The sequence below is a fragment of the Centroberyx affinis genome, unplaced genomic scaffold, assembly GCF_046629955.1.
Source record: "Centroberyx affinis isolate AG114_WGS23_722 - 3 ecotype Tasmania unplaced genomic scaffold, CSIRO-AGI_Caff_v1 ptg003282l_1, whole genome shotgun sequence".
In the NCBI taxonomy this organism is placed as follows: domain Eukaryota; kingdom Metazoa; phylum Chordata; class Actinopteri; order Beryciformes; family Berycidae; genus Centroberyx; species Centroberyx affinis.
Genome location: NW_027281298.1, coordinates 3,467 through 287,908, shown reverse-complemented (window position 1 = coordinate 287,908; position 284,442 = coordinate 3,467). Strand labels below are relative to the sequence as shown.

The following is a 284,442-nucleotide window of genomic DNA, read 5'->3' as shown; positions in this document are numbered from 1 at the left end:
TGTTCCCATTTCATTACTTTTAGGCTATAAACTCTACTATATACAGTACATTGGCTAAACATCTGCTAAATTACATAATGTAATATAATGTATATACACACATAAATAGAAAATATTCATACCTATGTATATATTTACAGGCTTTTGCACAAATTTCACATCTATTTGTTGCACTGTTTTTTTCCTCTGATAATATTTCTGATATTCTCTGAGTGTTTAAATTGTCAGCAGCATACGTTTACATAACCCCCAAATATTTTATTTTATTGCTTTTTTTTGTTATAATTCTCGTTGTTTCAACTGTTTTTTATTGCCTACGTTATGTTATATTTGCGTGCTTATATATTTTTCTGTTTTCCCTGCTGAATCCCATTTCTTTTGATGCTGCAATAATCTAATTTTCAATTAAGTTTAATCTCATCATTTTATCAAATCAATTCCATTTGTCTTGTATGATTTGAGGACCAACTCTCTTACAAACAAAAGCAATATTTAAAAATATATTATATTCTAATAGCCTATATACAGTATATTCTAAATATATTCAAATACATATTACAATATTTTAAAATACAGAATTATGGGACAACAGTTTGCAGCACGCACATGTAATTTTCAATCTCGCTCACTTTCTCTCGTATAAAGAATTGCAATTCAGTTAAAAGCTTTTATGTGCAAGCAACGATCTTGGACCTGCACGCATGTGGTGAGTAAAACAGCCTAAAAAAAATCCATCAAATTAAAAAAAAGAAAGAAAATGAAGATTTCTCACTTGATTAATCAAGTGTTTGGTTCTCTCACCTGTTTGAGTCCAGTCTCCGGCAGGGCGCGCTTCCCTCCTCGGGGGCAGTTCTGGATGTAGCAGGCGGAGGAGAGGGCGAGGAGTCCCAGGACGCACAGTGGAAACATGGAGTGAGGCATGGCTGTCGGTTTGGATGAGCGCTGCGCACCTGGATTTCCTCCGCCTGGCGATGTGTGACAGATGTCCGAGTCGATCCGTTACTTATAAGCAGATGGATATGATCTGACAAAGCGGTTGACACTCATAATTGACGTCAGTATCGTGCTGTTCTGCTCTCCACACACAAGCATGCACGAAGTACAGAAGTGCGCGCCGCGTGTGCGCGAGACAGAGGTCGCACCAGATATGCCTCTGCATCAGATATGTGCCATCTAACAAATCTACACAAGAAAACAGCAATGTACCTGACAGCAGAAGATGCCTAGTCTGTATTCAAGACTGTGCCACACTTATTTGGCATAACTTTTCTGAATTATTTCAGCCAGCATAATGGATGGCATGAGGGCACACACAAAAAATGACTTAACATGAACAACTAATTGGACTTGTGGACAACTAATTCGATTTTCTCCAATGAGCGCATTGATTAAGTACATTTCATGTTGATCATGAACAGCTCAGACATGCAGTTCAGAGAAATGCCAAGCCAATCACTGTTCATCACTGAAGCACAGAGTTTTGACACTCATTCTACACATGGCAGTGTCACCATCAAAACATAAGGATCAGGTCACAACAATCATTTCCTTGACATAATTTTAGATTAATGAGAAAATGAGCAAAACAAGATTAGCATTTCAAATAGACACATCAACATGTAGATTCATTATTCTTTCAACAACTTCTTGTTGCATGCTTAGGCTTATATTCCGCTGATTAAGCGTTATGCAGCTGATTAACATGCAAATTGTAAACGATAAAGTTGAGAAAAACAGTAAGCCACATAAAAAAAGTGTGAAGAAGTCCTTTAATTAGACTCAAAGCATTCAAGCCTGCTCCATCAATACATACAACAGAATGTGGTCTCATTATTTTATATTCACATATGAACAATTTGAAACAGTTAAAATGATGTTGAAAACATGGCTGACTTCAGAAACACAACAGGTTCCTCATATTTCCAAAAAATCTTGAAATAAATGCATACCAATTTCACCTCACTAAGAGTGGTGAAAGAATTTATGATTGATGGTGGACAATTTACATTTTAGGCATTGAGCTGATCCTGTTTTCCAGAGCAGCTTACAATGAATGCAACAGAAGAACTAGAAGGGCACTCGGAGAGCGTAGACCTCCGCCAAGGTTTGTGCTATTATTGCTTGTTTGTGAGTCGGATCCGGATCCGCTCCAAAATTGAATGGGTTCTTCCTTGGCTCATGCTAAACCCTTCCACAAAGTTTCATGAAAATCGGGCCAGTAGTTTTTCCGTAATCCTGCTAACAGACAAACAAACAAACAAACAAACGGCACCGAAAACATAACCTCCTTGGCGGAGGTAATAAGCTTGCATTCTTAGATCATCAACATTACAAGCAACCAACTGTAAGGAATGCAAAGGTGAGAGACATACCAGTAGTCCCATGACAATACTAACCAGTACAATGTGACTACTGGAAGCATTACTTAACATCATGACAGTGAATAATACTCAGACTATAATTTCACTAATTTATCTTCCACTTGTACTTAAAGATGTTTCTACCCCAGCTGATGTTTTATCCGTCTCCAATTCACCAAAATGAGCATCTATGTATGTGTGCACGCATGTAAACTGTTTTCAGCCTTTGCTCTTACTGAACGGATACAGGATCATGACCTTGGTTAAGCATCAGGTTGTCAAGGAAACCAACGTATAAATTATTCCTGTTTGTGATTGTGAAGACTAATAAATGCCCATTTTCCTTTCTTTGGTCTGATTTACCCTTTTGGATAAACAATCAAATACCCCAAAACATATAGAGTGGAGCGTTTAAAGGTAGAAACTGAGTATACGGGTATGGACACTCAAGGAAGGAGGGCTGATATCATCCGTGCTGAGAAATATCCATATTTTCTAACATTGCACTTTAGAGGCAAAACGGAGAAAGGCAGTAGAAAATAAAACTACGTACAATGCCAGACGGACGCCAAAGGAGAGATGGAAGCAGTCAGTACTATAAGAACTGACATTATATACAGTAAAAAGGCACAAATTCACACGCTGTGCTTTTTAATGGAGACTTGCCACAGAAATATGTAGCATGGGAATTTGTACCAGCATATACTGTATGTTGGTACTTGAAAAAATCTGTACCATTGCATTGGCTGCCTCCGTTTACCTTTACAACGTATAATGCATACAAAGACGATTTAATCTGATGAATCGGAGATGGAGTGAAAAAGAAGGGAAGTGAGGACGGACCTGAGATAAAGAAGGGGCAAAAATGGCATTGAGTGGTCAGCTAAGCACAAACCGGGCTGTTTGTCTTTCTCAAATGACCACACAGCCTTGGTCCACTCGATTTCCATTTACTCTCTCTTGGCCTGTTGCTCTCAGTACTTCACTGTTTCCCAATCTCTCTTAACATATGCACAAAGGCTCGGTACAAAGGCTGGAGACCCAAGGCTGCAACTACACTTCCATCTTCAGAGAGAGGCGGTGGGAGGGAGGTGAGTAAGACATTTCTTTTGTATTCCTCTGAGCAATATTTCTTAAAGGTCTGTTCTTTCAGCGATGTCCTTTCTTTTCCTGTGTCCATTACAAACAGTGCTCACTATGATATGCTTTTGTGCTTTCGTTGGTCCAGGAAAGATCTAAGAAAAGCTTTATGAAAGACTGGTAAATTAGACACCAAAAGGAGTGAGAATGACAAATTAAGAAATACCACAACAGAAATGGCTGTGGAACATTATATGGCAACAGAACTACACATTTGGCAGTAATTTAGATAAACAGTGGGATACCTGGGATTATAGGATTTGGTGTAATGTTTGTTCATATTGTGTCAATTTACCTCTTCAGCAGGTATGATACAATGCATTAGTAAACAACAGTTGTGACCTATCTGTAAAGTGAGTGTTAATAGGACAAAACAATCCCAGAAAGAAAGTTCACCGTACATCAATGTTGTTACATCTAGGAGTTGTCACTTGCCAACTGTAAATGGTTGTAACCATAAAAGGTTGTAACCATAAAAAGTTATCCACAAACACTAAAGTGGCGTATCTGACCTTTTCCAATGCAATTCTATCTTGGCCTTCCTCCTCACTTTGTCACAGAAAGCGTAGGCTCATTATATGTCTTCTGTCAGTGATGCACACGTATGATGTCACTGCGGGGGGCAGGACTTCGGCAGTTTGGACACAGGATGTGACTGGGTGTTACTATAGCGACAGAGTTCAGTGGTCGTGATTTCCTCTGCAGGCAGGCGTGGCAGAGTAAGTGACCGCAGGTTAGGCGGTAGACAGATGACGCAGATGTGGAGTATGCAGAGACGGAGCGGGAACAGGCTGAACACTTTTTCTCATCTGGAAGGAAGTGTGAAGGAGAAAAGTTACCAATGAGCACGGCAGAGCGATATGGTCGAAATCAATATCACCAATCATAAGGATTCTTTTTGATTAGCGATATTTAGCAAGATATGGCTTACATATGCAAAATTACATGTTAAATAATCCAAATGATGTTCATCGCATTGAACTGCATAGTAATGTTAAGTTTTGCCAAACAAAACTCCCTAAAATGTTTCATACCTCATTTTATCAGAGCTTTTAAATACAATGCGCTTGTTATCATCAGTTTAGACAACATAATAGAGCATCATACCACAATATCATCAAGATATGATTCCACTGAAAGATAAACAATGATATTGAATTATAGCCCAGCACTACCAATGAGTCAACAGTTTTATATTGATATAAGATTCTCCTGCATTGCCTTGGCTTGCTGTAGGAGCAGAGTTTCATTTAACTCGGCTAATGTGTTGAGATTAAATATACTGTTCGTTTTAACTGTTGGCAAAATGGCACCCAGCTACATTACCTTAAAATATTACCTACGCACCCTGGACTTAAAGGAAAATTCCACTCTTGGATACTCTTACAATTATACAGTATATCATCAAACTATATGATGCTCAATGTGTTCCAGGCGTTATTTTGTGATGAAGTGAATTTTTTTTGGTGTATGCAGTTTTCCTCAATCTGCCTTGTCTACTTCTACTTCAGTCACTGATTGCGAGAGCCACACCCCTTACTCCAAACACACAATGTATTGTGCCTGCATTGCATTGCATTACGGTCCATTGAGGCTACTGTCAGTGGAAAATTGGTATCTCTGCCTTTTCTATGATGGATTTCTTCCTGTGTGTGATTGTTGAATGTTGCTGCAAAATGGCGAGTCTACAAAGAAACACTTGCTCTTTGATTCTGAGGGACTGACACCATAACGTTTACTGTTGATGTTTTAGATGTTTTGATAGATTCTGCATCTACATCATCATCATCATTAGCCAGTTATGCATGGGAATAAGAAATACACCACCAAACAACAAAATGGGCCCAGAATGGCAAGGTACATTGCCAATAGCTGCTGGACCGCAACAGCGGGGCCAGCCCTATAAACGCGAATGTCTGTCACTCACTGACTAACTGAGTGACTGACTGACTGAGTGATCAAGTTACACCATTGGTCGGCCGTGGCACATCATAGGATCACAGAGCCAGAAATGTAAGTTTCGTTTTCTCCGCCATCTTCTTTCTCCGCTGAGATCGGGAGCCCGTTTCTCCCACACAGTAAGCAGGCTGACCAATATCATGCATGTAAGCTGAAGCTAAAGGAGAATCTATACAATTATATCATATCGCCGTTTATTTCGATGTGTATGTGCGAGCTCAGTCCACCTGAAGCCCTCTGTTCTGTCGGCGGAAAGAGAGACACAGACAAGCATGGAGGTTTTGGTGCGCCGAGGGCTTATTGCCAACGCTTCACCGTGGCACGGGGGCACAGTTCCGGACAGCGACTGGCGCTTGGATCGGGAGGATCGATGCAGGCCGTGGGCGCGGTGGAGACGACAGCGGCGGAGAGAGGAGACGGAACGCGCTGGAACTGAGATCAATATGGATGTATGGACTATTATTCTGCATATTAACAGTCTACAGCAGAGTTAGTTACACCATTGGTCGGCCGTGGCACACCCATACACGGTCCAGCCATATACTAGGTTTTCTAGTCTTGTTTTAACAGTGTTTAAGTGTGTGATGGCCCCTGTGGTGTTATCTGGGAGGTTGTATCTGTGCCTAATCTGTGTATCTCCCCTGCAGGTGACTAATTGCAGTAACTCAGTGCACTTGGGCCCGGTGTCCTGAAGTTACTTAAGCCACGGCTGTAGTCATTCACTCTCTCTCTGCTTCTCCCTACAGGCACCCGTTCCAGCTTGGTTTTGCTATGCTGCCTCAGTTAGTTTCTTTGCTTTTATGCACCTTCCAACACCCATTCACATACACACACACCCACCCATCATTTAGCACTTACACATCCTACTGATACCACTGACGTTCACACTTCATACTTTAATTGCTTAACACATTCCGTAATTTGGTTCAATTGGCACCCTATCCTGGTTTAATTTGGTTTAATTGACGACATTTGGTTTAATTTGTATAATAAAGATTTCTTTTGTTAAACGTTCATTATGGTGTGTCTCCCTTTTGTTATGGCCACCTGAGCCAGGTCGTAACAAAGTGCTTTAGGGTGGATTTTTCCTTAACTCCGAATGGTTTGTACCTGTTGGTTGTGGTTGGTTGTGTTGGGAGGTGTCAGCTAGCTCTGCGTCAGTAGTAACGTCTCTCTGTCTCTGGGAGGAGTTTGAGGTGAAGGAGGGTCGACCCTGCAGGGCGCAGAGGAGGGCTTCGTCCAGGCTGGCCGACAGACGCTGCTCATGGGAGCTGCTGCTGGGAACTGAGGTAGGTATGGTGAAGAAACACAACAAACAGATTCACAGACAGACAGGCAGCATGGCAGACAAACACATGGATAAACACACACATACAAGAAAGATACGGATGTGTTTTACATTTTAGTAACTCACTGTTACAGAACCTGCAGAAACACTGGATTGACATATTTCCATACTCACTGGAGGCTGCATCAGTTCTTAGCCTTTTTGTTTGAGGTAGTTTTTGCTTCTCAGTGTGACAAGCACTGACTGAAGTTTCTGTTGATTCTTCAGGATTTCCACTTAGGTCTCGTTTCTTGCTTCTATCCAAGTCTACTCTCCTGTCTTTGGTATGAGGCCCATCCCCTGGGCTTTCAGGTTGGGAGTTGTATGTGTCATTCCTATTTTCTAATGTATTTCCCGATCCAGTGTCTTCGATCTGTGTAGTCCTCTTTGCGTTTCCGGTGCCAACATTATATGGGATGGTATGGTTTATTGACCCTTTTTTGGGGGCTGGAGAGTTCTGGGACTCTCCATCTACCTTAGAAGCCAAGAGCCTTGATGGGTGTGGATTTTCTCCCTCACCCCGTCTCCCCAACGCCCCCTCCCTCAACCCCACCCCCGTCTGCAGGAGGAAGTGATCAATGCGGCTTTTCAGGTGGGGGTTGGGGAGTGGCTGGGAGGCTGCGGTGAATGGGACCCCTGTGAAGGGATCGTTGGGGGGTCGACCCCAAGTGGCTTCCCTTTTCTGGTACTCCTCCAGGGTGGCGCTGTCCACCGACACTCCACTGGGCAGCAGCATGGGCAGTGTCATCACTTCCTGGGTTAAGGGGTCAAGGAACTCTTCTGGGACTGACAGAGGGCTAGAGTCAGAGAACACAGTCAGCAGATTATTATTATTATTGTAAGAAATGTAATGGAATTTCAGCTTTTTTTCAGCCAAAGTTGAGAGAGAAAGGAGACTGAGATTCAGACTCACAATGTCACAAGTACAAGGTGCGCACCATCGCGATAACTGAAATGAAAACTTAAAAGACCACTTACCTAGGAGTTGTTGTGAGTGGCAGTGTTGGCTGACTGACAGATGGGGCAAAAAATCCAGGCCGTGGCAGCCGTCTTTCGCTGGCCTCATGGGTTCTCTTAATCCTCTCCACATCTTCTGTGGGGCAGCAGCGTGCAGGCTGTCCCCATACTGCCAAAGCCTTGAGCCCCAGTGCAGAGGCAGCACCACCAAACGGCACAGTCACACGAAGTTGTGTCACAGAGCCCAATGAGAGCGCACCTCTGCTCCACAGCTCCTCTTGCCGACAGCCTGCAGACTGTGATGGGGGAGGGGTGGGGAACGGCGGCCGGGGGCGAAAGTGGGAGTGGGAGAAACAAACCTGGGTTTCCTCCCTCAGTTCACAGCGACCCACCAGTTTAAACTCTGGCTCAGGATGGCTGGTTTCAGTGTTTGACTGAGCGTGCTGTTGGGTCCTCTGCCACCTGTCAGCATGGCCTCTTTGTTGGGGCTCATCTACAGCCTCCACACCCCACTGCTGGGCCTGAAGGCTCCACTGGTGGCCATGAGACTGGCCAGATCTACTGCCATGCTGCTGTTCTTTTTCTTGGCTCTGTTTATTCCAGTGCCGGCCCTTACCCTGCCTCTGCCTCTGTTCCTTCTCCTGGCCCTGTTTGTCACCCTGACCTGGGCCAAGGGTCTGAGGACGTAGAGGATCAGAGCTGGTGCTGATCTCCAGCTTCTTGCAGGCTTGTCCTCGGTCCATACCCCAAGGCCACAGCTCCACGTCCACCCTGCACAACTCCACCTGGAAGCCAAACGTCAGCGTCACCTGGGAGGAATGTAGGGAAAGTGAACATTAATGATAAGGAAGAATGCATGGAATTTATAAAGGGATATTGCTGTAGCTACAGACCTACAGTCTGTAAATTGTAGAGGTTTGCAAATATTAAGACGATAAAAATGTAAGTGTGGGTGTGGTTAGGTTGTAAAGAGAAAAACTGTTTTGCTGTAGGACTAGTAAGAACGCTCACGTCAGGTTTGCAACATGAACACAGGAGGACATTTTGGAGATTGTTGTCATGCCAATATGTTTACAGTTACTGTGGTGACAGTATACTGTATGCAACGGAAGAAGCCATAAATCTGCTAGAATGTAGTTACCTCTGAGAAAAGGATAATCGAGAGCTTTCAGTACAAAAGAGACAGAAGATGGGAAGAGGAGGAAGATCATCTCTGAAAGGGAGAATCAACTCTGCGAGGCGACAGACATGCCACCCAGCCATTTACCACAGAGTGGTAGTGACACTGACTTCCAATATTTATGTAACTGATGAATCAGCATTACCAAATCCGTATTTCATTTTATTATATTAAGTGTTCGGTTTTAATCCTGGTAGTAACTAATCTGTTCTATTAAGTTAAAAATAGAAGCTACTACTCATTCAATTATTATGTCTCCTTCTGGGTAAATAGGCTGATCCTCCAAACATAATCTCCCCAAATTATTTAATATCTGATTCTACAAATCTTTAGTGGGTGATACTCCTTGACAATCAATGCATTAATTTGTGAATTTAGCCCCCAAAATTCTACAGACCACAGACTAATATCTCACCAGATCTGAGGCTAAAACAGGCAGCATCATCTCACCTGTACCGGTGGACGCAGAAAGTACTCCAGCTTGAAGCCCCGTCTCCGGACAGCAGGGTCCGCCGACAGAAGGTTAGTGACATCATACCCATCTGCACACAACTGTATAAGGGGTGAAAAAATAGTGTGTGGGTGTAAAATATAGACAAATTATTTTACTTTATCTTTACGTTTTGTTTAATTTGTAATCTACTCTTGTTTTTTGTTCTATGTACTCAGTGTATTTATTTATCTTAATTGTTTTGGAAAGCACTTTGTAACAGTTGTTACAACTGTGCTTTCCAAGTGCTATATAAATTAAGTTTATTATTATTATTATTATCATTATTATTATTATTATCATTACTACGTAAAGAATAAAGTGGACGAAGAGATGACAAGAAAAAAGACCCTCCAACATGTGGAAAGAGGACAGGGTGAGATAGACAAGGAGTATAAGAAAAACCAACTATTGAAGAAAATAATATCTCGAAAGAGTGAAAGAACATCATTCAGTTACCGAGGGCAGAGAAAATAAAGCCAATATCTGATTATCAAACACCAATAAGAGGAACATAGCAAGGTCAGTTGTGATTCAGTCTCCCACACACCACCTTGTCCCTCTGCTTCTTTATCTTCAAGTCTTTGTCCTCCACCTCCATCCTGCCCTATTCCATGTCTACATATTTTGAGCCTTTCTGTTTGTTTAAAAAAACATTGGACGTCCTCTCCTCCGTCTGCTTCTGAAGACAACATAAGAGGTGGACTGTGGACAGAGTTCGCACAAATGTAACAGAAGCCCACAACACGGGGTATGACACATGTGTCATGTTATATTCAAGCCAAATTGAATGAAAAACACCAGACAAATTGTTGAATATTCTTACTGAGCGTGTGCCATTCACGAGTGTAAAGAGTTGTTGCGTGTCACCTGTGTGTTGTAGGAGCTTTACACTTGTATATCAGAAGAAACAGGACAGAAGATGGAGCAGGAGATCTCCACATAGAAACCGTGAATCCATTAACAACAGACAACACATCAGTTTGCCTCATGCAATGTATTGTACCTTGTTGCAATGGACTGTGGTATGAAAATGCGGCAGGCAGAGATTCACAACCATATTCTCCAACCTGTGAATAGACAAGTTACATTTTTAGACCCATACATTCCCTTAAGAAAACATTATTTTATAGGTCAATGCAAAATGGGATGCTGAGTGAATACTGTTCAATACTGACGCATCTGGCTAAACAACAGTGTCCTACATAAGCACAGAGAAAATATTTCCTTGCATCTACACCCTTTGTCAGCTCACAAGACCTTTGACCTCACAGCAAGTCAACCTTGAGGGGCTGGTCTGAAGCATGTTTGGTTTACACACACTATAATTCTTTAATGCTTCACACTTGTTAACACTTGGCTCAAGAAGAAAAGCACATCTAGCATTGTTATTAAGAAATAAAGCCATGGAAAAATAGCTGGCAATACACGGCAATTCAACACAGAATTTTTTTTTATGTGAGATTCACACACTCAACTAGCTACATTTCAGGCATCCCTCAATGTTTGTGGTAGATCACTTGGAAGTCTGCTAGTCCAAGTGCTAAAATGTCTGAAATCCTTTGTATTCAATTGCATTTAGCGCATACCACACTGTTTGTACATGCTCAATACTATTTTACTCTGGAAAAGATATATATTGATTTTATATACATTTGTATGGCGTTGGAGGCTCTTGGCTCCCGTATGGTGCATAATTATCATTATTATTATTATTATTATTATATTTTTCCCCCCAAAAGAATAACATTACCTCGTCACCCCTGCGTATCATTGACTAATATTAACATATGAAATACATGTTAATAAACGTATGATGTCGACCAGTGGGGCTACAAGCCCACCAGCCTGCCAACGTTAACGTTAGCTTAGCTAACTAAACCAGATAACAAAAGCTTACTTTGCGTGGTAGGTAACACGTTACTTCGGTTGTGACGGTCTTTGCTGTTCCCGCCCGTGTTACTTGCAAGTTGCTTGCTATGTGGCCTTTTCATTTAACTCTTCTGTCCAACTTTTGCAGGGCAGGTAATTCATAACAACTAGCCACTAATAGCTAGCTTACACAGGACCTGACACAACTACGGGAGCGGAGAAGGGACAATCTTCACAACTCATTTATTTGCGAAGGCCTTTAAGAAGACTTCCTGTTTGCAGCTGACAAGTCAACAGATTTACGGGATAAGAACAGTTGCCGACGTTTTATCACTTGGCCTGTGATACTGCATTCGTGTCCCCATCAAACACACCTTGAAGGTCTGTACTGATCCCTGAAAGGGAAATGTCTTTTCCTATGGTACACCTAACATGGCTTCCATAGACTTTTGATACTGTTGCCATGTAATTGCACTATGACCTATTGAACTATAGTACTATTATTTGGTTTGTGGACAGAATAGGAGACTGTAGAGTGGAAAAACTGCCGCTGGAATGGTCATCCAACTGATTCTGTTGCCATGGTAACACATCAGCTTTCTGAGTCTTATTCACCAAATCAACACTGATTTCCATGACAGTATTATCAGACATTCTATGGCAGCCATTATAAGTTTAGCCTACCAGACAAATTACCATTCAAGAGTGTAGATATGAATGTGAATGACTGTTTTATCAAGTCAAACTCTATGGTCTGAGCACAGGGTTGGTTACAGAAGGGATTCAGTCTCTCTCTCAAGGACACTTCAGTAGGGCAGATGATGCTTGCGGTCACTGGGGTTGAACACAGGCCTTGTGGTTGGAGGACAGCCTCCCTACTCACCACGCCATCTTCTCACCCAAAATCATTTCAGTGCCAAAATGGGCCCAATATTTTACTTAATGTGGTAATTGAAATACTTGTTGTGATAACAGTCACCATGGCATGATGCAAGTTGCATGTATGAACATCCCCCAGTGCAATCCACCCAAGATTATCATTAGGGCACACTTTTTGATTTTGGTTTGCTGTCACCAAGCCAGGGATCAAAGATCGAACCCCAAACCTGACACACAGTTGACACCCTAACCACTATAGGCAACTGATCTGTACCACAACAAAAAGTGCTGAGTTATTCACATATCTTTATTTGTTCTGCTGAATGTAACAAAGGGATGGGTTTAATCAAGCCAGAACAGTACTAGTAACATAAATGCAAACAATAAATTCAAAACATGTATAAAATTGGTAGCATTTTGTTCTCTAAACGATACAATACTGTAACTACATTTATCACCTACATCAAAAGGAACATCATTTTTGGACAGGGTTGCTATGATTGCACCATTATGGTAGGCCAATAGGCTATCTACACAGTTAAAAAAAAAAAAAGAACAGATAAAGGAAAGCTCAAATGGCACATATTTTACTCTGTCAGTTCACTATAATATAATAACAGTAATAAAGATGATAATACTATGTAATACCTTAGAGATAATCAGTTAATATTCTTGAGCAACATCTTTGTATGCTGGCATAAACAACACATATAAAAGCCATGATATTCACATCTGAGTCTACTGTACAACTGGAACTCTTGTGTAGTACAGTACATAGTGCAGTTAGCCTGAATGCTCCCTTTACTGTAAAAAGGCAGCATCTCCACTTTCTGATTTTCCGAGTTCCCTTTCCTCTGCCTGATCTGAACAAACTACACAGAGGAAAGTAGAGTTTTTCATAAAAGGATATACAGATTTCCTCAGGCTTTTCCCTTACTTCAGTTTGAAATCTCAGTCTTACTGCTCTTGTGTCAAGCTTCGATGTACGCTGTACTGTACTTAAAGCCAAAAAATTCCCTTTGCTCTTAATATATCTTCACTTGCTGTATTGCCACTAGTCCCTCTATCCTCAATCTCATAAGCTGAAGCTTTTCATATATATACACACATGCACACGCGCGCACACACACACACTCCCAAACTCTCACACACATACAATCTATAACTATTATATGTATCTCTTTCTAGTATATCATACATTCTATAAAATTTCTGAACTTTGGGGATACTGAATGCTTTCTCAGATTTCGTGGCTGTAAATGCACAAAGTGAATGACACAATTATAACCCAATTCAGATTGTGTGCTTCCATTCATGTTCTCCTTGCACTCTTCTCCAGTTCAATGAGCAGAATAGAAACCATTTTCTATTAACTCTCACCGGAGGTGGGAACATTGTAAAAGCTCTCTAATGGTCTCTAGTGTTCAACTTTAGTCACTGCAGGCAGTCTGCAGTGAAGGCGAACCAGGTTCTCCCACATCCCTGAACTTATTACATTATTCAGAGACGGGGTTGATTATCTACCAAACTTAATTTAATTCAATTAGTAGAAAATATAAACTCTGTTGGTCTTAATGATGTATTTGGATGGGTCGTGCAGGGTGAACCCTGTGCATGAAATGACCTGAAAACTGAATCAAGAATCAGCATGTCACCTTTTGCATGTTTCAAATCAACTCAAATGTCAATATAATCTTGCACATATGCTGGAATTTAAATCAAATAGTCTAGTCATATGTAATAATTTAGTGTAATTGGTTTGCTGATATGTAGTTAAAGCACTGTAAAGGATATCAAACTCTTAATTTTTTCATCTGTTCTCAGCAATAGGTCATTCTGTTATACATGCTGGAAAGAATGGAGTAAGGCGCTCTCCGGCCAAAAATGCAAGTTAACATCACACACTCTAACCACTAATTCTACTTTTACATGACCACTGATACACACTTACGACGAATAAATACCGCATAATATTCTTGTTGATAATTTCTGACAATATCCCTGATTTTCTTGGTCCTTTTCTAGCATGGGCATTAAATGACCCCTGTATTAGTGCTGTAATCTAAACATTGTCATTTAACATTTGTTTTTCTGCCATTCAACAGTGTGACACCCTTTTCACAAACACTATTTGTCTGATTTGTCTGATTATGTAGGATGCAGTGTGCAACTAGTAAGAGAAAGGCTGCTTAGGAGTTTCAAAATCATTGATTGATTAAATGTAGTTCTACTCCCTATTCAGCTGATCTGCTTGTTATTGTTAATGTTACATTTTACAGTAGGCCTTTTCTAGCTGTTTAGAGTCTATAGTTGCTTTGAAAACTATGTGTTAATGTGACAGGATAGTTTGTATGTCAAGCTGTATTGATATAATTTGTTGTAGACTGAAATGTCTTTCTATTGTATTCTGAAGTGGGTTTTTTTGTAAGAGGCCGTGTCACTGTGTACTGGATTGGAAAGTTTGTATCTAGCTGTTGCTGTCTTTATATCTCAGTGGATTCGATCCTCTCCAGGCGTGAGGGTCCTGCCCAGGGAGGCGCAAGCTGGTGGAGAGAAGGAGGACCCTTCTGGTCCTCACAGGGTGGAGAGAGGGTGAGGGCGATGGGGGCTGGGAGAGAGGCTGGAGGCTGGGGAGACAGAGGAGAGAGGGCTGGTGGTGGAGGTGGAGAGTTGGAGGAAGAGGGGGAGGGAGTGGTGGTGGAGGTTGTGGTCAGTTTGGCTCCCAGCTGGCCCATACGTTTTTCCAAAGCCTGGTTCTTCTGCAGGGTTTCCACATAGCTGAGCTGTAACTGAGCCTGGTATTTTAAAACCCGTTCCTTCTCATCCTGCCAGGTGTGACGCTCCTGGTCAAAGTTGAGGGCCTGGCGTTCCCGCTGCTGTCGCTCCAGCCGCAAGGCCGCCTGCAGCTGCTCCAGTTGCCTGCGCAGGTCCCCCGCCTCATCCCAGTGACCCTCCTGGCCCCGCTGTGACTGGTGGACTTCCTGACGCAGCTGGACCTCCTGGCAAAGTTGGGCCTCATGACGAAACTGGGCCTCTTGACGCAGTTGGACCTCCTGGCGGAGCTGGACCTCTTGGCGGAGCTGGACCTCTTGACGCAGTTGTGCTTCCTGGCGGAGTTGGGCCTCTTGACGGATTTGGGCTTCCTGGCGGAGATGGGCTTCCTGACGCAGGTGAGCTTCTTGGCGTAGTTGGACCTCTTGACGGATTTGGGCCTCCTGACGCAGCTGCATGTCCTGCTGGATGTGGACATCCTGCCGCTGCTGCACCTCACGCCACTGAGCTTCTTCACGTTGCTGCCTCTCCTGTCTCTGAGCTTCCTGCCTCTGGGCTTTGGCCTCATCACTCTGAAGACTCAGCAAGGTGTCAGAAGTGGGGGTGAGGGAGGTAGATGAGGGTTCAGAGGGGGTGCGTGGGCAGTGGAGAGCTCCCCAGGGTGGCAATAGCCCTGCTGCTGCCAAATTAGGGCTAATTACGACTTCGGCTCCCCTGCCCACCTCATTCAGAGCCCGCTTCAAACTAAGCACCTCTGCCTCAAATACACCAAGTTTTTCTCTAAGGATGGACACCTGTGGAAAGGAAAAGGTATATCATAAGCAAATATCATCATTTTGTTTGAAATCTAGTATTTGAACGCTCTCACTTTAATAGGCATTTTATTGCTGGGTGATGAGGGAGTTCCCCAAGGCTCAATATTAGATCTGGTCGTTATATACATTAACAACACTGTCTTGTCCATAAATACTGGTAATATACAACTCTATGCTGATGACATAGTTCTCTACTGTTATGCTGATTGTATACAACTGGTTATCAAAAATCTACAGGTCATCTTCAATGCCCTATAAAAGGCTCCTATCAGTATCAAACTTGTGCTGAATGCTGATAAAACTAAATATATGTAAATATATGTTTTCCAAAGCATGAAATATTAAGTACAGTGACCTTGTAGATCAGTACTCTTAATGGTGTTCATATTGAGAAAGTCTCTCAATTAAAAAATGTAGGCTGACAAATTTACTTTTAGGATCCAGTTTGATACCTTGACCAAAACAACAGAATGAATCTTGCCTATCTGTATATAAACAAAGCTTGTTTTCCATGTTCTGTACACAGAAAATTGTGGAAGCAACCTTTCTCTCTGTTTTAGACTATGGTGATGTTATCTATAGACATGCGGTGGTTTCTCTTAGATTAATAACCAGAGATGCTGGTACTCATCACTATATTTTCCAAAAGTAGGTTTGCCCTCTCTTTATGTGAGAAGAGATCAGCACTGTTTTTGTTTACTTATAAAGCTCTTCTATCTTAAATAGAAATGAGAACCTGACTTTAATTGTGAATGTTTTAATTGGTGTTTGGAGACTGTTTTAATGGATGATTGTACATTTCTGTAAATTGGCTGATTGTATCTTTCACTTGTTGGTGTTTCTATGCATGTACACTCGACATTCTGGAAAAGAGGACCTCTGTCCCTAAATGTGTTTTCCAAGTATTAAATAAAGGTTAAATGAAACGAAAATGAAAAATGTAAATCTCCATACCTCTGACAGAGTCCTCCTCAGCTCTCCCTCACACTTCTCCAGTTCCAGACTCTTGGAGCTGTAGGAGTCCTTGAGGCCCAGCATGGCCTCCTCCCGCTCCCTCAGCTGGGCATTGAGCTCCTTCAGCTGGCCTCTCAGTGCCACCATCTCTCCAGCTCGCTGGGTCACTTCAGCCTGGCTCTCTCTCAGCTGCTGCTTCAGCAGGGAGATCTCTCCTGCCTTCTGACACACCTGCCGGATGAGGAAGGTATTTCAGTTAAATCCAACAGTAATTGTGGTACAGTAAAAGTGGTAGAGGGCATATGAGGTGGGGTTATCCCCTATACCCATGACTTACCTTGACTGCACAAGTGGGTTGATTACACATACACACATATATTCAGTGCCTCAGTGCTCAGTCTACCACGATGTAAGCCTGATAATATTTTACTGAACTGTGACTAGTAAAGCACACATACTCATATATTCATTTCTCACCTCCCACTTGGTCTCCTCCAGGCGAGGCAAGATGTCAGCCTGCTCCTTCCTGTAATCCAGACACTTCCTCTCCAGCTCCTCTCTCTGGGCTAGCAGAGCTGCCATCTCCTCCTGGAGCCTCCTCTTGTCCTGGGACAGACGTGTTATCTGGGCCTGCAGGGCAGTCTGGGAGCGCTGGGCACGACGTGTCACCTGCAGACATACATGTATAGCGTAAGAGTTGGCTACCTATCTATCTATCTATCTATCTATCTATCCATCTATCTATCTATCTATCTATCTATCTATCTATCTATCTATCTATCCATCCATGTATCTATCTATCTATCTATCTATCTATCTATCTATCTTTCTATCTATAATACATTAAGGGATACGTCCCAGGGTCAGATAACGGCCTCAAGATTTTGCACCAATTTATTTGCATTTACGTATATTTTGAGTCCAATGCAAACTTGGAGTGAAGCTTGACCACATGCTGTGCAGCATATAGACACTCAAAAGTTCAATTTCATTCTTAAAATCAACTTTGAACATCTCAGAAATGGAAAACAACTTGTCCTGTGCAAGTGCTGTTCTTCACATCCATGTGTTACGTACCAGCGCTGCCTCTAACACCTGCAGACCACATTTCAAAATAAGAGTGATATCGGACCAAACATGCAAATCCTATTATACAGGTCACAGTGCTGTATCATACAAGGCTATTTATTGGGTTTGATGTGTTTGTTTGGTCCATGTGTCACTGTATTTTTCACACCTATCTGTTTTGTATGTACTCTCAGGGGAAGCCATCACATTAGATCCTGTTTTTGACAAAACGCATCTTGCCACACGATATGTGATCATGATTTTCTCCATGGTTTTTAATTGGTTGCGTTGGACTCAAGATGCAAGTAAATGCGAATACATTGCAGTCGCATCTTAAGGCCATTTGGGCTAGCTCAGAGTATGCAGTGAGGTCACCTGTTGCAGGCGTGAAGCATAGTTCTGTCTCAGCTCATCCATCTGGCGCTCCCAGACACGTTGCTTCTCCTCAAACACCTGAATGATTGCCGCCTCACTTTGGTCCAGGTTACGGCGCATGTGCTGCACCTGGTAGCAAAGAAGGAGAAGAGAGAGATCAGTTGGACTCACCATTCCACACCAACATACAGAGGCGGGGTTGGGTATGGGGGAATAGGTTTGCAACAATCTGCAACTATGCGATGGCCCAAATCATGCCACAGAGCAGCCACTTGATTGGTAAAAGCAGTAGCAGACATCCAACTTGGATAAGGACATGTGGAACCATCAAATTTAAGAAAATCAACCTTTTGTAGCCAGCAGCCAAGAAAACTGCCCCAAATCAGGAATTCTGGCAAACTGTATGAAGACATCTGTGAGTGAAGAGTGTTAAACCCAAAATTTGTAAGATGCTAAGCATTGAAATTTCTACAAAATATTCTTATGAATCAAGAGGGATATACAGTATATACTGTAAATGAAGCTCCTCAGTGAAAAGCCTGTCATCACAGAACACTGCTTTGCCTCACAACAGCACTTTCAAAATGTAATGTCAAGATCGTATGCTAAAATGCAACTTGAAGCTTGGAGCTCTCTCTCTCAGAGGTATGTCACTTGTTTGTGGCTTAGACGTTTTGAATGCAATTATCATGCCGTTGTAAAACTATAAGCAAGAGTTGTACAAGAGAACGGTTTGGAGACATGTTGCATAATATATCAACTTACTTTTAATGAAGTGCCTGGTAATTAAATATAATAAAACTGTGAATCAGGCATCTCTGAGTGACCTCTGACCTCTTGCTCTTTCTCCCACAGGCGGTCTTCCAGGTCCTGGATGATGTCATCAGAGGAGGGAGAGGGGCGTAGCGGTGCTGGGGCATCACTCAGATGGCTCAACCTCTGATAGGACGAGGAGCTCTTTCCCGAGGAGGAGCGGCCGCTGTCCGAGGCACTAAGCCCGTTCTGGAAGAAAGAGCCAGTATCATGTTACATTCAAGATGATAACAGCAAGTTACATTTATAGTTATGGGCTGAGTGTGTACGTGTGTGTTGGTCCTACCTGGTAGCCAGGTTTTTCCAGCTTATCCAGGCCTGCAGCTGCCCCAACCATGCCCAGCCTGTTGATGTGGCTAGTGGAGGCACTGAGAGGCCCCAGGACGGCTGGGGGGCCATAACCAGACCCAGAGCCTGTATAGGTGGGCAGGCTGGTCAGAGAGTTTCTCCCCGAGTCAGACATCCCTCCCTGGACCCCTTCATTACCATTTCCTGCTCCCTCAGTTCTGCTGACCCTCACTGGGCTGTCCTGGTCAAGGAGTAGGGCCTCTGGGACCTCTCCTGATTCTCCTCCTCCTCCATCTCTGCCTCTCCTGCCGCTTCTTCCCTCACTCAATCCTTCACCTCTTGCCTCAGCCTTCCCCTCGCTCCCAGCCCCTCCTGCCTGGCCCACCAGGTTCTGCATGGAGTGGAAGCTCTTGGGAACCACTGGCTTGAAGGCAGACGGACGAACCAGCCCTGAGTTGTTCTGTATCACCAGAGAGAGAGAGATGGAGGGGGCAAAGAAAGAAAGGAAGAAACAGAGACAGAAAGAGATACAGGTAGGGAGAGAGAGAGAGAGAGAGAGAAGGGGAAGAGACAGACATGGAAGGAGAGGTGGGTAGCTGAAACAACACTCAAGTAAACAGTAAACACTCAGTTGACAGACGAAATACCATTACATCATAACATGTCTAACATCACTATTGTAATAATGAACTATAAAATGTAGATCATTCAGCATTGTGATAAGTATGATAAGATAGTAGGAGACACACATTATACATATTATAATGTGTTTGAACTACTCGAGGTGCACTTGGTTTATTATGCCAGGCACTTAAACAGCCTCACAAATGGGCACTTGCAAGATGAGATAAATCAAGTTGTCCTCGTGTTTTTAAGTGTGCAAAATTTAAGTACGTCTTTGACCGCCATTTTACCCAGGTCTGTTAAATTACCTGCTCCAGTTTTCCCGACACTGGCAGAATCTTGGGCGGGTTATGGTTAGGAGGGTTCTGGTTGGCTGGATTGTTCTCGCTGTCAGCTCTGGCGGCCGCCATCTCTCTGTGGTGGTGTTGATTCATGCCAACACCGCTCTTCTCATTTGCTCCTAGCCCCACAATATTCCCACAAACATCTAGACCTGCACCCTGCATCTCTCTCTCTCTCTCCCTTTCCCTCTCTCGTTCTAATCTCTCATTCTCCAACCTCTCCCTTTCCCTTTCCCTCTCTCTTTCCCTTTCTCGCTCCCTCTCCCTTTCTATCTTCTCCCTCTCAATTCTCTCTCTTTCCCTCTCTCTGGCCCTCTCCCTCTCTCGCTCCCGTTCTCTCTCCAACCTCTCCCTCTCCACCCGTTCCCTTTCCCTTTCCCGGTTTCTCTCCCTCTCCCTCTCCCTCTCTAATCTCTCTCTGTCCCAGTCTCTGTCCCGGTCCCTGTCTCTCCCCCTCTCTCCTCTCTCACGTTGCCTCTCCCTCTCCCACTCTCTCTCCCTCCTGCCTGCTCCGTTCCCACACTCCAACTGGTTGTTGTTGGATGGGGCCGTCATGGTACATTCTGTGTTGGTGGAGGAGGCTGTTTCGGTCGGCCGGTCTGTCCCGGTACAAGTCCCAGTCCCAATACTAACGCTTCCTCGTTCATCACTAGAAGCCGTTCCGTCAGATATTGTAGCCGGGGGGCGGGGCAGCCGCTCGGCGCTGCAGCTGCGGTCGGCAGGGCAACGGCGAGAGAGAGGAGGGGCCCGGGGCAGGGTGGTCCTTGTGCCCACAGACTTCATGGCAAACTCCTGCTCTCCTGCCACCCCACTGCCAACACTGCCCATAGTGGGGTCAAAGGTCAGGGATTAGAGGTTAGGAGTCAGGATTGAAGGGGAGGATCACACATACACTTGGAAGTAGTGTGGGTCATCACAACCTAATGCAGGTAGTGGGGGCACACACACTAGAGGAACACAGAAAAACAGAAGGAGTTATACAATATCGTAATTGCATAATAACTAGTTATACAATAAGAGCTAATGCAGAATAGATTCCATCCCACATACATGGGCAGTGTGGTCCTCCCACGATGATAAACATGAATAGGGTTAGATAGATACGTCTGGGCAATTATGCATGGTGAAAAGCAATGTGCAAAAATAAAACCTCTCCAGTTCAATCATGCTGATGGACACAAAACACAATATTACTCGTTTTGCACTGCACTGGCATAAGCGACCTCTCCTCCCAACGTTCCTTAACCATACAAGTGCACACACACATACAAACTCAAAATAAGCAAGCATATTTAACTCTCTCTGAATGGCCACACTCTAATATATATATGTGTGTGTGTGTTTGTGTGTGTGTGTGTGTGTGTGTGTGTGTGTAAGAGCTACAAACACAACATCATGACACAGACTATCTGAACACACTATGAAGGTAGTAGATGTCATTTATGAAGTGATTCGAAAAGAAAGCTACAATTTGTAGCCTACAACTGAACACTGAATCACAAGTGTGGTATGAGACAACGCTCACATATGGACATCCACATCACCAAAATCACACACTAGCATATTAACCTGTATATGTGTGTGTGGTGTTTGTGAGACAGAGAGATAGAGGGAGAGAGAGAGAGAGAGAGAGAGAGAGAGGGAGGGAGGGAGGGAGGGAGAGAGAGAGAGAGAGAGAGAGAGAGAGAGAGACAGAGAGAGAGACGCAGTCACGCCAGTGGTCCTCCCCTTCTCAGCCCATTTACTAGAGGTTTACTTCCACTTGGATGAATAGTAGTAGTAGTAAAATACACTGCCTATCTATCTGCTGCTCTGCCTCAATCCCCTCCCCTCACGACTCTCTCTCTCTCGCTCTCTCTCTTTCTCTCTGCATCCCTGGGCGGCAAGGGCGGCTTTAGCAGCATCCGCATCAAGCCCTGAATCGACTGCGCTTCCAAGCAATTATGCGCAATAAGACAAAAACAAACGTCCGATCCTTGCCGAAAAAATACTAAAATGCACAGTGTCATTGACATTGACGCTGTATCATGCAGAAGCTTTGATTTACCGACTGTAGCATCCAGGCAGTCCATCATCAAAGGCTACTCACTATTTTGCAGCTCCGCTGTTTGTAAGATGGCAGCCTCAATAAACAATATTGTCACAAGACAACGTCAGTCGTGGTCGGCCGGGCTCTGAATTATTCTGCGATGTTACCATGGGTCGGTGATATTAGGGATGCTGTCTTCGACCGCTGTCAGCGTCGGATGCTGATGATGGAGTCGGTCGGTTGATACGCGCATCAGCTGAGAGACACACACCCACCTCTGGCCCCGCCCCTTTGGCTGCATGATAGAAACGCCCCCTTTTGGCATTCATCCAATGCGCTTCGTCGGGCAAAGCCTACAGAGTCCTATAGAGTCCACAGCTTTATGGATGGATGGATGGATGGATCATGGATGGACAGATGGAAGAGGGGATTGGGAAGAGACATTCAGTGGCAACATTCAGTGGTGCTGGCTGACATCATCAAAATACCCATAATGCCTGTATCATATTTATATATAATATTAATGTTTTATTTGTAATGTTAATCATGCACCAATCATGCCAGTTTACCCCATTATTTAGGTCATGTGATGCACTGTGATGCTTAAATAACAAACAAAAGGCAGAACCAATCAATTCTCTCCACCTGTCTCAACTCTAAACTAGTCTGGATAAGGGATTTCCTTATGTAATGTAACCAGGAGCAATTGGGGTGACATAGGAGCCCATTTCAAGAACCGGTCCTTCCTCTCCCCATTTCATGTCCCCCACCACAATGCATCCTTGAATATTTTTATTGAGGCCTTGCATGCATAACCTGCTCTATTATTACTAAAATACAATGTTTTCTTACAGACAATGAAAAATCATTTGGTTATTATGGGGCAACTTCTTTTGAAACTAGTGAAATTCCCAAACACATCACTGGAATTACATTACTATAGACTATAGGATACTAATTAGAGAGCAGATAATAGCCCTGACCCCGATACAATAAATAGTTAATTTAAAATAAATAATTGTAATAATTTAAGTTTTAAGATTTAGCTGAGGAAAGTAATTCAAACTGAAGAGGCTGCATGTTCTGGCTCCAATTCTCTCTGTTTTATGATTTTCCTTGTCCCGGGTCATGCTGAGTCCCATCATCGGCTCATTTGAGGTGACATGGGCTGCCCCAGACAGGTGGAACTCAGTAGTAGGAAGGTGGTCCTACTACTGTGCACATTCAAAAGAAGGATACAACTTTTCAGAGTCTAGAGCACACTTCTCCAACGGTCTCTAACAGATGTGTCAGTCCTCAGCTGGGTTGTGCTGCACGTTCTGACTGGCTGTCATCTTTACTTTGGATTTCCTCGATGCTTCCTGTTTTTTTTCTCTCTGGGCTTTGTCTTCTATTTCTGTGCTTCCTGTCCTTTTGTTAGACAGCAGTTTCCTTTTCTCCTCTCCCATTTTTCCATCCAATTTAGTTTCAGTTTTGATTTCTCCTGATTAATAGCTGGTGATATTTGGCAACTTGCACCACAGTGATGGAATGTTTTTTTTTTTTTAACTTTAGTGCCTGCTTTAGCCAGTCTGCACAGTTCTCACTGGAACTCTTGTTCCTCCTCATTTTCACACTTTTCAGAATTACTTCAGTGTGACTGGTGCAGCGACATTTAACTTTCATGGCTTGTCTTGAATTTAGACTTTTCACTTGCTATCCTCTTGGCCAAACAACACCAAACACCAAACCTCCAACTAAACAAGAGGAAAGGCTGAAAGTCTTCTACACTACAGCGCACCTCTCCTTTCTTGCTGTATTCAATTGTTTACTTTTGTGTGCTTCTTCAGTGTTGCATTTTTTATTCTTGGAAAATAAATTGTTATCTTTCTTTGTTTGTTCTATCTTGTCCTGCTAGCCCTTACCTAATCCATTTTTGAAGCAGTTTTTTTTCTTGTTCTGCTCTTCCTTACTATGCTGTTACAGTGGTGCTTAAAGTGGGCTTCAGACCGCCCCCTATAGGATGGGAGAGCAAGGTCCAAAGCTCAAAGCAGGCATGCAGGGCAGCTCCACAGCTCAGTAGCTTGGGGAGTAAACCTAAGCCCTCAGAGTGCCTCAGCCTTTATATTTCTCCCTGTGGTCAATGCTTTTGAGTTTCATCACACAATGCTGTCAGCCTTGTGCCTCCCCGCTCGTTGGCCCTGCTCTGTGCACTTTATTTAGATTTGAGAGACAGTCCTTTACAATTTGGCCCCCCTTGTGTCCACTGGTCTTGATCTCTGTTCCTCGCCACACACTCCCAGTGCCCAAACAGCCGCTCCAACCTGGACCCCCTCTAACCCAACCCTGCTCTTCTCCTCCTCCTTCACCCTCCTCATCTCCTCCTTCCACTTCCTCTTTGCCTCTTTCACTTCCTGCTTGGAGATCTTACCAAGCTTGCAGCAGGAATTCAGGACTGTGTGGATCTCCTTGGTTCTGGTCTGGGTCTCTCAGCTGTTTATGTTTTTCTTCCAGATCTGGGTCATGGCCTTCAGGCTCGCAGCAGCCTATAGGACAGAAATAGGACTTTGATCTTGGAACAAAGAAAACTCAAAGCTTGCCTTTCAATGGTAGTACAGTAATAAGCCTGCTCTGCACTCCTCTACACTGCACTCTTCAAAAGGATGAGTCATCTCCAACACCTCTGTGTGTTTACTTTGGGACAACACACATTTGTGTTACTATTCAAGACAATATGTTAACAACAATGTGTCAGTCCGGGTTCGAATTAACACATTTCCATCAGGCTGCATGCCTTCATAGCCAGACAGAGAACTGGCTAAGTAGGAGATCTTTATGCCATCATATCCATTCACATGTGTGGGTGTGCGCGTACACACACACACACACACACACACACACACACACACACACACACACACACACACACACACACACAATAAAGGCCAATAAAGGTGACTGCTATTCTAAACTCATTTAAAACAAGGGAATGGACAGCTCACTCACCTTCAGTATTTTCTCATTTATTTAGACAGTTTGGAGAGAGAGTTTCAAGTGACAGTTGTAGCTTGTTTTGATCCTAGGCCAGCAGGAGCCTTACATTTGGCTCCAGAGGTGGGGAACTTAACTTCTCGACTACCAGCCAGCATTTCCTGGCTCCTGTGGTCAAAACCTCAGGCTGAGGCTGTGTTGCAGTGCAGCAATGTCCTACTCCACATCTGCCAAGGCAGGTACGACCTCAAAGACTTTGTTTGCAGGTGAGTGTGAGTGTGATGCACCGCTAGAAACTCACAAACACAGCTTCATGCTTGTTGTTGTTGCTGTGTGGCTCAGTGGGTATAGAGCATGGTGCTGACACTTCCAAGGTTAGCTGGTTTGATTATAAGGGCCCACTAACATAGCACTATAAGGTGCTCTGAGTAAAAATGCCCATAAACAATCTAACATGTGCAAATTTACCAGAACACATGGTGTCTAGGGGCGTTAGGACAGCCTGGTAAAGAGACACTTTGATATTCACAACAGGAAAAATACATCCCTGTATCTTTGAGCAAGAAATTGAGTCTCTGCTTCTCCCAGGCATCTGGTGATATACATTCATGTCAGGGCAACAGGGTTATGTGTGTGTCTGAGGAAAATACCCTAAATTACATCTGCCTTTTCCTTTTCCTTGGCATGTTTCTGTGCGATCCAACAAATGATCACCTATATATTTTGTATGAATTTCCAAAGTATCTATTTACAGTTTTGTTCCTGTTACATGTACTCCTCAACCCAGTTTCCATGGTAATGTAAAATAAGGGTGCTGTACAATTTTAATATCATTTTATGTGCATGTAATGTTTATGTAATGTTAATAAAATGTGCTAATCTCCAAAGAGGAGGCCAATTTAAATCCCACCTTTTTTCTGTCACATGTGCTTGTTTCTCCATGAGGGGGCAGTGGTGAACAGTGTCTTCATGCACTGGTTCACCATCGGCCTGACATCCAGAGCTTGCTGAAGAGGATTAGGGCCACATGTGAAAATTAATTTGAGTTCTGAGATTAACATCAGAATTAAATTCTGAGATTAATCTCAGAAGTCAAATACATTTTTCAGATGTGGCCCTAATCCTCTTCCGTAAGAGCTACAAGACAAGGAGGAAGTGAAAAAAATGCTGGCTTTGGCTCCCTTTGGCCACATTGGGGCCCGATGATCCCCAGCCTTCGACTTGTCTCTGTTCCCCTTCTTTCTAGCCTACTGACTCAGAAGAAGACCTCATTCAATAACATCTTTGTAACACAGGCTTTATTTACCTTGAAACAGTTTTGGAACGTATCTTCTCCATTCTAAATACTGTCTAAATACTGTAGAATCTGATTTTTCACTCTCTGATCCCCTTTACGTAATGCCAGTTGTAAATGTTATCTGAATAAATTTGATCTAGACACAGTTCAGGTACGGGTGGGGTGCATGTTAATGCCTAATAAACAGTATGAAACCACGTGGAATCTGATATATATGGGTCATTTGCTATTTAGTGTGCATGGGCAGCAATTGATGTCATCATAGTGTGCCGCAGAGAAATGACTTGAAGGTTACCTTTGTTGTTGGCTGTATTTCATTGTCTTTGTAACATGGATATGTAAAGTTGCTGTTTTATATTCTTTAGTAATTTAGTCTGAAAAGCATTTTGGTAAAGCAATGGCGAAACACTGCCCTCTGCTGTTTCATTCTGGAATAACACCCACCCTCATTGATTGGGACAAAGTTTGGGTTATATATGTCTTTATGCTTCCATATGTCATTTATCTCAGTTTTTTCTCAGTTTATCATACAGCACTCAAAAACCTCCCTCTAACTGTATCCTGCTGTCATTTCCTCTCGATTTATTGTCTTACCCTTGGCAAAACATGTTCAATTTTGATTAGTTGTTGTAAATCATACTAGTTTTTTTTTTATTTATTTTTTTAAAAGCTCTGCATGAGAACATACAGAGCTTTAATTGTCCTCTCGTGACATAACATCATTGGCCAGGAGTGGTTTCCTTGAGATCCACTCAGATTTCACATAGTTCCAGTCATGTGCTGAAGGACATTTCAGTCTGGGCTGTCAAAAGGCCTTGAGCTTATAAAAAACATTAATGAACAACTTGAAACTGCATATAAAAGAACTGCATCCATTTTTTTTTTATTCAGCGGGTCCTTTGTATCATAAGCCACAGTCTTGGCTTTTTTTTTTGTCATCCTATGACTGTGCCAAATCATGTCATGTTATTGTGGCAGGTATGACCTGTGCACCAGATAATCATAATCTCTTGTTGGTCAATCACTAAAGCATAAAGTTACAGACTCAGGTGGACACTTGAACATTGACCAAGCATGCGCTCAAAGGAACAGGTCAGTGACCTAAAGGGCAACTGGCACTTTATGTTTGTGCAGCCTGATATCATCGTGGAAATTATACAAAAGATAAGCACTGTACAAAATTAGGAAAATCTGAGCATCAAATACAAACTCAAAATAACCTTAAGTGTATTTTTCTTGTTTTTGTTTATGTTGTGTTATTACATGGCTTTGTTGAATACTCAATTCTGATTGGTCAATGAATGCATTCTGAGGTCTGTTATTTCTGAAAAACAGACGGTTTCACGTAACAAACCGCTGGTCAATATTGTTGATTTCTAATCAAAATAAACTAATAACTTGTTGGATCTCAGTTCTGCTGTTACTGAGGAGGCAGAGAGGTCAGAGAGCCAAGGAGGGAAAAGATCAGCAGACACCTGGAGTGAAATGGCCCAGGGCTGCTGAAAAGACAAAATAGTGATCTGCTAACACCAAAAATAGCACTAGATAGGCTAAAAGAAACAGCTGATAATAAACTAGATGAAATGGGGGATATTATCTTTAAGTGGGCAGAACGCTAGGGGGAGATGGCCTAAGGCTACTGAAGAGAGACAAGGCATATCTGTTAACACTGTTCCAAAAATAGCGCTACATAGACTAACATCTGAGATTAAACTAGATAAAATGTTATCAATGGCTATGGAGTTTAAAGGAGTGGAGTTTATGAAAACAGAGAGAGGATAGTGTCAGAGTGAAGGAAATCTATAGGCAAGGAGTTGAGCGACTTGTGCAGTAGAGAAAGCAGCTGAGAAAGACATCAGAAGTAGCCTGATATTCAGACTGAATGGCCATTTCGTTTCCACTCCATTATTCAGTCTGACATTGCTTCCATGTTAGCCGTTTTCTGTGCGGGGAGGTGTTGATTTTCCCCTAACCATTCACTAGTGACTGACATATCCGGCCACGTTATTTTCAGTTACACTGATGCTGGGCCTATTTACTAACTTTACCAAGAATGTTGGTCGATTTTGACAAAAATATCGTCTTTGCAAAGACAATATGTTGAGTAAGTGATGAATAATTTTGTAATTGTGACGACCCCGCCTCTTTTAGCTGTTGGGCTGGCTGCTTGTCTTGTCTTTGTGTTTTGTGTTGCAGACGCCCAGTAGGTGTGGTCGGGTCGTCGTGGATTGGGAACACCTGGGCCCGGTGTTCCCAGTCCTATAAGAGCGCACCTCACTGGTTCCATGATGAGAGAGAAAGGGGAAACTCTGCTCCCTACTCTCCACGCTCCCCATTCCTGTCTTTGTTTTTCCTTTGCCACACAACACTTCACTCACTATTTTATCATTCATGCAAACACGCCAACACCACTGACTCTCTGACTATCACACCCCATAGCATTTTAACATTTTTGTTTTTTTCCAATAAATTATTAGTTGATTGCTTTAACTTCTTGTGTTACCTGTTATTGTTATGTCATGGTTTTTGAGCCGGCCGTGACAGTAATAAAGACAAGTTCGCCGTCCGCTGATTTAGTGTTCTCTTTAATGATACATGCTGCATGGAGAGAAGTACATCATAGCAAAGGGAATGGTGCAGTTCTCTGACAAGGGTCAGACTAACCAGGCATATATCTTCAAGGACAGCCACCTGCAAGCCTCCCCCTCCTAGTATCGTCTCATGATGGTGTTTGTACGGATGTTGTATAAGTGGGTCTCAGGAACAATAGGATCTTGTCTATGCATGACAGTCATAAACCTTCACATGGAAAGCCCATGATGAGCTCATGATAATCAATACATTGGAATAGTACATATTTTCTCTACATTAAGGAATGACTTCAACAAATATTATTCTGCTGAAACGCCAATGAAAAAACGTTGCACGAGGGGTTCAAACTTTAGTCCCACCCACAAAGGCGCTGATTGGCCTGATCGTTTTTCCGATCGAGAAATCGCCGTTGAATAGAACAACACCAGACCCTGAATCTCTCGACCAAGACCAGGAGTCTGGAACCAGGCTACATCAGAAGATGAGAGAGAATGTAACTTGAAAACATGTGTGGTAGCATTGAGAAGGCAAGCAGTCTTGGGAAGAAACAAAAGAATGAATGGTCAGAAATGCAGTAAAGCAACAAAACAGGAGCTAGAAACTAGAAAAGACACACAGAAGGGAAAGTAGAGGGAGGTTCCTCCAGATATCCACCCAAATAGATGGTGGCTATATTGCTTGCCCTAAAATACACTGTTCCATAAAAATGAACGAGAGCTTCTTGCAAGATCTTTCTATCCTTTGACATAAGAAACAAAATATTTTCATAGACTCCCCTCATGTGACACAATACTATATGATACTATATATTTGCCTTCATAGGCCTACAGGATGGACTAAAAATAGCCACATTAGTCCTGCCTGCTTGCCTTGCACCATCAAACAGCTACAACATTTTGATTGCAAGCCAACTACTCATATAACACACTCATGTACTGTGAAACACACATGAATTAGGGATCAGCCTCTCTGAACAGCCTTATTGCTTATTTATATGACATCTTCACATGATAAGTTTCAGAATAAAAGCCTTCATGTTTGTGTAGCTTGAATCAGCAAATTTTAACAATGATGATACCCTCCACTGTTTTGGGCAAATTTGCTTGATGCAATTGCAAGAATAAAAATGCTTCCAGACCTCCTTCAGGAAAATGGCTGTTAATGCAGCAATTCTGACAATATTTCTGTAATACTTTGCCAGTATATTACACCAAATTTCAAAACGTTAAATGACTGAGGAATTGTGTATGTTGATCAGACGATTATATTTTGGGGAGCAATGAGCAAAAGGAAGCAATTCTGGCAAATATAACAACCAGTTTTTCCTATTGGCCAATTTAGAATATTTTTTAACATTCAAACTGAATAGCTTTGACCTTTCAATCTTCGTCATGAAGTATATTAAACATCTAATACAGAGGCTGTTGGCAAAAACACGCTTCCACAAAGCAAGACAGGCAGAACTAAAGCATTTGACCGAAGCTTCTCATCCAACCCACAGCATCTGCCCATGCAAGTGATGTGAACAGAAGCTGATTATTTTCTCTCCTGTGACGTCTGAGATTGGGATCTTGGATAAGGAGTGTCTTGAATTTCCAATGGCTTTGTTCCAATACAGAGAATAGGCAAGTAAATTGTTGAGTCATTGGTATTGATCAGCAACCCTATCAACCTCACCACAGACATATTATGTGTATAATTTGTGCTATAGAAAAGAAAAACAATTCACTCATTGTCCCTTTAATGGGATACTATGACAAATTATTTTTCTTCATGAAAATTACATTATGGAGGAAAGTAATTCAGTTATTATTCAGATAGATAGATAGATAGATAGATAGATAGATAGATAGATAGATAGATACCAACCGCTTTAATCAAGGCATATGAATGATGCACTAATCCATTTTCTGGTGAAATGCAGTCGTAATGCAGAAACCTTTTGACTTTAATGTGATAAATGCATAGTGAAGAAAAAATACAGATTAAAAACAAACTCAAAAAACTGAGCTGGATGTCTGAGAATTTCCTTCAACTCAATGATATGAAATGCGAAAATGTTTATTTGCATTGAGACAAATAATTGTACTCCTTGAATATGATCCACAATAAACTGGGGAACTGGGCTTCAAATGTGAAGCCTGCAGTTTTGTTTTGTTTTTTGAAAATTAAACTACTAGGCTACTAGCCTACTCATCCGACTTGGAGAAGTTCATTTACACATTTCCAATTCCTTTTACTCTTGTCTTGCCTCACTCAAGCGTCCCTCCCTGCCTGTTGCTTATCCAGACTGGTTTTGTCTGGTGTCACACGTAGATCATCAACCCAATTTTAGCCTCCCTAAAATGGTTTAAGATTTTACTGATTATTTGTACAGCACAACATGCTTTAGCACCTAGCTGCATTACAAGCCTTTTAACCCTCTATGAGCCTGTGCGCACATCGCTCCTGTCTGCACCACAGACACAGTCTATCAAGACCAAAGTGTTCTCCATTACTCTTATTGATTTGTTTTTATTTACTACAGACTCATTTATTATTGATTGTGTCATATAGTCTTTTATTTATTGTAATGTCTTTGATGAACTTTGTACAAATAAATAAAGTCAGTCTTCCTGTGACATCCAAAATGCCAAAGCATCCATTGAAGTTCCATTAATTTCCTAGAACAAGGAGGGAGACATGCACATTGATACATTACATAACATGTACGATACATTCAAGTTTTCCATGTATTCAACAATGGAGGAGGACTACTACTGTCATTTTACTTGACCTTCTTTTTTTCTGTCAAAAACTTCTCAGAAACATCTAAATGCATTTCTAGTTGTTGAACTTTTCCTTACATCTGCATGTGAAATGTAGCACATGAAATGCATTAGTTCTGCCTGTTTGCTTTTCATTATAAAAGAAGCCCAGTTTTCACATCCGACCCACACACTCTGTGCTGGGCAATATGCTCTTCTCTTTTCTGTCTTCTCATTACACATTAGCTATCATCCTTTCGTTCACATCCACTTTTCTCCCACTTTTTCTCTTTTTTTTCTCATTTTTTTCATTTCCTTTATTGTTCTAACCACTGTCACCTCTTAATCCTCCTTACCCTGCTGATTGTTAGTTGCAGTAATCTGACCAGATGTCCCTCATCTCCTCTTCAGACTCCAGGACTCTGGGCAGAGCCTTCTGTATCATCACAGGGGCCTTCAGGGGGTTTGGACAGACACTGGCACACCAAGTGAGTGATCAACTTGTTAAAAAAAATCCAATTTGTTAGGAGAAGAGAGACAAGAAAGAAAGAAAGAAAGAAAGAAAGAAAGAAAGAAAGACAACACAAAATCTACTTATTTCTATTCTACAAATGCTACTTATTCCTATTAAAGGCTCAGCTGATGATGACGTGATGTGATATACAGTTGGTTTGACTACTATTGACAAAATGCACTTATTGTTAAGTCCGTTTGGACAAAAGCGTCTGCTAAATGATGTAATATAATGTAATGTAAAGAAAGAAAGAAAGAAAGAAAGAAATGTATGCACAGATTACGCACAGAAGAAAGATTTAGGCTATGTTCAGAAACAAACCCAACCTATCACACAATCCCCACTCCCTCTGTCCATCCAGGTGGCCTGCTTGCTGGAGCGCGGCTCTGTCCTGCTGCTGGTGGCTCACTCTGGGCCTCCAGACTCAGACTCCTTTTAGAAAGGAAACCATGGAGCGTGATTTCCGTCTTGGTAAGCCACATGTATTTATAATTTAATTATTTAACAGAAAAAGATTAATACAGAGGATTTTGCTGAACAGACAAACAAGAGACAGACAGTCAGGACAGACTAGTTGCCTGTGTTGAAGGATTTACATTTGTGTCCAGTTCTTCCTTAGTTTGATTTACATTGTAAATTCACAGTTAGATTTGTTGTTGCAACAAAACTATGATGAAAAGCATAAGATGAAGTTTCGCAAGCGAACCTGAGGAAGCAACATGCAAAATGCGTTGTTCCCTCCTTAAGCCTATTTTTTGCAAATGTTATAAGAAAAATAAAGATGTGAGTAACAAAGTCTAACAGTGTGTGGTTGGATAATTCCTTTATATGGACTATGATGAAGCATGTTGACCTTAAATGAAGCTACATCAGGTGGCCTTATGATTCGTTGATTATTAAGATGTTGCCATTGCATTTCTTTTAGCATCCATGCAAATGGTCGCTCGACTCAATGCCCTTAATGACGATCGCCATGAAAACATCAACTGCATGTTTGCGAAAGTCTTGAAGAAGGAGCAGTACCTTTATGCTGAAGACTCTAGTTTCTCTGGAGTGACTGCTGAGCTCGACTGTGACCTTTCACCTCATTCTGCTGTTGGTCTCGGCTCCAAACCTGCTTGTGGATTTGAGAGCCTGCAATGGCTATATCGGAACCAATAGCCAGTGCAGCTTCATCAGCATGCAAACTTCTTTTGGATATGGACAAAGGAGACCTTCCTCTCACAGAGAAAGAGTCTCCTCTCATGACTGAGGACACAGCGTTAGGTAATGCTGGAGCATCCATCCACCCAGCTCAGACCAACCTGCTCCGCCGTGTTGAGACTCCATCCCATGAGGCTCAAATGCCCGATGACTTCAAACTCATTGAGAGATTGAGTCTGCTTCTGCACTCCACCATTGGTTTTGACAATGACTACCACCTGGAAATGGTTGGAAAGAGATACCTCTATGCTCCCCCATGTGACACATCTGGATTTGTGGCTGACTGCTGCTCACTTTGTGGATCCACTTTGGGCTGCCTGGATAAGTGGGAGCCACTGGTCAAATCCCACTTTGACTTGGAGAAGGAGGGATTTGGTGAGGAGTTCCTTTATGCTTCATCACATCTCTCTGGGCCGACTCTGGACCATCTTGACAAATGGGAACCTGTTGTAAGCACTGATTCTCACCTGATGAAGTTCCTCTCAGTCCTCCTGGAGGAGGAGGAACTTTGGTGAAAAGCACATCTCTGCTTCCTCAACAGTGAGCTCTACATTTATGGCTGCCTGCGCTGCACACCATGCCCCTACTCAAGATCATCTTGATGAATGTGAGCCAATTGTCAAAGCTGATTCTAAACTGCTGCTGTTCAGGACTTCAGGACTTGGAGAAGGAGGAAGAACAATGTCCTTTTATCATCAAGAGGGAAACGGTCAACTCTTGTGCACAGACTGAGGCCGCTACTGAAAGCTCTGTCACTGTCCTGCATCAGCCTGAATGTAGTGAGGGAATAAAAGTCACTGTCCTCTCTGCTGGACCTGGCAATAACTCCACCTCAGAGGAGGCTCTCCCCGTCTCTCTTGCTGAATACACCCTGATTCACCTGCTTAAGGAAGGATCAACCAACCTGCTTCAGGAGACCCAGGCTCCAGCCATCCAGGTTGAGGTCAAAGCTCCACCAAGTCTTGTGGTTGAAACTCTAAAGGACACCAAGGATCTGTCCGGTCTGACTCTGGAAAAGACACTTCCATTTGTCCAGCTGGTTGAACCTACAGGACCTCAGAGTTCCGACAGCCTGTCAACAAAACTAAAGAAGAAGAAGTGTGGCTTCTTTTCTTGGCTATCCCGCATCTTCCGGAGCAAGAACAAGAAATCTACTGACAACATGGCTGCAACAGCAGAGACGCCACTCCAACAGACCTGCCAAACAGCAAGAGATGAGCCAAAGCCCTGCTTGAACACCCTCTCACCTGCAGTCCACTTCTGAACTCCTGTCATCTTCCTATCCACTTTACAGAATTGCAGTCATCCTGCAATCATTTCATTTGAATACATTTATTTGCACACCACTGTTACAGTGTCTTTGCACATTTCTTCAAAACACACCTTTATTCCTGCAGTTATGGGTAACCTGTAGTCTAAAGCAGTGAAAATATAATGGAACTAGCAAATATATGTTGGCCATTAACATTTTCTATACCTCTATTACTAACAAAATAATCAATATCAAATATGTCAATTTTATAATATAAAATGTAAAATAAAAACCTTCATAATCCTTTTATAAAACAAATTAGGGTCTAAATACTTACTACATAACTACAGGGAACAAGCACCGATAACATTTTTTTAGTCCCCCCCTAATTACGTTATTGTACCCTGTAATTATTTTTTGTATAGCACGCAGTATGCAGTTTGCAGTAATTACAAAAATAGTTACACCATAACTACCTTATAAATCTCTCATAATTACAGAATTGTTACAAAAAACGTACAGTCCCTGTATTATACCACTGGTCACAATTGTTGCCGTCAACAAATAACACTGTTTTGCAGTATGAGAGTATGAACTATACATATCAATAATATTTCTTTATATACTGATAAACAACCCTTTAAAGATGTATTGTATACAAAAAGTATGAACATTTTCATAACATAATGTAGAGTATTTAACTTTTTTTGGGGCGCTTTGATGCTGCCATGTTCTCATGATTGCACAACCAGGAAGTAAAGGAGTGTGGCCACATGACCAAATCCACTAATCACATGAAACTTTCCAAAAATTTTCAAAACAACCTAGTGATGTATTATTTATGAAAAAAAGGATCTAAAAAATACTATTGATTTTTATTTAGAGCTACTAAAAGACAAAAAAAAGTTGTAGGATTAAATGGGACTTCTTGTTTTGTTACCCTGTAACTACAGCATTGTTATTTTATTAGTACCCCATAATTACAAACTAAGGCTGTAAAATAAAGCGTTATTATCAATTATTATTTTTTATCAGTTATTATTTTTGTATTTTGACAAATTGTAGGAAACGACAGGCCTTTACAACCATGGTTTATAGATACTGGCAGACACTTGGTCTGAGGGGGCATTCCCATACCAATCAGAATGAATGTGTGTGTGTGTGTGTGTGTGTGTGTGTGCGTGCGTGCGTGTGTGTGTGTGTGAAAGCAGGTGTTGTTCTGTTACGGCATAAATTATGATATAATGACATGACAGACAGAGAGAGACAGACAATGTGTGAGAGAGAGAGAGAGAGAGAGAGGGAGAGAGAGAGAGAAATCCAGAAAGAGAGAGAGAGAGAGAGAGAGAGAGAGAGAGAGAGAGAGAGAGAGAGAAAGTACCAGAACAGGGCAGAGGGAGAGAGAGAGATAGGGCAGCTCTGTCTCTGTCCAACGTCCCGCAGCTGTCCAGTGTCACCATTGCTGCCTCCTGACAGACAGGCCCAACTGAGGGACAAAAATATCCCCCAGGGACCTGGCACCTACCAACTTCATAATGGGGGGTGGGGGAATTTCTGCTAGTTGGCTCGCTAAAAAAGCTAAAATTACAACTTCAAATCAGTGAAGCAGTCTAAGAGTGTGACTGAGAATTTAACTGGAGTTACTTTCTGCACAGGACTGACAGGATTGACAAGCTTGTCCTCTCAGGACATTTTATCTCTCATTAGAATAATGTGACAAATACCAACTCACCCATTTTCTGTCCCACTTGGTTCAGGTCAAGAGGTGGCCGGCTATTTCAGTACCTCGGGTGTGGAATGTCCAGTTGTCATACTTGAAGAGGGCACAGATTGGTCTAGGAGTTCCTCAACTACCCCGCCTCTGCATTTAGCCTCTCTCTCTCTCACTCCGACGCTCTTCTTTTCTCTCCTGCTGGACCCACCGTCCCTCTGCCCCGTGTCTCCGTCTCGGGATCCACCACAGCTAACCATGGAGAACGTCGCAGTATTCGACTCACCTGGAAAGGGGAGGGGTCTGAAGGCCACCAAGGAGATGTGGGCCGGAGATGTCATATTTTCCGAGCCCAGTGTTGCGGCTGTTGTATTTGACAGGTACAGTGCTAAGTCACGGATGTGTATACTCAGTGGAGTCTGTTCAGATTTTTCAAGAGAGGGGGAAAGGGGAAAGGTGGGCAGCTGAAATGTAGATTGTCTTACTTTTCCTCTAAAAGTTATCAAGGGCAGTGCATCCTGGTTTCACCCAGGTATGATCATGACACATGTTATCTTATTTTATGTATTATTTTATAGCTTGGTAGGATTTTTTTTTAAAAACAGAAACTGGCAGGTTATCTAGTGAGTATCTCAAAATTCAATCAATGGTGAAGTGAGCTTCAAAAGTCTGTGTGGGCATGCACACACATACACACACACACACGAACAAATTAATAGTTCTTTTACTATAATTTGCTTTATCTATATATATATTTACTATCTGTCTAATATCAAGGGACATGCTTAAATACAATAGTTCTGTTTCTAAAGTGTGCATGTAAGGATGTTTAGTCTTGATCACACACATTGACATGGGGGACATGCTTACAGACAATGGATTTACTATCTGATATCTTGATCATGTGGATTGGTGAATTTCCCCAAGACACTTGTGCCTGTTGATTCTAGAGGCAATATTTTGGTAACATGACAGAACAAGGCAAGGCAAGGCAAGGCAGCTTTATTTGTATAGCACATTTCATACAATTCAAAGTGCTTTACAGTGATACAGTTTAGAGTGATAAAAATACAGTAAAGGTAAAAGATTTACAATTAAAAAGTGCAAAAGTACAGACAAGAGATACAAAAGATAAAAGACTTAAAAAGTAAACTAGTGCAGTTCAAATCAAATGAGATAGAAAGATGGCAACAAGGCAACAGTAAACATTTCATCCCCCGTAAATGATGCACACCCCTCTGGGCCAATCACCTTGAATGGACCTGAAATTTTAGCACCCCCCCATTGTAATTTTGAAAAAAAAAAAAATGTGGTGAGATGCATCATTCCGCTAAGTTTTGTCAAAATCCGATCAGTGGTGTTTGAGATAGCGAAGTGACGGACAAACTAACAAAATTCCTCAACTTTCTATCAAAGATCAGATGTTGATGCAGAGTCGGAGACTCTCTGCAGACTTTCAGCCAATAATGGTCAGTTGTAACATCCTTTGGCATCCTCATTTCCATGGGCTTTAGAATAATGACGCATTAGGGAAATTGTGACTGACAACTTTTTCTCCCAGTTCCTGTATGAGAGCAGTGTGTAAAACAGTACACCAGTAGAGCATCTACTTAACAATTTAAAATATTCTGTAAAGTAATAATATCCTTTACTGTCTTTACCTCATATACTGTATCTCAGAAGTGCCCATAAGCCCAGTAAATAACATCCTCAGGGCTATTAGAGTATAGCTTTTATAAAATGGTTACCAACATGTATTATCTGAAATGTTTTTGTCAAACTACTATAAATACATATAAAAAGGGGGAAAAACACTAACTTGCTTCCTGGTTACCGTAAGAGTTCACATAGCAACCAATAAAGTACAGCTAGCATGCTTTATGCGACTTAGAATGTAGTTAAGGAGTGGTGGCAACAAAAAGTAATACCAGTATTTTTAACATGCTGGTCCTTTGTCATTCAACATCCAGTATTTGTCTTACTTTCTTGCATTGTTTTTTTTTTCTCCCCACCTTTCTCATCCTTCTATCCCCTAATCCAAATCCTCCTCAAAAATCTCTGTTTTTTCTTTCTGTTTCATCTCTTCTTCTGTAGTCTAGCGGACCGTGTTTGCCACAGCTGTTTCCGCAGACAAGAGAAGCTCCATCGGTGTGGCCAGTGCAAATTTGCTCATTACTGCGACCGTACCTGCCAGCGTGCCGGCTGGGCCGAACACAAGGAGGAATGCAGCGCCATCAAGAGTTTTGGCAAGACACCCAATGAGAGCATCCGGTAAGCAGGAGGAGGAGGAAATAGAGGGGGGGGGGCAAGGTAAATGCAAAAGAGGGAATAAAGTGAAAGGTTGTGGGTGAAGGTGAAGGGAAGAGGAAGGGTTAGGATTCAGACATTTAACTCATCCAATATGCTTAATACTTATCTTCTTGTTACATATTTACATCATGATTCTTGTGAACAGAAACATCCAATCAAGTGGGTTAGGGATACAAATTTAATTTCTTCATGAACCACAGCTTGAATAGAGGACAACGGAAATTGCATGTATGGTAGTCACCTAAACGCATCCTAAGCTAATGCGCGCTTGTTATCAATTTGACCTTTGAAGTCACATGCGTTCTTTAATTGTGGTCAGGCTGGTGGCCCGTGTCATGTTGCGCCTTGACAAGGAAGGCAGCGTGATGTCCGACATGCAGCTGACCACACTGGACGAGCTGGAGGATCACGTGGATGACATGGCCGAGGATGAGCTGAAGGAGCTCAAGGTGGACATCCACAACTTCTTGGACTACTGGCCCCGGAAAAGCAAGCAGCACACGGTTGATGACATCTCACACCTTTTTGGAGTGGTGCGTTCTTTATGTCATCCCCGTATTCACCTTCCCACCTTTTCCTATTATACTGATAGACAGGGGCGGTCTTACCATTAGGCAAAGGTAGGCGACTGCCTTGGGCCCCACAAAAGACAAGAATAGAATTAATGTAAACCTATTTTTAATCAATTTGTTATTGAAAAACACCCCTCTTTTCGTTACAATAAATCATTTCAATCCTACTCCCTACTCTGTCAGACTATTGTGGGTTATACAACCTCTAGTGAGATTTTGCTACTTGACTTTAAGCTCATTTTCATTGACACTGCATCAGTAGTTGAGCTACTACTAAGTTAAAACATTTTTTTTTTTAATCAAAACTACCCAAGATTATATATAGAAAGGATGGATTAAAAAGCGTGAGAGTTGGGAGTCAGGGGGGCCCATACTTGCCTTTGCCTAGAGCCCCCAAAACACTAAGTCCGCCCCTGTTGATAGATATAGAGATGTAGTCTTCAGTAACCTTCCCATCACATCCTCTTTGTCCTTTTGGCCTTGGAGGAAAAGGTTGGAAGAGTCATTTGAAGGAAACAGAAAAATACTGACTAGATCCTTGAAACTGAAATTGAAATTGAAGTGTGCATGCATTGTACAGAAAACCGCAAAAACAGACTTCTGTGACATCCGTTACCCCTCCACTATTTTTGTTAGCTCTATGTTCCACTTAACTTTTCCACTCCTCTCCTCTTCTCAGGTCAATTGCAATGGTTTCACTGTAAGTGACCAGCGGGGTCTTCAGGCAGTAGGCGTGGGCCTTTTCCCTAACCTGTGTCTGGTGAACCACGACTGCTGGCCGAACTGCACCGTCATCCTCAACCACGGCAAGTATGTAACACAATGCTGCTTCACTTGAGATCAAGCACTATTCAATGATTATCAGTGAATTGTCCATTTAAAATCATTTTGCATTTCTGTATTCAGCTGGTACTGGCTGTAACTTCTGATTACAGAAAACAACTTCAAATGCACAATGTTTTTTTTTACAGTATGTGTGTGTGTTTACGTGTTTTAGTGTTTTTAAGGTGTGTGTGCAGAGTGTGTGTGAATGTGTGTGTTAGGTGTAGACAGGTTGCGTTTGGTGTAAACTGCTTCCTGTTTGTCTTTCAGTCAATCGGCTGTGAATACTATGTTTCACTCTCAACCTAGGTGCGTTACCTCAACTTCAGCCTCTTTTAAGTATAATCCATAAAAGCACCATTGAGCCCATGACACATTAAATGCTTCACTGCTCATCAACATAACTATCAACATACAGTAACCTCACCGTCCATCTTCCCACTCCGTCCCTTGTGAAAAAAAACAAACCTTGGTGGCAGTGTCCTGTAGTATGTGCTGTATAGGTTTGATGTGGTACAATATTTAAAGCTACATCAACCTATCAACACAGCATGCTACTTGAATACCTCTAACCTTTGTCAAGCTAATTTAGCATCACGTTTAGCTGTTACAATTGTTTCTCTACCTATATCTGTACCTGCTTAGAGCTCATCTTTCGACTCTCTCCTACACAGTCTATCATCTAAACTGTCTTTTCATGTTCACACACGGTTTTGCTGTTGCACTTTTGGTTTGTCACTCTCTGTGTGTTTGTCCATGTGTGTGTCTCACTGCGTCTATGGGTCTGTCCATCGTACCTACCTACCTATTCATATGAATGTAACTTACAGTTCCTTAAAAATTCAGCTATTTCTTGTCATGTAACCAGCTCACGCATCTCAATAACACGCAGATGCTTCTCCTCTATTCGTCCACTCCTTCATCTGCACAGATTGAACTGAAAGCTTTGGAACGCTATGGAACCGAGTGTCACCTAGTCAGTTCATTCAAGAAAGTGTAAATGAAAGAAAAGAAGTTTGATCCTGAAAACTAAACAAGGCATTCTGCATGCATTTCTGCTGTCTGCCTGCATTTCTAAGTCCCCGTAACTGTGTGTTTCCCCTCCCCAGGATTGAGCTGCGTTCCCTGGGTAAGATTGAAGAGGGAGAGGAGCTGACCGTGTCCTATGTGGACTTTTTGAATTTGTCAGAGGACAGACAAAGGCTGCTGAAAACGCAATACTTCTTCGACTGCACATGTGAGCACTGCAAGGATCGCATCAAAGATGACTTGAAGATTGCGGGAAGGGAAGTGGAAGGAGTCAAGGTTTGTCTTTGTGCGCATGTGTGTGTTTAACTATTATACTTTTCAAGTTACGGTTAATTATACTACTCACAAACCAATCCCAATACATTTAGTTGGCCAACTGGCATGGGCGATAACGACAGAGGGGAAACATGAGAGGGAGGAGAGAGCAACTATTTAAAGCAAAGATAACTCCCAATGGATTCAGCTTCCATATTTGTTTGTGAGTGCATGCATTTGAGAAACAGTGAGACAGATAGATAGAGACGATTGAAATACATGATTACCTCAGGACCATAACTGCATTTCAATGTGTCATTCCACATCCGATATTAAACTGCTCACAAATTTCTACATAACAGACTGACAGGTGAGATGTGTCTATCAATCCATGACACACCATAAAGATTTCCCAAGTGTATTAATGCTATGGCCTTGAATCAGATGGTTTGACATCATCTTACTCTTTGAAACAGGAGGCAATATACTTCTGACAACACAATTATCAACAGTCCACTGTCTCTCTCTCTCACTCCCTCCCTCTCTCTCTCTCTCTCTCTCTCTCTGTGTATGTGTGTGTGTCCAGAGTTATAAATAGCATGTGCCAGGTGTTATCAGCAGCATTTAAGGGTTCAACAGTGTACGGCACAGTGGAGCCATACCATAAGCCCCCCCCCCCTTTTAAACATCCAACCATGAAAGAATCCAACAGAGCCTCATACCAAAGCACGAGAAAGCAGTTTAAGGACGATTGCTTTTTCCCTGATATGTAGATGGCGCTTGGGCCCGAAAGAAATCAGACCATAAAACTGTGATGAAATAAATGGTTTGGTTATCTGGTAATCTGCCCATCCTGTTGATTTGTCCATGAATTTTGTCATAGTACCCCTGATGAATCCCATTCATTTAACATTATCCAACAAACTTGGCAAGGTTTTTAAGAGTTCTTTCAGGTCATCTGAATTTCTCATCAAAAACAAGACTCATCCTTTAAGGATTCATGAGGGGCCTTTATAAGAACTGGAGCAGATCTAAGGTGCTATTAGCCTGAGAATAGTCCAAGTGTCTTAGACCAGGCCTCTTTGGCAGGTCCAAGGTCTACTCCAGACAGAAGATAAACGCTTTCAGACCTTTGCTATCATGGTGCCTAGACTTTTGTATATCCAACCAATGTCTTTTAAGATAGAAACATTTGCAACTTACTTCTATATAAATTGTTTTTATATAATTTAGAATTTGATTGAGCATATTGTTGTGGTGTATTTCAGTGCCAGTGTAGTAGGCCTGCTGTTCAATAAGTGGTAACAATCAATAAACTTTGATGCCTTCAGCCCATCATTAAACTCAGATCACTGACCCTCTCCCATCTTCAACTCTTAGCCACCAGAAGAGCAGGTGAAGGAGGCAACAGATTATTGCTATCAACTGCTGGAGAAGATAGATAAGGCTCGCCTAAACGGTGACTACCATGAGGTACTTTATATCTCAAGTATTGTATGTTTCAAATCAAAGATGTGTCTCTGCTGTCTCTCTTATGAGCTTTCTGTCCCACTGCCAAAATGTTTTTCAAATTTCTCCCATGTTCTTCCTCTCAGGTGGTAAAAATGTGCAGGGACGGCATAACGAAGACAGAAACAGTTTTGGCTGACACTCACATCTACTTGCTGAGATTGTGGAGCACATTAAGTGAGGTGCAGGCTTACCTGCAGTTCTTTGATGACGCTGCAGATTACGCGCGCAAAATGGTGGACGGATACATGTGAGTAGGACATAAGTGTGACACTATGGCAAAATGCTAGTCTACTCAGGTACACAAATCATTCTTGCCAGTCATGCTTAGATGGACACACTCTTGCCAGCAATTATGAAAGCATACACACAGACTGTAAGCGGTCAACCATCTCCCCCAAAAAACTAAAAAGAACTTGAATCTAAATTAATTTAAATGTTGATTCTTCCCCTGACAGAAAACTCTACCACCCAAACAACGCAGCTCTGGGCATGGCTACCATGCGGGCAGGAGTGACCCACTGGCAGGCTGGGCTTATAGACGTCGGCCACGGGATGATCTGCAAGGCCTACGCCATTCTCATGATCACCCACGGCCCTACACATCCCATCACCAAAGACCTGGAGGTAAAGACTATAAAGACCCCATGAAACGGCATCTTTACTTCCTTGATTGATGCATTTGCTGTTGAAACAGGATGTTGGGGCGGGTCATAAACACATGAGGGAACATTGAAAAGTGTAAACCCATGGAATATCAGTCAGGGAGAGAAAGGCAGTTTTAGTCAAACTCAAGTTTATTGGTTGGAATTTGTATACGCCTACTGGAGCAGCATGAGGTCACCATTAAATATAGGCCTACTGTTACCAGGAAGTAATGCCGTTCATTTCATGGGGACTTTAAATCTTATGCTGACTGCACTGGATTCTACCTCCCACTTTCAGGCAAAATTTGATTTTCAGTTAGACATAGCTTGGGGGAGAAAAAAAAAAAAAAAGCCATCCTTTTAGTTTTGACCAATATCTATAGACTCTTATTAGAAAACCTATGGGCAAATGGTCCTCAAAAATCTTAACTGGCCAATTCATAGGCCATCACTTTCAGCGTAGTATACACTGTTGCCAGGGTCTATGAACTAAAACGCAATATTTCCTTTCCCCTAGGCAATGCGCATGCAGACGGAGATGGAGTTCAGGATGTTCAAACAGAACGAGTACGTTTACCACAGTATGAGAGAAGCAGCGCTGAAGAACCGGCCAATGACCATGATGAATGAACCCAGGTCTGTTGAGGAGGGAATCAAGAACCTCTTCCACCGGAGGAAGTGATCACTGAACTGCAGTCAAGTCCAAGCATCAAGAAATCATCCCATTGCCGGTTTTAATTAGCTTCCCCTGCGTTACTGTGAAACGCACAGTAACACCCCCCAGAGCGTCACAGGGTAATTGTCTGTACCGCTCAAGCTTTTGTAGGCTACACTTTTCATTAAATTTCTAAAACACAAGACTTGAGTGGATTTCCTTTCAATAAGGATACTTCATCTCCTGTAGAGAGAAATTTCTCATTTTGCCACCCTTGGGGATAAAACACAAGATTGCATTACCCAATTGTCCAAACACTCTCCACCCGAGCACCTCAAAAGTACTAGCTTGTTGCCTTTACCCAGTCCAAAGCTCAGCCATAAGGCAGTGCTCCCATTAAGGCTTGAATTCACAGGACATCTAGCTTCTGCCTTTAAAACAAATTCCTGAACACTCAAGACAGTTCTGCCTTTTTACACATTTTATTATCCCAAGTGCAGATATTCACATGCGTTTGCTTGTCCTCTTGTATACAATGCCACCCACAGTCATTGTCTGAAAAGGGAGAAGAAAGTAGCATTAGAAGGGCTTTTGAGGTCTCAATACAGACCTGTCAAGAACTTCCTGCGTTGTTAGCCTACTTACATTGACAATTGTGCTCCCATCCACCAGTTCTGTGACTGACTCAATTCCCTTCAGGGAGACCTTCAGTTTGTTGCCTTCACGCATAACGACTGCCTTTGAGGTGGAAACACAAGGTTAGTCTAATGCAAGAAAAACATGTGCCATCAACTTTAGTTCATGTTAGTGTGGCAATTTCTACTGCAGCTGACAACTCTGCCGTTAGTCAAGTGTCAGAATTACTTTAAGTACATAGTAAAATGTTTAAGCAACTCATTCCTTAGTCCCCATTTACATTTCATTGGAGAAAAGACAGTGCTGCATCAACTTTGAAACCCTAAAGTCAGCTTCTTAAAGAGCATGAAACCTACTCCATAAATGGGGAAACATATTCAAACACCAAGTGTCAGACCACAGCAGTGGAAAAAAAAAAAAAAACGACGCTTAGCTTACCTTGACCTTCTCTCCAGTGACAGTCTCCAGCTCAGCCTCCTGTCCAATGGTGAAGGAGTTGACGAGGACCTTTGAGCCAGTGGTGACTGTCACTTTGAAGTTGTCACCAGTCTCCTCAATCTCAGAGATGCTCTTGATGTCTTTGCCCTTCTGGATGAGTTCATCAGGGAGACCTAGGACAGACAGCAGTTGGTTGAGACAGATAAAAACTTTGATTCACAGATAAAACAGGATTATGTTGGATTGGAATTGCTATGCATGTGTTGTACAGCCAATTAGTGTTTTGTTCTTTACATTGCAGGCAAGTGATTCTTACTTCCATGCCCAACAGTTTGAGAGCCAGCTGTAACTCAGTGCATTAGACTTAAGTGCCAGTGCTAATGCTAGATAAGTCAGTTAACCATGTTTCATTGCAAAAGTCTTCATTTGCCCCACCCCCAAAAACAGAATAAATGTACTTGTCACTGAAAAAAAAAATATTCCAATTCCACCTGCACTTCAGAACAAAGCAGATAATGTGAATATGACAACATGTTTTTTTCAGTCAATAGTTATGAAGCTCACTCAACAAGCAGAAATCTTACCAATGGCCTTCATGAAAGGCTCAAAATTCTCCTGAGACTCCAGCTGGTATTTTCCAGAGAAAGACATGGTGATGGCAGACTGTGAAGGTAAAGTAAGCTACTTTCATCTGCCTGTTTTATACTCTCATACTCCAACGCTGCAATCATTAACCACAGGTGTCTCCAATTAATGTAGTTCCAGCCCACTTCATTCAGCAGAGCTCAAAGTAGAGCCTACAGCGATAAGACTGAGCCAGGCAGATAACAGAGATAGAGCATGACTAGACTAAAGTCAGGCAACCTTGATCCCAGAGGGAAAAAAACTACAAGTGTGACAGTATTGTGAAGTGACAGCATCGGCGCATTGAGTCAATACTGGGGTCCAATTCCTGCACAGTAGAATTTTTTAATGATCAGGTCTTCTAAGTCACACTAACATATACGGTAACTGTGTATGATACCCCTAAAACTTCTGACTGGACGTAATAATACTGTTGCACTTACTTCTTACTTTTTGCTACAAGAGTAGAAGTTAGTTAAAGGATAATCTGGTGTTTTTTAATGCATTGCTTACCGTCAACAAATCCTATGAAAATAACAAAATCAGCAATGAATTTATTTTGCCAACAAGTCTCATCCATGTAGCCGGTGCCCAATGAAGCCATGTCCCAGCAGCCATAGATCTCCATTGTATAAAAAAAACGATTAAAAACACGTCAAAGAGCCATGCCGTTGCTCTGGGCAGCATATCATCACGATGCACCGGGCCAGCCGACTTTTTCCTCAAACAACTTAATAAGCCGGCTGTAAACACGTTTGCAATCTCAGGAAAGTAGTTCTGTAGCACTGAAAATAGTCCCCGGCGTAATGAAGTTCACATTTGAATTTGATTTGGTAATAACTACAACAGCCTGACTTTTCGTGGTAACAGTTAGCGATTTTTAAAATTGAAACTATGTCTTTGTGAGCTGTAGTTCAAGGTTTTTAGCTTACAGTTGGAGCCAATGACTTCCGGGTTGACGGCTAAAAATGGTACGTGGGAAGTCAGAAAGTAACGGGAGTAGAGCAAACGCATTGTTGATTTTGTCATTTTCATAGGATTTGTTGACGGTAAGCAATGCAATAAAAAACACCAGCCTTATCCTTTAACTTCAGCCTGCTGCTTTCTCCCTCCCTTCATCCTCCATCTCCTTCCTTCCTTCCCTCCCCCTCAACCCTTGGCCTCGGCCTCCTGATTTCTGTTCTCCCTCCTTCCATCCTCCTTTCCTTCCCTCTTTCCTCTCGCTAATTCCATCCCCTCTTTCCCTCCTTTCCTGCCCTCTACAATATTTCTGCTTTGGGGAATACGCTACGGGTTTGTATTGATGAACTCTCATTAGTTCAAACTGACTGTAGCTGTTTTTTTTTTTGTTTGTTTTGTTTTTATCTATGTGTGCCGGATGTGGACGGTGGCTGGAGTGAGTGCCAAGTTGTTCACAGGAATTTACTTTTTCCAAGTTAACCTTTAACTAATCAGGGCACATAAGGGAAAATATCTCTCTTTGTTTTATTTAAATATGGCAAAGCTAAGAGGACAGCACAGGAACAGTCTGTGTTAAATAAAATAATGAATCAAAAACATCTAAGAAAGAAGGATAAGGGTGTAGACTTGCTAATAGGTTGTTTATTAATTTTAACTGGTTAACAAGAATTGTAGATATGGTGGTCTTCTGCCACAACATACATGGGATATTCACATGCTCACAGCCTCTAGGTCCTTTATTCAATTTATTCATTTATTCAGTGTAAAGCATATCTCAGATACCATAATACTGATGCTCATATATATAATTTCTTATACAGTATAAAGTGGAACTAGAAGTTTGGGATTTACATTTATGCCAATATTTTATCAACTAGTAATACAAGTCAGTAGGAGTTCCCTCCCATACCATTAACTCATGAACTATACACTACTACATCATAGCAAGGTGTACATCATGGTCTACAACTCAGGTGATGTTACAACTCAGGTCATGACACTATTGGAGATAAGCTTCCTACAAAAAAAACCTCAGCTTTCTCAGAGGTTGGAGAGACAGGCATAGATGTGGTAATATGGTAAGATAATACAACAAACACAACAATAATTATCTGTCAATAAGCCTCCTGTGTTACACAGTGTCAACAGTTGAGCACAAACTCTTCAATCTGTCGCTTTTTTTAACCTATTATAACAATGGCAAGAGATTTATGGCTTATAATGAGAGATAAAACCATGGAGTGACCAACCAAGATGCCGTTCAAAGGTGACTACCACTCATGATAACAATGATAGCATCAGTGATAGTGTGTCACTAAGGGGACAATGAACCAGCCTGGCTAAGTTCAAAGGTAAAAACACAACAGGTCCTACAAGGATCCTTTATGACATATTCCCGCTGTCGGGAAAATGTACCACTGTGGGGGCCACACAGTGATTTACAGGATTATGCAAAGCTGAACATCTGAAAGGAGATAAAGACAGTTGTGGGTGTTGTACGTTTGATGATAGAGGAATATAGTTTTCTACTGCAACCTGATAAGATTTATGCTAATGCAGCATTTACTGTATATAGAAAAAATTTGAGTTTGAAAAAATGCATGTCCATTTAATTGATTATCAATAATTTCATAATTCATGTTATAGAAGTTTGAAAGTAGCATGCTATTCATAGCATTCTGTTACATCACCACATGGCCATCTTGGTAGGAAAATAACAGGTGATTGTAATAAATGAACAGGTGATTACAATCAGATGACAAACACAGCCAATGAGCTGTGTGTATTGTAAAGCGCCACATTGGTAGGAAATGCATGTGACATCATGGGAATACTATGAATACCAGTTGTTCTAGTCAGGAACTCTGAGAAAAAGACACATTTTATACACACAGGCATTTTATACTCTCTCAAACTTTATTCCAACACACTGATATCTGGATGATACACACCATTGTCAGTATTCATCCCTATTTCCATACATAAAAATATATTAACAAACATACTCAGGGTCCCATTTATTGAGGTTGCCAGGTGATAGAGCAAAAACGAGCCAAGTGATGATGGGATAGGTGGGATGAACGAAGAAATACAGCTATTTGAACTAGAACTACGAGTCCCATTCCATCCCTACACCTGGGGAGTCTCCCATGAGACCCTGGACTCAGAGGCAGCTCATTGGTGAATTCGATGAGGAAAAGTGTGGCCGGCCAGGTGCAGGAGCCTGAGGATGATGTCGCCAGAGTCGCTGCCTTCGAACTGGCTGGCTTGATCCTCGCCTTCCTCCTCGGTGAGACAGGATTGGTCTGTGGTGCAGCTTTCTAGGATTTTGAAAAGCAAACAGTAGGAGTTATTTCTTAGATCATGTATTTTTTTCTTGTATTCTACACTGGTTCTCAGTGTGGGGTCCGGGCCCATCAGTGGTCCTTGAGGGGGTTCCAGGGGTGTGTTAAACTGTGTTAAAAGTGTTAAACTTCACCATTATTTCATTTACAAGAAGTTAACACAATTAGAGAATGTAGAAGAATGAATTTTAATCATAGCTTCACTGTTATCTCTCTACCTACAATACAGATAGACATGGAATTCTGAACAAAATCATATCTGACATTAAAAGTAGTCTCAGATTTGGATCTGAGAGACAAAATCTCATCAAATGGGGGTCCGTGGCCCTAATGTGGACTAAATTAGGGGTCCTTGATATGAAAAAGGTTGAGAATCACTGTTCTACACTATGTGCACCATAACACATATCCTTGCAGATCCCATAGAGATATCAAAGAAGCACATAATATATATAGTATAAGTAACTTTTTCATTAACCTTTTCAGAAGAGTAGTGATCTAGGACTTCACAGGGACTGAAGTAGAAAACCTCACGTTAACATATGACAGTTCTATCTTCTTCTATCTATCTGCGCCTTACAAGCATGGTTGGCCCCAATGGGAATCAAACCCCTAAACCTGGCAGCATTAACACCATTCTTTACCCACTGAATGACCAGACCACATAAAAAAAACACTGTGGAACATCTCAACATTTGCTGAGTTGAGATTCAAATCAGCATCCTGGTGCAACACAAGCATTTGTCCCATTTAGCTACATCCAAGCTGATGCTAGATCAGCGTTCCAGTCCTAAGATACTTTATGAATAGATCCTTGCAGACTGTCTCACCTGCATCACAGCAGAGTCCTGCAGCAGCGCAGTGTCCTCCCTCAGATCCACAGGGTCTCCCTCCGGCCTGGCAGGGGGTGAGCAGGTAGTTCTCCTCCACACAGTGAGCTGTTTCTGGGGAGCCCAGCAGGCAGCCCAGGCCCTCTCCGCAGCAGATACTGGGGCCGAAGCAGCGGCCCCTGTCCCCGGGGCCACAGGACATGCACTGGAGGAGGAGACAGGTGGTTATTCCTGACTGTAATGCCACCACATTTTAACACAATATTCCATAGAAACAGCGTATTCATCATTTCATCATTGACAGATGGTTAGTCTCTTTCAAGCTTTCTTGGGTGAATTTCTGAAAGTCAGTACTGTTTTTATTTTTGTTTAATGTTTTTCTATTCTTTTGTCTGTTTCTGCTGTTTGGTCCTTTGACTCTTTCACACAAAAGAGTATTTAGAGTCAAATGAAAATGTCTGGGGTAGCAAACTAAGTGTCAATAATAATTGATTGATTCTGAGATGTGTGATTCTCAGATTTGAGAAGCTCCTTTTTGAATTCAGCAATCCTAGGCTAGTTTGCTTTTCGCCAACCAACTTGTGAATTTACTTCTTGATAAAGGAGATCTAAGTTAGAGAGCGATAAAGTCAGCTCACCTTGCGTAGTGGGGCGTCCATGATGGATCTCTTCCCTCCGATAGGGCAGTTGGAGATGTAGCACGCTGAACATACAGACAGGAGGAAAAGTAGGCACAGAGACACAGCAGCTCCGGTCATTTCTATATAGAGTGAGAGAAAGATGGAAAGGAGGTGAGAAGACCAAAACCTTTTGATAAAGTACCTGCACATCCAAGATGAAAACTCAAAATCTAAGACGGACAGATATCCACAAAGCAAAATGTACTCACTTGTTGCTAATCGTTTGATGTACAGTATAATTCAAGTGCTTCCTTCAGAAGGTCCCAGATGCTTGTCCAGTTCTCTATTCTTGGTGCCACTGACACCCCTTATATACTCTCAAGCCTTCATTTGAGAGTGACATAGAAACCCAAAAGCCACTTAGAGATCCTTAATGAGCTGGTCTCAGTTACTGTCACCTCCACTGATGAAGCTGGCCTCTGGACAGGCCAGGTCAAAAGGCTGGGCAGTTCAGTGGCCTGGTTCGTATCTTGCTATTGAGAATCATTAGAGAATGGCTTGTGGTCCGTGACCGTGCATGTTAGAGAGGGGAGAAAGTCAGGGTGGTCAAGAAGAGGATGGGGGGATAAAGTCATTCAAAGCCATAGTCTAGGAATCTAGTGTTGTGGACGTGGTGGAGGTATAGCACGTTTATTTTAACAAAAAAATGGAGATTCATTTTTTAAGCTTAACTGCGTTATTAGGGTGCGTACTGATCTCCTTCAGGAAAGATGGGACAAAGTGAAGAAAACAGGCAACAAAGGTTATAAGACTCATTTGAACCCATGAAACAGAGAGTACCATGTAGTAAATACAACCATGATGGCCTGCCAGTACCTGAGCTTGTAGCAGAGTGGATGTTTTGTAGACAAACAGAATAATGAAAACAAGCATGGACCTAATCTAACTCTCACAACTACATGCTTTAACAGGTGCACACACACACACACACACACACACACACACACACACACACACACACACCTCTACTAATTTTCCATCCTTTTAATGAAGTTTAAGCTTAATTCCTCATAGGAATTGACACACACATTGTCCAGGTCTTAGGTTAATTGGTCTTACAAGCTAATTAACACAGCTAATGATTGGCCACAACCGATTAAAGACAGTTTCACCGTTTCAATGAGATGAGCTCAATTACTTCCGCTCCCTCTAGATTTACTCACTGCCACCTCATCTCAATTAAGATGACAAAACATAATTGACAACGTCTTCCTGTGCTAACTTCTGTACCGAAAAGGCAGAGTAAAAACTGTGAGCTTATTTATATCTGACACCCACAGACAGATCACAGAACATAACCACAGCCAGCCTATGAAGATATGAAGACTAATTAGGGAAGTAAGAGGAAATGTGACAAGCTGTCACACAGTCCACTGTAGTGTGAGATGGACTGGAGCTTCACCAAGACAAACAAACATCCTTTCGGCAATGGGCCACTCTTGCCCCCTAGTGGCTGTGTTTACACATTTCACCCATTCATCCATTAATTTAATATGGTCTGTGATTTTATCTGTCATGCTTGGAAGAAATGCCATGAAATTAACAATCTATCCACCTGAAATAATATTACACTATAGCACTGTAGTCCAGTATTGTCTGTGTTTTGTCAGTTCATGCATGAAATATACTTTAGACAATCTAAATTATATTAGACAATCTATTGTGCTTTTGGTAATGCCATGTTGTTTGCTCTCTATTGTTACTTTCATTTCATCACTAAAATCAGTGCAAAAGTATGATAGACAGTATGAACGTATGGACAGACTGACCTTTCTCTGGTAGAACCATAAATGACTGAGATATTTGAATCCCATACTTTGAGCTTACGTATTTACTGGCTTAACATGTTTTCACCTTTCATTTTAAAACAAAACAGTTTTTATTCATTTCATATATGAAATCAGTCTGGCTTCAGTTGTAAATAACAGATATTTATCTAAGCTGGAAAAAGACAAAAGGATGAATGGTCTTCACAGACTGAGACCATCTCCCGTCATTGCATGACGCTTTACAACTGTTAAACACACTAAATGCATTGTTCTTCTTGTTAAACATCAAATCTTGCCACCCGTAGTTCTTCCCAAAGCTGTGTAAATCCCTGTTTCATAGAGAAATGGAGATGTCTATCTAGTGTTTCCTTATTTTTCTGCAGGAAGGCACTAGGCTTGTTGACTTCCTCTCCCCTCCCTTCCTTCCTTCTCTCCGAAGGTACTCATCTGAAAAATGAGAACAAAGTGACTGTTCCTGTTCTCTTTCTTAAGTCACTTCAAATGCTATCCGCGGACGGGCGGCTCATTGTCAGGAGAGTTGCACGGCGAATAGAAGCAAGAGAACGCAGAACAGGTACAACAGCAGCTGCAGCACTTTGGCCAACACAGAGCCACAGCATCATAGAAAACACACTCTGCTACACTGCACTGGTAAGATCCACACACACACACTGCTGCAATCTCACACAGCACACACACACTTAGATGGCACTGACTGGCATACGGGTAAGGAGGGGCTTCTGTTGGGTGTTTTAATGGATTGCTTGGAATGCATGGGGAGGAAAAGTATGGGCTGGGGTCTTTGCACCTTCCTGATCAGTGGGAGAGGTGAAGGGGGATATAAAAGAACAGTGTGTTATCCACAAGAGAAAAAGGAAAGTGTTGAAAAACTGCTTAAAAACCTCTGGAAGTAGGAGCAGGCAAACCTTAAGATGTACTGGGTGTTGTGAAATGTTTGTATTCTAAAAATCATTCACAGATGAAAAAGGGTTTATGTTTTCAATACATCGATAATTAATATCAAAATATTAGGATCCCTTTAGTGTCTGCTTCAGTTAAGTATAGTATTGAAATGAGCAGATATATATTATTCCTGTTCAACTGTAACTTAGAAACTTGTAACTGTACGAAGTGTTATTGGCACATACAACACAAAATGTTGTTGTGAATTAAGTTGATGTGACTTCGTGACTTTGTATTTGTCTGTAATCCCTAGTAGTTTGACCGTTCTCATCTTATCATCATCATCATCATCACTATCCTCATATCTTTATCATATTCCCTCTTTGTCATCATCTTTTTAACAGTATAACGTGTTATACTAGAACTCAAGGTCATGCTACTGAGGACTGATACGTACAGCATTAGTTTGTCACGGAAAATGCACAAAAACTATTTACAGGAATAGAATAGATATTTACAAGTTTGTTTAGCTCTATTTTTGACTGTGATGCAGAAGTGAGACAGTTCCTGTCTGAGTATCACCTCCCTCTCTCGATCAATGCCCATCATCTCCGTCTTTCCCATATATCTACACTATAGTATACACATAGTAACTGTTATTTGAAATTCTATGACATCTTAACAGCACAGTGTTAATGTTCCTCCATTGTGTACCAATATTTAACCTTGAATTCAGATTATAGGCTGCTGAACATATCTGAAATAAATTAAACCATCACTATCAGTGGAAGGCAAAAGGAGAAGTGCCTCTCAGCCATCAATACAAAAAGATGAACAGAGCAGAGAGAAAGAGATGGAGAAGCGAAAAGTGTGTGGGAGGTAGAGGTGAACATGTCACAGTTAAGTTCCTGATTTCAGGAGAGGAGGTAGGAGAAAGGAGATTTATGCAAAAGAGAGAAGTGAAAGGTTTCAGGTTGAACACTGAGAGGTGTGGGTGTCAACACCAGAGGTGTGTCCAGTGACAGTCCCTCTGCAGAACTATGGGAAAACCTCAGAAAAACTGTTTCACATCATAAATCAAAAGCAGAAGAAAAAAGTAGTCACATGTACTTTTGATAAATTTTCCACGTTTCCATTTTTGAGACTGTTTATCATTTGGAAGGATACATTAAGCACATCTCAACTCATTCAAAGACAAATACTAGTTATTTTTCTCTCTCTAATCCAGGAAGAAGATGGAGACAGACACAATGAATTTCTCACCAGCAAGGAGTCCTCTGCTCAGAGATGAGCTAAGGCCGGCGTCTCAGCACAGCTTCTACCTAAGCCCCTCTCCACTCTATATTAAACCCTCAAAATTCTCCCCTCCCAGATACCCCAACATATCCCCCGCCAGAGACACCTACAGTGCATTCAGCCCTCCTGCTCTCTTCCCCATGCTTGGCCCCAAGGGCGAACATTATACCCAAAAGGAGGGATCCCAAAAACGCAAAAGAACTCCGTTCAAAATGGATGCCCAAGGAAGTGAATCTCCGGACAGAGGAGCAGAGGAGGCAGAGGAGGGAAGCAGGAAGAAGACGGTGGACCTCTCCCACCTCCCCTTCTCCCTCCCTGCTCGCCCCATTCCCTCCCCATCTCCAAAGCCCATCCCGGGTATGATCGACCTAAACAGACTGCAGCTGCATCACAGATCTCTGTCCAGGTGTGACCCGCCAGGTATGAACCTACCTGTGCAGGTGAAACAGGAGCCGCTCAGTCCTTCCCCTGTATGGCCTCCATCTCCTCTCTTCCTCCACCATCCGTACTTTCCCCCTCTCCACCCCAGCCTGCTCCCATACCCATTTTTCATGCCCGGGCCTGTCATGCACCTCTCTCCTGGTGCTTTCTACCCCAGAGAGGCCCTCCGGCCCGGCCGTCGCGGCCCTGATGGGGCTCCACGAGGCGGGATGACCAGCGCTGAGAAGCTGGGTCTCAACATCCACGTCGATGACAGCTATTACGTCGACGTGGGAGGCGACCAGAAGCGATGGAAGTGCCGTATGTGCGAGAAGTCCTACACCTCCAAGTACAACCTGGTCACGCACATCCTGGGGCACAGCGGGATCAAGCCACATGGATGCCACCTGTGTGGGAAGCTGTTCAAGCAGCTGAGCCACCTGCACACACACCTGCTCACCCACCAGGGCATGCGCCCCCACAAGTGCCAGGTGTGCCACAAGGCCTTCACCCAGACCAGCCATCTGAAGAGACACATGATGCAGCACAGTGATGTGAAGCCATACAGGTAAGCGCTTTGTGGAACTACAGACTGTCTGGGTTATTGAAAACTGTTGCCCAATTTATAGACTATCTTCTCCTGTTTTTTCCCTCTTCTCCAGCTGTAGTGTGTGTGGTCGAGGCTTTGCTTACCCCAGTGAGCTTCGGGCCCATGAGCTGAAGCATGAGAAAGGCCAGGAGAATGTGTGTGTGGAGTGCGGTCTGGACTTTCCCACACTGGCTCAGCTGAAAAGGCACCTGACTGCCCATCGCGGCCCTACTCTCTACAGGTGAGCTCATCTAATATTTTCCCGATAATACCGTACATACGTTATGCAGTCAACATTTGAGTTCTCTATTTGGCTCTTTCACTAGCAAGGACCACACCATCAACAAGATGCGTTTAAATGATTTATTGAAGGAAGATTGATGAGCCTGGTTTCTGGTAGCTGAATGCGTTGTGGGGAGGCTTCGTAGGGAATCCGCCGCGGCACCCGGGCCACGACGGACCCCCAAGGGGGAGGAAGGAGAGGGAGAACAGGAAGAAAGAATAGGGCGGGGGGGAGGGGCGCAGAATACGAGAGCGAAAGGGGAAGAGAGGGTTAGGGTGGTATTTAAGGGATGCCGGAAGAGGCGCGGTTGAGGTGTGGTCCTGCTCCTGAAACTCGCTAGGTAAGATTCAAATCTGGAGGTTATACCTGTTATTCCTGCAGGTGTGCGGAGTGCCAGAAGACTTTCCAGTACCCCAGCCAGCTTCAGAACCACATGATGAAACACAAAGACATCAGACCGTACATCTGCAGTGAGTGTGGGATGGAGTTCATCCAGTCACACCACCTGAAACAGCACACGCTCACTCACAAAGTAGGTTTAATTAGATATCCATAGAAAAGACGCAGCATTTTGTCATTTTTTCTTTGACAATGGTTGCAAGCACGAGAATGGGAAAGGATTTTTGGCATCACCTGGGTTGTCAGTTTGGCTGCCATCTCCAAACCATTTCCATTAGTCCTCATTCACATTGTAGATAGCGAGGATTGCTGAAAGATTTTGGACACCGGCCTAATATGTTGTTTTGGCAGCTGTCTCAAAGCAATTTCCTTTAAATTTTGGCAAGTGAAGGTGAATTGAAAGCACCCACTCTGAAACTTTCAGGGACTAGTAAAACTTAAATTTGAATGTATTTTCTCACACTACTACTCCCACATTCTCTTCTTCTCTCAGGGTGTGAAGGAACACAAGTGTCGTATCTGTGGTCGTGAGTTCACCCTGTTGGCCAACATGAAGCGCCACGTCCTGATCCACACCAACATCAGGGCCTACCAGTGCCACATGTGCTTCAAGAGCTTTGTGCAAAAACAGACGCTCAAGGCCCACATGATCGTCCACTCGGACATCAAACCCTATAAATGCAAGGTGGGTCATCATCTATTGATCCTGTAGTTCTGTGAGTTGAGCATGGCACTAACAGTGTCTGTGTTTGGGGTTCAACTCCTCTGGGAGTGGGTCTGCGGATGATACATGTGTATTCACTCATGCCACTGTAAGGTGTTTGGATAAAAGCGTCCTCCAAATGGCTTACGCTATAGCTGCAGATACTGCATTTGTTATTGTATGCAAAATTAACCAATACTTGGCTATTGATTCTTGTTGCACCATTCAGATTGTTGCCAAAGTTGCAAGATTTAGTGGTAGTTGCTATAAAAGGGTTTCCCCACTTTTTTTGGAGTGTCTGTGTGACCTTGGTGTTTGGTAAGAGCACTGAGACGATGACCAGATAGCAGAGAGGCTTTTGGCAGCGGGAGCCTCCTTGTCCATAGGAAGGATATCGCCGCACAAACTGCCTCTCTAACAATGGCCCCCAGCCTCCCCGGAGAACAGGGCCCGCAAATAGATTTCATCTCGCTTTCTCTGCTGCTGGAGGGAGCTTCCTGTTTTCTCACGGTCCTCTTGGACAGTTTACAGTCCCTCTCTCCTCCTGAAGGAAAGGACCACCCTAATAAAAAAGAATGCAGAGGAAGGACAGCGCAGGAGTTGCCCTTCCCTGTTCTCCTCCTGGCCCTGTCTCCATGTGGCTTCCTCTCTCTCTCCCTCCTTTGTGTGTGTGTGCATGTGTGTGTGTGTCAGTGAGTGAGAGAGGGGGGAAAAGAGACAGGGAGGAAGAGAGGAAAACAAGGATAGAGGGAGAGAGGGTGTGGGTGTGTGTGTGTGTGTCTGAATGTGAACGGCTGCACATTCATTCATGATTACGTGTTGCTCCACAGCTCTGCATACTGAGAGAATTAGTCATCTAACAAAATAGTTATTTGGCAGAGAGGGAACTTTAATAAGTGAATGATGTCGGCCTATTGTTTTTGTGTCTTTAAATAGTGTTTACTACAGAATGGAATGTTGCAGATTTTCAAAGAATTTGATAATTATTCAGAATGCATTGTACACACCTAATGTACTAAAAATCTTATGAATATTTGGAAAAATGCATGACAAAATGTTGATGATTTTTCGCATTTGGCTATTGATAAATCACTACAATAATAATAAATCCACAAATCAAAGGTCTCATATTGAAGAACTTTGGCTAAGCTGTAAGATAATAAAAAAAAAAATGTTTCCTCCGTCTTTCAGCTTTGTGGCAAGGAGTTCAACAGGATGCATAACCTAATGGGCCATATGCATCTCCACTCAGACAGCAAACCCTTCAAATGCCTTTACTGTCCCAGCAAGTTCACCCTGAAGGGAAACCTCACCAGACACATGAAGGTCAAACATGGCATCATGGACAGAGGGCTGGATGAGAGATGTAAGGATGCAAATCAAAATTGGCTCCCTTAATCTGCACTCATCAAATAGTTGGCATTTATTTATAGATGACATTTTGTTGCCTATTAATGTAATGCTTATTTCTCTCATGCTAGTGTTTAGGCGAAGGGGACGATTCTGCCTGTCGACCCCTCTGGGTCTCATCACCCACTTCAGCCAAGAGGAGCCTTTTGACCTTTCCCAGAAGCCATCGGGGCTGCCCAGCCTCCGTTTCTCCCAGTCTGACGGCGAGAGCGTGCCGGGAAGCTCGTGTCAGGAGGAGGACGAGGAGAGTTTTTACAGGAGGAGCCAGTTCAGCCCCGAGGTGGACCAACATGAAGCAGCGGGTGAGGACCAGTACATTCGAGAGCTGGAAGAAGGAGGGCAGGGCTTCCCACCTGAGCCACAGAAGCAGGTGTACCAGCATGACACAGGTGAACAGGTGCGCCGCCCAGGTGAACAGGTGTATGAGAGCGAGGCAGCAACAGGCGGACACTACATAGATCCCACAGCCGACCAGATGTGCCTGCTGCAGTCAGGGGAAACACCTGAGCAGGTCTATGAATCTGACTCAGAGCTAGGTGACCAGATGTACCACCATGAGACAGGCGATAGAGAGTTATATGACTATGACTCTGATTCAGAACTGGGAGATCAGACCGATCGGCAAGAGCTAGATGAGCCAGAGCAAATTAAACAGGAGGGGGATGACTATTCTGAATCAGCCGTCAAAATGAACCATCCTGTAGCAGACAGGAAACAGAGCAGGTTAGAGCCAGGTGAAAGAGTGTATCGCACACACCCAGGTGAACTGGAAGGTATTGAGCCCCAGAATGAACAAGAAGTAGAAGAAGAAGCAGAAGAAGAAGAAGATGCAGGGATTGGGGAATGCTGATTATGTTGTGACAGGGAAACGGGGAGGAAGTTCAGGAGACACTCCCTCGACGTGGGAGGAAAGCATGTAGGTCTTTTATATTATAGTGATCTGAAGGAAAATGTTTCTGGAGGATGTGATATGTGAGGAGAACAAGAGTGAGATGCACGTAGCACATTCCATAACAGAGGAGAGAAACAGCGAAGCGACTCAAATGAAAAGCTGTGAAGCATAATGTACATATCAGACACTGATTAGACACTGATATTAAATATTAGGCACTGACAGAAAATTGATGTAAGGTGTGGAGTTTATTGGGAAAAACTGTGATTAGGATAAAACTATGTTGTAAATATAATGCAAGCATTTCAATTCAATTGCAATACAAATATTTAATATTTTTCACTTTTTTACAAATAATTTTGCAATGTTAACTCATATGGCATTTCTTTTAGTGTGATTCCAAATGTGTTTCTTTCTTTGTCTAATATGATATCAAACATTTGTAATTATTCATACTATTGTGTCAATTGTTTTGCTTTTTGGTTGTGGGACTTTTTACCCACATAAACATCTCATTTATTGCGAGTAACAATGTTGTTTTGATGGAAATTAAAAGGCTTGAGATACTGACATTGCAAGAAATAATCAAATCTGTTGGCCTATTTGTGAAATAAACTGTGATTTTGAAAGAATTACGTTTTGTCTTTATGTTTTTATTATTATTTTCATTCTATAAGCCAAGTGTAGAGCCAAGTGTGTGTATTGTGTGGCGGTGTAATGTTGGTCACCTAAATATTATTCTGTTAAATAAAGGGAAGGTGGAAAGACTGAACATGTGAACATGTGCAAAGAATGCTGCAGCTTGTGTTTCGAGATGCCTTGTAAACTTCCCTGTGGCTTTATGGAGTTTTCAGCATGAATATTACTCACCTACCACATTTCTCACTGTCTGAAATCCTCACCGAGCGAGAGATGACTGCCGTGTTTCAGAAAGCTTGTCGTTCTCCTCGTGCTTCTCTTACAAAGGGGAGGAAGAGGAAGAGAAAACACCTCTCCCCTTCTCTCTTTTAGGTTGTGATCAAACAGCAGTGAAGGACACAGTGGGTGTCCCAGACAAAGGCTTCCATATGTCTGTATGACTCACAAGAAAGCATTGTTTCTGTTCATTGCAGAAGCTTTGTTGAAAGAAGAAAAACTGGAGGAATGTGAGATAGTGTCTGAAAAAACTTTTTGTTATGAAATGACAGATGATGTGTTATCATACAGTATATCATATATCTCATATACTGTATCATATCTCTTACAATCCTATCTTTTTAGCACTGTGGTACAATGGATAATTTGAAGTATGGTTTACTGTGTCACAAACCTCTCAAATTGTGATGTTACATTCAGTCTATTCAGCCTACCTACATGTGCAATACTTTACTGTGCCAGTTCAGGTAAATGTTGAACCATTTCTTGTCAGGTGAAATGCAGAACAGCAGCTTCTCTTTTTGAAACAGGAGAGACCACCACCGTATCCTACGGGCGAAACTGCAAACAGTTTGAGGAAGTTCTCATATCCTCCTCTCCTTTCCTCTCCTCACCTACATGTTTCAATCCCAACCACTGGTCCATTACTGTAAAGGAAAGGAAGCAGAGAATGTAGAAATGCACAGTTGTCACAGATTTAGTATCAGCACATCTTAGCAACACCATACGACATCATCTCTCAAAAATTTAAACATAAAACTGATCTGAGGTCTGAGGCTTTCTAGATTCTGATAGATGCCATTTCAGAATGTAATTCTATCTCTCGTGTTCATCTCTTGAACTGAAACTCACACATCTATGTTTTGGGTACTCTCTCTTTCTCTTTCACACACGCACGCACGCACACACACACACACACACATGCACACACGCACACACACACACACACACATGCACACACACACAGGTAAATATTGTTCTGATGGGAAAATGAATCCTATGGTTGATGTTCTCTTTTACAGTAAAGCGATGTGCCATTTGTCACCATGACTGACACCGCCTAATTGTAAAATGCTATTACAGTATGTTGAATTTCTGCAAGCAAATGGCCTCTATAAAATTTAAGATTATAAATCGATGGTGGACAATATCCCACAAAGATAATTTAAATCACCTCAACTTTATGATTTGCAATATAAAGAAGTTTCAGTACAGTATGGGTTTATTTTATGGCTGAAAACCAACCATTCCTGAAATGGTTGGTAAAAACAATATGTTGTGTTCTTCCTCCTGCTTGTTCATTGTAAATTATATGGTTCCAGTCTCTCGTAGCTTGTCGCCTTGTCTCGTAGCTTGTCATTTCTTATCACAGTGTAAGATGATTTTCTCTTCGAGCATCACTTACTCACATATCTGCCTTTCTCCCTTTGGAGAATACGGCTGCAGTTCGCCCCCGCCATGGCTTCCAGAGTCACACAGATTCTAAAAATAAAACATTGTACCTGGAAAAAAGGTAGTAGTTTAGATAGTAGTTTACAACAGTATGATTGTTCAAACTTATCAAGGATCAAGGATGGTCAAGAGTTGTAGCACTGATTTAACTAATTGAAGAATTTCCTAAAATAAGAGCGATGCATGTCATAATTTATATTATATAATGCCATTCACCGTCATTCCTTCCAAAATCTCCCTGGCTATTATGTAAGTGGACATATTAGTGCACCCTCTCTTTGAGACAGGGGTTAACACTGCAGAAAAGTGAGTCAGAATCTTTCAAAAATCTGACAAACTCTCCTTAGATTGACTAAGTGACTTGTTATATTTCACACAGAAGCATTATTCAGAGCTCAAGCTCAATATTAAATTCATTCAAAAGGACTTATTATGTATAAACAAATCTAATTTCTTATAATGGAGTTGTTGTGTCACATGCTATTTCAAAGGCCTTTCTCCCTCACCTAGAAAACATTCTGAGGGAAAACAGGGAGGAGTGTGCTCTTATCTGTTCAGAGACAAACCTCCCATATGATCAGCTATATAATAAGCCCATGGCTTTACAATAAAAAGGAAGCAGCCTGGGGATGCCCATGAACAAGGTACTGAAAAACAACTGCTTCTAGATTCTGGGCAGCATTTGACCACATCCACAAACAAACAACTTTTTTTTAGATGTGGGGAATATAGTCTGGGAGCACGTTTCTGATTGGCTTTATGATTTATGAATAATTGATTGCACACCCAGTTGCTGTAGTCCTGATTGCCCATTGCAATACTCCTATTTTATATTTACAATACCAGCAACAAGGCTACAGTGATGCACCAATAAAAGACTAGTGTGTACAAGCAGAATAGAATAGAATAGAATACAATAGAATAGAATAGAATAGAATAAATGCATGGGTCCTGTTGGATTCCAACCACAGTTGATTCCTGAAAAGGCCAGTTAAAGCGTAGCCCCAGTTATTTTCTGTGTGCAGGCTTGTTCACGTCCTGTGTGTTCTCTTTGGTGCAGCTCAGGTAAGGACGTCCTGTTTTGGTCGTCACTGAGCTAACCAGAGGGTGCTAAAATTCTTCCAGCTTTTGTTTAACAAAGCTGTCCCACCCCAGATTCAACCTGTCACCTCCTTTGACACCGGGCCAAGGAGCTCACTTAATTGTAGTCGAGGGCTGTCCCGTAGTATAGTTGGAAAACAAAAACATTGGCTTGGTGACAGAAGGACAACAGCCCTAGAGAGCTATGCACAAACAAATAGAAGAAACTTGCAAAATTAATCCAGACCAGCTCCATATTTAGGGTCTCCGTTTGATGTGAGGATGTGTGATCAGGAGAGAGGCTTCTATGGAGTTTTGAACAGAATTATATAAATCTAATGTCCTGAAGCGATTCAGGAAGCGGACATCAAGGATGCTGAGTAAAACCTTAAAAAAGGTCTTTTCATTACCTCTTTGCCTGCTGCAGCTCAGTCAAAATGCATGTGTGCTGACCAAGACCAGAAAGACAGCACACATTACACCTCCCTTCATTGATTCCCTGTTAGCTTTAACTAAATGGATTAACGCCTGAATAGATGTCAGATGTGCTTTTAAGGTATAATAAGGTATGTTCCTTCTCAACCCCTTTGGTCCTCTGGCACTGGCACTGGCCCTTTAGAAGTTCCTTGGGCTCGGACTTGAACACCTGGGAGGCTTTTAGTGTCTGTGGTCCTCGCCTCTGGAACAGCTGCCTGAGGACTGGAGAGCATCACAATCTGTCAACACTTTTAAACAGAATCTTAAGACATACATTTTTAGGTTAGCTTTTACATAAGTAGCTATGTGTTACAATCTGACCTTGATTTTGTTTTACCTAGTTTTTAAGTAAACCGTTTTGTTTTGATCTACCACCTTTAACTGTGCTGTATTGGTCTCAGTTTCAGTTTCACCTTGTTCCCAATTTTATGCATTACTGTTTATTTCCTTTTTATGTGTACTGTAATGAATCTCTTTATTGATCTTATCTTGTTAAGCACTTTGTATTGCAATCTTGCACGACAGGTGCTATATAAATAAAGTTGGAGTGATTGATTGGTTAATTTATTGATTGCTTGATGGATTGACTGTATGCAGTGTCACAGTGCAAAGTGAAGCTCCTGCACTTCTCGTCCAGTGTGACTGTCTCCTCACATAAACGGCTCCCAGTTGTCATAACATAAATTGTAAAACCTACAGGCTCGGTCCTCATTTCTGATTGGCTGTCCTGTTCGAGGCCGTTGTAAACGGCACACTTGTGACCGCATTACCGTTAATAATTATTTTAAATATTAATGCGCTGACCGAATAACGGCGCTGTGTACCTTAGCAGCCACTTTAGGCGGAAGAATAACAATTATTATTAGTATTAGTATTATTTATCAATGTCACTATCGATTAAAAATAAAATATTAATTGATCATTTGTTTTGTTTCCTCTTAGTAGTAGTAGTTGTGTAAAAACGACTCTAAGCTGTCCTAAAATCACTGTAAAGCACGGCCTCTAGTGGACATGTCTCTCACTTCTTTTCAGTTTTGTACTCACTCAGGTTGCAAATCATTTCTGTGTATAAGTACAATCTCCGTGCACAACTAAAAATAATTTCGATGACTTCTGTTGTTTTTTTACGAGCTTGAAATGTCTTAGTTTTGGCACAGAATGATTCTGATATGTCATCCAAATCCAACACATCAGAAATATCCGCCACTCCCCCCCCCCCCCTACTCTGTCCAAGAAATGGTATCGTCCCAAGATGGCAGCCTCCGTGTTGCAACGCTGTTTGACTGCAGCTGTCAAAGTTAAATGTATATCTCCGGCTTTTTCAGGTAAATCTTATAACTATCCACGGAAAATGTATCGTTTGATTTGATCACATTTTTGTTTCATCGCCAGGGTTTCGATTAGCTTGGCCTTCATCGTCCTTTACTGAATATCTAGCAAAGAGTGAATGTCCCCTGTTCTTGTTGTTACAAATCTGATGGTCTACAAATCTGATGGTCCAAGGCCATGATTATCTGTAGTTAAGGATTAAAGAGATATTTTTCTAGCTAGTAAACCGTGCTAGTTAACGTGCAGGTACTGTTCACATCACCTGATTTACAGTGTCTGTCTTTCCAGCCAGAAGATGGTTGCTCTCAGCAGCTTACACAGACACCAAACTATGGGAGGCAAGAGAGAAGGATCCTCAAAACTTGGGTAAGACTGAGGTGGTTAAACGTATTCATATTGGGAATATTAATACAACCTGCAATATCACATGTAACTACTACAGTAATAACTGAAATGAGTCTCCCATGTGGATGGGAGTCAGGATTTTGAGTGCTAAACAGGTGAGCCCGTTTGGCTGCCATCTCTCCATATTATCTACATAAGTCCACTTCAAATCTTGGCCATTGAGGACAATTTTGCACTAGTCTATCCTGGGAAGAATTTACCACTGCACTCTATAGTAACCACCTTTCATCCCTGGTTACACATAATGAGATGAGGTGTCATGCAGGACATAGATAGTCTATATCCAGGTATATCAACTGCAGTAAATAATGTCGATGCCCTTTTGTTGCACAAATACTAAGCTGCATGTTCTGCAGCAGTGCAGCTCCAGCTAGATAACATGTGTGCAGTTGATCAACACATGGTGGCAGTGTAACACTGTGCTGCCTCAGTGTGCACCGCTCACCAGCAGCTTTTCAACATTGAGGAAATAAATGAGGCTGACTAGGAACAACATAACATGAAATTGAAAGCAGTATTACTTCATTTTAAAGGGTTTTAAATGCATCTCAGCTGATGAATCATCTCTTGGAAACAAGATGTGAAAGGTGTACCATAATTTTGATGGCATCATTGAGTAAACCCTGGTTTTGTTGTTTTGTTTTGACTTAGGCAAATGTGTCACACTGTCCATGGCATGCTATAAAAAACATTTAGGGACAATTTAATTTCTATGTTACAAAGAGAGTAATAGTCCTGTTGCTGTTATTCTTTTAACTTACAGCTTTGTTGGCCAACTTCATGGACAGGACATACGACAGGAAGCTCCCAGTTAGCTCTCTGACTATATCACGGGTAAGATGTATCATGGGTCTACATTTAAATACACTATATTTCTGTTGTCTCTGGTCCTGCCATTGATAAATCAATGACTAAGTTGAAATCTGGAGACACTGCAGACAAAGTTTGCAATAATCGTTTTCATCTTCTGTTTGTTTTTCAGTTTGTCGACAATATATCATCAAGAGAGGAAGTTGATCAAGCAGAGTATTACCTTTACAAGTAAGGGGAAACTTCATTTTCGATTAGTCTCCCTCTCATTAATTCAGATTAATGCGCCAGTTGCAGCCGCTTACTAAGTCTTGTGTGGTGTTAACTCTGTTTTTCTTGGAGGGGATAGTCTGTTTGGTTTGTCTCTTTTGGTTTATTTTCAGTCACATGCTTTTCTTTGTTCTGTGCAACTCCAGACCTTTCCTGTTTACTCATGCTTTTGGAATCTGCACCCATTCTTCAGATTACAAGATTTAGTATATTTTCCCAATCGCACCCTTGTTCAGGGTACATTCATTCTCATAATCAGTGGACAGTTAAATAAATGGCTCTCCATTTTGGATGGTTTGTAAATAGTAATTATTGTTACTAATATTTTCAACTGTTTTCTAATGTGTTTAGATTATTGTCTTTGAGGCATTAGTCCTGAGTTTTGCTGGATAATGAGTTTTGCAGCTGTACTGATAGCTCAGCATGCCAAAACGGATACCATGGAGTCTTGATGTTCAAATGTGGTGCACACTTCGTTGTCATCTCTTCTCTCCCTCGCGTCTTTCCTGCCATTCTACATTGCACTTTAATAAAGCAGAACTGTGTCGGCAATTGCTGAAAATTTCTCGTGTTTTTATCCTCTAGGTTTCGTCATAGCCCAAACTGCTGGTACCTCCGAGACTGGACCGTTCACAGTTGGATCAGACAGTGTCTCAAATACGGGGCCAGGGATAAAGCACTGCACACACTCAAAAACAAGGTACACTACACATTGCTCTCCATTGATTATTAATGGACAATATACTGGACTTAGGCTGGGGACACACTACAGGATCATCGGGCCGTTTTACACCAGATTTGCTCCTTTTGACAATCAGAGAGGAAATCCTGATTTAAGGATTGGTCACGACTGATGGTTGCCGACGATTATCTGGTACTGTGAGAAATTTACAGATTCAATCTTAACCACCCAGACCGATTTGCATACTGATCTGAGCCACCTTGATAATATCAAAAATGCTTGATATTTACACAGCTTGATGTCTACACAACAAATTTACCTGATATCCACATGGTTCCTGGACAAGTCATGTGGTGCGTGGGGATCACAGATCATTATTCCAAAAGCGGAGAACACCAATGAAGTGGAACGAGCTCAGTCTGCCTGTCCGCCTCTACTGTTGGTTTGATTGGTGTCTCGTTGGATCGAGCAAATTCCTTCGAGATTATAGGTCTTGATATCGGTGACACATTAGGAGTCAGCAGGATAATCTCAGTTATATTAAGTGTATGATACCCAGTTCTTACAGAATCTGGCGTGGGCATGTATACAGCTGATGGACAAAGTATTAAAAGGCTTCTAGCTTGTCCCAAGTCTTAACTGTCCAGTATCCAATGAGGGGGATCCTAAAGATGATTGTGTGAGCTCATGTTTTGTGTGGGTGTCTGTGTGTGTGTGTGTGTGTGTGTGTGCAGGTTCAGTATGGAATGTTCCCCGATGACTTCACCTTCAACCTGCTCATAGACTCTTACATTAAGGATGAAGACTTCAAAGGTGAGGCATTTTCAAACATGTTTCCATTCAAAGATTTAGAAAAAAATAAGCAGCATACTCATTGAAATTCAATAAAGCCCCCACACATTTCTAAACACACTCTGTTGACTCCAAGCATCGCTGGGCGTGGCTGTCCGTTACACTGTCAAATCATTAAAATCTGATGTAATTTAATTTCATTCCTTGTTTATGAAAGGCAGAGTTAATAGGAAACATGATTTCTTTTGCCGTAATAATACTGGACAGTAAACTAATACATTATTATTCAACAAGTGACGGCACAAAGTTGCTAATAGAATGTATCCGGTTGTGACCAGTATGAAATTTTGATTACATTTTGCAAAGGTAATTCTAGTATCATGTCTCAGATCTGATATTATTTAATTAAAGGATGGCCTGGTAGCTCAGTGGGCTAAAGCACATGCTTGCTTGTAACCTTTTTGGTTCAGATCTGGCTTGTGATCTGTCACATATCATCTTTTACTCTCTCATCTTTCCTGTCTTTCTCAATTGTAATACTTCTAATAAAGTAGAAATGCCTTATAATAGTAAAATGAAGAGGTCATTGAAATTGTACTAACCGCAGTACAGTATTATTATTATTTATAAACTTAATTTATATAACACTTATCTAAAAGAAGAGTTTACAAGTGCTTTACAAAAAGGAATAAAAAGAAGGAATGGTAATATATAGATAGAATAATACAAAATAGTTTAAGTAATTGGTATGGTCTTTATTTGTTTTGTTTTTGTTTTGTTTTAATCATTCTCAGGTGCGTACTCTGTAGTTGAAGAAGTTATGCTGCAGGAGGCCTTTGACCTGCACTCCACACAGATCCTGTCTTTGTACACTCTGGGCAATTACCTCGCCACCAAACCACAACTCACTGTAAGTGACACAGCATTCAAGGGTCCTATTGGGACAACATCTTGTTATTTTATGATGCTATGAATCCAAAATAATACTTCAGCTGCACAGGGTTACAAATAGGTAATCCATCATGTCCTTTGCTTTCATGCTAAGAACCATTTTGTAAATGTATGTGTCAGTTTCATTTTTGTTTTGTTTCCAAATGATGGCCATCTCATTTTGGAATGACGCGTTTCATATATTGTGTGCCTGCACAGCAGTAAGAAGGATCTAAATGATGCACAGTTTCCAAAGAAAATAGTTGTAACTGTGCCTCACTGTGTTCAGGTGGCAGAGGAGAAGATGCTGGGAGCGTCACTGCTGATCGCTGGACTTAAGCAAGACAACACTGTTGGCCTCACTGCTCAGCTTCTTGGCAATGCTCTCTTAGGTGTGTATCTGACCTTCCTCTCTCTACAGCCTTGTATTTTGCACTGTGGTTGATTCAGCTAAAGTCAGCCATTGTGCTGCCCCCCCCCCCGCTCCCTTCTTCTTTCCCTCCTTCCCTGTCCAGGCAAGGTGGAGATGTTGAAGGGCATACATGCCGTGTTCAGAGGGATGCCTCTTATCTGGTCCCATGGATACCTGGGCCGAGCCCTGGCCGTCATGGAGAGAGTGGCTGCTGCTCCTGGAGACGTCAAGCTGTCCAAAGATGCAGTAAGGACACAAAAATTCAAAGGACTTTTCACAGCCAAGGGCAATATTTCCTCTTTATGTGTGTGTGTGTGCGTGTGTGTGGTTGGTTCCAGGCATAAGGATCTTGCTTGCAGAGACATGGATGTTGCCAAAATCATACATGCATTTATTTAGGGTCATCTTATAAACAACAGCTTCCAAGTCTTCTTTAGGGAGTTTGATTTGATAAGGTATTGCCCACCTTTCCCCCGCTGTTGTCACTGTCATAGATCAAGCTTAATCTGGATTGAAATTTCTCTCAATTGGGATTCTGCATTTAATGAAACTCTAGCATAGACTAGGGGCTGTGCATGGCTCGGAGTCAGAAACAGACAAAGTAATAAAATTAACAATACACAACATTACACACACACACAGAGTAGAGGCGGACTGTTGTTACTTTCCAGGTGGGGTGCATGACACAGGCCGAGTGTTCATCCGTTGAGATGGACCACACATGCTGTCATATCGGTGTTATTTTTACATATATGCACGTACGCACTGCCGGGTGTAACGCCTCTAATCCGGTCTGTGCTGTCCAGTTCAATAGTTCAGCTTTGTCCACCATCTAATGAGATTTTCGAGGAGCCTGGAGCGCTGTGGATGTCTGTGAGAATCACTGCAATGGAAACTAAACTGTCTGTCAGGCAGCAGCACAGCAATAATGTAGACAGAGCAGATAACACTGTAGGACAGAGAGGAAATATTAAAGCTCGAGTGAAAGTGCTGGTGACTGCTGCCCCGGGTCACAGTTGTCCAGTAAGGTGTCCTGTTTCTGTTTTATCATTCGTTTGCCTTTCTCTGTCTGTACACTCGATACGATACCATAATTCGCGCGCATGCATTCAATTCAGGGAATGGATTCTCTTCAAAAGTGGAAAATATTTTGCTATAAAATTATTGCATATCCAGTCTATAAATGAAAGCTCTTTCAGAATTAGTTGAACTGTACTTTCAGGTGATATTGCAAACTGAATGATTTAGAAGTGATCCGACACCCAGGTTTCTACATACTTGAGACTTTTTTGCCTAGTCTTTTCTTTTTTTCTGTGTTTTTCTCTTGTAGCTGGACTACCTGAATGGTTTGCTGCAGGATCTCTCCTCTGCCTCCGACTCTGACTCCTCTGGAGGAGAGGAGTTGGCAGGAGAGGAGGACAGGAAAGACGGAGACACGGTAGATGAAGAAGACCAGGTGGAGCAGGCTAAGCTGCCTCACTATGCCAGCAGGTTCAAGGTGGGTGCCTGGTGTTTACAGCAGAGGTGCCTTTGTTTTTGGCAGACACTAAATTTAGACCCGTTTTCCTTGTCAGCCTATTCCAATAAACATAATGGTGAGCAGTGTTTCCTCTCACCCCACTACCAGCATGGTGTTATCATTAGACCGATATATTGATTTGCTGATATATCAGCCCAATACTGGACTTTCAGTAAATATCGGATATCGGCCAGTCACCCACTTCTGATCTGATGGAGGTTCCTCCCTGACCACAGCTACATAAAAACAGTCTCTAAAACCTGCAATGAAATGTACTTTTCTTTTTTTTTGTAAATGAATCCTTAATTTAAAGGAAGTACCTATCTGTCTATCCCAGAGTTTCCCCTGCCATAACCTACTGTGACAATTTCATTATTAGTATGAGTTTCAGTGAGACTTTAAGCATCACATGATGGTCTAAATGCTATTTTATAGGTTTTTCCACCTGACAAGCATAACATTCTGGGGAGAAACACTCATAAATGCACAAATTTAGATATTGAATATATCTTACTTTTTAAACGTAAACTCAAGTGATGCTGTAAAGTTTTGTCTCTGTGCCAGCTGAGCTATGGCCAGTGGGAAGTCTTGAATGCTTGTAGAGGTATAGAAACTATCTTGTAAGCACTTGAATTTTATTTTTATGTAATTGTAATATGTTGTGTAACAGTCAGAGTCATGGCAGTTCAACAGCTAAACTCTTGGACGCAATAGAGATGGTCCAACAGTTGTGCTTTTTCATAACAACACCAACCAACTCCCGCCAAATGAAATGGGAATCCTCTGATCTGCACATCCGATCCCTATTTTGTTTGGGATTGTGACTCATAGAGTAACTGGACATCACTTTGAATGATGGTGGCTTGAATGGGGTTCAATGGTTTGAATGGATTTTAATGATGTTTGCACCCAAATAATGATGTCACTGTTAGGCACTTTGAACTTGTTTTTTTCCTCTCCCTCTGCAGGAGCTGAGCGGCCAGCTGGAGTCTCACGGGAAAGTGGACGCTGCTTCCTTCCAGGCGTTAGTATCGGCTCTGGCCCAGCAGAGCCTGGCTGCTGCTGCGGAGGAACCCGACCTGCAGCAGTACCAGAGCAGGGTGCGGGAGTGGGAGGCCGAGAACAGGCAGCTGATCCAGAGGGAGAAGGAGATGAGAGAGAGGGCCGAGCAGGAGAAACAGGAGCGCTTAGCTGCCAAGGCTGCAGCTCAGCAAGCATAGAGACACTGAAGCTGGAGGTGAAATAGTAAACCAGAGATCAATGAACTGATTGCCCATTGAGTATGTACGTAGGAGATAATAGCAGGTTACGTTTTATCTCTAAATGGTTTAAATTGTCAAAATTTTACGTCTTCTCTTCAATTCTGCTCATGTCACAACTTTTGTTACTTTTGTATATATCATTTCTCGTGTGCTTCTGTGATAATTGATGCCCTGTTTTCATTTTTTCTCGATTACTTCGGGCAAAATATTTTGTTGTCAAAATAAATTTGATTTGGAATTTCATTCTTATCAGAAAATTCTGTCTCGCATCTATTTTTCCTGTTGTGGACTGTGGGATGATATTGTTACTGGAGCTTATGCACACATCGATTGTTAAGCCTGATGGTTAAGTGACCTCATGTAAGCAAAATGAGGGAAAAGCTAGGGAAAGAATCTTAGCATCACATCCTCCCACTCCTTTTCCTCTCTCCCTGCAGTCGTGCGTGTGTGCGTGTGTGCGTGTGTGCGTGTGTGTGTCAAAAGCATCTTGGAGAGTTTTCTCACAGGGGAATGAAAGGGGTATTGCTCAATCACACAGTAGAGGTGCCGATAGCCAATCTAGAGAAAACCAAGATCTTTGCATGGAAAGGAATCCATTTATGAACAGAAACCCTTCTGTTCACCACAAAGGAAAGTAGAATCATGCAGTAGATCCTGATAACGGTAGGCATAGACAACTGCATTCCAGTGTTGTTTTTAAAGTTATCGCCCCTCTCTATAAAATGTTGACATAAAAGTGCAGCATCAGCTAACGGCAGCAATAAACAACATGGAACATGCATCAGAAAACAGCTCACGTTCGTTGGCAAATCGCAGAGTAAGCCTCCAATGTTTAGGCTCTACTATGTGGAGAGATAAGATAATAGATCTCTGGAGGAAAAAATGCTGTTGTGGTGCACATAATGTGTTCATTCCACATTATGTGGCAGCTATTCAGTATTCACAGCATGATCTTGGGAAACAGCCTGGTATGCAGCCCAGGATGAATATAAGGCACAAAATACTTAAAGACACAAACAAGACCCATTGTAATCCTGCGGCTCCTTGCTGCCTGCTTCTCTCTTTGCTCACAGTCATAATGTTTGCTGATGTGTTTCAATTTTAGATTTTAATTTGATTCAAGATTCTGCCATCAAAGTGAAATAGTACTGAATTTAACTTTGCCCAGAAACGACTAATGTAACAAGTGTTTCAATTTTACTAAAAATGTTAGTTATCAATCAGAACAATAAGTCATTATTCATGTTCAACCCCCTCTAAATATCATAATATGGAGGTGGAGCTTGTTATCACTCCCTCAAATTACAGATATTATCCGATTATCCAAAAATGGTATCCCACCACTACTATCCCTATATCCCCAATTCATTTTCTTCAGTCATTGTCCTCTCAGTCCGAATGAGAAATTGTAAAAAAGTAGAAAAGACTCTCCTGGTGGAAGTATAGAATTCCCACTACTTTGTAAAAGGATGACAGGAACGCTGGTCATCAGCAGTGTCTCGTTATCTGATCATTCACAGCAGAGATCATTGAATTATCCCAGCTTTTGAAGGTAAGGGACAACAGAAAAGAACAGAAATGAGTAGCGTAACAAATTACGAGGGTAATTTGAGGGTATGTTTTAACTGTACCACCCTTGGTTAACTAGTTTATATTTTAGGTAAATGTGTTTAGGTGCCATCTGCTAATCAATCCCACTGTTATTTAGTTCAACTACCCCTCTTCCTGCATTAATGTCACTTAAGTGGTCGAATGAACCTCAATATAATGCTACAGATGTATTTCTAATGTGTAATTACCGCAAACAAAATTGACACTATCTCAGCTGTCTCCTAGCAATATACGGTTTCTACTTTAACCTGCTTCACTCCACAGGTTGCATTGACTCAGGCCATTTTGTGTGGATGTTTATCTACCCACAATAAAGATTTAATCTCAGTGTAAATGGTTTACATAGATATTTTAGACAATGAATATCACAATACCTCTCATCAGCAATAAAAACGGGCCATTAATCATTATCTGCCACCTCTCTCTCCTCTCTCTTTTCATCCTGTCAGCATGTTTCACCCATGCAAGCACAATTTAAAATCATTGATTCAAACGTAACAAGAATATTTACTTTTGTTGCTTTCGTCAGACGGGGTTTTAGAAGGTTTTACCCAGGCAGGCATTTCGGGTGTTTGACCAAGTGTCAGACAGGTGTGCTAACAGCCTGTGAGGTCAATCAGGTGAGATGTCTGGGAAAAGTCAGGAAGTTGGGCATCCACATCACTGGTTATTTGCTGCTGAGACCCTTTTAGGTGTTTTAAAAGACCTGTGTGTGTTTAGGGAAAGGGGAAAGGAGAGGGGCATTTGCAGGAAAGCCCACAGTCAGTGGTAATCAACTGTGTCATGGTTTATTTGAGATATGTAAATATTACGAACCCAGCAGGAGAAGAGAGATGCATTAGACTTTATCTGACGTGAGCCTGGATACCAACCGCCTGCTAGTGTAAAAACCAGTCATTCTGTGCCGGGAAACCTTGTTTGTAGAATATGCTCAGTCAAAGACATTTTGGTTGGTTAGAGAAGAATTTCTAATTCAGCACATCCTCATCAAATCATTAGCTACAGTACATACTGTCCACTCTGAACAGTATGTTCTACTAAAATGCTTAATTAACCAATTTTGCTGTTTTTTCCTTGTTAAAAGAGCCGTGAAAAGATTAGCTCTACGCCTACGGGATAAAAGTCTGATATTCTGCTTTCATGTAAATCTAACCTTTGTGAAATGTTTCCTCTGCTGTTTTAACTTAAGTCAACATCCTGTCTCTTCATGTTTTGATTTATAGGTGTGATGTGTGTTCTACGAAACAGTTTACAGGATAAAATGCTGCTGGTTGTGTTGCTCATGACCGGCCTGCCCACAGCGCCAATATCTTTCATTATTCATCAAGGACAGCTGCTACATATTTAACATTTTAAAGTCTGCACAGAGATAAGTGAAAACAAATAATCTCTAATTTATCTGTCCATTAGCTTTGAGGATACGCATGGCTTTTATGTGTTCTGACACAGGCATATTGCTCATGTATTAAACATTAATAAATTTGTCAGACGTGCAGACATAATTAGAAATGAGATTTCTTCTCTGATTCATTTGCCAATTATTTTCTCATTATCAACTGAGGTATATAGCCTTTTCAAACATTTAAAATGTCTCAGACATTTTCTAACTCAAAAACTTCCAAAGCTTTTCTATAAAATAGCATTTGCTACAACATAGCTCTAAATTGTTTTATAAAATATTCAAAAAACAATTTAGCTGACTTTGTAGTCCTTATTCTTACAAAGATTAATTGGGAGAGTAAGACGTTCTGAGTTGTCAGACACAATTTCCAATCTGCCTGTGAGTAGTTTTCCTCTGAGCCTTCTAGAACACCAGTTCCCTTCTAGAATACCAGTTCCCTTCTAGAACGCCAGTTCCCTTCTAGAACGCCAGTTCCCTTCTAGAACGGCAGTTCTCTTCTAGAACGCCAGTTCCCTTCTAGAACGCCAGTTCCCTTCTAGAACACCAGTTCCCTTCTACAAGTCTTCCTTCTGATTCTGGAGGACTGTGTCCTTGACAGGGCAGAGTCTTTGAGATTGAGATTAAAAGCCCTAACACTTCCCAGTCCTTCCAAGAAATACTTCTTCTAATTACCACTAAACTGAATAAACACCTCTGTGACAGTCACAATGTCAAAACTGTACATCATGAGCTTCACAAAGCTGGTATTTATGGAGACCGCTTATGTCCAAGGCCAACATATAAAGACACATAACTGTCATGGCTCCAGCCGTGACACTCACTGCCAGATTGTTTTAGCTAACTCGTGGTAGTCACTCTCTCAGTCACTCTGTATCTAGTGTACCAGAGTTTATTCCTGTGTTTCCTCGTGCCTGACATCTAATCGTGTTTCTCCTGTGTCCAGGATTCCTCCTGTGTGTCTCTCCGCCGGCCCACGCCACTCCAACCAGCCCGTCAGCTCATCTGCTTGTCCGCTTGCCTGCCTGCTCATCTGCTTGCCTGCCTGCCAGCCAGCTCGGCCCGGATCACCCACACCACTCTGCCACGCTGCCTTCAGCCTCAACCCATCTCTTCGTCCCATTCCCCAAACCAACCGCCCACCTTCCAATAAACCTTTTTCCTTCTCCATCCACCTTTTGTCTGTGTCTGCATTTGGGTCCAAGAAAACAAACTGTAACAATAACATAGTATAAAGTTATGACACTGAGATTAAAAGCCCTAACACTTCCCAGTCCTTCCTGACAGAATGATCAATAAGATAGATGAGAGCCAATACTTCTTAGCAACAACATTTTCTTCTAAAATGTACAGGAGGTGGACAAAATAAACAAACGCCATATGGAAAAAGAACCATAACTTTGAAGTACCAAAATGACAATTACAAAGGCAGCTATACAGGCGAATCATAACAAGTTGAATGCCAATTATTAGTATGTGTCGACTTTAAAAAGGATCTGACATTCGCCACTTTATATGTGAGTTTTCAAAGCAACATGAGGCAACTAGCAAGTTCCAAAGAGGCTAAATAGTTGGCACCCAACCTGCAGCCAGTCAGCTGTGCATTGGTCCCAAAGACTAACCCTAACCCTAACTTCACCAACCAGGATAAACAGGCACTTAGCAAGATTGTTTCTAAACACCACAAAACTACAGTCTGAAAAATTACCAAAAAGTTGAATAAACACCTCTGTGACAGTCTCAGTGTCAAAACTGTACATCATGAGCTTCACAAAGCTGGTATTTATGGAAACCGCTTGCGTCCAAGGCCAACGCATAAAGGAGCACAAACTTGGACCCCTGAGCAATGGGAAAAAGTAATATGGCCTGTTGAGTCATATTACCGTCTAATACCAACCCAACCCTTAATGATGGTAGAGAATCTGTAATAGTATCGGCAGCCATTTCTTAGGAGTCATTAGGTTCAATGATTGCTCTTTATGGCCGCATAATGGCCGTGGATATGAAGCCGTTTTACAGAACCAGGCGCACCCTATGGTGCAAACACTGTTCCCTCATGATGTTCCCATATTCCAAGATGATGGTGCCCCCACACACTGCTAAAAGAGTGGTTTCATGAACAGCCGGATGAAGTCAAACACCTCCAATGTCCTCCACAATCACCAGATGTAAACATCGCTTAACTTTTATGGGAACCTATGGAGCGCAGCGTGTCAAGTAGATTTCCAACTCCCTCAACCCTCAAAGAACTGGAGGCTTTCCTTCTTGAAGAACGGTCCAATATCTCACTACACACAGTTCAGGACTTGTATAACAGCATTCCAAGGAGGATTGAAGCTCTTTTGAAGGCAAAGGGAGGCCCCACTCCTTATTAGGTGCTTGATATTCATATATTGTTAGGTATTTCAAATATTTTGTACACTTCCTTACCCCCTGACCCCTTGGTGCCACAGCATTTTATTAACAAAGCTTTGTGACAGGGCATTGACCCAAACACCGAGATGATGTATCAGTGTTGTGGGATCATGTAAGTCATGTGCTTGCTGCTGCTCTCAGCCTAAACATAGCACAGCTGTCCCACTGCCCCGCTGACGTAGCACTGATGGACTCTTGACACTAAATCAGAAGTAGAGTGAATCACATTGTCACTATGTAACAGAAACTGCTTTTTCATACCCATCAAGTCCCTAAGAAAAAAAAAAAACACCTAAAAACAGTATTCTTTGTCTTACACATATTGAATATCAGTGAATGCAGTGAATGCTATAGTGAAAAATTGCCAGCAGGAGGATCAAAGGTGAACATGGAGCAACCACAAAAAAAGATAAGAACTGACTAATTGCATCAGTAGAACAATCTATCAGACATGATTATTCAGATATGTCACCAACAGAAAATTACCTCATAAGACATTAGTTTCATGATATGTTGTTACATGACCACCAAGATGTAAATCGATTTAATGGGTTTACATTAAGATTTCCATCTTCTGTGATCATCACATGACTCATGAACCAAGCACATGCTTAACTGGATTATTATAGCTCCACTCCAGTTTTCTATCACTGCAGAAAGGAGCCATTCATACTGACAGAAAACTCTCGATGGTGCTTTTCATAACAGTTGGGATTCATGAGATGAAAACCCAACTTGTGTATCCCTGCTCCTTTGCATACTGTATGCAACAGTAACTTGAATGTAACTGCAGGAAGCCGTTCAGTTAAATGCATTTCAATGAGCTGGCACAGCAGGAATTCACAAACAGCGTTAAGTGTCCCCAAAACTAGATCTCACACTCTGTAGCTGGAATATAAATGAGCTGATTAAATGGGATGCAGTGTAAACAATTACTCCCCCTCAATAGTTCTCATTCGGTTTTGCTCATGTCTTTTGGTTCGGCCCTTTGGCACAGCACAATTTCCTTAATTTATGCATCATCAGCAATAATACCCTACATGTTTTTTTCCATTGTGCTGTACTGAGTAGCCAGGAGCATGTGGTCATGTAAAGATTAGCTATAACTGTCCCTAAAGTAGCTAATGATTACCGATAGCCAATGGTTCACTTGTACAACAACATGCAGTGATGTAGTCCTCAATGTCTTTCCAAGACATTGAGGACTACATGGATGGATTAACATGTGAATTGTCACTCTCGATAATGTTGCTATTTAACTGTTGCTAAGTGTGTCAAACAATTTTGGTCACACCCTCTTTAGGGATAAACTGTCCTTTTACAAGCTCTTGTGTGCCAGCTGATGAGTTTGACGATGGCGATGAAAAGTTTTATTTTAGGAGTAAAATTGCACAAGATTGCTCATTGTCATTTTGACTTGAATAAGCTTGAGCCGGCTTTCGTATTATGGCAAGCTCTTCAGTCATACACCCTCAAGGATAAACCATGCTTTCTGGGATTGATGTGTGCCAGCTGAGGACTTTCAATAATAATAAAAAGGAAAATGTTGGGTGCACCCAGCTGGCACAACTGGTAATGTGTGTACAATTAAGATGAAGTCCTAATCGCGGTGGCATGCCCTCACTTTCCTGTCAATCTCTACCGACCTGTTTTATGTTTACATTGAATACAATCAGCCAAGGTCGTATTTATTGTGGTCATATACTGAAAATCTATTTTATGGTGTGTGAGGGATTGGATCAAGTCCAATATGGTGACTCCAAACTGATTCATCACATGGTTTGGTCTGGTGCCTGTTGTGAATAATCTCACAAAGCAGATAGACTGTTACTGTTTTCTTGCTGGCATCACATATCAAACTCTGTTCAGTGCCAGTTCAAACAGTTTACGTCTGATTCGCAGCACTGCAGCTTTGTTATGTTGTGTTATGTTGTGTGAGTTAGCGTACGGATGTTATCTACAAATTTACCAGACCTCAGAATAAACACATGCAAATCCTTCCTAAACTTTAAATTGAAAAAAGCTACACAGAAAGTATCCTCGAGGACAACAACCCTTCCACCTTGGCTTTTCCCAGAGATGACGGGGAAACAGAAACAGACAGAGAATGTGGCTCCATTATGACAGGGAATCTTATAAAATCATTGTAAGTTGCTCTGGACAAGAGTGCCAGCTAAATGTCTAAAATCGAACTGTAAATAAACAGTAGGCTCCCATTAGAAAAATTTGTCTGGGCCGGGGATCAAGGCTCATCAAGATATACAGTACAAGTACTCTTGTCATGCAGGGACCCGTCAACAACTGGCCCATGGACCATTTTGGGAAATGGAAACTTATTACGAAACCAGGTTATAATATATCAACAGACTAAGAGGTGGCTGCCACGCTCTCATAAAATAAATCAACTTCACACGCAAATAAATAACCTTAAATCATCTACATACTGTAACATGCAAGAGTCAACTCATTCACAAAAATGAAACTATACATACACAGAGGCATTGTCACTTTTGCTCATTTGAAACATATGGGTGTGTGAGCAGCAGCTGCAATTACATCCCAGGAAATAGCATGAGACAGAAACCTGGAATGGGGACTGGCATCTCTCACCCGTCCCACAAGATACCAAATGTGTCTGTACCTGTTCCATAGAGATGGAGTAACAATCGTGTTTCACTCTTCAGGGAGCTGTTGTGTTCCTAAATAAAAAAGGCCCGTGGCAAGCCATAACCTCAGATGATAAATCAAAGGCTCAACCCTAGCATTAAAACTAAGCACAGATGCACTGTTGTGAGGGAATCCTAAACTTAAACGCTGCTGCATGTACGGTGTGCCACATATTTGCAGTTCTAGTTTTTCTCCCCTCTCATCTTCCCTCCTGTCCTAAGAAATGAAGCCAAATTCATAACAGCTACCACTGGAGAAAAACTATCATGGAGCGTTTTCCACCAAGTGCCCGTGCTTAGAGCAACGCTTCTGGGATGGTTTATACCCGGAGTGCATGGACCTGACAAAGCCTTTCCGAGACACAATGTTGTCATTGTTTGGTGCAGGAATTAAAGCGCTGGAAGAAACAGTGTGTTTGGAATTTGTGTTTTTTTCTTTATTTTTTTCAGACCACAAAAACAAATGGATAAACAGAATGACCCACTTGACTCTGTGACTTGCCTATATCTACGTAAGCTGGAGTCGTCACAGGAACACTGATTCTTTGAGCCGTGCTGGTGGCCGTTACTCCAAGTCTGAAGCACGACCGCACTGCAGGTTATCTGACTCCGACAAACAAATCCAGGAAAAGCACATTCATGAGAAGCCTAATCTTTCAAATCTACTTACATAACATTCTACCAAGGCTGGAAACCAGACATACGCATACAGAAACAGAAACACCAAATATGCCCTGAATAACATACTGTATACATACGCACTTAAGTATGCACATATGCACATGGGGGCATGCACACACACACACACACACACACACACACACACACACATTACTTAACAACTATGTAATACTACAGTTTTTGAGCTGTATTTCAAGGGGCAACATGTTAAGGCCAATTTCATGCCCTTAAAAAACAAAACACAACAAAAACACGACAAAAAAAGATTTTTCAAGGCTATATTTTGCCCCTAATCAGAGAGGGTCCGCAGGGTCAGTCTAGTGCGATGACGTCACGCACCAAGGCTCAAGGTCTCAGTTCCTGACAGCAACTACAACTAAGGGAAGTAGGCAGCTTCAGATAGTGGACACAGGATCTGATGTAGGTTTTTCCTCATGCATTTACCTTGGATCTGTACTTATTCAGCAAAGTTATTCAAATGTTAAACTGCACTGCTTTTTTTCAAATGACACAGCTGACAAATGGGTTTGTTCAGGGTCAAGTACTTCACACAGAGCACAGTCTGCACTCCAGTCTAGCCTGCTTGCCCACCCTGTTGTTGTCAACCAGCTAAACCCCTCCCACTTGGGCGTGGTGATACTGGTGACATGATTTATATCAGGGATTATATATTTTTTTAACAGATTCTTTTCAAGTAATTTAGACCACAGATAAAAAGGGTCATCTTGGCTGGATTGGTCAATTTTGAGATATTATAATATTTTGCTTCTATATATAAAACAATCAAAAAAAAATATGAAGAGTTGATTTATTTCGTACTCCAAGCACTAGCTAAAAAATATAAATATAGAAATATTTGATGGCCATTTTTTCAAAATGGTATATTAATTTATTTCATAGAATTTGACAATAAATTTGACAAATTTGAGTAAATTACCAACATTTTTTTTATCAAGATGCAGCATGTCAACCCAGGCTTATTTTTTTTCTCTTTTGTCATTTGTTATGTTATTTTACATTAAAAAAAATAGCAACATGGCAAAAATGTTGAGATTTTCGCCATATACCTACATAGAATTTTATAATTATTCATCAAAAAATTACAATCCCTATGTAAATTACCAACCAATAGTTACTAATCAGAATGAAACAGGAAAATGCACTTTGACTTTATCCACTGAGATTTTTAAAAAAATCTATGTAATCTGAAAATTCGTGCATTTTTGTGAAATATTAGCTAATTTGAATGTTAAAAAAAAAAGCCAAATACAATTCCTAATACAAAAAGTGTTTGTGTCCATATTCAACATAAAACATTTAATTCTGGCTAGATTTACTTGAAATGTCTGTTGTTGTTGTTTTTTTAAGAAATCTGATCATTTGATGGCTGTCTGGATAGGGAAATGTCAGATTCCAGCTGTGTTCTCCCCAAATAGACTCAGTCTGTGCCACAGAGTTAAAATCAGATCTAATGTAGGCCTACAGTAGATCCAGATCTACACTGCGTCACGCCAGGGATGTTGGTGTCATCGCTGCCTCTTTCCAGGCCGCGGTGTTAATTTGCAAAACAAAACCTGTTGACGTTGTGAATCAAAGGTGTGTTATCTAGTGCATAAGGGTCTGAATTTCCATGTCTAGAAAAACAGCTTATTTAACAAGAGGAGATCACTGAAACAGTTTTTTTACCAAGTCTCTTACATGCTACTTTATAATTAGGTTGATTTTAATCTCGATGTTATGTTTATTACCTCCGCCAAGGTTTTGTTTTAAAACAAACTGGATGTCCATCCGTCTTTCAGCAAGATATCTCAAGAACTTATGAATGGATTTATCTAAAATTTGGAAATTTGGTTAACAGATCGACCTTTTATTTTAGATTGTATCTTCTATTTGTGTTGTGTACACTAGTTTTTCAAAGTGATATTGATAACATTGATTTGTCGACATTAAACTAATCTCTTCAAGAGGTGGGCTATCTCACATCCCCTTCTTCCCACTGAATCACCTTCTCTCTCATATCTTGTCCATATGCTCTTTTCTCAAAAAAACCCAAAACGATCCACTTCTCTCTTAACTTCTTGTTTTATTTTTTTTTCCTATTCTTTCCCTAGCACTTCTTTCTTACATCACTCTTATATTATTCTAGGATCACAGGAATGTTGTCAGGACTGACGATGCACTTCTTTACTATTGGTTGCTTGGTGACAGAGAGGTGAAGCTTATCTGCTCTCATTACAAGCTGCTCTGGATAAGCCATGTAAATGCACTGATTCAGTTCATTTGGGCCCATTCATTATTAGTGCTAAGACTAAAACTATAGGCTTACAAATATTTAATAAAAAATTCAGTTAGGCTTCTTTTGGAGACTGAATATTTCATTTTAGTTAGCCTTTTTATTTCAGATTTATTATTGATGATTTTTACTTAAAGGTTTTTCAACAGCAGTATTTACTCTGACTTTACGTTAGCCTCTGTGTGATTATTTTTTGTCTCTATAGCGGGCTACATGACGTGAATATACAGTATAGTCAAGGCCTTTTCTTGAACCGGTGTGAGCAGTTCGGAGCTGAGTGGCGGCGGGAGCGTGAAACGAAGGGGCGGGACTGAGTCCTGCAGAGGAGAACTTGAAGGCAGAGCCACATTTCAATGAAGTCACTCATGTCAGCGGACTGTTGACTGCCTTTATCTCTCTGCCCTGGTGAGTGAAATCTTGTCCTGTCTTGCAGACCTAGCTGGGGACAGCAGGCACACTGTGACATTGCTGACCGGAACAGCTGCAGGATTCACTGAACTTGGATGAAAGTTTGGAGAAGTTAGTTTTGAAAATACATACAAGCTGTTTTTTCCATTTTAATCATGTTTGCTTGGCTCCCTTCGAGTGGTAATAAGTTGCCTGTTCTGGAGTGGAAATATTGGCGTTAAGAAATTCGTTACAGACGTTTTTGAGGCTGTGTTTGACGGACACTACAATGAGTAATCACTCGATGACAGGGAGGACGATGGTCCCGACCATACCGTCCATCATGTTTATCTTCGGTGTGGTCGGGAATGTCATCGCTATCGTGGTTTTGTGTAAGTCGCGCAAAGAACAGAAAGAGACCACGTTTTACACGCTGGTATGTGGACTGGCGGTCACAGACCTGCTGGGGACTCTGCTCGCCAGTCCGGTCACCATCGCCACTTATGTGAAAGGCTCGTGGCCCGGTGAGGACCCGCTCTGTCAGTATTTTGGATTCACCTTGCTTTTCTTCTCTTTGGCGGGGCTCAGCATCATATGCGCGATGTCGGTGGAGAGATACATGGCCATAAACCACGCGTATTTCTACAACGACTATGTGGACCAAAAACTGGCGGGCTTGACGCTCCTGGCGATCTACATCTCCAACGCGCTTTTCTGCGCTTTGCCGAGCATGGGGTTTGGACAAGTGAAGAAGCAATACCCGCAGACTTGGTGCTTTATAGAGTGGAGGAGCAACGTGAGCAGCGATGCAGCCTTTTCCTACATGTACGCCGGGTTCAGCTCTATTCTCATTCTCGCCACTGTTATCTGTAACGTGTTGGTGTGCGGGGCTTTGATCCGGATGCACCGGCGCTTCGTTCGCAGGATGTCGCTGGGAACGGATCTGGGGCGCAATATGGACCCGAGGAGGAGAAGCCGCAGCTTTGGGCGTCTGGCCGGCGCAGAGATTCAGATGGTTATTCTGCTCATAGGCACGTCGGCAGTGGTGCTCATCTGCTCCATCCCACTTGTTGTAAGTTCTCTTTTCTCAGCTCCCTGTGGTTAAATTTCACCCATTACGCACGTTTTACGCACAGTACTTTTACGCACAAATGCAAACTTTTTGTATAAGGGGCCATTGCTCTTGCAATTTTATCCAAATCCAAGTGGTTAAAAAGGAAGTTCAGATAGATTTCTGTTTGGATGAAAAAAACTTTTCCTCCTTTCTGTCAAGCTACCTTTCTCTTTCATACTTTCTCCCTACTACTCTCTCATGATCCCATGTTTTCATTTTGTGCCTCTCCCATGCTTACTGTTAAAGACACACATGCACACACACTCACACACACGTGCATGTAGGCACACACACACACACACACACATACACCCTCTTAACCACTATCTCTTGCAGGCACAGGTGTTTCTGAACCAGCTGTATAAGACTCCAGTGGAGCTGCGGTTGGACAAGAACCCTGATCTACGAGCGATACGCTTCGCCTCCTTCAACCCCATCCTCGACCCCTGGATCTACATCCTGCTCCGTAAGGCCGTGCTTCTCAAGCTCATTGAGAAAATCAAGTGCCTCTTTTGTAAGATCGGAGCACGGAGGCAGCAGAGACAGGGAAACTTCCACTGTATAGACACTCATCAACTCTCCTCCATCATCTCTGCCAGGGACTCTCACTCCCTGGCGTCCCGGGACCTGCGAGACATCACCAGCAGCTCCCAGACCTTCCTCTACCTGCCAGAGGGAAGTGAGGTGTTCACTGGAAGCTGTCACCACATGGAAGGACTCCATGCTTCCCGACCTTCATCGGTCAGAGACTCACAAGCTTCTTATTCGTCCGAACAGGGCAGCGCTGAGGTTCGGAGCAGAGAGGGGATGAATATGATCAAGGATCTGTCAGCTGTGATTGCCTTGCAGCCGTGCCCAAAAGACCAAGCGCTTCAGGTGTCGCTCAGCACTGAGACAGTGGAGGAGAAATGCATCTGAGTTCTCTCAAGTGTCTGTGAAACTCTCAGTGAAGAGACAGTTCTCAGACTGCTCAGAGGCAGATAATGAATAAAGACCCCATCAGTAAACTGTGAAATCTCTCAAAAATGGGGGAAAGGCACATAAAAATAACAAATGAAAGGGCGCTTTTGTGAAGTCGGGCACAGCAAGAAAGAAATGACAACAGAGAAACAAGTACTGTGAGCATTGTTCTTCTTTGTTCTCTGTTTCAGCACCCAGCTACCTCTGTGATGAATATCTATGACTATATGACTATATTTTGCGATTTTTTGTCATTTTGCCCAAAACAGATGTTGCTACTATAGAGATGACCCACTTTTTCATGACTCAAGCGTCAGTGATGGCATAGCTATCCCTCGGAATTTCAATTACTTTGTTCAATCACTGTGGAAACCTTGACTTTGTAAAGTCCTTGAGGCCAGTAATCGAGAATAATTGAGTCACAAGCTTGTGGTCTCTATGGCAAATTAAAGAGTGTTGAATATGATCCTTATGAGTAATCGCTGGCATGTTTGCTGCCATTGTATTGCTAAGTAAGCATCAATTGGTTTCACCGACTCTGTTGTACAGTAGTGTGAAGGACATGTTGTGTTAGTTCCATGACTAATGTACAGTGCAGTATTATTTTCTTGGCACGCACCCATGTTTTTGTTCCTCAGCCCTGGAATACACACAAATATGTCATCTCAAATTATACAAGTTCCATTTTCCATTTTACAGTGGGGGTGCAACGATTCCTTCGCCATACTCATAAAGAGATTGGCAAATGCCCGTTCACACCACTAATACCAAACCATTTACATCTGACTGGGAATGCAGAATATTATTTCCACTGCTACAGAATGTTTGGTGCAAAGTTAGTGGACAGTTGAAGTCCAGAAAGCTAAAGATATTTCAACACATCTGTATGAGTCAGCTGTATTATAGAAAAACAATGTTCTAATTGATCAATGTTGTGTAAAATACTCTCTGTAATAAAAGATATTCTTCTCTAGGAGAAGGTTCTAGTGAGTAAATCACACCATGCAACTCTAAGGGGAAAATCCACCCTAAAAATGAATTCACACGTTATTTAAATGATATTAGTCATGTAGCTGAATCAATATTTGTGAACATCAGCAACTATCTCCCACTGCTAGCATGCAGAGAACCACGACTCTAATATATGAAAAGCTAATTTCCAAAATGTTATATATCAATTTAAAAAGGTAATCTGAGGTTAATCAATTCTGTATCTCTAAAATATAGAGATATTCAGTCTATGAAAGTGTGATCCTTTTGTCAACAATGGACTAATCATGCCTTTTAGCAACTATTTGTTTTTATATTTTTCTATCAATAATTTTATAAGAGTATGTGTTGCATTTTTCAAAAGGTGGACATCAAATTTTGGAATGAAACTCTTGATATAATGTCATTAAAGCGATGCTTTCTGCTGCTATTTCACCAACATATGAGGGATTGAACCTTTGGACTCATGTATGTTTGAGCTTTTCCACCAAACGATCTTTGTTTTGTCGAAGGTCCAGCAGCTTATTCTTAGTCCGCCTCCTATTCCTCGTTAACAAAGCAGCTCAAGAGTGTTGCTTAATATCACAGACTACAGTCTTGGCTTTGTTGTTTCTCTTGTTGATGTTAACTGTAGAGAGACTTGTTCATGTGCATAAATGTTGATAAAGCTCCCCCCCCCCCCCCCCCCCCCAAGATTATAAAATAAAATATATGAATTTTGGTGTAGACTTTGGCTGTGACGATATTGTATGAAGTGCAAGTGGCCTATTGCAAAGGGTATTTTATTCTGTTTTGAAGTCTTTGGTAATACATTTTATTTGCTTGTATTGTATTCTTTCTACAAAGTTGATATAAGCAATTTACAAGAAAATCAAATGTAATGAATTAAATTGATTCTCAGTGATTTGGATGTATTCAGCATTGTTTTTGTTTTTTTCCATTGACCCAGTTTCATCTTTGCAAACATGACTGTGCAAAGCCTCGGTGCTAACAGGGCATTTAAGGCAATGTTGTCAACAGTTGTGTGTTTAGGAATAAGAATGTGTGCATATGTATTATAATGCGGTTGTAAATGAACAGTATAATTTTTCACATGTTTTGTCAGATTAATATACGCAGCTCAAAAAGCACGGCCTTTGACATGTCATTATATGATGTCAACATTAAGCGGAAGTTAATATATGAGCTCAAAGTTTCTCACACTCGCTTTTATTTTCCAAGTGCCTGCAGGGTTTTGGTGAGATCATCTCATGACCTCCATTAGCACAGACAAACGACCCTGGGAGGAGCAGGCTACCACTTTCCAAAGTTTACACACAACTAAATAAAGATTTTGGAAGTGCAGAAAAATCTTGGAATCCTGGTAATGTGTTGCACAGCTACTGTCAGACACACACACACACACACACACACACACACACACACACACAGATACACTGATGGAGAACAAGCAGACTTCCCAGGAACTAAACCTGGCCGAGAGAGCTTCTCGTGAAACAATAAACACAATCTATGGCTCCAATTCAATGTGATTAAGCTTAAACAAGCACTGTGGCAGCTTAGGCAAACATGTTGCAGAGAAGGCTAAAAGACAGAGTGTGAGAGAAACCTCCAGACCCCGGGAAGAACAGACACTAATTGAATTAAACTGTGAAAAGTGGTGACTCTGCAGGATGCTGCGTTTCATGGAGCGAGCCTTCTACTTCTCAGCAATTTGACGCTCCTCCCTCTCACCAGAATCCGCCATACCTCATTAGATGTATAAATGGGCAACCGATGAGGCTGACATTTACAGTCTGTGTGAACAGGTGTCCATTCACATCCGGTACAAATGCGGTACACGATAACCTCATTGACCTCAGTTCTCACCAGAAAGCAATTACAAAATATCAATAGAAACTGATAATTACGTGTTTGTATATATTAAGGGTGTGGTGAGGGGTTATGTAAGAGGTTAGAATCATAAGTAAGAGACATACAGCGCAGCTCTATGAACCGCTTTATAATAAAGGAGGAAACATATGAAGCTGCTTTGCATCAACAGGGTCCATGCACTCTGTCACCTCTCTGCACATTGATAAACAGCAGAAAACACCTGCTGCCCTGCTGCATCTGCTGTCACCCTCGGTTGAGAAGGACACAAGCCAAATAGACCAGAACTGATGCGGGAATAGTGATAAAGGTCTTGACTATGACATAAGCGCTTGTACTATTATCCCTCAAGAGATGGGGAAATTTGGAGAAATGTAATTCAGGGAGATTAAGACCAAATCATAGCAGGAAACATGATCCTCAAGCACCTTAGTGCTAAGAAGATCTGTTTTTTTCCATTTGACGCCAACGAAGCAATATGACCCGAGTGTTACCACACTTTCAGAACACAGAGCTCCTGCTTGGTTTGACAGCTTGACTCCAAATGCGACCACAGGTGTAAAAGTACCTAAAAAAAATAACAAGACTGTACTCACTTTACTGTTTCCTGCATTTTTGTGGGGTAAAAACCTGGCTTCTTTAGTTTGAGTTCATTAACATTAGCTGTAGCATAATTCTGATGCAGCCCCGCTCAGCCCTCTGACTCTGTTAAGTCTCACACAAATATACAGTATGTAGAAAGACTTGTTTCAAGGGTTTTAAAGCAGAATTATACACATCAGCCGGTTCCCATGAAATCAGCAGCTAATTAATGGCTTTGATCTTCACTGTTATGTAATGCTAGTCAAAGCAAGTAGGTTAACCACGAGGTGACCTGAACGACAAGCCAATCAGACACAGAAATAGGAATTTTTAATAGGGGTTTTATTTTTTACATTATTTTATTACTCTTATTTTGCTTTTGAGATGCATTTGAAATGTAGTTCTAAGAGTGTAACAAAACCAAAAGCTCTGAGCTTTGTTATTGGCCTTGTTGGTGCTCTGAGTAAAACTAGATTAGCAATGGCTTTACCAATTTGTTCTGGGATGGACTTCCTACTTGCAAACTCTTAAACCAGATATGAGAGACAAGAAATTACAAGGAAAGCTTTTTGCCAGGAAGTGTATACTCTTTCCAGAGTTGTGTAAGACAAACAGGTTGAGACTGTTAAATACCAGTGAAAGCATTAAAGCTTCTGGTCATAGTGATGTGTGTGCGTGTGTGGGTGTGTGTGTGTGTGTGTGTGTGTGCATGTGTGTATTCAAATTTAAAGAAGCATTTCCCATAATCTAGGTGAAAACAATTCAGAGGAAGAACCAGGGTGATTAGAGTTCACCGACTTGGCAATATCTACAAATCTCAAATTCCATATAAGTCTCAGATCTCCCAAGAAATTGTTAATTGTTTATACGAATTACGTATTACTGAGGTAAGAGCTGTTGGGGGTCCACAAGAAATATTAACAGTTAACATTATCATAATTTAAAAGTAAAGTGGTGTCCTGGTGGCTCAGTTGGCTAAGGCGCATGCTGTGTACATACGATTTTCTGGGTTTGAATCCAGCTTGGGATCTTGGTTGTATATCGTCCCCTCTATAACAATAATAATAATAAACTTAATTTACTTTTCAAAACAAAGTTACAAAGTGCTTCACAGTGAAAAAAGAGTTACAAAAAATAGATCTATATCAAGTAAAACTACAAATGCCAAACATAATCATTATTGTCACATACCAAAATTCTTAAAAACCTCCCATTTTACAGATATAGAAGGACCACATACGATTAAGAACATAACACATGACATACACTGAAATAATAATACAACACAAATAGATGAAAACACATACTACATCAATAAAAAGCCAGCTTAATTACTGTATATCCTCTCAACAAATACAATAATTTCATTAGTCTTTTAAAGAATTTTTAACTCTCACTTGCACAAAGTCCGTAATGCAGTGTGTAACTATTATCACCTGTTTTGTTTATGCAAATGAGCACTGTAGAAAACACACCTATGCTGCCCAGTTTACAACACAAACACACGTTTGTATCAAGTTTCAGCAGAAAGTGCAGTTGTAAACAGTTTTGGAGAGGCGTTGCAACAGAAGTCACATGTCCACACATACTGGAAACGAGCAGCGTTTCCCAGCTCGCACCGCTCCAACTGCCAACTCTGCTCCCTGCTCACTGATTTTTGGAGAAGTCAGCAGTCTTTCACAGCTGCCTAATATGAGTATGTTTCTCATTCATTTCTCAAATAATAATTATCCATGGTGATTACCTATCACACACTGTGCAGAATTTCCTTCTGCGTTTCTCCGCACCATTAATCACTTATTTCAAAACACGTTGATTTAACCACAGAGCTTCTCCAGATAGGCAAACTGCTGCCGTGCCAAAGGATCAGATTACTGAGTCGCACACTGAGGTATTCTAACAAATGGGGCTCTTGAGCAATGTCGATATCTTTAATGTCGGTTACATCCTGATATGTTTTAAGACTTCGGCACCCCATAACTCAAACCCAGATGCTTAAAGCATGACCATTAGCAGTGACTAATCTATCAAACCAATTCATTAATTACAAGTATAGGTAGGAAGTCAAATATGCCTATGAGTCACAGTACCTTAAAAAACAAATCATTGCTCTCTGCAAATGCCCTCTCTGTACTGTATGTCTAATGCCGGTGCTACAAAAATCGTTTTTATTTTTTGTGTTGGGTAGATATTTAAAAATGGCCTCTCTCTTGTCAGGTGTGTCTCTGAGCCAATGGCAAGCGTGGGAACGTTCGGGTAAGCTAGACAAAACTTACAGTATACCAGAGAAATATGATCTAGTGGAGGGGTCATCTTGGCTGGCAAGATAAAACAACAACAACACGCCACAAATCAGCTGCTTCAAGACAACCTGACGTGGTTTAAGACTTCATGTGAAGCCAGTGACTTACGAAGGGCAAGAAAGTAATGGGAACAGTGTGTTTCTGAGCATCTAATGAGCAAATTATCCTCAAAGCACTGAATATTGTGCATGCTATTAAATAGATGTGTATTGCGTGTGTGTCTAAGTGTGTGTGTTTCTGTGTGTGTTATTTAAAAAGTCATTGCTTCTCCATCTCGGGTTGCATCCAGCTGTGATTCTTGCATTCAGTTCTTCACCCCGCACCAAAGGCAACGAGACGCCGTCCTCATTTCCACTGCCCAGACCGGGGCCCCTAATTGTCAGTGGCGTGGATCAACATTAATGTAAGTGCTTTACCAGGGGACTGGGAACGGGGGAACAAGTGCCATTACTCACACACACTATATCAGATGTCTTCTAAGTGTGCTTTCGGCAGGCAAAGACTACCAAAGACGTCAGGATCTGAAGGACTGCAGATGTGGAGCGAAGTCATCTATTGTGGATCTTTTCCTGGACAGATTCTGGCGATGATGGGACTTGAAGACCTTCTCCCTCTCTTTCTCTCTTTCTCTCTTTCTCTCTCTCTCTCTCTCTCTCTGCAGGATTTTGGTCAAAGGTTGTTCTCTGTTGTGTATGTCGATTGTGTATCTTGTATATTTTGTATAAGTGCTGCAGGATTTCCCAAACAATATTCCTTTTGGGGGTGGAGCAACTAAAAGTGGGGCTTCCATGTAGTAAGTAAGTCTTTATTTATGCAGCACTTTTCAAAACCAACGGTTACAAAGTGCTTCACAAGGCAGAGTATAAAAGAGCAACAATAAAAGTTAAGGCTGTACTAAAAAAGAATAGCAAAAACAATCAGTGAAAGGCCAGTATAAAAATATTCCAAAGTTTGGGTGTCACTACGGACAGTGACAACCAACTTAAAGACATGCATGAGTACTTTCTACCAATGTAAAACAAGTGATGAATGAAAAATCTTGGCACTCATAAAATAACTCAAAATTCAGATCTCAATCTTAACAATACAGTATTTTAAAGTGTCAAAAAATAAACGACACCTATTTTCACCTGTCAAATAAATCATTCTCCCTATTTATCATGTATTCAGTTCCTTTGCTGCTGTTTCACACAAGTTGAGACAGGTTTTATCAGCTAAACAGACTGACTGGGCTTGGATCCCCAGGGCTTGGCCATGTGATATAAAGAAGGTACTAATCATCCTTGAGCTATGAAATGTCAACAAACAAGTCCACAAATAAGTCAACCTGAATATGTTCTGGCAGATCAGGTTTCTTTTCCTTCCAGTAACTGTTTATCTTTTGTTTAATGAAGAACATGATTATTGACTGTGAAAAGGACGTCCCGCCAATTTGCACTGATTTTGTGTCATGATCAATGATGAACTGTTAAGTATCAAGTTAAGTAACAGCTCGGTATAAGTGGAGGAAGTAGGGAAGTATCTTGAATTAAAACATTTAATAAGTCCAAACCTTGCTCTATCAGCTGATGTAACCTTCACTTTTCTTGCGTAACCTGCTTACTTATTCTCATCACCTTTGGGAGATAATTACCTGTTTATTTCATGAACTTCTGTCCAACCCCCTTTTATAGCTCAAACTGTCCTCGTTTCGGGCAATTCAAAGGTGTGTGCTTGTACAGACTGCTAAGATATACCATGTAAAAGTGACTTTGCGCATATAAAAGTGACTCCTGGCCTGCTCTCATCCGTCTTTCCTGTCACTCACCACTGTATAGGCTACTATCTGATGATAAAGATACTCAGAACCTAATATATTCTTTAAATAAATTAAAATAAATATAGAGTGTGGCTCTGAAACGGGAAAAACAGGCCTTTTCGCTATGACAACCTTAAGAGGTAAACAGTCATCTAAATCAAAGGGCCGCTAAATGGAACTTACTATAAGCTCACTCACTTCACTCAGCAAGGATAGAGAGAGATGATGATGATGATGATAGAGACAGAGAGAGAGAGAGAGAGAGAGACAGAGAGAGAGAGAAACAGACAGAGAGAGAGAGAAAGTAGCTTAACATAAATTGGAGTAATAGCTCTTTCTGTCTGAAACCATTAGCTTCCATAAACACTCCAAACCCTCTTGGATTACGCTGGACTGGAGGCATCTTGCTTTGAGAAAGAAAGCCCCTTGAAGTGTCCGTATCTGGCTCCATTTAATCAGAAACTAAAAAACAAGAAGTTCACATTAGAGGTTAGAAGCTGGTTAGGACACAGCAGTTTGAAACAAATACTAAAGTGTTATATAACTGTCTACTCGGCATCAAAGGCCATGATATCTTCCTAACTGGGTTTACTTTATTGATGCTGACATGTTAGCATATTTCACTATGTTGTGTTGTAATCTTTTTGTGTGAATTTCTCTTTAAAGTGCCGGGTCAGTTACAGAACAGCAGCCCTGGAGCTGGTAGGGCAATTCAAGGCCATATTTACTAAGCGTTTGCGGTGGCGTTTATGCAGTAGCGTGCGTAAAAAGTGATGTCTCTCTGGCAAGAGTTGGTGTGTATTCTTCGTCGGCTCTGTGACTCAGACTCACCATGGGGAACATCGGGAAACAAGCATTGTGTGTGTGTGTGTGTGTGTGTGTGTGTGTGTGTGTGTGTGTGTGTGTTTGTGTGTGTGTGTGTGCGCGTGTGTGTGTTCAAATTCCATGTTTTTTTCCAGGTCTTCCAGGAGCATGAGACACTATCTTCTCTGTCTGTGGTTTAGAAACACTGAGAGAACAGGAAGGGAAATGCACACATTTTACCTCCTAATATAAATTCTTGTTAGCAAAGAAATCATAGTAGATTTCTGAAATGAATAGCTATAAGTTGGAGAAGAATGTTACTTTTCATCAGCAATAACAGACACACATAATATTAATGTTAGCTATGTTAGTTTTGCACAAACAGTAACTGGCTACACTACATTTGAACTCATCCCTTCGTCCAAATGTGTGTTCTTTCTTTCCAAAAATAAACTTGGTTTTGGTTTGATCCTCATATTGTTGTATAAACTGGTTAAACTCTGATTAACTTTGGGAATTGTAGATGTTGTCTGCCTTTGTTGTGGTTAGCTACAACTTAGCGTACTGGCACCTTGGCAAAAGTCAACAGTGAGCAAACAAGAGTATGATGTCACCTGTACGCACTGTTGCCAATTTGGCAACTTTGTTGTTGTGATTTTTCAGATCTCCCTGGTGACTTTATTTCTCAAAAGCCACTAGTGACAAATCTAACAACTTTTTTGGGCCATAGAGAACAATGTCAGTGTGTTGACTCCCAATCATTTGGCAACAATTCTGTATGGTTGATGCCGTTTTGCACTACTTGCTTGTCCAGTCCAAAGAGGTCTGATGATCGCAACACTTCCCATGCACAGTGTAGCCCCTCCCGCCACTGAGAGCAGGGGGCTGTAGCAAATATTGATAAGCAAATTAGCATATGATGTCATCTGCCGACTTCTAGTGACTTTTTGAGCAGAATAGCTACTTTCCTTGGAAAATAGTTGGCAACACTTTCTGTACGGAGAAGTACTTTGCATGTAATGAAGTAGACACTTTTAGTGCGTTTGACCCAATGGAGTTGCAATGGTCAGTTGCAAAAATGGAGGAGAAGATTATTAAAATGGATCACTCCCATTGATTTACTAAAACAAATTGTGCATATTTGCAGGTGGTGCTTAACGTGCAGACAAAGCATGTCCTAACTTGTCACCTAAAATCAGGCGCTACACTGGAGAAAGTTGCTCTTGTTAACTTTTAGTGCACTAGCTCAGGGACAGTTTAGCAGGGCGGATGCTTGCTGACATGGCAGCTTGAACCCGGGGCCTCCGGTTGGAGGTCAGGGTCACTTCTCACTACACCACCCTGCTGGCCATAAAAACAGGACTGGAAACTAGTGGTAACATTTTCTTTCTGGCTTGTATAACTACCACACAACATTTTGCTTCGAGAAGGGACAAGCCACCTTGTCCTTGTCAAATAAATCTGTGATTAGGTTTCACCATGATCTCATCTCCTTGTCATAACACTACATGATTTTGCCACAATCGCGGTCCATTCTTGACACTGAGGCTCTTGGCTGAGCAGCATGACGGCGGCTGTGCTCCTCACGTATCCTGCTGTGACAGTCTATCTCCTCTTCATTTCCTTCTCTACATCCTGCATGAACTGTGAGACTCTCCAGTGTGTTTGTTTTAAGTGTCTTTGCAGTGTCTTCTAGTGTCAAGGATCGGTAGCTATGTTATGATAATGTTCCTTCTGGACTGGATAGAAAATAAACATTTATAGCTTTGGGAAACCAATTAAACTTATAATCTGAGGGCTATTGGGAGCTGAAGTCAGCATCACATGCAGCAGAACTTGCTATTTGATATTAACAATTCTAAAAAACCTTTGTGGTTTGATTTCTATGCATGATCGATTGCCATGTGGTTTGTTTGCTAATGAAGTAGAGTGTTGTTGTTTTAAACTAAGAAAGCTATTAAAGGGCAGAATGGTGGCTCAGTGGTTACCACTATCGATTCACCGCAAGAGTGAGCCAGGTTCAATCACCGGCCCTTTGTGTGTGGAGCTGTATGATCTGCCCGCGTTCATGTTTCCTCTCACTTTCCAAAGACATGCAAGTCAGGTGGATTAGAGACTCTAAATTGACCATAGGTATGAATTTAAGCCCTGCAACCAGTCCAGCTGTCTCCCTGCCAAATGTATTTTACATATGTGTGTGTGTGTGTGTGTGTGTGTGTTGTATGTGTGGCTGAAAGGGTGTTTCACATATGTGTATTGCATTTCCTTATCTGTTTATTGTCACTATTTTTGTCTTTTACTGTGAAGCACATTGAGCTTACCTGTGTATGAAATGTGGCATACAAATAAAATTGACTTGACTTGACAAGTGAGAAACTTGATAAGGCAAATGAGTGAAATTGCAAATTCAATAAACTCACAATAAAACAAACTGTTCCAAACAATAAAATCAAGAGCAAGAACTTTGTATTATGTACATTGAACTGAGAAGGATGAACGCATTTTGGAATTGACTGCACAGTTGTAACTTATGGACACTGGGTCTAGCAAACAGCGACCTTTAGTGTGCCACATTGAACTATATAATGATGATAATGGGTTGAGCAGTAATATGAGTTTTGGGATTCAAACCCTTTGAATCTGTGTTCAAACAAACTACAGATAAATGCTGCGTCTGAAGTTCAGTATCTGCCCCCTTTGGAAATGCACACCCATGGTATCTGAGTCTAAAACGCTTCCTCTCTATCGCTGAATTACAAATCTGAAAGAACTTGAAAACACAAATTCACTGCAGGCAACTTGTTTAGCTTGTTGGGATAAACATCTTGAAAGACATGATAGAACTCCTTTTCCTGCAAGCATCATCTACACATCTTTCACAAACACATCTGTGGGAGGAACTGGCCTAATTCCTGACCTAACAGTCCTTAGGTCATAGGCCAGGGCAGCGGATTTCAGTTTTACTTTCTGGGGACTTTCTGATCCAAACTCAAGATTTGGAGGTCATTATTTTGCTTAGACTATTAGGTTTTTACCAGTGTCGATCTCCTCCATGTCTATGCTGTGATTACATCATTGAACAGCAGCTGAGCTTAATGGGGATTAAGATTTATTACAGTTTTTCTCAATTGCTTACATTCCAACACTGGAACTTGAGACACACTCATCTACCAAACCCTTTAACCAATTCAGCAAAAATACAAGAACATTTTCTCCTTTCACTTTGCAATTCTAAATTACACTTTTTTCAAAACACTGTACACAATCTGTATATTTGGCACAATCTAACTAAAATCAAAATGCTACACTGAAATTACCATTAGGCCACATTGACTGCTCACAGGTGCAAACAGCAGTTACAAATCATAGCAGAGGGCCAGAGGTGAGCTCTCCTGTTTTTGAAGATGAATGGATGGCAACATTGCAGAGACAGAGAGGCAGAGGGAGAGGAAGGATGAGGATAAGAGGAAGACGAGGACAAGGAAGAGGAAGAGCATCCAGGGATCCACCCAGGGCTGGAGCTCTCATGCCAGGCGACACTTACAACAACACTGTGCAGCGAGGGAAAACATTGCTTACAATGTGGATGAGATCCTGTGGCCAGACAGAAACCAAAGTCAGAATGAAGCTTCATTTGTTTTTGGTATAGACAGTTAGCCTAGTCCTATTTTTTAGTCCTATTTTCTATATTTTCTTCCACTGTGTGATCTGTATGTAACTTAACGTAAATGTATTTATATGAGTATTTTGTTACTGTATTTGTGTGTTTGTTTTATATTTGAGTAAGCTAATGATAACATGATAATCTTTTACAACAGGCTACTATACATATGTAAGCAAGAATGTGTCAGCCAATGGATATGTAAAGGTTGTCATAGAGTTTGTCACTGAGCAGTTGGTTCTTAAATCATGTCTGATGGTGTGAGTGTATCATTTGGATGCAAAATTTACTTTTGAGAAGACATAACATGGTTTTAAATATAATATCCTCTTAAATATAATATCCTTTTGCTAGAGATTTTTGGAGTTTTGCCTTTTGTGTCTGTGTTTTTTGTTTTGAAAACATGTAAACAACTGCAAAAAAAAATTAAGCTTTGGGGAAAAGTCATGAAAAAGGGAACAACCAAATGTGAGTCTTTTTAATCTAAATGAGTCTTCATCTGTTTTATTATTAAATGTGATGGTGCAAATAGGAATACATTTTGAATAGAATCCAGTATTCTGAAAATTCAAGGACGATGCCTCCCTCTGCTGGCTGCAATGAAAACTACAAGCAAGAAGAGCCAAACAGAACCTGCAGAGGTTTTTGTTCCTCTTATTTGTTACTTATCAGTCATCCTAATCTTGATTTTGAAATAAAAGATCATGGCTGACAAGCAATTGAGGTGACTTGAATTTGATTGTGATATTGTCACTTTCTATGTGTTAATTTTGACTGAAACAGACACTACTTTGATGCAGCCTCATACTAGATTTTTCTAGAAGTTTCTGACAGAAATCACAGCATATGATAATTTCCCTTTGTTATTTGAATTTACAGGATGTAAAGGCAATCAGTTACATTTTTTTCTGTCCCTCCTCTTGATTGAATCTGAACCATCTCTATCATGATGGAGAAGCAAACATAACAAATATGAATCCTGATACAGAGGACAGACAAGTTTGAGCTTGAGCAGTGTAGCAAGGAGTCCGTCCATTCAGAGGGCAAAAAGAGAATTTCCCCCCTTGATGGATTAAGAAAGTCTATCAAATCAAATAAAAAAAATAATAGGCATATGTGTCTTCATTTTTCTGCACAGTATCATTCAGCCACTTGTAGAAAGGCTGGTCAGTGTTAGATAGCCTTTTCTATGTCCCACTTTAAAAATAACTCAATGTATGGTGGCCCGTGTAGTAATATCATCCTTTTTATTTCCTAGATTCATACTTTAAAATGGAGATCAGTACATTTGTGGATCAGAATTTTCTGGCAGCTCTCCGTTCCCAGGGAGGCTCTGTCCTCTGGTCGGCTGAGAACAAGGTGACAGTCATTTTTAATGAGGTCAGAGCATCTGCTGCTGCTGTAGGTGGGGGATGAGCAGCAGAGAGGGGCTTCCCCCCGGCCGCCTGTGAAGCACCAGTCTGTCAGCTCTTCTTCTTCCCAGGAGTCCGCTCTGCCAGCGACCCATCGTGCCAGCGGGTCACCGGTGTGGAGCCACAGGTCAGTTTAATCAAGTTTCACCGGAACACGCGGGAATCGGTTACAGTTACAAGGTAGTAAATAAATTAAAGATGCCCACAAAAAAGAAAAAAACAAGACAGAGAGCAGAGGAGGAAACCAAAGATGTGGATGACGAGGACTCTGAGGATCAGAAGCCAAAGCCCAAGAAGAAAGGCAAGCAGGTAAGTGAGCCAGAGGATGCTGCAAGATTGAAGAAAAAGAAGAAGAAGGAATTTAAAGACAGCGATGAAGAGGGATACAATTCTAACACATCAGGGCCTGATGTGAAGAGCACCAAGAAAAAAGGGGGAAATAAAGGAAAGGTCAAGAATAAGAAGAAAACCAAAGAGAAGAGTGGGGATGAGTTGAGCACCGAGTCACAGAGTACAGATGATGAAGATAACAACAATGTCTCCAGAGGTAAAAAGAGAGCAGAAAAGCTTCCTGATGTGATTGAGACCACAAAGAAAGGGACAAAGAAGAAGAAGTCCACAGTCAAAGACAGTCAGGGGGACAAAATGGGAAAGGACAAAAAATCCAAGAAGGACTCAGATAAAGAGGAGGAACCACCGGCCGGGGATGAAGAAGAGGGGAAAAAGAAAAAGAAGAAGGGCAAGGATAGTGATGAGGACGCCAAGAAGGGAAAAGGCAAGAAGAAGAAGGTTGAAAACTACGTGGAAATCTATGAGAGCGAGCTTCGGAACTACGAGCCAGAAAAAGTTGAGAACTACGAGGATGAGTACCACAAGAAGAAAGGTAATGGAAAACTTCTTATTAATCTCTTTAATTAACCTCTAAAATGTGTAAAAGGCAAAGCAGCAAAATGCAAACACACTTCACAGAAAGGACATGTCATTATATCAGAAATTCAAAGACAATTGGAAGGCGGTATCGTTTTCAGAATGACATCTAACACCAAGAAAAGAAGTGAATTCTGATTGACTGCAATTACTGGATATAGAGTGGCTCCTCAAGTGAATGGCATATTGTTTAGTTTTCTTTGTAACATTACACCAAGTGAAGTAGTATCCACCTATCGCTAGGATGTTATCTCCAACCTACAGCTATATGACACCTGTCACTAATCTTTACAAGGGGGGTTTCACATCCTGATAAGGGCTAAAGTTCCTTTTTGGCTCTCGCTGTACAGTCCAATGTCAAATATCCCAATGTAAAGCCATGCTGAATATTTATCTGATCTACACTGTTCCTTACGTGATTAGCAGGCAGACACACACACACACATATATACATATACATGCACACACACTCACACATGCATAAAAACACACACATCCTTGTAGTTTTCCTTATGAGGACTTTCCACTGACTACATTAATTGCCTAACTCCTAACCCTTTTCCTAAACTAACCTTAACCTTAAGCTTTACCCTAACCTAAACCTAATCCACAAGAAAGAAAAACCAAGGTTTGTTTCCTCTTTCAAAAAAAAAAAAAAAAGCCTTTATTAGGGCAGCATACCAACAAGGAAATCCAAAAGCAAATTAGCCACATTTGCTTGTTTTGGCTCAGCGCCTTCATCAGAATGTGATTGAGCAACAAACCCAAACCTTAAACCTAATCCTCATTACCACCTTAACTCTAAACCCAAGTCTTAGCCCTAAACTAGCCACTTGAAGATGTGAAAACCGGCCCAAGTGACCTCGCCTCGCAAAAATGTCCTCACTCCAAAGGTGTAAAACTCAAACCGGTTCTCACAAGGATAGAAGTACAAGAACACACTCACACTTTATAAATGTCTTTCCCACTCTGCCTCCTCCTTCCCTCTATCTCTCTGTCTCTCTCTCTCTCTCTCCTTCTCGCTCTCTCGCTCTCTTGCTCTGTAATCACACTGTACTCCCTTTCTAACACACACCTCTCTTTTTGTCACGTCATGCAATCCTCCAGTGTACGAGGTGGTGACCATCACCGGAGATGAGAGAGGAGCGGGCACCGATGCCAATGTGTTTGTCACTCTGTTTGGAGAATATGGCATCACTCCCAAGGTGCACTTGGCCAGCAAGTGAGTCCCCTTCGTTAGGAACATAGAAAATGGGAAGCAGGTTTATCGAAATATTGTAGACTTAACATTAACACGCTGCACAAGCTATAGGCCTCAATTTAAACCTATAGACATATAAGTTACTCCTTTGTACTGAAACTTTGTCTTTTTTCTCCAATTCAACAGCACAGAGAAGAAGTATGTCTTGGTGTAGTGATGGTGGTGGTGGTGAGAAGAGGGGCTGCTCAGTGTGTGCTGTGGTTTTGGAGTTGATTTATTTAATATTTTTTTGTAAATAATTATGCATGACATGAATTCTGCATGATTTGCCAAATGTTTACCAAGCTTTTATGATTCAAAGTGCACCGGGAAAATGCAACATTTTGGAATTCATTGGAGTTATTGCATCACTTCTTAAACTTACTTTACTTTACTTTCTTGTTCCTGAGATTCAGTGCATTTATTTTGCACTTAGATAAATAAATAATAATGAAATTTGGGATGGTTCTAGCGTTACTCTCCCAAATGTCACGTACCAGTGTCTGAAACCTTTCCACAGCATGCCACCTGTCCATTCTGTCTCACACTCAGATGATATTGATTTCTCACCGTTTTGTTATTTCAGGAGTCGAACGGCATTTGAAAGGTCCAAAACTGACGTATTCAGAATCAGAACACACAATGTTGGACCTATAAAGAAGATAAGGTATGTGAGTCCCACGGCATTTCACCTGTCACCACTATACTTTGACTCGTAATGTAATTTTAAGTGGTATATAGACTAATACACTACAATCATTAACAACTTTTCAACTCAGCCTAGGTCAAACACTGCTGGCCCTGCGTCAATTTGAAGGCAAATTTCTATTCCTGGGTCGTCTTACTTCCCCTGTGTCAGTTTGACTGGGACACTGGGGACTAATTCATCTTGATACTGTCCTTCTCCTCCTCCAGGATTGAGCATGACAACACAGGCCTGAATGCCAGCTGGTTCCTGGACAGAGTGGTGGTGACAGATGTGATCCGGCCGCACCTGAGGTTCTACTTTGCTTGCAACAACTGGCTCAGTAAAGTGGAGGGAGATAACCTGTTTATCAGAGACCTGCTGGGCAGCATGGACCCCATGGACATTCCCAAATGTATGATATGTAGTATAACTTTATGAACACCTTATTATAGTTTAGTCTCAATATTGTGATACAGATTGGACACAGTTTATAAGATAAGCAGACTCTCAAGGGGTTGCAAGGTCATTTTGCAGGGTCACAAAACCAGTTATGGAATGTGAAATATATTACAGTATTTTATTATTCTTCATCTTTGTGACAAATCCCTATTTTTGTGACAAACGCCCTTTTCCTGAGAAATTATGAATATTTTCAGACTCCAGGTGTCTTCCCATAATTAATCAAGTAAATTAGCCTGAAAAGGGAAAATCAAAAAATCATCATCAGGTATCAAAGTTCATCTTTCTGATTGTTTACATCACAGGGTCGCAAGTAGGCATCACTTTATTTTGAAGGGCTGTGATCCACAAAGGCTGAGAACCACTGTGATTAGACAGAGTGCAGAGCTGACTGCATCTTTTCAATGTTTATCAAGTTCCTGTTTTAAAATACTACTATATTAAAACCTTTTGGTCTCAATTCTCTAGATAACAAGTATGTGGTGACTGTCTTCACCGCGGATATAAAAGGCAGTGGGACAGATGCAGATGTCTTCATCAATATCTTTGGGGAGTTTGGAGACACAGGTAAAGAGAGAAGGGACGCTACATGTTGTTATCACACATGTGATCCTGGAGTGAACTTGCTCCCAGGGTGAATACACATTTGATGCAATCGATTTAAACCAGGATTTGACTAATAGAATTTACATATTATTTCTTTATTTTAGGGGAGAGGCGTCTTGATAATGACAAAGATAACTTTGAAAAGGGCACCGAGGACAAGTTCACCGTCGAAGCTCCAAACTTGGGCAAAGTGAGGAAGATCACCATTGGCCACAATAACAAAGGCTCCTCAGCAGGATGGTTTGTGGACAAGGTAAAAGTTAATACATAAACTTAACAATATTTCAGTTGGAGGTTGCAGAAATGCAAAGAAAGTTATTACATCAATGCCTCTAAAAACTATTGCCACTTCACCAGCATAGTCTCAAGACAGCTAATCGTTTAAGAAATATTATTTTAACATTTTGTTAGACCATGTGATGCTTCTTTGTCTTGGAACCAAACTGCCTGTCTTACTGTACTTCTTCCTGCCCATGCTGCCTCTGGAGAGGTACTTAAGACATGTGATACTCTTCTTTCCTCTCTGTCTTCTCATCTGAGACTCGTGTCCCGACTCCTCACATACAGTGTGTAGAACCAAGAGATGAGTCCGTTCAAACAGGCGCATGCATGCACAGGCCAATGCACGTACACACACACACACACACACACACACACACACATGCACACACACATGCACACACAGGACATGCATGCTGTCATCCTACCCTGTCTGTAAAGGGAAACCATGCCCCATTAACGGATTGCCTTACCAGCAAATAGACAGATGAGTCTGTAGATTTGCTGATGACTGCAACACAGACTGACACCAGAGATCATCCTGATTGGCCGTAGCTGGACGGCAATGACAAAAATATTGGATCATCTGCATATAACAGAATCCACATGCTTTGTGCCCTCGTTCACACAAATGAAATCGTGTGTATTTGATTAATCGGTTGATTCAGAAGATATTGTTCTGTAACAAAATAATTTTAATCCTGGTTATTATTTGAATACTGTAAACTGAGATGAGGACTAAAACTCTATGATCCATAATATCACCAAAGGTTTTGTGCCCTCTATCTAGCTTTACCATTGTACACTTTCTGTATAAGCTTTATAAACTGTAATACCACACTTGTCACCTAAATGTAGGAGTGTAAACACGTTTAAGGTTAACCTCAGTCAAAAAAGTTAATAAAAAAGACCACAAAACTAATTTTGGTGGATCATTTTCATAGCTATAATAAGGATTTACAACCTTCATTGAGAGCCATCACACTAATCACCAGGTTAACCTCCTCAATCTCAAAGAACATTGTCTTGCTCTAACAGTCCAGATTAGGTAGAGTTTTTAAACCTTACTGAGCCAGGCAAATTAGCTAAAAATACCTTCTTATCCTTTTGATTTCTTAGTCTTGTTTTTCCTTTTTACGCAGGTGATTGTAGATGATCTGGGGAACAAAATAGTGTACGAGTTTCCAGTCGAACGCTGGTTTGCCTTTGATGAGGATGATGGGAAGATCCAGAGGGACGTTCTGGTGGGAGGGAGCCAGCCCACAGGTGATGAAGGAAAAATTGTGTATGACCCTGAAAAAACAAAATACTACTTCATTTTATAAGTATTGCCTCACACACATTTAATCCTACAATTTCTCAAAAAAAGAAAAGTCATGTCTACACCAATTTAAAACAAAGAGAAAACTGTGTCTCGGTTTATCTCAACAAACACTCCTTCAAACAGCGATGGCAAGGGTAGAAGTAAACTTGCTTTTTGGCTGTATCCTCAAATTATCTGCATTTGCCCCCATTCGCACTCTGGTTATAGAGATAATTTTGCTCTAGCCTGATCTGAAAAATACAAGATACAGGCTTGTCGGCAAATAACATTTATATTTCCGAGGAATGGAGAATTTTACTCTTTCATACCTCTCTATAATAGCTAAAGAGAAAAACGTGCTTTCTTCCCAGCTTGCCATATGATCATTAATTCTTAGGTCAGACTATCAATGTTTTGATCTGGCTGATTTTCCTGCTCAGCTCCTTTGGGAGTATGTGTGTGTTGTGAACCACAGTGGCCCGCTGGCACAGTCTCTGATTGTCAGACATGTAACTGTACCCGGCAGGTATTGTGTACAATGTCCAGATTGTGACAGGGAACATCCGAGGTGCTGGGACCAACTCCAAAATCCACATCGTGATGCACGGCTCCAAAGGCCTGAAGAACAGTGGCAAGGTAACGAGGAGAGGGAGACCGTCTGGATGAAACACAGAGGAGATGAAACCTTTACACTTCATTAAAAAGGGATTGTTGTAATGATAGTTTTTACTGGATAAGTGACATGACGACATGAGGTTTGTTAAAGCGGTAATCCGCAAGATTCTTTTTTTATTTCATTTTGGCGTCATCTTTGGTGCCAAGTAGTCATTGGTGTGGTGTTTTTTATTGCACTTCCCACAGATCACCTGTCAATCAAACAGTGTGTGCAGTACTGTGACGTCTCTTTCCTTGGATTTTCTGTTCATGAAGTTTGAGTTTCTGTGGTTGGTCCTCTTTTCTTTGTTGGTTCAGTCATGGTGGCTATCGCTGCTCAGCAAACTACCCAGTTCTTCTTCTGTTTATTTCAAACAAACTGAAAACGTGAATTGCATCACTTCTTGTGTGCCAGAGCTGTTTTGTAAAGGCTTTCATGATGATTGAATGAAGGTTGAATCTGTATTCTGGCCATAGAGAGTAGCAAAATGGACATTTATTAATATAAAAATGCCACAGATGATGCACGTAGGCTTTATAAGAGTAGTCAGAGTTTGGCTTTCATGTAACACAACAGGCAAGGTTTTGTGGACATCAATTAAACCCATAAAAGCCATCAATGGAAACTTTCTTTTGAAATAAATGTATTGGACTCAGCTTGGTCTGTGTCTGTGAATTCAGTCGATTGAGTACAAATATCATTGATCCTCCATTCTTTTCATTAAAACTCTTCTTGGTGCAGTTAGAACATTGATCGACCACCATTTTCATCAACTTTTCCTTCATGTTATTGATCTAGGTGTTTTTAGAAGGGGGGAAGTTTGAGCGGGCGCTGACAGACATCTTCAACGTTGAGATCGCCGCCCTCCTCAGCCCCCTCAGCAGGGTCACCATTGGACATGACAACGGAGGGGTCAGCGCTGGGTGGTACTGTGAGAAGGTACAATGCGCGCGCACACACACACACACACACATAATGATGCTGTCATTGATTGTGAATTGATTCAAGTCCATGTTGCTCGGTTGTTGTTTTGTCCTTGCTGCAGGCAGTGGTGTATTGTCCCTTCACTGGGATAGAGCAGACCTTCCCATGCAGCAAATGGCTGGATGAGAAAGAGGGAGATGGGCTGATAGAGAGAGAGCTCTATGAGATGGTCTCACTCAGGCAGAAGAGACAGAAGAGTAAGCTAAATGTCAATAACTTTGCCTATTCGTGAAGTTTAGAACAGCAGAGTGAACAGCAGTGGTAAACTCATCTGATTTGCAGTTTGTACTTCTTAGCACTCTCATTTTTCCAAAAAATTTAAGCTAGACCTATGGAGATGAGGGCCAAAACCCCCAAAAACATATCAAATATCTGTATAATGAGCACAGGTTACTTACCTTCAGTCTGCTTTGTAGTGTTATGTCGGTGCTTTCCTTACATATTTTTGTTTATATTGCTTGTAAAATAAGGCCCAATGCCTCAGTCCAGTCACTACACTGTATGTGTTTTCCTCTGGTTCTCAAACATAGAGAAGCAATACTAGCAATAATAGGGGTGCATATTCATTACTCATTCTCTTTCCCCTCCCATATTTTCCAAGCCAGTCCTGGGATTGAAACTGGCGACCTTCTGGTCACAACCCGCTTCTGTAACCTCAAGGCTACAGCCACCCCCCAGATGTATTTAGCCATCTGGGCACTTAGGGGAAGGGGCTACTGTTACCTGTCGATTACAGTAAAAAAAAAAGAATGATAAAGACACAAATAATTTGATTCAGGACATAATAAGCTGAGACAGCACTCCCATATCAATGATCTGGTTCTCCTCAGAGCACCCCTGGTCCCTGTGGATCTGGACGTCGGACCTGCCCAACGCAGGCAGCGACGCCGACATCTCCTTCCAGATCTATGGAGAGAGGGGCAAGTCAGACGAGATCAGACTGGACAACAAAACAGACAATTTTGAACAAGGCCAGGTGGACAGGTTTATGGTAAGAATCCCATGTTTTAATCTTGACAGATAATGTTGTTATTCTACATGTATGTCATAAACTGTGTTTATTTTAATTCTGACATGGTCCCACAGGTTGAGCTGCCTGATCTGGGAAAATTGACCAAATGTCGCATCTGGCACGAGAAGAGAAATCCCTTCGCTGGTTGGCATCTCAGTAAGGTGAGTAAACACTACAGTCGAATATCAATGCCTTCCATCATGTCAGTCAATTCTAGCTTGAGTAATTAACTCACATGCTTCTCTGCCAATGTTTTATTGAAAATATATATGTTGTGATTTTATATTAATCCTGTAAACTCTGTCTATATATGCAGTCATAGGCCTTATAACATGATTATTACAGCCAAGCTTTGCTCAGAGTATGAAACAAAAGTAGAGATTGTAGGGTTTATCATAATATCAGATGCCATGCTAGCTAACATAGAAATGTGGATAACAAGAGAATTTAGTATTCCCAATTCATAATGGTGATGTAATGGCAATCGCAGAACATCTCAGGTTCAAATATATCTGTCATGGCTGGTGCTAGCAGGGTAACAGGAACACAGGGGATAGGACCCAAATGCAGACGTCTGAGGCAGAGCTGATGCAGTTCAGTGATTTTATTAACACAATGAGGTACAAAGGCTTACGGGATGGTGAGGCAGGCAAGGGTCAAAGCCAGAGAACGTAGTCCAAACTGGCAAACAAATCTGACAAGGAGCAGGCAAGAATCAAAAAGTCCAATACACAGGCAAGGTCCAAAACAGGCAGGTAACAGGTCTCAGGGACAACAGAAGAACAGGATACAAAAGCTAGAGAACAAGACATGAAGCACACAGCAACTTGACTTAACGATCTGGCAGGGAACAAAGGAAGTGAACTGGTATATGTAGTGAAGGCTGATTAGGGATTGAGGTGCAGGTGGGGAGATGGGAGGGAAAGCTCAGGTGACTGCAGGGCTGATGAGAAGTGGGAACAGGTGTGTGGATGGGTGGGGCAGTCAGGTGATGAGGAAAGGAGGGAAAGTCCGAGGACATCTGGTGGACGGCTAGAGGATGGCAGGACTGGGGAGTTGAAGAACATGGAAAGAACATGGCCTGGGAGAAGTGAGCAGGGGCTGGAGACAGGGACCGAGAGCAATGTGGAGGGCTGGGGATGAAAGAGTGGTTGAGAAGCAGAGTAGGGGTTTCTGGCACAACTTCACCTACTTCCAAGGTGCATGGAGAAGGGAAAAAGGTCTAAAAAGGTAAAAACTCCAGCAACACTTGTACTATACTGTATAGAACAACTTTATTGTTAGACCAACGCGTTTCGGCTTGTGGCCTTCATCAGGGTCATCTCGTCATTGGATGACCCTGATGAAGGCCACAAGCCGAAACGTGCTGGTCTAACAATAAAGTTGTTCTATATACTACACGTGTTGCTGGAGTTTTGACCTTTTTAGATGAAAGAGTGTTTGACAAGGGAAACTGAGGAGCAAATTGTGACAATATCATTCAACTGGTAGAAGCAGATGTAGACCATGTGCATACAATTAACCTAGGATGAACATAAAGTTGTTGTAGTTGCCTTTGAAACCACAAAAGAATAAAGTCAAGAGGATATGAAGTGAGTTCAGTCAGAGTTTAAACAGTTAAATGAATTAAGCCTTATCTTAAAAGATCACTCAACCCTTAAACCCTGATCCCCTAAATCAAACAAGCTCTCTCTCGTGTTCCCTCTTTGATCAGGCAAGTATAATGAAGACATTAACAAAGGAGAAGTATAAGTTTCCCTGTGAGCGCTGGCTGGACACTAACGAAGACGATAACGAGGTTGTGAGGGAGCTACCTGCCATGGGAGATCTAATCGCCGAGCCGCTGCCCTGTATGTACATGCACCTCCAGGCTAACTGTACGCAACCAAAATCTGCATTACCATATTGTATATAGAGATAAATGAAAAAACTGAACGGATGATGTTGTTCTGTTCTGCAGTGATCAAGTACAGAGTGACTGTATGCACGGGGAGCATCAGTGGCAGTGGCACAGATGCGTCCGTCTTTCTCAATCTGATTGGAGACCTGGGTGACACTGGGGACCGCCAGCTGGTCAACTGTAAAAACAACGTCAACAAGTTTGAGAAAGCAAATGTGGGTACATCCGGAGGACCAGTGTTAGAACTACTGTAACGTATCATTGTGTCATACTGTATCAGCAGCACAAATACTGGAAGCATGAATAAATCACATTATTATATCTCCTAAGGCAAAAACAAAGTCAGGTGTCAGCTTCATCACCAGCTCCTCTTTACATAAAAGAAGGCATTATAATGACGCGTTACTTGCTATTCTCATGTCTTTCTCAGATGGATGAGTTTATAATCGAGGCGGTGAACATCGGGCAGGTTCGCAGGGTGAGGATCGGACATGACGGCCGGGGCGGAGGCTGCGGCTGGTTCCTGGATAAAGTGGTTGTTAGGGAGGAGGGTCAGGCTGAGGCCCAGGCTGTAGAGTTCCCCTGCAACAGGTGAGTTATAGAGGAGGTTTATACAGAAAGTGAAGCATGTCGCGGTGAAAACTCTTCAGCAACTAAGAAAAGCAGCTTTGTTTTAAGCTTGATGACAATGCATGTTTTGAAAGGTTCATAGAATGAGGCTGAGGAGCACTGCTTTGCTTACCAGGTATCAAAGAAGGTGCTCTTTGGAGTCAAGGTTTACATATCAACAAGCAAAAGACAGAACAAAGCTCATTGTTAGTTAAAAAGGCTGATCTCCCCAAAAGAACAGTCCAAGGCACGCTTCTCTGTTGAAAAGGTTAAAGCCTTTAACATATGGGCCAATGACTGTATAGCTGTATAGTGTCTTGGACTGGTCTTTTGGGGAGATCAGCCTTATTAACTACAAACAATGAGCTTCATTCCCTCTTTTGAAGCCAAGGGTTGTAGAAGTTTCTTAGCACATAGAGGAAATGTGATCCAGTGTGAGAGCCATGTGTATGTAGGTTTTTGTTCCAGCCAAACACTACACCAGGTGATTTCCTGTTTTGTTAAAGGTTGCTAATGATTGTAATATACATGGCTCTTGATGGCACATGGTTGGAGAGCACTGATGTAATCCTTCATTTCAAATTTTAAAACATGAATGTCACCAAAATTTAAGTTATGAGGTTTTCACCTGACAACCAGGATGTGCTGAACAGACCGACCGGAGGAGTGTTTTATGTAACAGATGAGATGACAATGTTTTCATTCGATGCACTAGGTGGCTTGACCGCAATGAGGATGATGGACAGATTGTTAGAGAGTTAGTGCCGTTCTCAAATGGGCAGCGTCTTTACAGTAAGTGAGAAGAGTCTATTATGTGTGAGAGGTGGTTTTAATATGTGAAAGTCATCACTGTCCATCAGCAAGTCATACATTTAAACTTGTTGCCTTCTGTAGATGGTGATGTTTTTGTGTGTGTGTGTGTGTGTGTGTGTGTGTGTGTGTGTGTGTGTGTGTGTGTGTGTGTTAGACACCAGCTATTACGTGGCGGTGAAGACAGGTAACATCCCTGGGGGTAGCTCTGACTCCAAGGTGTTCATCAAGCTCTACGGGGAGAAAGGCGACACCAGTAAGATGATGCTGGTGGTCTCGTACAACAACCTGGGGAACTACTTTGAGACGGGCCGCGTTGACGTCTTTGTTGTGGACACCTTTGATATTGGACAGGTGTGCTGGCTCAGTGGAGGTCAAAGAAGTCTGTTAAATGATCTCCTCTGGTGGAAATGCTGCTTTGAGCAAAGAGCTGCTGTAGGAGTTGTGGGTTCAACACTGCAGCTTCAGCCAGTGAGGAAGCTATAGTGACAGCTAGTAGGAGTGACTGTTCGGATCAATTTTCAACAAGTAATTCAAGTGGCTTCTCACAGCCTAAAATTAACTGGTGGCTTCTGGTGTCTATCTTTAATGTGGCCTGCATAGCACTAACACTGCAAGGGTTAGGGGGTTCAGTTCATAGTGGTGCTGGGCTTTGGATAAACCAAATGATAAATATTATGTTAATGCATTCAAGTAATTATATTGTAGAGCGGTAGCACAACAGTCAGGAGGTTAGATAAGCACTTCATTCATTTTAACAGTGTTTCTTAAAGCAATATTCTTTTAATATGGGAGTTATTCGGCACTCGACCGCCATGAAAACCAGAATATAAACTAATCACCAAGATTGGATGCAGCTGGACGAGTTTGTAGCGTTCAGATTTTTACTTCCCAATCATTTGAATGAGGCCACGAAACCAGACTGAAAACTGACATTCAACACGTTCGTGAACAGATTCAACAACAGATCCCCCTACTGTGATTTTCAATTGACTGTTGGTCAACATTTTAGAACATAATTTCGCCAAATAGCATTTTTATTGATAGAAGAGAACATAGCGGAGGGATACCATTTAGGAGAGATCTACTTTTATTTTTAAATACTAATTTTAGTGTAAAGCAAGAATAGAAATGCAAAATGACAAGACCCAATACTGTTTTATTGTGTTAAAAGCAGGATATGTTATTGACTTGTTAAATGTAAGTTTACAGGCTGTTTTCTTGGCTTCATTCAAATGACTGGGAAGTAAAAATCAGAACGCTACAAACTCGTCCAGCTGCATCTAATCTTGGTGATTACTTTATATTATGGTTTTCATGGTGGTCAAGCGCCAAATAATCCCTATGTTAAAACAAAGTGGAATATTGCTTTAAGCTATGGGTCCCAACACAAAAATGGGTCGTACACGTATTTTTAGACAGACCCTAAATAATTACAGTACTCAGGATGTTTTCATCAGACTGGGTCCCAGGGCGAGGCTAAATTAATCAAATATAGAGCCTGGACGGAAAAGGTCCAGGATGTGGACATGATTAGAAAGAGGTGTGAGGAACGCCTTGTGTTTATCAAATTAGAATATTATGCTCCATTAATTTCACTGCAGATCAACCGTCTGATGATTGGCCATACCAACGAGGGCATGCGTGCCGGCTGGTTCTTGGACAGCGTTCAGATTATGGTCCCAGTCCATGGTAAAAACTACATGTTCCCCAGTCACCGCTGGCTTTGCAAGGATGAGGCTGATGGCAAGACAGAGGTGGAGCTTTACCCCAGTGAGATCCTGGACATGGAACAACGTAGGCTACACACACACACACACACACACACATACACACACACACACCATCATAAGAATCTGCACACCCATACACATGCATCTGCAGTTAAATGCTATTGGCCCTGAATGTATCTCAACACAAATTCAGCAGTGTCTTGGAACAAATAACGTCAAGGCTGTATCTTAAAAATTTGGCAGCATTTTCAATCGAAGTTTAAACCTTGAGCAACTTTCCAAACAGTTCAGTCATGTTTCCTCTAACTAAGGAATGTTGCCAAAAAATAGTTTTATTACTGTTATTAAAATTTCATTTATTTTCCCTCACTATTGCTGTTTCTTGCCATGTTTTCTTTTAGGGATTCTTTGTTAAGCACTTTGCAGCTTCTGTTTGCAAAGTGCTATATAAATTAAGTTTACTATTATGTACATGCACACACACACACACACACACACACAGACACACACACACAGGCATGAGCCTATACACGAACACACATGCTCTCTCTTTCACTTACTCTCTCTCTCCCTCTTTCACACACACACACACACACACACACACACGCATGCATGACCACTAATAAAACCACTTGTTTTGCAGTGATTAACTATGAGGTAACAGTAGTAACTGGAGATGTGACATATGCTGGCACCAATGCCAGAGTGTTCATCCAGATCTACGGGGACAAGGGGAAGAGCGAGGTTCTCACCCTCCAAAGCAGATCCAACAACTTTGAGCGGAACACCACCGAAATATTCAAGGTATCAAAGCTTGGATTTCATATTTCCATTGGCTCCAAAATACAACTGAATACCAAAGAAGAAGTGAATTTCTAGACGTTACAGTTTGAGCAGAAACATTGCAATACCATAAAGAGATAGTGTGTCACAGTAAGGCAGCTGTCTTCCCTCTCCTCACTGTTGCTCAGTTAGCGGCCAGAGACGTGGGGAAGATCTTCAAGATCCGCATCGGTCACGACGGGTCGGGGATCGGATCTGGCTGGTTCCTGGAGACGGTGGATGTCAAGCATCTAATCATGTCTTTGGTGCCCAAGGAGAAGAAAAAGGAGGACAAGAAAAAGAAGAAGAAAAAGAAGAAGGACGAGGACGACGAGGACGAAGAGGGCGGAGAGGAGATGCAGGAAGTGGTGCTGACTTACCATTTCCCCTGCTCGCGCTGGCTGGCCGGGGGGGAGGAGGACGGGGAGCTGGTGGTGGAGCTGCTGCCTGAGGATGCAGAGGACCTGGAAGGTACAGAGCAAAGAACCAGTGATATAGCACTAACTGAGGAGGTGGGTATAATACTGCACCTGTTCAGAGAAAGAGTTTGGTACTCTCTAAGCAGAGGTCCTGGGAAAAACAGTGTATCTGTAAAATGCTTCATTTGGGAGCGCTTGATTTAACTTCCCTGGCACTTGAACAGCCTCAGAAGTAGCAGCCTAACTCATACTAAAGCATGTACCAAGCACCCATGACCCATGACTGATTCTAAGTCTATCTTATCCTTTCACTCTCCAGTAGGGATGGGACGATATGCTTATCTCACAATACGATTCGATAAGCAACCACGCCACAAATCTTTCTAGCCATGGCATTGGCTTGGTAGAATGTAAACGACAATTTACAAATGTTATTACAAAGTACAAGTAATATAATTTGGATGGAGAGCTTGTGAAATTGTGATGGGAAAGCCGTCTCATTTGTGATTACTACAGCAGAGTAAAATGGAGCTAATATTGTGATACATTTTTCTGCCCCACAATACGTATTGTCACATTTTTGTATTGTGATATATTGAATTTCGATACACCATCCCATCCCTACTCTGCACTGTATGTTGTCCGATAAAAATACAAATACCACGAAAACAATCTCAGAAATTGAGGTAAAATCACAAAATATTTAACCACCAATTCCATTTTTTTTTTTAAACATTTGAAACATATTAAACTGTTAATTTGCCAAGGTCTCTTAATTTGCCAGACTTGTCATGCTGACATTATTGGGACATTATTGGCTGCATATACAGTACAGATAAGATACCAACCACAGCTCTTTGCAATATCAAATCCTGTGTATTGGTAATAAATACCAACTAGTATGTTTATATGTATATACACACACATATAAATATAATTTGTCATTTACTCCTTTTTTATTCTGTCCTTTTATATCTGGCACACAAGATCTTTTAGCTCATGTTGATTCGGCAGGCAAGCACGGTTTGATTTGACACAATTCCCTGATGTCCTGGCCTACATAGGACAGGTTAAAGAGGTGTTAGTAATTCATCCCTTGTATTGTCTGACAGTGAACACCTATGAAGTGAACGTCTTCACTGGTGACATGCTGGGTGCCGGGACCGACGCCAACGTCTACATTAATATTTATGGAGAAAACGGGGACACCGGAGAACGCTATCTCAAGAACTCTGGCAAACTCAACAAATTTGAGAGGGGGCAGGTACGATAGGCTAAACAGACAGACAAACACTACTTTGTAAATCAGCTGTAAAATACAAAGGTATCCAGTGAATGAGGTTAAAATAAAAAATAATAAGATGAACACTGGGAAAAACAAAGTAAGAATTTCTCTTTTTTAGAGCCAAAATATATTATAACTATTTTACACTGGTTGACAATTTTACAATTATTCTTCCATTATCAACTGAATTCTTGAACTATAAAACAGGAGCCAAAATACCCGCAAGTCATTGGGTCATTGACAAGGATAGAAATTTACTTTTTTGAGCCTGAGGCAGGGAAACAAAATTTTTCATTGTACAATTTCAGGAACCACCGGCTTAGAAGGGTATCCCATTGGAAATTAACAAGCGGTTAGTCAAAGACTCAAGCACTTCCCTGCAATATGAGCCCTCCACCAGGCTGTAGGTGGGAGTGTATTCTGGTAGGATTACAAGCTCTCCTGCAGGCGAGCCAGCTGTGATGGAGATGAGCTGGAAGGAGTCCCCTGAGTCATTGAACCTGTCCTACTTTTACTCATCACTTAATTAATTCAAGCCGGTGAATTATTCATCTCAACATTACACCTGGCTCTGTAGGAACACCGAACTCGCGTCCACAGACAATTAGTTTTATTTCTTCCCTCAGATCAAACGTAACAGTAGCCTGTTGTGATTAAAGGAGGGGAGGTTTTGAAGTGTTTGCATACAGAGAAACCATAGATGTATTTTCCCTATAGAAATCAAAGAGTGCAGTCAGCCACAGCAAAGGAAAAAGTAAAACTAAAGGAATAACTCACTGGATATACAATACTGTTATTACAATCCTGAAAAGTGATATATTCAGACAGTTTTAGTGACAAAAAGACAATCAGAAGAATTGGCTGTGGCAATCCTATCTAAAATTGCTGTATTTTGCAGGAAGATGATTTCACCTTAACAGCTGTTGATCTGGGCCCTCTAAAGAAGCTACGTATCCGTCACGACAACAGCCAATCACATTCATCCTGGTACCTGGATCGTGTGGAGATAGTGGACAAAAAGGAAGATACCACGTAAGTCGAGCTAACATGCATGGGCTGCATTAACTGTATTCTGAGTGTATGCGCTTAAAATGAGAGCACACAATTCTTTTATATAATTACATAACTAACAATGATACTGTACCACATTGTCTTTGAATTAGAGTCTTGATCAGATGTGTTCCTTGGGGTTGTAGGTACTATTTCCCATGTAACCGCTGGCTGGCAGTGGATGAGGATGATGGGCAGGTAGCGAGGGAGCTGGTGCCGGTGGACGAGGCCTTCATGAAGAAGGATGACGATGAGGGGACAGGAGCCACTCTGGGGCTCGAGCAGAAATGTAACACAGTTTTCAAAGCTGGCTCATATTTTAGTAGAGGCATGGGATAAATCTATGTGCTTAGATCAAGTATTGATCTAAGCACATACAGATGTAGAGCACAGTGGAAAGTGTGCAAGAGGGACTCGTATTAGTGCAAAAATGAAGAGGAAAGCAATTTTAAAGCAATTTTTGATGGCTTGTTTGATCTATTTTACAGCCATGTCCACTACATATACTATCAGAGTAAAAACTGGGGAAAAGAAGTATGCCGGAACTGACGCCAACGTCTTTGCCATCCTGTTCGGTGAAAATGACGACACAGGTGAGATAACTCAAAAGCGTCATTACGTTGTTGTGATGGCCTCTTGGTATCCTGCATGAGATCTCTCTAATTTGAATCTAATTCGTCATGTCCTTCACAGGGATCATCAACCTAAAGGCGTGTAAGAACTATAAGAATAAGTTTGAGCAGGGAATGATCAATGAGTTCATTGTGGAGGCGGTGGACCTGGGAGACCTGGAAAAGCTACGAATTGGCCACGACAGCTCGGGTGAGAGGGGAAGACGGGGCTCTACTGACCCAAAGATCTACTGAAAACAAACAGCTGCAGTCATGAGCAGCGTGAATTGTATGAATCAGAGTAACACATGACTGGTGTCCTGCTCTCAGGGGGTTCACCTGGCTGGTTCTTGGACTGGGTAGAGATCGACGCCGTCTCACAGGGTCAGAGGCTACGCTTCCCATGCGGCCGCTGGTTGGATAGAGGAGAAGATGACGGGGCAACAGTGAGGGACCTCTATCCTGCAGAGTTACAGACTGAACTCTACATGCCATGTAAGTGACTGTGTAAAAAATATTGTGGAAATGTATATTTCATTTACATCTTACATCATACTTGTAACAAAAAACAAAACATGTCACCTTTTCTTCTGTTTTCAGTCGTGCCTTATGAGATAAAGATATACACCAGCGATGTGTTTGGTGCGGGGACGGACGCCGACGTGTTCATCGTGTTGTACGGGCGGAAGGGCGTGTGCACACAGCAGAAACACCTGTGTGTCAACAAGAGAGAGAGGCGGCTGTTCTTTGAGAGGGGAGCTGAGGATATGTTTATTGTGGAGGTGAGCGTGTGGATTTTGACTTTTGTAACTTGGGATAGAAAGCAGGGATTGCATGCAGTGAACTATGTGTTGTCCTCCCCAAGTTGGAGGACGTTGGAGATGTTGTAGAGAAGATCAGGATAGGACACGACAACAGGGGCTCCAACCCGGGATGGCACCTTGACAGAGTGGAGATCAGACGACAGCTCAGAAAAGGAAAGGTACTAAAAACCCACTTGAGTTTACAGTTACATAAGTACATCATTAAGAGTTTTTTTTTCTTGTCCATGCCCTCATTAAATCATTAACAGATGAATAATTTATCAGTTAGATATATTTTCCCGCAAACAATAGAAAGAAAGACACAACTGAACCCAACTGTTTTATGGCAGGGTTCGGAGACGACCATCTTCCCGTGCGAGCGCTGGCTGGCCCGGTCTGAGGATGACGGGGAGACGGTGAGAGAGCTGGTCTCCTCTGAAATCATCACTGAGAAACTCCTCAGGGACGGGACGCTTAAACGGAATGAGACAGAGGTGGAAGAAGCCCTGGAAAGTAGGTTTCTCCCGTGTGTGTGTGTGTGCATGTGTGTGTGTGTGTGTGTGTGTGTGTGTGTGTGTGTGTGTGACAGCAGAGACGGTTTAATCTATATGTGAACCAACATGGAAAAACAGGCCCATTGTGGGAGATAGTGTTTCTGTTTGATATTTGTATTCAGAGTTGTAAAATTGTTTTATTTTAATTATGTTATAGGGGTAATTAAGCTATTTTGTTTGAATTATCAATTATGGAATGAAAAAAGTACATTTTGATCACTTTTTCTGATGTAAAATCTCCTGTAAAGTTAGACGAGCCTGGGTTCATATCTTATTATGCTGAGAGAGTCATGAGATGGTTAATATACTGCATGAACACACACATGCCCAGTTGGATTGTAAGCCACTGGATTCATCATTATTAACGATTTGTTCCATCACAGCTCACACATACAAGGTGTCTGTGCGGACGGGTGATATGTACAGAGCGGGAACTGACGCCAACGTCTTTCTCACCATCTACGGAGACCTGGGAGACACGGGCGAGCGCAAACTCAGCAAGTCTGAGACCAACGGCAACAAGTTTGAGAGAGGAGAGGTGAGAGGCGAGAAAGATGTGACATTTATCCTAAGATATCTGATAACTGACAACCGCTTTATCCAAATGTGTCATGCTCTTATAGTCATAAATATTTTCTCTGCCTCTCAGGTGGACAAGTTCACTATTGAGGCTGTGGACCTGGGCCAAGTGTATAAGATACGTATTCGCCACGACAACTCTGTGATAGGGGCTGACTGGAACCTGGACCAGGTAGAGGTGCTGGATGAGGAAACAGAAGAGGTGTACATGTTCCTGTGTGAGCGCTGGCTGTCAAAGAAGAAAGAGGACAAACGCATAGAGAGGACCTTCTTTGTCAAGGTTTGTAAAGCTTGGATTAAAATACTGCCGCTTTGCACAGTATTAGTTGTTTGTTCTTCATTATTTTTTTATTCAGATTTCAATTAGCTGGGCATAAGAAAGAATTGAACACTTTCTTTGTGTTATGTGTGTACCGTTCAGGGATATGAGGGTGAGAGATACAGTGATCCAAACTCCAAGAAGATTGCCCAGGCCAAACTGGGGCTGGACAGAAATGCCAACAAGAAGAAAAAGAAGAAAAAGGTGGCAGTTGTAGAGGAAGGTCCAAGTAAGGCAACAAAGTTGTTTCTGAGGGCAGGGTAGGCTAGTTATTTAATGATTTGATTAGTCAATAGTATGCTCTCTTGTGGCAAAGAGCCATTAAACATGTTGGAAACTTGTGAATTCAAAATTTCATGTCAGGTTTACTAGTTTGCAGCTTAGTGTATGGCTTTGAAAAAAGGAAAAAACAAGCAACTACTGCCCCAGGGATAGATGAGGTTCCACTCAATTGAGTTAAACTGAACTGAACTGAAATGAAAAGTCCTTTACCAGACCCTTATGTTCCACCCAGTCATCCCCTATCACTTCACTTTGTCCACGGGGATCGACCGTGATGCCAGCACTACAGCCAGGGTCTATGTCATCATCCTGGGACCCAACGACGTCGAGACAGAGCGGCTGTGGCTGGACCTGCCGGAGGGGAAGAAGAGCTTCGCAGCCGGCACCATGGAGAACTTTGTGTGCTATGGAACGGACGTGGGAGAGATCAAGAGGGTGGAAGTGAGAGTCTGTTACTAAATGTGTGGAACTGTCTCCTTGCCTCGAAACCTTTTCATTTGCACTGATGTTGAAAATTGGATTAAAGCCATTCTCGAACAGCAATAATCAATCCTAGGTCAAAATAAAAGTAAATTAAATATCAATTCTCAGTTTGCAGTTAGCCATTCTCTGTCCATCTTCCTTCCCACATTTCTCTCCTCTCTCCTCTCCCTCTCTCCCTCAGCTTGGCCATAACGGTGTCACACCAGAGAGCTGCTGGTTGGTGGAAGAGCTGTCGGTTGCCGTGCCAACCAAAGGTATCAAGTACATGTTCCAGTGTAAGTGCTGGCTGGCTAAAGACAGAGGAGATGGTCTCACTGTCAGACTGTTCAATGTGCTGGACTCCAGCACGATCAATATTATCCGCAAGGTGAGAAACACCAGCTTTCGCCAAAATATGATATCTTATATGATAACTTTAAAATGTTGGAAAACATTCAGTTGATTTGTCATATAAAGATGGAATGTGTCTCTTCCCTATAGGTCATCTATGAGACCACAGTTGTCACAGGTGACACCCAGTATGCAGGGACTGACACCAACATCTTCCTGACTGTATATGGAGCCAATGGGAGCACAGAGGAGATGCTGCTGCCCAAGAACGCGGACAGGTCAGCCTGTTACTGACCTGTCCTGATTTTGTGGATAATTCGATAAATCAAAAAATGTGTTAAATGCAATGTTAAAAATATATTATTTCAATCTAGGTTTGAAAGGGGCCAAGAAGACACATTCAACCTGGAGATAGATGACATTGCTCCACTGAAGAAGATCAGATTTCGGATTGATGGCACTGGAAGTCGCCCAGACTGGTTTCTTGACAAGGTTAGTATACAGACAGATACTAATGTTGGTCTGTTTCATCGTCTAAAAGCTGAAATGTGGTAAATGCCTCAATAAATACTTCAGGTCGTGATGCGGAACCTAACCACCGAGGAAGTGTATTCGTTCACCTATGAGAACTGGCTGTCAAAGACCAAAGGGCCAAAGAGGGTGACGCTGTGTGAGCTGGCAGCTGTGGTGGATGAGGAGGAGATGGTGGAGAAAACTACCTACACCATCCAAGTCCAGACCAGCGATATCGGAGGTGGGCCTCGCCAGTTTTATATAGTATAGTAACAGTCGTATGAGGGTTGTTAGAGTAATGGGAAACATTTCAGCTGCAAAGTACATAGTAATGAGTCTTGACTTTACTTGATGAGTTGTTTTCATTGTTTTTATTATCTCAGGTATGAGTCTGAATAAAACAGACTCATGTTGCTTGTAAGTTTGATTTACAAAATAAGATTGACCATCTGTGATCATGACCACGAAGGAGAAAATAGGTTTTGAGCATCTTTCAGCAGTTTACACGTACAAAAATATTGATAAATGAGGCCCAGTTTATACTTTTCATTTAGGGCCCTGAGTTGTTCCTGATCCAAGTTAAACAAGCCTATTAATATTGATTAGTCTATGCTAGTTTGTCACAGTAGTGTCCATGCAGCAGTATTAGCCAATCTAAAGATCTGTTTTTATTAGTAACTGACTGTCTCTGCCATCCCAGGTGCCGGCACCGATGCCAATGTGTTCTTTATGGCATTTGGGGAGTTTGGAGACACTGGGACACTTCCTCTAAGGGAGAGCAGCAACAGGAACAAGTTTGAGCGTAAAATGAAAGACGTGTTCACGTTCCCCGACATGCTCAGTGTGGGGGAGCTGTCCAAGATCCGAGTGTGGCATGACAACAAAGGTGAGGAGGATATCAGCAACTAAGATGATCTTTGTTTACTGAATTACAGCAGATAGAGATGATCTCAGTGCTAGATATCTGTTGAAATTCAAGTCACATTCAGAGCAATCTGATACAGAGAGGATACCTGCACACTGGGTGTCAGAGAGGCGATGCATGAATAAGACTTAAGTAGCATTTTGTACAGCACTTGTATAGAAGGGATCACCTACTGTTGTCAACATCAGATACACTACCAGTCAAAAGTTTGGACACACCTGATTGAATGTACTGTTTTTCATTATCTTCAAGCCATTTTGATCTAAAGACTCAGGCTTTAAATTTTGTTGATGTCTATGAATTTCTTTCCAAAGCCTTTGCCTTTCCATCAAGGCAAAGGGCGGATACTTTAAAGAATCTAAAATATAAGATAGTTTTGATTTGTTTAACCCTTTCTTGGTCGCTGCATAATTCTATTTGTGTTACGTTATAGTTTTGATGTCTTTACTATTATTCTAAAATTAGGAAAATAGTAAAAATAAAGAAAAATGTGGTGTGTCCAAACTTTTGACTAGTCGTGTATGTAAAAGAGTAGAGCAGTAAAATACAGATCATGAAATTAAAAACAGCAAATTGCTGTATAGAAGAAATAAAACCATACTGGAATGTGTTGCCCCTACTGTGCGCATTCAGGCCCCGCTCCAGGTTGGCACCTAGAGTACATCGACCTGAAGGACGAGACCATGGACGAGGTCTTCAGGTTCCCCTGCGACCGCTGGTTGGCTAAGAACGAGGACGACGGGCAGATCATGAGAGAGCTGGCCTGTGCCAACAATGACTCTGTAGACCTCAATGACAAAACCAGTTAGTAAAAATGGAAGTCTGTGGGCATAATTGCAAGCCATCTAATTGTCAGTGATTAACTGCGATAGTCACTTGCACCCATTTACAACCATTTGCCAGATGTGAAATGATTATAGTGCAACAATCTCTCTCTCTCTCACTCTCTCTCTCTCCCTCTCTCTCTCTGCACTGTCACAGAATATGAAATTGCCACAACAACTGCTAACACAGATGATGCTGACACCACAGAGAATGTTTGGATTGTGCTGGAAGGGAAGAAATCCCGTTCCAAGGAGTTTGTTCTAGAGAATAAGAAAAAGAAGTTCTTATGGTAGGTCCTCAAAGAGAGTCTAGGTGCCTTGGCTCGCTGTAAAACCCTATTATGTGTCCTTATATAATCTTCTCTCTTTCATATGTTTTGTTTTTCTACCCTCTTTTATCTCGTAGCTTCACTTTCTGTTCTGCAAGTCTCTGCTCTCAGGGGAGTTAAGCCCATGAGACACAGAAAAAGAAAAACACTCTGGCAGTAGACCAGTGAATTTACCTACTTAGGGTTCAGTAAAAAATCAAAGGCAGTAGAAACTCTGCTTGTGGTTTTGTCTCTTCGCAGTGGTGCCACCGACACGTTTGAGTTTTCGTCCAAGCACGTGGGCGCGATCGCTGGCATCTGCATCGGCCACATCACTAAAGACGGCAAGAAGGTGAAGGGTGAAGCTTTCTGGCACGTCATGGAGGTGGTGGTGACCGAGAAGGAGATGGGAAACAAGTGAGTGAAGATTGGAGTCTCATTTGACCAATTTATCTTACATAAAATGACACTGATGGGCATGTTGATACTGTTGATGTGGTCCTCCATCCGTGTAATTTGGAAAATCAACTTCAACTTCAACTTCAACTTCAACTTTATTGTCCCCGACCCAGGACTGTGCATAATGTTTTCATGGTAACCATTCAAATTACAGGCCATTAATTATGTAGTAATGACTGGAAATAACGAAGTAATATCCAAGTAAAATAGATGTAATAAATAGTTATAGCATTAGAATGACTGGTAATTACTGATTAATATACAAGTTAAAAAAAGTTGCTTTTACCAGCAATTATATTAGGCAAGTGGCACTACCACACACTTTTGAAAACTAAACTGGTTCAAAAAGAAAGAAACACACTATCTGTCTTGATTTATCTTCCATTCATTACAGAAGGTGACGACACTAGTGCAGAAACAATTAGTGTTTTTTCATTAGGTTCTCATTTGCTCATAATGCAGAATACATATTGTAATATTTTATATATTTTAGAGAAGACATACCAATACTATGTACAATATTCACATAGGTATACAAACATACTCCATAGTAACTACACAAATAACAACAGAAAACAATAGAAAGCTAGAATGGGCCTAGCCTGGTAAAAGCAGCTTTATTTAATTGTATATTACTCAGTTATTCTAATGCTATAAAGAATTGTTACATCTATTTTACTTAGACATTACATAGTTATTTCCAGTCATTACTTAATGGCCTGTAATTTAAAGGGTTACTGTTTTCACCTACCATTCATTCCTCCACCCTTCCCTCTTGTCCAGGTATTTCTTCAACTGCGATGCACAGATTCCCCTGGCAGCCAAAAAGGACCAATTTCAGACATTCGAGTGCTACAAGTCCATCGAGAGCTTCGCAAGCAAAGTCCGCAACCTGGTCCCCGTCAAGTATGAGATCATCGTCATCACCGGGGACGTCAAAGGGGCGGGCACGGACGCCAACGTCTTCATCACCATTTACGGCGTCAACGGCGACTCGGGCAAGCGCCAGCTCCGGCAGAAGTTCCGAAACCTTTTTGAGCGTGGGCGGACGGATCGCTTTGTCCTGGAGATGCTGGACCTCGGGGAGCTGCTGAGGGTCAAAGTGGAGCACGACAACGGCCGCTCCAACTCTGGGTGGTACTGCGAGTGTGTTGAAGTGACCAACACAGCCAACTCGGTGACCACCATCTTCCAGTGCGGGAAGTGGCTGGACGCTAGCAAGGCCGACGGGCAGATTCAGCGAGTCCTCTACCCCAGGTATTAGGAGACGCATAAAGCAGGTGGTGGATGAGCATTTCTTCAGAGAGACTTTTTGGTTGGTTCTGTTTTGTACGACGTGTGTGAGCTTTGTGACAAGATAGATCGAAATTAACGGAACTGGATGGAGCTTAATCTCAAGTTTAAAGGATAATACCAGTGTTTTTTGCAGTTTGTGCCAATGGTCTAGGTCGCCCCTCTCCTTTACATCATTCCTGCTGGTGTCTGCACAGTCAGTGTAGTTGGAGATATCAGAGCTTGTTTTCCTACCTTCAGAAAACAGCCGTTTGCTGCCATTCATATAGTATGAAAAAAAAACTTGCCTGAGCTTGATGATCCATCATAGTAAACATGAAGTCTTAATTTGGTTTTGTCAAAGTTTGTCTGTTTTATCGTTACTTTATTGTGTCCGAGTTGAGTGTTTTCATATCTGACACCCACAGGCAGAAATGGAAGAATAATCCCTAAAAAAAACTTACTTTATTGTCACATATTGTCACATAAATTGTCACATCCATGTCTTTTTATTTGGGGGCATCTTTGTTAGTTGGGACAGCAATTAATGTTAAGCTACAGTTTGACACTGTAAAGTTTGTATTTTAAAAATGGCAAAATGAATAAATGTTAAATTGAATCACATACAGCATGCATTACAAAATGATTGGGAGACGTGTAAACTAGATAGACAGTAGTGAATGGGCTATAACTCATTACTCATTACACTGGTATTACACCGGTCCTTTAAGACACAAATTAGTTATGAGTAAAATACTCTACTATTTTATATTTTTTGCTTCACAGATTTACATGTTTCTGAAAACATTTCGGTACCAGGGATTGTTTTTCTAATAAAATTGAGATGTTGATGCTAAATCATGTGTCCAGTAGACTAGACAGGGCTGGGTTGGCAAAATAGTCTTTTTCACAGACATTATTCAAACAGGCTATTCACAAGTGAGTAATTCTATGACACTGAAAAACAACATGAGTGAGATGTGTTCTCAGCATTTTAGGCAGTTTATTTGAAAAACACATACAAAAAGATCATATACAAGACAATAAATAAAAAAGGAGACAGAACAGTTTGGGTTAAGCTATGCAACTTTTTGCATCATCATTAGTAATAAATACAGTACAAAATCCACCCAGAGTGAATCTAAAGATTTTCCACAATATTCACTGATCATGTTATTCTTCATTATGATTTAGCTATTGCTTTCATATTATTGATACATACTTCTACTTTTCTATAAAATACTCAAGATCATAAAACATTGCGCGGTTACAGCAAAACAGCAGTGTGTTGTACAAAGATGGCCACTTCCCTTTTTCACTGGCAGGTTAATAATCAACATTTTTTCAGCAGCAAAGAAACATCTGAAATATTCAAGAAGGTACAGCATCATATTAAACACATCTACAGAGCTACTCCCACGTACACATAGGAAAACCTGAGAAGGACATGCATTAAAAAGCTTGTGCTTTAAGTTCTACTGTTCATTCCGGTTCACCAGCTTGAGTTAATACTATGGCTACTGTCCAGTTCGCTCTGGAGTAATGGGGTACACTGTGGAGGGCACGGGGTAAGGCCAGTGAGAGCACGAAATGAAATAATAGTAAGACCAGCCAGCTTCATTCCAATCCAATAAATGTTATAATAATTTGCAGGATTAGTAGATTATTAATAAGAAATGCACACCGAAAACATGTGGTTAGCTTATTATACCCAGGTGTAAAACACGCTATCTATATTGTATAACCACAGTAATACACCAGAAATTTGCTCAATAAGATCAATAGCTCAAGTTAGCGTGTTAGCTACCGCCCAAACCCCACACAAACATAGCAATTGCCAGCAATACATACTACCAAATAATACAGTTCATTATGTGGGTCCTAAAGTAAGCACTAAATTGAGATCCAGATATGATGGAGTATCATGAACATGGTCAAATCAAAGCAAAAACAACAAATTCAAATAACTTCTGAATCAAATATGATTGATTATGGGAAACAAAGCTGTATCATAATTCAAAAGCAAGCTAATTGTAGAGCCATGCTAGACAAAGGGGTCGCACCCCATCATCTGCTTGATGGGGTTTACCCGCGGGACCAAAGCAGGGAATATAATTGGAGAAAAAAAAAAAGAAAAAGAAAATTGGAAGAAAAGAAAGAAATGACATGGATGGAATGTAATCCAGATCAACAGCACCATGCTGGCTAGAAATGGTGTTTGGAACACCCCTAGTCAATTTTCAACAAGTTTCTTTTTTTCTCCTTTGAAAAAGAAAACACAGACGGCATGCAAAAGCATCCCCACCGACCAATGCATAATGAGGTATTCTTTTTTTAATATTTTGTGTTATTTCTAAATAAATATATTGATTAAATTGCAAAGTTATGAGATAGAGACATTAAATATTCCACCACAATAGCTAGCTAGCTACAGTTAGTAATAAATAATGATTGTTAAATACTTAAGGCATCTTTAATCACAGCATTCTATGTGAACTAGCAACCCTCCATTTTCATCCGTCTGTAGTTTTTTTTGGATGGAGGTTTCATACAAAAAAAAAAAAAACGCAACACAAACAGTCAAGTTACCCTCCAATAGTACACAAGGAAGCATGAAGATACTTGTAACTGAATACAAACACATAATCTAGGACAAGGAGACCCCACACCACCAAACCAAAATCAGGCAACTCCATATTATAGTGCATTTACAAAACACAAGCTACATTATAACAACAATAAATATGTTTTTGCAGCATTGCAGCTTTTTCTTCAATATGGTAAAAATGGACAAGGACTCGGCATATTAGTACCATGTCCAAATTGGCATGTGAGCAAAAATCAAATTACAAGTAAGAAAAAAAAAGAAAAAAAAGAAAAACAAATGGAAGAAAGAGACAATCAAAATAAAATTCAAACTTAATGTTAAGAATAATTGTTTGGTATTTTTTTAAATGGATGGCTTTTTCTCCCTTTCACCCTCCTCCAAGTGAACTGCGCCGACATGGTTCATGCATGATATAGAGAAAACGGCTTCTATCACTGAACATATTACAGTCGTTCTAGCAATACCATACACTACTACCATGGGGGGGGGAGACAATCATACACATTCTAGCACATATCATCGGCAAACTAGTTTGTCTTTTCCCTGTAACACCAGACAGTCTTTTATCAAACAATGGGAGCAACTTAGATTGAAATGAACAGAGCCAATACACAACCGAGGCGATTTACTTTATATAGAAATCACATGTGCTTGTTCGATAGGCAATAAGGTTCTGGTAATAGGTAATACAAATGTCATACTTTATTCACTCTAATGGCAAGACTCAGGCACTGCATCCTCAAGCCCATGCCGGCCTCTCATGATCATGCCATGAGCAAGGCAACAGAGAGGAGTTGCTGTTAGACACAGACCTACTAGCAGCTCTTTGAATCCTAACCTCAGCCATTAGGAGAGAAATGCTACATCGGTCTTAGATCGGTGTCTAAGGGCAACTTTGGTCTTCTCAGGATGAGTGGGGAGGGGGGAGTCTTAGGTGCATTCTCGTCCTCCTCTATGGATGAGTGGGATCGTCAGAGTCATAGTATACGGTTCACATGCACAGACACAATCCCTGTTTCTACTGCTCCACAATAACAACACAGCCCAAGCCTGCCATACAGCATGCACATCTGAGGCCTCTGCTCTAGGGTATAGAGGCCCAACTACGACACTACACAGATCACTGGAAGCCATGCCTGCAGTTAGCGGTTTTAGCATCAACTCTGATGGCATCTACTAACTGTAAATCCAAAACCATGTTAGACAAGAGAGAGGGATTTTTGGCCTTTTTACACAACTAGCTCCTTCCTCAATGCCTATGAAGGCTTAGCATACCAAATATTCTCACTACAGAGTTGTATTTGCCCTCTCTGTTGTTTTTATTTTTCACAAACATAGTTCTCAAAGCGAAGGCTTTTGCTTGCTACACAACACTGTTACTCTGTAAATACTTATTCAGTACTATACTCCATTACACCACAAGCATTCAGCTACAAGAGTTCACACCAAACAACCTCATGCTAATCATTTGATAATGTTCTGTACAGATGTGCTGAGGGCTTGGGTAGAGTGCAGCTTAAGGGCTTTTTCACAGGCCTGGGAAGGGATTTAAATATAGTGGCAGAGAAATGGCCTTAATACACTGCACAAGCCGGGGAGGTTGGTGGTCGGAGTCTCCTCTCTGGGCAGCTGTATAGAGAAATGTACACACGGTACACAATCTGACAGAGAATCATGGGAAGCCTCAGCACATCTGTCCATACGTTTCCCCTCCTACCGTTTACATCCAACCCATTCAACCAATCATCAATCCAGCCACCTATATATGCATCAACCCATTCCTTGTTGTGTTGTGTTGTGTGTGAGTGTGCTTTGTTGATCCCTCTGTCACATTGGTTGTCTTCTTCGGCTGGCTCAGAAGGCAGGCTCGTTAAGTGATGCAGAGGGGAAGTGGGATGTTTGGCAGAGCTTCCCCTGGGGAGGCAATGGAGAATTACGAGACCAGATCCAAAGCTGCAAGAGTCGACAGGAGGCATCAACTGTCAGGTGTCAGTTGGGTCTCAATGTCCACTCTGCATATGGGGCATTTCCTGCTGGTGGCCAGCCACTGGTCCACACACGCCTGGTGGAAGAGGTGCATGCAGGGTAATCTCCTAAGGAGGAGGAAGACACAGAGGGTCAGGAGTGTTTTACAATTAATTTAGGAATGAACTTGTAATTATATCTGCTGATATGAGAATAGAATAATCCTCATCTTAAGATCACATTTGCTGTGTGCGACACATTTCAATAAGATATTTTAATACCAGGACCACGCAGCGACCGGTCTGAGCACAGAGGCTTTCTCTTATTTTGAATTAACTTGAAGAAAATGTGTCAACCATTACATTAACATTTACACAAGGTTATTACTTACAATGCAGTCTCTAGTATGCGGTATGCAGCAACCTAACAGCTGTGGTTACTCAACTCGGTTATACCAGTGTCAAAGGCCTTTAAGTCTTTGGCTTGCCTGTGACTCAGAGACCTATCCTCTTCAGTTGTCTTCTCCTTTAACTCTGTGACTCATAGGCCTAAGACAGTGCGCACAGACAAACAGACGCTCTGGAGAATAGAGAGCTTATGGATTCCCACCAAAAAAGGTTACATTACCAAAATAGTCTACAAGCACTTTAAATACAGCATAATTATGTACACCACCATACCTCTGAGAGTTTCTAGTCTGCTTTAAGCATAGTCAAACCCATCATTGCCTAATCTTCTTATTGTTAATGAAGAAATGGATCAGGAAATCATCTACATGAGATACAACCAGAGGTATTCAGTGTTTGCCATCTACCGTGTTATCCTTCCCTCATATTCTGTTTCCAAGAAAAAAAAAACTAGCTCTATCACGTTGCCAGTCAGACAGGTCACAACACTAGACATGCACTAGAACATTTTGTGAAATGCTTATGTTGCCTCTCGGCAATATTTTCAAGATGAGATGCTGGAAGAAAGCCAATGATAGGATTTTCACCCTGATGCTTTGACTTAATGTGGCATAGCCTATTTAGGGTTAAAGCTGCTAAAGCTCTATGCATCCACTCTGAATGCAAGTGCTGTGAATCTCCACACCACCAGATACGATAAATGGGGAAAGGTGAAGACTTGGATGACTTAATGTATCCCAGACGTCTCCTCAGCAGGCACAGTGTGGTCTGGAAAGATGTAATTTTTCAACGAACTTTACCCTCAAAAACTAAAAAACAATCTTATGCCCAAGTCCACTGTGTTGCACAGGTTCGGAGTCTGGCTGGTTGTAAAAAACAGACATTAACAAAATGAGGCATCCCATAATGTCTGTCTCAGGAGTTTTCAAGCCAAATAAAACCTCCAGCGATGACAAGCTCTGCGCTGGCAGGCCCAACATCTTCCAGGAGACAACGAACTGTAAGTAAAGCTACAAAACTGCGCTGACATCTGCACAGCAAACATTCCCCCCCCCTTGTTAGAAAAACTGCAAGAATATGAACGTATAGTTGTACCTGACATCCTCTCCATCCTCCAGCATTGACAGACAGATGGTACACTTCTCATCTGTGTCCAGCTCTTCGTCATCCAGACACATTTTCAGGTCCTGGGGTATTCTCTGTCGAGGGAATCATACGAAGGCAAACACACATTAATTAACATAGAGTGTCGTGCAGCTGCGTGTCAGAGTTGCAGTGTTTATGCCACGGGTATCAGTGAGTCAGCCCATACGGGATGAAAATAGTCACCTAATCACAGTTCTCAGAAAATACTGCCCAGGCAGACATCAACTGGAAAAGACTCAATAGCGTCTTCCCATTCACATAGCACCGGTGATCTCGCTTCTCTAACTCATTCCAAAGTATTTGGGTCATATTCACTATAGACACCGTTTTTTAAAATTCATTCCACGCGCATATCTGCAGATAGCTGGATGAGTCATCCCTAGCTTTGAATTTTGCACACTGCAGACCTGTCTGCCTAATCAAACAGAAATTAGGTTGAACTTTTAACTAATGTGAGACTAATGACTGCTGATGACTCCCTTCTACTCTATTCAGTTTTACCCTCTGCGTTCCTCTTGACCCGGTGTTTCCCTCTTTTCATTCCATTCTTTGATATCCAGCTCATCTTATTCCTCATATGATTGCGCTCAGCTTCATTTGTACCACACCACCTCAAGAAGAGCTGACACCTAGCGGGTAAAAAAAAAAAAAGCTGATGGCGATCTTACCTTCTTGTATTTATGTGGGAAAGTGAATCTCTCTATGGTGGTCTGGACCGCTCCACGATTCACACTGCCCAGTCTGTCCTCCAACTGCAGAAGCTCCTACAAAGGGAACACCACCAACACAGAGGTAAGAGAGTAAAACCTGGGAGAGAAAGCTTGTTTTTTAATTCTTTGAGGTAACTATTCATAGTCTGAAAGAATCATGTCGGTAACTGCCTGCTGAGGAAAAACTTTGTTTATGAATAAAAAATAAATACAAAAGAAATGTGATGGTGGAAAATTTTGCTATGCACTCATAAAGCTGGTATTTCAAGCATCAAGAATGGCAGATTCTTAGAAAACAAATACTGTACATCTTGCTCAAATGAAAACAACTGTCATGGGATTAAAGGGATCTGGACCATGTGAGGCATCTGGAACCCAGAGTAATTGAAAATTAGAAAATCGGTTACACACTCAAGCCTGCCTAGAGCATTGGACACAGAGCAACAATGACAAATTAGTGTAGACTGGTGGCTCTGGTGAAGAGAGAGAGGAAGTAGCAGGACAAACCTCGTAGCTCTCTCTCACAGCAGACGCGTGGCGGGAGGGGTTGAGACTCTGCAGAGCCAGCAAGTGCAGCTGGGGATACGGGTAGTTTCTGATCTCATGGACAACCTGGGAGATGACAGATAAAAGAAGCTAACATCAGCGCTGCAGTGGAAATAAGAAAAGCAGGGGCACAAGTCATCCCCTGTTGCTTGGCCGAGGATGACGGCATCGGGATTAATCTCAGAGACCCGGAGGAGAGTTTGTCAAGACGGACGTTCGTCAAGACGGACGTCCGCCATGATTGACTGTGCTGAGGTGGGCTCACCACTTGCGTTGAGGCATTGTTTCTGGGGAAGTGGTGCATCCTGGGAGAGGTCAAGTAGTGCTGATAGTGCTGCGGCAGCGGATGGATGTGGTACTGGTGGGGGGGCAGTCCGGCATCCACACTCAGATCCCTGGACAGAAACCCAAGTTAGGAACGAGTCACTCAACGGCAGACTCAGTTAAACAACCTCAGTATTTAACAGGGTTTGTGGTAAATCGTCCTTTGGGATCAGTAGATTTCTACACAGCAAAGACTTTATGATTATATTGAATAAGCCAACATGATATAACTTAATAATGAAGTACTCCATTCTATTCTATTCTATTCTCCTACAAACCCAAACAATAGTAACTGTGTGTGAACCAGTTCGGTCTCAACACTATGTTTCTGACATCTTGGACTTGTCTTGGTCTCGGCCATTTTTGAATATTTACTTGACTTTTTCCCAACTAGCTAAAACTTTTCAAATATTTGTTTTTCTCCACCTGTTCCACCTGTGTTTATTTTCTCTCCAGCACTACAAACAATTTAAGGGATTAGCTTGTAATGGTCTTCAAACTTCTATGTATTAATTAGACAAAATCCTGGATAGTTCTACCTCTCCGTTGATCCTGAAGAAACTCCTTAAGCATTATTTTTTACATTTAGAAATACACTGTTTATGGCCTATTTTGGTCTTGAAAAGGACTCGATTTGCTCTGGTCTCAGTCTTGAATCCCTTTGATCTTGATTTTGACTCAAACTCGACTGGATCTGATCTTGAAATTGACCTTGACTAAAGCGGTCTTGACTATAGCTCTAGTGTGAGCAGTGAAACTCAGAAAAATTACTTGAAAAATAACAACCTCCTGTCCCAACAAAAGTATCGCTGGTGCAGAAATGAGGAGTATATCATTCTGTAGCATTTAACAGTATGATTTCTATTGATATGAAATCTAAACCCAAGTCATGACAATTAAGCTTTTAAACAAGTTGTTGCCTTTGTAGGATAGTACACTGTATAATAAAAGGCAGATTGCTTACCAGTCTGTGCCCTCAGCCAGGTAGCGGGGCTGCTGGACCACAGGCTGAGGAGGGACATGAAGAGGGGGGGCAAACTCATACCCAGGCCGCAGTCTGTGGGGCTGGTGAGGAACTCTCTCTGGGGTGCGTCTGCTTGAGGAGGAACAGCCAAGTGGTTAATAACAGTCTGGAAATATGAGCTTTGCAAAGAAATTACAACAGAAATGGGCGTAACCCGTCTTTAGGACTTTTTAGAGCGAAAACCTTGTAGACCCCGGCGGGTTGCTTGAATCGTGAGATCAACTGAAAACAAAACAGCTTAAAATTTCCTCTTTTTTGTCCACGTGAAGTGAGGCAGCCAGCGTCAGTACCTGGAGGGTGGCAGGATGTGTCGGTGCTGGGCCTCGAGGATCTGCTGCTGGAGGAGGTATTGCTGGTGTAATGCCTGAGGTAGGAAGGGAGGGGCGGGGATGTCCTGGAACTGGGGAGCGGGCAGGGGGTTGAGGGGCGGGTGGAGCGGAGGGCCATGCTGGTGGCCGGGAGGGGCCAGGTGGGGGTTAATGCCTGACTGGGGCTGCCCTGGGTGGGGCATGGGGAAGTCCATGGGCAGCGGGGCCTGAGGACCTAACTGGAAGTGCCGGCAAGAGGTAGCATGGCTGTGCTGCTGCTGCTGCTGTTGCTGTTGCCGGTTGAAATGGGATCCTGCGGAGGATAAGGAGAACTTGTCAGACAGCTGAGGGGAGAGATTAGCTGGAATTAATTGTGGGTGAAATGTGGTGTCAGAGTGTGTGTGTGTGTGTGTGTGTGCGATATAGCATCTTAATGAAGCCCTATCTCTTACCTATGGTGAAAAATACTTCTGTGGGGTGGGGAAAATGATGATTACCACAAGTACCATGAAAATGAATAACATTTTTAGTTCTTTACAAAAAGTGAGCTTTCCAAATGTGATTAAATGTTCTTTGATATCTTTTCCGACCTCTGGTTCGACTCCTGGTCTTCTGATTCACAGACAATGGACTGGACCAGAACAGACGATTTCTGTAACTACCAGTATATGATCTTCAATGCAGCTCAGTTGTAGGGAATTCTGCAGCTGACAGTGGGCCAGTGCAATGGGTGAAAACCATTATCAGTTGACTGTCAATAAGATATAGATTTTAACTTTAGATGCCAAGTCTCCACGTAGCTGATGTTATGGAACAATAAGACTACATCTACTACAGTAGAATACTACTACTAATCCCTGACTACATCTTAGAAAATGATACAATGTAATGAATTTCACGTTGTTCATTACATATTTTATCTGTGCCTCACAGAGGTCTATTATCCACATACAGTGTAGTTCTACTCTATTCTCTCCCATATGAACATTCAGGAGTCAAGAGGAAATAGCTCGAATGCATTTCATGCCATTTCCATGCTTTTTTCACTCTCCCTAACCACAGCTATTTGGCAGCTGCAGCAAACTGACTGCTGTCGAGGCTCAACAGGGAGAAAAAGACAGGCCTACTTGTGCCGTGGTGCAATATGTTTTTAATACTGTGCTTCGACTTACAAAGACCTTTTTGATTAAGGGAGGGCTGAGAAATTGCAACAAATTTAGTCTTGATTAGAGTCTCTGGAGAAAACCCAGGCAAGAGAGCCATATTAGGCCTGCAAAGGAATGTACTGTGATCTGTTATGTCCATCTGACATAACCTAAAGTAGTGAATTTTACAGGAGCCTACAAATTTAAAGACAATAAAAGAGCGCAATCCATGTAGAAGATGCAGAATTCCAGTGCAGTTTGATTTTAATCTGCTTTGACAGTGTAAAAGACGCATGACGAATTCTGATGGAAACAGTGGAAATCTTTAAAAATCATGAGGAAATAGGCAAAGTCTACATTGCATTTACTAGGAGCACACTTGAAAAATGCAGCATTGTCGTAACACATCCGGGAAGATAAACAATGTGTTCAGGTTAACAGACATTTCAGCAAGATTTTCGGCTTGACAGCCCGTCACTACAGTTGAGCAGACAAGGGATGACCTTGCTGCTCTGGGTCAAAGGCTCAGGTCTAGACTGCAAAGTAGCACACTGCATTTTCAAGCGTCTCAGTGAAACGATCACCATGAATGACAGCAGATAGACTCATTCAGGCCCTGTGATGAAGGAAGCGTGGAAATCGTCTATCTTTGTCACAGCGGGAGAGGAGGTGGGTGGGGTGGAGGGGGGGGCAGGTAGGGACAAGGGAGAGGGAGGACAATAAATGGAAATCAGCAAGAAGCACACTGAAGGTTAGGAAAAACACTATATTCTTTATTGAAAAATATTAGTATATGTGGAATTTGTGTTTTCTTTTTTGTTTGTTTGTAATAATAGTATAATTCCATGCAACAAAAATAAACAACATAGACTGAAGGCAAGGCCCACCATGCTCCATATAGGGTTAAAAAGAACAAAAGCGGCATCCAATGAGCAGACGTGTTGGCTACAGCACATGATTCCAGTACAGCAGGGTACATCTTTACTACAGAAAGATTACATTGGATTTTTACTAGTCAATGTAGAAAAACAAAAACCAAAAATTATGAATCATAAATGTGACCATGCATTGAAAGTACTATTACCAGAACAAAAGGTAAAGAGAGACCACAACCAAACAATAAAGACGTTATTACTAATAGAGGATCTCTTTAGCAGTGCAGGAAATAGGCATCCCTGTGAAATGGATAGCATTTTGGCCTTATGTTAGTGGGGGAAATTGGGAAGTGATGAACCACCAGTGAGCATGTTTTGCCTACGTATCTTTACAGTTTTGTTTTGCCCTTAGAGGGCAAACCGCCCTGACAATTCAGTGTGATTCAAAGCTTGAAATTTGCAAGGGGAACAAAGGATTACACAAAAAATGGAGACAGTTATGGCAGGTTGTTGGGTGCAGGTGCAGTGTACCTTCAATCATTTCAAGTGATCACATGGCAGCATTTGCTAGAATGCCGAGTTTGAGCTTAACAATAAGAAAATGGCATGCATATGGTTCCAAATTGCATGCTTTGTTTTTTTTTTATTAAATGCCATTTTAATAATGTACATTGCACCTTGTGTGAAGAGAAGGAAGATGAGCCAAATTCTGGTGTTCAACAATGCAGTGCAGTATTTGAGATCATGCAAAATGTATCCACTTTACAGGAATTTACAGCATGTTGTCTATCAAGACTGGATGGGAGGTACACAATGACATTCAACTGATATCTAAAAAGGAGCTAAAATGTTTACTCAGTGCTACAGCAATTTGACAGAAAAAAGACAAAAGGTGCTCTGCTCTAGGTGTTAGCTATTTTTTAGTCTGTTTTACATGGAAAATCTACGGCTGAATACATCTTGGGAGGGGGTGCTTTTTAATACCAATGTCGTCTTCTGATGGAAAGAGGAAATGAAGAAGGGATTCACAATACAGCTAAATGCAGAGAACAGGCAGAGGCCACGCCACACCACACAGCAGCAGATGATCATTAGCTACACAATGGGGGGGACGACAAAGATCTGATAAATGCAGAATGTAGAGCCAGCCTCGATACTATGAAACAGGGAATAAGAACAGAAATAAAAGCACAATGAAATCATTGATGCCACTGTTATGAAATTAATGTTACACTGTAGCTTTGTAATTGTTTTTACTGTGGCGGTATGTTTGGGTCTTTCGCCAGACAGCTTCAAACAGCTACTAATTTGCCAATTAGTAAATAATAGAAACGACGACTGATGAATAGATGGCACGGGAGTAAAAGTTGACTAATCAATTAGCCATGTAACCATTAATAAATTCAGCAGTTAACATAGATAATAATTACAGAAATGGTGAAAAAAGGTGAGCGCTAGCAGCAGCAGATGATCTTCAAATGACATCATCCAGACACAGATAAGCTGACTGGCTAGGAGGCTCGGTCTATTTTGCGGTATTTTAACAGTGCAAATAAACGATAGCGTCATGCCAAAATGCATCGAAACGTTACAATTTTACAGTCAATATGAAAAAAAAGCAATTTCCTTAAGTAATGGTGTGTGTCACAACTCTATGTGCACGAGTGTGTTTTCTAAATCATGTATTTTGGACCACACGACCTGAGCATGTGAAATCTTTTGTGGGAATGTTTCCGTTCCAGGAAATACTCCGAGCCCACTAGCCAGTTAGCTGGTCTTTAGTGGCGAAATTTGTCTTTTGATCAGGCATAATTACACCAAGCAATCTATGTCATTCGGTGGTTTATGTTTGCCATTATTGAACAAAATATCAAGTAGTCTCACGTTGCAGGCAGTTTCGCACATATTTGAGCGTTTAATTTGAAGAAGCTAGCTAACGCGAGCTAACGCAACCGCTAACTCGAGCTAGCTAGCCAGTAGCTGCAGTGAATATTAAGATAAACAGGGCACATGTTTTGGATTGATATGAATATTAATACTGTACCTCTATTTCTTACTGAGCCGAATACGGGAAGAACCAGATATCCGACATGCACTAAAACCATCCTGGGATCCTTATCTTATTTTTCCGCTGGGTTATTTGGAGAGAGAAAATAGCCCATGCGGATCTACATTCAGGCGGTTGTTGCTGGCTAGCACCACGGGCAAACGACTGTCTGACTTGGTTGTCGTTGACAAAGCAGACATGTCATTTTATGTCCGATGCAAAAGAGGGCGATGTTGCAGCGCCGTTGTCGTAACGCCTCCGTGACAGCAGGTGGCGCCATTGGGCAGTAGGCAACTTCTGCCACGGTCAAATAAATAGAAGAAGAATCCATTCAGCCATTACATTCTCACTCACAGGCAGGTCGTTGCTACAAGTGGAGGACAGGTCACAAGCAACCCGAGAAAATGCTATCCGTGCGAGTTGCAGCGGCTTTGGCCAGGACCCTGCCAAGAAGGGCTGGATTTGTAAGTGCTTTATTTAAATAATTTACATCCGATTGTGAAGTTGCAAGTTTGTCAAATGTCATTATGAACCTTGTGGGCGTGAAGGGTAACGACACAGGCCGCTAACGTTGCCTTCACGCGCTTGCCATCGACTTATTTATACGGTCTAAACTTTGCTAAAGACTGTCTTGATAAATATGTCATGTCCGTGACCTTGAAAACATCAAAATCAGTATTTTTTTATGTTGCCCTTGTGAAACTGCCGTCTGCGTCTTGCAACGGACAGCGCTAACGTTAGCATGCAAGCAGGCGAAGCTAATGCTAGCGGTAACTTCATTCAGCCACGCTCTGAAGGTCAGAAAGCTTGACAGCGCATGTCTCTTTACTGCACACGCCAGATCCTGCTTTTTGAAGGGAGATCTCAAAATGTCGCTTCGTGTTTTCTTGCAGCAGTAAATGCATAGTTTGATTTGCAACCGAAATGCTGTTCTCATTAGACGCCGTCTGTTGTTGAATCTAGGTGTCCAAGACTGTACCGGCCGCTTGCGTCGGGGTCAACCACCTCCACACACACAGACCATGGCTGCAGAAGACAGGTGAGAAAGCCAAAAAGGCAACATGACCAGAGGCCTCGTTTTTTCCTCCTTAGTCTCCGGGTCAGCACCTGAAGGTGATTGAATGGATCCTCGGATTTCGCCTGAGTAATTGATAAAGGTCATTGATCGTGCTACGTTCCCGCAGCTTTTCCATGTACCTGCTATTGAATATGGGCTGAATTGCTTACGACAGGGTTATATCTTAAATACATTTGGGATAAGCCAACACAATAGTATGCATAATTACTCTTGGGTTGCAGGAAGTTATGTAAAATATGTGGGCTCCTAGAGAAGGAAAAAAAACACTGGAGGGAGTGAACTTTAAATAACTGTCACCTGTCTTGCTTTGACCTTTATGTCAAATATATCAGTAAATCTTGGATAGTCTGAAGTTTTGCATCATATTTGCAGAATCAAGAATAAAAAAAAAGTCACATTCAGTGAAGTCTCTTGTTCTGGCTAAGCATGATTCAATAATTTTCATGTTCTTTCGCAGGCACAGCTGAGGTGTCTTCCATCCTGGAGGAGAAGATCTTGGGAGCCGACACCTCTGCCGACCTGGAGGAGACGGGACGTGTGCTCTCCATCGGTGACGGTATTGCCAGAGTGTACGGGCTGAGGAATGTCCAGGCAGAGGAGATGGTGGAGTTCTCCTCTGGACTTAAGGTATGGCTGTACAAGACCTCTGTATGTCTTTAAAACCTGTGACACAGAAGAAATGGTTATACTTGGACAGTGCATACAAGCCTTCAGCAATTTGTCTTCTTGAATCGACAAAACTGACAAAGAACATAATGTACTTTTTTCCCTAGACTGAACTGAAATTGAAATAAAAGTTGAAATACTACACAGCCTTAAATTGTCAATGTCTTACATTCAACATTATCAGCACATGTCAACAATAAAGCAAATACTGGTGCTAAAATCACTCCACTAACTTTCCATAACTTCGTCCTCCAGGGTATGTCTCTGAACTTGGAGCCTGACAACGTTGGTGTTGTGGTGTTCGGTAATGACAAGCTGATCAAGGAGGGTGACATCGTGAAGAGGACTGGCGCTATTGTGGATGTTCCTGTTGGTGAGGAGCTGCTGGGCCGCGTGGTGGACGCTCTGGGAAACGCCATCGATGGAAAGGTGCCACTAGAACCTTTATTATTACAGAACTTAAATTCTGGTCTCAGACAGTTTAGCTTAAATTTGCAACTGTTAAAACAATACTAGTTTTCCTTTGTCATTAGCATATCAGCTATATTTAAATGAAATCATAAATACATTTTCAAAGTGCTGTACGTTTACATGTAATAGTAGCTTCTTTATTGACACCATAAAACCTGTCAGCATCTTGATAAAGCAGTTCTGCTTAATGTTTCCGCTTTCAAATGTCTTTTCTGTCCTCAGGGTCCCCTGGGCTCCAGCACCCGTAGGCGTGTGGGTCTGAAGGCCCCCGGCATCATCCCTCGTATCTCTGTGAGGGAGCCCATGCAGACTGGAATCAAGGCTGTGGACAGCCTGGTGCCCATTGGCAGAGGCCAGCGTGAGCTGATCATTGGTGACAGGCAGACTGGGTAAATACTTTAAATGGTGAAATCTTCTTATTAGAGATTTGGACATGCTACCACTGCATTAACAGGAGTCAAGTTAGTGAGAACTTGTTTTTCCTTACAAAAATGATTGCTAATCTTTTTTCTACAGCAAAACCGCCATTGCCATCGACACAATCATCAACCAGAAGCGTTTCAATGAGGGAACTGATGAGAAGAAGAAGCTGTACTGCATCTACGTTGCCATCGGCCAGAAGAGGTCCACCGTGGCTCAGCTGGTGAAGAGGCTGACTGATGCTGATGCCATGAAGTACACCATCGTGGTCTCTGCCACCGCCTCCGATGCTGCTCCCCTGCAGTACCTGGCCCCTTACTCTGGCTGCTCCATGGGAGAGTACTTCAGAGACAACGGCAAGCACGCTCTGATCATCTACGACGATCTGTCCAAGCAGGTGAGGGGTCGGATCATCACGAGAAGCCAAAAACTGATTCAAAGCATGCCTGATATTTTAATTCTTTACAAGGAATACTGGCTTTATATCTCAAAAGCACAACATGTGACTTTTTGGTTGCTTCTGGTTACATTTAACTTAAAATCTGCCACAATAAAATGAAAAGCCAAAGTAAAAGATGGAAAAAATGCAGCTGTTTCAGATGCTTTGACCTCCAAAGGGCTCTGTGCGAGAATCAAAATATGGAGGCAGAATTCAAAGTGGTGACTTTTTGTTTTTAGTAATTTTTCTTCTCCCACCCCGCCCCGCCAGGCCGTTGCCTACCGTCAGATGTCCCTGCTGCTGCGTCGTCCTCCCGGTCGTGAGGCCTACCCCGGTGATGTGTTCTACCTGCACTCCCGTCTGCTGGAGAGAGCCGCCAAGATGAACGACAACTTCGGGGGCGGCTCCCTCACTGCCCTCCCCGTCATCGAGACCCAGGCCGGCGACGTGTCTGCCTACATCCCCACCAATGTCATCTCCATCACAGACGGACAGGTATGTCAAGAACTGTTACTCGTCCTTTCGAGTGATCTGGACAGTGCCTGAAAACATTAGATATTATATTGCTATATACCATATATTTACCTACCTTGATCTCTCTGCTGTAGATCTTCTTGGAGACTGAGCTGTTCTACAAGGGTATCCGCCCAGCTATCAACGTGGGTCTGTCTGTGTCTAGAGTAGGCTCTGCTGCCCAGACCAGGGCCATGAAGCAGGTAATATCTGGCTTTGAGATTCATTTTTAAATTTCTGATTCTCTGTTAATTCATGTGCGGGTTTGACTTTACAAAGAGTCTTTGTCTACAAAAGAATCCTGCATTTTATCACGCAGGAGGTTTAAATCGCAAGTATCCTAAATCGACTTTCCCTCTCTCCCCTGGTAGGTGGCCGGTACCATGAAGCTGGAGCTGGCTCAGTACCGTGAGGTGGCTGCCTTCGCCCAGTTCGGCTCTGACCTGGACGCTGCCACCCAGCAGCTCCTCAACAGGGGCGTCAGGCTCACTGAGCTGCTCAAGCAGGGACAGTACTGTGAGTGTCGTCTTTTTATTTTATTTCAAGGGGGTTCTGGTTTAGCCATGTTGTTTGTTTCACAGCATCATGGTAGCAATCAGTAACTTTAAGGAAATGAAAATAATAAAAATCCTAGGCTGTTAATATTGTAATTGCAAATTTAGACCACGCAATTGACCCTGCCTCCCCCTCCCACAGGCCCCATGGCCATTGAGGAGCAGGTGACAGTCATCTACGCCGGTGTCAGAGGTCACTTGGACAAAATGGAGCCCAGCAAGATCACAAAGTTTGAGAAGGCTTTCCTGCAGCACATCCTCAGCCAGCACCAGGACCTGCTCACCTCAATCAAGTGAGACAGATTTTGTTTCAGCCACATTGATATGTTTTGGACAATAGTGTTGGAACCATTTTTAACTGTAAATGCAGATCTGTTAGACTTGACCTGACTGTTGTTTTCATGTTTCAGGGCCGATGGCAAGATCTCCGAGGCATCAGACGCTAAACTGAAGCAGATTGTACTCACCTTCCTGTCCAGTTTTGAGTAATGGATAGCACTTACTCATGTTCTTCAGTGCGCCACCTGTCTGTGTCCCCATTATGCTTATGTATGTGAACACACTGAAGGCCAAAACCTCCATGTACAGATTTCTCCGAAGAATAAAATTTTACAACCCTACTGTGCTGTAAAATTCTTCTGATTGTGCGCTTAACTAATTGTAGTTGGTAAGTCGGTGCCCACTGAGCAGATTTAGCAGATGAGTAATATCCAGGTGAGAAGAAAGAACACACCTTGTTTTAAAAACATTTAGAGGTTAAAGAATGTTCATGTTGCACTTAACATGTCAGTGCACCAAAATATACAGGTGACATTAAATGACCGAATACATAACAATGCACATAGACAGTCATGAATACAAATGTTTACTGTAATAATGAGCTGTTCATAGAGTATTCTAGGAGGGCAATCAAATGGCATTAGATTTGACTTGCACATCCATTTTGCTCATCAAGGTCTCGCTGTATCTTAAGGCCGAAAGTGTAAGCCTAGTTTCTCAAACTTGGTTTGAATGATGGGGTGAATTGTTTGATACAATGATAATAAATATGGTGACTTTTGTCACAAACCAAATCCTCCATCTTGTATTCTGTCTTGTTTTTGTCTTGTGACATTGTAGTGGCTCCAAAATAATAATTGCAGCCCTGGAGTAAAAGGCTGTGCTGTCCCAATTCTTTATTACGTTGCATGAAATGTAGAACATTTATTCACTTTCCTGCATAGATTGAAAAGGTATTAGACACTTGGCATCTCTTCTATAATAATTGATTACATTTTTAATAATTGATTACATTTATATAGCGCTTTTCTAGGTACTCAAAGCGCTTCACATATAGGGGGGGGGGGGGGGACTCAACTCATCCACCACCGATGTGTAGCACCCACCTGGGTGATGCACGGCAGCCAGTTTGCGCCAGAACGCTCACCACACATCAGCTATCACAGTGGAGAGTAGAGGACTGAAAGAGCCAATTAGGTAACAAGGGATGATTAGGTGGCCATGATGGAAGGAAGGCCTGTTTTGGGAATTTTGCCAGGGCACCAGGGTTACACCCCTACTCTTGCGATGAGTGTCGATGGGATATAAAAGGTAATGGAAAGATTTCAAGCAAATGTGGCAATCAAATAACGTTATATCATTACAACATTACAAAGGTGACATTTTATCTTGGTCAGTGTAGTACTCAGTCCACTAGGTGGTGATGGTCACAGACATTTTAAGGAAAATAGAGGTACTCAGACCAGACTGAGGCCATTATTTACTGTTTTTTCACATATGGGATTGCTTGGGTTAGCAAAATTACAGTAAACACGGAAGGACTTTGTTAATATTGTTTTGGTTTTTTTGTTATGCAGGTGACCTGATATTAGGTATTTTGAGTATCAGAGGGAAGGTATTACTGACTATGAGGGTATGGTTGGAGGTGTACTTTTCTGTATCAGGACATGATCGTAACCAAACAAAATATTCCTAGGAAATAGTATATTTGAACTAAAACTGAATTAAAGTTATGAAATGAGGTTAAAGAGCAGAGGTCATGCCATTCACCCTTCCACCTGCATATTAATCGCATCTCACTTGCCACTGCTGACACATTTACTCCTGCCTAACTCCCTTGCAATCTCTTTAAGTGCAACCAGGCACCACCAGCCCCTCCTCATCCTCCACCCATCTCTCTCTCTCTCTCTCTCTCTCTTTCTCACTGTCTCTCTATCTCTCTGTTCATCTCCTCTCATACAGGATCTGCCAGGGAACTAGATGAGAGCTAGAGCTGTTGTACCACATAGACGTCCCTCTAACAGGCGGAGTTCAAGACCACTGACAGCCTCATATATTCATCCATCCATTATCCATTCATTATTTTCGTCCTGTAAGTCACTCCTTTCACTAGTAAGAGTCATTCTCTGTATCTATTGTGGTGCGGCCTCTTACTAGAGTCTATTATCTGTGAGCCTTGGTTAGGACTGGTACACCAAGTGTCTCAGAATCAGAGTGTTGGCTTACAATAAATTTTGTATTTCACGCTGTTAATAAGATGGATGCAAAGATCCCCTTGTCAGTAAGTTCTGCCCACAGCTTTCGTATTTGTCTCACAGGAGCCTGAACGATGGCAGATTGAGGTTATCTGATCACATCAACACATCCAACATCTCCGAGGAGGAAAATTACAAATGCCAAAAAGAAGCAACGAGATGCTTCATAGACACACCACCAAGTACACATGTCCAAGTAATGGGAAAGGGGGCTGCTGCTATGTGTCAATACAGGACAAAATAGGTTCAGTGGGAGGTTAAATTAAAGAAGGGAGGATAAGATAGGTGGATCCTTTGTAATAGAATCTAATTATTTAAGTGACAATTCCACTGCACACAATTGCATTATGAGTTGCTTGCAACCAACAGCATCACTGCCAGGCGAGATGCAGCGAAACATGTGACAGAGAGTGAATGGAGCTGCTGTCAATAAGGACTATTGTCGAGGTCAGCGTGACAACACGAGCTCGGTGGAGCAACGGGCAAAACGACCGGTCAGATTTGAGACACGGGGGTGGCAGAAGTGACGCTGAGGCAAATTCAAAAACCATTCAAAAACAGTTTTTCAATGGTAAAATGGACTTGGAACCATGATGCTTTGTGTATTATATATTTGTGACATTTTTGCATTCATAGTTCGTTTCCAATTCCCTCTGTTAGTGATACATGGTAGACAAATTCATAATACACGTCTCATCTGCCATTGGTCTCAACTTCCACTTGCATTGGTCTTTTTTTATAGTTCCTTGCAATCTCCCCAGGAAATTTCAACAGTCATTTCAACCTACCAACAGTATGTCTACATCACTGCTTATTTCTCTTTATGTTGCATGCATAGTTTCAAAGTCAAGTACTTGGAGAGAAAGCTATAAAACTGTATCACTGCAAATTCCACCTAGATAGCATTGTGTGTGGAACCCCTCGTATCTCAATTGTGAACAACTAAAGTAATGTTTTGCTCCATAATCGTAATAATAATAGTTTACTGTGTCTCAGGAATACATTCAAAATTAAGTCACATGAACACATTTCCTCAAAAAATTACACGCAGGGTTATGTGTAACATTACTTCAGAATATCCAGCTTGATAAGGGGAATGTTTGAATCTTAAGAGGAACTGAAAATGGAAAAAAAATGGATTGCGGTTCCTATTATGCTATTCTCCAAAGAGTGTCTTATATTCACAGAGCAGAAGTAGTTATGTACATTATTGCAGTATTTTAGTTAAAAAACAAAAATGCAATTCCTTTCAGTACAAACTATGGTCGTACTTTATTTGGATTGTCCAATGCTGATACCTGACTTCCTATCAAGTGACTATCATGTCACTAAAACATCTACTGAGTTTCAGGCGATACTCACAATAGTGTGAAAAATAGCCTGTCTGGTTTAGAGTTAATCTTAGGGTTGGCAACACATGGCATTTTATCATTAACACACATCAACTTTTTGTCACATAATTAAGTATAAACATTGGACTATCCCAATGAAGTGTTACCAAAACATTTTCTAAAATTATTATCTTTTCATTCATTCCTGCTTATTCCTATTCAGGGTCACGGGCCATGAAATATATTCCAGTGTCAACAACTACAGCTAGATGACAAACTGAAGTTAACTTTGGTTTACTGCTGTGACTAAGTGTGAAGCATCTCTTTAGCCTAGTTCTCTCAGCCACTGTAATAGGATTTCAACTCTAAAGCAGATCCTCGGCCATTTGCAGCCCAGGATCAGGACCTGTCTACTGACCAAACCCTCTCTGGGTGAAGACAAGTCGACCTTTCAACCTGGCAGAACTCCTCTTGGACTCAGGCCGACAATGTCCAGCCAACCTGCTCTCGCTTACATGCAAACTACACTGGGATAACAAACAAACATGCTTTTCCAGTCGACATTGGGCTGTGAGGCTTCTTTACATTTGCATGCTAGTGGTTTCTATGGGCTGGCTGTGCAGACAATGGATGACATCAGTGTCATGTTTGAGAGCACTTAGACCTGTGTTTCCCTCAATTCTGAGGGAATTTGGTTTCTGAACCCCACCCTTAGTTTCTCTTCCTTGATGCCATACGTTATCTACAATCTAGCTGAAAAAAGGTTGTAAAAACAAATAAAATAGTCTGCCACAGCAATCGAATCCAGATCCAAAACCTCCCGCAGGTTTCACCATGTCCAAGGCACCTTTCGCTGATCTTTGAATACATCTGCCTTCATTTACGAGACTGACAAAACACACAGAAACCATCTGATTCCTTTCTAACAAAGTAGCAAAATGGAATTCTCTTTATTTGTCACTTTTTTCCCAATACTGCTTTCACCGTTCCATAAACAAACAGAAAGAGCTTTATACAAACTGTAAAAAAAAAAAATCATTGCATTGCATTTTCCATCAGAAATCATATTATTTACAAATGTTTACATGGAATGATATCAGGGAGGGGACTTTAGAGCAGGTAGCAGCAACAATTTGACTAAGGCAATAATCCAGAATATAAATATATAACTGACTGAGTTCAGTCTCCATTTTATGTTTAAGGACAGCCCAGCTTCTCTTATTCACAGGTACCAGGCCTTCTACAAGCCTGCTTGCAGTGTGCATACAGAGGCTCATTATATTCTGGGCAAATGGAATTTCATTCATCCATGACGACAGTCTCAGACCAATATATACTAGTAACCACATTTCCAACAAAGTCACACTGTAAAAAAGGAATGCAATCGTTATTTTTTTAAAGCAAATCCAACATACTGTATTTTGTCTCATCATTACATAAATTATGTTACATACACACTATAACATGTTGGATTTACCTAAAAACCTGATAGAAACGTCTGCTTCTCTTTACTGGAGTAAAGTAAAAAGCATAGTTTTTCTTAGTGCACTTTTCTTCCTGTAGTTGAAGTTTACACGCCACACCAAAGGCAACAGCTAAAGCCTGCGGGCTGCGTCATTGGCTCTGGGGGCAAATTATGTTGAAGAAATGCATCGAAACAGCCAGCAGTTAATGCCAAAGACCTGCAGTGCATTGATGCTCTGTGTGTTAGGTCATCCAGAACCATTTTAAGGGATCGTGGCCCTGTAACGGTGTCTGTTTTAGTCAGTGCTGCCATAGTGGTTCCCATTGGAAGGGTTGTCCTGTAAACTGGTGTGTGAGGCTTCCTCCTCCTGGGTCACCACTGGGTCAACTGGTTGTTTGAAGAAGTCAGACACAAAGAAAACCTGCAAGGAAAGAAGCACGACTGTAAATAACGGCCTCAGAAAGAAAGAGACCAAACAAAGAGAGAACACATTCCAGTGTGCTATCCCAGTTATTGTAATTGTACTATCCAAAAAACAATGTAGATATCAACAAAGTAGACTAGTGGGGCTGCAGTAGGGCAAGCGATTATTTTTTCGATTAATTGATTAATCATTTAGTCTATAAAATGTCAAAAATAATGACAAAGGCCCATCACAAGTTACCAGCGGCTTAAGTGATGTCATAAAATTGCTTTTCTGACCAGCAGCTAGTATTCATTTTATAATGAGATGCAATGGAGAGAAATCTTAACCAGCAAATGTTTGCCATTTTTACTTGATAAATGACTAAAACAATTAATCGATTATGAAAATGATATTGATTTTCTGTCAATCAACTAATCGGTTAATCGACTAATCGCTTCAGCACTATAGACCAGGCTTCTTTTTTTTTCTATTCTGTGCCATGATGACATAATGTGTAACGTCCTCTCCTGTCATTATCCAAATGGGTTCAGGTCTGACGGTGAAACTCACGGTGAGAGCAGCCACCACAGCGCCCTGCAGGAGGCCGGCGAGCACATCGCTCCAGTGATGTTTGTAGTCAGACACCCGTGACAGTCCCACATACAGAGCCGTTGAAATCAGGAAGAACTGGATGGTGGGGCGCAGAAGCCTCGCCCATTCTGACTTCAGTCTGGCCTGGATGTACAGCTACAGAGGGCAGAGGGAGAGAAAGAACAGACAGGCTAAGTAGTGGAGAGAAACAAATTAGCTTGGGAGTCACACCTGAAGGCCCTTTCACATCTAGAACGATAAATATAAAGATAACTATAACTATAGAAAGTAAACAGAATGTCTGTGTTACCACGACAACAATAACTATAAAAACATCCAAAACTTTAACTATAGTTTTGGTTCGATCTCAGAGCGATTTTTTTGGATGCAGTGACAACGATAAAACATTTTCAACCAATCAAATGAAAGTTCTAGGAAAGAAGGGGGCGTAAGAATTATCACAGATATCGCTGTAGTGTGATTGCTTGAGCAACGTTATAGTTTATAGTTATCTTTATAGTTATCATTCTAGATGTGAATGGGCCTTTAGCACTCTCTATTGTTTCAGTTATGTTTTCAACCTCAACAGTAGGATTAGGAAGATATTTCAAATTTTTGTCAAGTAATGTGCCTTTGTTTAAAAGAGTTTATTGTGCTACTTCTTGCATTCAGATATGGTAATATAAACTCCAAATTCTCCAAATGTTTAAACAATGTTTTCAGAGTGAATTTTCACAGTGAATATGAAGCTTAATGAGCCAGGCAATGACAGTCAGATAGCCAAAGCAGAGATACAGTATATGGTGACTGAGTTATTTAGTACTAATATGTTTCTAGCACTAAGACTTGTACCAAAATTGAGCTGTAATGGAAAATATGTACTTACTACAAGGAACAGCATGCAGTACATGGAGAAGGACGAATGACCAGAGTAGAAGGAAACTCTACAAACGAGAAACAGAGAGATATTGAATGAAAAATAAGTCAGCAACGGTGTCATTAGGCGCACACAAGTGTGTGAGTTAGATTCATCATATTCATCATATATCATAATCAAACTCTATCATTATCATATAATTATTATAAGTTCAGGACTGAGTCCATGATTGCAAGCTGTTACGCTCAATATGAAAGGATTAATTTGGCTTTACGGGATGAAAGCTTTTAACAGTTAACATCTATTGTAAAGCTATATCTAAAATAACGAGGCTCTCTTATGCTGGTGAGGAGGCTCATGCAAGTGCAGGGCTTTTACCTTGCTTCATCCACCAGGAACTTGTCCCCGGTGCAAGTGAAGTTCTCTATGTACCCCCCTGTCTTGCAGTTGATGCGGTCCCAGGCCGGTTTGCACACAGCCAGGAAGTGAGGGCGTAGGCGGCCGATGGAGTACTTGGCTATGTCTGTCAGAGACTGGCTGGCAGCAGCCCCGAACAGATAGCTACCCACAGCTTTGTAGACACGCGCCACATAGTTGGTCCCCAGAGACGGGTTCTTTATGTGAGACATGTAGACAGAAAGGCACTCACCACAGATGACCTGCAACAGATATTCAATATTGAGCAACTGTTTCTTGAGCAAATATCCACACGCCTTGAATAAACACAATGACCTGAGATGAGGTGAGCAAAAATAGCAAATTAGAATAATAAGACAAACAAAACAGTCTGACAGATTACTTTTGCAGTGACATTGTAAGGTCGGAGAACTTATAGAAGAATAGGAGAGAGAAGTGTACACTTGCCACGATCAGTGAGAATGGGATCATGACTCCCCCCAGCAGCTGGTGGGATATGGTGTCCTCTTTGAAGGGGTATCTGATAGACTCATCGTTACAGAAGAAACCCCGTTTGAATGAGTTGTGTTGAGATGTGAGGACAAAAAATGGAAGTCCAACTGGTAAAGAGAAGGGAGAGACAGACGATGACTTGAGATAGCATCTTAATGTCTCTGAAATGTGTCTTAAATCCCAAGCAGCTCGATTTCACATCAAAAGTACATGAAAATATACATGACAAATAGCAGTTGTAAAATACTAATGTTATTGAGATTCCATAGCAATCTATTACACATTTCCCACAGTTATACTTCCCCCAGGATTTAGTAACAACAAAAGAAATAGGAGGACTTAAAATGCTATTGGTTATTCCCCTCCCTAAGTAGTAACTGACAATGTTTTTCACAAGTGGCTCTTGTGGGTTTCAGAAATGTACTGCAGGCACTCATGCAGTTGTTACACAATAACTGAATTAGAAGGCTTGAGGGCTTCAGTTACTGCGGATCAATAATGCAAAAACAAGCAAGAGAGCTCGAATGGGACATGGACATATTTTATTTCTGACATTCAAATCGTATTTTTTTGCGTAACATAATAAAGTTGTGATAAGCCTCAGAAACACATTATGAATGCCAATCTGTACGGGTATCAGCATTAGACAAGCCATGACTTGATTCGATTACACATTCTTTCTTCCCCTCCCTTCTTACACTCACTTCCTGTAGAGCTTTCCAGAATGTCGCAAAACTGAACAGAGATGGCATAAGAGCGTATTGGCTGAACTACAAAACACTTGCACTTATCCCAATGAACTAATGAGTGAGCCACACAGCAGAGCAGGTTTTCATATACTGCAGGATGTGTCTGCAGGAAGAATAATGTAGGTATAACACTATCATTATCTAGGGAGGCATTCCAGTAACGCCAGACACTCTTCATGCCATTACAGTCTAAGTGAATAAGATGAGCTCTGTGATATACACATGCTACTAAATGAGTTATCGCACAGTCACTGCCCTTTGATTAGGCCTATTAGCCCTTTTAGAACTAATGCAGAGCAGCCTACATGTGCTATATTTTGAATTGGTTCTAATGCAGACATCAGTGCACGACTGACTGGACTAGTGTTGCATTATGGGGTGGCTTAGGTTTTTATCTTTCTATAGATTGTCTACGTTAACAAGGAAGAGACGCCCTCGACCTGAAGAGGAGTCCAACATTAACCCTTAAGTCTATATGAATAAAGAAAGGAAAAGAAGAAGAGGAAAAGAAGGAGAGAGGGGAGGGCTCATCATAGAGGTGAGTATATAGGCAAGTATATGGTTCATCATTCTGTCTTATGATTGGTATATCAGGTAAGTAGCTATCGGTAGGTATGTATTACAGTTACAATATGTACAGTATATGAAATAAAAAACACAGGTTCCATGAAACATTAGATAACAAGCAACAGTGATGTTAGAATAGAGGGATAGGCAGGGAACAATACTTTGGCACTGGACCCAGAATATATTGTGGGTGTTGCTGCCAGGTCCAGAACAAGGAAGTGGCAGAAAGACATAGAGAAGATGAGTCTACACAGGCAGCAATCAGTCTGTTCTGTCTGCAGCAAAGCTCACCACAAGACACTAACTACACACCCTGGAGGACTTGCAGATTAGTCATCATAGAAAATTATTTGCACAACACAATCTCTACTGAAAAAATCAAACGTCTAAGGAAAGTTTATTGAATGTGGTGGCTATTAAAGGCTGTATTCCTTCACCCTGATACATTAGTCAAAGAAATGATGCTGAATAACAACAACTGCCTCAGTGTATTTGCCCAAACTATGATTATACAAGAAGTTCCACTATCTCACTCTCTATTTTCTGTATTTTACTGCAGCATGCAAATTACAGATGAGTACAACATTTTTGTGATATGATTACATTACAAACAGTGAGCTAAAAATACAGCGCTCCTTGGAAAAAGTCACACAGGGTGGGCCTTTAATTTGCGTGGCCCTATTTTCCATCTTCCTGGTTTCCAAAACCTCAAGCCTCCTTAGGTATTTATCTGATGTTTATGTACACCACTTGAAAAGGCCTGGTTAGACCATTTTATCGACGATTTTAGAGCCTATACTACAATTTCTGAATACAGTTTCAGTTTGATACTTCAACCAACAATGCCTGGTAAATAGGAAGGTTAAACAAGCAGGTATGAATCAGCTTTACGTACCAAGGAGGGAACAGGTAATGTCTAGGACGATGAACGGGATCCCTCCGGTTTCAAACATGTTGCGTCCTCTTCGGTTCTCTGTCTTTGCAAAAAATGTCGAGTCCCGACTGAGCGGCCGCCGGCTGGGTTTCGGCGAGGTGAGAGACAGCCTATCTGTCGCACATGTCTCGCTATTTGTACAAAGAATTAAAACACACTGTTGTCATTGCGTTGTAACCCGACACTAAAAGTAGCGGAAGAAAAAAAAAGGTAAAATACTATTCTCTAAGTCATGAAACACTCAACTAGGCTAAGTCTAATCTAACACCAGACATGTGAATTGCCTCTCACCCTCTCAACTTCTCACAAACCGACTTCATAATACAGCGGGGCGTCTTCAGCTCATAATAACAGCCTACTGTCCTGTCCTGTACAATGATAGACTACCGGTATGACAAGAAGAAGCGCTCGTCTCCAGTTGTGATTACTGCTGCCTTCAAGTACCGTCAGAAATATCGTAATTACGAGGCAGCGCGCATGAACGAGCCAACAAAGTGAAAGGAGTGGAAAAACAAGACTGGGAACCCGAGTTGCGAGTTGTGACGTTGAGAGGGCGGAGACCAAACAAACTATAAACTATAATGAACAGGCTTTTGCATACTTTCTTATATTATCCCTTCTATATTGTTCTTATGTTTTATCTGTTATTTTATGTATGCTATATGTGTCCTATCTTGATCCTATATGGTTCTCCCTCTCCCCTTCTCCTGTCTATCTTATTTTTTTTCTGAAGTGTGACCTCTTTTTGTGTGTTCATTTTATGCTATTTCTGCTATCCTTTATCCTCTCTTTTAATGTCTCTTTACAGCACTTTATTGACTCTGTAAAGCACTTTGTAACTTTGTTTTGAAAAGTGCTATACAAATAATATTAGTGGTAGTAGTAGTAATAGTAGTAGTAGTAGTAGTAGTAGTAGTAGTAGTAGTAGTAGTAGTAGTAATAGTAGTAGTAGTAGTAGTAGCAGTAAAAGTGATGTATTTTATCATAGTATGTTCTTGTTTGGCATTCTTTACAAATCACATTAGACCTGTCCTTCTATTTCTGCTATTTGTTTTTCCTTTTAGGTGTCACCCGTATTTTTTCTAATAAATTAACTAACGCTCCGGAAATCCACAGTAGGTAGTTTACGAGGTGTGCCTGAAGGCAGCATCAGACAGGGAAACCGGTAGCAGGCGTGTCGGGCCTATCGCGTGCCTGCTTTGGCGCTACGACAGCCGTCGCCCGATGCTGAGCTGCTCCACCCGGCTCCACCTTTTCCTCTGCGCGTCGCGGAGATGATGAGGTTACATCAGTACGCCTATAAATAAGCTACCCACTGAGCACAGTGGTTTCAATGTCGCGTGTATGCTTTAGCTTTCATATAGCCCAGGATCATTAGCAATTAGCAATTAATAGGCTATATTATTACAATGCATAAACATCTGTAAATATAAAAAAAAAATATGCACCATAGAAGTCCATATGTAGGCTACAAAATAATTATCTGAGCACAAGAAGTGATTTCAACGTCGCGTAGACTATGCTTTAGCTCTCATATAGCCCAGGATCATTGTAGACCTGTTTTAGACCAAGCAGTAAATGCATTATTACATATTTAAAACAATGGATAAACATCCTTAAATATCCAAAATATGCACAAGAGAAGTCCATATGTACAAGATAATGCTTTATATTTGGCTATGTGTAGCCCAGTTTTAGCCCAATGGAGTTAAGAAATTATTGTATATCTAAAAATGCTTAAACATAGCATAAATGGCTTGAAATGTATAAAAGATGCACATCAGAAGTAGGATATTGTGCTAAAATAGTTTAAATTGCTATTGCTCAAACTGACATTTGAAGAACCAATGTAAAACACTAAAGAAGAACAGGGATGAAGTTTGAAGAAGTAGCCTACATTCAGCTCTTCAGCTCTTTTGCAGGTTGCAGTAGCCTACAGTCAGTCGGTGTTGTTGTTTTTCCAGCTCCAGCGTTAACAGATTCCAAAGAAAATAGGAAGAGAGAAAATCTGCACTTTCAGTATTCTTCTTTTTATCCATAAGTTTTCTAACTTTATCGACACAATTTGAGTTGTCCATGCCATGCACTTGTTAGCAGAGTATGCTCACTATCTTGTTAGTCACATAGCCTATATGGTGCTCAATTTTTGAATTAAGTGTTTGCAAATACAAACACTAGATTTTTATCAGTTGAAACTCAGTATCATAAACTATGAACCCTGTGTCAGAGGTATGTCCTCACTTTCATGTTCTAAGTAAAAAATAAGTGTTTTTCCTTGGAAGTTTTTTCATTTTACACTTGTATTTTTTCTTTCAGTGTTTATCTGATTTTGTTATTTCTTCTTTTTTTTTTATCATTTTCCCTTCAGCTACTTTCATAGAATATGAACCCTATGTCCACACTATTTTTTCATGTCCTAAGGAAATGAAAAATAAAAGAACTGAACCTTGACCACTATTCCATGTTTACACATTTAAACTTAAGTGTTGAAAATACATGGATGGTTGAAATGTGAAAGTGTAGTACACGTCTACATCATATCTTGGCTGTTGATTGGACTAGTCTAGTGGAAAGTATAATTTCCTACAACATCACATGCTGGTACGGAAATTTAGGGGCAAGGAGCAAAAGCAAGCGCACAAAAATAGTTAATACAGCCAGCAAGATTACACAGAACCCAGAGACAGCTGGTGGAGCTGCACAGCACACAAACCAGGAGGAAAGAAACATTAATAGTTCAGGACCCTTCACATCCTCTGTTTAATGAATTTAAAAAAAATCCCTTCAGGAAGACGATATAGGGTACCCATAGCAACAAGAAACATTTTTAAGAGATCTTTTATCCCATCCTCTGTCATCTTACTAAACAAATGACCTTTTATTGGATATTAGTGACTGCTGCTGTCTTTACGATGTCTGTTTAAGATATGTATTAATTGTTAATATTTTAGCACTTTTCATCCCAACCGTTTACTACTACAGGCCCACTTATTCATTGTCTTTATCTCATGTATTCTAACCCATGGCAGAGGAAGTTTTTAAGTGTATGTATGTCTGTGAAGCCAAAAGTCTATGAAGCCAAAGACGAATTATAGATGTGGACAATAAAGATGTCTAATCTAAATCTCACTGATGGTTGAGAAATCAGGCTCCATTCTGAAGATAATGTTTGCCTTTGATGTATTGAGTTCATCTGATCTGATTTCTTTCTGGTTTTGTTTCTTCTACATGTATTTATGCACCACAGGGTACATATCTACATCAGTGCATGTTTGTATTCAGACATGTGGGCAGCTGTTGCACACACCTACCTTTTTACACACACACTGTTTTCTTTCAACCTATTTCTTTGTGTCTTGATAATCTATAATTGGTCGGCTTTCCCTGCCATAATAATGATCTGTGGGTCTGTAGATGATGTTGATGGGGAACACAGTGGGAAATACACTTTAGTGCATCACCAATGTCAAAACTGTCTAGTTCTCTTCACTTTGGTTTAAGAGATAAACATCAAAAGTGTGAATAGGCCCTTTTCACAAACAGGGCTGCCGTACTTCCGCAGGGTATAGCTCTCACCATGGGCAACATTGTTAAAAAGCCAACTTTCTGTCACCCATAACTGTCTATGATCACTTATTTTGTGTTTCAACACAACACAATACAGGTGTTGTCACTGGCATATCTTCCTGTTTTTGCTGACTGCAAGTAACTGTGATCGAGGGTCACAAAATGCTAATTTCTGTACTGTTAGCATTTTGGGACCCTCAAAACAGCCTTATTTTTAACTTGACCATCATGTATTTTTCAAATTTGCGGTGGGTTTTGAAAAGGTTTCATAAGCACCAAGGGTCATAGGCTAGAGTTTATTCAACCCATAGAGCAGCATATAATCTTCAACTGAAGTTACAACATGAAAATCAGCAAGTTGGAGTTACAAGGTTTTCACATGATAACAGCAATATGTTTGTGTGTTAGAGAGAGGAGTGAGATATAGCCGTTGAAATGACATGGAAACAACGTCCAAGCTAAGACAGAGACGTCTACTGAACTTTTCAACCCCATTTAACCTAGCCTAGATGGCTATGATCCATTGAGACGTGTATTAAACGTCTAATCAACCTAAAGTTGCTCAGTGGGTAGAAACTCCAAAGTGTTCGCCTATGGAAAAAAGTGTTCATCAGTGCACTCAGTGCTTATCAATGTATCAAACATATAAGGATAGGCTAGAGAGCCCAAACGCAAACATTTCTACCATATGTGGACCCCAGGAAGACTGGCTGCGCTTTAGGGCAAAGCTAATGGGGATCCTAACAAATAAACAAATGTGATCCCTACTTTGTGGTGGGTTTTTTTTTTTTTTTTTTTTTTGCCCTGTTGTAGCTGCATGAGATTCATGTAGGCTATGTTTTACAGTTATATTGGTATTTTATCCTTCTAAAATGTATTACAGCATTTCTATATTTCTTTTTCGTAAGAGAGATAGCCTAATGTGTTAGATGATTAAAGTGTAATAGCCGACAGGCCGCTTCATTGCCTTAGGCCTATGGGTGTTGGCCATTTCCTTAATTCTTAACATTCCTTTAAATGTTATTAAATTATAGGCTATGCCATTATGTGTGCAGAGAATGAGAGAGAGAGAGAGGGAGAGAGAGAGAGAGAGTAATGCAGTGCTTCCTGCTTCATTGTGGTTACTATGAAGAAATGAAAGAAGTGCCACACTTGCAGCTAAATACTGTAACATGTCACAACTCGATGGACTTTCATAGGCTAAAGGGGAAAAAAAAACTTTGTCCATTGATTTAGTGATCCATTAGTATGATATTATTGAAGCATTTGTTGTTGTTCTCGTTGTTGTTGTTTGGCACATCTTCATGTTACCTGTCTGACTGGTTAGGCTGTTATTTGATGTTTTTGCTTTGGGAGTAAGTACTTTTGTATTCATGTCAATAAACTACCTTTGAATTAGGAGACAGAGAGAGAGAGACAGACAGACACAGAGAGAGAGAGAGAGAGAGAGAGAGAGAGAGAGAGAGAGAGAGAGAGAGAGAGAGAGAGAGAGAGAGAGAGGGAGTGTGAGATAGTTCAGGGAGTGTGAGTTCATATTTACCCAAAATACAAAATATTGCTAAGGGACGTTAAGTGAACTGATTCAACAGTGAGTTTCACAGCATTCATTTTCTCATTTTTCTGTGGAAAGAAAACCTACAGTGATCAAATACAGAACATACATTTAATACATTTATTAACACAAAAATATCATCAGACATTATTTGATATAATGTCAGTTCCACTTAAGTTTATGTGTCCATGGGAGACAATGGCTTGATTACTTTAAAATAAGTCACCTTTTGGCTTTTTGTTATATTTCCGTGCCTCTGTTTTGGGGCATAATTTAAGTTAAGTAGATATAAATTACAATGAAAACCAGAATAAGAGAGCATATCTTGTACATCAGAGTGACTGATAGTGTCATCAAGGCCCCATTCCCTCCCTTATCCCCAATGTCCTCATAAGCTCCTTCAGTTTCTCTGCTTCTGGGAGTTCAGATGGGCCTCAATCTCCTGTCTGAAGAACAGCTCCCCCAGGTGGCCATGCGAGGCTTCACTCATGGCTTTGGTCTGCATACACATCTTGTACTTGTCCAGAGGTAGCTCGTCTGCGCAGTGCTTCTCGTGCCACAAGTGGAAAAGGCCTCGGGATGGAGAGCGAATCACCATCAGCTTACTGTGAAGGTACTTTCTGTACAGGTGCACGTCCTCCAGCCCCCAGCCTTTGATATTCCGGTCAAAACCACCTGATAGGAAATGCACAAGTATAATGCATAGATGAAATTAGTGTGGATAAGGAGATGCATGCCTTAAGTTTCTAAGTTGGATTGATGTCTGTGTGAAAAAACAAATTAATGATAATTGGGTGCTAGGTGTGGCATTACCTATGTTGATGAAATCAGACCTATATTGGCATGTCATGCCGAACCCAAAGTCTCTCCAGAAACCGGTTTCCTTCTTTATCACCTGTTAAAAATATGCCAGGACACTTTGTTCAGAGCTCCGTCTTTTGCATCCTCCCAACTCACTCACTTATTAACTTACTCACTCACTCACTCATTAATTCACTCACTCACTCACTCACTCACGCATTCTCTCTCTCTCTCATTAATTTGAGTATCTTTCGTCATTCATCTCTATATCTTTTGAGTGTCTTATCACCTACCAGTTGTTGTTGAACGGGGGGAAGATGTGTCTGATTACTGTAGATAAGAGAAGGGTTGTACTGGCTGAAGAGCACTGGGTAGTACACTTTCTTACCTAGAGACAAAAATGATTGAATTGATTAAAATTAAAATCATAAAATAAAATACAATTATTCAAATATTGATGATTTTAACACAATAGTGATTCAACCTATATCTAGTTCATGAGAGATTTTATATTTGCTGCATTCATTGTTCCAAACACCGGGTCTTTCCAGGGAAAAATTCTTTGGTGCACATGAAGTGATGTGTTTTTTACTACAACCTTAACCCAAACCTTAACTGTAACCTTAACCTACGTTCAAAAGCGATCAAATGCGTAGGTACAGTATGGACCAAGGGCGCATAACTTCTTCAAATGTTGTTTGAGGACACGTTGAAATAGCTCCTATGTAAATATTTTGTATCCCTCTCTCACCAGGCTCTGCATTGAGTCGACAGGATGTTAGGAAGTCGGAGGTGAAGCGGATGTCAACATCGCAGAAGAAGAGCAGCACATTCTGGCTCCGCCTCCAAGCCCGGGCGCCCACATCTAGGCCCCTCCCACGAGAGAACTCCTCATTCAGCTGGATCAACGTGAAGCTCCTGAACCGAGTCTCCCTGAGGGGGAAGAAGAGAGGATTACCCAGATACCCTGTTGCTTTTGAAAGTCTTGATTACCAAAGTTTACAGTGAATTAACGTTTGAAACACAGTCTCATCAACTTAGTGTGCAGTTTTATAGTCAGTTTTCAGGTACTTAACAATAAACTATAGAGGATCTATTTTGTACCAACATTCATGCACCCATAAGCCTGTAGATAATGTGTTACCTGAGTGGATAAGATCTGCAGTAACTGTAAAAGACAGATGCAGTATTATGATTTTCTCATCACACCCTATGCACAACAGAGCGGTGTGTGATGCTCCCAGGGGTCCAGAGGCTTCAGAGGATTAGCTGATTATTACAGTTATAAAACACTGACACACTCTCACTTACAGTTATTATCTTATTCTCAAAATATCCGCAGTGCAGTACAGACACATCTCCAGTTGTGATGAGGCGAACTCTGATTTCATCGCAGCCATGCAGTAATCTGTTTTCCTTAATCTTTCTCCTTCTCAGTATTACAGTTTTTCTCAGTCGCTTTGGTACATTTCTCGAATCATCCTTAACATTTGCAAAACAGTAAGTGCATTTCTCGAAACAATTCGTAAAAACAGCACCACACAATGGATTACTTGCAAAAGCCTGTAACTAGCTCAAAATCCTTAGTTTATCTCTCAAAAGTAAATGTTTATGTCAATGAACATGTCAGTGCCATCAGAATGACAAGTCCTTATGTCATTGTTTACAAACAAGATAGTCAAAATGCTTAGCCATGTTGTCAATATAACAGTGTACTCTAAGTATTTTCTGATGTAAACTATGTTGGACTACATTTTGATCAACATAACATAAGCAATTGATAATGTAGGCAACAGCAGACAATTGTACATAATCATTTGCATGAATGTGCCAAAGCGTTTGCAATTTGTTCAAAATAATGAGAAACTGCTTTTATGATATGTGCACAAGTGACAAGATGATGTGGAGGTTGAACAAGTAGTTTTGAAAATTTCAATTCTGATCTGAGAAATGTACCAAAGCGACTGAGAAAAACTAACTCATTCATCAAACCATATCACTCAAAGTAAAAAAACGAATTTGCGCGTTATCCCCACAATTAAAGGCTGTAATCTGTGGTGTCATCAAGAGACAAAACCTGAGCTGCTTTACTGAAAATGAATGGGAAAATGCATACAGTATAATGCATTTGCAGACTCAGCGAATCTTGGTTTGAGCTTTTACATCCATATGACCTTTCATTTTATTGTACTGCTTACAGTTAAGAAAGAGAAAACATGCATACATCCATGTAAAATCAGTTTGGATGCCCTCACTGTGTCCGCAAAGTCAGTCTCTCATTGGCTGTCAATGGAGCAGCTGTAGGATTTGTCACTTGATGACATCATTACAAGAAACTTAAGTTGTTCATGTGACAACCCAAGACTGGGCTGTCCAAGATCACAGGAAGACATTGTAGATGAATGTTGTTTAAGCGTGGATTTTAACTTTTTTACTTTTACTACTTTACATTTTGAAAAATTCAACACGTCAAGTCAATGTAACATCACCTGACAAGTCCTGTGAAGTGAGTCTCTTACCTGGTGGTCTGGTCCAGCACGGCTTTCACCTGGTCTATCTCATCACGGCCAAAGTAGACCACAGTGAGATGGACCCTGCCGTCACGCTGGATGCACACTTCTCTGAACCAGAAACACAGAGGGAGGCGTTACAGACCGGTTAAGCAGATATGGATTAGGCTGAAGAGTTGGGAGATGTAAATCGATAGCCACTGAATTACATTTTCTCAGGCCAGGACTAGGATTCAATCCATATCTGTGAAACGAGCCTTTAAAAAATCTATGCAATTCTCTCTATGCATTCTCTAAGAGGTGCACAGGTGTGTTATTGGCTTTTGCCCAAGGTGTTACATTAAGATAAAGATTCACACAGAACTTTCAAATTTATTACTTAAATTGAAGATCATTGATGTCACTATATGATCACAACTAGTGTGTGTGTGTGTGTGTGTGTGTGTGTGTGTGCCTGTGAGTTATTGCGCGTCCATGTGATACCTGAAGTTGCTGATGAACTGTCTGAATGCGTCTGCCCTCCTGGACAGAGGCACAATGATGTTGATGAGCACGTTGCGTGTGTCGACTCTCTCGCTCTTCACCTTCATCATAGGGCCGAACGGCCTGAAGAACACCAGCTGTGTGAAGTCCTGCGGGCCGTCGCCTTTAAACATCAGCTCATACACTGTTCCCCTGTCCCTCTCTGTGCGAGTCAGTCCTGTGACAGAGAGAGACAGAGAGAGACACAGAGAGAGAGAGAGAGAGAGAGGAGAGAAGAGTCCATTTTAATTTTATAGATATTAGAGAAGGAGCCTTCGTTACTTTTGCAAGGTTCACAATACCACGGAAGTGGTTTCTTCGGACAAAGGGCCACAGTGTTAATGTGAAGTTGTAATGTGTTTTGTGATAATCTCATTCAACACTTGCTAAGAAATGAGCAAAAAAATGCTGTTTGACTCAACAAACAGCTCTCAAACAGAGGAGCCGAGTTCCATGTTCTCCCCATGTTTGCAGGGGTTTCCTCGGAGTGCGCCGGTTTCCTCCCATATTCCAAAAACATGCAAATCAGGTGGATTGGAGCCTCTACATTGGCCATAGGTGTGAATGTGTATTTTTGTGTGCGTATCTTTTTACTTTTGTTGGTGCAGCAATGGATAGGCAACCTGTTCAGGATGCTTCCCTCCCTTCTACCCACTGTATGCTGGGATAGGCTTCAGGCCCCTGTGACCCTGGCAGAAGAAAATGAATGAATGAATGAATGTCCATTATCAGCTGCGTCTCTCTCTCTCACCTTCTATGAAGTCTGACGGGGAGTATGTGCGCTTCCTCCTGCTAGTGTCACTGTGCTGCTGAGGTCCATTGAGGACGTGCAGAGCCGTCTCCAGGGTGCCGATCAACTCGTCCCTGCGGTCCTTCCTCACAGGTCTCTCCTCAGGGTGCCTGGTCAGCCCCGTCTCCAGCTGGTACACCCTGAGTGACAAAACAAGCATCCGCTCTCTGTATGATTTCACTGCTGGCTGACCTTGACATGGTTCTAGTTGCTATATACTAAAACTAAGATGAGTATGACAGATTTTGTGACAGTTTACAGTGAATGGGGCGAGATCTGAACCCATGCAATCGCATAGATGTTAAACACACAAGTAAGTTACATGGTACTCACACTGGTAATTATTAAACCAATATTAGATAGGTTTAGGTTAAGTTTATCCTAGCCAGGGAGCGTTTGTCCTACTCACCTACGCAGAGTGAAGGTGTCAAAAGGAACCACTGCGTATTCACTGGGCAACTTCATACCTGAGTTCACCTCAGCCTGGTTCAGCTGGGAACGGAAGAATTCCTAGAGGACATGATGTAACATTTACTACTACATGCATAATAGGATACTCTATTGATCTCTGCTGGGGAATTTCACTTTTTGCTTGCTTCCCCTCGCCAAAGTAAGTTCAGAGTGTAGGGTCAGCTAGAGAAGAGTGCCTATATCTATGTCTGTATCTATATTTATATCTGTATCTGTATCGATGTCTATAACCAGTCTATCCATCTCCTACCTTAAGGTCAGACTGTGCTGGGGCATTGTGCAGGCTGTCCAGACCCAGAGGCAGAATCCCTTTGGCCTTGGCCTTTTCCAGCGACTCCTGAAGCTGCTGAGTCCTCTCCTGCAGAGCCTCCTTCAGCTGGGCTATCTGCTTGGTCAAGCTGTTGATGTAATGTCTGTGAGAGTCTTCTCTCTCCTGTAATAAGGCCATGTATCCCTCCTTACTGGTGACCCCTCCAGACCACAGCAGAGACTCTTGGCTGTGGTGCGCCGCTGGCTTACAGGCCAGGAGGTAGAACAGCGACAGACAGCAGCAGATGACCAGCACAATGATGCCGACACGGGTCACCAGGGCCAACAGCCACCGTTTAAACATAGTGTCTACTGGATTGTCTTTTGTGCAAGGTTACTTAAACACTTGTAGCCTGGAACCTTTATTAAAACATAATACTTCTGTCATGTGGGGATGCACCAAGAAAGAGAGAAGTGACCCATTTTGGGCCCCAACCCATTGTTTAAAATATATGGCTGTTAAAGGAGACTTCCTCCTGTCTTTTCATGTCATCTTTTGTTATATCATCTGTCACTAGCAGCATCTTCAGAAGGTGTCCGAATGTCCATTTCTCCTTCATATGGAACCCATGTGTTTGTCTCACATCAGTGCAGAGATCTTCCCCAGCGAGGTGAAATTACCTAGAATGACATAAATATAAATTTTAAAAGATGGATAAGTAGTCAAATATAATCTCATTTGCACCAAGGCAAAATGCAATGCAAAACATTGCATGGCGGGGGTTATGTGATGTAAAGGCATTTTGTACAGTAAACTCTGTGCCACTGTCTGTTATATAGACTCAGATCATTCAAACCAAATGCGCTACAATTCCATGACACAGGCTCCTCATACCTGTTGCAGAACTAAAAACGCAAGAGCAAATGTCTCACAACAGCTGTAAAGTTTAGAGAAGAGGATTCTTGAGTCCATTGGTGGACGGTTGGTCAGGGTTAGATTGGGCTAGTATGAAACACAGAAAAAGTCCTGACCTTACATTCACTCTGAGTGCCACGACGCTGCAGAGGGAAGTGACAGAAACAAGCATTTCTCTGTGTGTCTCTCACCCGGTGTGTGTGTGTGTGTGTGTGTGTGTGTGTGTGTGTGTGTGTGTGTGTGTGTGTGTGTGTGTGTGTTTGTGCACATGCACGCGTGTGTGTGTGTTGCCATCGTCAAAGTTTATTCACAGCACAGTTGGCTCTTTATTGCTCAGGTAGAGGCTGATCTCATGAAAGACTTGCTTATGTTTCCAGGTCCACCCTAGCAGTGTCAGTGTGTGTGTGTGTGTGTGTGTGTGTGTGTGTGTGTGTGTGTGTGTTCATACCATCCAGACCCTTTGAAAGCAGTCTACCATTAAGGCTAGTAATATTAATAAAAACGTCAGGCTCTTTTGGACCTTGCAGTGAAATGCTTACACAGCATCCATAATTTTGAAAGCCTGAGCATTATGCTTATGTTTGCAATATTTCACAGCACTTGTGGCTGACATAAAAGCCTTTCATCTGTTTGAAATGTCTGCAAAGCTTTGATCATGGCATTAGCTCAGTTGACTACCTTACAAGCTGTAAATCTCAGTAGACTATCACAACTATCTACTCTACATGGTGAAACTGCTTGCAGTGTGCAAAGACACAAAAATGCCTCTCATGAAGCAACTGACAAACATCACACCAACACACATTTTACACTCAATGACACTCAAAGTAAGGAAAGAAAAAAAGATTAAATTCTACTCACCAACTGCTGTTGATTTTGCAGCCAAGATGAACCAGCATCCATCAATCCTCTGAATTTCACCCTTAACTGTCACTCTTTCTATCTCTCTCCGTCACTTTCTTTTTTGCTGATAAACAGAGAACGTCTTGACAGTGTTTGCAGTCTTTTGTCCGTCTTGTCGTAAAGATGTGTGTATGTTATCAGAGAGAAGTTTATACATCCAGAAGACATACAGTATATATAATGTTGAAACAGCTCTCTCTCCCTCTCCTTCTCTCTCTCATCTACAAACTTGAGGGCTGAAATGGCCTTCAACAGTGAGCTGAACTGAGTCCTACAGAAGTCTGAGTACCTCCTCTATCTCATCCTCTCCTCTCAGTCTCCACCCTTTCACAGTGCCTCCCTCTCTCTCTCTCTCTCTCTCTCTTTCTCTCTCTCTCTCTCCCTCTTTCTCATTTTCTATGAGAGCCAGTGTTCACTTCACTCCCATCCCTATGAGATCTCAGACCATCTGCCTTAATCTTGAATTCCCTTTCAGGTCCTCAGAGGCTCTGCTTGCCCTTAAGTCTAATTAGAAGGCAATGTGAGTAAGGAATGCCCTTCGATGCACTGCCACCTGCAATCTGCTGTAGAGAAATAGTTAGGTACCAGTTGGGTTCCACCAATAGGAAGGGGACTTGCACATTTAATGGGGCACAGTGCAGATGGTCCCTGTTTTTATTTGCTCTGACTCCTGAACTCAATGGATCTCGAAGCTCTCTACTTTGTCTTCCTTGTCATCGATTAAAAAAAAGTTGTTTTTTCTAAAAGGAGACACAAATTCAATCATCTATATGAATGTCTGTCAGAATAAAAGGTAATAGGTAGGCTATTTACTGTAATAATTCGTTGTTGTAACGTTTCAGAATATCTACTGTATATTTAAAAGCTGTTTTTGCAGTGTAATCACACAGTGACAAGGTATAAGATTGTGTTCAAATACCATTTGTTGAAGGCTGCAAGGGAAGAGTGAAACCTGTTTTCTCTCTTACCGCAGTGCTTAATTTTTCTCAAGGTGTGTCCAAATCCAACAGCCTGCCTGGCATACTTAGTCAGTCTCAGCTGACCGACTGATGTACTGTTATAGCAACAAAATCACACAGCAAACCTGTCAATGTTAATTTAACTCAGAGAGTGTAAAAAACAACTCTATGCCAGTGTTTATATCAGTCCACATCCATCAGAGTTAATTTAACACTTTTGAACAGCCGCCTCAGAACCACAAACAACTCTCCAAACAACACTGGCTCAACTCAAAATAATTGAAAAATCAACATTTCTGCTGAGCGGCTGTGTAACATTTTGTGAGACATTTTGTTTCTGTGTAATTATACTGTAGAACCAGAAAACAGTGCTGTTACCTGCAGTATTACCAAACATTTTCATAGATAGGGTTGTTTGAATGAGGAAGCTCAGCAGCAGTGCAGTGCAAGTTCAGAGATTGCACCACTGAATGAAATCTCAGATGTAAGTACAGTATTTTACCTGATGATGGCGCCAGATATGCATCACTATCAGGAAACAAATAGAGAAGCTGAGCAAAACAGACAACTGGATTTATTATTGATTCAAGTTAAAGGTATTTACATCCATTGAATTACAAAATATGGAATGTGGCCAGAATCTGAGAAAACATTTCTCTTGCTTATGTATTGCAATTGTAACAGGTTAGATAAATCTTTCCTTTCTTGGTACACTGTCTCATGTGAAGTCAACAGCCTCACCTGTCATTCTGACTTTTAATTACAGTACAGGTGCCCATCTGGATCATGTGCTTTGTGCGATTTGTGCTCAAGTTAGGCAGTGTTTGCTTAAGGTGTCTGAATTGTTGTAAATCACAAAAACCTACAATCAAGGAATGTAAAACAGAATCACCAGCAGTAATGCCACAAAATGCTGTGTATAAAAGTGGAATTTAGTTGCTCCCCAGATAAATTAACACAACGACATTGAAATTCTATGCTACTACTTCCCTTATCTTCAGATGAAGAAGCCTCTCTGATACTTCATAGACTCTATAAAAGATTTACCACACCTGAAAGCAGGAGACCTTCTGCGGTGCATCCAAACCTTGGTCTAAAATTTTATGAGAACAGAGGCATGGCAACTGGTTTTGAAAACACTTGTGGATTCAGAGTGCAATACATACAAAATCTTCAACACATTTCAACCAAGAAAAAAACTGTTGTGGTGAGGGGCAGGGGCACGAGTTGTAAATTCCTGCCATCTATGTTACAACAATAAAACCAAAACATGTCTGAACAATAGCACATCCCAGCTGCAAATCCAACCAGAACATGTAGAACATACAGAATATTAGAGGTGGGCACCAATATGGATTTTCCATATCAATATCAGCTGCACTTTTCCAATGCAAACTCAATAATACTGGTTTGTGAGAAAGACTAGTTTCATGAAAACAGCTGTTTACTTGCTACACTTGGACCATAGCAAGAGGCAAACAGTGCTTTATCCAGACAATATTAATCATTCCTGCTGATTATGTGAATCCCTCTTTAACTTCAACCAGTATCACTTTAATTTACTGTAATCTCATGCCACCAGAGAATAAACCAATTTTGTCCAAAGCTATCTGTGCTCTTCCTACAGTAAGTCCCTCTCTTCTAATAATACCTAAGCTGATGAGCACCATTTGTTTCCAAGTTAGCCTTTTGCCTTAACTAAATTTTAGCTAGCTTAAAACATTTTGGTCCATCCTAGTTGGACCCTTTCCCCTCCTCTCTAAACTGAGACAGTTTGTTGTATTGTTAGCAGTGTAACTAGGTATCCCAGTTTCTCTCAACGCCTCCTTGTGCTGCTGCCAGTTCTGTTGGCAAGGTCACTGAGCAGAAACTATCAATTTGCGTGTTGCATTGTCTCAAAACTTCCTGCTGCAAATAGTATGAAAGAGGCATAACCTCTTTATCTTAGTATCCATTTTCCATTTCAAGCCAATATCATTATATATCATATCATATCATATCATATCGATGCCCACCACTATATAACACACACATGCTCAGAGGGGATCACTGTTTCTTGCCTCCAACCCAAGGGTCTCATCCTTCCACACTCACTTGTCCACATCCACGTGAAACATGAGACTGTCGCTCCTCTCCTTCACCTCAGTAGGGCCATCAACCTCGCTGGAGGCAATTAGAGAGAGGGATAAAGATGTGAGGGGACGGGCGCAGAGGAGAGGAGAGGGGATGTTGAAAGAAGAGTGGTAGAGTGATGTGTGGGTGGCTGAAGATAATCTCTGAGACACCACAAGGTGTCGTGTCGCCATCTCAGGGATGGTTGCTAGGCAACAGCATCCCTCAGAGTCTTCCTCCGGGTGGTAACTAGGTTACCCCAACTCACTATCATCTGTTAGTGTTTCGCTGCATTTTCACAACAAAACAGTGTCCTCTTCCTGTCGGTTGCTAAGTTATACCAGCCGGCTCGGCATGGCGGCATCCCACCCGGGCTGGCAGGGGGTTGCTAGGTTACACCAGTTCGTCCAGTAGAGTCCCTATGCTGTGATGCTGTTCAGGAGGGCCAGCGATGGGTTTGTTGCACATGGGGCAGACGCAGCGCACCTCCAGCCACTTTACCAAACACCTGCATGGAAAAACACAGAGAAAGAGGTAAGCAAGGGGAGAAATGAGTTGTCCCAAAAAGAGATTAAGGCCAAACTGGTTCCCAGCTGCCTACTCAGCACCCAACACCATCACATTACCACCCATCCACCCGACCAACCCCCCCTCCCGATGGGAAAATGCTCTTCATGTTCAAGATGCTTTGGAGAAACGAAGCCCTGGTATCAGATCAGCACCCTTAATTTTAGACACTTAATAATATGCAGGTAAAGACAATGAATTGATGAATGAACAAATGAATGAATGAATCTCAGCACTATGGTCTTTTTCCATTGGCTTTTTGTTGAATGAGAAAGATTCTACCGCCAAGCTGCCTTCAGGAAACTCAAGCTAAAAGTCGACGTGACTTGTCATCAGTGAACTTATAATGCGATCGGAGATTACCATTTTCATTTTAACAAGCCCAAGGCTGGTGCAAAGTGGTAACAAGAGTGAAGAATGACTCCACTGTGTTCTCCTGTACTCACTTCCTGTGGAAGGCATGTTGGCATGGCAACACTCCCAGCTCGTCTTTCACTTTGAAGTCTTCCAGGCAGACAGCGCACGTCTGCTGTGTGAGTGACAGACAGGACAGAGGGAGAGAGACAGAGAGCGAGGGACAGAGATGACATGAGAGACGAAATCGTGATACATTATTCTTGGCTTTGTTTCACATCAGAGCAGTACGATTTATTTTAAGAGGTTTGTGCTTGCTTACTATGATATAATAACATGTACATAAATCAGTACAAATGCATAAGTCCTCTTCTTACCCCGTGAAGATTCAACTTTTTTGGATCTCCTTTTAAAACTACCTGCAAGAGGAACACAAAATATGTTTGAGTAAGATTCTTGATCAATGTGAGGTATCTGTTAAATATCTGTTAAATATTCGGCTCAGGCTTACCTCTCTGTATCCAAACCGCTCACTCTGTGCTTGGTGTCGTAGTTTACTGTGGATAAACAAACAAACAACATCAATAAGCAACTTAATTTACAATCTAAATAGCTTCCAATTGACCATACTGTGCATGCACTGGTTTTATTTTACTGAAAACATACTGATATAAAGAGATACTGTATGTGTATATTTTCTAAACTCACCTGCTGTTTAACAGCAGGTCATTTGACTCACACTGAAACTTAATACTGTGTGGTTAAATTATAGGACTGACTGTGTGACTGGCTGTGTAATTGCTGGGTATGCTTTGATAATGAACTATCTTTTCAAACAGCTACAATGGCCACACATGCATGGACAAACGCAGTTGCAAGCACACACACATTATTAACACACACATATACGCAAGGAAGTAGTCATGTAACTACACGCAAATACACACACACAGACACACATACACTCAGTCGAGCACACACACACATGCACACACACACAGCTAATGAGTATGTTGCCTCTTTGAATCCCTGCACCACCCCCAACACCAACAATGGATAGGAGATCTTTATCGCCTTGCTAGTCGTGTCTGTTCAGGCAGTTATTTTTGGCCTCCTGTTATGGCTGTTTTCACACAACTAAACATAGGCTCAAATGTCTGTCACTGGCTGCCGGTTTGGCCCAAAACAAAATGCAAGGAGAGGATCTGAGATGAAAGCTGCACCTTATTTCTGATCCCCATGAAAAAAATATCAGCGCGAGTCAGTGCTTAAAAGTGGGAAATGACAGTATTCATTGTTTTTGCGTATTGGTTTATTGTTTACGCTGATTGCCGCTAACAATCTTCCATGTAGAACAATGTGAGGATACACGCTTTACATGCATCGAGGTTTCCCATGCCTGGAGAATGATGTGAAGTGTGTGAAAGGGGGCATGGCGGAGATTTCAGATATTTCGGTTCAGCTATTGTACCTTGATTGCTACAACAGAAAATCCTAACAGAGCTACTAATATCCAGTTCCTATTGTATGAGCTGACAATGCTGTTCAACAGGTGTGAATGACTGTACACAGGCATGCAAAAAGCTATTTATCAAGGTCTATTGGGAAATCCAATTCAGCACCCTCAACCAAATCAATGTTTGTCCTTGCAAAACACATTTTAACAGACTATTTTACTTCAAGGATAATAGTATTTATTTTGTTACAATCAAGTTTCAGCAGCTGCATCTTACAAACCTACAACAGCCCAGTTGATTTTTTGTTACTACATAAAAACAAAATCCAAAGCCAAAACAAATCCCAATCAATAAAGTATTGAACTTGAACTTGATCTTACATAAAGTATATTTATATATCTTAGTTAGAATATTTCAATATTATGTCACTGTCATGTCTTCTGAATCTGGCATTAAATGTGTGTGTGTGTGTGTGTGTGTGTGTGTGTGTGTGTGTGTCTGTGTGTGTGTGTGTGTGTGTGTGTGTGTGTGTGTGTGTGTGTGAAATTTGGGAAAACAAAGTCAAGATTTTCCTTTAGAATGAAGTTTAATCTTTCTACGGCTTTGCTGTATCCTTTCAGAGGACGGCTTGCAGGATTAATTTCTTGAATGAAATCTCACTCAATGTGAAGACATATTGAGAAACAGATTCTTCATTTCTTCTCTCATCATATTATCATTTTCAGTCACAAAGCAAAATATCTCTGTGATCGTCCTTCATTTCTGTAATCTGTCGCAAAGTTACCTGTCAGTAGTTTCAACAATCTTTTTCAAACTGTGGCCATCATTCCAGCTACAGAGTCGACTTTTTCAAACCCGCTCTCTCTGTACTGAGAGAACCTTTTTCAGAGATTCGATCAGCATAATAGATGTCTCTCCAGATATTTCCACTGACTCTGTTGCTATGTTCACATACTGTATGTTAAAAGCTGATTGCCAGCTTACCCTTTTCACTTCTATAGCATTTTGGAGTTGCTTGTCGATGGTTTTTCTCAATTACTATCTAGACTCCAGTTCTCCAGGCAAAGTCAGCATCTATACGACCATTCCCAGTTTCATGGTGTTGCAGTGCAGTTGAAAGAGACTGCTGATGTTCTACATGATGGGGATGCTTTTTATTGTGTCCTGTCTTTTTCTGTCTTGTTCTATGCTTTCATGTCTCTCTATTGTCGCACCGCATTGAATTTCCCCATGTCGGACAATAAAGTTTATCTATCCATCTACCTGATTATTATATTGTCTAACTAAGCAATTGTTACATGCAACATTTGCATGCAAAGCAAGGCACCTTCTTTGTTGTATTTGAGTACATAAACCAGTCATGTTCAACTCAGTGGATAATAAACCACATTATAAACTTTAGAAATCGCCTGTTGCTTTTTCCTCTTCTGGGACACGGACCCTCGGTGCAGTGCACAGGCCCAATCTCAAGGATCCTCCTTAATTTGGTGGGGGAAGGCCAGTCTGATGGCTCAGAGGTATCAGGAATGTCTCTGCTCTCATTATCCTCTGTACTGTCCTTAGTGGAGAAACCATCCTCAGCCTCCCCCTGCTCCTCTAGTCTCTTACTGCTGCTCTGCTATGCCTCACATTCAATAAAGACCCAGGATAGGCTTACTTACAGCTATGAATGGTGTTGTGGTAGATTGTGGTAAAATTCAAAATATGTTTTTTTTGGCACCCCCCCTATGATTTTGCAGCCCCACACATCGCATGCACTGCATACCCCCAGTTTGTGCCAATGTTAGCTCAGTAACTTTCTGAATATGAAGCAGGGCATTGCTGAAAGGATCATGCTTCCTCAGCGAACCTTCAAGCCTTTTTAAAGAACTCGATCCTTTATATGTTTAATGGAGGGAACTTCATGTGGACAAATAACATACAAAGGCAGACTGAGATTTCCAATCCAAGCATCTTGCTGCAATGTTATAATCGAACATCACCAAATCCCCAGCACACAGGAATTAGGAGCCTGTCTGAGGCGGATAATAGGAAACCTGCCCCCGACAGAGAATGGCATTCATCACTCAGCATTCGTTTGATGAATCACCCGGTCTATAAATGAATTCACGATCACACTCCTACCCAAGACTACCTTCGCCACTCTAATGGGGCTAAAGGAAGTGACTCATTGCTTATGATTCATATGCAAGTGCTTTTAGAGAAACAGGAAGGATCCAGGCTTTTCTGACACTGTTGATGGTTATGGTCAATTTAGCAATAAGCCCAGGTCAAACCAAAAAAATCAAGATTACACATTTGTGCCTGACACCACTAACCACAGAAACTGGATATTGATCAATCACGACTATTTAAAAGCTAGACATGCTGCTTTGTCCCTATTAGATGCTACTTGACCGTATTTTATATTTTGATCATTATCATCATCATCATATTGATATTGATTTTGTTATTTCATAAATAATAATAACTGAAATGTAAAAATATCTTGTTCGGTGAGAGAGAAAGCCGACTTGGCTGCCTGTCTTCCTGCCTTATAAGGCTGAGCTACACAAGACAGCTTTTCAGGCAATACTGAAGTTACTGAAGGATTGCCTCAGCAATGTACACTGACAACAGGGGAATTCCCTACTGTCAGGTGAAATTTTCTTTTTTGCTTTGTGTCTCACTTTATTTCCCATTACTAGAAATGTTGACCACATAATACTGGCCAAAAATTCTCCCAAGTATCCCAGTTTCAAAAGATTTTTTTTAAATGTGTCAACTGTAAAATCAGCAAGAAGTTGATGGCACTAATCTATGTAGCTTGTTACCAGAGCTGGAATCTAATTTCAGCCAACCTTAAAGAAGGAATGAGCTAAATAAGAGGCATAGACACAAAATTGAGCAAAAACTATACTGCATACCAGCTGCATACCAGCTACCACTGTTAGTGGCACGCATTTGTTTTCTTTCTTTCTTTCTTCTCCATTTCAATGTGTGCTTTGTTGTTCTCAGAGCATGCTGACCTACCCTCCCACCAATAAACAAGCAACATTTCCTCAATTGTTTTCCAGGTAGATAACACAAGTAATTTAGACAGCAATTCCAAACCATATCCAAAAAATAGTGCACCAAGCTATCAAATGGCAGGTAATTTGCCAAATGCAGAGACTCAGTCTGCCACTTAAAGCTCATAATGTTTGTATTTTTTAGGCCTTTTGGAGATGCTAAAATAATCAAATGTGGAACCCACCATACTTGAGTGCAGGTGTTGAAGTTGCCTTATGTAGGTCGTATAGAAGTTCATGTGTTGATGGCTTTATGTATTCCCACTGCATGCTATTTAGTAGACCGTGTCTATTCAGAGCTTTTCGACAGAGTTCCTCTGCAGTTTCCCTCAGCTGAGCCCGCTGCCCTCGCTGCAGTGGCGTCTGTCCTCACGCATTGTGGCAGGCTGCTTCCTGTTGCCTCATATCCTGTCCTTCGGACACAAACGTCCTTTCGGCTCATCGGGGAGTTCGCTGTCAACAGCAGGAGAGGTCACCCCCTTCCTCTTTTTTCCTCCCTCTTGCCTCATTTTCTTTCTTGCCTACCCACATACACACACACACACACACACACACACACACACACACACACACACACACAATCTCCCCACAATGGAGGTTTCTGTTCCTCTCACCTGATGAAGTAACAGCAGAAGATGAGGCTGAGGATGAAGACGAAGATGCCCGTGCCAAAGATGACCATGTAGATGTTGAGGGGCAGGTCGTGGAAGGTGATGGGCGGCATGGTGCACGACTTGTTGGAGTAGACCAGTCCCAGACCACAGAAGCACCCTGCAGCAGGACAGAGGGGGTATTTAGATACACTTACTGTAAGCACACTCTAGAGGATAGGAGAACATGGCCGAGAGATAAGAGGCATGCTAGAAAGGACACAAAAGAGAAGGCCTGACACACACTCCATCCACAGAAACCTCTCTCACACACAATTGAACGCACATTCACATTCGCACTTTTCGCAGAATACACTCTTCCACTCACAGGCAGCTGAGGGTCAGACCTGCAGCTGTGTCCGCCTCTAATGGAAGCCAAACATTGGAGCTTCATACACACACACACACACACACACACACACACACACACACACACACACACACACACACACACACACACACACACACACACAGATGCACAGATTGAGAGAAAGAGGTAGATAAAGAGTGTGTGTGCACTTTTGTGTGAGAGAGAGAGAAATGGAGATGAAGAGAGTCCTTTCAATACTGTACTCTCAGTCTATCCATTCCTTTCTTAAAACATGCATACTTCTTAAGACATCTAATCTACAAACACTAAGTCAACAAATATGTTGTTTAATCCTACTCCCACCCGAAGGCTCAGTGTCTGACAATGTAGTTAAACATATAAAAGCATAGTATTGCTGTATCTAAGCAACTGGGTTGTAATTCATGACAAGCTGTAGCCTCATTTCTAAGTCTGATAATAGGTCTTTCTCATGTAAACCCATTAATGTGGATGGAGGAGATAGAAACAGTCACAGATGAAAGGTTAATGAGTTTGCTGAACCGGTCGAAGTTCTTCTTTTGTGGTATTTTTTGATAAAATCTGTTTCATCACAACGAGAAAGAACCTCAGCAGAGGCGGACTATGTTGTGTCAAGATGCAGAGTAACAATAAAACAGGATGAATATTTTAAAATCTGACATTGTATGTGCTAATAATCTGAACCACATATTTTCTTTCCTTGGGAGTGTATTCTTTTGTTGTGTAAATTGAAGGGAACAGTACTTCAATCTAATGGGGGTTTTTTGGGGGGTTTTTACAGTCTATGAATGTATGCCATGATTAAGAAACATAATACAAAAAAAAAAAAAACTCAAAGCAACTCACATTTTAAGGACCAATGAGTAAGAATCTTGAACCCCCTTTTATTTACAAAACAGAAAATAAAATATTGATATTGATATTTGCCTGCCTGTAAACTCATTCCCATTCTCTTAGCTGTATTATCATATTATTATATTATTATCGTATTATTATATTATTATCATTTCTTGTACGCTACACATGCAGCAACATTATGTTTCTTCATTTCTTGAATGCTCGAGTGCATTTTGGAGATCTTGGCACATGCTCCAATCCAAACAGATGGTATTCCCATCCAAAGTGCCGTCCTTTGTCTCGTCCACCTTGCTTTGACACTGAACTCCTTTGTGTGTTTGTTTTATCATGAAGTAGATTATCTGTGTTGCATCGCTATCTGCCAGTAAGCAGTCAAGGTCAGAGGTAGAGAGGTGGGGGAGGGGGGAGAACGAATGTGGCATGACATTCGACAGGCAGTGTTTACTGTGTGTGTGTGTGCATTAAGTGCATTACTTATGTGTGTGGTGGGGTATGTGTATATGTTTGCATTAGGAATAAGCAGATAGAGAGAGAGAGAGGGGAGAGAGAGAGAGAGAGAGCATTGTCTTGTCTTGTTTTGTGCTTGTTGTGTGTAATGGGGGAGTCAGTGTCTGCATGTGAGTGGAGGCTTTGTTAGAGCTGGGTCATGTTAATCCAGTGAGTGATAGTGAACTGGAGCTAAAGAAGGACCTGAATTCATCTCAGTCTGCCGATATGAAACTTTTCAATCCGTGTGTTCATGGAGGGCTGAGAGTACGCAGGTTTTCATTCCGATCAAACAGCTGATTTCACTCATTAACACACCTTCAACCAGAAAGGAGGAACTGATCAGTGAAATCATCTATTCCACATGGTGCCCATCCCTGTTCTAGGACCTCATATTACTATGAAATTGCTCTGTACAGACCTTTAAAGCAATTTAATTGTAATGGGAACTTGTTCCATGGGGCATATTTCTCATTGATGCCCGTATTTCTAATAACTCGCACAGCAAAAGTAATATGTTGACATTTCTATTTGACATTTCTCCCACCTCAGAGTGGAACCTGTAATATGAGAGGATCAATATTTCCCGGCTCTTGGCTCCATTCTCTCTGAATGAGAGGCGATGCTCCATCTACTGAAGCGCATCAGGTTCAAGTTCCACCGCTAAATTACTTCACTCCCTGAGAGACAATCAATGCCAGAGACAGTGGCGTTTGGCTAATCCTTCAGTCAACACTGTCAACATGAAGGCATAAATTCAACACAGATTAACCGGCCCATGAACACACACATACACACACACACACACATACACACACACACACATATATATGCAGGCGAGCGTGCATGTACTCACACAGACATAGAAAAATGACAGACATTAATAAACCAATGGCCTCATCTGGCAAAACCGATTTTCTCCATTACTTTTTAATTCACCAATTTACCTCAAAAAATCAAATCATTAGATCATCAGGACAGAGAGACACACGGTCTGTGTGTGTGTGTGTGTGTGCCTGTGTCATGCTCATGTCTGCATATCACTTCACAGCTGATGGCGAACATCACCTGTGAAGCCGCTGCAGACTCAGACTCAAATGTGGGTCATCTGTACGAAAGCCTTTGTGTGTGTTTATCTGTGTGCCTGCCTGTACGTCTGTGCATATGGATGGGTGCTCACGTCTCCCTCCATCTTTGTATGCATAGACAGCAGACAGCTATACGTGGTGCGTTGCTATGGGCGGAGCCCTGCATGACCACTGACCTATATTGGCACACTCAGGAGGCCCGTTGCCATGGCGCCAAGAGTAGCAGATGCAGCGAAAGGGCACGCTAGTCAAAGTTCTCATTTTAGGACACAGGACCAGAGTCTCTCATAATGAGTTTCGGCCATCAGGCAGACTCTCCTGTTGTCACTCAATAAGTGGGAAAGTCCCTCTGTGATTTGACAGAGCTGTAAAACACCTTGACTTATGGCTGCTCGTCTGACAGTTCCTATGAGACGCCTGGTGGGGGTTTTGTCCTATATAAGCAGTGTTCACACAAAGCTACTGCTGCTGCTGCTGCTCGCACTACAGGCAGAACTTCCCATCAAATATTCAACAGTTCACATGAGGGAAACACTCAACCCTGCTGCTGGTTTTCAAGAAGAAGAAGAAAAAAAATCATAGGAGGCTGGGCTCAAAACACGCATCACACGCATGAAGGCGCTAGAAGTGTCATGCATAAACACTGGAACAAACACACACTGTCTTCATCGCAGATACTGACACATAGAGCACACACTGAGGCCGAGGCTGGCTGATATTGCATTCATAGTTTGAGCAGAATGTCATGCTTTGATACTGTGTCTGCGTGTGCGTCTTGAGTGTGCGTGTGTGTGTGTGTGTGTGTGTGCAGGACTATTTCCCCTATGAATAGCAGGGGAGTTGAGCAGCACAAAGGGAGTAATTGTTCTTGTCTGAACACCACCAACAGTCCGCTGAGGAAGACCGTGGCTGCTGCACTCAAATGGGCAAAGTCAGAGGAAAGAGCACCAATCCATCATCTCCCCCATGCAGGTTTCACCCTGACAATGAAGGACTGACACACCACTTTACTCAAATGAAGGGATTCATTTTGTAAACCACGCACAAACAGTTCAACAGGGCAGCAGTTCAGACAAAGCAGTCCTTCACACTTTTTCTTTTGGAGATATTGGTCAAGACAGTCTTGACCAATATCTCTAAAGTGCAAGTGAGAAACTCAACATGAACTAGATTAGCCAGTGAAGGCAAATGCTTTGTGGAGCAGAGACTGGGTAGCCTTGCATGACACTAAACTGAGACTGAATGAGGTGTGAATGTGAATATATAGAATCAATCAGTCTACCAATCAATAAGTAGACTGACAGACTAACAGACTAACACGATCAGTACAGCTTTTATCGTAATGCATTGTTTTTCTTATTGCATTGCTGAGACCCGAATTTTATAAGGATAGCCTACTGAACAAAAATCACAGCAAAACTAAATAACCTTAGAATATTATTGGAATAACACAGTGATACTATAGGAGATTAAGAAAAAAGATAAAAAATAAAAAAGATAAGTAGGCTACAGTACGGCCACTTTAAACTCACTATTGAGTACAACAGACGCACCATAAGTCCTTAGGCTATATGAATACTAGATTTTTATTTAGGGCGAGCTGCGACAAATAAGCTATTTATTGTCTTTTTTTCACAGTGGAAATATCTCAGTTTAGAAACAGCATAAGTGATCAACTAATTAGGAATTTGATTCTAGTCCATTCAGCATTGCAGCTCGATCGCTGCTCGAGTTAGGCTATCACAATACTGAAATAATGTTGCACATATTAGAGGCCTATATAGCTCACAATAAAATGACTGCTCACCGTTACACCACTGAAACGGGTGCATCAATGCACCGGAGGGAGTCCTTGACGGGATCCGATTCGTGTTTATCAACAAGCCGCCGCCGCCGCCAGTGCAGATGGATGGCCACAATAAACTACAGAGCAGACCCAATGACGTTGGCTGAAGGAGACAATAGCGCAACAGCCTATTAAAAGGCCGTAAAAGGCGAAAAAAGAAACCTTATCGAAAGTTTAAAGGAAAACGCGAAGAAGAACAAGCAGAGAAGAAGAAGAAGAAGGAGGAGGAATGTGTTATGTTACATCAGTCGCGCGGTGCTTCATCCCTGACCAGCGCAGGCTGTGGATTCAAAATGAGAAATGGTGATGTGAATTTCTCCCCCCCCCCCCCTCCACCTCCCCACCCCCCACCCCCATGCGCACTGTATTGACTCTATTATTATTAGACGGCATAACACTGACCCAGCATCTGTGGAGAAGGAAAAACTAGAACACTGGCTCGATTTTCCTCTTCCCGCCCCCGCAGACCCTACTGACATGCGGGGAGACCAATCCTCAGCCCGCCTGTGTTGACTAATGTTGTGACGGCTTGGCTGGAGGGACTGCATGCATTTTCTGCCAGTGACCATCTCTTATTTATATCTGCACTAATTATTCAAGTGACAAAATGACCCCCCCCTCCTCCCCCTCCTCATGAGGATCTCTATAATCACTTGGTGCTTCAAATGCTTAGGCAACACTTCATCTCCAAAGACAAAATCTGTATTCCTTTAATAATGGTAATAATCAGTTTAAAAACAGTACACATGATTGAAAAGTATTGACATTCAAATCTTAAAACCCCAAATGCTTGTGTGCTAGAGAGTGCAGAAACAGATTTTCAGTTGATATAATGTCATAAAAATGCACAATGAGTCAACACACATGGTTGAAATCAACCTTTGTTTCGAGGGCTATGATTAAAACCAGCAGACTCGCTGCTCTGGGCTCAAGAGTGTGGCTGCACATGTACAAGGAGAAACTATCAGAAGCTTGAAGGTCTCAGAAGAAATAGATCTGCTCATATCCTGTGAAGTTTCCAGCAAAGATGGGCGTGTAGTTGTAAATCAGTGACGAGGCCTCTTCCCCCGGCTCGACAAAACAATGTAAACTTCTCCTGCCTAAATAGAGCAGAAGTGAGATGGATGGGATTAGAATAGAATGGAACAGAACAGAATAGAATCATGCAACTTTAATGATCCCCAATGGACAAATTGAGTAAAATAGAATGGAATAAAGAGCTATTATATTCAATTATCATATTATTTTGAGGTACTTGGATATTTTCCCAATAGTATCTTTTAATCGTTTGTTGTGTTTTAACCCAACATGTTATTCACATCAATTTCGTCCCATTTATTAATCCCCACCCAAGCATAAAGAAACTCTTCCACACACATTTCTATTGCCTATTTATTAGTGCCTTTGATTATTTAATTTTATGACTTAATTTTGCTCAACAGGACCCTATCACAGCAAAATCTTAAGCATTAATTTAACTGTAAGAGTGGAAAAATCAACACTATATGGCAGTGTTTATATAAGTCCACACCTATCATAGTTTTTAGATAGTTTTAGAGTCAGCTTACCTTCATTAACAAAAAACTCAGCCAGGAGCGATGACACCAGGACAGCGTTTGGGGAGTGAGGAAAGTGATACCTGCTGTCCCATTGGAAACGATTCACCTCTGGGTGCCACTGTACTCCATAGAAGGGATACCTCTTACCTGGCACGAAGGAACATACAAATAACATGTTATACTGCTGTTATTATGGCCCTTTTATATAGCATATTTATCCTCTTTAGTTAGTTAAAAAGTTAATTAGTTAGTTAGTTAAAAAACAAAAAAACTTGGTAACCTTCCATGGTTGAGACAAAATGGGCTCCGTTCTCAGCTACGTTTGTTGACAGGATGGTGAAGAAATGTTCCAGCTTCTCATTTTCATGGAAGGCCTGTAACACAAAGACAATATTTCTCTTATCCTAACCATGTGGTACAGGGAGAAAACCCCAAAGAGTGTTTATGTGTTCACGTGTAAACATATGTGTCAGTAAGTGCTGTGTAATACTATTCGAAAAACTGTGTAACACGTCAAGATGTTCCCCTGCAGCAGTTACACAGAGACACATTCCTGTATGTTTATGTTATTTGGCAAATGGTTAGACATTAGACCCACGTGTCTGATTTAAATTTTGAGCATAATGACAGGACGAAACTGCAATAGGGGAACTGAAACATACATTGATACTGTTTGCCAGCAGGACGTACCTTTACTGTAACTCCATAATTATGAAAGTTGCCAGTCAGAGCTTCATGGGTCAAGGCCTTCATGACCTCCATGGGGAAACCCTCAAACATCCTGCTGGACTGAGCCTCTGTGAGGGGAGAGGGGAGCAGAACACTGAAGTTATCATGCAAACCACAGAGGGGCATACATTTATTATACAAATGCAGGAAATATGGGTTTATAATTGTGGAGTAGAGTAGTATTCCAGTGAAAAATACTGTCAGTGTTCAGTTGCCGGTGTTCCCCTCTGATTTGGAACTTGTATCTACTGACACCAAGTGGTGAAGTTTGGTACATGCAGTTTTCCAGAAATGTTTCCCCATGAGTGACAGAATACCTCAATCCAATTTCTCTTACCTTGTGCCTCTGTGCTCCTTGTATCGGATGTTTTGATTATGCATATTTGTTGTTATCATTTTCTTGTTCATTTGTGTTATAGCTACATATCCACCACTGCTGGTTGACATTTTTTTGTATTTTGATTTACTCTTTCCCTACATTGTTTTCTACAATTTCCTTAAAAAAAAACCCTCTATCCACTTTGAATAAATTAACTCTTTTCAAAATTTTAAATTCAATTCCAGCTGGTTTTGCTATATCTGCCCATTGACACATACAATTATATCAACTTATTTTGAAATACACTTTTCTTACCAAATATGCAAAGTGGTATCAAACACAACAGAGCAAACAATAGTGTTTGAAACAAACATATAAACACGTCAAGAATAATGCAGTAAGCTATTATGACTGTGGTTACCTGCGGTCAGGTTTAGGGGCATGGCGATGTTCTCAGCTGTGGTGTTGGACAGCAGGTTTTCACCGGCCACCAGTACAGTCAGGAGCTGCATGCCCATACAGGTGCCCCAGATGGGGAAGTAGTCCCCTGCATCATTGGCCTGAAACACACACATACAGCAGCACAAGGCTTCAGTCCAGTGTTTCTGATAGAGTTCAGTAGGGTCCTCTGAAACAATATTTAAGCCAAGTGAAATCAAAACTCTCCATTAACAGCAATAAAATGCACTTCTTTTAGGCAGTGTGGTAGCTCCTCTAAACTTTTGTGCCTCAATATTAGGGCAACCACTCATTCAGGGCATTTCAAAAGCTCCAAAAGACAGAAACTAATCAGGGAGAAAACATAAAAACGAAGATAGATAGAAGATAGGACAGATCTTACAGGCGGAGAGACAGACAGAGAGTGGGGCAGGCAAGCAGATAGAGTTTGACTGTGACAGATAGACTGTCTGACAGCTCTTCAGGGAGAAACAAAGAGAATAATGTTCTGCTGTACTAACCGTCAGAGCCAGCCTGTAAAAGATCCCCGCCACCCTGGCAAAGGCTGACTTCTCCAAATCTACTGCTCCCCCGATGAGGAGCAGGCTAGACGGAGATCAGACAGTTAGAAAAGCACAGTGACAGATTCATGTCATTCGTTGCATTCAAGCATCTTCATCCCAGTTTCCCGCTGAAGACAATCTGTAACATTTAAGCTAGTGAATTCATTTAAGACTTGACTGTAATTTTCCTGTATTTGTATGTGAATGGTTGAGTTGGCCTATTTTGTATGAGACTTCCAATACATTTAGAGTCACACAACTCACCCATTTATCGAATGGAAGATTTTTTCATATTCAGCAGTGGTATGAGTCAGTCTGTGGGGAAAGAATAACAACTTGCTTACCATACAGTGAAAAGACTGAGCTCTTCATTAAACTGCAGATCACAGGGACAAACAGCAAGTCACCTCTCGCTACAGGAAATACTTGTTGTTCCACATAAGCAGCAAGTGTACGCAGTAATGTTGTGTTAAATAAAAAGGAGGGTAAACTATGCGGCCATCATAAGGTGAACAATCACCAATGCAAACAATTCTAATTTCAGAAATGCATAAATTTATGTGTTTTTCCTTAAAATACCATACCCCATTCTTATCAGTTTGCTCCTACTTCCTATTATGTATGCTATGAATATACTTCAGAAAGATTTATGTCAGACTAAAAAAGGTGGGTAAACTCTATTCTGCAGATAAAAAAAAGTGGGTAAAATGACTTTAATGGGGTTTACGCCCATTATATCCATAAGTGAAAAGTGTTGCAACCTGCACACCCAAACTAACAGGCTCCTATAGCTCCAGTCAAATCTCTGGTAGCCTATGGTCTAGCTTTACTGATATAACACCATACCCAGTCAAGGACCCAACCTACCGGATTGGCACCACTCTGCTCCCACTGGACTCCATGTATTTCACATAGGAGGCAGGTATGTAGGTCGTCCCAAATGGTTTCATGACATCATCTACAACCAGCTGAGTCAAAATACCTGCAGTAAAGCAAGTCAAGGTAAAGTCAACTTTGATACCTAGAATAATTTCTCTATATTTTATGTTGTTTCATTTTGGTGTCTCCTCTGTGGCTCTTCGGTGAAATGGCCACTTCACTTACCGATGATCGGTCTGTAGTTGACAGCCTCCTGGTTGCGTTTCGTCGGCAACGCATTGCTGCAGCAACAACTAACAAAAACTACACACATGCATGCAAACCCTGAGTTGAACATTTTCTCGCCTTTCCCAGTTCCCAATGAAGCCTGTGAACCGAATCACGCGCTTTATATACCGCGAGGCGTTTATGAAGTGTTCATAAACGGAAGAAGCTGCGGAAGCCTGCATGGTGTTAAGTGAGGATAGATCTGTACGGGGAAGTCAGGAATGCCCAGATTTACATGTGATGACTTCTGTACTGTACAGGCTTGTCAGACTAGCTGACTGCTGCGGTAAAACTGATGTTTCCACTTACTGCATGTACTTTTTGGTTAAATCATGACAGTAAATGTGGGAAATGAATCAGCTGAGTGCCAGGCTGTGTAATGCAGTAACCGACTTATTACTACGGTGGAAGATTTACTCAGGAAAGTGCATTCAGTAGCAATTAAAGGGACAGCGACATACCTTATTACAGTGGCGTGCACAGCGTCAGAAAGAGGCCGGGGCAAACGTCTCTAAAAGGGCAGTGTCCTGGGGTTGGTCCTGGTGGCTCAGTTGGCTGAGGTGCCCACCATGTAAGGCCTTGTTCAGACTGCCAGCCCAAATCGGATTTTTGGCATATCCAGATTGGAGTCGGATTGATTTGATCAAGTCTGAACAGCAAAAAAACAAATGGAAACCGATTTTTGCAAATCAGATTTAAGCCACATTTGTATGTGGTTTGAAATGCGATTCAAATCTGATTTCTACAGATGCGTCTCAAATGTCAAGTCTTGGGTTCAAGATTGTAACCCAAGAAGAACCTAGACACTTTGTTGCTTGTTACACCCCCTCTCTCCTATGTTTTCTGTCTATTTTCTTTTCTTTTCTTTGAAGATTTTTTTTTTTTTTTTGCATTTTGCTTCATTAGTCACAGTAGAAAGAGACAGGAAAGACAAGGCATGACAGAGGATGACATGCATGACATACATGACAGTTGTTGCATGTCGTCCCCCCCCCCCTCCAATCTTTCCTGTCTCTCCTCTCTCTACTGTGTACTGTCCAATAAAGGCAAAATGCAAAAAAAAAAAATCTTAAAGCTTCTTTATCCCAAGACTGATGAAGTCAGTATAACCTGTAACATTAAGAATGGTAGATATTAATAGGGAAACGTGTGAAAATAGTGTGTCTTGGACATATAGCTCCAGAGGTGGACATCTGTAATGTCTCCTTCAAATGATTAAGGATCACACCCACCCCATTGATGTATTTTTCTTGACCTCGGCCTCCCGGTTACAAAGACATCAGTTACAAGATTTTCTGGGCACTGCACTTCCCATTCAGCCACAGCTGGGTCAGGCTTGTCTTGTCTAAATACTATGCAAAAGTTACCTATTACCTATTATAAGGCAAAGAAACAGATATTTCACTCTGAATTACACCCTGAAAGCAAACAATGAGGATGGTGAATGAAACCAGCCTTGAAACCAGCCCAGGGTCAAAATGACCCTGTGCGGTAGTCGTTTTGCTATATTTTCTCAAGAAAAATATTTTACCATTTGATATTCTATGCATTCCCCAAAATTGTTGTTTGTTACTTCTTACCCATATACATTTTATATTTATCTTTAAATATTTTATATATTAGTACCCTGAGTTTCCATGAGCAGGGTCAAAAAGACCCTCATTCATTTTAATGTGAACTTTAAAACACTAGATATATGGGCTAGTGTCTGTAGTGTGTCACATGGTCACATTGACTCATGGCTATTTCCATATGTTCAAGTCTGTGCAAAGTTTCATGTGTTTTGGACTTTGCATTTCTGAGAGACAGTGGAATAAGAATTTAGTTTTGTCACAGAGTCCATTGTTTTTGAATACATTGATTCCTATGGCAAACCTTTGCGCTGCTGACACTAAGGCTGTGTGTGTGCACATAACACTGAGGGAGTGTTGTCATAAGACTGCAGACATAGTATTAGAGAAAAACACAAAAAACAAAAACACACACATCCCAATCCTCAGTCACAGGTGCTGGACAAAGAACAATGAAGCAAATTAAAGTAAACAGTAAAGGCACACTGTGGGAGCATTAGACACTGTACAGACTTTATTGTCTAGACATAGTATTGCCACAACTAAATAATTTTTTTATCTTAATTTGTAAAAAAAAAAAAAATAGTCATACTAAGACCATAACATAAGAAAATCCACACAGGATTTATGTATTGGCAGGGAACATACATGACTTTAACAGCTGGAATGGATGCATTTTATTTATTCACCCTCTCTCACTGTCTCAATAAGTGGGAGAGTGTGTGTGTGTGTGTGTGTGTGTGTGTGTGTGTGTGTGCATGCATGAGTGTATGTGTATGTTTGTGCGTGTGTATGCAAGCGTATGTGTGTGTATGTGAGCTCAGCAGCTGGCACTGTGTTCTTTAAAGAATGTGCAGTTGATGACATCACCCCCGTGAACATTCCGTCACTAGTGTGTGTTGGAAAATAAATCGCAATAAAACTCAAATATCTCATAAACTATAAAACGTGTCACTTAGAAAATAGTGCACTTATCCACAATAAAGTGAATGTTTTGATGTACAGTATATTATGTCTATGTAGCATAAAAACCTGAGTAACAGTAGAAGTGTGCTCGCCCTCAGCAAGCATGTTTGCCTATATACCATCAGAATAAAGTTAGTTCTGCATTTAGTAGCATGTGTCATGGATCAATATTCCTCATTATTGTCCAAAACTGCATTAGTCAAACATGCATTAGTCAAAATAGCTCTGGCATAAATGTGGGAAAACCTGGTGGTCTGTATCTGGCAGGGTCAAATTCAGAGTTCCTACTGAGTTTACTGAACAAAATATTAATTATTATCGATTATCGACTTTTTAAACAATAACATATACCACAGAGGAGGTAGAAGCTGTATGTGTTCTCCTCCTTTCCCAGCAATCATGCATTAGTCCAAAGGATGACATCTGTCTTGGCAGTGGTGTCCATCTTCAAAATGAAAACAAATCCAATTCCATCCATTTCAGTCTTTCTCTGCACACAAAACACAGCAAAATCAAATTAAGGCTGCTAAATTTAAAATAGCATATAAAATAGTCCCTTAACTCATAATCAGCTTTCAGAATCTTATTTTAAAAAATCCTAGATTTAGCCTGTTCTGGATTAAATGAATTAGATTTCAAAAAGAAATGCTAAAGATACTAAATAGATATACTGTATATTAAAGATAGACTAAATCTATCATCATATTTAACTTCACATTAATGTGGTTGGTCAGTGGCTCAGTATGAGAATCGCCTAGGTCTCATAGCACTAATAAAGGCCCGAGAATGTAAATGCACTCTTGAATTTGTAAATCCAGGATTTTAATTTGAGCCCCAAAATGTGATTCAGTAAGCACATTTAAAATTCTTACTTTTGGATTCACAACTCTCGCAAATGACAAAGAAAATCCAGATTTGGTAGAAAATTATTCAATTTGCTTCCCACCTGTTCCGCTGAAAAAAACACATTATATGCAGGTCTATGTCCATTTCAAGGTTCTGAGTGAATTCTGTTTAGGTGAAAGTAACTAACTTAAGATGTGTTTCATAAGCCCCTTTTAAAACCATGATTAACTATTCTAGGTTAAGACCTACTGCTACTCCAAGCTTAATTTAAACCTGTCCAAGAAACCAGGCCTAGCAGTTATAACACTGTGCAGGCCAAAACGGAAGCTGAATTTTGCATTCTTTTCATCTTGTTCTCACGAGATAAAGGATCAGAAACAGTATAGAAGGAAGAAGCAGTGACCTCCAGTTATCGTTCTCTTGGCGGAGCCTGCATCTTTCAAATCCCACATTGCTTTATTTACATTCTCACTGCACCCACCAGCACTTGGTCAGCTCACAAATGTGGTGATTGACACACCGGGCTTTCAAAATAACATCTAGATACGGGTAAAAAAATAACTCAGAATGTAGCGTGCACAAATGTTCTCCTCGCTCTAAAACAAAAACATTGCATAAACCTGTTTACTTCCTCTCAAAATGTCACTTTCTTCCCTTGTCCATCAATCTCCTCCATTCTTCCTCTCCCTCGCCCCTTTCTACTTTCCTTTCCTTGCCTCCGGATTCCACCATCTTCTCAAACAACAATCTGATTCAACGTTTGGCGCCAATAACAGACTTTTATCCTGCCAGACATTTTAGATAAGTTTCTGTGTGTTTTCCTGCAGCAAGTAGAAACATGATACAGGGGAAACGTCTGGTGGTATATAAATTGGGATGATGAAGTTTCAAATTAGCATATATACCCAAACAAATATCCACCACAAGGGGAAATGTGTCTTAATCACAATCCTAAACAAATAACCCTAACAGCAGCAACTTACCCCTGAGCTTTTCTATTTCCCGACTGACATCCTTATACACAGCGGCCAGCAGCTCCTCTTTTGACTCCAGCCCATCCAGTAACACTAAAAGAGAGAGATAAATATGAAATACACAGATCATCATCATTGTCATCATCATCTTCATCCAAGAAGAGTATAAATGACAACTGCCGTCTCTACAGTAGAGGCTCCAGAAGTCGCTCACCGATCCCTGACACCATGCTCTCCATCTGCTGGCGGTTTTTCAGGTACATCGGCCACACGTGTCCGTCAAAGTAGCCGGGGGGGTCGTGGGGCGTGTACACCCTCGAACTGTCACTCAAAGAAGGGGGCAGGGCAGGGCAAACACGTGAAGAAGTGGACTCTTTCTTTTCCTTGTCAGTTAACTGTAGTTCATGCATGAGAATTTCCTCTGAAATCTACACAAAGTATTCAATCAAAATGGAAAATAAATTCATTATGGATTTATGTGAGGGTGTAAAAACTTAAATTGATTGGCATTCGGTGTCTTATATTAACATCTGAAAACATCACTGGATCCCCACCATCTTCTCTCCTTGCAGACATCATAAGGGATTTCCATGAAGTATCTTTTGTCCATTAACTCATTCAAAGGCCTGTCAATCAAATTGTAAAAGACCAAAAATAAGCCAGAGAATCGCACTATTAGGATCTAGAATATTATACTAAACTCTTAGGAAGAAAGAAACTTTTATATCATCAAATAAATGTACGGAGATAGACAGCCTTTACAGTAAGAGATAACAAACCGAAACTGAATAGTTATTTTTTCATAACACTATATCCATTTTGGAGGACATCATTACCTGGAGGACATCATTCAGTGTCACTGACATATGGAGGATTCAGTCTATGAAAGTGCATCATTTTAACAAGCAAGGACTTAAATTAGCTATTATCCTTTAAAAAATATGATTATTGGTTATAATTTTGTGTTACTGATTGTTATTAACAACAAGTGTCACTGGTTGATATCTAATTTTGGAACGAAACAAGTTCTGAACACCATATTTATAACTGGCCTGAACCCTCCCTTGCTGTTTACCTGTGATTGAAAATCAGGAAGCCCTCCACTATCAGCACAAACACCTTGTCTTCTGGAGCTGCTGTGCGCTCTGCTGTCAGACCGCGCTCCGCCAGGAACGACTCAGGGTCTCTGCGCCACGAGTCGACCTCGCTCATCATCTCGTCCATGTGGAGAGCATCCAGCACTGAACAGAATCACAATGAGAATCACTCATCAAATATATTGACATGTACCAGGTGGAGACCTGGTAGGTTGTCCAGGTGGAGACAGGAAAGTCTGAATCAGAGGGACAAGCCAATCAGAATCATCCTGCCATAGATTATAGGGTCTGCACTGTTAAAGGAAAAATCCACTCTTGGATACTTTTACACTGTTGTAATTTACCTTTTTGTTGTACCCACTTTCCCTCAACCTGTATCGTCTACTTCTTCAGTTAGTGATTTCATACATTTCCCAGAATGCCTTTTGACAACCCTCAGAGAAGGGGCGTGAAGTTGTTGCTTTCAAGCAAAGGTGGGAGTGTGGGCATATAAATAAAGCTAGCTAGTTTGTGAACATTGGGGCATGTCTATTATCGAGGCCATGCCCCTTAGTCAAAACACAACTTGTCTTGTGGCTGCATTGCATTCTGGTCTATTGAGCCTACTATCAGTGGAGAAATTGGTATATCTTCCTCTTCTACAATGGATTTCTCCCTGTATGACTGTTGAACATTGATGCCCTTTGGGCCTGACACCCAAACCTGATGTTTTAGATAGTTCAAAAAATATTCTGCTATTAAACTCAATTGTAGCTGCGCTGGTTTGCTTGTGATCCAATCGACTGCACTGTGTGAATCCTGACTAAATCATTGTGACATCCTGACTAAATAACAAGTGAGTAAATAAAGTGTCCTTACTGTCATATTGCTTGAACCCGTTGCTGTCCACAGGTACGACTGAATCATCCTGAAGAAAAGAGAATCCACACTGATCATGGCCTCAAATTCTCATGGTCTCAAGGTCTAAAAGATTTGATACGTTTGAGCGAGATGGCTGTGAGACTTGATTTCTGACGATTTACCTCAATATCTTTAATCTGCGTGTGTGTGTGTATGTGTATGTATGGTGTGTGTGTTTTGAAGCAGGCCTCCTCCTACCTCCTGCCTCCTACCAGCCTACCTTAAAGAATGCATCCTGTGCGATGATGCAGCTGTTGGGTATCTGCTGGTGTAGACTGCTAGAAAGAGTCGACTTTCCTCCATTAGTCATCCTGAGAACAAGAAACACAGCACATACAGCAAAGAAGACCTGTGTTCACTATATGCCAACTTTTAAAAAACTGCTCAACTATTTTCCCAAGTGGGACTAGTCAGCTTCAAACAGACATCACAGTTACAGTTTACACAAAATCTCACTGATATGGATCAACACTAATATTTAAAAATATTACTTCTTTTACACACCTGGTTCAAAATACAAATAAGTATGACTAGACCATGTCACTTTAACTTAATCCAGTGATGTAGCGGTAACTAGAAAGGTGGGTAAACTTTGACTTCTAGTTGGTGGTCATCATAAGGCAAAATAATCATCAAGATAAAGAAAAATCAACTATACTTTCAGAAAAGCATTCATTTATACTTTTTTCCCCCTTAAAAGTCTCTATCCTCATATAACTTAAATCACTTTTACACCACTTACCATGATGTATACTATGGATTTGTACCAGAAAACTTTATGGCAGCCTAAAAAGGTAGGCAAACTCTATTCTGCAAATAAAAAAAGCTCTCTGCCTTCAAGGACTCTAACACAGACATTTACAGGCACACAAAATGACTAACGCTAATTCGTCCTTGCGTATGTCCTTCCAGCTTATGCCTGTGCTACATTACTGTCATTTTAATATTACTGTTTTTATTGTGTTTTCTGTTGCCTTCTTGTCTTGTCTCCCTGTTTTGCCCTTTCCCCCAGTTTCCCCACCAAGAGGCTTTTCAGGCCATCAGTGTAAATAAGAATTTGTTCTTAACTGACTTGCCTGGTTAAATAAACACTGTGTTTACCTTCACTATATGCCTGGTTAAGTGGATATCTGAGCCTTAAGGAGAGCAGGGTGGTCAAGCCTGAATGCCATGCATGCTTTGAATGGAGGTAAACACAGCAAGACAAAGGTGCAATCCTCCTGACTTACCCGCCTATTCCCACAACCAGGGTCTTCATGTCAGCTTGTAACGCCTAGTCAGTGGAGGGATTCCTGATATAAGACATAAAGTGAGGTAATAGCACATTAATAAGCAGGTCACAGGCTAGCTACAGTGCACAGGGGCAAGCAGAAGTGAGTGGCTGGCTGTAACAACTCTCTTCTCCCTCCCTCCACTCAACTCTTCCGCAATTGAATACTCGTGATTTGCTATCTGAGGTACTACGTCACTCACGCCCTCCCCCTTGAAATAAAAAAACTTTAACTGCTGAAATTGATCGACTTGACTTATTGATCACTAAAGACACCACGCTTTACATTGTTTAAAGCTGTTCATGTTGAGGCAAACTCTCCCATGTGTTCCTATTTTCTGAGTTGTTCATAAGACACTCAAAATATTCAAAATAAACACAAAACTATCAAAGCTTGTGAATTAAAACAATTCTCGGATCAATGAATGATTGAAACTATGGACTGCTACAGCGAATGAATAGACTAGACTAGACTAGAATAGACTAGACTAGAATAGAATAGAATAGAATGCCCTGGGAGGTTTAGCTTTGCGCGTGCGCACTTCAACTTTTCCGCGTAGCCTTGAGTGCGCAGGCTGAACTTCCTCATTGGGAGTGAAAAAGTGCTTTTTGCAGTCGAGCGACGTTTCTGGTTGGAATAACACACAGCGTGGGTTTCTGTCTTTTTGTGTTGCTCCCAAAAATGTCAAAGCCTCCTCCCAAACCGGCCAAGCCAGGTAAGAGTAAAGTTATAATGATTTGTTGTTTATTTTTGCTTAAAAAAAACTTCTCCCTATATCGCTCGCGAGCGCAACACACCTTGGGCTGCGATGTGAGCTGATGGGCGGGTGGATGGCGGAGTGGCGGACGCGCCGGGCGGGCGGTGTGCACTTTTGACACAGTGAATTGACAGATTCCGGATTCCTGCCTGTCGATTGTCTGCGAGAGTTTCATCACCCCATCGAAAACCTTAACTCTTATCACTCAAAAAAAAAGCACTTCACACATGCTGCCGAGGCGTCACTGCTAAGAGAAAAGAGAGGAGATCCAGTTTCAGCCACAGGCCTCTGTGACTTCCCTATTTACATCAGCCATGCAGGGGAGAGTGCTGACAGCCAGTGGCACATAACAAGTGATGATGAATCAATATAGTTTGCAACGGCATCAGCTTTGCTTCCTGGAAACTTTTTCTGTGGTTAATCTCCTTTGTTGCTATTCTTGATTCTCCCCCTCCCCCCCCTACCTAAGATTATTAGGTAATGAAGATAATGAACATGGCTTCCCTCTGCAGAAGTCATGTTTCAGGACTGGGAGTGAGGGTGTTTCATCATCATTCAGACTCTCATGGTTATTAATGAATGGCCTGGAGGACACCTCACCTGGTTGTGTTGACAGGTGTGTGTGTCTTGACAGATGGCTGGCTGGTACGCAGTGGGATGGAAAGGGAGAGCCTGTGGTCGTATTTGGCAAAGACGGTGCCAGAGCTAGCCCGGGCGTTCAAATATGGGTTTACCCTCCTGGTCTGTTATGTCTCTTGGGTATACCGCTGCACCGCTCCATACCTTCTGCTTTCCCTTGATGCAACAGCTTCCATCTGCTGCCATTTTGTGTCAGTCGTTAATGCCCCTCTCCCACTAAATATCCACTTTAATTAATTTGCGAACATAGACGATGAGAGTGAGAGCAGTCCTGGACAAAAAGTCAAGGATGAGCACAGATCATTCCAGAACCTGAATAGTAGAGGTTTCACTGACTGTTGGATTATCTACTTGGACAGCCGTATTTATTCTTCCCTCAGATAGTCAATCAATGCTATATCGGGTGGTCTAGTGATTAGAGGGCGGCCCTTCAACTAGAAGACCCAAGTTCAAGCCCCCATTTTGGCCAGTGTCCGTCCTGCTGAACACACTGCTGTTCTGTAACTGACCCCGACCTCTGACCTCCCTTTTTAGGGGGGCAAGAGAAAAGAGAATTCATAAGAGAATCATATGCTGTGATGTGTGCCATTTTGTTATATTGACAGTGCCACATTGCCATATAGGGAAATGCATTCAAATTCATGTCAGGGGGGCAGTAGGCAGATTCATTGATATCCGTTCATTCTTCCTTCATTTTTACTCAAAATCAGTAGTTAGAGGAATGCCTTCAGTTATTTGTGTTATAAAGGGGGGTATCATGCCTTTTTATTGGTTCACTTCTGAGGACTGCTGACTGTCTTCTCACACTTTAGTATTAAAATATATTGGGTTTGTTTGGGTCTCCATTTGGAAATATGTTGACTTGACCCATTGTTGAATATTATCATTGGATAAACTGACTGCTCATGCTGTTGTAATAGAGTAACAACCGAGTGTCTGTTGGCTTGCCAATGAAAAATGTATGACTTGAGGCTCATACACTAAACAAAGCGTACCTGGAACTAATCCCCGAATAAGCAGCCACACACTTTTATCCAAGCAAAATGTGGATTTTGGGTGAGTTACAGGGTAACACTAGAGAGCTGCTGTATTATTTAAATCATTGTTGTTTTTTGGGCTAATGACTGGGACTTCCAGGTAAAGGCATGGTATGTTGGTACGGCTACAGACAGTGTGTGGGTACAGCTATCTTTGTTTTTTTGGGATGATTAGGTTGTTAAATTGGTGGGTTGGGCTTTGAACAGGAATGGGGAATTGAAGAGTCTCCAAGATCAGACAAGTTTTTGAGACAAGAATAGTGCTATTGGAATCACTATTGCAAGGAAAATACACGGCCGGAACTTGTCCAGAAGCAATATGCAAAGATGATATACTTTGATGATATTTTGTACAAACTCCTGGGGTTCAAATTGTTTTCTAGAGGGTCAGAATAAACCCACTTCGGTGCCTGAGGCTTTAAAATGCAGAGTGAATCCTGGACTAGTCAGCACAGGCTTCTGTGTGTTTTGAAGGACATGACTAGGCCTGCAGAGTAGACTGACTGGCTGTGTTGAACAGAGCTCGGCTTGTCTAGCAGCTCAGCCGCTCTCATTCTGAAACACTGGGACAGTGTGTTGGCTGAATGAAATCCCTCAGTAACGGCAGAAGGGAGCTAGAACAGACGAACATGTAGACCTGTTAGCTTGAGCTCGCTAATGTACAGTAGAAGAAGAGAGAGGCTGCTCACAGTAGGGTCGCCCACTCTTGTGTTTTAAGGATCCCATGTGTGTCTTGAAAGGAGCCATTTGTGAATCAGGATCACCATCATCTTCATTAGCCCATATTCAAATTCTGCCTAGTGAGGGTTTTGTCAAATTTGAACATGTTTTTAAACATATTTCTGACATCCAACAAGACCATATACAGCAAGACCATCTTCTGTAGTGGAACTCAGGAGAGTAAAGCAGAGTCGATGATTGAGTGATGTCTGTCTGTCTACAACTCTGGTGTGAAGCATAAGTACAATATTGCCTTTGCTCCAGTGCTGAACAAGATTTAGGCTTGTTTAGCCGGTTAACTAAAAGCAATAGCTGGTACTTTGGCTTGCAATGTAGTCAGCCCACTATGCTGTTGATTGAGCCATGTATAGGCCCTATATTAAATATATAGCATGCATTCAGCTGCTTGGATCTCAACCCAACTCAAATACCCCACATACAACATTCTGCTTTTCATCAGTGCTCTGCAGAAGCTTTATATCTCCAAAAAGTCCACTTTTCAGGAATTGAGGAAAAACTGGCTGTTTTTTTTTCCCATGAAGGGTTAGGGTTTGCATTTTTGACATCTTATAATGCATCATCAATGGATTGGTTTGGTTCCAGGAAAAATAGTTGGTAAAAACAAGACAAGACAGTGTTTCTTTAAGCTCTTTTTCTAGGTCTCTGTGAACTAGTTTAGCCTCAACCACTCTGGTAGCATTCCAGCAGCAGAGCTAGAGCCTGGCTACAGTTTGCATCACAGGCCCTGAAGGCAGCTACCTCAGGGGGCTCAGAGAAGGACAAGGCCTGTTTTTGTTTTTTGTTTTCTTTTGTTTTTCTTGGTCGTGTTGTTGCAATGACTGGGTTCTTCAATGAGATATTAGATTCCATCATTCCATCTATGGTGATTTTGGGATATCATGACACACAATTCTGCTGTCTAAGCTGATGATGGCAAGCAAATTTTATTTAAAAACTGAGGTATTGTAGGAAAATTATTCGAAAATTTCAGTCTTGTTTGACATCATACCTAACATTACCATTCGGTTCAATGGGATGAACATTAATTTGATTATTTAATGTGGTCACATTGAAGCTACATGCTGGACTCATCTCTGGCTTCATTCTAGTGAAACTAAGCTGCCGAGCCTAGAGGGCTGTGAAATAGCAAGTGTGGTTTCAATCCGCGTGTGTATGCATATGCTCACGTAGGCATTGCTCACCGTTACCTTCATATATACAGGGATGACGTAGCAAAACGTAGCAAAAATGTTTAATCGAACACACAATCTGTGTTTTCTCCCCTCTAGGCCAAGTCAAGGTGTTCCGAGCAATGTTCACCTTTGACCCCAGAACGGCAAGTTGTTTTTTTGTTTTGTTTTGTTTGCTAGTTTCCTGGTTTTTCTGATGTTTGATGATTGTTGGTGACTGTTGTGACCATTTGTTGAGGCCTATAGATAGATAAAATCACTGAAATGCATATTTTTAAATGACCCTGTGGCCAATCCCACTCCATGTTCTCCACCAACACTGATAACTTACACCTGATTCACTTTCTATAGCATCTTTGTGTCAGTTGGTGGTGAACAGTGGAGAGAAACAGGAAAGGTGGGGGGCGGACAGAGAGGGTGAAAAGTGACACATATCCAAAAGGCAGACTTGAATCAGAATACAGAGAACATTACACACACTACACTTGCTGAGTTGTCATGACTGCCCAGACCTGACTAACATTGATTTGTTTCGTCGTTTCTTCAGCCAGATGAGCTGTACTTTGAAGAGGGAGACATCTTGTACATCTCCGACACAGTAAGTAACACCTCCAAGTATCAGCCGCTGTCTTCCTCTTCATGTCTTCATGTCCCCTTCAGCTCTGACTTGAACTGGTGCTGTTTCTTCCTATTTCCTTTGGAATATCAGCTTTTACACCTTCTCTCTTCTGTCTCTCCCTTTTCTCTACTTTGTCTAGTTCCAGTTAATCTTTTCTCCCTCTCACTTCATTTTTCTGTCTCATTTTCCTTTTGCTGTTTCCCCGTTTGTCTCTACTCCTTTGCATCAGCGATTCTAGATACAAGAAACTATGATTGTTCTTAGCCAATAGGCTCTCACTGCCTTTCTGTCATCCTTAGAGCGACAGTAACTGGTGGAAGGGGACATGCAGGGGGAGAACAGGACTAATCCCAAGTAACTACGGTGAGTCGATAACACAGGAAGATAAACTTTGAATATCATTACATTATGTGGTAAATAAACTATTACTAACTCGACATGCAACGTTAATAAAGGCCATAATAAGTAGCGATGCTCTCCCTCATCAAAGAGTCTTAGGCTTTGCACAAATATTGTTGTTCTCTTCTTCCTACAGTGGCTGAGCAGGCAGAGTCCATCGACAACCCGATGCATGAGGCAGCCAAACGAGGTGAGACAACGATCTGCAGACGGACACATTTCCATATCTTTTTTAGAGCTGTGACACTATGTGCATTGTTGACGTCCTTTTTCTTGGAATCGATGTTTGTGTGTGTGTGTGTGTGTGTGTGTGTGTGTGTGTGTGTGTGTTCAATAGGCAATCTGAGCTGGCTGAGGGAATGCGTGGAGAACAAGGTGGGAATCAACGGGCTGGATAAGGCTGGAAACACTGCCCTCTACTGGGGATGCCATGGAGGACATAAAGGTAGAAATCATCAGGGCCTAAGAGTCCGCTTTATTTATTCAGGAATGTGCAAGATTTACTTTTTGGCAGTGTTATTAGATGCACAAAGATGGCAGCTTCTTGTATTGGGTTTTATCACACACGACAACACACATACACAGCAAACAAAATCAAATATACATGATTTGAGGGGTGACAGTATTCAGTTGCGGTAGGGAATAACTGTGTCAGTTATTGCTTGAATGATTGTTTTACATGCACAGAGAACCACATAAAAACAGGAACTTACTTTATGAAAAAATTCCAGCTCTGTTCCTACATGATTGTTGCGCTATAATGTCATTAAATGTCATTAAAGTGTCACTCAAGCCGTGACTCAACAGTTCTTGTTTTTTTTCTCTGTGCCAGATGTGGTGGAGCTGCTGCTGGGCCAGTCCAACGTGGAGCTCAACCAGCAGGTCAGAAGGATTTAGAAACTCTTTCAGTCATTAAAGGACATTCACTCTCATGGATGAAATGCATAAAGATGGCGGTCCCCTGGCTTGACGTCATTTGGATTTTCCAGCCCATGCCACATTACGGCATGGGCAGCAGGGTGATGTAGTGAGAAAGGAGAACCTCTAGAGCTAGAGGACTCGGGTTCAAGCCCCCTTGACAGAAACCATCCACCCTGCTGAAGTTTCCTTGAGTAAAACACAGAATCCCTACTAGCTCCAGTGGCGCTGTTCTGTAGCTGAAGAGAGATTTTCTCCTTCATGGATCAATGAAGTACATCACGTTACATTAGTTATTATCCGCCCAGCGATCCTAAACTGGCAAAAGTGAATGGTGACATTAACACACTGGCATTGCGGGATGGGCAAGACTGCCTAAAAATGCAGGTCTTGATTCTCTTCCAGTTGAACTGCAGTGCAGTTCAAGGAGTGAGAAGTAATCGTACCAACTAGAGGAAATGACCCCAGAACACACAGTTTTATTGGGTATAAGGAGACAGATGTTGACATCTGATAGCCAGCAGTTCTCACGCTTGGAAAGCTTAGCTCGACAAAATGAACTGAGGGCAAACCGCAGTCAGGACTGATGCTGATATTCAGGTGTTTCTTCATGTTTTCTTAACTGGTATGAACACCAGAGAAGGTAAATTACAGCAAAGAGTGCAGGCAAATCCATCATATTTAGCTAAATTACAGGGACTGGAATCGGATTTGTTTCACTAACCTCACGGGATGACAGGCTATCAAAACTTAGATCAAGAAATTAGCTACTTGTGACTCATGTGACTTATGTTTACAAGCCTTGGTTCACTTGTAATTGTGCAGTGTGAATCTGAATGAACCAAATACAAAAATGCAACAAAGTCAATTTTTTGTCAAAATGATGATTATTATGTTGTTTGTGTGTTTTAGAATAAACTCGGGGACACCGCTCTGCATGCTGCTGCCTGGAAGGGTTACTCTGACATTGTGGAGATGTTGCTGAACAAGAGTGAGTATCTATTGTTTTTTTTACAAAAAAAGAGAATGGGCCCTCCAGTTATTTTTGTAGTGAGGCAAATGGATTAGGGAAACACAGGAGATGTGTGTGTGCCCATGTGTGTACACATAGTGTCTATTTGTGTGTTTCTGTCTGTATATTCATGTGTTTGAGAACGAGAGCAGATAAAGGGAGTGTTGTATATCTTACCGTAGTCGTTTACAGTTTCTCAGTGTGAGTGTGTTTGTTTCAGACGCTAGGACAGACATCAAGAACAACGAGAAGAAGCTGGCTCTGGAGATGGCCACCAACGCCCAGTGCGCCTCACTTCTGAAGAGGAAACAGGGAAGCAGTAAGTCACTTCCGCCAGTAGGTGGCAGCCTTGCAACACTAAAAAAATCCTCTGGGAAATGCACAAGCTCAGACACAGAGAGTACACAGTAAGAGGTGGGAGAAGCTATGAGACTAAGAGACAGTTAGTATTGACTGTCCTTCTGTTTCCAGTACTTCCATTTACTTACAGTTCAATCCTACATTTGGCCAATACACTGGATCCTATGTACTAAGTATTTCTGTGGATAAATGCAATGTAGAATGTGTTTAAACTCTCAGCACATCATGAATAAGACTCTTCGTCAAATTTCTGAGTATCCTTTTGTTTGTGTGTGTATTTCTGAAACATGTTCCAACCTAATTTCAGATGTATTGTAGGATATTTTACAGGCATTATGCTTAAAAACGTCATGTGTGATAGATGAACAAACATATTCTACCCACTTAAAGCTTCAGGTAGAAGGGTTTTGCATTGAAATAGAAGCAGTCTCATATTGTAGTATTACTGTTAACTTGTTGTTCTCATTTCTCTCGTTTCAGACATCACCCGTACACACAGCAACGCCGAGGAGTACCTGGATGACGAGGACTCGGACTGAGCGGGCCACGCTGAAACATCGTCACTGTCTTCCATTGGGTTCGGCGGGTTGAGGAGCTCAGAAGAGTTTTGTGTTGCGGATCTAGAATGGAATTGCTGTTCGACTTCCAACTGTAGCTCCATTCTAGTTCAGTGATTTGTGCTATCGTCTCGGTTCTCCACCCTCTGTCTCAAGTCAGTGTGGATTTCAAAAGCATTGAATTAATGCGTTTTACTGTTTGCCTCCTTTGCCAAGTGCATTTCCCCATACAAGGAATTTGTCTTGGAGCACACTGCACACCGTGGACTGAGGGGCAGGATATTGGGGCGTAGTGTGTAGGCACAAAAGTGGTGGAAGGGGGACCATAACTCTGAGAAATATATTCCAAACCTACATCCTATATTTAAACCATTTACACCAGGTATTCAAGACCCAATGCAGATTAAAATAAAGATACATCTGGTCTGTGTCTAGATAAAGCACCAAGTTCCACTTAAATACAACTACAATACAACTTCACCCAAAAGGGATTGGAAACAGATTTCCTAAACCTCTGATTCCAATCCTCCATGGTTGCATCTGGCCTTGTCTCTAACTGGAACTTGGAGCTCTGTCTAGACAAAAAACAATCATGATCCATTTATGCAACAACATGCATTGTTAAACCTCAGGACATCTGTATAGATGGAAGAATAATTGGGATATGATAAAAAAAAATAAAATAATATATTGTTAATATTTCTCCTTGAAATGGGATGTGCTAAGGGACCCAATGAGATATTTTCCTCTGTGTTGTCTGCTTGGTCAAATTAAGGGTTTCAGTAAAGTGCATAGATCTGATGGTGATCACTTAGAGATCCATTTGTTGAATGTTGTCCTTAAACTGCCCTGAATGACAGATCACTCCTTTCATTGTGAGAGCACCCAGACCCTCATGAGACTCTCTGTACTACATGCATTTCAGCCTGTGAGATAAAATCCTTCTATACTGTCAATTTTGAATTATATTTCCTAAATGCCATTGAACACATTTTATCAGCTCAGTAAAACTGAAATGTGTCCTGTGCAAAACACAAGACTATATGCTGTTCTTCAGTCTCCCAGGCTTTGCAGTATGTCGTTTTGGGTTAATTTCCATCCTGGGAGCCTCTGGTTATATTGCTGCTTTCCAACAAATGACGTGTCTCTAAAAAACGTGCCTTATGTGTAAAGGAGTGAGAGTGTCCACTGTCTCTAGTTTTGTATGAATGTGAAAATGTGTTTGTCTTCTGACCTCCATGAATTTCTTAAGATGATTTTGTTCTACATTTCTATCTAACTGCTCTGTCTCTTTAAATCTATGCAATAAAATAATTTTACTTTAAAATATCACATTGAATAGACATTTCTGGGTAAAAAATAAATCACACTGTACAGTAATCAAGAATGGTCTGCCTGGATGTAAGTGTCACAAGGCTTGCATTTAGCTTTTTCTTGAAGGTCCACTATAAAGACTTTTTGTGATTAAGTCAGATTTCTTTATGAAGCACTTTTTGTTTTAGTGCTGTACAGCCTGCCAAATGCCTCCTTTTATTACTGAGTAGTAGTGGAAAAAATTAACATTATCCTTAACATATAAATTAATAGGATTACAGTGAATACAATGAGGACTTTCACTATAAACCTTATGTTATATGTGGGTTGTATTTGAATCTGGGGGACCTTGTTGGTCAGGAGTGCACACCAGTCCAGTCTTAACCAAAAGCTACACTAAAGGGGAAAAGAGAAACGATGAGCACCATATTAAGCAATAATTAACCTCAATTTTTCATGTTGAAAAGTCAAAGAATTCCTTTATTACAAAGTCAGCATGTTGATGACATTCCAAAGAAGGCAGAAAGGGCAAAAAGAGAAAGATACGTAGACGGAAATACAGCGAGTCTTTCATGACGGATTCAGGTACATGCTACATAATGCCAGACCAGAAAAAAACAACAAAGATTTGAACAGTGGAGAAAAGGATCCATACTTTGAAATGGTTTCCTTTGCTAGACTCTCTCTCTCTCACCAGTCAACATAAACAGGGATGGTTACTTCAGGTGAAATCAGTCAAACATTTCCTTCACATTTCCGTCCCTTGTTTGTTGCCAGGTCAAAAATAAGCATTTACTGAAACTCCAAATGAAACCCATCTCTCCCTATTTTATTAGTGCAGATACAGTAGTGGGCTGAGATGCGTCAGCACCTGGTATTTATCGAAAGTTGGATTGCTGACTATGTACCACTTCTGCCCTTCGGACGATTATTAAGAAGCTGGTATTAAAACAGGACATGGCCATTTAACCTTGATCAGCATCCTTATTGTGAGCACTTTGATAAATCCAGAAATCTTGTCTCCTTCTACTCAGCAGAGGGGAATGAGGAAATGAGAAGAGGAAGCTAAACAGAGGATGCAGGGAAGGGAGGTAGCACTTTCAAAATCATCCGCCCCGTGGGATTTTATGAACACTGAAATGAGCGGACAGCAGCTAAATGGTATCCTTATAGCAAGAGCATACGGTTCCCTTGGGGTTTTCAATGGAGAGTGTTAATACCAAGATTGATATATATGCCTTGGATTTACAGTACATAATTGCTAATAAATACACTGCCCTTCAAAAATATTCCAACGCCTCCTAGGTAGCTGAGGATATGAATTCAATGTTGTCTGTGGGCGGGGAAGGGGATAAAGGAAGCAGCTCTGATTCGTTGATAGGCCTCCAGAAATGGATAAGACATATAAAATGTTTTCTTCAGCATACAGAACCATACACACTGATACCCATACATACATACATAAAGTGGCTACATATACTAACACATATCCATACAGGGCATGGTCAAAATAAAACAAACACCAGCATGAAGTTCCACCTCAGTGAGCGGTTCTGCCAATTGTGTAGTAGTGTGCATTTCCTGGCATGGGATCAATCGAATCATCAGCAACAGAGCAAATATTAATCACCAGGGATGGGACGATATATCAAAATTAAATAGATCGTAATACAAAAATGTGACAATACGTATCATGGGGCAGAGAAATGAATCGCGATATCAGCTACATTTTATTCTGCTGTAGTAATCACAAATGAGACGGCTTGCCCATCACAATTTCACAAGCTCTCCATCCAAATTATATTAGCTGCACTACACTAACCCTGGAATGACATTTGTAAATTGTTGTTTACATTCTAGCAAGTCAATGCCATCGCTAGAAAGATTAATGACTCAGAAATAACATAATTCTGCACAGTCATACTTTTATGACATCGTATCATGGTTGTATTGAATCGTGAACCCCATATAGTGTATCGAATCGTATCCGGAGATAAGCATATCGTCCCATCCCTGATCCCCTTCATCCTGTAATTCATTTCTACTGATGGGAGCAGCAGAGGATGACGACACCCTCCATCAACAAGGCACATGTGGTCACCCAGTGGCTTCTTCAGCATGACAAAGTCAGCTACAGACTAAGGTCTTCTCAAAAACCAGCTGTGGAATTATGTTGGTATTGATTAGCATTGGCCTTGCCCTCTAAAAGCGGACCAAATTCACCAACACTGATGAAAACTTTAGTACTAAGTGTCCTTTGTTTGTTTTTTTTAACCATACCCTGAATAAATACAGACACACAAAGGAAGGCTTGCACTTTGTTCCTGATGCCAGTTAATTGGGGAGGAGGACCAAAAAAAAAAAAAAATCAGTTTACAGATATTGCACCAACCTTGGCTAATTTCAATCATACTTTTTCATGAAGGTCAAAAAGCACATGGGTTAATGCATTAATCTCCACATGAAAAGATGTTTACAGAAATAAAAGTTTAAGGTTGTTTCTCCTCGTGTATAAAGCTAAGACTTCGTTAAAAGGGTCATTTCAGATAGGGGAATATTCAAAACAACCTTCTGAGAAGGATTCTTAAAATAAACATAAAATACATAAATAAGAAATAATCAAGTAGAGAACATGCCCCCTCTCGGCCATCTGAGCGTTCTCTGTACTATGGACTCAACGTGGCCCCATTCAAACACCTGAATATTAATCCCTTCTTTCAACCCCTCTTTGAAGACATAACTAATCTGATATGACTAGAGCGCTAGAGCACAACTACAGTGGCCAGTTTGCTTTAGCTAACCAATGACATTATATTAGTTACTACTTTGAGGCTGAGAGAAGGGGAAGGAGCATTTCCTGATATTCAGGCCTTTCTTTGACTGGATCCATTGAAATGAAGCCGGGAGTGGAGCAGGGAAGGTCTATGTTAGACAATAATACTGACGCATAGATACATATCATCACACATGTACATGCATGCACTATGAACAACACATGTGAATAAATTATTGCACTATTGCACATTCGGTAGCACAGCAAGTTTTATGTTGCTGCAATTCCAGCAGACCTGATGTTAAATTACTATTGTTTATGGATTGTGTTACTTTCCTAGGGTTGACTGATCTTTTCTGGCATTGAAGAGTCAGCTGAATTGCGCCAAAAGTGCAAAGTGGGTAAAATGCTACAGTCTGGTACACTTTTGTACCCCGCTGATATCTGCTCAGCAAATTAATCAGGGTGACACAGTCATTTTGTGTGTCTCTTGGCTCATTAAAATATTGAAGTTGTCAAGAGAAGAATATTTGGCTATGGTCAGTATTCAGTGTGTCCGCCAACCTGCTTGTGTCCTACGATACAAGCAGACTGCCACCTAAAACAAACACAAAACTGATGTTGTGTACAGGAGGACCAATCACCTAAAGATCAGACATGTCTGCTGTGAGTCAGGTACAAAAGTGCACTTGACTTCTGATTTTCCCCCCAGCTGAAAACCTCTCTGTCCTTCTGCGTTTTCATTTTGCGTGCCAGGCAAACAAAAGCAAGCACTCCAAGTAAATGAAAGGATTTCAATTAATAAGTGACCCAGGTCTGAATTCCAGCACATACTACAATATTACTTCAAAGCAGCAAACCCAGACGGCCAGAACTGCAGCCACTTTACAGATCATCAACGCCTTAAAAGAAGACTAAGTTAAGACCTTCCAGCATCACATCAGAAATGGGCAAAAATATATATGAAAACACTTTCAAATATTTGAAATAATTCACTTCATTTTACTTGCCAGACACTTGAACAACCTCATTGTAAGATAAGCCAAACGCTGCCATTTTTGATATAGACTCTAGAATATACAGGTCCCTTTAGGCTTATGGGTAGAACTAAGAGTGTGCGAAAGATAAGCCTAAACAATACGGACATCTACAGCACTGTGCAAAAGTCTTAGGCACATGTAAAAGAAAAAGTAAAGCGAAGATGCTTTCAAAAATAATTAAATGAAAAGTTTCTAAATATCAAAAAATGTACTATAAAGAGCAGTCTACTGACACACTAATGCAGAAAAAAAATGAATAAACATCTAAGACACAATTTATATAAAAACTCTTGGGTGCCTAAGACTTTTGCACAGTACTGTAAATGAGCCAGAAAGAAAAACTACCACAGTGTTTATACTTATCTAGTCTTCTTAGATCTACTCCAGTGCCTTTTGTTACTGGACCAAAGAAAGGGGTTTGTGTCAAAAGGATGAACTTGGGGCTGCATTTGGATTGTCTTAACAAAATGACAGAGTGTGTGTGGAAGAACAAAGTCACAATGTAGACATTTTCTCTCAACTTTAGAGCACATTGCCAGGCTACAAGATAGGTATAAAATAATGGAATTCTTTGTTAAATAAATAGAATTCTTAGTATGGTTAAAAGAAAAAAATAAAATAAGAATAAAACGAAATACGTGGGATAACACATGTGACATCTTGGACAAGCAGCTAGTAAAAATTCCCTCCCAGAAAATAATTTCTTTCTTTCAGTGATTTTTCACCTCTTTTTTTCTTTTTTTTTGCAAAAACGAAAAATATAGTTTTTTTTTCCATGATCTTTGCAATTGTTCATTAAAAAAAAATTATAGTACCAATGAGTCCTCTTTGAAATATATCTACAGCTGTACAAGGTCTTGCAAGTGAATTCATGAAAAAAAAAAAAAAATTGCGCATCAATTTACATAAAAAAGCCTCTTTACAGATATCGGCTTAAAAAGGGTCATAATAAACAATATAAAAGGAGATAGAAAGACAGCGTTTGCTAATGAGATTCTTGGAGATTCGTCTTCTCTTCGATGGCCTGTTTCACGATCTCAGCCAACTTCAAACGGTCGACTTTGTCAGAAAAGGCTCTTCCTGAAACAAAAAAGAGGAAGAGAGTTTAAAAACCAGGTAAAAAACAACAACTGAATGAACAAGCAAACAATTCAACAATTCATCCCAATAATAGCCACCTGTCTTTTTCACTTGTTCCATTATCAATTGGTTTTTAAACATGGAGACTATTCAAAACTAATATTCATTAATCAACACCGTTTCATGTATATTTTTTTTTATGGAGGAAATATTGGTTCCGAGATCCAGGTTCGCTCCTTGGCCCATTCCAAGGTCACTTCCAGATTTGCTCTTGCTTGTTTATTTATTTCATGATATGGACAACTGTGCTGTAATTGCAATTGTAATTGATATTTTTTGGGGCAGGCTGAGCAATAAGGTCAGATGATGTGCCGGGTAATTTTCAAGAGGAGCCATCACAGCTAAATGAATGCAAAGGAGACGGTGAATAATCGGTTATTTGGTATGGTAATTGCAGCTAGTGAAATCACTTGAGGTGAGATGAGTCTCTTCTTGTCCTCGTTTGTCCTTGTTTACATTTTAACTTCTAAGTGATTATTTCAGCTGTTGCCCAATATGTGGCAGACAACGTCACGTGTTAATATGCAACAAATGTGCATGCCTCCCTTTGAGAAATGCAGCAAAAACTGCAGACGCCCATCACTGCTAGAGATATTCTCAAAGTTGTATTGTTAACTTTGTAACTGACATTTGTTAAAAAATAATCTGCTTTTAATTTTATTGGAAAAAGCAACTGCCTCAACTGTATTCTGTGCTCATAATTTGAAGAAGCAGGTCATGCGGCACACTGTTTCCATAACAACCAGTTGCAGTAGCTGCCACTATCAGTAAACAGTACTCATGTCCAACTTTGTAACACACACCAGAAACTACGACACAACCAACACACTCCATAATGACTCTTCATGATCAGATCAACAACTACTCCCAACTTTCCTACTGGTACTTTCTCCTTTTTCATTCTGGCTAATCTGAAGGCTGCCAATGTACCATGAAGCACCACTTCTTTGTTGTGATTGGGTGGCTTTACAAAAAAAAACGGTCCATGTCGTACATTCACCTTAAAAGTCTAGTTGTTCACAAACATATTGCATTCATCTTGAAAATATATTTTGCCAGGTTCTCTTGTAATAATGAGATATTTTATTGTTATTATGTGATTACAAGGCTGAAACTGGGTTCTGATTTGCAGCCTCTTATTTGTGAATTAAAGGAAATTTTAAGGAGACATGTAAGTCTGTTTCTCACCCCCTAAAACATGTCAAAACACACATTTTCTACTATGCAGATTAACATATTTTAACCAATATATCAGTAACATTGACATAGGTAGTCACCATAATCGTATCAATGTTTTCAGCCAAAAAATATATGGGTTAAATTATTTTGGAAAATTTTTTTTGTAGCCTGGCCCAAAGGGAGTTTGACCTAGAAATAGTGTTCCAATATGTGATAGATTTCCAATACTATCATTCTGAAGGCAGTATGTCATGCTGAAATAATATCAGACTGTTGTGCCCTTGGTTGCAAGTTTGTGGCATCATATGAAGGGCTAAATCCTTTTGGGCCAATATGACAGATGTCCTATAAAAGAGAGACTCAAGCACTGCTGGATGGCATTGGTTTTCCAGCCTGACCTGATTAAGTTTCCCTATCTCAAATCAGATGCCAAAAATGGTGCTGTGAGCAAACTGACAGAGGCTTTTGAAGGGTTAAATGTGAGTGAGTTCATGCTGTTCTGGACAGCTGAAACATGGCTTCTCTGTTCATCAACACTTTGTCAAAGTTAGGCCATATTGCTGTACTGTCAATTGCCAATTTGTGACATCATACCCAAGGTTAAAGCATTTTGGGCCACAAAAAATTGACAGATGTCCTGTGTTAAAAATCAGTTGTTTTATCAGTGGACCAAATAATTATAGAATTCTAAACAATGATAAGATTATGGTGACTACCTAGGTCATATTTATTGATATAAAACATAATTTAACTGAATGATGTTAAATGTTATGTTATTCTACATAGCTGAAGTGAAAAATGTGTGTACTGACATGTTTTACAAGGCTATCTGAGGAACCGGAGTTAGGTTTTTCCATAACCCATGAATAAGAAGCTGTGACTCAGAAACCAACGTCAGCCTTGTGATCCTTTTCTCATAATAATGACGAAACATCACAGAATAACGAGAAGAGATAGATCACATAATAGCGAGAAAAGATCTCATAATAAAAGATCTCAAGAGAAAGCCTGGTGACATTTTTTTTCAAGACAAATGCAATACACTTCCATTAAAAAGCACTCTGCTCTGCCTAAAAAGACATCAGGCATAGCGCCTTTCTAAAGAGGCCGTTTTCTGTGCGCCTTGCAGCCACTCTCCAATGTCCTTCATGTAAGAATGGTGCTGGTAAATTTTGACAAAGGCGAAATAGCGTGTCCATGCCCTTAGTCTGCCACAATGACAGAAATCATGTTTTCTCTGACTTTCACAAAGAAACACAGGAAAACTGAAGAATTTGATAATTACCATCATTTACAACAAATGGCTCAATGTGTGACGCACATGGGTGACATAATGACCTTTGTTGCATGTTGCAATTAGACAGAAAAAATAGAGCTATAAAGGCTTCTGCTAGGCATGGACAAGATGAAACACAGGTACTGACCGTCCCAGCTGAGCCCCTGCAGGCCGTCTCTCAGTAGTTTACAGTCCCGATTAAACCTCCAGGCTTCATGCATCACCTCGTTCAGCTTCTCATCCTCATTCTCTCCTGGACAAACAACAACATTACTTCAGAAGACATTTTCTCTCCAAGGATATTTGACTCTTGTAGTTTGTCTTTTCATATATGCTTCATATAATGGCTTAATTAGGAGAAATGCAGGATGCTAACATTTTTTTTACGTTTATATTACTTAAACTGTGTCAAAGAGTACAATTCTGGGATATATATTTGACACTCTGGCACACCATGGCAGTTTCATTATTGTGTTTTTGTTTTGGTCGCTGACATACAAAGCGCTTCTTTGTCCAATGGAAATAATTGCCTACTGAAGACACATTCCACATTACTAGGCAATGTGTCAAGCCAAAGTCACTTGAAGAGAACGGTAGTTACAGTTTCTATTATGCATTTTATTACAGCAAATCGTACCAGTGTATTCTCATGTCAAAATATGCAAAACGGTACACAGTGTGTGAATGTGCGCAGTCTGTTAGTGCTTGAGCAATCCTTTCTTCATCTATTCTTCAATCTATTTTTAGTCTACTCAGTTAAAATTTAACAAACATCAGTGATGGATTCAGTATTGATTTCATTGTGTCTGTATGCTTGCGTACACGTGTGTTTACTGACCAGCTTGTGGTAGTATACACTGTGCGATGACGTCTCGTAGTTTCTCCAGCGCTACGTTGGAGTCTTCCCCTCCGTTCTCCGGGTCATGGATGAAGAAACCATCACTGGGCTTGGGGCTGGAACACACACACACACACACGTTTTAAATCAAACTTTGATCATTTTTCAAAGACAAGGACCACGGAAATACATAATGCCTAAGGCTACAGGCTACACAGGGGGCAAGAGCCCTTTATCAGAATAGTAACTGAAAAAAATGAGGTTTTAGATTGGATGTATCACTGAGGGATACATTGCTAAGGGAGGGGAGACAGAAACATCAGACAAAACATTCTCACTGCACCCTCGTTGAGCTGCCTTGTCAGTGAAATTTAACTAGAACCATGGCTTCAAAGACTACAGCTGCAAATACACAAACAAACTGCATTAAGGTTCTATCACTTTCTCATATAACAAGATGGGATAAACGAGCAGTGTCATTGAGCCAGACGGGCAGTTATCCAGTCACACTGACAAACTACAGACAAATGAAATAATCCGACCAACACTATGTCTTTATTTGGTTGGTCAATTAATTATCATACCCTAGTAGTTTCCGCTTCCTGAGGATTGGGTTGTTGACAGAGTTTAGAGGCTTCAGGCTGACGTTCAGATCCTGGATCCTCATGTTAGCCAACTGCTCTGCATGGGCCTGCTGGATACCTGCTACTACCGCCTGGGAGGGAGGAGGGGGAGGATGGAGGAGGGAGAGAGACGGGGAGCGGGTGGGGGAGTGTAAAACAGGAAATGAGGAGGGAAAAGGCAGAATGAGAAGGAGGAAGAGGAACTAAACATGGGCTATAAGTGATAGTAACTTTCCTAACTAACTTTCCTTTCCAACAGCGGCCTCTGCTGGTCAGTTCATTCAGGAAAACCGTCTATTCATGAATGGGGTCAGTAAAGAGCAGCTAACAGTGATGAAAAGCATAATAGGTTGGAGAGATGTGGTTGATTGTTCATGTGTAAGAGAAGGAGAGAGATAGAGAATGAGACAGAGAGAGAGAAAGAGACAGAGAGAGCGAGAGCTAGAGAGAGAGAGAGAGAGAGAGGGGGGGAGAGAGGGGGAGAGAGAGAGAGAGAGAGAGAGACAGATACAGAGACAGAGAGAGATATCAAGCCAGTGAGATTAGAATGAGTGAGATGAGACTGAATCCTTACAACCAGTCAGGTGTGACTTTTAATCCAAGGTTAAAAATAGGGACTTTTTCAGTCACTGGGACGTTCCCTGGACCATCTCAACTAATGAAGTCCCTAGTGACCGATGCGTCACGATCTTAAAAGGTGCTACATGTAGCGTCTTAAAATCAATAAATTATTACCATTTTGATACATTAGTGTAATTGCCTTAAACAAACAAGACCATCACCGAGAAGATTGGCAGCGTCTACCAGCCGCTACACCGCACTTTACACTGTGTGTCACCGGGTCGGATTTCTGCTGGATTACTTTACAGCAATAAGGAAGATTGCTTTCCAGCACAAAACAAGAAGAGGGACACTGTTCTTCAAGTGCAAACAGAGCAAGTGGCAACATCCTCTTTGTGTCAGGATGTAACAGGGTTTACGTGGGAATTGTGGTCTAAGTTTAAAGAAATACTAGCAATAATTTAACCATACCATTGGCGTGAAATGGAGGCTGCCAATCGAAGCATGTTCTCATTCGTTGATGGTAATTATAACAAGATATAACAATTAATTTGACAACGATATATTGATATAAAAAAAAAATAGATGTAGCAGCTTTAACATCACACCCACCTTGTCCATCATCATCTGAGCGGAGGGCAGCACGTTGTCCAGGGCCTCGGTGCAGTTGAGCCAAGGGTGAGCCAAGACTCCCTCAATAGTCAGCCTCTCCTCTGGCTTCACCTTCAGCAGCCTGGGGGAGGGAGGGGAGGGAGAGGATGAATGAGCGAGTGTAACGGAGGGAGAGGATGAATGGGGGTTTGGGAGGGAGAAAGTGAGGAAGTAAGGGAGAATGAGTGGGCGGTATGAGGAGCGTGAGGAGAAAGAATGGATGGAGCGGAGGCAGGGAGGACAGCCGGGGACAATAAAGGACAGGAATAAAAGATTATAAGACCTACGCATGATATTAAAAAAATGTGGATGTACATTTTGCTCAAGTCTGACTGCAAGTCAAAAAACAGGAGAGACAGCATCGAATGGAGTAGGACAAGCACCGAGAGCCAAACTCAAATCTCACAATTTCACAAGTATGTAATGTGTGTGTGTCTTAGTCCGTGACACTACAGGGAACCACAAACGACGACTACAATCAATCTTACAAGTCCGCTTCAGCTAATGAATCCCACCCAGGTCTACTGGGGTGAAAGGGAGGAACCTATTTGCAAATGATGTCCTTGGCCGTCTCAGAGCTCCGGCTTTACATGTCTTCATTAATCTGACTGTTTAACAAGCGAGTTTACAGAGTATGCCACCATACTATGTGATTCAGAGTGGGAAAGAGGGAGAGACATACTTGAGTTCAGTGTCCTTGGCCATCTCTGAGATCTGGCTTTACAGGTCTTCATCGATCTGACTGTTTAACAACTGAGTTTACGGAGTGTGACATACTATGTGATGCAGTTTCCAGAGAGGGAAAAAGGGAGAGACATACTTGCGTACAATGTCCTTGGCCATCTCAGAGATCTGGCTCCACTCGTCTTCGGGAAAGTCAAAGCTGCCTGTCATAATCTTCTTCCTCATGTCCTTGGGGATGGTGCGGCTGTGGTGCTTGGAATAGAATGGAGGATAGCCGCACAGCATTACATAGATGATCACACCAAGAGACCACAAGTCACAGCTCTGCAGGAGGAGAGGGAAGGGGGAAGGGAAGAGAGATTTTTTTTTAAAAAATGAGGTTTTGTTTGCTTTACATACATATTCAGTGGTGATGATTGTAAGAAGCCTGACACAGACCTGTAAACAGCATCAGATCAAACAGAGACAATAAGAGAAACATCAGCGGTGTTGTACCTAGTGGAGAGAAGGTCCCAAAAGGCCAGAATATTTGGTTCAATAGACATGAGTCTCACCTTGTTATAGGTATAGGGAGTGGGTGAGGTAGGTATGATTCCAGATTTTTCCTTCTGGTGTCTTCTTTGAGCCTCAAGTACCTGGAAATAAAAAAATGGGAAATAAACGGGATAAGAGCAGTGATTAATCAGAGCAATGGCTGCATCTACTGAAAAGTACGGCATCATGGCACAAACATTTGGGTTTTATTAGCGTAGCACATATCCCGTTCCTGATCTGTTAAGAAACCAGTGTGTGCACGTTTACCCAAGTATGCTGTATGTTTGCTTTGTACCTGAGGTGCTACGTAGTAAGGAGTGAACTGAGGGGTCATCAAGTCTCCTTGGTCAATCTTGGCAAAGCCAAAGTCACACAACTTCACAGGAGCATCCTGTGGAAAAAAGAGACTCAATGAGTGAGGACTGTGGAATTTGGCGCAAGCACAGAAACATTATCAGTGACAATATCCTGTAAAGCATCTCAATTTCCTTACATCTCACTGACTTTACTGAGCAGGAGCAAAAGAAAAAGGAGACCAGTAATAGCAATGTGGCTCACAAGGGAGCCAAGAGTGTTTCTTGAGTTTCACTCAACAGTTTCTTGAAGAGCAGATGCTTAAATTCCGGGGATATCATAGAAGGTGTTGCTGGAGCAAGGATGGATTTTGGGCAACAGGACAGCACTGGTAATTGGAAGACATTTCGACACTATCTCGGTCGAATTCTGACTATAGCCAGGATAACGTTTAACTTACAGTGTCTGAAAAGTAAAGTACTAGTAGCCACAGCGGGCCAGCAACGTTTCCATTCCATTGTAAGATTTATGTTGTGTGCTGAATAAACTATAAGCAGTGGCATTAGTAGTGGTGTTAATAGTGTGGTGTGTATAGCATAGCATAGCAGTATCAGATAGTGAATTTATGTATATATTTATTCTCCATTTACAACAAGCTGCTCACCAGAGAGTTATCCTTGAAGAGCAGGTTCTCTGGCTTCAGGTCTCGATGTGCAATATTCAGGGAGTGACAGTGTTCCAAGGCTTGACTGATCTACAGGGGAGAGACATCAGACTGAGACACTGTGCTGCGAGTGTGTGTAACCATCACACAGCTTATTCTGTTTAGCATCAGTTTGAGCTGCCGTGTGCTGCTTGTTTTGACTGCATGTCTCACTGCTCAACTGCTGCATAAGCTGCTTGATCCAAGCAGGAGGCTGATAATGACATGGAGAGGCTGCTAGAAATGCTGCTACCCACAGGAAGAGAAAGTTACAGTTACAGACACATGCGGACGGACGAAGCATGACAGACTTGACAAGGAAAGAAAAACATGGGTGGACAAAGACAGACAGACCAGAGTTATATATTTACAAACTTTGGTTTAGAAAACTCACAGAAAAACAGTCTGTGCTGACTCCTAGCATGTTAGTGTGTGTGTGTGTGTGTGTGTGTGTGTGTGTGTGTGTGTGTGTGTGTGTGCGTGCGTGTGTGTGTACCTGCTTAGTGACCTGGCTGGCCATCTTTTCAGTAAAGTGTCTGTGCTGACTGATTCTGTGGAACAGCTCACCCCCCTCCATCATCTCCATGACGATCAGTAGCCTCGCTCTGGAAAGAAGGAAGGAAGGGTGGATGGATAGAGGAAACAGAAATTGAAAGGGGGATGATTGAAATACAGCAAAAGAAGGAAAGTATGGAATCTTGCACAAATGTGTACACACACACACACACACACACACACACACACACACACACAGAGAGCTCCTCACCTTGGGCTGGATTCATGGGGGAACTGGACACTGTTCGCATAAACTTCCAGGATTTGTACTATGTTTGGGTGGGTGGCACACATCATATGAAGACGGACCTGCATGGTAGAGAATAGAGAGTACTATATATATATATATTCATATATATACAATTCCCTGAAAACCAAAAAACATTATAGCAGCATTTGGCAAGATTTTTATGTAAAAATCAGCCTAAATCACAAAGTGGGGCTTCAAGACATTAGAGCACCCCGCCCCTCCTAACTGAGACACCCTGGATTTGCCCAAATGAAATTCTGGTGTCGGGTATGAACACAACTCCACCATCAGGAGATGATCAAATCAAAACTTTAGTGCAAAACACAATCTCTCTCCTAAACAGCCGCGAGCGAGTGCTCCGTCCAGAGAAAGCTGGACTCACCAACCTCAGATCTTTTGCCTCTCTTGGCCCTTTGCTATTCTTTGATAGAAAGTGATCACAGACAGGCCTGGTTGGTAAACATGAGCATGCTGTGTGCAATTTATTGACTTCATGTCACATTTTGTTTCATTTAGTTTGTTTTGATTTCTGGGTATCGAAGTTCAAACTGTTTTCAAACAGTTACCTCTAGCGTGGTCAAATGCCGTCAACGTGCAAAGTTGCCTAGTGAAGCTTTAACGCTACATATCCCTCTCAAGGTAACAACAGTCTACTCAGTGCCAAGAGTATAATACAATAGGTGAACCAGTGCCATTTTTCACTGACAAAAAAATACAATTAGGCGTCCTTAACTTCAAGTAAAATGAATTCCAACATCAGCATCAAAATGAGTACTTTTCTTGAAATTGAAGATTTGGGCCACTCTACTGAAAACTGTCGGGAAAATATTTTTTGTGTGGTAAGTGTTAATCTAATCAAATGGCACTCTCCCATATCATCTTGTAATGTATTTAATAAATATAGTGCATTACTTATCACCAAATAGCATTGTGCTAGATTTCTGTTTGATGCATCTGTGGCTTAAGAGAGTCTATTTCCTCACTTCTGAGATGGTGCTAACTTGTTTCAGAAGACAAGCAGTGTGATAAAGAGCCAACGTCTACACCACACCAAACCTTTTACTGGAGACACAGGGGTGAAAATGGCACGGATCTTCTAGTGGGAAAAATGTTACTCTGATCAAGGAGCTTGCTTACCAAAATGTGGTGTATTTCTTTAAAGGTGCTGACATTATCTATTTTTTCGACCAGGCAAGTTGACTGAGAACACATTTTTATTTACAGGAATGAATTCAGTTCTTTGGCACTGCATGTGGAAAACAGATCTGGTTGAAATGCCTGGCATACTTTAGACTACCCAAGCCAGGTGTGTGTGATTTATTTGGGGTGTTTTTTTTAAAGATGCGCTACACTTTATTGATTCCTGTAGAGGTGAAGGTCTTGCTTACTACTCTTTTTCCTTCATCATATTTACAGAAACCTTTTCTGTAAAGGGAAATTGTTTCTGTGGGTGTGTGAGCAACTCTCTTGCTGGAAACTGGGAGTTAAGTGCATTATTGAGGAAGCGAACTATGACACGATTACTGCTGCTGTTACCACTAGTGCCAAATAACAACAACTGACAATAAAGAGGGCTCTTCCAATTATCTATCTTTCTCTGTCTTCACTTTGATGCAATGACAAACCAAACAGAAATGAACTTACAAGACAGGCCAAGACAGTGATACTCAGTGCCTGGAGGCTGACTAAACCTTTGTAAGCCAAACATGTAAACAGAACATCATTATTGTGCAGAAACAGCAAACTGTTGACTTTGAATGGAGCACGTATCTGAACCACACCAGGGTTCAAAGAGATGACAAAAACAGCTCAAGGATATTGTTTGGTGATAGTAATCTGAGTGCGTTTTCCTTTCAGCAACAGCTTTCTCAGTTAAGTATCAAGTGCTTGGGTGAAGCAGGTCTGTGTTGCTTGTTTTGACTGCATGTCTCACTGCTTAACTGCTGTATAAGCTGCTTGATCAAAACAAGGGGCTGCTAATGACATGGAGAGGCTGGTAGACACACTGTGACCTGCAGGAAGACAATGTTACAGACAAAACACCCCATACACACAGACAGACAGACGAAGCACAAACAGACTGAGAAGGAAAGAAAAACAGGAATTGATAAAGACTGATAGACTTGAGAAACATTAACAAAAATAAGTAACAGGCAGACAGAGAGAAGTACATAGATATGGCTTTGATGAAGACGGAGCCAAAGACAACAAACAGCCAATACCACAGGCATTAATCACAACCACAACAGTGCTTCTCTAACCTCGTTTCTGGCCTTGGGCCGATCAATGAGGATCTTCAGGGCCAGGCGTTCCTGAGACGACTTCTTCACACATACTCTGTGGAGAAGAAGAAAACAAGGCTCAACAAACAACATGGCAACGTTTTCAGTGTCTCAGATGAGACTGTATACAGAGAATAAAGTGGAGAATTTCTGTTGTCAGGCAGGGTTTTTCATATTCTCGTGAATTTCTGCTACCAGTAGTTGCCCTATCTTTCGTCCAGTAGCCTTAACCCAGTAGTATGTTATACATCCATTACTGTTCAGGTAGGCATTGTGTTTGTATAAGACATAGGGCTGTCTTCCATTAAATTAATATGAATTTTACAGATAAGAGCATGAGGTTGATACCAGAGAAAAGATAAATTCTGTAACTCCTCTGCCCTCCTTATTAAAACTACTTTGGATACGCGCAATCAGAGTCCCAGTGACTTTGTCTGCATGATAACATTGACATGACATGTTTAAAAAAAATGCCAGAAAGTCTCAACAAATACGAAACATGGCCGGTACCCATGTGTGACCACTCCAGCTGTGCATAAGAGTGCATTGTTCAAGGGATCCGTATTGCTATTTAAACATTTAACCAACTATTTTGTGTGCTTGATTATGGTTTTATGATTTTCCTCTTTGTTTGCTTTATGCATCATTCTCAAAGTCTGTGTAATATGTGTTGTGAGACTTCTTTGTAAAATGCACTTTTACAATGTTTGAGTTGATTTGAACATCGCAACAAGAAATCGGCTTACTTCCTGCTGTTCGGCAGCTTATTTTGTCAACATTACAGTTTGTTGTGGAAAATGCTTTGCAAGGCAGCACACACTGTGAATCCTCCCAACAAGACTGATACCAGACAATGACATCCGAGTGTATAATGTCATGAGTTTGAATAAATTTGAATGAGTTTCTCACGGTAATGGTTTTGTTCAAACTAAATTTTAGAGCAGGTAACAACGCTCAGAAGAAATATAGGCCAAGCATATAATTTCACTGTCTGACAAGTCCATTAAGTCCGTTCCCCCTCCTCTAAGTGGGGGCCCAAACATTCACTTTAGACCGCAACCTCTGGCCCTTAAACTCAGATTACACTATTAAAGCATTACCACAAGGAACATTCTGCTTCGACCAAAGTTCACTTACTCGAGAGCAATACCTACCTAATGAATCACAGAGAGGGGGGTGGTTGAGTAAAGGACATAAATGTGTTATGACTCAGAAAGAGGTGAACAAGGGTAAATAAGAGTATGAGAAAGAATCCCATTAGGCAAAAGACTCCATGAATCAGAGTGCAATGAAGAAGAGACAGAGAGAGAGGGAGAGAGAGAGAGGGTGAGTAAGAGGTTTCCAAAAGGAGCATAGCATGAATCACACAGATTATGAGCGCATCTAAATGAAAGACTTGTGAGTTGATTTCCAAATCTTCCTGTTTCTTGAGGACTAGCCTAAACACAGTGGGAAATCACAGGTTGCTCTCCACTGACTAGACCCACAGTGGGTTTCAAAGAGGTGAGAAGCAATCATTGACAGACTTTGATGTATTATAGCCTGTATCCGGTCAGAATCAGCAGGGTGTTCACACATGCACACAGAGGAACGTACACACAAGCACAAAAGGACTTTGAAGGCTGTTTGAGCGGCCACTGTCTCTCTCTAATATTTTGCCACAACTAAAATAATCTGAAGACAGGAACAGGATTCATTCCCATCAGGAGACAATAAGCAGATACATTATTGACAGTCATTAATGACACCAAGAAAGCATCTGAATATGACAGACACACTGCAAGTGAGTGACATTAACTTATTTACTTTAACTGACATTTAAGCCAATGCAGACTGACGGCGTCTCTCAGGTGACTTTTGCGTTTTCCTTCACTAAAAACAAAAGGTTGGAATGTTTGACAGCTACAAGCCGATCCTGGATTCATAGCCAGGTGACAGCAGCTTCGGTCCTTCCTGGAGATTTACCAGACGACTTAATGTAGTTTCACGATAGGCTAAATGTGGAAAAGAATCAAAAGCCATTGCTGCTTAGAGTCAGTGTTTCAGAAATGCGTGTGATATATTACTCTCAAAGTGTTAGAGTGGGGAAGCGTAGAGAGAAGAAAGCAGAAAGGAAATGCAGAGATAACAATACTGCTGAGATTAGGTTTTATCATTGATCCCTGTTGCTTCCACCAGCATGCACTATTCCATCTCAGTGCATCTTCTCAAGAGACGGTTGATTACTGTGTGCATACTTTATGTTTAATCTATAGCACATGTAAATCATGACAAAGAAGTGGTACTTGCTATATGACAAATATTTTTCAAGATTTCAACATGTATTAATTTGCAGAAGAAGACTATTAAAAACACAGACAGGCTAAAATGCTTTCATTGAACAGAAAGAATCAAAAAAGTAATGTTCTTTTAAGATTATAGTTTTACTTTAACAGTCGAGAGTGAAGGGCAACAGGAAAGATGGGAGAGAGAGAGAGAGGGATGACGTGCAGAAAAGGTCTTGGGTTGGATTTGACGTCGCAGTTACATGGTATGCAACTTAGCCAACTGAGCCACCCGTCTTCAAAAATAAATAAATAAAAATCAAGGGGGAAAAAAAACATGAAAACACATTCCTGTCCAAAGTGGTGAATGGAAAATGAACACATTGTTTGGTCCAGTATGTTAAGACCCGGTCCAGTGACAAGCATCTCGCCCCTTCATATTCTCAGTGCGTGTTAATGCGTCAAGGATCAAGTGAGCCGGTGATGGTGAACTGGTGCCACAGTAAACACAACACACACACTGAAACCATAGGGGAAGTAAAAAAGCAGCAACCACCAGGCACATGCTGGTCAATGTTGCCAGCAGCTATTAGGTTTGTCCATTCACCAGCCACTTTAGCAAATTAACTACCACTGATCTGAAGTTATATTGAACTCCAACAGTTATTGTGACGTACTGTGGTCAAAAGTGTATTTGCCACCATCTATCTTATGAACTCTGCAGCCACCATGAAACAAAGGTGCAGGCATGCACTACATCTTCTGTGTCACAGGTATGCAAGCAGATATTGTCAGACGCATTTAGATTTTTCACATCTAGATTCCTTTAAACACGATCTAGTGGCTCTTCAATCTCACTGAGTGTTAATGTGTGAAGGAGGAGAAGGGAAAATGAAGCTGAGGTGAGAGGGTGACATATAGACGAGCCATCTATCTTTCTTACTCTAGGGCCAGCCAGCAGCAGGAGGGGGCAACTAAGTGCAACTCCTTGAGGTCTGTCTATCCAATGCTGTCCAGGCAACAAGAGGCTACATCCATCTGACGCAGCAAAAATAAATTAGATCATGCTGCAGTGACCTATGATGAAGATAATCAGTGCTTGCAAGTCTGTAAGCCATCAAGGAGGAATGCCACTGAAATTTCAGGTAGAGTTGCATCAGTGGAACAGATATCGGAAGAAATATTGGGATTAGAATAAAGCCTTGGACAAACGACAAGCCTGTTCCAATGTTCAGACTAAAAGCTTTCTGTCTGGTCAGGAAGCTGTTCAGACGGGACAAAGATGGGCGTTGCACATGAAGACGAGGGAACACACACTTCCCAATTCTGTCAGTGAAAAACATTTACCCATTCATCCAGAACAGTTCACTGTAAATACAATTACAAAATTGTGGTTCTATCATTTCTTGCTCAATGGTACAGGAGCTACAGTTTACATTAACATTACAAATGTAGTTTGAAGTGACACCATTACAAGAAAAATGTTGCTGAGGAGTTTTGTATGAAACCTCTTTCATTTAATTTGTAATTGTATACATATTTGGGCTGATCCAGGCACAATGCCATTTTATACTATTTTATATGAGTTATTTGTTCCAAAGAAATTTTATAGCAATTTATCAAGCGTGGAGCAACTGTGGGAGCGAGTTGGGAATCTTGCTGATATAAATCATCTATGTGAGTGGGCATTGTTGTTGTTGTTGTTGTGACTTCTCTTCCAGTTCATTTTCTTTTTCTTCCCCCTAAATTACCATTGGCTGTTGCCAGTGTCACTCTCAGATTTCAGTTTTGGAGAGTCTTGTAACGCTTCACACTAGAGGAGCCCAACCACACTCGGCCCGTCAATATCAAACATGTTTGAAAGAATTGCGTCGGGCCAAACCACCAGAGTTGGCAGTCTTCAGCCCATTCACAATACAGGATAATCTGTGCCGTCCATAGAGCCGAGTGCCCCCCCCCCCCCAAACCCAGGCTAACCCAGATTTAAATTGGACTTAGAATCGCCGTTGGAAATCGCCTAGTCTGACCTGACCTCAAGACGAGGGGAAAGGCTCTTCTGATCTCTCTCTCTCTCTCTCTCACACACACACACACACACACACACTGTCAGGCTCACCTAACAGGTCCACTGATGCCGGCTCCCAGCTTCTGGGTCCAGTTGATGTTGTACTCCTCTAGAATGGATGTCTCCTGTAGGGGAGGGAGACCAAACCAGACAAAATACACAGGAAATATCAGACTTTGATGAAAAAGATACAATGTTGCTGCTGTGCAGGCCTGGACTATTTTACAAACCTGGAAGATACTTAAGATTCAAAATGGATTCAATCAGCCTTGTCCTACTTATCTGAGAATGACTGATCCTGGCCAGCACAACGCATCTACTGGTGTGCCAACACAGGTGTCAAGTGTCAGCCCTAAAATGTGTGTTAAAGTGTTCCTTCTTGGTCTGAAAAACATGGTATAGGCCTAGGTGCACCTCTAAAAGGACACCAATTATACTTAAGGTGGAGGTCCTGCTCACCTCAAAAACAACAACTGTAAAAATTTGAATATCTAATAAAAACACCCCATAGTGTATAACTTTTAAACAACGGGCCTATGACATTTGGCCCATGGCACTGTACTCCAAGCTAAAGCATTCCTAGAATCTACTCTCCACCTAACCTAATGTGTCCTCCCTGCCACTGCCCCAGCCAGTCTAATCTGCTCTGTATAAAGACACAGAGGCTGGTGATAATCGCAATGCATGCTGATTACTCAACATGGGGCGAGGGTGGTATTTACTGCACAACGAACCAGTGGACACCAAGTGTGTGTGTTCCAATTCTCACTCCCCCCCTCCCGCCACAATCCACCCAGCCTTTAGCACATTCTGACCCAGCCGTGAGAGCAGAGCCGGAGCCACTTGGGATCACATTTTACTGCTGACATGAATGCCCAGGCAGTGACACACTGAGGGGGAGCAGGCCAGGGACAAACCCCGTGCCAGGGTGTAGGGAAAGGTTGCCGGTTAGTGACTGTGGAACCCGACTTTAGAGAAGTGCCGACTTAGGACCCGTGACCAAGTGAGCTGGAGCCTCTCTGAGATCTAAGGCACAAAGGTCTGAATGTCAAATTATCCTAACCCTAACCCAACTCTGAGAAGAGTGACAGATGCAAGCCCCAAGCTGGTGTTTATTAAAAAGGGAGAACTTTCCATGACACAGAATGCACATATTATTCCAATAATCGTGGACAGTTAACAATACTTGTAAACATGAACACCTTTCTCCCAAAGCTAGAATCTATAGAATTTTGAATCTGGAGCTGCTCTATTGACAGTGTATCATATATAGGGCTGAATTAAGGCACTCACGAAATGTGTGAACTTTTACATCCAAATGAGCTTCATTTTGTACTCATGCTCAGCTATGAAATGGGAAATGTACCCATAGTCCCTGCAAAATTACCCTGAGAATTTATGATCGTCAACAAAGCAGCTTTAGAAAGTGTTGCTTGATAACATCACAGATTACACTTTTAATTCCCTTTTGTCTGGGAGAAACTTGTTCATGTACACAAATGTTGATTAAACAGTCTGGAATTAATACATGTAAATTCTGATTTAGTGGATTTTCCCCTCAAGTATGAGTTCAAGATAACTTATTGATCCTATAAACTCCCATCCCCAATATTCGTAAGCTAAAAAAACAAAACTGGTTCAAACTTCTGACAGGAGATATATCACACCTAGAACTGGGCTGTCAAGGGATGTGATACTAAAAAAAACACACACACACAAAGCCACTGGTGCTATTAAGATATGGCACACGCTGTGGTGAATATAGGAAATTTCCCAATCAGTAATAGTCTAATAGCTGGTCAGAAAAAGTATCATCATGGAATAGGCAATGGGTAGACAAGAAACTGAATGCCTGAGAAAGTTGCAGATTAGACACTGTAACACTGATAATAATACTTCCTGAAATGAAACCACAAACTACAGGTCTCATTAAGCCACTACTTCATTAGAATCATATTCAGTGCATGAATTCAAAGCATGTTAAAAATGAATAATCCTGTAGGACTAAAAGCACACACAGAGAAAAAGTATTTTATGGACACCAAGCCAGGTAATAGTACCTGAAAATATGAAACAAACACAACACAAGCAAAATAAGCCTCCAGCTGGCAGTCAATCAACTGCTATAATCCTAATTCCCAACGATGAAGACATGATTTCTGCAATGGCATGCAAACTATTGCAGCTACAAGGCTACAAAGTGGTCATGGTTCATGCAAACTATTGAAGGATCTACTTGCATAGAGTCACATTTCTTTTCATTAAAGTTACCTTGATGAATTTGTCTGCGTTGTTATCCTCCGACATGGTGGTGTTGCTCTCTTGACAGATGAGCCTGTCTCCCCGATCTCAGACGGTTGACAATGAAAACAATGCGCTTTCTCTTGACCTTTCAAAGTTTCTGTCTTGTAGCGTTGGATTGGAGCTAAGTGAAGTGAAGTTCCCCCAAGGCTTATGCTACTGATGGCAGGACAAGGCCATGAGCGCAAACTGATATCCGGCCACCAAGCAGCCACGGTCGAATGTGTTCACTTGGGGAAGCCGACTTGAAGCCACCCAGCCGGTACGATATAGATCAGTCCAGCTCGGCTCACAGCCTCGGGTTCCGACTCGCTCTTCCAGTCGTCTTGAATTCACCGTAGTGACCATGTAGAGTGCCAAACTCCAAGCAAGGTGATCAGAAAAGCCGTAGAGACGAAATCCAATGTGGACTAGCCCACCACTTTTGGTGGGGCACCGAGTATGGGACAAGAATAGTATATTTTTAGCCAGCGCAATGAGTGCAGTGGTCTGCTAACGTTACGTTAGTTGATAGCAAGATACCGGGCTAACTTGCTATTAGCTCGTTTGCTGGCAAATAAACTATTGCCACTGTATCCCACGGCCAGAGTAGATGATTGTGTAAAAAGGCCAATTGTGAAAGATAAGGTAGACCAAAGATACCGTGTGAAATGCGGCGTCGGTGGTAGCTAAGTTGATTTAAAAAATCGGCACACCGTGTTCCCAAGAGTTGAGACGTATTCTGTCGTCGAGCAGAGGTTTGCTAATGTGCTAGCTAGCTCAGATGGCAAGTTAGTTAGCTAGCAGCACGCAAAGCCTCAGACAATAACATTCTTTCGCAAGACAATATAATAATCATTAGTGCTCCTAATGAATAACAACGGTGTATCTCAATAATGGAAAGAGTTGATGAAGAATGTTATGGGAGGTGACCAAAGAGAGACTTCTATCTCTTAGCTATCTTGCTAATTCCATGGCTCCTTCTTGTCAAAGAATACACAAACCGACTCAGTACCTACGCAATAGTAGTCTGTAGAGAACGCCTGATGGAAATCATTGACACGTTTTGTAAATCCGGAAATTTTCGCGCATGTACACACTTCTTCCTAGTGTAAAAAGAGATTCTTGAAGAGATATTAAGCATCTCTTGCCCACTGCCAATTTCACGGCACTGTCATTCATTTTCTATAAAAGCAGTTCGAAAGAGCCAGACTCTGATGGGGCCTTCTAAGGTCCTACTTTTCAATGCGGCGTGTTAGCACTTGTGATTACAACACATTTATGGACTACAAAGATGAAACGTTCACTCAAAACAGCTAACATAGAACTAGTCATATTGTATTTGAAGAATTCAGCAACGATTGCCCTCTAAGAATTTGGTGAATGGACATAAATTCACACTGTGATATAATTCCCAATTCCTCCTTTTTTACATCTCAATAACGGTGTACTGTTTTACAAAGAAATAAGAGTACAATTGGTTCCTAGGGCATTTAGGCCCAGTTTCACTTCAGTAGACCCGCATTTTTTTCTCAATGTTCCTATAAGGTTGTAGGCTACTCTCACATACACATAACCCCCGATTTGTCTGTGTACGTGCGTACGTGTCCAGCTATCATATGTGCATGCTTGAAAAATACAAACTACACAATGTGTTAACCAACAAAATTAACTTTCGAGTTAACAGAGTCGCGGGAAAAATTTCATAAAGCACCATTAAAGTTCACGATACATGTTCTTGTTGAAGGAGTGTGATACAATAGATTGCGTCGAATTACAACATGGCTGTATTTGATAACGAAATCTGACCCATGGATTGAGTATACTGTATATAGCCTACACTGTGCTGTCTGTACCAAGGCACACATGTCTGCAGTATAGTAAGGCTCCTATGGCTGAATGAAACATCATCACCATCATCACACAATTTCTGAAAGCAGTCCTCTTTTCGTGGTTTTTATTATGTATGGACTACTAAAGGATAACTATCTTTACCAAGCTTTTTCATAATCACATCACTTTAAATAAACAGAGCCTTGGTCAGGATCAAAGAGTTGGGAGAATCCGGTCTATAGGCTGTTTACACTGAGGGATCAGGAGGAGGGACCGGAGAGGCATTTCCACTATAGTGGGACTTTTCTGAACATGTTTATATATTTAAAAATGATGATGCAATTTAGAGGAGTCATTTATTGGAAAGGGTGAAATCAGCGTGAATCATTTTTCTCTTGAATTTTTCTGGATTTTTTTTTTTAATTTGGACTGCTCCTTTTGTTATTTTTGAGATTAAATCGCAATAAACGAGTAAATAATGCTGTGAAATAATTCAGTCATGCCATTCGCTCCAGCCGTCAGTGCAATCCACAGGTTGTTTTATCAGCACCTTGGATAGCACCCAAGTTTCCTTTGCGGAGAAACATGAAACCTACTTTCAAGACACTCTCATTTCCCCTTGAATGTAGTTCTTCACAGCAGCAGAATTTACTTGGGAGTAAACTGGCCTTGGCGGATGTTGGGCAACATAATAGGCAATTATTCACTTTTTTCACCGTTGCATAAAATTTCTTGTCTCCCACTTGTGTGTTGTATAGACATTATCACCAGGATTTGGCTTTTCTTTTTCAAAATTAAGACCTGGAAATAAGTATTTTGTTGAATTCATAATGAAATGCTCAATTAAGGTGTGAATAATTCACTGCAGCCAGGCAAGGAGAAGGAGAGAAAGATACTAGGTCAAGGACAGGTGAAGAAGCAGTGAGTGGAGTGATGCATCAGTCTGTTGAATCTAGTCCAACGCCTTCAGTGCAAAGCCCAAAATGTGCCAGTGAGGCAGATTCACTTGCTCAAAAAATATTCAGACAAATAGTGAATTTTCACTATTTGGGTGATATAGGGTATATAGGATGATCTTAATGCTATCTTTCTACTTGTAAAATTCACAGTGTTGTGGCATAAAATGTAAAAAAAAAAAAAAAAAAAAAAAAAAAAAAAAAAAGCAATATTCATTAAGCTTCTTAATGAAGTAGGGAAGGTCTGTGAACCGTGTTCTTTTTGATACAAAATAAGGAAGATCATGGCTTGGACCATGGAGTGGATATAAGAATAGATCAGATATCTTACTTTGAGATTCTCTGTGAAAACAGGCCCGGCGTTTAAACATAATATTCTACAAGCAGAAATCATATGATTTATTTTCAAATTTACCACTTTGTTAGAATTTGAGTATAAAAGCAGTTGACTAATCTAGTAGAATATATATATATATAGCAGGTGTATGCATTACATTGCTATTGGTCTCTGTATGATGGTAATCGGGATCTCCGTGTAAAATCTGTCCATTTCCAGCACTGATTACCTGTATATTTTGCTGCGTTTGTGTGCAACCAATTCACTGTCTACTTGTAGGCTAGATTTCTTGGTTCATAGATTCTCTCGGTCAGTCCAGTTGTCATGAAAAGGTAAGATCGAGATAACTCAAGCAAATAGAAGGCATTAAAATGTCATCTTTATCAGGCTAGTCGTGAACAGTCAATTTGTCATTTGTAATGTTTAGTTGCCGCTAATATGCATACACAAGCAGTGTGCAATCGTGCGTGTATCTACGTGTGTGAGTGTGTTCGCCGGCTCACGTGGATGCCACAATACAGCCGCTGAGGTTTCATGGACTTCCTGTAAATAGTGCCATGTTGTAGGTTTAATATTTCCTAGAAAGAGAAGTGACAATGTATTTCTCCTGGTAGTCTGGATTCAATATTGTCATATTCGTATTTTTTGTCAGCTTTATGGTTATTAAAGTACACAGTCCAGCAATATTTGGTTGGATGTTCTATGCCGTTACGCCTTTCATATATCCCTCCGCTGTTTTTTGTCCCCTTTCAGACTGTTTTGGTCTTTTCGCTGTTAGCAACGGAGAGAACCCGAGAGAGCTGTAAACCCCATTTTGAGATAATCGAAATTTTTTGTTAGGATTACATAACAAATTGACAAGAGGTGTAACACACACGTTTATTTCCGAAGAGTTATTAGCGCGTACTGTCTTTTTTTAAAGATCATTTTTTTCTGTTTTAATAGACATTGTACAGATTGCTAATTTAGCTAGCAAACGGTTGCTAGCTAGTCTGTTAGCATAGCATCTTCCTCAAGAAACTGAGGCAGACAAGCAGGTTGACATTAGCTTGCTAGCTAGCCAGATCTTCAGATTGCTAGCAAGCTGTCACACAACTGTATATCGTCTCATCGCAACAAGATTGCAGTGTGAAGCTGGTCGTTTTAAAATATCAGAAAACACTGCAAACGTTGTCGTTTATGGGATCACCATGTCAATGAAGGCCGGTGGAAATCGCAAGCCCGGCGGTGGCAGCACTGGTGGTGCCGCTGCCTCTGGTGCTGGCGGAAGCGGCGGGGGACGACAGAATTTGGGCAGGTCAGTTAAATTACGTTAGCGAAATTACACAGTAGCCGGGGCTAATGTGATCAGTTTCTAGGACATGGTTGTAATCGTTACCAATGGTGTCAGTTGTAGGAGGTGACATTTCTGGTATGTGGTCCAAAACTTGTATGTGTGTGTGAACGTATTTGGGCCTTGCGACGTGTTGGTCACCTAGCGTAACGTTATGCAGTTAGCGGGGCCTGTCTGTTCGCATGATGTTGGAACTCCGACCTAACGTTACCTCTTCTTAATGTTACATGTGAAATCAAACATAGCATTTGGCCTCTGTCCATGTATTTTGACCTATTTTGGTGGACTAACAGATTTTCTCGCGAGCTTGTAGTAGCAAAGTTGCTTGCTAAGTTGCTAATGTTAGTGTACTATCAGGCTTTGGACCAGCCTGAAGTCCATAGTTAGAGAGCCAGCTAGCGTTAATTAGCCATTTGACAGCCCATGCTTGTTATTCAGTGCACTTGCCTCATTCAGTGTTAACGGCTACTCGGCCAGCTAACGTTACGCAGCTTGGCGACTTTGATCTTAATCGATTGCGATAAAAGACGGCTTTTATTTTGATATGACTGGTATGTAGCTTGTTACCGCAACAATGCTGCAATGGGTTTGCCAAGAATTTGATACAAAATGTGTGGGCGCATGAAAGAAAGGGGCGGGGGTGGTGAAGGGGTGAGGAGGAGAGGAGAGGAGAGGGGAATTAGACCGACGGGCTTTCAACCTTGACGTTGCCGGTGCAGCTTGTGTGAAATAGTGTCCTTGAAGCATGACATTTGTGTAAATGTCGTTTTAAGACATAGCACATATTATCAATGTAGTAGCTGTATGCATATTGTGCATTTTGGCGTGATTATTTGGATAGCCTTCTATTCACCGGTCACTAGGACAGTATGTCCCATTCATTGCGTAGGTTTTATCCAATGGGGCCTTGCCGAAGATGTTGTAAAATAAGGTTGGACCAGTTAGACACCTAGATACAAGTGAAGCATAGGCCAGCCTATTGCAGTTCAGAAATGCTAAAATGGCTTGGACTGATTTAGTTTCATTATTAGGGAAATTAGCTTGTGAAAGTAGCTCAAGTGAATTACTTATTACTCATTCACTGCAAAAGTATATTGTAGGGAAAGTGGCCATTGCCAACATTGAATCAAGTGTGTGTATGTGTGCGTGTGCGTATGTGTGTGTGTGTGTGTGGCTGGCTGGCTGGCTGGCTGTGTGCCAGCTGCTGTACAAGGTGCATTTTAGGACATGCTTGAAAAAAATGTAGGCTACACAGTGTTTGGCTGACAGCCACTTGAACATGATTCTATCCAACAAAATATTTTTGGACTTAAGGGGAATTTCAGAATCCACACAATATCCACATATGGAAAGACTTTATATATAAAGTCTCATGCACATCGAGCGAAAATATGTGGCTGTAACCACACACTTAAGACCCAGGACTACTTGAGTGTGTGTGGTATGTGGATTTTTTTGCTCTACTGATGCTCTTCTTGTAGTTACCAACACCTACTTGCACGCTGTGCACAATGTTTTTTCTTGTGCTGTCATATGCACAATATTTGTAGATTGGAATAGGTCCAGTGATGGTGATGATGATTCTTGGGGATCTCCCGAAACCATGTAACAGCGGTTCTGTGCCACTTCATAGATTTACATCACCACCTTTTGAAATTTCCAATCAGTCAATGTTATGATTGACTACATTAGAGTATTATTTGGCTCCCCAGCAACACCTTGATACAAAATCCTAGAGAGAAGCGTGATACTGATGATAATGGTGATTCTGACAACAATGCCCTTTTTTTCAGAGGACGACACAGTGGTAAAGGTCCTTCTGCAGCAGTAAGTAACCTGTTTGAACAGTTATCTCTTGCAAGTCAGCAGGGCCCTGCTGTTTCAGTCTCAGAACTCTGTATTATGAGAAATAGATGTAGGCCTATACCTCACAGTACTGCATGGTATCAAAGAAGGGCTGGTCCTTCATAGAAAAAAATAAACACACACTGGATTGATGCTCCTTTTTGGTTTATTCTGTGCAAAGTTTCACCAAAAATCATCTGCGTTACTTAGACATACATTATCATGTTTTTGTCAGACGTACATTTGGTTGAAAAGTTGAACAGAATGGGCCACAATGGAAGCATAAATCCAGTGTGTGGGCATCTCTTTCTTATTGTTATGCACTGTTATGCAGGACTGATGAATGTGCGCACATTATCTCAACTTTTGCTTCTTATTTATGCATATGCCTAATAGTTGTCATAAGGCTGTCTGAGTTTAGTCTAATTTGTCTTTGAACAGTGGGAGCATTAGAACTTAAGTGTTTTTTTTTTTTTCCCTCAGGTCGTTTTCAATGGTGTATATGCAAATATGAGGATGGTCCATGTCTTGACATCAGTGGTGGTATGTGTACTGTGTGTCTATTAAGTCTTTGAGATGATGCTCCATTTGCAGATTATATGTAGTATGTGCTTTTGAATTTTGTCTTATGTGTAATAACAATAAGGAGACAAGGGAAGCAGGCTCAAACAGTCACAAGAAAACCTTGTGTGAAACAGCCATGTGAATCATGCTTACTGTAAATGAATTAGGTACAGCAGCATGTACTGCAGCCTGTCATTTACCACATGCTGTTGTCTCCAAAATGTCTACGCTGCAATAAACAAAGCCTGTGTAATTTGTAGAGACAGCTGGTTGCATAAACAAAGCGGAGATTGATCAATCATTTGTTTATTTCTGTTTTGCAGCAGATGGGTCTCTGAACTTGTTTTTTGAATGTGTAAATTGATATTGACACTGAAGTGTATGAGTGAGTACACAGTGAATAATGATAGGCTTACTTATTTACAGGGGACCAAATGTGAGCTGAAAGTGAAGAACGGAGCAGTCTATGAAGGAGTGTTTAAGACATATGGTCCAGAGGTAAGGATCACACATACGGTGAAGTTGTTCCTAGGTGCTAATAGTCAGTTGTGTATTTTCCTTGTTAACCGTGCTAATGGCTAAGGCTAAGTATGCAGGGAAGATAGTGCCTAGCCAGCACTCAACGGCAGCTTCACCCCAAAGGTGGCTTAGGAAAAGATCAGTGTCTCCATCTTTCCTTTTATGGAGGAGAGGTATGTGGTCCCTGATCTTCCCTTTTAGGTTGAAGTATTTCACAATCCTTCCCCTGTAGGAAAGTTTCATTTTGCACAAATGAAATGCTTAACCTGAGTGATGTTAGAGGTTTTCTGTACAGTTTAGTTGGCAGAGCATGGCCGTAGCTTCAGTTCCTGATGGAACATTAGAAACATTCTTTACCCCCACCAATGTTGTACTTTTTTGTCACAAAACAGCAGGGTTCATATTCATGTATCTCATATCAGGCGACCGCTTTTGTCAGGTCATGAGACCAGACTATGAATTACAACTGATTTCCTGTAGATCAGGGATAGCCAATCATGTGCCACAGAGGGCCAACAGTATATAGGTTTTCATTCCAACCAAACACTACATCAGGTGATTTCACTAATCAGTTCCTCCTGTCTGTTTGAAGGTCTGCTAATCAGTTTAAAATTTGCCCATCCCTCCTTTAGATGGTACCAGCCTCTTGCTTATTGAAATTTAACATTGTTTTCTCCCTCAGTGTGACCTGGTGTTGGATGCGGCTCACAGAAAGAGCCCGGAGCCAAGTGTGGGCCCCAGGAAAGAGGATATTGTAGAGAGCATCATTTTCAAGGCCTCCGACGTAGTAGTGGTGACCTTCAAAGATGTGGACCTGAATTTTGCCAGGAAAGGTACAGAAGCCATTGTTGTCAATTAATATTATCTAGGCGCACATACAGCGATCTTTTGACACCCGCTCTTGTACATAGTAAGCACTCATGAACAGGCGCACACAGTATAACTAGGTGTCACTTTGTATGTATTGCACATAAAAACAAACGCACGTATGCCAAAGTGAATGCCCATCAGTCCGTACACACAACTTATTGATCTCGTTCAGCCTGTATTTACTGCTGTGATGTCGCAGAGGCCGTGAGTTAAATCTTGTGCGTCTGCTTTGAGTGGCCAGTCATTGAAGACTAATGTGAAGTATTGATTGGTCCGAAGGTCGCCCTGGCACAGCGAGGACACTCAATAAAGGCTGAATGAGTCTCCTTCATCTAATTCATCTTGACCCATACAATTCTGTTTTGAACCATAATGGACTGTGTGGGAGGGTTTTATGATCTTAAAATGAACAGGCGATAAAGTGTCAAGGCTCACCTCATGATTCTATGAGATGGTAGTGCTGGGTTGTCATTTCTGACAAATTATCTTCTTGAACTGAACAATTGTGAATTGACTGACTGGAAATTTCACTTTGTTTTGCAGCAAAATCATTGTTAAGGTTACACATCCACCAGATGAGGATTTTTCCTTTTGGGGCAAGATGGCAGTTTACATTGTCACATGTACATTATTTTTGCACAGAGAGTCCGAAATCTCCATTTTTACATGTGGTCGCATAGCAACACTTGCCCTTAAAAAGCGCATCTGGTTGATCCGTTGACCCTGAATATGATAATTGACCATTACAGATTTACAAGAGCGGTAGACTAAGGGATGGGACTTCTCAAAAATGTATGTGGAGATGAGACTGGGTATCATCAGTGTTTCCTTTTTCAGGGGGTCGGGAGGGCAGGGGGTGGGGTTGGTGTCAACTGTTAGTGTGACCGCCAGTCAGTCATTCAGTCTGTCTGTCAGTCCATCTTCTGACTCTCTCTCATCTGTCTGTCTCTCCTCTCCAATGGTCTAGTCTCCTCTGACACAGGTAATATATGGCTGTTTTCTGCTCTCAACCTTTCTGTATGCACACATACACACTCATACACTCTTTGATAAGCTTTATTGAAAGATGAAAATGCAATGTGGGGATTTCCCAGGTTTGGGTCTAATCTTTTTAACAGAGTAATGAAAATGCATTAAAGTCCACATTGAGGCTTAATCATGTGAGGAACGCTGCCTTCATAAAATTTCAAATAGTCAAAGAGTCAAATATCTGACTCAAGTCAGTCTTGCTCCTTCTTTTCACCAGATCCTTCATTACCTTTAGGCTTGATGTTGTTTTCAATGGAGAAACAGCAGTTACCATATCACACAGTGTAATTAAATATTCATCTTGCTTATCCCACTTAGGCAGACACACATAACTGTCAGATGCATATGTATTTCATATGTTTAATTCCATTGAAAGCAACTGATTGCAAACTCATGTTGAGCTTTTGTAACTTAATTTGCTTTCTGGATATAGTGTGAAAAATCAGGTTATGCTGGGATGTCTAAATTAGGTTTGGGCCTGAAGTGTTTTGAAGTCATATAATTGATTGCAATCTAAATGCATGTTTGCTTACCCCCCCCCCCCAGTGCCCTCTTTTGATTTGTATATGTTGTGCTTTTTTTGTTTGTTTGTTTGTTTTTTTTCCTAATTCCAATCCCTGTGATGGACCATGTGTATTAAGCATGCCAGCCACCTCTACTGACATAATTCAGTCCTGCGAGCCCATCTCACAGTATGGAACGGATCTAGCATTTCTGAACTTGCCCTGCTCTCTGCCAGAAATGCTTGGATGCACTTTGCATTGTGGGATGAGCTGGGAGGAGCGTGTGATGTCACTCCAGGTGGTTGATACGCTTTATGCACGTGATCCATCAGTGCTAGCTCTTGGATGTTAGAGCAGACTTGGGTTGAAATGAGATTTGATTTCCTTTCAAATTCTATTGGGAGTTTTCGTTGAGCTTGCCTAGCCCTAGTTCATTTGAGCCAACCGAATCATTCTGAAAGTTCCCATGGGAGCAGTGTGAGCGGTCCTGAAAGTATGGACTGTCATCAGTCCCAAGTAGAATTTTTATACACGTGAAAGTTGTGTCTTTAAGATGGGAGTAATGGAGGGAAATGTAATAAATGCTAAAGAAAGTGGAAAAAACAAACACTATGATGCCTACAATGAATTTCTTATGAAGGTCAGATGGCTTCTCCTCTTGAATTAATTGGTTTATGTTTTTTCAAGCTAAGATGGGTGGGAGTGCCTTTTTCACTTTCTTTACCAGACATAAGTCATAAACCTATTAGATTTAGCATTACCAAGGCCAGCTCAAGCGATCACTCACTTATTTTTGAAAGGATTCTTCCCCAATCCAGTTGGACCCATGTCTGGTTGTGAGTGTGTGTGACTGGTGTACCACCACTACCTCCCTGTAGGCCTTGCTCTGAGAGCCTGTGGCAGAAACTCTTCAGGCTTGAGCACTTGCCTGCATAAGCAGTGAGAGAGCAACCATGTGTCGCCGTTTGACTGTATTTCACCATGAGCTTCTGTGTGTGTATGTATGGGTAACTTGTATTTCTGTGTGTGATTGTCTGCTGTATAGAAATGTGTATTTCTTTGTGTCTGTGTGTCACAGACAACTTCACAGATGCAGCAGTGAGCAGCAGGATCAACGGAGAGCACAAGGAGAAAGATCTTGAGCCCTGGGATGGAGGAGAGACACACACCTCTGACAGCCTGGAGTCCCTGGACACTGACGTGGTAAGAAGAGACACACACACACAGAGTACACATCGATATATCACCTGCTAACACACATTCTCTTCCAGTCTTGGTCTTTGACTTGGTCTTGGTTGAGGTAGATGTTTCCATAACAGTGAATGCCATGTTGCTTAATGATAGAATTAAGGCAAGATAGCTGGAACGCCTCCTCTTTTAAGGGACTGGCTTATATAACCCATCTGTTCACTGACCTAGGATGTTAATATTGGATATTAATTGCTTGTAGGATATTAATGGCTTGTAACTGATGCTTTTAAAAAGAATACAATGTATGTCTTGAAGTCATGATTTCACTCGCACCTTGGTGGAAATATACAGGATTGGATGTTTTATTTTTGTTATCCTTGACAGTTTCTCCTCTCCTCATGCATACATGTTATCCGTTTTAAATATGTCGAAGAGAGAAAGGAATCAAGTCTATAGGAGAAATAACCACCCTCACCTTTGCTTTGTTTGGTGTAAAAAACAATTAAATGTCTTCAGTGGAGAAAGTGGTTTGCGCTCAAAAAAGAAGAAATACATTTTCCAAGACCTTTCATGTTCTCGTTATATTAGTTTTTTTTATTTTTATAAATAATTTTTTATAAATGCATTTATAAAAAGAGAGAAAGGAACAAAGAAGGTGCATGTCATCTGATGTACAGTAGTCATCTGATGCATGGTTCTCTCTTTCTCTCTCTCACTCTCTTTTCTCATTTCTCTCATATCAGTCGAACGGGTGGGACCCCAATGACATGTTCAAGTACAATGAGGAGAAGTATGGAGTCTTGTCTACGTACGACAGCAGCCTGTCCACATATACGTAAGCTTCTATCGTAATATGTCTGTCTCTGTGTGTATGCATTGCTGTGTTCAAAGAGTTTTCACTTTTTTAGCACACATTCCTGCATCCGTGGTCATTATTTTCAAGAACTACTGAAAATAAAATATCACTTGAATGCAGTGTTTCTTAGTCTATGGCTCATGGACCTTTTTTCTGATGGGCCCCCACATGACAAGAGTAAAGATAAACAGGGATGTGATATATTTAATGATATATTTATATATATTATATATTTGATATATTTAAAAAAAAAAAAAAAAAAATTGATGATTTAATGATGATGTCACAGGGGCTTGAAATCAGGCCTTCTGTTTGACGAACAGTCTCCCTAGTCACTGCATCGCCCTGCTGCTGTGTCTGACCTGTGCTTGTTTCCCAGCGTCCCTCTGGAGCGGGACAACTCGGAGGAGTTCCTGAAGAGGGAGGCGCGTGCTGCCCAGCTGGCCGAGGAGATTGAGGCCAGCGCCACTTACAAGGCTCGCGTGGCCCTGGAGAACGATGACCGCTCTGAGGAGGAGAAATACACTGCTGTGGTGCGAGGGGAGAGGGAGGCACACACACTAAGCAGGTGCGACCAGGACCCACACACACACACACACACACACACACACACACACACACACACACACACACAAACAAGAGAGAGAAAAGCAGTTCCAGCTAGTTCAATAAATAGCAGCCCAGATAGTGCCCAGAACAACTACTTACATTTTGGCTGATGAGAAATGCTTAACTGCATGTAATATAGTATAGAATTAAATCCTCCCCTTCATTATCTTGACTTGTACTTGTTCATCTAACACCTCTGCCTGTGGTGTGTGTGTGTGTGTGTGTGTGTGTGTGTGTGCGCGCGCGTGCATATGCTTGTGCGTGCATGTGTGCAGAGAGAACAAGTACATTCCCCCAGGTCAGAGGAACAGAGAGGCGATGTCATGGGGGGCGGGGCGTCAGAATTCGCCCCGTCTGGTTCAGAGCTCAGCTGGACCCTCAACTCCACGACCAGGACCTCACGACTACAGCCCCAGCTCTGGGGCCGACCAGAGGGTGGTGAACGGAGGTAGGGATGGTGCATCACACACACAACCCAATGCTGTTGATTGATTGAATTTATTGAATGTATTCTATTAAGAACTAGTACATGAATAGGATTCAGACAGAAAATAATTTCACGTACAGTCATCAAGGATAACACAATAAAGCTCAAGAGCTTATTTCCATTGGGGTGGGGTTATTAAAAGGCCAGCACAAAGACAGAATGACATCCTGTACAAACCAGTAGTCTCACCAATGAAAGACTCCATAACATGACAATCATAAAATCACAGAATAAATATAATTTAGTGGAACCGGCCACAAAGACAAAGAATATCAACATACTCAATATAGTAGAGTGTAGGTTTTTTTCACTTGCCATCCACTTGGTAAAAGCCTTTCGTAAAGAAAAACAAATCAGAAACAGACACACACACAGAGTGACTGCACAGTTTGCTTCAAGCTGCTCATCCTGTAGTAGAATAGAATCTTTTTTTTTCTTTATCTTCTACTGTTTATTGGACCGGTGGTGAGCTTGGCTTAGAGTTTCTGGGAGGTTCATTTGTGTTGTAGCTGTCTTGGGTTGTTTTATGCATTTATCTATTTTTTTTTCCTTATGTCATTTCAATCAGTTTATCCCTGCTTTCCCTTTCTTTCTTACGTTTATTCATCTGCCACTACTTTCTATTTTTGTTATAGCTTTGTTTTTCTCCCCCTGTAATTAGTTGTCATAAGCTGTTTGTCATCCTTTATCATTTGTCCCTCCCTCTTTTAGGTTCATCCCATTGGCCCTCACCCTGTCCGTCTCCTTCCTCCCGCCCCCCCCCTCGTTACCAGTCTGGCCCCTCCTCCCTGCCTCCTCGGGCGGCCACGCCCACCAGGCCGCCCTCCAGACCCCCCTCTCGACCTTCCAGGCCTCCCTCCCATCCTTCCCACCCCTCCTATCCCTCCTCATCTTCCTTGGCCCACCATGGGCCCACGTCGCCAGCCTCCACCCTGCCCAAACGCATGTCTTCAGAAGGTACCCACATCAGTGTGGAGTAGACCTGGGCAAAAGCATGAGTTGAAGGTGGATGGATTGGTCTTAATTTGGAAATGATATTCCCATTCATGATTGAAGCTGTTCAATGTGTCTCAAAAGTTAAATCTGGATATTTTAACCTACTTTCAAATACAAAATTTGCCCAGGTCTAGTGTGGAACAGCACACAACACAGAATAGGGTGAGGTTGCTTGTAAAGACTGATCTGGGGTCAGTTTTGCAATTTCCCCACAAATGGAAAATGTGAGGATTTAGCAGCCAGAAAGCTGATCCTTGGTCAGTGCCTCAGGCAGTTTCACCTTGGCATGTGGGAGCACCACAGTGTGTGCAGAGCCTTCTATCTAGCAAGAGTTACGCCACTGAAAGCAGCAAGGCGCCAACTGTTCCAAATCCTTTGATAGAAAACTCAATAGGAAGACAACATTGCTAGGCAGCATACAATTTCACCAGTTGAGCAGAGGTTTGGCTATTATTGAATTGCAGCCAAATTTGTACAAATAAAAACTGAAAGGAATGAGGTTTAAAAAGGTTCCAAATGTCCAATGTCGCAACTTTTTCTTTTGGATACAAGGCTTTGCGAAGATGCGGAATGAAGCACAGGCAAGATGCACACTGGCTTTGGCTGGAGAGGAGTTGATTTTTCACTATTTGTTCTAGACCTAGTTGTAACAGAGCGACATGTAAGGGATAATGCCTGATGAGGTGTCCATTATCAGGAATTAATGGACGACGGGGAGGCCAGAACCGTCCGATGCGCCTCCGCGGAGTCCATTAATTCCTGATAATGGACACCTCGAAGGGCATTATCCCGCTTATACCATGGTCACTTGCCAAAGAAAAAAAAATAAGACCATTAATTTATATTTTCATGCGTTTTGTAATCAAAATCTAAAGTTTTTCGCAAGCCATAACTCAGTTTCCCTGGTAACACCTGAGGGTTTGACTAATACCTGAAACAATCATTACCATCCCATAAGGTTCTTATGCAATGGAAACGTTCACTACTCCAGTAAATAGGACGAGCCTTAGATACGACTTGGCAACGGGAGATATTTCTAGTCCGCTCAGCTCATAGAACCCTTTGGCTCAGCTATGAGCCAGAAAGCTAACGTTATGCTAGCAAGATTCAAAGTCAATAACATTGCGTACGGTTGACAAACAGTAAATATAATTTCACAGTATGTTTAACAACAAGACTAGCTAGCTATCCAGCCATGTCATTGTCCCCAAATCAGTATCAAGATTTTCACAAACAAATGAGACAGGCCATGTGTACTGCCGCAGCCTGAAGTAGCGAGTTGAATAGCGAATGGGATGCGAGATGATCGCTTACCGTATGTGATACAAAGTATCAGTAAGTTCAGAGGGGCAGTGTACTTCTTGCAGCTTGTGTGTTACAGTCGCCATCCTGTGGTGTTCAGAGGATGAGGCACTATGCTATGGTTACTCATTTTAGATACAGGCTGATACTACGTAGCCAGCGCATTAATTTAGAACGGTGAACAGACAGTTTCTCTGGAACTACTTAGTAGGTGTCCATTATCAGGAATTGGATGGACACCCTGCAGCCAATCAGAATCGAGTATTCAACCAGACCATGGTATATGCAGAGATAATTTCAGATATTTGAGGAACTTGAGGTACGCTCAATTTTAGTTACAAGAGGCTTGATTGTGTGCTTTAAAAGGGTATATATCAAAAGAGAACTTGTTTTTCCTATGTATTTCCCATATATTGAATCTATTCAACTGCTATTTTGCCAAAGATCAGTTTTGCACTGGGCTGTCACCTGTGAAGCAGACACTGCTAAGCTCTTAACTGGCACAAACTCTGCTAAACAGTGAATGCTTTAAAGTTGGGTTTCCACCTCTCCTTCTCACCTCCTACCTCTCCCCACCTCCTCTGTTAATTCTTGCTATTCTATTTATTTCACTCTTCACTTGGTTTTGGTTTGAACAGTGTGGCGTGGTGTTTGATCACTCTCCAGGATCATCTGCAGTGTCTCCACTCACTTGCTTGTAACCAATAACATTACTGTATGGTGTGACATCTAAATGTAGAAGACCAGCAAGTAGAAGTCAGCTCAGCGCTTTGGGTTTCGAGACACAGATGAGTTTCAAAGAGAGACCTCTGTATGGCAGGATGGTAGGAAAGGAGGACAGCAGCTCAGTGTGTTTATCTCCCCTCTCTTGTCTGTTTCTGGATTTCCCTCTTTCTTTGTCTCTCTTCCTCTTCTCCAGGCCCCCCTAGGATGTCCCCAAAGTCCCAGCGGACGCCCCGTGCCCACAGAGTGCCGCCCTGCCGGACCACTGGAGTCCCTCCAGGAGTGGACTTAATCTCCCACAATGCCCCTGGAGAGCTCCCAGTGACTCCACCAACCAGGAGCAGCTCCTCTGGAGGAACCTGGTCCTCAGTGGTCAGCGGAGGTAGAACATTCCTTCCTTTCCCTTTCCTTTCCTTTCTATCTTTTCTATCTGTCCTTTTCTTGACTTTTATTTTCATCCTTCCTTCAAAACTTACAGTGTTTGTCTACTTTATTCACTTGATGCAAAGGAAATAATAAAATAAAAAAACACTGACCAGATGGTCTGCAATTCTCTGTGCATGGGTGTCCCTCCCAGTTCTGACTGGCTGTGACGATAATTGGCTTCATCCTCACATTGTAGACAAAGTGAGTCACGGTCAGGGGAGAGTTGCGTGGCTGCCTTTGAACAGGGCACTTAAAATATTCCATCAACTCATGCCATTTGGTCAACGAATCCAAAGTACCTCACAGTACCATTAGTACATGCATTTTTACCATTTTTTTTTAACCCGTAACCCTGGCAGTACTTATCTTCTAATGTTGGCCGCAGGACAGTACACAGTGGGTAAAGTTGTTTAGGGTAACTGTTAGGGATGGGACGATATATCGAATTTCAATATAGCACAATACGTATCATGGGGCAGAAAAATATATCACAATTTCACAAGCTCTCCATCCAAATTAAATTATTTGCACTTTGTAATTACATTCTTACATTGTTGTTTACATTCTAGCAAGCCAATGACATAGCTAGAAAGATTTGCGACTCAGACATAAACATAATTCTGCACAGTCATACTTGAACTTTTATTACATTGTATCGTGTTTGTATCGAATCATGAACCCCATATCACGTTTCAAATCGTATCGTGAGGTAGACATATCGTCCCATCCTTAGTAACTGTGAAGGTTAATGATGTGACTTGGCAGCTTGTGATCACTAAAATCTCATGTCTCCTTCTCCTCTCCAGTACACAGACCTCGCTCCCCTCGACAGAACAGCATGGGCGGAGCCTCTCCTGGCTCCTCCTCCCTCCCGTCCCCCCAGACGGGGACGGCTCCTGTGGAAACAGTTGCCACGCCAACATCAGCCTCCTCTCCTACTGCTGCTAGCCCCGCCCCCAACATGGTCGCCACTCCGTCAGTAGAAGGTGAGCTTGCCGTTTACCCTCAAGGTATTTATTGAAATGGGAAAGCAGGAATAGGGAACACCAAGTATGGTATGATGTATCTGACTTGGTGTGTACTAGGATTTTCTGTTTTGCTCTAGGTTCTGTCATGCAGTCAGTCAATTATCAAAAGCATTTTGTTCATAAATCCTTGCTCTGCTTTAGTGCCCAGAGTAAACTTAATTCTCCATTTCTCCTGTCTCTAAAGCGAAAGAGTGTCGTGTCCAGGAGACGAGACAGACGTCACCCACAGCCAACAAGGAGAACGTCAAGCCTCTGGACAGCTCTCCTAGCATCACCAGACCAGTCTGTAAAGGTATTCACTAGACTGCAGTGTGCATGATGGGAAGCTTCGTCACTGTAGGGGTCTTTCACTGAGACACTGATTTTGTTTGTTTATTTATTAAATTTTTTTGCAGTAATGTTTTTCTACAATCTGGATTTATATGATAATGCTTGAACTCCAAATCATCTGTCTCTTCTCTCCCCCTTTTCCCCTCGCAGGACCTCCTTCCATGGCAACAGACCACAGAAAACAAATAGATAATTTAAAGAAATTTAGTGTAGATTTTAGGGTAAGTAGATTGCCCTCATCTTTTTAATTTTTACCGTGTTAGGATGCCGAATATCTTGTGACAGTGTTAACAATCTCATGATACTGAGGCTGCACAAAGACATCTGCTGTACAGCTACAATAAGAGAGCTTGTATGCTGATTACCATCTGTATTTCATGCTCTTCTGTCTCTCCTACCTCTCTTCTCCTGTGTTTCTTCCTCTCTCCACCTCCCCTCTCCATCCATCCAGTTGCAGTCCAGCTCCAACCCAGACCCCGTGTTTGACCAGATGATGACCAAGCCTCCCAGAGATCCGGGGGACAAGCCTAAGGACCTTCCCCTGGACAAGGCCTCCGCAGTGGGGCGGGAGGGTGGCGAGGAGGGCGTAGCGGCGATGACTGCCGGCACCCCCGGCGGCGCCCCAGCCCCCTCCGCCGCCGCCACAAACACCAGTAAGCCTGGCAGCCCTGCGGCTCCCTCCCCCTCTCCCTCAGCCCCCGACCAGAAGAGGGCGGGGCTGGATGTGACATCACAGGGAGTCCAGACAACGGCCACGTCCACGTTCGGCGGGCCCAAGCCGGAGGACAAGGAGGAGAAAAAGGAGGCGGTGCAAGAGTGAGTGGAAGGGGCAGAGCGGCCGGGAGGGGAGGCGGTGGATATTGGTGAATGCTAATTTTCTTTCTCTTCCTCTTCCTCTTGCAGTCAAGTGAGAAAGTCAACTCTGAACCCGAACGCCAACGAGTTCAAACCCAGGTTCAATACGCAGGTCAGTCTGCTCTGCTGCTGCCAGACCTTTTAAACACAAGCTGAAACTGAGGTTATTAGACCTAACTTGTGTTGGGCTGTGTATGTGTGTGTGTGTGTGTGTGTGTTTGTTTTTCTTTATGCGTTCCTTCACTAGCCCAAACCAGCCAACACCACCACGCCCCCCCGGCCCCAGGGCCAGCCCAGCCCCTCCATCGTGGTCCAGCAGCCCCCAACTGTCTACGGCCAGACGGTCTGCTTCCCCCAGATGTACCCCCTCACACCCGTCAGCCCCGGAGTACAGGTGAGACACACACCTGCATACACACATACAGGCAGCAGAGATCACCCTGCACACCCTGCTGAATCTGTGTGACACACAGAATTTAGACACACACACAACCAAAATCTACCTACCATCACCACGAGGTCTCCCAGCATGCTTCCTTATCAGTCTGTCCTTGTTTGTTTCTTTTACATTCTTTCCTTTTGTCTGTCTTTGCTTCTGTCTTTTTTTTGTTTCTGTCTTTCAATCTTTCGTTCAGTCTCTCTGTTTTTCTTATGTCTTTCCTCCTCTCTCGTCATTCACCTCTGATGCATCCCGTCATTATTTTCTCCTTGAAGCCCTCTTTCTCCCCAGATTTTATTTTAACAAGGAGTATCTCACCTTTTTTGTGACTGTGTGTGTGTGTGCACACCTGCTTGTGTGCGTGTGATCTATTTTTTTTCTAGACCCTGAGGCATGCCCATCTTTCATGCTGTACTTTTTTTTCCTCTATCATCTGCCAGACACAATTAGTACATTGGCATGGATTATTGCTATTGAATGATTTGAATAATGTTAAGGTAAACATGTGGGATTTGACAGTAAGCTTAAAAAATTTGAAAGAGAAAACAGGAAATATATGAAATACTTATACAATATGCTGTATCATTTTGAGCAATCTGAGAGCACATAACATGTTTTCAACAAGAATATTTTTGATGAAAGTAATATTTTGTATTATTTTGTATTTTTGTAGTAGTGAATTACATTTTTTTCCTAAGTTGCTTTAAGAAATACTTGGTGATCCAACATCAGACACGTGTAAAGGAAAAAAATACCTTGGTTACCAACTAAAGAGTGGTTCTTTTTTCCTTTTCTCCCTCTCCTCCTCTCTCTCTCGCTCCATTAGAAAAGCATAATATGGAAGGTTTGTGAATTTTTTTCTAAGATTTATTTTTTTTTAATCTTTTTTTTTCAACCCAATCAGTACTGAGATGTTTTGCTTGCTTGATGAATTAATGCCCATCAGATGTTGGTTTGCCAACTTCTTATTGCAATCCGTTTAAACTGTCATCACGGATGGACTTTTAACCTCATTTTAGTTTCTATTGGCTTCATCAGCTTAAGATGACTTTCAGCTAATAGAGGATTTCAAGCCTCGTTCTGTTTTTCTAGGCTATGTTTTATCATCGTCTGAGAGCAGATGTTGTCACTGATAAGATATTAATGATACTTTATGTGACAAATGCATGTTGTATACTTACAGACTTGGAGAATGAAAGATGGCAAATAGTATTTGGGTTGTAGTGATAGTAGTAAAACTCCTTTTCTGCCCAGTGATAGACAGGCATAGAGAATGCATGTGGCCTCAGGTAAGAGATCAGTCACACTCTCTCACACACTCATATCGTAGTCCACTATGCAGTAATCCACTGTGGGTGTGTGTTTGTGGGGTGTGTGTGCATGCGTGTGTGTGTGTGTGTGCTGTGGAGTCAGCTATTAAGGCAGAGGTCAGAAGATGAGTAGTTTATGAGCAGCTCCACAGACATGCAGTGAGGACTAGTCCTAAACAAAAATTCATTTTTAGTCAAGAGCTAGACTTAATTGTTGTTGAAATGAGGCCATAGAGCTCCGAGTGAATCTGAATAGAATTAGGAATCACTTCAGTGACATTTAAATGTTTTTCTTATTTCCTTCACCCACCATCCTCCTCCTCCCCTTCTCCCTCCAGTCTCCAGCTATGTACCACGTTCAGATGCCTCATATGACGGTCAGCCAGTCTAAACCCTACAGACCAGGTAAAGGTGAGAACAACTACTGCCCTCTCTGTCTTCCTCTCCCACTCTCTCAAGTCGGTGTCTCTTATTCTCACTCTTTCTCTCTTGTGGCTCTCCTATTTCCTCCCACTCTCCTCTCTGAAACTTACTACAAACCCAGTAGGGGAGATGAAACAACTTGCACCGTTTCAAACCCCCAGGCATCCTTCTTCTCCACCATGACTCTGTACTTCAAATGAAAAAAAACAAAACAAAAAAAAACCTCTTCTTCTCTTTGCTTCTGTTCCCTGGCTCCCACTGTGAACTCCAGTACCCAACATGCCCCAGCAGAGGTCAGACCAGCACCACCCTCAAGGCACGCCCACCATGATGCACCCGGCAACGGCAGCAGGACCGCCCATCGTAGCACAGAGCCCCGCCTACTCTGCCCAGTACTTCACCTGCAGCCCGCAGCAGTTCACCAGTCAGCCTCTGGTGCAGCAGATGCCACACTACCAGTCACAGGTTAACTATTACTATCAATACCAGTACCACCACTATACCTACAAGCAGCTTATTTGTCAGCCCCAGGCCCAGCAGGCACCTTATTATCACTCACATGTAACCATTATAATTACGACAGTGCCATCAGTCGGCGCTGCCGGTGTTACTGCCAATCTGTAGCTCTGCCAGCTGTTCACTACTCAGCCATTTGTGTGGCAGATGCCTTGTGTCCATCAGCTTGACACTGGACTAGCGTGATGCCAGTGTTTCATTACTTCTGATTTGCGGCGCTGACTACAGGCTCTTGGCTCTCCTATCCAAAATGCCACCGATGTGCCAGCAACAGGCCATGATCGAACGAAACTGCACGAACACAGACGTTTTTAACAAAAATTAGCATCAGGCTGCACCGTAGGAAGGAACGTGATGCCACATTTTATGTTTCGTGTAGGGATTATTACGCACACACACTCGCTCTCACTCTCATTCAGTCACTCACTGTGTCTCCCTGTGTGTCCTGTAGGCGCAGCATGTGTTCAGTCCGGTAATGCAGGGCAGCGCCAGGATGATGGCGCCTCCCACACACGGGCAGCCCAGCCTCGTCTCCTCCTCGACCACACAGTACCCAGAACAGACACACACCATGTATGGTAAGTCACCCCGCACCTGTGTGTGTGTGTGCACATATGAGTTTGTGGTTGGTTAGACAGTACAGGCAATACGCCGTACTATATCTAAATACAATATATGCACCTGTTCGTACCTTATTAATATCTGTGTAATTAATTTCTAGAGGTCTTGTTAAATTTCTGTCCAACTCCTGTCTGTCTATCTTTCTGTCTCAGTGTCGCCAGGGCCGATGCCCCAGCAGTACCCCCACCCCAGCGCCACCCTGCACCCCCACCCACAGCACCCCCAGCCCTCAGCCACCCCCACGGGCCAGGGCCAGCAGGGCGGTCCCCCGCAGCACGGAGGTCCCCCTAACCACCCGGCCCCCAGCCCAGTCCAGCACCCACAGCACCCGCAGGCGGCAGCAGGTGAATATGTTACGGCTGGCCCAGCTGAAATACATATTATGGACCCATGGAGTAATTTGTGTACGTCACTATACATTACTTTCTGAGTTGAGTATCTTTTTAAAAGGAACGTACAGTAGGCAAGGATAAGGTGATGAGGCCTCTGGAGAAGGCTTTAAAATCTCTGAAGAGTATGAATGAAACTGTTTGCTCACTGGTGAGTAGTACTCCTGTTATATTGTGTGTTTCTGCTTTCTTTCGTGTGTGTGTGTGCATGACACAGCGGCAGCAGCAGCCCAGGCCCTCCACCTGGCCAACCAGGCCCCGCAGCAGCAGATGTACTCAGCCCTGGCCCCCACGCCCCCCTCCATGACCCCGGGGCCCAACCCCCAGTCTCCCCAGGCCTCGTTCCCTTCTGCCCAGCAGACAGTCTATATCCACCCGCAGCAGGTGCAGCACGGCTACAACCCCAACCACATGGCACACGTGCAGCAGGTAGGTCACAACTAGCGGGCTGTTTGCATGTTATACACCGGGTAGTTTCAAAACTAGCAGTGTTTCCTGGAGATTATATTTTGTAGATGTTGGGGTTGTGAGAGCCAGGTTTGCTCCTCTGCCCGTTCCAGGATCAGTTCCAGTAGCTGTTGCAGTTTAGCTCCTTTTTGGGTATTTATATCATGATATAAAGATAGATGCTGTAATTGCCACTGTAATTTTTTGGCAGGCTGGGCATAAGGTGAGATGATAAATTTTCACTGCATCTTCATTTTTCTAGTTGTGGGTGCAGTTGTTTTTAGCTGAAGGGGCCCACCGCAGCAAAATAAATGTAAAAGAAACATTTATTTTAATTGAGGTGCATTCCAGCCATGCTAATACCATTATAATAAATGGAAATGGCTGCAATGCTAACTGTTTTTGGTAACCAAAGAGATAGTAAGTGATCTTTCTTGCACTCTCTTGTCTTTATGTTCACACACACTGCTTGTCAGGAAACCTTTCAGGCAGTACACATGCATCGTTACCCATAATTCCCCAGAGGGCTTTCTTCATTGTGATTACGGGTCCTTCAGGGATATGGCTAAGATTCAAGGCGAAACTGAGTTTATTCAACCGTGTATTTGTACCCCTAATCAGAATACAAAATGCCCTGTTATTATGCTGTTATTGCTATATTTAAGAGCTTGATGGGATGTGAAGTTTTGCCTAAATTCTGTAGTTAGTTTGGAGAGTTACTGTGAATAATTTGTGTTAACACGGGGGATGCTATATCCCTTTATCCCACCCCCCCGGCCCCAAAATTGTCCTCTGATCATAACCATAGATGATATCCATTTTTGCTACTCATGCGACTCACTCATGTACACATAAATAGGTGCTGGAGAATGTTGTGTGCGTCTCTTGTCCCTCTGTCCCTCTCTCTCTCTCCCTCTCTCTCTCTCCCTCTCTCTCTCTCTCTCTCTCTCTCTCTCTCTGTCTGTCTCTCACTGTCATTCTCACTTTGCTTCTCACTTTCACTCTCTCTCTCACACACGACATAACACAAACACACTCACGCCTCCTGTCTCCCACCCAGGCCCACATGCAGTCTGGCATTGTGCAATCGCACCACGCGGCGCCCACCCACCCCCCGATGATGCTGATGGCCACCCAGGGTCCTCCAGGCGGTCCGCAGCCCCCCATGCCCCAGACCGCCCTCAACCCCATCCCCGTCTCTTCCACCACACACTTCTCCTACCTGGCACACCCACAAGGTACGCTCGTTTTCTCAACCAGCACGCTCCTGCAGGGTGGAGTCGGGAATATATACAGTGCCAGTCAAAGGTTTGGACACATGTTTTTTATTATCTTAAAGCCATTTTGATCTTAAGGCTTATGCTTAAATGCTTGAAATGAATGTTTTAGACAAATATAAATAGTGAAGTTGATCCTGTGTATGCATTTTTTCCAAAGCCTTTGCCTTTCCATCAAGGCAAAGGGCGGCTACTTTAAAGAATCTAAAAGATAGTTTTGATTTGTTTAACACTTTTTTGGTCACTGCATAATTTCATAAATGTTATTTCATAGTTTTGATGTCTTTACTATTATTCTAAAATGTGAAAAATAGTAAAAGATAAAGAAAAATGCATGTGTCCAAACTTTTGATTGGTAGAGTATATAGTTTGTCTTTTTTTCCCCCAAAGTGAGGATTACTGCATGATTAGGATAACATTATGCCTGATCTCTACTCACGAATTGTTTTGTTATTAAAATAAATAAGGTTAAATTATTACTTAAGCAGTTACAGGGAATTATTTGGAGCATCAGTGGAAAAACATACATGTCATCTTGAAATGGGGCCAGCATTAAATGCAGATAGATTGCATAGTGAACACAGCTGCTGTATGCAATATCTAGCCAATTAAGTAAGGTTTATACTTCTTTTAAGACTTAATAGGTTGTGTTGCTGCAGTTTATCATCTTTCTGTATCTCTGAACTTAATTTTCCCCCATTTTGTGTGTTCTCTCGCCTGCAGTGCAACCTCACCATCAGCAGCAGCTGTAGATAGAGGGCGCCGGTGAGCTGAGGGACCCACTCTGCCTCGCGCTTCTCATCCAGAGCCTTCATAACCAGACGATGAAGAGAACGACACCCTCCCTCTCCTCTCTCTTTCTTCATCTACATGCTTCACATCAGCTTTTCTCCTCCCTTCATCCCTCCTTCCCCTCCCCTCCATCCCTCCCAGACTAGGCAATAAGAGAATGTTAACAGATTGATGCAGTGACACGTTTTAATGAGCTAGAGTTTTAACATTAACAGACAGGATTGCTCTTATTCTGCCCCTGTTCACACACAGATATCTACACACACATAGTTATGCAGCACATACACACACAGTCAAAACACACATCTACACACACACTTTCAGAGGGTCCCTAATTGCAACTTGAGTCAGCTTGCCAACTAAGAAGCGAAAGAGAGAGTGAGAGAAAATAAGTGAGTGAAGAAGAAAAATCAACTGGAACTTGTATTTTGTCTGCACCTTGTTATGAAAAAAAAAATCTTCCAACTTTTAGACAGTATTAATCTTACTGTTTATCTATTGCTGCTGCTGCTATGTGCTGCGTTTGTTTCCAGACTACACAACAGGTTTCTAACCAAACTAAAAAAAAACATGACAAGAAGCTTCCTGTGAATTAACAAACACGTTTTGGCAGCCAGAGGACAGGAGAAACGTTATTTATGAAATTATGATGGCTGAGGTGATCAGATCCCACTTCTCACCCAACCATTGTGTAACTTTTAAGTTAAAAAAAAAAAACTTTTACTTTGTAGATAATATAAATAATTTAAAAAATGAGCAAAAAAAATTAAAAACAATAAAAAAGTTTTAAAAACTGAATGACTGTTGGTGTGGTTCTTCCTTCAGTGTTGAAATGCATTATCTCTGCAGGATCAATCTTCATTTGCGGTACAGTTTACGCAGAATATCTGGTAACCCTTCAAGTTTAGCAGCCACAGTGACGCACATGCAAGTCATTTCCATGGAGGGTTATGACTGTGTAACAGCTGGGTTTCATTCTTCCTCGCAGGTGTTGCAAGGTTTTGTGGGATGTCCTGCTCTGCATGAGAAACCATGGTATCCTTCCCTTCAAAGGATGCTTCTACCCCATGTCACCAAAGTGACTCCGCCCCAGAAATGTCTCCTGCTTAGAAATCCTACCGAACCAAGACATTTCCTTATTAGTCAGTGTGAGTAAGTTTGTGATCTATAACCACACAGGAACTTCTTCTTAATGATCCGCCTGTTGGAATGAACATTAAGCCAAATTATATAAATTGAAGTGAACCCAGTCGTAGTTTCCAGGCTTAATACACCATGTAAGAAGAGCGATGTATATAGCTTAACCTTAAAATGACACTTTGTTCTGCAATACAGAGAATCACTATAATAAAGAACAGAGAGACATGCTGGACTTTCATCAGACTCCAGAGAGAAAACACAAATCACAAACTGAAGATGATGCATGATTTTTTTTTTTTTGGTTAGCTTTATTTTACAAAATGTCAAATATACAGTTGATATATATTTATATAATTTAGAAGGCTTATCATAACTGAATGGGACGTGAACACAAACGATGACAGATGTAAAAGCTTTGTTGTGGTTTCATTGGCTTCGGAGGGGAAGATTGAATTGGAATGTTTACAGTGCGAAGTAACAAACACAGAATGAACAGTATTGAGAACACATTACATTCATCAACTGGACATTTTTAAAATAAACAAGGGGAGAGTAAAAGGTGGCAGCTGGGAGACTGGAAAGGCAGCGTTGAAGTGTGGAAGTCGAGGGTTGAACATTTACACCTGAGGTACATGGGGATCTTCTCTAGCGTAAAACTAACTTGATTCTGTTTCTGAGAGCCATATTATACAGAAATGATGAGCAATTATGCAGTATAAAAATGCTATATGCTTGTAATAAGCCCTGAATTGAACATTACGTTTTCTCTAGGTAACTTTCTTTGGAATTTGCTGGTGCTGCTAAATATTTTGTTTTATTCCTCAATCCATGAGCAAGTGCAAAGATTGAATTCTCACACAAATCCATCCATGTAAAAGCCTTTGTTTGCTCTCTGTGCTGTAAGTTAAGGGCTGAAGCGTCGGACATCTCTCAGATATTGCACTACAAGTTCTGCAACACATCACACACCCTGAGCTTTCAAAGGGGAAAAGCAACAGCAGCTTTCTGGCAAAGGCACAGTCATTCTCCCTAATCATTAGCGAAGAGAGGGGACTGATAGTCAAAATAGTTAATGTTACCGTTGCTTTCCTTTTGCAATATGCAGAATGGAAGAGAGATTTAGGCGTGACGAGGGCGGGGGATGAGTTTGTTTAGAGTCGGGCGCATAAAGCAAGGAAGACCAACCGTACTTTTGCCAAAATTGTCTTATTCTTGTTCTTTTTTCCCCTTGTACAAACACACGATGTCAGTCTTTATCATGATGATACATAAAAGATTAACTACACAACCATTGTAAAATATTCCTTTGGTAGACTAGGCTGACCTGTCATTACGCAACAAGAGGAGCAATCAGTGGATTTACTCCGGTCATGTTCATCAGGAAGTCAACCTGCTTTTGTGCATTTCTCTAAAAAACAGGAAACTCTACAATGATAAAAGGGGAGAGAGAGAGAGAGAGAGACATGACTAAACCATAAATTAAGTATAGGCTTTTTGAAGGTAAATGATTATAATCAACTGCTAAGTTAGTGTTAAGCAAGGTTAGAAGACAAACAGAGACAGACCAGACGAGTCCTAGCACTACTTTTGGGCTCCGTTTCCCAAAAGCATCCCACAACTACTGCCATCTTTGTCTGTGAAATGGAACTGACGCTTCAAAATTACAGAAAGTGTGATATTTAATCTTGGGAAAATGAAAGGCTACTGCTTTTATGTATACAGTAGGTAACTGTTCAATGAATAGTGTGTTGTCTGTCTCTTGCCAGGATAGTCAAGCTTCACTGGATGGAACAGAGTTGAATCTTGTGTGCCCATCACCTGATCTTCTCATAGTTGGCTAAAGATGGAAAGACTACAAGGTTTGGATCACAATGGGTTAAAATGTAACTTATCAGATGCTTTTGAGAAACCCAGCCCCAGTGTTGGAAGAGATGAAACATCACAACTTGTGTTCAAACAAAACTGGACGCCAGGAGAAAGTTGGAAGTAAACATGAGCTTTGGTAAAGGCACTCAGTATAGTTTTAGTAGAAGCGAAGTGAGTGCCATCTTTCATTTTCCTCTCTGTCTTTGTGTTATTCCACAGATGATTGATATATTCATTAAATGACAACTGATTGCTTTAGAGAATCCTGAATGAGAATCTGAGCTGAGTGGATCTGCCTCAGTCACTGGGACTGCGTTTTAAATTGGTGGTTCTCAGCCTTTTTGGTACCACAACACAAAAACCTCCAAGGCACATCAAATTGATCGCTTATATCATCAAGCAAAGGGCCAGCAAACATAAAGCTGGTGGACAAAGCCCGAATTGCATAGAGGGACAAAGTGTGATCATTGGAGTGTTCTTTCATTTTCTTAATATGTGTAACATGGACACTTTCAAAGCTACACTGATTGAAAACCACTGTTCTGTTTTATCCCCTTCCTCACAAAGCCTGTCACTAACAATACATCACCCTCATTTAAAATGGTGGTGAGTGTAAAAATGTATCACTGTCTTGTTTTTTTCTCCTGGTTTCTGTGGTGAACTTGTAGAAAACTTCATACTGAGATGGAAGAGTAATGCTGTACGTGTAAAACAAAAAAAACAAAAAAAGTAGAGTTAGAGATATGATGCCACACCCAGAATTCAAGATTTGCCTGGAGGTGTTACAAAATAAATTTCATATCTACATAGGCACTTGTGTGTGATTTCAGAACACGCACCGGGACGACCTGCAGGTGCGTGTCGCTTCGCCTTTCAGGGGTTGCATCACATCACTGCGTCTACCTTTAGGAGCCCTTTAAGGGTTTAATGCTAAATTCTCAAACCGCAGCAAAAATAGATTTGAAAAAGGTTTCAGACATTTCAAACCTGGATCTAGCAGTTTCAAACACCTGACCTGGATTCAACTCCTATTTTTACCTTGGCCTGTAGAAGGACTCTATCCTAGACACTAGAATACGTCCCCCTCTTACTCCACTCGTTCATTCAAGACGACCTCTCCATACAGACACAACATACACACCATGCTACCCTGGGACAGGTTTCTTCAAAGCATGGGAGCACAGAGTAAATCCTGGTGCCACTGATTTACAACAGAACAAAGACACTCTGATAATTTTGGAAAACCTAGCACACAGACTCTTACTTAGTTGAATACTGTGCCACACTGAGATCAGCACAAGCATGCAAGCCTACACTTTCATTTAGTTTCCATTCGCTTCAAAGTCTGTCTTGACATCCACACACACACACACACACACACACCCACACCAACAAACAGCGTCAATTTCCCATTGTATCAGGTAGGAGTTGCTCAACAATGCTGATCTGGAATCATTTTACATGGTTCTTCTTAGTTGCTTAAGCTAAGGTATGGAGTGGTGGAAGCAGTGCTAGATCAGTTTCTAGGAACAGCTTCTCCGCAAAGACTTTACTCAAGTTTTTCGCTTTTTAGTTTCTTTTTCATTTTTCTACAAAAGAATCTGTGTACAGAAAAAATACACATTGTTTCCAAAGTACACTGAAAGCACAGTGTGCATTTTAAATACATGAAAATGCGTAAGAGGAGGAATATTTTAGAAACATTTGATAAGAGTACTGACACTCTAAAATAGAGTGCATTTTTGTCTATGTGTGTTATGAAGAGTGGAGTGTGTGAAGGTGAAGAGCAGGGCAGATGTAAATATCTTCCAAATATTTAAAAGGAGCACTTGATTTAACCAGTTTTGCAGGCGGTGCTTTCCCATCAGTGGTTCAGTTCAAGTGCCAAGGAAGTTAAATCAAGCACTCCTCTAAAAAGTTCACCAGAATTTAAAACATTTTAAAGATGTTTTTGCCCAGAGTGAGAGGACAGCTACACATGCTGCTCTCTCCCATGCAGAACAACCTCATAAAAACGAGAATAATCATTATACTCGACACTATTATAAAATTCCCAAAAATACATTCAAAGTGGACAATCAGGGTGGAGGTTGTGAGTCTGACACTGGCAAACACACACACCCAGGACAGACTGTGTGTGTGTGTGTGTGTGTTCTGTCATATACACAGCCGCGCATTCATTAGACAAAGACTTGTAAAGCTCAAGTTCATGAGTCTGCTATAATCATGTTAGCATCATGATGAGTTGCTGTGAGTCTCACACACCCACATAGAGTTGGGTGGGGGTAACAAGAGTGTGTCTGTATGATGTGTACATGTTTGTGTGTGTGCATGTGTGTGTGAGTGTGTTTGGTTTACAGGAGATTGCTCTCTGTCAGAGGTGATGGTGGCGTGCGACCCGGTGGGTCAGAGAAACATGTACTGGTTGTCTATGGCCCGCTTGCGGTTCCGCTCCGGCTCCAGCTCATAGTCCGAGTCCCGCTGAGGGATGATGGGCGGGTGGGGGTTGGGGTGGCGAAGGAGGGGCCTCCTCCCCACCGATTCACTCCGACGCAAGGGTGTGGGGCCCGATGTAGGGAGGTCTGGGAGGGGGTTGGAGCGGGGCGGCGGGCGGTGCCCCGACTGGGAGGCAGGGCCGGGACCGGAAGTGGTGGTGCTGGTGGAGGAGGAGGGGAGGAGGCTGGAGCAGCGGGCCAGGCTGCAGTGGGCCAAGCTGGGCTCCGAGCTCCACCGATGCAGGGAGAAAGGGACCAGGACAGCGCCAGAGAGACCTGCCGAAGTACAGAGAGAAAAAGACAAGACATAAGCAACAGATGTATGAGTCCAACTTTTTACATTCCCTCTGCGTTTCTGCTGCACATCTGCTCCGCCGCTACACACAACAACACAGGATGAGTTCGGTTGATGAGAGATACGGAGAGAGGCGAAGTAGTTACTGAACGGGAGACTCTTACCCTGTGATGAAGGGGTGGAGCCGGCCACTACGAAGCTGGACAGCGTGACGTCACAGGCGGCCCCGCACTCCAGCGGGATGGGGAAGAGGCGGAAGTGACTGAGCATGTCCATAACGGAGGGGAACCGCAGGTGCTGCACCCTGCACTGACCCCATTCTGTCAGAGACAGACGCAGATGCTGCAGACAGGGTGGGAGATGGAGAGGGAAGACAGAGAGAGACAAGTGATGCTTCAACACTTCTGTAGCAAGGCAAGATGATTTTGTGTAGCGCTGGGTATCGTCAAGAACCGCAAGATACGATATCAATACTATGATACTGTAGTGACACCATATACAGTGTGTCTTTTTTGTATTGTGATGCATGATTATGTGCAATATTGATATGGATTAGAAGACAGGTTAAGGTCCTGGAAGCTGACCAATACAACCACAGTCTGATCTGCTGGCCACTGAGCAGCTCCACTGGAGCGGTTGGGGTTAAGGGCCTTGCTCAAGGGCACCTCAGTGGTGGTAATGAGGGAGGGGCAAGTGCTGATTTTCACTTTCCCCACCCAGATTTATCCTGCCGGTCCGGGGGATTGACCCGACGACCTTCCGGTCACAAGCTCGCTTCTCTAACCTTTAGGCCACCACTGCCCCTTTTACAGGCAGTTTCAGACTAACCCCAGTTAATACATCACAAATGGGCTTGATTGGCTCCCCTCACTAAACAATTACTAAAATACTTTCCAGTAGTGTGACTGTTCTGCCTGTGAGGACTTAGTCTCTTCTGTGTGCTGTAATGCCCTGAAATAACTTACAATGTATTGGTGTATCTATGTTTTTTCCCCCACCCAGCCCTAATCTTGCGTGGATCGTATGAGTTTATTTCAGTCAAGCCTGGATCTACATAGGCAAAGTTAAATAAAGATTAACAGCAAGAAATAGAAAGAGAAAAAGAGTGAGACAGAGTTGGATAGCAGTGTACTATGAGAAGTGATGAGAACGTACTTTCGCCTTTCCCTGGTAGTTAAAGGTGAGGACGTAGTCTCCCCTGCGCGTCTCACTCTGTCTGACCAGAAACACTCCATGCCCCTCAAGACCGGAGCTTTGAACCAAGTGGGCCGCCTTGACGCGGGAGATCGGCCCGTGGAACCATGGGTAGGAGAACAGGAAGTGATCAGTCTTCTGGTACACCTGCTCCGGCAGGGCAAAGGTCACCGAGGCTGGAGGGACGAGGAGAGGAACAAAGTAGTTTGGATTCTGTTATTAGCAATATAGTTAACCGTATCATATCGCTTCATCAAAACTAGGATTTATTTTATTTTTAAATGGGAAATGGGCGTTTTATTCACATTAAGTATTTTTATTTATCTAAAGTAGAGAAGGTGATGGAGATGGAAATGGAGAAACATTTACAATCAGTGGACTTCAACACTAGACACTCTGGACACCAGGTCAACAGTTTTGGGAAGAAATTTCATCCTAAACACACAGCATGTGTCCAATAGGTCTATTCGGTAATCCGTCCCTGCACTTGATTAGCTTTGATTGTATTTACCCAGAGGCAACGCCCCTCAGCCCCGCTCCATCCCGCTACTCACTCTGACTTCCTGACTCTGAGCTCCCACTGCGATTGGCTGGAACAGAGCTGTCAGATGGGAAGGGGAGGGGCTCCAGATCCACACTGCCTGACCTGACAGACAAGAACAGATTCAGATTAAACAGAACATGTTCAGATTAGGCATACTGTATCATCCAGACAATACATATATGTTAGGGGTCAGTGGTTCTCAATGCGCGGTCTGTGGACCCCTAGGGGCCCCCCCCGAGGAGGACAGACATTTCATTCATTTATTAGTTATTTTTCCCACTGGCATTTTACTTGGTCCACCATCTGCCGTTACGATAAACTCTGAAAGCTTTAGCTCTGTTTTAGCTGGAAGAACAGCGCCCTCTTGCTGTTTTGTGTTGTAAAGCAATCCATCAGCCTCCCCAAAAAAAATCAAACTCAGTGGCACACGATGCATAATACAGTGTAGAGGCTGCTGATCTCCTCGGCAATGGTCCTGTTTATTTACGGTAATTACACTAATGCCTCAAAAATGAATGTGTTAATGATTTGTTGATGTTAAAATGCTACATGTAGCACCTTTAAAATGGGAAGGAGAGAGAGCAACAGAGATGGGCAGAGAGAGAGGACAACAGAGAGAGAGAGAGAGCAACAGAGATAGGCAGAGAGAGAAGGGGCAACAGAGAGAGAGAGAGAGAGGGGGCAACAGAGAGAGAGAGAGGGGGGGGGGGTCTAGTGAACATGGAGGAAACAGCAAGCTGAAAGAACACAAAGAAACCAAGCCCAGACAGGAAGTGAGTCCAGTTCAGACCTGAACTAAGACTTACTGTTCTGCTGTATCATACTCACACTACACCCAACGTGCACACACACACGCACACACACTAAGCCTTATAGTCACACTCCACTCAACGCACACACAGATGCACACCCCCCCTGACATTACATGGGTGTGACCGCACACACACACACACACAGACACACACACACACACACAAACACAGTATGTGTGAACATACACAGATGAGAACGGGAAGGTTAAAGAGGGAAGCCAGAGCAAATCCTGCTGAAATGCTGACTTGAGTTCGCAGAACTCTGAATAACAGGAAGACAAGCCTCCTTTCTCCTTGCAGCATGTGTTTGTGTGTGTGAGAGACAGTGTGAGAGTGTTTAGAAGCTCAGGTTCCTCCTCATACATATTCACATCAACAGAAAAGTAGAAAGAGACTTAATCTAGCTCTCTGCAACACATGTACACGTGTGTGTCCATACACACACACACACACACACACTCATACTAAAAATAGTCAGACGTGCAGTTTCATGAATGACTGCACACTCATATAATCTATAACACAGACCAGCAAACCAGCTGTGGAAGACCTTGATAACAAAGAAAAAAGAGAAATAGAAGAGAAAGAGAAGTGTGTCCCTCACTTCAGTTTGTTTACACTGAATCAGAGTCCATTGTGCTGCTGTGTGTGTGTGTGTGTGCAATTGTGTGAGCAAACCCTACAGCTACACATGGTCTTCAAATCCTCATTTCCAGAAGGACCTGTCCTCTGTGTATGTGTCTCTATGTGTGTGTGTGTGCATGCACATGAGCGTGCAAGAGCATTCCAGACATCTGTAGAAATGAGAAAGGTCCTGAGATTCTCCCAAGTCTCAGACCTCCCCCACACTTCCTCTCACAGAGCAGCACATAACACACACATAAGCACAAATACACACACACACAGGCATGCACACACACTCACACACACACACACACACACACACACACACAGAGGCATGCATGCACACATACATAAGGTCCAACTTATACAAGCTTTGTGGGTCTGATAGTGATGACAATGCCAATAAAGATAGTCTTTGGCCATTAGATGAAAGACAGAAATCTCCTTGCAAAGTATCCCTGCAGTTTGGTAGAGTATTTGGGATTGAGACTTAACAGTGAAACAGTGAAGGCTGCTTGACCACTAAATCTGATTGTTACTTAACATGCATAACAACTTGCCAGGGAAATGCAATCAGCATACTCTACAGCTTCTTTTCAGACACAACTGGAAACTCCATTTCAGGAAGTAACATTTAGCTTCTAACTTGTTTTTGCTCTCGTTAAGCTCACAGTGCTGTTTATTGTCCATTATGGTTTAATGAGCCAACAGTAACATTTGTCCTTTTGGAGTCAATCTGACGGTCGGCAAACTGGACTTTCAAGCGTTATTATTTTAATGAAAATTGGTTTTGTTATCATAATATTACAGTTACACAGTCTGGTGTAGTCTTCATTTCTGATCTGCTAAACAGGACTTAATGAAGCCAGCAATGCAAGTCATCTCTTTCTTACAGCTTATGGATCTGTTAATGTGATTATTTTTCTTTATTTATTTATTTATTTAAAAGGGACAATGTACAGTTCAAACATAAATGTCACCATTTGATGCACCGTACCAGATTATAGCTGCAAGCTAATTCGCATCTGTAGTCCCTTTGCAGGTCAAAGCAAAGAAACAGCACAATAACAAACAGTACAGAGTAAAAACAACATACAAAGTTTTACAAAAAAGAACACACAAGACACAAAATACAAAACTACACACAAAAGCACATCACAAATGTATGCTTGTCAAAAAAAAAAAGCAAGTCATGAAGACCATAAGATAGAATATCAAAGTCAGTGAGTACAGAGCTGAGCAGCTTTTAACAGACTTTTTAAGTTGGTTTTGAAAGTGCTGATAGAGCTGCAGCTCATCACATCGTCAGGCAGGGTGTTCCACTGATTTGTGGCTTTTACAGAGAAAGCTGATTGCCCAAATGCAGTGCGGCGAAATGGTATGGTACAATCTCGTATAGAGGATATTCTGGAGGATCTAATACAATCCAATGAGCGAGTATACACAAAGTCACGTAGTGGAGGAGGGGCCAAACCGTTTAAAATTGTATAAACCAGGCACAAATTTGAAAATAATCTAAAATTCTCAAAGCTCAGTAAATTGTATTTCTCCAGTACCCTACAGTGATGAAAATGCATTGGCTTTTTGTCCAGAGTTTTTAGAGTTTGTTTATTTTACTTCACAGCACTGTAACTTTAATAAGAAAAGTGCTAGACAATATATAGTATTGGGTCATTCTTATAATTAAAATTATTGTAGCTCTTTCATCACCCAAATAGGATCCTAAAACACATTTATACAAAACAGTTTTTTGTACACAACTGTTACTTTCTCTCAGAGGTCTAGTGTAAATATGAAGTTAACCATTAGTGATGAATATCAGCCAGATCAGTGATTAATATCAGTGAATAATATTCATGCTCAAATATACTCGAATCTGTCAGGCCCTACAGCAAACTAACTGAACACACACACACACACACACTGGAATGCACAGGAATAGGGAAACACAAGCACGGGCACACATGTACATACATGAATGTGTGCGCACATACACACACCAACAAATATTCACTTTGGCATAAACAAACACATAGCTCAGCACAAGTAAACATCCAGCACAAACACACACACACAGACACACACACACACACACACACAAACAGCCAAAGCCCAAGTGCAAAGTATTTCCGTTCAAGAACTCAAGGAAAAGCTAGGTGAGGAGAGGTGGCAGATGGGAGGTTGCTCTTAGGTATGTGTCTGTGGGAGTGGAATGCGCATGTGTTTACGTGTGTGCGCATTTACACTTGAACACGATGGGACCCAGCTGGACCCGATGAGCTGTATTTCTGATTTCGCGGCTTAGTTTTGAGCCGGGCTCGGATTCAAAAATATTGTTGCAAAATACTCTCAATTCATCATTAGAAAATTATTGAGTTGGTTCAAGTTTAGAGAAAAGTATTTTGTGTTTGGATCAGACTGGGTTCAAATTTTCTGGCCCAAGTCAAACTCAACAGTTTGTGTTGTATACATGCCTGCATGTGTGTGTGTGTGTGTGTGTGTGTGTGTGTCTCTCACCTGTTGCTGGTACATTCTTTTAGCTCTGTGGTCCAGGAGCTGACCTGTTGGTCATTGTCCGTCTCAAATATCAGACTACCTGGATAGTTATTAACCTGCAGAGACAAAGGAACATTCATATGTACGGTCCACATTTATATCAACACTAACTAAAGTCTTTAACCTTAGCTTAGGCCCGCGTCTTGAATCTTAAGTGTAACAAACCACCAAGCCGCACAACCAGTACCATCTTCCTAATTCTACACATTAATCGTACACTGACAATGCATTACAAAAACTCTTTAGACACGCACAACCTACAGAAAACAGACTAGATGAGAAATGACAGTGATTAAACTACTGAGACAGAGATAACCATCAGACTGCTTGGATAGTCTGAAACAGAGAAACATGATCCATACTGTCAAATCTAAAACATCTCTAAGGCCCCTTTAGATGCTTGACCGATTTCTCACAAACTACAAGCTGCTACATTTCTTGTTAAAGATCCAGTGTTCATTTCCAATTGAAACTAACATGTGACGATGCGGCGATGTCAGGTTATCTGCAGGTTTCAGAAAGCCAAATATGAGACTTGAGACCATTTCAGGCTACCTGAATTGGATTCACGACTAACTGAACAAAGAAAATAAAGAAACAAAAAGCTGGCAACAACATTTCTGACTGAATATCGCTAACGGAGGTTCTGAAACTATAAATGAGCAGTACAAGAAAAGGGACACCAGGAAATAAAATGTTTAGGGACACGTGATTAACCCTGTCCTGTATTAATCTAAGAGTGGACATGCATGAGGGTCAAACGTGACCAACTGAAGTGCAAGTAATGTCTGAAAACCGACACTACAACTGGTCCGATTCACATCTTTTGGTGAAACTATACAATTTGTGGCATTTCCCTAATGTTCCAACTCTGCCTCTACTCTAGACTCCCGTCTCTTAGTTGCAGCCTTGCTGCAGCATTTTGAACACATTGGAGCTATCCTACCTCTTTCTGGTTAAGGCTGGTTAACAAAGCATTACAGCAGTCAAGGCGAGATGAAATAAAAGCATGCATTTCAGTGATACCGCTGTATCACTGAAATTCAGGACAGATCTAATTTTAGCAATGTTCCTGAGATGGAAAAAGCATGACTGAACAAGCTTTTTCGTTGTTCAAAATCAAGGCTTGGGTCAAGTAGGACTCCTAAAGTTCTTGGGGGCAGGCTTAATATGTTGATTAAGTGGATCAAAGGCAGGTCGACTTAGGGCTGGAAAAACGCTCCGGGCCTATCACAAGGACTTCAGTTTTATCTGAATTTAATAGTAGAATTTGTTTTGACATTGTTAAACAGTTATGTAGAGAGGCCAACTCACTCGGCTTGACTGAGAGGTACAACTGGGTATCATCAGCATAACAATGGCTGAGATATAACTGTGGGGGCGTACTCACTGCGTGTGTGGTGGTCATACGAATTTCAGTGGAGTACTGACATTGGTATGAGTAGATAATGACAGAATTTCAATTTTGGGGACAACTGTTTCTTTTTTATATTCAATGTACATTTTGTCTGGGTTGAGGATAAAAAGTTGTGGATGTAAAATACTCAATGGGCAGACTCAGGGCCGCCGTGTTGTGTTTTCTTTCTGTTGTTGCTCTAATGTTTGAACAAAAACAGTTCAGATGGACCCTGGGGAAGGAATTTGGTTCCCAACATTCACCCCGCCCCGACAAGAGAAGAAACTTGTGTGTACCTTTAGAACAAATGTGTTGAAGTTGTCGGGCATCTCCAGCCGGTTGCAACGACGGACTTCTTGGATATCTGAGCAATGGGCCGTCAGCTTGGGACTGGAGGCCTGAAAAGCACAGACATAATGACTGTCAGACAGATCCACATACAACATGACAGATCTGACTGACACTGACTCACATACTGACTCTCGTGAATTATATATTCGACAGAACAAGAGAGGAAGAAACCAAAGTAGAAACTGAAAGAAAGAAATATGAAGAGAGACGAACTATATAGTGCTAATCCTGTCCTGTATTTTGAACACTCTTTATCCAACGGGTAAAGAGTGTATAAAGAGTGGATATTAAAATGGGCCCTCAACCTGCTCCTGGTGTCTGAGGTGGCTGGCCATGTTTTATTGCCAAAGTCACTGAATTGTATAACAGGCTGGATAAAATCCTACAGGCTAGTCACTGGTAGTCTGGAAGCAAGGACAGATTTGTTAGATCAGCTGGTGCAGTTAGCCTGCAAAATGATTTTTGTGCCGTGAGAGAAATGTTTTTGAAAATGAGGGCCCCCATGAGAGATTAAAAAAAATCTGAAAACCACAGCTTTACTACATTTGAGATGGTAAGTATGGAAGAATCTGATGTGGGGTGCTGCCGTAATTTTTCTTTTTATTACATTGATCAGGAGGGCTACTGATCACAGTAGACCACTGGACCTAGTTTAGCCATTTACATGAATAAACATGGCTGTGGCCCATTTTATCTTTCGGTCTCCATGTCTCCAAACTGAAAGGAGGCAGAATCCAGATGGCCCACCGCAAGCCTGGAAAGCAACAGCGTCGGTTTCTGTGAGTGTGTGAAGCATATGCATCTGTGTCTGTGCAAGCATCTTTGTGTGTATATCTGACTCTGTGTGTGTGTGCGTGTGCGTGTGCGTGTGCGTGTGCGTGTGCGTGAGTGTGAGTGTGAGTGTGAGAGAGAGAGAGAGAGAGAGAGAGAGAGAGAGTGTGCGTGCATGTGCATAAATGAATAACATGCATCTGTGTGCACACATACAGTATGCATCTATGTGTGTGTGTGTGTGTGTGTGTGTATGTGTGCATTTATCTATACGTCTACACATGTATATCTGCACATGCATCTATGACTGCGTATATGTTTGTGAACATGCATATTTGTGTGTGTGTGTGTGTGAGTGAATCCTTGGTGCTGCTGAAACTGAAGCCTCCCTTAGCAAGCAAAGTGGAGTGGGACAGAGGAAGAGCATGATGGGAGCTGTGATGGCAGAGCTCCAGGTTCGACCCCGCAAGGACCAATTGTGAATGTGAAGAATGCCAAACAAGACATGAGAGGCTTCCTGGTGGCTCTTTGGACCGAGACACATACCAGGCACTCCTGACACTGTGAGTTGGAGTCTGGTTTGAGTCTGTCTTGTGACCTTTGTCGCACGTCACCCCTCCAACCCCATCACTCCTGCAACCCTGAGTTTTGTGTGCTAATAGAGCAGAAACACTATAAAAGTAATGTAATATGGAGAGAGTCTAAACAGGGATAAGACCATGTTGTAATGTCACATTCCACGCAGGTAGGGGCAGAAGAGGAATCTAACTGAGGACCGACTGGAGAGAAGAATGATGAAAAGAAGAGTGTGTACTGTGCACAAAGACACACACACACACATATACACATACACAGACACATACATACACTCAAACTAATCATACATCACTAATACAGCTACGCAGAGCACATACAAAGGAGAGCTAACAATGCCACAGGCGTAAACACACACACACACACACACACACGGATGGATGGCTTGGTCAGCCATGTGCACAGGCCCGTGGCACGGTGGGTCAGAGGTCACGTCTGACATGAAGCCTGGGTGACAGATGATAGAAACACGCAGAGACAGAGAGTCAGCAACTCCTATTAAAAGTTCATGACTAGGGTGTGTGTCATATGTGAGTTATTCCATGTGCTTTGTGAGTGTGTGTGTGTGCACTCATGTGTGTGTGTTGCCATAAATGACACCTCAATATTGCCTTGTCACTCTTACTGACAAGCTCAGCGGAATATTAAATTCTTTTCTTACATTGATTTTCAAGTGAAACTCCAAGGAGTTCAACATTTAACAGCAGTTCGAGAAATTTACTGTCAATCTCTGATAACTTTTACACATCAAACCCCTAGGACACAACTTGGCCTCAAAGGCGAAGTTTCCCCAAAATTAACAAATTTCAAGTACCAGCAATTAATGTGCATTGTACTGAGCTGACATGAACTATTTTCCACTTCCCACTCCCATACCCACAATCCTAGAAGTGCGCAGTGGAGCCTATATTCTAACAAGATACAGTTGGATCAACATCCAACCCTATGGGACAAACGTGTGCGAGGGAGCGGAAGAGAAGAGAGAGGGCGGGTAGTGTGAGAGAGCAAAAAGAAGCAAAAAGGAAACAGACGAGACAGTGAAGGACATGGCGCTGGGTGGGAGAGAGGGAAGGAGGGAGGGATGGAGAGCAGAAGAAAGCGCAGGGAGGCGGATTCCAGGGCTTTGTGCGCCGGATGAGTTTGAGTCTATGTGACAGTGTGTGAGCCTGAGGAATGTCTATGTTAATCCTACACACACATACACGAAGACACAGACAGGAATACACACACACACATCAAAAGAATAGATTATCTACCCCCCACCCCCTCCAATTTCCTTAGTTTGCCAGTGTCGTGAATGGGCGCCGTAGCTCCAAACGCTCTCTGCCTCAACCACAGCGCCTAGTAATATTAATAAAAAGCACAGTGACGCAGAGATGAGATGAATATGACTCATTTAGTGAGTTATGAGTCAATGAATGAGGAACTGACTGAAGGTGAACTCGCACTCTAAATTGCTGCCCCAGCCAAATTTAAGATCAGGGTGTTCAGAGAAATTGGTTTCTGGTGGTTAGATTCTTTAAGATTATTGTTACGACCTTCCTGCTTTACAAACAAAAACATAAGGGGAGGGAGAGAGAGAGAGAGAGAGAGAGAGGGAGAGGGAGAGAGAGAGAGAGAGACAGAGAGACACAGAGAGACACAGAGAGACAATCAATATATTCTAGGAGAATATTGCTGCAAAATATGGATTAATCCATCACATTTTCAGACAGCACTCAGGAGGGACATGAAGAGTAAAAAAAGATGCTTGTCATATGTCATATGATTGATATATTCAACCATGTGTTGTTGCTAATGTCACATTATAAAATGGTTGCCAACTGAATCTGGTTATAATCTGTTAGTTGTCGTTTTTACTTTGGCATTAAGTACTTTTGTATTTCATGCCAATAAAGCACTTTTGAACTGAAACTCGGAGAAGGAGATATGATTGTTAGTTAAAGTTATAGCCATGACATTGTAACTATATGGGATGTGCCGCAGCTGCCGAAGCCACGGAGCATGTTGAGATCTGGCGTTGAATTGTGTGTCGGTGAGCATGAGAGGTGTTTGACTCATTCAGGAATTTATTATGAGCATGTGAATGAGTTTCTGACTAAGAGCATCTTTGAGGAACCATATGTGTGGTGTGTCTGTGGGAAAAAAAAAAAAGACACGAAAAAAACAGGCAGCAGATGTCTGACTGGTTGAGCAACAACGTAACAGGCCTGATTTCTGTGAATCAGCTTCATCAGGGGAACAAGTACATGAGAGACAACAAGCTCATGAACACACATTCTCTATTACTGCAAACTCTCATACTGCACTCTCGAATACTCTCTAGTATACACACACACACACGCACACAGAGCAACACACTCCCTTGCAAGGCCTTTCCCCTCTCCCATCTCTCTGTCCTTATTTTCCTTTACTTCCATTTCCATCTTCTAGCATGCTAATTCACCTAAAACTCTTTAAAGAATATTTCCTTAAAAACATAAAACCAAGCATTATACCATGCAATACCAAGTATTTGGAAACTATGTGTGCTTGTTCCTGGTACAAGTGTCTTAAGAGTGTGTTTGTGTGTGTGTGTGTGTGTGTGTGTGTGTGTGTGTGTGTGTGTGTGTGTGTGTGTGTGTGTGTGTAACATGTTCAAGAGGGGCTAACTAAACTGGACAGTCAACCCATTACTGTTAGGATTAACAACAGCTCAGCTGATGAAACTTGTCTCCACCAGCTACTGCCTAGCACCAACAGTGCTACACACAAACACTCGACACAGAGAGAGAGAGAGGGGTGGGGGTGTAAAGAGACAGACAAGGTCAGACAGTGTGAGCATGAGGACACTACATAAGTTTACAGGAGAGCCCTTAGGGAACTTGTTCATTAATTTCTTCATTCATTGCTGCTCTTTGTCTCAACAGCTCACTGTACTGTGTGCCTGCAGCCTTATAAGTCTACAGCCTTTCAATGCTACAATGCCAACCATTGTCATCATACATCTATAAAGACAGTAGCCATGAGCTCTTCATTGTGAGGCTTAAGGCCTATGATATACAGTAACTGGCACCTGTATTATATTGTATAGAAGCAATATTGTATATAATATTGTATACAAGCAATCAGGACATCATACTTGCAATGAAGAGATAGCTGCTGCTGCTGCTGCTGCTGCTGATATTGTGAGTTTAAAACTGTACATTATAAATCCAAATGAATACACCAACAGGTAGTTAATCAAAATCAGCTTCCATGTGTAGGATTTAGCGACGCACCAATCAGGCACGCATTTCACCCAGACTTTCTACTAACAATGGCACATCATGTAAAAGCGCACAGCAAGCATATACAGTAAAATCCCAATATAGCAGCATATTTAACAGATTGTTCTTATGACTGCATGACATAGCTGACCTATCCATGTGTAAACAAATCAGAGGTGTTATCATAACATGTTAATTATATGTTAGTGTGTGCTTGATGACTGGGGGCCAAAAACTGCCAAATGGACAACATGCCTACGCTACTAACGTTCGACTGACTGACAAATTGGTTCTCATACTTTTCACGGCAGACGTTCAACTGCTTTCCTAATCCGGCAATTGAAACTTTTTTTTTCCACCAGGCAGCTGAAACTAAGATTGGCTAATCACTGATGACGTATTTAGTGTGTTTATCAGCCGATTATGATCAGCGCCCGATTGATCGGTGCGTCCCATATAATGTCATGACCCCATAATAGCATTTCACTTTTCATCACTGGTCCTTTTCAGTTTGAGTCAGTTTTCACTACTGTGTTTCAGCTTCACACATTCTCTCACACACACACACACAGAGGACTGATATTGTGACTAAGAGGCAGATATGCAACAGTGACAATATGGCTTGGCCTATGATGACCTTTTTTTTTCCTGAAGGCGGAGAAGCATTTCAAATAATATTTAGATCATCTTCATTCAAACCAACAGAAATATTTTAGTCAAACAGACAGCTCGTCAAGGTGAGTGGCCCTCCCCGCCTGTCCAGTGGAGGAGGAAACTGCACATATTCACACAGGTTTACACATGCCAGCTAGCATAAACAGTTTATGGAAGTAGCTCACAAACAAACAGAGAGACACAGCAACAGATGCATCGATGCACTGTCACCCACCCACCCACACAGTCACAAACACACCCATGTGCGCATGCACACACACACACACACAGACACATGGGTGAGACACAGGATGTTTGGAATCCAAAACGTTCTTCCCAGGGTCCCTTTCTCAAGGCCATCGCCATAGCAACCGACTGACACTCAACATTCCACTATCCCTCCGAGGGTCACCATAGCCAACGCTGTCCGGGGCGCGCGTGCGCGCGCACGTGTGTGTGTGTGTGTGTGTGTACGCATGCTCATGTGTGCGTGTTGGACTGAACTTAGACTCGGCAGGGTTACCAAACTGGTCTCTGGAGAGACCCAGAAACGTGTGTGTGCACAGTCCAAACACACACACTTAACACACACTGACATTTTAGTAGCGTTCCTGATGGGTGGTGCAGTAAGCCTCATGCGGCAGATGAGACCTTGACCTTAAAATCACAGTTCCCGACACACACATCTCACTGTGCTTTCCCTGATTTCAGGTTGGGGCCATCGATGAGTTTCATTACGCTGCATGTTTAAAACTGATCAACTGTGTTGATGTGGGTGAACTTTTAATCGCCCCATGTAACAACTTTACTTTTTTACCAGGCTGAGGTTGCTAGCCAGTGACCAGCATACAGCGCTGCCTAGATCATGGCTAGTGTAGACATTTTGCTAACAACTCTTGCCATATTTGTAAAGAGTCGTTTGTTCCTCTTTAAATGCATTGATATTATGGCTGCACTGGTTCAACTGACACTATGGTGATCTGGAGCAGCTGGCATTGTTTTCACCTCTCCACTGCCAGACTATGACACCTGTTGCTTGTGTCACCCACAGAAACACAAGACACACCAAGGTCTTCCTCCATAGTTGGTAGGACAGAAATGGTTTTCTTTCTTTGGGCACACCTTACTCTTAGTGTCCTAAAATAAACATGTCTTGCTGTGAGTAACTTGCAAGATCTGCAGCCTAGTTAGTGCAGTTGCTTTTTGGTGAACACTGATGGACTACTACTTACTAACTAATGTTAATCAACTGCAAACCAAACCACCAAACACAGGACATTACACGACTAATTGGAAACACATAAATACTGGTTCAGAGACATGCTCTCCATATGCTTTGTAACTTAGTTTTCCATCATATTTACATCTCTATTTTTTTTTCTTCTAATGATGGAAGAGGAGTCTATTGACAGATCATTCAGACTTTGTATATCCTGCAGTGTCTACCAGACTAAGGCAAATTCACTCATGGAGGTGTCCAAAATTACAACCAAAAAAAACAAAGATATCAACAATCCTCTCTCATACAGTGATTAATTTTGTATGAATCTTTCAGAGAGATTCTCATCTGCCTCTTAAGGCTACAGCACAGCAGATGAGAGAAGTGAGTTAGCAGATAGCAGATCCAGCATGCCACGGTGTAAAAACAATGTTAAAGGCCTCCCACAGTGAGATATTGTAATGAAGCCCCTCTCCTGCTATTTCAAATCATGCAACTGTCAATTGTGTTGGCTCAGGCTTAAACACATGGAGGGCAGCTATCTGGCCCTCGGTCTTGGATTTCCTTTGCAATGATTATGGGGTTTTGTCAAACAGAAGTATTGCAGCTTGCAGTTCTGTGCTGGTGCCAGACAACCCAATGTAAGATGGGTTGAATATGAGATTATAGGCTACACCTTTACGATGGTAAAGGTTTTGTCTTGTTTTTTATATCAGCTGTCTCAAAATCCTGTGAAAGTCAATGCCAAAATACATATTTTTTTTAATTCTCCACAGAGACAAAGTTTGGCAACCGCTTCTCTACACTCCTCTAACTTGTCTGATATGCCTACATAGAGTACAGGCACCTAGTATAGCACTGATCACCTCACAATCAGCTCTATCTGTCTGTGGCATCCATGGAGGATGTGGGAAACACGCACACACACACACACACACACACACACTCAGCAGAGCGCTAGTGGGGTTACCAAGACTGATAGAGATGAGTGTGTTCTAGGAAACCTAGACCCGTCAGAAGACGTAGTCTTCAGTAATGAATAAATGTCACCAATTCATCGCACTGTCCTCCTTGCATACTTCTCAGAAACACTGATATACGAAGCCGAATATGCAGAAGTAAGAGAGCACACAAGATTCACAGAAATGAGTTCAGTTCCCTGTAATGAGTTAGATGTGGTTTTGCACAAAAGAAAAGACCAATTAGCAAGCCTGGCTGAAAGCAGAAAGGAGAGGTAAAAGTCATCTTTTGAGTTTGTTAAAAAACATTTTTTGGTTCAGATAAACACATTTTGTCAGTAAGCTCTTAATTACACAGAATAAAGCCTAATTAGCAGATTTTCTGTTTATCAAAACACTGACTAACTGCTGACTAACTTCTTGCAATATAGAGGCTACAATATCAAGGGCTTCTGGCTGTAAAAAAAAAAAAACCCTCATTTTTAACAAACAAACAAAAATTAGTTGGGTTAATGCACAAGATTAACCAGGAACATTTCACCAAGTTTTCAATCATATTAACAACTATATTTTTCTTCCAATTGTTGAAAGTAAACTGGGAAATAATTTGGACATTTTATATTATGAGATACCAGGCTTAAAAGCTAAAGCTAATCCAGGACTAAATTCATTAATGAATTGCAACTCTAAGGTATGGCAAAATCCCTGCATATATATTTTCCAAACCCATTTATATTGAGTACATTTCTAAGTGAAGAGATGTCCGATGACAGACAAGATGATTTGATATTATATGGTCAATGTGAGAAATGATTAGACATAGTTCATCAAACTATCAGTTTAGAGGGAACATTGGCCCTGGATGCTGGATGGCTTCCAGATAAATTCCTGGTGAAAATTTTGTTTGATCTTTGCTCTCCATTAAAACTACAAGATTAAATTTGGACTTGCTCAGGCTTATTCATTACGAGCAGCACCTTGCCCTACCCAACTGACACTGAAATATCACGGAAACCACTGAACCTAGGAACAACATCAGCTTACTGAGAACTACACAAGATCGATTGTGTGATTGTCTGTGTGTGTAGTGGTGAGGAGAGTACGAGCGTACGCACACGTACATGTGAGCACAGTGTGCACAAGAACATAAGTGCATTCATGTGTGCAATTGGGTTTCCATTCAAGTATTTTTATGCAAATAAAGATGTATCGACTGAAGAGAGGCTGAAAGGAAACCTCAAATGTCGTTAAAATATTTTTACACTCGCTTGAGGTAGAAAAATGTTTAGTCAATAAAGAAATTTTAGCAATGGAAACACGTGTTGAATAAATAATGAGGTATGTTTGCTATCTGTAAAATATCTGTCCACTGCAACCTCCTAAAAATGTCATACACGCTGTTGCTCCCATGTATAAGGCTCCTGTTGCTGTTACATGACCATTAGTTTGTGCATGAGAATAGTGCAATAGTGTATTTCTTTGTTTTAGGCTATGGACAGCATAAAGTATGGGCAACAGCAGCTGACATGAAAGAAAAATAACAACTTGCCCAATACTAATCAATTTTTGAGAGACTTTTTTCTTATGTACATGTGTCCTATGTTCATGACAACTATTTCTGCGCTTCAATCAAACTGCTGGAAAGGAAATACACCTAATTTAGATTTTTTTTTTTTGCAACATTTCAAACGTTTGCTCAAAATTCACTTGTCAGTTGGATGGGAACTTGGCTTGTGTGTAAGAGAGATCTCACGCATGCACAACTCATCCATGTGTGTAAGGCTTTATGCGTGTCAGTTATGGGTGTGTGTGTGTGTATGTGTGTGTATGTGTGTGGGTCAGTTATGGGCGTGTGTGTGTGTCCACTAACTGTGCACATGTAAAAAGACTAGTAAACATTCTTGCCTTCAGTACATAAAGCAACATTGCTCTCTACATCCGCCCCGCTCTTTAACTACTTTCCTGCCCTGCAACAAAAAATATCACCATAATTTTCACCCAACTCGATTATAAAATGCAACTCTTACTTTCACCCTAACATTAACCACTATGGAGACCTCACAGAGGCTCTGCCTCTAACACTGGACAGAGATGATAAAACAAATTTGCTGTAATTGATTTTTGAAAACAGAGCAAGCCACTTTTGACATTGTGACTTGGCCAGAAAGTGAAAAAAACGTATTTCTCTCGTTGCCCTTCGTTTCCCTTCTGCCCCAGTGCCACACCATTGTCTCCGAATAAGCCTAACGGTGCAGTTTTACCCCTTCTGACCGCAGTTCCTAGAACGACTGAGCCAGAACCAGGTTTATATAGGGAAGGAGATGCCATGATAACATTTTCCACAGCAGAGTCAAAGCCAAGTGGGACTTGCCAAGGCCAGAGCAAACTCTAAATGTTTATAATGCAGGATCAAAAAGCACTGTTTGCTTAGTGAGAAACTATAGCCCAATTGACAAATCATCTCTGTTGGCAACAGGATAAAAAAATGAGTCACAGTTTTTTTTGAAGGGGAAACTGAGAGGCACAGATAATGAATAAATGTTAGCTGTGTTTGGCCCTGTAATGGAAACCAGGCTAAGGACTTGCCTGGAGAGAATCGGGGGGGCTTAGAGAAGGTTTAGCTGGGCTGGAGATCTGACTCAGAGTAAAGTAGAGTAGGGTAGAAGAGAGTGGAGTGGAAAGGAGTGGAGAGGATAGTAGAGTAGAGCAAAGCAGACACACACACAAACCACAGGTATAGCTGCACCTATCAAAGACAACAACAGGCATCTTTTCGGGAGCTGCAGCTTTGGAGTTGAGAGGATCTACAGGCTGTGCATAAGGGATTTGACGGATGAACAGTATGTATGTGTGGTGTGTGTATGGATGGATGTGTGTATGAAGAACAGAGGCCAAGAGAGAAGCAAGAGAAAACTGTCAAGGTGAAGATGTAGCGCAGCTTTGCTTTAGGGGCTTTCCACGAACAACTCAGCAAGGTCAGGTGCACTAGCAATGTGGTTCTAGGTTATACTAGCGCACACACACACACACACACACACACACACACACAAAGGACCCCCACAAAGAGGTTATGACAGGAAAAAAGGTGCACATGAATATATATATATATATATTTATACACTTGCATTAACAATTAACACACAAACCATAAGATGAAACTTTATTGATCTCAATGGGGAAATTAGGTATGAACGTAAACACTCATTAACACAGACACAGACACACACACACACACACACACAAAGACCGCATTACAACCCATTTTGCAGAGAGCAAGAGAAAGAACTACAAAGAAATAAAGAGAGTGAGAGAGATCTGACACAAACATCTTGACCACATGACTCTAACCACTTTACTTCCTTTAGATGTTTCTCTAGATTTTCTGTCACACTGAAATACACACACTCACACACACACACACACTACTGCAATAAAATTCAACACTCCTCCCACATTCAGGCATATTCAACGGTGTGAGAGAAGTTTTCCACGCTGCACTCATACAGCCGAGATGAAGTTTTAGCTCTTAATACAATAGCAGCGAGAAAACAAGTCAAATGTTAAACCTACTCACTGTCTGTTGTAGTAGCAAACTGCCTCCTCTGTGAGCTTTGTTGTTCACCACATCTTAGCCAGAGCTCCTCTGCTTTGCAGTCATTTTTCTTTTTGCGAAGTTAGAAAACATTCAACTGCAGGGCAAGAAGTGGAGCTGCGGAGAGCTGCAGCTTCACTGAGAGAAACACAATTTTAGCCAGATAAGATGCACGTTGAGAGATAATAAGAATACGATACTCAAAATTCTCTTTTCATTCATTTCATACAGCAGGGCGGCTGTGCTGCCGACAAGGGGGATTGATCTTCCTCTGGTTAAGGGCCGTCTCCTTATTCACTATAACACCCAGCTGCCCAAAATGTCACTAGCTTGCCCTGCTAGACCTCGCACACAGAGAGGGTTGTGATCTATAATTTTGCCCCATTGTATTCTGCTCCAGTGTGAGCTTTTGAATCACAAATCTATGGGAGAACAATTGGAAAGTCAACACTTGCAGTTGGTGTCCGGTGTCCAGGCCATGCATGAGAGGGAGCAAGCAAGCAAGACCTTGTCGATTCATAAATGGGGTGCTCAGGGAAAAACTGATCCACCCAAAATTGTATTTGTTTTGTTTTGTGCATGTAAATCTCTGATAATAGATGTCTCCACACCCTTCCTCTCTGTGAAACGTTGGATATTCTTATGATGTAGCCCAGAACAACTGAAGGGTTGTAGTGGCTGAGAGGAATTAGTTATATTTACACCAAATGCTTTCCTTGGAAATTTGTGGGTTTTAACTGGGCAGGGAGTTGAGACTCACTATGACTCACTAGATTCCTGACAAGAGCTACTAATGATGGCTTTGCGTAACACTAATCTTGTACTCAGTTTATATCTTAAAAGCCCAGTTCCAAGTAAATGTGGTTTGTAAGGACTTTTTAAATCAATGTGTATAAGACACAAAATGCAAAATTAACTCCAATCATGTACGTTATGGCAACAAATAATGTAAGAGAGAAAGCAGGTTTCGTGATTAACACCTTAAACAGCTTGTATGTCTCACTGATGCAACACTAGGCCTAAATTTCATTCACTATTTTTAACTATGGTAAACTAATGTAAGCTACCTGCTACTTGTTATGAGCCCTCTTTTATAGCCTGGAAATACTACAAACATTCATTATATCTGATGCAGCCTAATAAATATTCTGTATTATATCTCTGATATAATAAATCATCACAGAAAGTGGTTCTACCAGTCTGTAGACACCAGCGTCCTGCCAACAGCCCTTCTTACTATCTGTTAATTCAATAGTTTCCCCATGTAAAGGTTTTTTTTTTTTTTTTTTTGTTAGGCCCAAAGTTAGCTCACTAACCCATTAAGTCGCTTGGTGAGACAGGCGTCTGGTGCAGCCAAAACATCAACTATTATTATCAATATTGTGAGACCAAGAGTGAAGAAGACTCACAGTCTCAGGTGGGACAGCAGAGAGCAAATGAAGGGTAGAAAAGCCACAAAAGTTTATGTGATCCAGTTTACTTAACCAGAGAGGAGATACAGAGCATGTTTGGTCTCAATATTTTCTTTATCATTTATCTACATTTTACATTCTAGGAATTTAAGTGCAACCAAGTAAACATTTGTGACTCACCATTATGGAAAGTACTGTAATAAGAAAGTTGTTAGGATGTTAAGAACAACATAATGTAAACAACTAGAAAATGTTCAAAGGGGTATTTTACTATATTTTATTTTAAATGTCAGGAAAACACTATTAGTTGCTGTTAAACAGGGGACTAACTCTGTATACAGTATTAGTGTCTGGTTAAAGCAGATGTGTTTTTTATGGACCCACAGCATATACACGTGTAACACACACACACACACACACACACACACACACACACACACACAAGCACAAACGATAATTCATATCCATTACATGATTGAATCAGTGGTTTGCGGCACCATTTCTAGGTTTCATGAGTCTCTATCCCTGGAAAGAGAAACAGATTGGCCTAGTGGGTGTGATACCAAGATCTAATGATGTAAAATGAAACTGATTTCTTGTCTTAAGCATCATCACACACACAAACACACATACATAAGGGGTTAGCTTTTCTCTAGACACTGGTGTCAGTGCTGTTTGTGTGTATAAATGGCAGGTATTCTCTATAACGATACATCTACATAAAATGCAAGCCTATATCTCGTGTAATTTAGTTTTGCCTCACAATTTATAAAACACAGGCATATGCATGGAGCCAAGATGTGACAAGATTAAATCTTACAGGATGCACATTTTGTAATAATCCCGTTCTGTGTGTTTGTACCAAAACGGAGGAAGGAGCTCATCCATATTCCCACATACATTAAGACTGTCTGTCTAACTGCACCATTTCACACCAATAATGTCAACAATGACATGAAAGAAAAAACACCAACAAATTATATGTATCCATCTATACCTGTCCATCTATCAATTTCTGACTTGTAAGACTTTTTAAACACAAATTTAAGACCAATTTTACCCCAAAAATCAACCTCAAGAGCAAAATACACAGTAAAATATGCATCTGTGCAACCAGGGAGACTTCTCACTAGGAAAGTAGTGCACCAAGGAAAAACTACAATTTTCAGACTTTTCACAGACCTGCAGACACCCTGATCTCTCTTTCTCTCCGTCTGTCCTCTTTGCCTGTTTGCCTGTCTGTAAACCTAATTTTCAGTCCCTATGTCTTTCTCATGTCTCCTGCTGTTGCGTTTCCTGTGTCTCTCTTGGTTGGTTTCTTTCTGTTTCTGGTTCGGTTGACTGGGCCCATGTGTTCAGAGCCTTAGTTGTGGTATGCAGCAAGAGCCAAATTAACGCTGCATGTTGCCATCTGAGAGATTGAAGTACAACAAGTAACACAGAACAGATGGACAGCAGGGTCTGGTTGTTGGAAAAGTATTTTCCACTGATGTTGCAAACTCTTCGCTCGCTGTCAGTGCGAGGGGGGGGGTGGTGGAGAGAGAGAGAGAGAGAGAGAGAGAGAGAGAGAGAGAGAGAGAGAGAGAGAGAGAGAGAGAGAGAGAGAGAGAGAGAGAGAGAGAGAGAGAGAAGCACTGGATGGATGCAGACAGAAAAATGCACAAAAATAAACGTGCATAAAAGCACGCATGCGCAAACACACTGAAACACATACACATTTGACTGTTGGTTTAATGAGGCATAACTCCACATTTGCCATGCTTACCAGGCCTATTTACTGGAAATCCTTTTATTTTCTTTTTACTGAAGGCTCAAGATAACGTGTCACATGACCCTGATGGGACGGAAAGGCCAAGAAAAGACAATGCTTTTACCATATAAGCCAACATGCATCAAAATATACGTAAGAATGCACAGAAAGTACACGCACACACAAACTACACACAAACACACTACATTCTCACAAAGTACACATACAGGAAGTAAATACACACACAGAGGGACAAACTCAGAGGAACATGATACATACTGTAGCCACACGTACGCACAAAACGAAACCATGTGGAAAAGATTAAGGCTAGAAAAGCTGGAACAAACATATGCAAGAGCACAAACACTCACACACACACACACACAGCTGAGATGAGAGTGGTGTGATTAAGATGTAGCCTACAGGAGGTCTAGAGGAAACATATCCGCCATCAGACAGCAGCAGTCTGTGGGAACTGACTTTGTAAGACAGAACACCAGGATTTTCCTGGCAAGACACTTTGACAGAGACAGAAGGAGAGAGGTAGAGAGAGCGAGGGAGAAAGAGAGACACTAACCTTGTCTTTGGCCTTGACTACTGTACATCAGAAGAAAGGAAAGTGGGGTTCACTGTTACCTCAGGGGAGATCAAGTCAAGACCACAACTAAAGAAGGTTCAGAGACATTTTGCAGAAAAACTATCCAAGTCTTTCAAAGTTACACTATTAACGACGTCCCACAATCAATGTCACACATTTAGTTTCTTCTCTGGGTGTAAGGTGTAGTCTAAATAATCAAAGTAGCACAAACATAAATGTTTGGCTTATGGAACATCATAACATGTAAGTTTATAAGTTTATTCTCACCAAGAAACTCAAGACCAAAGCTAAAGAACAAGCCAAGACAGATAATTTAAGGCCAGAGACCGAGACAAGACCAAGACCATTAGGTTTCTGTTTGTTTCAGCTGACAAACAAGTTCCACTTCTCCAACACTGCTATATAACATTGCCTGAATTAGGCTCTTTGTCATTCTATTTCCAAAACAACATGTAGACCTTAGACTCTGCTTGTGTATAATTGCCAGTTAAACACAATCATGAGGTATGACCTCAACATATCGTAACGGATTTACCCTGCAAACCAAATCAATACAAACACACCGGTTTAACAATGGATCACACCCACAGTATGAGCAAGTGGATTGTTGTAGAATTTTATAATACTTTCTTTCACTCAACTTGTAAGAAATTCAGTTAGGATAACTTTAATTTACATAGATAGTGAAGTGTTTGGCACAAGATTTCAGGTTCCAAAGAAACAAACAAGAACATAAATAGATACACACGTCATATCACGCTTTTTGTTGATTCAAAATCAATTCTCCAAATGAAAATCTCAATATCACCTAGCCCACACTATTTCACAACTGTAAAACTGGGGCACATGCCATTTTTACTATTATCGTACTCGTAAAGACTCCCGTAGGTGTCTGTGTCGTACTGATCTTTTCACAGCTTACATGGAAACAGCAAGTGACACAAAGACGGCAGCTCTAGCTACTTGCACAGTTTCTTTTTCACCAATAATCAGTTTGTCTTGGCTCAAACCAGAAGTGAAATTATTTCTCTGTGGCCATTTTTCATTGGTTTTGTTATTTTTCCCATTGCCAGCAAACAAACCATACTTTATGGATGAAGCCATGTGATCATGCTGGTCAAAATTTTGGACTGGACAAATATAAAACCTGTCATTTCCACTTTGACAACAGAGACGATTAAAAAATAAATACATAACATTTTTCAAACATCGAGCTGCGTTGGTTACACAGTTCACTGTCAACGGCTATGTTTACATGCGCATAACAATGTGACTATTACCTACCTATTGTTCAAGTAAGACAAACAGTGTGAGTAAGCTATTTACATGATTACATGATTCTATAAAGTGAAATCTCTCCGAACAATACGGTTTACATGATACTTGTGGTTCCTGCGAGTTTTGCCTCGCCTCTGATAGAACAACATGAGCTCTGTCACCAACTACACACGCACACTGGATTCACACTTGAAGAAATGTAATTAAGGTGTCTACATGTTCTGACTGGACTCTATTAATGCAAGTAAAACTGGAGTCCTCCACATATATAATATATTTCTGCAATTATGCATACTCCAACTAAGAACATACAACACAGTTACAGAAGAGTATGGTGTTTACATGGGTCCTGCCTTACTCACATATTATACTAAGTTTTGCAGTTTTGTGTACACATCAACACGCTTGATATTGCAGCATTATTTAGCTAAATAACAGAAAGCATGCACATTTGAAGACATTCGAAGATGTTCAAAAAAAGTCAAATCTCTAGGCTGCTTTCCTGTCTTTGATCTGAATGTATTCTCACCTCTAACTAACTGTTTCAGAGCTCATATCGTCTATTGCTTGACAGCGATATAAGACCACCTCTCTCGGGCAAACTACAAAGCACTTGTTTGTTGCACACCTAAAGTCCACTGGGATGCTCTCACCTCCCCAAGTGAACTAAACTTAGCGGGTTAACACTTGCGGGTTCATCTGCAGCATTCATTTGCAATAAGGCAGAGATGAGAGCAACCTCAGTTTAACATTTGAAAAAAACGAACAAGAATTCTCACAAGGACCAACGAGGAAGGTTTTTGTCCCCAACAATGGAATTGGGGAGAGGACTATGGATCCGTCTCAGTCTGTTCATTTGCAGACTCCACTGATTGATTTTGATGAAACTTGGAGAAATGTTGCATTTCTCCACTGTGTTCCGGCGTTTTCCAAATATAATTGGCCCAAGGAGAGGGGTACGACAAATACAGGTCAAAACAGGGTGACATTTGTTAGTGCTTGCCCAGAGGGGGACTGTATCTTCCGTGAGGGACGACATGTTTACTGTTGCTTTGTCTTTTTTCAAATTTTAGCATTTAAACTAAAGTCCATAGCTAAGCCTGGCGATAATGAGCATTAATAATGTAATGTGTTAGTATGAAATCTGACAGCAGATTATCTTGTACTCAGTCTTGGGAGCTAGGGGCTGCCTTCCCTGGAGCCTTCTCACGCAAACACACACATTATCAGCCTCTACGCAGCTTCCTCCTTCTGCAAAATGAATCCATCAACATTGCTACTGTAGTCCGCACACATACGAGACAGGCATAAGCATAAGATATATGCATAAGAAGACACAAGCATGTTCGCTACCCATGGATTTCTTTGTATGCAGTCAGGATATGTGTACGGTGTGTGCAGGCATGCATGCACACACACCTACAGACACACAGTCACAGACACAAGCCATCGATGTGTGAAATCTCTCTTTAAGTCTGCAAAAAGGAACAAACGCAATAACATAGCAACCCCAGCAAATTCTAAGTTCATGCATCTAAATTACTTTTTTGTAGAGTGTGAATGCATGTGTTTTGTGTGTGTGTGTGTGTGTCTGTGCGTGTCTGTGTGTGTATGTTTAAATGTGTGCATGCTACTCCACAGCTCTCCTTCCTTTTAAGGCTATTCTCAGGGCCTTAACTCTCCGCCCTGCCAAGATTCCACACACACACACACACACACACAAAACCCATAAGGAGAGGGAGAGCTGCAATGCAGTTGGCTAACTAAAACACTGTTGCAATCAGCCAGGCAAATCCCCACCACCAACGCCTCCCCCCTCTGACCACGCATACATGCACGCACACGCACATACACACACACACACACACACTGGGACAGCTCTGGCTCTATCATCAACTGAATTACCTCACACACATGGTTAGGGCTGCAGCTGGCTGAAGAGCGCAGGGCTGCTAAATATAAAACACTACAAGCAAACGCGCACACACGCATGCAGAGTCTTTTTTATTAACCCATGTTTGTGCCAAAATACACACTTGCACACACCCTGAAGAGACTGACTTCTGCATCCAATGACCTTTAAAGATGGTGGCAGCCAGGACAGCAACCTAGTCGCTGTGGTTACTAGTTTGGGGATCTGGGGGGACTGGGTGTGTGAGCACATGCAGCCCTGCAGCTGGCCCCATCGGGACATTTCATAAAGTTGTATGCGATCGGTCTCGTGGGGAGCCAAGCAACTGCATACAAGACAAAAGACATCCTGTTGTGCTGTGATGAGCTGTCAAGCAAAGTCAAGGGAACACAAGATGATCTTTATTGTTTCTATCCCTCTCATAACCCCAAGGATTAAAACCTACATACTGAAAATATATGCATGTGATGTAATTTTCTAATGTTCTGATTGCTGTGCTTTTAAATTCTGATGTGTTAATGATGGGATGTTAAGTAAAAAAGTCAAGACTGGCTGAGGTAGACCCCAAACAAACAGGAAACAGTGTAGGAGGCACATCTAACTCACTCACCCTCGGGTAGAGGAAGACTACATGAATTCATGCCGATTCCTCGAGGTAATTGAGCACAAAGTTAACATCTAGGCCAAGTGCTAAAGCTCAGGGTGCTACTACGAAAATGTAGTCTATGATGAGGGAACGTTTGACAGTAATCAGTAAAACCTCATGAGATTAAATCGAGGTAATGATACCAACAGCCACTCTTCTTCCTCAAGTTTCTTCAGCCAGGTTAACAAGCAATAATCCTCTTTTATCTTAGAAAGTTATCAGTCTGACAGAAAGGATAGGATGGATTTTAGGCTAACAATGATGCCACTGCATGCATGACAAGTGAACATGATTTTCATTACTCCCAAGCTCTGACTAGACTAGTACTATCACTGTTTGGCTACTTCAATACAGTTAAAACCAAGGCCTGCTCTACATCACAGCACACTCTATAACTGCAGTTGAAAAACAAATCAATCACTCAAGGCAACGATGTGATGAGAGCCGTCGATGAAACGTGCAGTTTTCTGAGGCAACGCTAAATGTCATCACTACTTTGCTCTTGTTCTGTCATGTGGCCTAGTGTATACCAAAAGGAGCTTCTTAGATGCAGCAAAGATCAATTATGAAAACAAAACAACACTAGGGAGAGATGAGAGATGGTTTGAAGAAGGAGGGGGGGGAACCCCTGAGACTGAAACAGCTGGAAACAGGAAATGACTGTGTGTGTGTGTGTGTGTGTGTGTGTATATGTGTGTGTGTGTGTGTGTGTGTGTGTGTGTGTTACTTTATGTGCATGAATTTGGGACACAGCCTGGTATATCGGCACTAACAGACCCTAAAAGGCTCTTGTGGTTTTTCATTTTATTGAAGCACACAAGCAGATTTACAAAATGATGCATCTTGCACCAATACCAAAGAAAATTTGAGGAAGCTACCGGTTGTTAAATGTTTCTATGCTGTGGAGAGTTCTGAGAAAAATCTCCCCAAAGATTTGCAAGGTTTGCAGGCAGTCAATAGCTCCAACGGTAGCAGATATCTACTGCATTTAGAACTACAGAAACCCGATGAAAACTGTCAGCCATTCATTATGCTACACAAGTGCAGTGATTCCATGCTGAATATCTGATTTTTGAGCTGTAAACATGGTGATATGGCTTCTATATAGTGATTAGCATTAATCCTGTCTTTAATTTCAACATTTTTAGCTGTGACCAGCATCTAGTGTAAGTTATTCTGTCAAAGTATGTCACATTTAAGTAAACCAAAGATTAATACATGACCAGAATCAAACTAGTAATGTGTACATGACTTGTATGTGCACTTATTCCTTCACGTATGCAATATATGTGCCAGTATAAATGTGTACATGATATTCGGGCCTGCGTGCTCGTTTCTGTTTTTTGTTTATGTATGTTGCAAAATTCAAAATAAAAACATTTGAACTAAATGTGTACATGAGCATGTGTTTCTACCTTTGGAGGATCATAAAGTTCCAGCTGGTACTTCTCCCCTCCTCCTCCTCCTCCTCCTCTTCCTCCTCCTCCTTGTGCATCCCTGGTCCTCCTGACCAGCAGGCGGCAGCGTTGCCAGCGAGGCTGAGTGTCTGAGATAGTGTCGTCCACCAGCAGGTACCTCAGTTGGCCCTCCTTACAGCAGCCGCTCACCTCCGACCTCCTCTGCCTCATGCTCCCGCTGCGTAACCAACGGAAACGATCCAAGAAGTGAGAGGCTGCTCCAGCCATAGAGGTGTGAGGAGAGGCTGGGGGCGTGACTTCAGGGTTCAGGGAAGAGGAGGATGACAGAGGCGTCACTTGCTCAATCATGGAGGAAACCCCACCCACTCTGTCGCCATTGTTTGGTGGATTGCTGTTGTTCGTGGTGGGGTTGGGGTTGCTAGGAGACAGGTCCTGGTGGGAGGGGGGACTGGGAACGGGCCGTTTCTTGAAAAGCCGTCTAACGCTCTGGCGGATCTGGCTGACAGAGAAGTGCGTGACGTCATGGCCAGGGTTGGAGGTCGTGGAGTCGGAGGAGTACCGTTCAGATGCCTGGCGACGATCAGTGCCAGAGACCTCCTCGTTGCTATGGCTACGAACCAGCAATGACCCGCCGCCAGTACTACGAGTTGACCCCCTGAGCACCACTGGGTTTCCTGATAAGGGGTTTCCCGCAGAACATCGCAGTGGCTGCTCCTGCTCCCGGCTCACCGCCACCGGCTCCGCCTTCGGGGACACAACAGCGAATAGAGCGGCTCCTCCACTCGGTCGGCCCGCCTCCCGGTAGTCCAGCGCCCCAGAGAAGGACGTGATCCGCAGTCGACCGATCACAGCCTGTGGGGTAGGGGGAGGCGGGAGGGGAGGGGCCACTGGAGTGGTAGGGGAAGTGCTACCAGCAGTGGTAGAGCATGTGTTCTGGTTGAGGGGAGTTCCATCTTTGTCGACCTCACAGCAGAAGTGCTGCTGGAAGAGGTCGGTGAACTGCTTGGAAAAGGTTTCCGGTGGGAGCACGTCATGCTGGGGCCGCTCTCTGGCAAAGCTCCGGTAGTGTCCGGCCAGCTCCCGGGCTGTGGCGATGGCGTGCAGCTCGCAGAACTCCCTCCAGCCTCTTGGGGGCGCTGCCACGCCTGGGCCTCCTCCTGCTGTTGTGGTGGTGGTGTTGGCTGGATGGATAGTGTTACCATTCATTGCAGTAACCAGACCGGCTGAGAATCACTGCTGTGAGAGAGAGGAGGTTGGAAAGAGGAAGACATGGAGACACAGAGGCAGGAAGACAGAGAGAGAGAGAGAGAGAGAGGCAGAGAGGAAAAGAGGAATGGAAGGGGGGAGAGAGAGAGAGATAAAGGGGACGATGGGGGAGAGGAGAGAGGAAGGATGGAAGGTTTAGGACAGGAAAGAGAAAATAAAAGACGATTGAGGGACAAACAAGGGAGAGAAATGGAAATATAATTAGAGGCAAATCAAGATATGTGGAGTGTTGTGCAAGAACTGGAGAGTTAAAGATGGAACTGGCAAACAGTCACAGCATTTCTTTGAACTACTTGAAAGTTTGAAACAGTTCAAACATTTAGAAAGGACAGCCAAAAGTCTGATTTTATCAGTACTCAATCTTAATCAGCCCAAATTGGATTACATGGGATTGCAAAGGATCTCTGGCAATCAACCAGTCATAAAGTATTTTAATAGATGAGGACAGTCACGGTTCACCAAAAGAAACAATGGGCTACTATTCAGTTTGGAAAAAAAACATCAATCGAATAAATCGCAAAAACAATAAAAGTGGACATACATTCAAGTCAAAATTGTTGAAATCTTCTAAAGGAGATGAATAGAGTTGGAAAGAGTAATGGAGCAGAGGGAAGGGGGGAGAGAAGGAGGGAGGCAATAAAAGTCAATTGAATCAGTTCCAAATCACGCTGATACGGATGACACAGAGGCAAGTAGCTAAGATGAATGAAAACAGTAATAAGACAGTCAGACAGACACTGAATGAAGTCCTGACTGAGGAAGTACGGTTAGAACATTTCTCAATCAACCACACTGCCTGTCTGTCCAGCTGTGTGTGTGTGTGTGTGTGTGTGTGTGTGTGAGTGAATAAACATGTGATCTGTTTGACTGTCGCTTCTCCTTTCTTTAGATTCATAATGTCAGGGCCATAATATGGATTATTACTGCTATGGCCTCTTGACTCCGTCTCCCATTTTCTCACTCTCTTTGTCTCTTTCTCAGTGGTCACTGTGCAAGAGTTTCCCTAAATGTTGTAACAGTGGCCGTGCAACAACTTATGAATTTGAAATATCACTTTGTAATCTAAGAGCATTTGCACACCTAGTTTGTTTTGAGCCGCTATTTTGAACTGTGGACCAGTCTCCCCCTTCCAGTTCGGTTCGTTTGGGCATAAGATAATACCACAGTTGCACTCGGGTGCGGTCCAAAACAATGAGACAGAGACCTTACTGAGGGTGGTCTTGGTACATTCTCGGTACCACAAGAAGCCCTGTGCAGTAGTTGGGTCGGATCACGGTCGGATCATGTTCTCACTCCACATACAACAGATGCTCATGTTTGTTTACCTCGGAAGAAAGTCCTTTCCCACACCAAATTTCTGACCAGTGAAGGAAATGACTGCTCCCATGTGGCTGTTTTGTTGATGAAATTACGGTTTGTTTGAAATTTTGCCGAGCATTACCGAACCAATGTGTAAAAGCAATAACTTGTCCTCCGATCTGGACCAAAGCAAATGGCTTATAGGTTTGAAAACGGCCTAAAACTTTCCAATCTGCCAATTTCCGACTGATCACTTTAGTAGTAACATTCCTTATGATCAATAGTGTCCCAGCACCACTTTGTCACCAAATCCTTGGGAGAATTTGATCGGAATTGCACATGCCAATCCTGTTCTTCTACAGCACACGTGCTTTTATCCATCCACCACGGTTAACTAACAGCTACCATTGGAGAAACAAAGAAATGAGCCAATGGTTTAAGAGTGAGCCACATATAGTTCCACAGAAAAGAGGAAACAGGATGCATTCCTAAACTATTCAATGAGAGCCCTACCCTAACCTTCATCTTTTCAAACGTTCTCCTGCCGTTCCCTCATGTGCGCGCACTATTCACCTCAAGTGCACTCATAGTTATGGGAGATTAGTGGAAGGAAGGACACATTTTCAAAGAACCACAGCAGGCCTGAGCTGATGAAAGAGCTAAGCTTATGGGCTTATGCAGACAGTCAATGGATGAATACAATCTGTTTTGAACCGTTGTACAGGATAGATTGAATACAAACTATAGCCTACTTAAGGTCTCCTTTGAAAAAGATATTTCAAATCTCAATGGGATCTATCTGGTTAAATTAAATTTAAATAAATACAGCATGATAGATTTTTGTAATTGCATTGGGACAGTAATACTGGATGATTATTTCAGCAAAAGCAGTGAACACGTTAACATATCACAAAATGTTATGCAGACCTCTGAGTAAGTTAGTTAGTAAGCTTTATTTATATAAGGCTTTATTTATATAGCACTTTTTAAAACACATTGTTACGAAGTGCTGCACATAGAAAAGTGGCAGAGGATGCAAAAACAGTAAAAACAAGATCAAAATCAGACATATTTAAACAAGAGGACAAACAAAGATAAAGTTTTGGCGAGGCTGAGAAACCTGAAGATGTTTTTAAAGATATCACCATGCATTATATAACAACTCCAGCTCATCTCTTCACACACACTGTTGCACTCATGGCTCACACCTTTAAAATGAGCTGCTAAACAACAACAGTTGAATACCGTCATAGTAAGAGATCAGCTATAACTAGGGTTTAGCCTAAATGTTACTCAAATGTCAACATGTGCCTACATACCACTCTTCCTCCAATGCAGCAGAAAAGGGTCTATTCTAGATAGCGGAAGTATGAGTGTGTGTGGGGGGGGGGCTCACTGACTGTGGTCCAACAGATCACAGAAAACCACGAGAAAGGGGGTGGGGGGGTGGGGGGGGGCAGTTGTGGTTGGGCCAAACATGGAGCAACATGTCTTGTTATCTCTCCGCTAACATCTCTCTCCCTCTCTCTCCGTATCACACACATGACTACATTCAGGGAAGAGAAGTCGTACATTCTTGCTCGTGTGTCACGCGACGAACCCTTACTTTCTTATTGGTATCATAAGACATACCAGGGGACACATACGTCAATGAGGCAGTGAAAACTTGGCATCGTGAAATATTGCGTCACTTAAGTTCCTGGATGTGTCCTGTCACAACAACTAATACCCCTTTCCTGTGCTTTTTAGAGCATGCTCAGAGCGTGCCCCCTTGTGCCCCTCCAGCTGGCCCCCCAGAAGCCTGTTTCTATCTGCCTGGCCAGCCCAGCCATGACTCAGCACTGGCTGGCTGAGTATACCACACGCACGCACTCACACACACACACACACACACGCACTCTCTCTCTCTCTCACACACACACACGCACACACGCACGCACACACACACACACACACACACACTTCCTCTTGCCGTATCCCTCTGGGGACTTGGCTGTCTCTGTTCCCATGGTTTTCCCTTTCTTTTCATCCTCTCCATCTTCTAGTATGAGGATCCCCAGATGTGTTTGAATTCAGGCTTCCTTTCCTTTCACCTTGATGGAAAAGCCTAATCATATGCAAGTTTCAAGGGAAGAAGAAAGGTCAAAATACGGTTTTGAGTCTCCTCTCCCTGTTCCCGTTCCTCTCCCCCTGGACTTCTGACCTCAGCCATGGTGTTCCTGTGTTATATTAATTTATTCATTTTTTAAATTTTACTTCAGGGCATTTCTGTTTGCAACAGAAACCAAAAATAGACAGAAAACACAGGCCATGAGCCCCATTTGAACTCAGTAAGTTGCAAGTACATGGACAATGTT

At 41.8% G+C, this 284,442-nt stretch overlaps 21 protein-coding genes across 39 annotated transcripts in view; 8 read left to right on the top strand and 13 right to left on the bottom strand.

Moving 5' to 3' along the window:
* avp (arginine vasopressin) overlaps positions 1–921 on the bottom strand; it is a 1,554-nt gene extending 633 nt beyond the window's left edge. The window contains exons 1-2 of the mRNA XM_071538475.1: positions 802–921; positions 139–141 (exon numbers count right to left, since the gene is read on the bottom strand). Of these exons, the coding sequence (XP_071394576.1) occupies positions 139–141; positions 802–921 (123 nt within the window). The remainder of the gene's footprint in view (positions 1–138; positions 142–801) is intronic.
* Positions 922–1,812: 891 nt separating this feature from the next.
* On the bottom strand, positions 1,813–10,476 carry ubox5 (U-box domain containing 5). Its single transcript, XM_071538474.1, has 6 exons — positions 10,420–10,476; positions 9,374–9,475; positions 7,765–8,552; positions 6,922–7,583; positions 6,570–6,743; positions 1,813–4,309 (listed from the first exon to the last, which is right to left on the bottom strand). Exons 1-6 carry the CDS (start codon positions 10,471–10,473, stop codon positions 4,089–4,091), a joined length of 2,001 nt encoding a protein of 666 aa, XP_071394575.1. The 5' UTR covers positions 10,474–10,476; the 3' UTR covers positions 1,813–4,088.
* Positions 10,477–14,647: 4,171 nt separating this feature from the next.
* Positions 14,648–20,307, bottom strand: lzts3b (leucine zipper, putative tumor suppressor family member 3b). The gene is made up of 8 exons (XM_071538525.1): positions 20,183–20,307; positions 19,448–19,719; positions 19,248–19,375; positions 18,983–19,150; positions 18,149–18,277; positions 17,183–17,374; positions 16,706–16,936; positions 14,648–15,730 (listed from the first exon to the last, which is right to left on the bottom strand). The coding sequence occupies exons 1-8, from the start codon at positions 20,305–20,307 to the stop codon at positions 14,648–14,650; spliced, it is 2,328 nt and encodes a 775-aa protein (XP_071394626.1).
* A 16,480-nt stretch (positions 20,308–36,787) lies between these two features.
* Positions 36,788–44,449, top strand: smyd1b (SET and MYND domain containing 1b). Its single transcript, XM_071538515.1, has 10 exons — positions 36,788–36,909; positions 38,624–38,800; positions 39,159–39,372; positions 40,091–40,221; positions 40,504–40,542; positions 41,343–41,532; positions 42,898–42,990; positions 43,113–43,276; positions 43,485–43,653; positions 44,191–44,449. The coding sequence occupies exons 1-10, from the start codon at positions 36,788–36,790 to the stop codon at positions 44,353–44,355; spliced, it is 1,464 nt and encodes a 487-aa protein (XP_071394616.1). The 3' UTR covers positions 44,356–44,449.
* A 383-nt stretch (positions 44,450–44,832) lies between these two features.
* On the bottom strand, positions 44,833–46,053 carry LOC139660361 (fatty acid-binding protein, liver-type-like). Its single transcript, XM_071538477.1, has 4 exons — positions 45,987–46,053; positions 45,403–45,575; positions 44,974–45,066; positions 44,833–44,883 (listed from the first exon to the last, which is right to left on the bottom strand). Exons 1-4 carry the CDS (start codon positions 46,051–46,053, stop codon positions 44,833–44,835), a joined length of 384 nt encoding a protein of 127 aa, XP_071394578.1.
* Positions 46,054–49,161: 3,108 nt separating this feature from the next.
* LOC139660360 (isotocin-neurophysin IT 1-like) lies at positions 49,162–50,919 on the bottom strand. Its single transcript, XM_071538476.1, has 3 exons — positions 50,800–50,919; positions 50,162–50,366; positions 49,162–49,307 (listed from the first exon to the last, which is right to left on the bottom strand). Exons 1-3 carry the CDS (start codon positions 50,917–50,919, stop codon positions 49,162–49,164), a joined length of 471 nt encoding a protein of 156 aa, XP_071394577.1.
* Positions 50,920–53,126: 2,207 nt separating this feature from the next.
* On the top strand, positions 53,127–60,095 carry znf366 (zinc finger protein 366). The gene is made up of 7 exons (XM_071538511.1): positions 53,127–53,261; positions 54,742–55,797; positions 55,892–56,059; positions 56,483–56,633; positions 56,994–57,185; positions 58,395–58,569; positions 58,685–60,095. Exons 2-7 carry the CDS (start codon positions 54,749–54,751, stop codon positions 59,461–59,463), a joined length of 2,514 nt encoding a protein of 837 aa, XP_071394612.1. The 5' UTR covers positions 53,127–53,261; positions 54,742–54,748; the 3' UTR covers positions 59,464–60,095.
* A 4,576-nt stretch (positions 60,096–64,671) lies between these two features.
* Positions 64,672–72,073, top strand: mrps27 (mitochondrial ribosomal protein S27). The gene is made up of 11 exons (XM_071538509.1): positions 64,672–64,754; positions 65,047–65,124; positions 65,927–65,997; positions 66,146–66,204; positions 66,829–66,943; positions 67,660–67,738; positions 68,512–68,627; positions 68,937–69,039; positions 69,163–69,305; positions 70,390–70,557; positions 71,547–72,073. Exons 1-11 carry the CDS (start codon positions 64,682–64,684, stop codon positions 71,796–71,798), a joined length of 1,257 nt encoding a protein of 418 aa, XP_071394610.1. The 5' UTR covers positions 64,672–64,681; the 3' UTR covers positions 71,799–72,073.
* Positions 72,074–83,468: 11,395 nt separating this feature from the next.
* ptger4a (prostaglandin E receptor 4 (subtype EP4) a) lies at positions 83,469–86,997 on the top strand. The gene is made up of 2 exons (XM_071538482.1): positions 83,469–84,364; positions 84,743–86,997. Exons 1-2 carry the CDS (start codon positions 83,582–83,584, stop codon positions 85,322–85,324), a joined length of 1,365 nt encoding a protein of 454 aa, XP_071394583.1. The 5' UTR covers positions 83,469–83,581; the 3' UTR covers positions 85,325–86,997.
* Positions 86,998–98,986: 11,989 nt separating this feature from the next.
* loxhd1b (lipoxygenase homology PLAT domains 1b) lies at positions 98,987–123,823 on the top strand. Its single transcript, XM_071538478.1, has 42 exons — positions 98,987–99,671; positions 100,823–100,937; positions 101,542–101,622; positions 101,871–102,055; positions 102,571–102,669; positions 102,813–102,961; positions 104,130–104,253; positions 104,817–104,926; positions 105,744–105,884; positions 105,991–106,126; positions 106,760–106,920; positions 107,016–107,102; positions 108,656–108,791; positions 108,902–109,056; positions 109,272–109,432; positions 110,166–110,242; positions 110,418–110,614; positions 111,865–112,057; positions 112,637–112,797; positions 112,965–113,286; positions 114,347–114,498; positions 115,418–115,551; positions 115,716–115,858; positions 116,058–116,162; positions 116,263–116,391; positions 116,511–116,675; positions 116,781–116,962; positions 117,046–117,162; positions 117,334–117,496; positions 117,921–118,075; positions 118,187–118,396; positions 118,538–118,664; positions 118,950–119,158; positions 119,382–119,567; positions 119,681–119,808; positions 119,905–120,022; positions 120,107–120,284; positions 120,744–120,929; positions 121,602–121,772; positions 121,950–122,082; positions 122,362–122,517; positions 123,343–123,823. The coding sequence occupies exons 1-42, from the start codon at positions 98,987–98,989 to the stop codon at positions 123,821–123,823; spliced, it is 7,203 nt and encodes a 2,400-aa protein (XP_071394579.1).
* Positions 123,824–128,369: 4,546 nt separating this feature from the next.
* ark2cb (arkadia (RNF111) C-terminal like ring finger ubiquitin ligase 2Cb) lies at positions 128,370–137,097 on the bottom strand. 5 transcript variants are annotated; one of them, XM_071538520.1, is made up of 9 exons: positions 136,929–137,097; positions 133,073–133,213; positions 132,879–132,991; positions 132,502–132,630; positions 131,479–131,608; positions 131,175–131,279; positions 130,626–130,721; positions 129,907–130,010; positions 128,370–128,532 (listed from the first exon to the last, which is right to left on the bottom strand). In XM_071538520.1, the coding sequence occupies exons 1-9, from the start codon at positions 136,992–136,994 to the stop codon at positions 128,415–128,417; spliced, it is 1,002 nt and encodes a 333-aa protein (XP_071394621.1). In that variant the 5' UTR covers positions 136,995–137,097; the 3' UTR covers positions 128,370–128,414. The 5 variants fall into 5 exon arrangements, with proteins under 5 accessions (XP_071394621.1, XP_071394622.1, XP_071394619.1 ...); XM_071538521.1 differs by having other exon boundaries at positions 133,073–133,182; positions 136,934–137,097; XM_071538518.1 differs by having other exon boundaries at positions 132,852–133,159.
* A 178-nt stretch (positions 137,098–137,275) lies between these two features.
* Positions 137,276–141,697, top strand: LOC139660365 (ATP synthase subunit alpha, mitochondrial-like). Its single transcript, XM_071538481.1, has 11 exons — positions 137,276–137,400; positions 137,900–137,975; positions 138,472–138,641; positions 138,936–139,109; positions 139,374–139,540; positions 139,668–139,968; positions 140,281–140,505; positions 140,619–140,726; positions 140,895–141,039; positions 141,220–141,370; positions 141,488–141,697. Exons 1-11 carry the CDS (start codon positions 137,341–137,343, stop codon positions 141,564–141,566), a joined length of 1,656 nt encoding a protein of 551 aa, XP_071394582.1. The 5' UTR covers positions 137,276–137,340; the 3' UTR covers positions 141,567–141,697.
* Positions 141,698–145,857: 4,160 nt separating this feature from the next.
* On the bottom strand, positions 145,858–151,858 carry LOC139660363 (phospholipid phosphatase 1-like). Of its 2 annotated transcripts, none has more exons than XM_071538480.1 (7): positions 151,732–151,858; positions 151,402–151,571; positions 149,140–149,297; positions 148,660–148,940; positions 148,291–148,348; positions 147,384–147,560; positions 145,858–146,828 (listed from the first exon to the last, which is right to left on the bottom strand). In XM_071538480.1, exons 1-7 carry the CDS (start codon positions 151,758–151,760, stop codon positions 146,703–146,705), a joined length of 999 nt encoding a protein of 332 aa, XP_071394581.1. In that variant the 5' UTR covers positions 151,761–151,858; the 3' UTR covers positions 145,858–146,702. The 2 variants fall into 2 exon arrangements, with proteins under 2 accessions (XP_071394581.1, XP_071394580.1); XM_071538479.1 differs by having other exon boundaries at positions 149,146–149,297.
* A 5,058-nt stretch (positions 151,859–156,916) lies between these two features.
* Positions 156,917–162,266, bottom strand: LOC139660367 (chondroitin sulfate N-acetylgalactosaminyltransferase 1-like). The gene is made up of 9 exons (XM_071538483.1): positions 161,904–162,266; positions 161,592–161,692; positions 161,144–161,322; positions 160,354–160,570; positions 159,880–159,981; positions 158,112–158,293; positions 157,654–157,748; positions 157,373–157,454; positions 156,917–157,234 (listed from the first exon to the last, which is right to left on the bottom strand). The coding sequence occupies exons 1-9, from the start codon at positions 162,264–162,266 to the stop codon at positions 156,960–156,962; spliced, it is 1,596 nt and encodes a 531-aa protein (XP_071394584.1). The 3' UTR covers positions 156,917–156,959.
* A 4,874-nt stretch (positions 162,267–167,140) lies between these two features.
* On the bottom strand, positions 167,141–177,502 carry rnf122 (ring finger protein 122). Its single transcript, XM_071538485.1, has 6 exons — positions 177,459–177,502; positions 172,835–172,991; positions 168,225–168,270; positions 168,091–168,132; positions 167,806–167,888; positions 167,141–167,300 (listed from the first exon to the last, which is right to left on the bottom strand). Exons 1-6 carry the CDS (start codon positions 177,481–177,483, stop codon positions 167,186–167,188), a joined length of 468 nt encoding a protein of 155 aa, XP_071394586.1. The 5' UTR covers positions 177,484–177,502; the 3' UTR covers positions 167,141–167,185.
* A 688-nt stretch (positions 177,503–178,190) lies between these two features.
* Positions 178,191–182,420, bottom strand: LOC139660381 (gamma-glutamyl hydrolase). The gene is made up of 9 exons (XM_071538512.1): positions 182,210–182,420; positions 181,973–182,087; positions 181,370–181,420; positions 181,064–181,148; positions 180,526–180,664; positions 179,747–179,853; positions 179,337–179,430; positions 179,066–179,203; positions 178,191–178,597 (listed from the first exon to the last, which is right to left on the bottom strand). Exons 1-9 carry the CDS (start codon positions 182,319–182,321, stop codon positions 178,479–178,481), a joined length of 960 nt encoding a protein of 319 aa, XP_071394613.1. The 5' UTR covers positions 182,322–182,420; the 3' UTR covers positions 178,191–178,478.
* Positions 182,421–184,363: 1,943 nt separating this feature from the next.
* On the bottom strand, positions 184,364–189,903 carry nmrk1 (nicotinamide riboside kinase 1). 2 transcript variants are annotated; one of them, XM_071538513.1, is made up of 8 exons: positions 189,835–189,903; positions 188,826–188,916; positions 188,564–188,612; positions 187,684–187,849; positions 187,163–187,234; positions 186,823–186,929; positions 186,618–186,701; positions 184,364–185,278 (listed from the first exon to the last, which is right to left on the bottom strand). In XM_071538513.1, the coding sequence occupies exons 1-8, from the start codon at positions 189,861–189,863 to the stop codon at positions 185,268–185,270; spliced, it is 609 nt and encodes a 202-aa protein (XP_071394614.1). In that variant the 5' UTR covers positions 189,864–189,903; the 3' UTR covers positions 184,364–185,267. The 2 variants fall into 2 exon arrangements, with proteins under 2 accessions (XP_071394614.1, XP_071394615.1); XM_071538514.1 differs by lacking the exon at positions 187,163–187,234.
* A 553-nt stretch (positions 189,904–190,456) lies between these two features.
* ostf1 (osteoclast stimulating factor 1) lies at positions 190,457–199,424 on the top strand. The gene is made up of 10 exons (XM_071538494.1): positions 190,457–190,591; positions 194,319–194,365; positions 194,767–194,817; positions 195,138–195,201; positions 195,374–195,427; positions 195,575–195,682; positions 196,070–196,119; positions 197,068–197,146; positions 197,388–197,486; positions 198,008–199,424. The coding sequence occupies exons 1-10, from the start codon at positions 190,558–190,560 to the stop codon at positions 198,064–198,066; spliced, it is 645 nt and encodes a 214-aa protein (XP_071394595.1). The 5' UTR covers positions 190,457–190,557; the 3' UTR covers positions 198,067–199,424.
* Positions 199,425–199,862: 438 nt separating this feature from the next.
* Positions 199,863–222,357, bottom strand: mapkapk5 (MAPK activated protein kinase 5). 8 transcript variants are annotated; one of them, XM_071538496.1, is made up of 14 exons: positions 221,382–222,357; positions 219,162–219,235; positions 214,761–214,836; positions 212,461–212,558; positions 212,191–212,299; positions 211,656–211,745; positions 210,993–211,088; positions 210,718–210,798; positions 210,300–210,487; positions 209,441–209,561; positions 208,229–208,359; positions 207,641–207,760; positions 206,955–207,079; positions 199,863–204,291 (listed from the first exon to the last, which is right to left on the bottom strand). In XM_071538496.1, exons 1-14 carry the CDS (start codon positions 221,415–221,417, stop codon positions 204,197–204,199), a joined length of 1,440 nt encoding a protein of 479 aa, XP_071394597.1. In that variant the 5' UTR covers positions 221,418–222,357; the 3' UTR covers positions 199,863–204,196. The 8 variants fall into 8 exon arrangements, with proteins under 8 accessions (XP_071394597.1, XP_071394596.1, XP_071394599.1 ...); XM_071538495.1 differs by having other exon boundaries at positions 206,955–207,059; positions 207,645–207,760; positions 221,382–221,429; XM_071538498.1 differs by lacking the exon at positions 210,718–210,798.
* A 2,944-nt stretch (positions 222,358–225,301) lies between these two features.
* atxn2 (ataxin 2) lies at positions 225,302–246,967 on the top strand. Of its 6 annotated transcripts, none has more exons than XM_071538487.1 (26): positions 225,302–225,813; positions 227,643–227,676; positions 228,178–228,237; positions 228,685–228,756; positions 229,460–229,610; positions 230,615–230,629; positions 232,258–232,382; positions 233,114–233,205; positions 233,606–233,794; positions 234,111–234,283; positions 235,034–235,279; positions 237,540–237,725; positions 238,576–238,755; positions 238,982–239,089; positions 239,278–239,348; positions 239,579–239,943; positions 240,031–240,094; positions 240,230–240,376; positions 241,248–241,265; positions 242,070–242,136; positions 242,426–242,619; positions 243,122–243,248; positions 243,444–243,635; positions 243,898–244,109; positions 245,188–245,435; positions 246,128–246,967. In XM_071538487.1, the coding sequence occupies exons 1-26, from the start codon at positions 225,707–225,709 to the stop codon at positions 246,171–246,173; spliced, it is 3,489 nt and encodes a 1,162-aa protein (XP_071394588.1). In that variant the 5' UTR covers positions 225,302–225,706; the 3' UTR covers positions 246,174–246,967. The 6 variants fall into 6 exon arrangements, with proteins under 6 accessions (XP_071394588.1, XP_071394590.1, XP_071394587.1 ...); XM_071538489.1 differs by having other exon boundaries at positions 242,070–242,142; positions 245,188–245,365; XM_071538486.1 differs by having other exon boundaries at positions 242,070–242,142.
* Positions 246,968–247,646: 679 nt separating this feature from the next.
* On the bottom strand, positions 247,647–280,780 carry sh2b3 (SH2B adaptor protein 3). The gene is made up of 7 exons (XM_071538522.1): positions 279,518–280,780; positions 259,415–259,516; positions 257,684–257,778; positions 253,741–253,832; positions 253,148–253,362; positions 252,157–252,334; positions 247,647–251,973 (listed from the first exon to the last, which is right to left on the bottom strand). The coding sequence occupies exons 1-7, from the start codon at positions 280,724–280,726 to the stop codon at positions 251,609–251,611; spliced, it is 2,256 nt and encodes a 751-aa protein (XP_071394623.1). The 5' UTR covers positions 280,727–280,780; the 3' UTR covers positions 247,647–251,608.
* Between the last annotated feature and the right edge of the window lie 3,662 nt (positions 280,781–284,442).

Excerpts from the sequence above, each read along its gene's own strand:
- ubox5 (XM_071538474.1), bottom strand. The coding sequence starts at position 10,473 with ATGGTTGTGAATCTCTGCCTGCCGCATTTTCATACCACAGTCCATTGC. Across the intron at positions 9,476-10,419 it reads CCACAGTCCATTGCAACAAG|TTGTGTGCAGATGGGTATGA; the intron begins GTACAATACATT and ends CCCCTTATACAG. Across the intron at positions 8,553-9,373 it reads TTCTGCGTCCACCGGTACAG|GTGACGCTGACGTTTGGCTT; the intron begins GTGAGATGATGC and ends CATTCCTCCCAG.
- lzts3b (XM_071538525.1), bottom strand. The coding sequence starts at position 20,307 with ATGAATCAACACCACCACAGAGAGATGGCGGCCGCCAGAGCTGACAGC. Across the intron at positions 18,278-18,982 it reads TGTGGGAGAAAGAGCAAGAG|GTGCAGCACATGCGCCGTAA; the intron begins GTCAGAGGTCAC and ends CTTTGCTACCAG. Across the intron at positions 15,731-16,705 it reads TGAGGAGGACTCTGTCAGAG|GTGTCCATCCTTAGAGAAAA; the intron begins GTATGGAGATTT and ends TCCTTTCCACAG.
- smyd1b (XM_071538515.1), top strand. The coding sequence starts at position 36,788 with ATGGAGAACGTCGCAGTATTCGACTCACCTGGAAAGGGGAGGGGTCTG. Across the intron at positions 39,373-40,090 it reads TCTCACACCTTTTTGGAGTG|GTCAATTGCAATGGTTTCAC; the intron begins GTGCGTTCTTTA and ends TCCTCTTCTCAG. Across the intron at positions 41,533-42,897 it reads CGGGAAGGGAAGTGGAAGGA|CCACCAGAAGAGCAGGTGAA; the intron begins GTCAAGGTTTGT and ends TTCAACTCTTAG.
- LOC139660361 (XM_071538477.1), bottom strand. The coding sequence starts at position 46,053 with ATGTCTTTCTCTGGAAAATACCAGCTGGAGTCTCAGGAGAATTTTGAG. Across the intron at positions 45,067-45,402 it reads TCACTGGAGAGAAGGTCAAG|GCAGTCGTTATGCGTGAAGG; the intron begins GTAAGCTAAGCG and ends TCCACCTCAAAG. Across the intron at positions 44,884-44,973 it reads ATGGGAGCACAATTGTCAAT|ACAATGACTGTGGGTGGCAT; the intron begins GTAAGTAGGCTA and ends CTCCCTTTTCAG.
- LOC139660360 (XM_071538476.1), bottom strand. The coding sequence starts at position 50,919 with ATGACCGGAGCTGCTGTGTCTCTGTGCCTACTTTTCCTCCTGTCTGTA. Across the intron at positions 50,367-50,799 it reads TGGACGCCCCACTACGCAAG|TGCATGTCCTGTGGCCCCGG; the intron begins GTGAGCTGACTT and ends CTCCTCCTCCAG. Across the intron at positions 49,308-50,161 it reads AGGACTCTGCTGTGATGCAG|AAAGCTGCACCACAGACCAA; the intron begins GTGAGACAGTCT and ends TCAAAATCCTAG.
- znf366 (XM_071538511.1), top strand. The coding sequence starts at position 54,749 with ATGGAGACAGACACAATGAATTTCTCACCAGCAAGGAGTCCTCTGCTC. Across the intron at positions 55,798-55,891 it reads AGTGATGTGAAGCCATACAG|CTGTAGTGTGTGTGGTCGAG; the intron begins GTAAGCGCTTTG and ends CCTCTTCTCCAG. Across the intron at positions 56,634-56,993 it reads AGCACACGCTCACTCACAAA|GGTGTGAAGGAACACAAGTG; the intron begins GTAGGTTTAATT and ends TTCTTCTCTCAG.
- mrps27 (XM_071538509.1), top strand. The coding sequence starts at position 64,682 with ATGGCAGCCTCCGTGTTGCAACGCTGTTTGACTGCAGCTGTCAAAGTT. Across the intron at positions 66,205-66,828 it reads GCAGAGTATTACCTTTACAA|GTTTCGTCATAGCCCAAACT; the intron begins GTAAGGGGAAAC and ends TTTATCCTCTAG. Across the intron at positions 69,040-69,162 it reads TCTTGGCAATGCTCTCTTAG|GCAAGGTGGAGATGTTGAAG; the intron begins GTGTGTATCTGA and ends TTCCCTGTCCAG.
- ptger4a (XM_071538482.1), top strand. The coding sequence starts at position 83,582 with ATGAGTAATCACTCGATGACAGGGAGGACGATGGTCCCGACCATACCG. Across the intron at positions 84,365-84,742 it reads TCTGCTCCATCCCACTTGTT|GCACAGGTGTTTCTGAACCA; the intron begins GTAAGTTCTCTT and ends TATCTCTTGCAG.
- loxhd1b (XM_071538478.1), top strand. The coding sequence starts at position 98,987 with ATGCCCACAAAAAAGAAAAAAACAAGACAGAGAGCAGAGGAGGAAACC. Across the intron at positions 109,057-109,271 it reads ACAAGTTTGAGAAAGCAAAT|ATGGATGAGTTTATAATCGA; the intron begins GTGGGTACATCC and ends TGTCTTTCTCAG. Across the intron at positions 122,518-123,342 it reads GAGAAGGAGATGGGAAACAA|GTATTTCTTCAACTGCGATG; the intron begins GTGAGTGAAGAT and ends CCTCTTGTCCAG.
- ark2cb (XM_071538517.1), bottom strand. The coding sequence starts at position 136,994 with ATGGTTTTAGTGCATGTCGGATATCTGGTTCTTCCCGTATTCGGCTCA. Across the intron at positions 131,609-132,501 it reads CTGGCTGAGGGCACAGACTG|GGATCTGAGTGTGGATGCCG; the intron begins GTAAGCAATCTG and ends GTTTCTGTCCAG. Across the intron at positions 130,011-130,625 it reads TCCCACATAAATACAAGAAG|AGAATACCCCAGGACCTGAA; the intron begins GTAAGATCGCCA and ends TTCCCTCGACAG.
- LOC139660365 (XM_071538481.1), top strand. The coding sequence starts at position 137,341 with ATGCTATCCGTGCGAGTTGCAGCGGCTTTGGCCAGGACCCTGCCAAGA. Across the intron at positions 139,541-139,667 it reads ATTGGTGACAGGCAGACTGG|CAAAACCGCCATTGCCATCG; the intron begins GTAAATACTTTA and ends TTTTTTCTACAG. Across the intron at positions 140,506-140,618 it reads TCTCCATCACAGACGGACAG|ATCTTCTTGGAGACTGAGCT; the intron begins GTATGTCAAGAA and ends TCTCTGCTGTAG.
- LOC139660363 (XM_071538480.1), bottom strand. The coding sequence starts at position 151,760 with ATGAAGTCGGTTTGTGAGAAGTTGAGAGG. Across the intron at positions 148,349-148,659 it reads TTCCTGGTGGATGAAGCAAG|AGTTTCCTTCTACTCTGGTC; the intron begins GTAAAAGCCCTG and ends TCTCGTTTGTAG. Across the intron at positions 147,561-148,290 it reads ACTGCATGCTGTTCCTTGTA|CTGTACATCCAGGCCAGACT; the intron begins GTAAGTACATAT and ends TGCCCTCTGTAG.
- LOC139660367 (XM_071538483.1), bottom strand. The coding sequence starts at position 162,266 with ATGTTTAAACGGTGGCTGTTGGCCCTGGTGACCCGTGTCGGCATCATT. Across the intron at positions 161,323-161,591 it reads GACACCTTCACTCTGCGTAG|GGTGTACCAGCTGGAGACGG; the intron begins GTGAGTAGGACA and ends TTTGTCACTCAG. Across the intron at positions 160,571-161,143 it reads CCCGTCAGACTTCATAGAAG|GACTGACTCGCACAGAGAGG; the intron begins GTGAGAGAGAGA and ends TCTCTGTCACAG.
- rnf122 (XM_071538485.1), bottom strand. The coding sequence starts at position 177,483 with ATGCACCCGTTTCAGTGGTGTAACG. Across the intron at positions 167,889-168,090 it reads AAAAGTTGAATCTTCACGGG|CAGACGTGCGCTGTCTGCCT; the intron begins GTAAGAAGAGGA and ends TCACTCACACAG. Across the intron at positions 167,301-167,805 it reads CAACATGCCTTCCACAGGAA|GTGTTTGGTAAAGTGGCTGG; the intron begins GTGAGTACAGGA and ends TTTTCCATGCAG.
- LOC139660381 (XM_071538512.1), bottom strand. The coding sequence starts at position 182,321 with ATGTTCAACTCAGGGTTTGCATGCATGTGTGTAGTTTTTGTTAGTTGT. Across the intron at positions 181,149-181,369 it reads ATCTTCCATTCGATAAATGG|CCTGCTCCTCATCGGGGGAG; the intron begins GTGAGTTGTGTG and ends ATCTCCGTCTAG. Across the intron at positions 179,204-179,336 it reads TTTTGTCTCAACCATGGAAG|GTAAGAGGTATCCCTTCTAT; the intron begins GTTACCAAGTTT and ends CCTTCGTGCCAG.
- nmrk1 (XM_071538513.1), bottom strand. The coding sequence starts at position 189,863 with ATGAAGACCCTGGTTGTGGGAATAGGCGG. Across the intron at positions 188,917-189,834 it reads CTGGTTGTGGGAATAGGCGG|GATGACTAATGGAGGAAAGT; the intron begins GTAAGTCAGGAG and ends TCTTGTTCTCAG. Across the intron at positions 187,235-187,683 it reads TTCCTGATTTTCAATCACAG|GCCTTTGAATGAGTTAATGG; the intron begins GTAAACAGCAAG and ends TTTGATTGACAG.
- ostf1 (XM_071538494.1), top strand. The coding sequence starts at position 190,558 with ATGTCAAAGCCTCCTCCCAAACCGGCCAAGCCAG. Across the intron at positions 194,366-194,766 it reads TCACCTTTGACCCCAGAACG|CCAGATGAGCTGTACTTTGA; the intron begins GCAAGTTGTTTT and ends TCGTTTCTTCAG. Across the intron at positions 195,202-195,373 it reads ACTAATCCCAAGTAACTACG|TGGCTGAGCAGGCAGAGTCC; the intron begins GTGAGTCGATAA and ends TTCTTCCTACAG.
- mapkapk5 (XM_071538496.1), bottom strand. The coding sequence starts at position 221,417 with ATGTCGGAGGATAACAACGCAGACAAATTCATCAAG. Across the intron at positions 207,761-208,228 it reads AGGAAGCGGAAACTACTAGG|CCCCAAGCCCAGTGATGGTT; the intron begins GTATGATAATTA and ends TGTGTGTTCCAG. Across the intron at positions 207,080-207,640 it reads ATACTACCACAAGCTGGTCA|TAATGTTGTTGTTTGTCCAG; the intron begins GTAAACACACGT and ends TGTCTTCTGAAG.
- atxn2 (XM_071538486.1), top strand. The coding sequence starts at position 225,707 with ATGTCAATGAAGGCCGGTGGAAATCGCAAGCCCGGCGGTGGCAGCACT. Across the intron at positions 243,249-243,443 it reads ACAGACACACACCATGTATG|TGTCGCCAGGGCCGATGCCC; the intron begins GTAAGTCACCCC and ends TTTCTGTCTCAG. Across the intron at positions 245,436-246,127 it reads ATATACAGTGCCAGTCAAAG|TGCAACCTCACCATCAGCAG; the intron begins GTTTGGACACAT and ends TCTCGCCTGCAG.
- sh2b3 (XM_071538522.1), bottom strand. The coding sequence starts at position 280,726 with ATGAATGGTAACACTATCCATCCAGCCAACACCACCACCACAACAGCA. Across the intron at positions 253,833-257,683 it reads AAAGAATGTACCAGCAACAG|GTCAGGCAGTGTGGATCTGG; the intron begins GTGAGAGACACA and ends CTTGTCTGTCAG. Across the intron at positions 251,974-252,156 it reads CTCCACCCCTTCATCACAGG|GTCTCTCTGGCGCTGTCCTG; the intron begins GTAAGAGTCTCC and ends GTACTTCGGCAG.